The sequence below is a fragment of the Pteronotus mesoamericanus genome, unplaced genomic scaffold, assembly GCF_021234165.1.
Source record: "Pteronotus mesoamericanus isolate MK-2021 breed Mesoamerican mustached bat unplaced genomic scaffold, CSHL_Meso_final contig_502, whole genome shotgun sequence".
Classification (NCBI taxonomy): Eukaryota; Metazoa; Chordata; class Mammalia; order Chiroptera; family Mormoopidae; genus Pteronotus; species Pteronotus mesoamericanus.
In genome coordinates, this window is record NW_026555187.1 from 228,524 (window position 1) to 510,853 (window position 282,330).

Sequence of the window (282,330 nt, forward strand, 5' to 3'; positions counted from 1 at the left end):
ACACACACAGGGCCAGGACACACACAGATCCTCAGAGACCCCAAAACTGAGACCAGGCACATCCTGACAGGCTCAGGAACATACAGCTACCGTGCAGAAATACAGACACATGCACAGCTTCACGGGGACTTACAATCTGAAGCACCGGAAAACTTGAAACTCTGGCCCAGCCAGGCCCTGAGCCTGGGGCTGCAACAGCAGCCTCAGACCTCAGACACAAGCGAGGAGTCTCGTGCACACCGGCAGAGACACACATGCACACTCCTTACTCCTGTTCTGCTTCACAACCCTGTGGGAACCCCAAAGGTCCGCCCCAGCCCTCCAGCCCCACCCCATACCCCACACAGCTTTGTCATTCAATTTGATCAACTGCCTTTTCCAAAATGTCCCCATGGCAAGAATGGAGACCCCTGAAAGGCCCCAAGCCCAGCCTTGGAGGAGCTGTCATTCTGGGGAAGCAAGAGCCAGATGCAGACGCCCCTAGGGGCTAGGACAGAGCAAGGGGCAGAGCCTGGGGAGGGCTCCTAGAGGGTTGGTGAGGGCCCTGCCTGGGGCAGGGGGGTGTTTTATTTCTTCGTTCATTAATTCAACGAATAGGTAAAAAGCTCCAGCTCTCTGGGCTTTGTTCCAGGGGCTGGCGGTGGACCTTCACTGCCAGAGGGGACTTCCTAGAGGGGGGTCCACTGGGGCTCAGTGTGGATGAATGGGAGGGATGACATCCCAGCAGAGGGACAGTCCTGCACCAAGGGAGGGGCAGAGTGAGGGGAGAGCACGGGCTGGCCAGGAGAAGAAGGGGAGAAAGACGTCAGGCTGGGCCCGTATGTGGCTGGTGATGAGGCTGCAGAGAGAAGGAACGGGTTGGGGGAGGTGCCAAATCTGAGGAGCCTGTGGATCACCCAGGAGGCAGCTGAACACCGGAGCCCAACAGAGGGGTCAGGATTGGAGATAGTCACATGGCCACCCCAGAGATCTTGGGGCAATTTTTAAACTTTTTTTAAAAAGTTTTTATTTAGTTTTAGAGAGAGGGAAAGGGAGGGAGAAAGAGAGGGAGAGAAACATGGATGTGTGAGAGAACATCCATCGGTTGCCTGTCAAACATCCCCAACTGGGGACCTGGCCTGCAACCCAGGCATGTGCCTTGACGAGGAACAAACCAGCGACCTTTCGGTTTGCAGGCCGGCACTCAACCCACTGAGCCACACTGGCCAATTTTTAAACTTTTTAAAAAATACTTTCAACCCTGACCGGTGTGGCTCAGTGGGTTGGTCATTGTCCAGCAAACTGAAAGGTCACTGGTTCACTTCCTGGTCAGGGCACATGCCTGGGTTGAGAATCAGTCCCCTGTTGGGGGCGTGTGAGAGGCAACCAGTTGATCCATCAATCAGTGTTTCTCTCCCTCTCTTTCTCTCCCCTTTCCCTTCTCTCTCAAAATAAATAAATAAAATCTTTTAAAAAGACTTAAATGCACAATAAGGCAATTCCCATATGCCCTTGGTCCATATTTACTCACACTTTGCCATATTTGCTTTATAATTACATATATATGTAAAAGAACAATTTGCAGACATGATGGTCCTTTGTCCCCAATACATCATTGTGCGTTCCCTAAAAACAAGGGCATTCTTTTACGTACACACCGCAGCTTCAGCATCGGTCCATATCTGAAGCTTTCTCTTGCCCCAATAATATCCTCTGTAGTATGTTTCTTTGCTAATCCCTAATGATGTAATGCATTTAATTATGTTTCTTGTTGTTCTTTAATCAGAATCAGTTCCTCAGTCTTTCTGTAACTTTCATGACATCGACATTTTTTGGAGAATTGAGGTCACTTGTTTCACAGATTCACCTGACCAGGTTCACGCTGTGTGTCTTGGGCAGAATGGCCGGTCCTCCCTGGTGCATCATATCAGAAGGCACCTGATGTCAGTTGCCAACATTGTCAATGTTAAACCTCGATCACTGAGTGAAATTGGCCAGACTTCCCTATTGTAAAACTACCATTCTCTTCCCATTCCGCTCTGTTATAAATAAATGTCAATATTGTGTGGGGAGATACTTTGAAACTGTGTGAATATCCTGGTACCTATCAATCTTTCACTCACTGTTTTTGGCATTAAAGATTTCCTCTGGTAACTTTTTTTTAATTAAGGCAAAATTTGCATAACATAAAATTAATCACTTACCTTATTAAAGCTGGTATTTATTACCTTATTTCGGTGGCATTTAATGCAATCATGACACTTTCATCACCCCTAGAGGAGGCCTCTTATCCATCTATTGGCAGTTGCTCCCCAACCCCCTTCCCTCAGTCCCTGGCAGGCACCGATCTGCTTTCCATCTCTATGAATTTGCCTGTTCTGGACATTTCATATCAATGGAATCATACGCCATGGGGGCTTTTGCATCTGGCTTCTCTCATTTAGCATGATGTTTCAAGGTCCATCCACGCTGTAGCCTGTGTTAGTACTTCAGTTCTTCTTATGGCTAAGCAATATTCCATTGAATGACTACACCACATTTTGTTTATTATTTCATCCACTAATATCTTGGATGATAAATGCAGGAAGAGGAAGAAGTGGAGGCAAAGAAGTACCGTTAGACAGAAAGGAGAAGCATGAAAAGCAAAGGGTGAAAGTTGAGTGACTGACCAGGGCTGGGAGCAGAGATGACCCTCAGCCCCCATCCGAGAGGGGGGCTACCCACCCATTATGTTGGGGGCGATATATGCCCATCGCTTGATGACTTGCTGGAGACTGCTAGAGGGAGAGCTGAGATCGGAACCCAGGTCTAAGTGACTCCAGGCCGCAGAGAGTGCGAGGGGGTGGGGGTGAGATGGGGGTTGGAAAGAGAAAATGACAAAAGTTGCATAAGAAGGGGCGCAGCCTGCCTCATAAGGAGTGCGCCGAGTCACCAGGCCGTGGGCCAGGCACGGCTCGAGGCCTTCCCATACCTGTCACCCCAGGAGAAAACCTAAGCCCTCCAGCCCTGCGGACCTCGGCCTGACCCTCTCTGGCCCCTCCCACCCCCCTCATCATCAGACTGAGCCAAACTTCATCTTCACCCAGCAGCCCATGCAGACTCCCAGCCTTTGCCCTCTGCCTGGGACACCCAGCTGGACAGATGATCCTTTTGCTTCCTTCCCAAACAGGAACTCACAGGAAATGTGTTCTCTTCAAAAATGCACTTTCTTCTAGTTATGAGGCATGCTCTGCTACTTCCCACACATTCTACCCCTTTGCCCATTCTGGTCCCTCTTTCTAGCAAGACTTCCTTCCCCCCATTCCTCTACCTGGTGAACTCCTGTTCCTTCTTCAAGGTTCCAGCTCCAGGAAGCCCTCTTCCCCTCCACCCCCAGCTGCCCCCAGGCCAAGTTCCTCTGCCTCTCGCCCAGGGCTCCAGCTCAGCCTTGCCCACAGGGGGGTGGGGTGTGTGTCCTGCTCTGTCTCCTGCTCTGTCTCCTCCCTAGACTGACTGGGAGCTCCCTGGGGGCCCAACATGGGGTGGACACAGAGTGGGTGACATGGGAGGGCTGGAGGCTCAGAAAGTGGCTGAAGGAGTTGAGCTGCCCAGCCCAGAAGAGACACCACAGGGGACCCAGATCACCCTGTCCAGTACCATTCTGGGGGCCTCACATCCCGAAAACAATCTAGGGGCTCCTAGGGCAAAGACAGGGGCTCCAGCAGTGGGGGTAACTCTACCCCTGGCCCACCTGAAAAAGGATTTCTGCTGGAATGAATGCTCTATGAGATGCTGAGCTCCCCATCTCAAGGAGCAACCAAGGAACTGGACACACATTTCATTAGACAGGAAGTCCAGAGTCTGTTGCTCTGCTGCTACAGCAGCCCCTGGTCTGTGGCAGACAGAGACAGAGAGGGAGCGGCAAAGATGAAAACATAGGCTGAGGGCGCCATGGGGGGAGTGGGGACAAAAGGAAGAAAGGCACATTCACAGAGCTCCTACTCTGTGTCAGTCCCTTTCTGAAGCCTCCACAACTTTCAGGGGACCCCACTCAGCAAGCAGGAGGTGGGGTCCTGGCTCCAAGGTCTTGCTGCTGTCCTCCAGCCGCTGTGACAGGACCAGCCCAAGGTGTCCTGATCCCTTGAGGACAGGACATTGAAGAGACTATTCCCACGGCCTTGCAGGGGCAGCTGCGCAGTCCCCAATGTGTTGGGGGTAGGGGAAGCTCGAACCCTCCCTCTGCCCCTGCTGGCTGCCCCGGCTGGGGACTGCATTTCTCCTCAATGAGTCAGTCCCCAGGGATTGGTGACCTGGGGCCAGGCCAACACACAGCTGCTGGGCCCAGGCCTGTGACCAGGAACCTGAGAATATGTCCTTGGCTTCTCTGCCTGGGACCACAGCCCCGTCCTCTGCATGGAAGTTGGCGGCAGGTCTTGCTGCCCAGGCGGTGGGCTGTGGGAGTCCAACCAGGACCAGCAGGGGTGAGGGCGACTGGGTGGGTGCTGGACGAGAGGGGTGGCTGGAGGGCAGGGCTGCAGGCCGCAGACCCAGCCAGGTCTCCTGGCCACCGCCTCCCTAGGGCTCTCTCCCTCCATGGCTCCCCGCTGTGTAGAGTGACACCCTCCCCGTCTTCCCAGCCTCACTCCCCTGTCTCCCAGCTGTCCCCATCTTTGCATAGGCTGCGCCGACTGCTGCAAGCTCCCTTCCCATACACAGAAGGCTCCTTTCACCTGACAGCTCTCTCTGCCCCTCCATCTCTTCTTCATTCAGTTACTCAACAAACACTTACTGAGTCCCTTCTTGGTGTCCGGCCCGACTGTATATAGGTAGAGAGGGCCAACACAGAGCAAGCGTCTGCCTTGACAGAGGAGACGGACAAGAAACAAGATGGAGAACAAATAAAAAACTATCGAGGGCAACATGAGAGAGATTTCAGTGTTGGTGGGGGGTGGTCCGACTTTGCTGATGAGACGGTCATCAGCTCTGAGACCTGAGGGGAAAGGGAATGAGAATAACAGCCAGAGGAAGGGTGTTCCAGGCAGAGGGAACAGCATTTGCAAAGGCCCAAGGAAGAAGGGCAGGGTGGATGAGAGGAACAGCGAGGAGGCCAGGGTGCTGGGTGCAGAGTGAGCGAGGGGAGGGAGGTCAAGGATGAGGGCCAAGTCCCAAGGGGCTGAAAGGTCTGGGATTCTGTCCCAAGCACGGCAGACGCCACTAGAGGGTTTTAGCCAAGGGAAGCCGACCTGAAGTTGTAAAAGATCACTCTGGAAGTTCTGCCACCTCTTCTCCCAAGGAGCCTTCCTGCAGCTACACACGGTCTCCTCTGGCTCCCAGGATCCTTTCCATCTCAGCTCCCACCCCGCCATGTGACTTTGCCTGGCTCCCACATGAGATTCTGAGCTCTGTGGGCATCTGTCTCGTTTGTTGCTGAATCTCCAATGTCTAGCATCGAGCCCGGTACGCAGTGGGTGAAAAAAAATTGTCAGTTGACAAACAAATGACTGTGCCCCGTACATCTTGGAGCAAAGTACCACCCAGGAACTGGAACCTGATTATGCCCAGTGCCAGCTCTTGAGATGGCCCTGTGTGGACACAGGCACATCCAACCCCCATTAGATGAGGACTGGATCAGAGGAAGGGCTGGGGGCTGGAAGGCTTCCTGGAGGAGGAGAGAATGTGAGAGCTGAATGTGGAAGAAAGGAGAGAGAGAGACGGAAACTCACTTCAGTTGGAGCACCTACCAGCTCTGCCGTTCTCGGCAGGGAGAGGGGCAGCGACTCCCCGCCCCTGCTGGCCGCTGCCGTTTCCCTGCCTTAGGATCCTCCACACTGTGTGAGACAGCCAGTGGCTGTCTCGCCCTCACAGGCCCTGGGCTCAGCCCGCTCCCATGGCAAAGCGCTCACTTGGGACTTCATCTCCCGCTCATCTCTGAACCATGACGCTCTGATGTTCCTTAACTTTCTGTCCTTGCCTCCCTGGCTCTTGAAACTTAACCTTCCTTTCTGCAGGTGTGGCACTTGTCCTCTCCGCCGTCCCTCCTGCTTCAGAGAAGGGGAGCCCCTCTCCATGCCCCCTCCACCCTCGGGGCTTTTCATTCCCTCCTCCCTCGGCCATAAGCTGAGATCTCTTCCATGAGGAAGAACAATTCACAGCGAGTGCTCATCTCATATGTCTCACGCAGCCTCCAAGCTTCTGCCTCTGTCACCACATCTCCCCCTTCCTCCCCCTGCCCTGGCTCCATCTTCCCCATTTACCCCTCCACTCTACGCCCCGAGAGGCTGACCTCTCCTGACTGTATCAATGGCAGCCTTGTCCTCTGACTTGCAGGTGGGTTTGGCCAATAGGAGTACCGGCAGAAGTCAAAAGAGCAAATGGGATATTAATCCTCCTGGTAGGGTCACCTAGTTGATTGTGTCCTTTAACTAAAGGCCCTGTCCACACACACCTCTTGCTGGGCTCTGCTAACCTTCCTTCCTCTTGCCCAGTCCAAGGAACCTGGAGATCATGGTTCTCTCCCCATTGGTTTCTTCAAACCCCGCCCCATGTATCTGGTCCCTGTAGCAAACCTGAGTCAAATCACCCCTTTTGAATGTGCCAGTTGTTTCCTCCAGGCTCCTCAGTGGGGTCCCCACTCCCCTCCTTATCCCTCCTTAACTGCATTCAGAGCATCCATGCCCTCTGGCCTCAGCGACCCCTAGGGTTCCCCCCCTGAGACCTGCATGGCTCAGTCCTCTTGGTCTCTCCGAGCCTTTTGACAGTAGGAACTATGCCCTTCCTCCTTGACTCCCCTTCTCCATTGCTGGGACACCGTGCTTGCCTGCCTCCCCTCTTCCTTCTGTGGTCTCTCTCTTCTCTGCCTGCCCCTTAGATAGTGGGGGCACCCGGGGCTCAGTCTCCAGTCTTGTCCCCTACTCCGTTCTGGGGAGACTTCATCCTCTCACCCAGCTTCAGTGCCCTTCTGCCCCACTGGGCCATCTGTTTTTAACCCACTAGATGCTTCTAGGTCCCTGCCCCAGGGGAACAGCCCCCAAGTGACGTTTTAGACACACAGATCTGTCCGGGACCCACTCCTGCTGGCCCCCATCACGCTAGGGATCAAGCTCCTGCCCTGCAGTTTGAAGTACTTTGCAATCGCTTGTCTTCCCAACCCAAACTTTGCTCCTGGTGATGCTAAATCATCAGTGCATGGGAACACACACTTGCAGGGTTCAGCTCCAAGACAGCCTCCTCCTCCAGGCAGCCTTCCCTCCCCTACCCCTAGGTATGTGCCCCTCCCAAATTCTTCAATCCGCTTGGGCTTGAGCACACAAGGCTGAGTTTCTGTGTCCGGCTCCGTCCCCACCCCTCCTCTGTTGCGGGGCTAGCGGCTTAGAGCTGGTGGTAGAAACAGCTGAATGAGTGAAAACATGAATAAGTGAATGACGGAAGGGGAGGCGGGAGCTCTGAGCTGGGAAAGGGCGCGGCCGAACTTAGTTGAGCCCTTGGCCCAGCGGCCCCACTCCAAGCCTTCGGGGCGCCGGCTCCCGTTCCAGCCCCTTGGCTGGAAGACGCGCCAGGATTGGCTGAGGCCGGGAGAAGCGGGCCCGGCTGAGCCGCTAGTCGCTAGTGGCTCATTCTTCAGGGCTCTGCCCAATCAACGCCATCGCTTTCCTACCCCCGCCCCTGCTTCTCTGCGGCTGCAGCGGAGGCGAAAGACGGCGCCTTCTCGTTACCCTGGCAACCGTCCGCGGACACCGTCGCTCCGGCAACTGTCCGAGGCCTCCAGTCAGCCTTCTCCAGGGCCCCTCCGGTCACCCAGACAACTGCTACCCGTTCCGGTCGACCATCAGCCCTTGCCCTGTCACTCTGGCAACCGTCGCCCGACCCACCGCCCCCTTGACACACCGTCCTGCTCCTGCCTGCAGGCCTTCTCGCCCACGACCTCCGCCCCCGGCTCCTCCCGCCTGTCTCCGGGCCCCCAGCGGGGCACTGCTCCAGCCCTGGCCGAGGGTCCCAGCTCCGGTCACCGCCTCGTGCTAAGGCTGCGAGTCCCGCTCGCACTCTTGCGTGGGACTGTCCAGCAGCCACAGGGAGCTTTTCAAAATGCAAGCCATGTTCCTCTCCTGCTGAACCTCGCCCCCCGCCCGCTCGAGAGTCGAGTCCAAATTCCTAGACCTGGCTGTCTCCTTATTTGTTCTGCTGCAGCAGCCACACATCTCCTTGTTGTTACTCCAGTAGCCCGAGCTTATTCCAGCTTCCCACCTTCTGATTTACTGCTCCCCACTCCTGAAAATTGTGCCCGCCACCCAGCGAGGGAAGTCTCTCCCCAACCCCGTCTCACACATAGTTCTGATGCTTCTTCTGATAACCCCAGAATGAGGCTGTGTCCTTGTTCACACCATGGCATGTGCCTAGAACAATGCCCAACACATGATGAGTGAAAGCATATACTGGGGACAACGGAGGGCAGAAGGGGTTGACCAGCAGGCAGGTTTTGGTCAGGTAGGCCCATCCCAGAGGTGGGAATGTATGTATGAGGTCTGCTGGGTCCCCAGAGAGATTCACCATGCTGCAGGCCATGACACTGTCCCCAAAGGCCAGGCGAAGGTGGTGGTGGTGGCGGGGGGGGGGGGATAGAAGTTGATGCTGTGACTTGTCTGGGGCTGAGTAGTCCTCCCTTGACTTGCACCATCCTAATTGGGATGTTGGAGCCTTGGGCCCCCAGAAATTATCAACAGAAACTGGTGACTATGGAGATGATTCCAGGAGCCGGAGAAATAGGCCTCAGGCCCCAGATGACCATTCAGAAAGCTGGTCCCTTCCTGGGCCCAAGAAATTTCATATATGGTAAGGGAGCTAAGAGATGTTTCCCCATGGATCTGAGACTGGATCCCAGGCATCTTTCCCTGGCTGCTATGAGAGACCTTGATCTTTCAAGGCCTGCAGTCACGACTGGGTGATCATGGGAGGGCACTGCCCAGGGTCTGGCTGAAGAGGAGTCTGGTCACCCACCTGCCTGTCCAGGTGGGTCCTCCCTTGGTGAGGTGGTCAGAAGCCAGGCAGGAGGCCCGCTACACTGGGAACACCCTCATAAACACTGTCCAGTATAACTTTTTATTGTTGATGCCCTTGAAAGATTGCTTGTGTGACTGAGGAACTGAATTTTAAATCGTATTTAATTTTAATTAATTTGCAATTAAATGAAAGTACCCAGATGTGACTACCGATACTGTATTGTACAAAGCAGCATTTAGCTGAAGACCCAGACTGGAGGGACAGGAAGGTCAGAATTTATGGTTTAGGGGGCACCGATTTCAGCAAGAAAACTGGGACCCCAGGAAAAGGAGAGAGGTCACTCAGCATCTAGGTCCACAGAGTAGAGGCATCCCCGGTTTCCTGAGGTCAAAGAGCTTGCTCTCATGTTTGTGAGTGAGCATACGGACTGGTGTACCCAGGGCACCTACAGATGCACTTGTGAGTGACTTAGGAGTTCTACACCTATGGATGATCCAGGAGACGACCTGTGTATGTATGCCCTGTGCACTCTCAGGTGCACACAGGCCAGTGCACGAGGGCCACTAGTGCAGCAGATCTTGCAAGAAGGCCCACATGTACTGGTGCATTTCCTCAGGGTAGCTCTGTGGGATCCAGTGCCCCGCACCTGGCAGGATGTGGGCCTCCAGCCGGCCAGGCACAAAGCAGTTGCTGATGGCCCCCACCAGCCCGTGCTCCAAGTAAGGATCCTTCTCCCCCCATAGCAGCAGGGTGGGCGTGGCCAGCTCCTGGGGCTCCAGAGGGAAGTTCCTATGGCCAACACAGACAGAGAGAAGAATGGCTGCCCCTACCTCCTTCCCCACCAACTCTCCTGAGCTTCTGCCTGGACCTGGTCTTACCTTATGAGGTTTCTGTAGAAATTGAGGGGCCCAGTGAGGCCATTGGGCTGCGAGAAGTCATAAAGGAAGGCCTCAAGCTCATTGTGGCTCAAGTGTGGGATGCCAGTCTTGCGGCTGGTGAGGAATGTCTTCAGGATCTGGGAACACAGCAGAACTCTGGCTTCAGTGCTCAACCTACCCCAGTTCCTACCGACCACACCCCATTCCCTCCCACCTTCAGGCCTTCACCCCTCTTAACCTGGAAATCAGACACTGACAGCAACTTCTCAGGCAGCCAGGGAAGCTGGAACAGGAACATGTAGTAGGAACGAAAGAGTTGACTAATGTGGCGCATTGAGTATGCTAGGGGGAGGGGAATACAGACATGAGGCCTGGGCCTGGGGTGGCTCCACACCTCTGCGCCACCATATACACTCTGGTCAGGCACACCGCTGCCTGCCTGAGCCTGTGAAGACACCTGATGTCTCTCTTCACCCGGGCACCAGCTTCCCCCCTCCCTGCTGAGCAGTGACTGTTGAGCAGTCACTGTTCCCACAGAATGGAGGCATCTCCCTCTGCCGCTCCTGGGAGACCCCACAGCCATTGGTGTGCTTCCCTTGCCCTGGCCTGCTTCATTCAACAAGCACTTATTGAGCACCTACTGTGTGCCAGGCCCTGTTCTAGACTCTGGAGACATAGCAGTGAACAGGACAGACAAAACTCCCTTGCCCTCAGGGAGTGACCATCTAGAGACGGAGACAGGCAAGAAACAACAATGACAGAGAGAGACAGAGAGAGGGAAGGAGAATGAGGACACAGCTGTGACTACGATGCTGGGAATTAAAATCAGCTGATGTGATGAACACTGGGTAGCCAGAGATGGCATCTCATGCTATTTTAGTTGCTTAGTCACCTATATCTTCACTGCTAGAAGAAAGCCATTTAACCTATCTCAGTCTCCCCAGCTGGACCATGGGGATAATAACACTTTCATAATCCTAGGAGGCTGGTGTAGGTTACTGTATAAGGTTCCTTGTCAGAGAAATTGTTACCTGTAAGTGCTCAAAAAATGCGAATTACTCCTAAGTGTATTGTCACTGATTGTAGATTGGAAGTGCCACAGGGGATGGGACCCAGCCCCCAGCCCCCAGTACGCTGACTGGTGGATGGGTAAGCTTAGACACAAACACACACCCCTTCAAACAGACACATTTCGGTGTCCTGGACTCCCTGACATACCTTGGTACACTGGCAAGGGGGGACCACTGACCACCACCATCCGCTCCACCAGGGACGGGTAGTAGATGGAGAAATTCCAGGCTATGACTGCACCCCAGTCATGGGCCACAAGGATGCACTTGGAGTAACCTGGGGGATAAGAGGAACTGGAGTGAGATACCAGGTAGAGGTGAGTCAGGGAGAGGGGAGTCAGGGGTGTGAGTCAGGGGCATGTCCCCACCCAGGCCCAGGATGATATCCTGGATGTCTGCAGTCAGCACGTCGATATTGTAACAGCCTACGTCCCTCGGTGCATCGGAGGAACCATATCCACGCAGGTCTACAGCCACCACGTGGAAGCGGCTCTGGAACTCCCGGATCTGGTAGCGCCAGGAAAACCTGTCCAGCAGAGGGAAGAGGGAGGGAGGTTGAGTCAGGGTCCCCAAGTGGTACCTCCACCCTACACCCAGCGGGGGCCTTTAGTGACCCCACCTTCCTGCTCTGGACTTCTAAGAAAGGAGGATGGAGAACCCCAGGCCCAGGGCGAGGTTACTGAGCCCTGGATCCCAGGGGATGTTAACAAAGATTCCTCTTTGTCTCATCCCTTAGGGCCTCTGGTCACTGGGTCCTCAAATAGACATCTGTCCCAAAGCACCCCATCCGAGCCCTGTATCTTTGTACTCCCAGTCTACCCAGCCTAGGTCCTGCCTCCGGGGTGCCCTGGTAGTCCAAGGTCCATCTGCTCCCAGTCCTGTGCACCCAGGCCCCTGAGCCTCAGGCATACCAGGTCTCAGGGAAGCCGTGCAGAAACAGCATGAGAGGCCCGTTGCCGCCCCCGGCAGAGACATAGTGCAGGCGCAGGCCCGAGCTCTGGAAGAAGCACAGTGTGAGGTCTGGGGGAACATTCTCTTCCCTGGGAAACCCCTCTTCCTTAGATTTGAAACCCTCCTTTCGAAACCGCTACCCATTCCCCCCGCCACCCCACCTCCACCCCGGTCCTGTAACGACTTAAATTTGGGTTCAAAATTTTGCGCTTAGCTCCCTTCCACGCCCTGGCCCCAGCCTCCCAGACTGCTCGACCCTCGCAACTTGACGGCATCCAGCGCACTCACCTTAAGGGTCAGGAAGTTGTGCTTGCCTAGCGCTGGGTCGCTCAAACAGGCGGGTGGGGTGCGCCGAGGACGCCCGCAGCAGCCGCGTCGGGGTCGGCAAAGCACGTGCGCGAGCGCGATGCAGCCAAAGACGGCGGCGGCCGCCAGAGCCGCGAGGAACACCAGGCTCCACAAGAAGCCACGAAGCATCTTCAGGGTGAGGCGCGACGGCGCCAGCAGCGCTGTCACCACCAGCTCGGGCATGTCACCCCGTTCCGGAACGACCGTGTTGACGTCCGGTGTCTCGGCCAGGGTCACGGGCCACAGCGGAGAGGCGGGGTCCGGGCTGTGGAGCCCACCGCCTTTGGCCTGCGGTCCCTCCGTGCCGCGGGGGCTTGCGGAACGTGTGGAGAGAAGGTCGGGCGGCTCAGGCCGAAACTGCCACCGCACACGACTTACCTGAGCGGCACGTAAAAACCTGAGCACGACGGCCACAGAAAGGCAGGCTAGAGTGTGATGCCTGTAAGAACCAGACTTTGGAGGATGGGGAGGAGACTTAGGGCGAGGGGGGAGAGGAACTGGAACAGTGGGTGGGGCTTAAGAAGGAGGCAAGTCTAGTAAGACTCCCGCAGCAGGTGGTTGGGCTCTAAACTCTGGAGGAAGATTGGGGACCTGCACAACTGCACTAACAGGGAAGAGGGCGCCTCCTGAATGAAACGGGAGGAGCCTGGAGCGAAGGTGTGGGGCACTCAAGGACCCGTAAGGGTGGACCCAACCTGGCTCAGAAGAGTTGTAGGGTTTGGGGGCGTGGCTTATGGTAGTGGGCGGGGAGACGGCGGACCCCAGAGAAGGCGGGGTCTAACGCTGAGCGGAGCAGGCCTCAGTGAGTGCTGGGCCAATGAGGCGAGGAGGCGATGCCAGGCCCCAATACGGTGAGTCACCCGAGACCGGAAATGGAAGGAGGGGGCAGTCTGGGTTACAGCTGAGATAAGAAGAGCGGCGCAGAAAATTGCCACGGCCTGAAGAAACTTCGGTAGCCCCGGCCGCCGTCTCCCGGGAGCTCCCCGTCCTGGAGCGCGCGACCATCCCCTCGGCCCGCCTTCGAGACATATGTCAGTGCCTTCACCCAGCCCTGGTTCCGACGGCGGGTCCGGCGGCCTCGACCCCGCGCTAGCCTCTAGTTGGCCCAGCGGGCCCCCCGGCCCGCCTCTGCGCAGCTGTGATTGGACTGCAGCAGTCATTTTGACGTGCAGGCAACGAGTCCCGTCCGAGAGCGAATCCGCAGGTGCTGAGGCTCGGACTCCGGCGGTGACAGCCATTGGTAGAGGATTCTCCGACTCATCGGAGAACCAGGCATGTTGAGTCACTGGGACTGTGACCAAAAGCGGAAGCGGGGGCGGGCCGGGCTAGAGGCTTCTTCCTCTTTGTTTTGTAACTTTTTCCCCAGCATCCTGAATATTTCAGGGTCATCCATTTAACCCTTATTAACAACCCTATTACGTGTAGGTGCTATTATCACATTACTGTATTACGGACCAGGAACCTGCAATTCAAGGATTAAGTCATTTGCCTAAAGCCATACAGCTGGCTAAACAGCAATCCAGGATTTTGAGAAAAGGAGCAATCTTGGGCTCCGCCTCTCCTGCCCGGTGGCAGCCATTGGAATGCTTTTAGCTTTCTGCTGGTATCCCAGGTATCGAAATGTGCTTATGTGCCTATTTCTCGATTAGCAATTTGGGATATTATGTATTGACTCAGTCATGTCACCACCACAGATGGACATGTTTCCAGGTGTAGTTTTCCTATCGGATCCTCTAACTTGAAACACTACTCTTTTTTTGTTATCTCCCACCCTCCTTTCACCTTCCACTGTTAACCTTACCTTTGTGTTTGTCAACGTGGAACAGTATACTGTCCTGGGACCACAATTAAGTCCAAGGGGGTTGTTACTTAAAGGGGAGTAGTGGTTTATATGGTTCGGCCTCAGTAAACAACGCAGGCAGGTAGCTGTCTGATTACACTGCCTGTATTTTATGTTTGTTCTCCCTGCACTTAGTAACTGCCTCTCCTTTCTTGCATGATCAGCCTGTGTCATAGCTTTGGTGTCTTTCACACTTGCCATAAAATCAATTCTCTGACCAGTTGACAACCCTGGTATCCCTCCCCGAGTTTTCTAATCTGGCTGCATGGCTGGTGGGGCATCTAGAGACATCCTTTCTTCCTATGCTACACAACACTGACTCACACATCCCCACCCCCGACCCCCAGCTCTACCCTCCAACAAAAAGACAGAAGTCATCACAGGATGATAATTTTATATTCAGTACAAATGTTTATTTTTGCAATGAGAACTGCACAAAAAAAAACCTTTAGTATATAAGTGAAAAGTCTACGAATTCCCTTCTACAAATGTCTAAAGTGTTTAATACAAGTCTCAGATTCACTGACATAATTATTGGCCAAGCGATCCGTGCATACAGTACAGTGGGGGCTTGTACACACCTCTCACTCTTGTATAGGACTAAGATTTCTAGTACTGCGGGAGGGATTGGGAAATGGCCAGAGAAATTAAATAGATCCAAGTTCTAATTACAACCCAGTTAGAGAAACACCTATGAGGGAGGTGTGGAGAGGGCCATGGCAGAGTTCACTCTTTAGAAGGAAGGTGCAGACAAAACGTTTCTCCAGCTAAATAGTCGGACCTGGCCTGGGGAAGTTTTAGAACAGAACATGGAACAAAAACAAGGGTGTGGGGTGAGATGGAAGAAACCCCAAAGAACCAAAATGTCAGTCACACTTGAACCAGCACAGTAGCTTACGAGAAGCGCCTGCAGGGTGGGAGCAGGGGCACCGGGGGTGGTGGTGGGGGAGGGGGGGGCTCTGGCTGCATGCCCAAACAGCACCCTCACTGTGAGGTCTGGGAGATCCCAACCACCACACACCGTGTCTAGTTAAAAACGGGGGGTATGGGTTAATACAGTGCTAGAAGTGTTTCAATTAGTTTCTCTGCATACACATAAATGATATACTTTCACCTTACATCCTAGGGGCTGCTCCTGGGGACTGAGCTTGCCTTGTGGCTTCTCACGGGCACACAGGCAGGGTGGCCGCCTGGTGGGCTCTCTCTGGCAGGAATGTGTGCGTGCACATCTGCGTGCATGTGAGGGAGGATCCTAGTTGGGAGGATGTACGCTTATCTAAGAATATCTGGGTAACCCTGAGCTTAAATGAAAAGTTAGGCAGAGGCAGGCAAGGTGGGAGAAACGGTCCAAGTTCCCTGGTGAGTGGGGGACAAGGATGAAGGAGGGTGAATACTGTCTGGAATCTGGCCTGGTTCTGCTGGAGCATGTCACCTGCCCAGGAGGGAAGATTGGGTACCTGGGCTCCCATTCAGCTCAGGAGGGTGGGGACAGACCACAGATGGGCTAGCTGGCCCTTTGTGGGAGTTCTTACACAGACATGGTCTGGGGGACTCCTAGGCCTGGCCTGGACAACAGGTGGTTCAAAGAAATGTCAGGGAGACGTCAGCATTAAAAAAGAGAGATGTGTTTATTCCATGATCAGTACAGACCAAATGCATATTCACCATATGAAAGTCAAACCAGTCACTGACTCGAGTTTGGCCAACACTGAGGCACCAGCGTTGTGGTGTAGAGTGGGTTCTCATGGCACTCGTAACCTCTCCAAGGGATCCAATTACAAAATTAAAAAAAAAAAAAAAAAAAAGTGGGGAAAGTGGCAGCTGACTGGGTGGGCACGCACCAGGCTGGGAGCCTCTGCCTCAGTCCATGGTCATGACACCCGCCTTGTACCCTGGCCCACCCCTTCCTTTTCTGGTAAAAAACTCAAAACAGATTTGACGTTAAAAAACAAACCAACAGATGGGGTTGAGAGGGAAAAGAAAACAGTTTTCTGGTTTTATAATTAAAAATGGACTGATAAAGTTTGGAACTGAGTAAAATATAGGCAGTTTTTTGTTTTGTTTCTTTTGCGTGTGTGGGATTTTGTTTTTTTATACCAGGTTGGTGGAGTCACCAACAAACTTCAAAGATATGCAACTATGTTTCACTATATAGTACAGCCATGGTCACACACTACCCACAGCGCGGTGGCAGCTGCTGCCCAATGAGAAGAGGATCACGCCTTTTTGGAGATAAGCAGTGCCATTCTGTTTGGAGGAGGAGAAAGAATTAAAAATAAAATAGAATCCAACAAAAAATATATATATATAGAAAAAAAAAAAAAAACAAAAAACAACAAACCCAGAAACACAGGTGGGAAGGAACTCACTTTGGTTGGTGGCCTCACTCACCAGGCGAGGCCGGCCCACACACGTGTGACAGTCACCTCGCTCTGGATTGCCATGGACACACACACACCTCCACGGCACTATTCCCTTTTGCACAAGCGAACACTTACAGAGAGCGGCTCTCGATTAAAGGCTTGTGGGGGGAGGGTAGGGGTGGGATCTGTTCAAGGCAAAGTCAGTGCCAGCAAGGGGGTGGGCCGGTGCCCTCTTCCGCCTCCAGCTTGCTTGGGCCTGCCTGGTCTCCTGGGGGCAGGCAGCTGAGGCTGGGCGGTGGGGAAGGACTCCCGGCAGGCAGGACGTCATGAACGTCACGTTCTTGGGGACAGAAAACCAGTCATGGTGGCGGCAGCGACGATGTCCTGTGTATACTGTGTAGACATTTGGCGGAGAGTAGGGCCTCTGCCCACACGCGGGGACGCGGACTTGGATCTGGCCGGCACTTGCTCGTGGTGAGACGTGCTCTGAGCTGATGTCCTGTGAATGTGGCAGGACGTCCGGCTGGCTATAAGGCAGACGGGCTCTGCAGTCCTCAGCTGCCCGTCAGGCCCGCCCCGGCATAGCATGCACGAGGGCCAGGCCTGGAGACAGGCCTTGGCCACTGCTACCGCCCCTGCTGCTGCCCCTAACACTATGGAGAGTCAACTTTTTGCCAGAAAATCAAAGTCAGAAGTCACCTAGGTGCTCTCAGAAAAGATTTTCTTCAAATATTGACAATAGGTCACTCTGGAAATTCATGTCAATGGTAGCTGCCATCTGGAGGGAAGAAAAGGGAAGGAGTCAGGGAGTGAGAGGAGATGTGCCTGCCCCATCCCCTCAACATCAGCTGCTCCTTTGTGACCAACTCCTTGGAACCTTGCGGCTCTGAGGCCAGCAGGTGTGGGAGAGCAGGCACCCTGCTCCAAGCACCCACCTGATGGTCTCCCCGCCTGCCCCACTTCTCCGAGGGTGACACCTCTGCCCCTTGCTGGGCTCAGAGTCCCATTTCCCAGCTCCTCCAGGGCTGGAACCCTGCCTCACCGCTTCCCGGCGCCTTCGCTCCTGCTCCCGCTTTCGGGCCAGCTCCCGCTGCTGGTCCAGCATGGACTGGGGCTGGGAGCTCTGGGCTTGGGGGGCGGCGGCAGCTGCGGCCACTGCGGCCGCCTGCTGCTGCTGCTGCTGCTGCTGCTGCTGCTCCTGCCTCTGCTGCTGCTGCTGCTGCTCCTGACGCCGGCGTGCCTCCTCATGGACTCGCCGGGCCTGTTCCAGTGCGTCCTCATCCTCTCGGCTCCTGAGCAGAGCAGGGCTTCAGATCAGCCTGGGGCCCGGGACACCCCAGGAGCTCCTGCCCGCAGAGCCAGTGCCCACCTCATGCGCTCCTGCCGTAGTCGCTCCTTCTCCTTCTCTGCATGCTCGGCCTGCGCCTTCAGGGCCTTCTCACGTTCCTCTTTCTCCCTGGCTGCACGGCGGAACTGCTCAAAGCTGTCGCTTGATGACTTGGCTGTGGAGGATGGGGTGGTGGGGTGCTTCTGTACCAGGCTGGCCCAGGAGCCCATGTTCTTGATTTTGAGGTCCTGTGAGGCAGAGAGACCACTGGGTGGGTGAGGAGCCAAGCTGCCATGTGGATGCCTCCCTGGGATTGGGGTGGAGGATAAGATGCACTATGGGCCCATGTATCCTACCTTTTTAGGTGCGACTGGTGTCTTCGGCTCCTGTTTCTGTTTGTCCTTTTCAGAAGCCCCTGGTGGGGGTGCGTTCTGCTCAGGAGGCCGGATCACAGGCCTCCCAACATCCACAGGTTTCATCTCAGGCCCTGAAACACAAATAGCCTGTGGACCTGGGTCCCACACCTGGGCGAGCACGGTGGGCTGGATGGCCCATAGAAGCTCACACTCAGCCCTGGCTGGGAGTGGACGGGACACTCACGCTGGGGCAGGTGGACGGGGGCCTTGATGCTCTCCGGGTGCTTGGGGGGCTCCGGCCGCAGCGAGGGGCTGAAGGGCTCGCTGCGGATGATGGGTGAGTGGATCTTCTCCTCCTTCACCACCACCAGGGGCTGGGGCTGGGACTGGACCACGGAGGCCGCGCGCAGCTCCTGGGACGGCACAGGCACGGCGGCCGGTGAGGCGGGCAGGCAGCCTTGGCCCTGGCCCGTGCCTGGCCCTGAGGGCCGAGGCCCAGCCCTGCTCTTTACCTGCTTCTTCGGCTGGACGTTTTGCTGGGGTGGCGATTGATGGGTCAAGCTCTGGAACTGTTGCATCTGGGGGGAATGTATCATAAGCGGGGAGGGAGCTTCACGGAGGTGACCTAGGAGAGGGGACAAGGAGCATGTGAGATGAACTGGTGTGGAGGTCGCTAGCCCAGGGACCAGCCTGGCCCCCCAACCGAGGGGAGGCCCACCATGGGAGCCTTTGCCACATGGGGTCTGTGGGCCTGCTCAGTCAGGGTGAGCTCAGGGTCAGCTCAGTCTGAGCTCAGGGTGTAGCAGGGCTTTGTGGAGCCCTGCGTTTAGTCCTGGAGTCTGAAACCGGTGTGTCGGAATCATCGGGGAGCTTTGAGAGGTGCAGAACTTGATACATTTGGTCCCAGGTAGGGTCTGAGCCTGAGTACTTTTTAAAAGCTCTCCAGGTGGTTCTGTGGCAATGCCTGGACCACCAATAAGCTGACAGAGCAGGCAGCCTGGCTCCTTGCTGTCCCCGTGTGGCTCGGTCTGCCTGTCTAGGCAGCTGCTTCAGGATTAGGGCTGGCCTAGAATCAGTTGGCACCACCACAGAGTTAGGAGAGAGGTCCTGGGCTTGCTGTTTCTGCCAGACGTGGGCCAGCCCACTCATCTTTATCTAACCAACAGGTGAAGGGACCCACGCAGCCACAGGGTATGAGCACCAGGTGCAGGGCAGGAGTCAGGAAAGCCCCATTCGCAAAGGCGTGGCCAGGCACTGAAGCTTGACACCTCAGCCTCATTGGTGAGGAAACAGCCCTAGGTCACAGCGGGCCAGCCCCTCAGGACCATGTGGCTAGAAAAGACAGCAAGCCCCGCCCTCCCCTCTTCCATCTACCCCATCAGGGAGACACCCTCCTGTTTGAACCCCTGACACATCTTGGCCAGCTCTACCATGGGACAAGCCACACTGTCCACAAAAGTAAGTCACCTCCGTGCCCCTAGTCCGCCCTCATGCCTTACACTGAACCATCTAACCTTAGCTCTGTGTGCAGGACCTGTCACTGACCTGCCTCTGTCTGCCAGCACAGACACCCTTGGGTGCTCCACGGGCTCTGGGCAGAGATGCCCATTTTAATGGGCCTGGAGCTGACCACAACTGATTTCCATCCCCCCCCCCGCCCCCCGGAGCCAGAAAAGCTGTTCAGAGACGGCAAGGACCAGCCTATCCCTGTGCCTTGGCCCCCCAGCCCAGTGTGGCTGGTTCTGCCGGCCTAGGTGCTGGGTGGCCCTGTTCCAAGCCTGCCAGCCAGCCGCAGGCATGTTGACTATGACAGCCTCCTGCCTGGGTAGCTGTCCGGGTGATGGCAGGCTCTCAGGCCTATGATCTGTAGGAACTGCTTTGCCCGCTGGTGGCTTCCTCCATGAGCACTTACAGGGGAAGTGCAGTGGCAGTGCCTGAGAGCTGCCCCAATACCCAGGGATGCCTGCTGAGCTCCCTGGAACTCTAATGACTTGGTCTTTGACCCAAAACCCTAGCTGGGCTTCAATCTACATCCCTCTCTGTGTCAAACCCTGGCCGCAGGAGCTCAAGGGGGAGGCTGGACCCAAGTGACCAGAAGGGACCTGCCTTGTCCCAACTGCTGGCTCTTCTGAAAGTATCTCATCACCCACCACTGCCCACCACAGGAATCCTGACCTTGCACAAGGGTGGAAACAGGCACAGCTGCATGGCTGCCAGGACCGGCACCAGTCTTTCCCAGGGAGGACAGCCAGTTGTTCTTGGCACCTGGCAGCTTTTCTTGGGTTTAGGAGCCTTGCACAGCCTTGTTGTTCAATCTGTGAGAGCACCACTGCAACCCCAAGCCAGACTGTTGGTCCACACTGCCAAGGCCAAGGACCTCAACTCTTGAGTCCTGCATGTCACTACATCATGATGCCATCAACATCACATTTCCACACCAGGCTGGTCAGGATACTTTGTTTACAAACACTTAGATTACAAATACCCAAGAAATACAAGAGAGCATGGCCTGACCAGTGCTGTGGAGGGAAAAGGGCAGCTTGGACCAAGCAGCAGGAGATGGGAATGGTTCTGGGGAAAGGTGGGAAACACATCACTTTTGAGCTTTTTAGCCCAATTCTCTCAGACATAGTCCTTCCTGGCTCTACCAGATGGGCCTCATGAAACCAAGAGCAGAGCACCTGGTCCTCCAAGTTCTTAAACAACCCCTGTTGCCCAGACCTGCCCCTGGCTCCTCCTGGAGCTCAATCCTCACCCTGGTTGTTAAACTAGCTCCTGCTCATCCTCTGGCCACCTCCTCCAGGAAGCCTGCTCCAAACCCTAGAGGTGGACTGGGTGCCTCCCGAGGTTCCTGACCTCTCCACCTGGCAGGAATCACAATGCACTTGCAGCATTTTTTTTAACTGAGTTCCAAAAGAAGGGTCAGTGGGGACCTTATTCCTGGTCACCTCAGCTCGCAAACAAGACACATCTAAGATACTGCAAGAAGCATCGACAGCACATCAGACACCCCATCCGACCTCAGCCTGAAGCATGAGCTCACCGGGATGGCTGCTCAAGGACAAAACTTTGGACCCAGGACCAGCCTCCCCGGAGCCCAGGACAAGTCACTTACTGGTTGAGTAGGGGTCCGACTTGTGGTGCCTGGGTGAAGGGTGATGCTGGATGACTTGCTGAGGCTTGGCGGGCTGTGGTGGGGGTGGCTGCTGGCTGGGAGGCGGGTGCGGGGGCTGTGGGCCTGGGGGTGGCGGGGGCTGCTGGATGTGAGTGGGGAACTGCATGGGTTGCATGTGCACAGGACGGGGGGGCGGCTGGTGCTGGGGCTGGGTCTGTGTCTGGGGGGGTGGTGGAGGTGGTGGTGGCTGCTGTAGCTGCTGCTGCACAGAAGGGTGAGGCGGGGGTGGCAAGGGAGGTGGGGGCTGGGACTGCACCTTCACGGAAGGGAGTAGAGGTGTGGGGGGCTGCACCTTCTGTAGCTGCTGCAGGTAGAGCTGCATCTGCATGGAAGTGAGGGGTGGGTTAGGCGGCTCCTCTTCCTCCTGCAGCAGCACTTGGGGTGGCTGGGCCATAGGGGGCTGCGGGAGCAGGGGTGGCTGGGCCAGAGCGGGTGACACAGCAGGGGGGCGGGCAGGCTTGGGGGGCAGGGCGGCGGCTCGGTTGCTGGGCCTCGATGGCTGCTGGGGCAGCGCGTTGTGCAAAGCTAGAAGAACACAACAGGGTGGCAGTGAGGCTCCTGAGGTCTCCACTCCATCCTGACTTCCCACCCATCTTCAACTAACACTCTCCCCAACATCTTCAACTCCTTATCACCTCCAGAATAAACTGTTGCAGGGGTGGGGGGAACGCGGCACAAGATCGGGCCCTCATGAGCGCTGTCCTGCTAGGTGCCCTGCGCCTCCCACTCCCCACTTCCTCCATCTGTCCCATCTTCACATTCCCCTTCGAGTTTCAGAGTAGGACATGTCCTGAATGCCTCTACCTGACCTTCCTATCTGGGATGAGTATGTTCCCCCTACCCTGACTGGGAGCTGCAGAGGGGTCGTATCTTTTTTCACCTGACAATGCCTGGCTCAGCACAAATGACTATCTCTTATAGCAAAGCACAAACTCTCCGCAAAGGCCATCCTGAGGTGTCTGTGTTAAGTTCCACAATGGCCCTGGGAAGCTGCTGACATTCCCTTACAGACAACTAAAGCTGAGATAGGTTCCAAAGTTTGCGCTGAGCGCCCAGTCACACAGCAGTGAGACCAGGACAGGAAGGGGCCTCTCTGAACCTGGGCGGGTATGGCCACAGCTCACCTGGAGGAGAGACCACTGAGTGCTGGTTGAGATGAGGCGGAGTGCTGTGCTCAGGTGGCTGGGGGAGGTGAGGGGGCAGCTCAGGCTGCGGTAGGTGCAGGATGGGTTGGGTGAAGTGGCCGATGGGGTCGAAGACACTGCCTGGGAGCTGAGGCTCCAAGACAGGCACCTGGGCAGCGATGAAAGGCGGGGGCGAGGACTTCATCGTGGGGGCAGCCTGCTGCGGCATGGAGGGTGGGGGTGGTGGGGGCAGCTGCTGCTGCTGCTGCTGCTGCTGCTGCTGCTGCGGAGGTGGGGGTGGCGGGGGCTGCTGGGGAGGTGGCGGGGGCTGCTGGGGCCCAGGACCCGGGGCCTGCTGCAGCTGCTGGTGGTGGTGGTGATGGTGCTGCAGACAGACAGACAGACAGGCTGACGTCAGGCAGGCAGAAACCCTTAGGCCAGCTCCAGGTGCCCCCAGGGCCCACAATGGTGAGAGTGGCCACCATTCCCGAGGGTGGTCCCCTGAGATCACATACCTTCTTCTGCTCTCTCCCGGGGTGCCCCTTCTTTTTGGACTTCGGAGCCATCTCTGCAGAGGAAAAGAGAAGCTAGTGAGGCCTGGGCGAGAAGACTGCGCTGCCTTGGACGCAGAACCAGGAGAAAACAGGGTGAGTTCAGGAGAAGGGCTGGTGACAGCCAGGCAGGGTGGCAGAGTTCTGATATGAGTCTGTCATGGGAAAGAGACAATGTGGAGCGTCACCTACCCATTTGCCTGCCACTTTTCGTAGCTGGGACTATGCCTGAAAAGCCTCCTTGCCCAGCTCCTCACCCTCAGTGCTTTAAAGGATGATACCTGGGGCACCCAGGGCTGAGCTACATACAGAGACCTCCCTGCCCAATGTCACTCCCTTTCAGGTGAGAGGTCACTAAGGCAAAAAGAGTGTCTGCACCCCAGCCTGCTCTCTCTTGGAACTGCAGTGTTCGAAATGATATCCAATTGAAAGATAAGCAAAGTGAGGTTCTGAAGTTAAGGGATTTGTCCTGGGTCACACAGCTGCCTTCAATGGCATTGCCCTCTGAGGTGCACTCCTTCCCGGTCCCCTAGGGGGAGCAAATATATTCAAGTGTGGTGAGAGAGACAGGGGCATGGGCTTGGACCAAGGTCTGAACACAGAACCACGGGACAGGTGAGGAGAATGCTGACACGTGGGAAGGTCGTAGTGTGAATACTTTAGGGGAGGGAGAGAAAGAGGCAAGCTGAGCAGCAAGTCTCCCCAGGACTACCGAGAGCAACATGGAGATGCTCAATACCATCACCAGCTTCTCCTTCCTTTCAGGAGAGTGGCCTCGAGAGCAGCTCAGTACTGGGACGCAGTGGACGTGCTGCAGGGAGAAGACAGTATGTGCTCTGGTTCCTCAGAGGCCGAGAGCTTGTTGCCACCACTGTGCGGACACATCTGCGAGGAGTGCCCAAGAGCCAGCATGCTCCCTATCCCCACTCCAACGAACTTGCCAGCTGGATGCCCCTCGCCAAACTCCACTGGTATGCAAGCACGAGAGAGGGACAGAGGCCCAGCTGGTGCTCACAGGCTAGGAAATGGTGAAGTTACCAACCACCACGTGGGAAGTAGAACCCACAGTGCCTTTTGGACTCCTGCCACCTTTGCCTGGCATTCCCTGAGCTTCTTGCCAGGGTGCTTTGCTCTTGCTGCTGGGATCAGAAGACACAGGCTTTGTCCAAAGCAGGGCTACCTCCGCTCATAGCTGCTTCACGAAGGGCCATGCTAAGGTTCTGTGAGGTGCACGGCACGGCCTCAGGGTGCCATGTGCCACCCAAAGGGATATGGGACCTGGTGCCCTGCAAGAGCTCACACTCCACACGAGAGACAAGACAGCAACACAGACCTCAGCAGCTAGACACTCGTCCTCATACAAATGGCAGCAACTGGGAAACCTGGGACATGAGAATCATAGGCCCAGCAACAAACCTGGGGATTTCCAGGATGCAGGCTCAGGACCCTGGGTCAGGAAACCTGGGGAGAGGGACACTATTGTGGGTGAGACATACAAAAGGGAGCCAGTTTAGGGGGTTTGCAGGATCAAGACCACATGGTCTGGCAGCTGCATGGTAGGGGGTGAGGGGAAGCACTGTACTGAAGATGCTGGAGGTTCAGAACCAAAGGGACCCTGAAATGTGCTGAGAAGCCACCAAGAAGTACAAGAGGCTAGGGTGTTTCTCCCAGACAGGACCCTCTCCCAGCATCAATTCCATGAACAGAAATGGCAGGTCCAGGGAGGCTGGGACAGGTGCTCATACACTGGTCATGCTTTTGGGAAAGTCTAGGGGAGGGGAGCCAGTGGTTAAATTCTGACCAGCAGACACTGTGTCATGGAGAGAGGGAGAATTGCGCAGGGTCAGGGCAACCTGTCATCTTGTGGACTTGAGAAGACACTAGTTTTTCCCACAACAGGGACAGTGGCTCCGAGTCCTCATTAACTTCCCTTAGGTTCTGAGCAGAGGTTCACACGAGAACTCATGGGGACCAAGGTCAACGGGGTACCGGGGGTTACAGGGAACAAATCTCAGCTGCCTTGCAAAGGTCACTGGGAGTACCCCAGGGCTCCCTGGCAGTGCTGGCACAAAGGATACCCCCAGGACCCAAGGACTAAAAGGACCGGCGGTGGGAACCAAAGGTGCTGGAGCCTGTTTGGGAGAGCATATCTGGCTCATGTGGCCCAAGTCTCATGTTGAGGTGACTGGAAGGAAGACAAGACAGAAGTGCACGGCTTCACAACACACCAGCCCCAAGACACCCCCACACAAAACTCTCTAAAAAGGGTTCCATGAAGATGGCCTCAAAGACTGTGTGATCTTTATTCCATGAAAATCTTCAACTCAACACAAACGTCATCTTTACATAGGATGGTAATTGTACAAAGAATTAAAACGTTTTTGTAAAATCTGATTAAAACACTGATTCCTCCTCCCACACCCCCCAAATCAAGGGAAGGAGACAGGATGGAGGGTAAGGGCAGGGAAGAGGGATGAAGCCTCTAAACTGAACTAGGGAGTCTTGGTGCCAGCTGGGCCTCCCATCCCTCAGCAACTCCTTAGGCCCCGAAGCCTGCTGGTGAGCTGAGGCCCAGCTGGTACCTTTTATTTCCCAAGCTCGGGGGCCTGCAATAATGAGTGGGCACTGCCCTCTGCTCTGTTCCTGGGGCGCTGGGCACATGTGATAGGCTCAAGTCTAAAGATCAAACTTGCTGCCAGATAGAAACCCACAGGCAAGAAGGACAGGATCCCTGAACAGCAAGGGTGCAAAAACCCTGTTGCAGCTACAGCCTGTGTGCAGGTATGTGTGAAGGGGTGAAGCAGCACACAGGCCACACGACGGGAATCCAGGCAGCCATTTGTTCTGAGGCGGCAGAATCTTCCCAGAAAGACAATGCTAGCTACTTCACAACTGTCCTTTGGGAACCTCTGGGCATGAGGCCCCGTGGCCTCAGCTAGGCCGAGATGCACTGGCAACACATCAGGCACAGGCCAAAGGGCAACTCAAAATAGTCTGTTTGGCAAATGGAGCTTGACTGGAAGCCAACTGGTCAGAGGACCAGAGAGCAGCCTGGGACTCCAAGCATCACAGCAGGATCCTAGAGACTGGGGTGTGGGAGTGGGGTGCTGGAGCTAGAACCCAAGGCCAAGGCCAGTCTGAGAAAATTATAGCTGCTTGGGTTTGCTGATGGTGAACTGTACCTCCTCAAGCCGGCTTCCAATTCCAGAAGTCTGGCTCCATGATGCCAGCAGATGGCCAGGCCTTGAAGTATGTACAAACTACACTTTAAAAAAAAGAAAAGAAAAGAAAAGGGGGAAAAAAAGGGCTCCCTTAAAGGCAGATGTTGCTCCTTAGGGGACTTTTCACATAGGGCAGTCTTCTGTTGAGATGCTGGATTCGTGACCAAAAAAGGGCTGATTATTTTATTTTTAGAGCCAAAAAACCTCTCAGAGGGCTTGTATGATGCTGCCTGCCCAACTCCCAGCAGCTGCCATTATTCTAGGGGACTAAAAACTATGAGGGTGCCCGGACTGGCCACATCCATCACAGATGTGCAGAGAGCCAGCCACAAGGGCTCTGACACCCTCACTGCTGACCAGTCCAGTGCTCTGGATTTTGAGAGCCCTTTCTCACCCACGAGCCCAGACCCTGACCCCCTGGGGGCAGGGATGAGGGGCTCCAGGGGCCAGGTCGGCTGGCTACACAGCTGACCCTCCCCAAATGCGGTCGCCAGTGGCTGGCCCCACTGCAGCCTGCCTCTATTCACCTGGGAGGGACAGAGGCAGCCCAGGAGGTCCTTTCCCTGTGCAACTTTAACAGAATAGGAAAAGAAACCAGAAAAATGCCCAACAGGGAACAACAAAAATGGAAAGACTCCAGGGGGCTGAGTCAGCTGTGGCTGGTGATAGCCTCTGGCTGATGGAGTCACAGGAGCCACTAGATAGAAGGCATGCTGAAGGACAGCCCCCATTCCTCACTTGGGAAAGCTCTAGATGTGTGTTCTTCCTTAGGCTGAATGAAATTTCCCCTGGGCTAAACGTCCCTGCCAGGTCCAGGAGGGAAGTGGTTAGGATCCAGAGTCCCAGAAAAAGATGAAGGGATAGAAAGAAAACATACTTCTGATGGGGCCTTGCTCACAGAGCAGCACCCACACCCATGCGTGTGCAGGGAGATTGTCATCACTCTCTGGGTGATGTCACCCACCCGGAGGAGCCCAGACGACCAGGGAGGCTGGGTAGGACAGCCAGGCAGTCTGTACACAGGAGGCCCGGGCAGCCAGCCAGGCAAGGCGGCCTTCCCGGAGGCGGGACTAGGCGTGTGCTGCTCTGATGGACATGACTAATGCCCCCCGGGGACAGGCCCAGGGCTCTGAGGAATTCCATAACTTGATGGAGTCCTGTCCCTTTCACAGAAGAAAATGGACTTAAGCTAGAGCTTGCTGGGAAGGAATCTGGAACTGAAGACCGTTTTATTAAGAGTCCGTGTCCAATGATTAGGCAGGACCTACATAGAGGGAGAGAGAAACCAGTGTGAGAGAAATGGTGTGGAATGTACCGTTCCAAGTCATAAGAACAGAAGAACTGCAGATCAAGCCAGCCTCCTGTGCCCTGCTCACTGACAAGGCACCAGAGAACAGCGCTGGAGCCCAGAAGCCCTGCCTCAGCCTGGCCAGCTGAGGGCAGGGACAACCCACCTTCCCCTTAGAAGGGCCATGGATATCTCCAAAACTACCCAAGCTTGTTTATGCTTCTAGACAGAACTGCTTCCAGTAATGTGCACCCCAAGTTCATGAGAGCACCTCCTTCACCAGTCTTTGCAATGTGAGAGGCCTCTCTGCCTATCCAAGTCACCTGTCCCACCAGCCTGGTGTGCCATTCCCACAGGCTCCACTGACTCGGAGCTTATCCCCTGGGTCGCCTCTGCTGCATCTTGCTTCTCAGGGAGGTGTTTCAGTCCTCCTTTAGGACTTGGATGGAGTGGGGGGGAAAGGGGCTCTCAGGTGTAGGCCCTACAGCTAACACCTCATTTCTGCATTCCTACCAACCCCAAGAAACAAAAAAGAAATTTAAAAAGAGAAATCAGTTACAGACACTGTTAAAGGGGCACAAATAAAATAAAACAAAACAGGCTGAGGAGGAAAGCCGTCCTTTCTTTTTTCCAGGGCATGGAATTCGGCTCTCCTTGTCAAGGGAGAGGCATGGGGTCATTCCCACCCACACAGCAGAGCAGATGCCTCTGCTGAAGTCACGGATGCACTGACACTGACTGCATTCCCATGGTCCCCTAGGGCACGCATGGGAAAAACCCGCCCACTGGCCAGCCTCTCACTCAGGGCACATTCCACAAGGCTAGCTCCACCCCAGAATCCCACCAACTGCATGTGGGTATATGAGGGGTCACCAGGCAGTGTAAGCAGACAGGCTACAGCCCCATCCTCCAGGTTTCTGCCTATTCCCCCATCCCCACTCACCAGGAGCCTCTCCCTGTCCCTGAGAGCAAGTGGCACACCCCTGGAGTGGGCAGCATCAGGCCCCAAGAGCAGACTGGAACCAAGTTCCTCAGAGACCCTGCGAGTCGGAAGCTGAGGCTGGCTGTCTGGGAAGAATGCCCCATGGCCTCCGTGTGCACTTTCCAGCTCAAATCTTTCCAAAACATGAAGCATTCCTTTTCCCCCTGGAGCTATTAAAAAATACCCACATGCTCCAATCCTGGGAAAAGGAAACAAGGAGACTAAAATAGCTGGAGTGTGCTCCTGCTGCAATTAGAAGGCTAGGCCAAGTCCAAAAGAACCATCTCAAACTTTCCTGAATCTGGGTCCCAGCCCAGGTGGTTAGGGACAGGGGTTGCTCCTAAGAGGGATACCACCCAGAAGAGCCAGGCATCAGCAATGTGATGGAGGGAAGCAGGATGAAAAACCCTAGGATATGTCTGACCCCGTGAGCCAGGCAGACGTGCTCCCAGCACTGACGGCAGGAAGGCCACAGCTCCACCCACAGCCCACCTGGAACTGCAGTGGAAAGGAAGAACCGCGGCACTTTTAGCTTGCCCAGCTAAGGTCTACAGTTGCCTTAGGGCCAGTGGGAGGTTGGCTCACTTGTACCCAACCCTGTCCTCCCAATACTAAACCCTCAAGCAGACCAAAACTTCAGACAAAAAGAAAATTTTCTTTTCTTTTTTTTTTTTAAACAAAAGACCACAACCCAAGCCGAGCTGGCTTCAGAGGATGTGGTGGGACAGGCCAACAGCAGTGTGTGCTGCTGAGCAAGGGAACACGTGGTGGCCTGGGACTGGGCTGGGAAAGCAGTTCCTGCCCCCCCGCCCCCCAACCCCCATCCTGTGAGCACACCGTTTCCCTGAACTGCAACATGACCCTAAGGACAAGTCCTGTGCCTGAGCTGTCATCAGCATCCTTGTCTGTGAACAGCAGACAGAAGGGGTCCAGGTTAACAACCTACAACCCCAATTTAGTGCCTCTGTTCAGTTTCTTTTGGTGATTCTAGTCTTGGGGCTGTGTCGGCAGAACTGACCCTTACTTAATACAATCGACAAAAATAGGCCCATTCAGGAATGTCGGCTCCAATCCAAATGGAAACACAAGAACAAGGAAGGAAAAACAATTTAAGTTCCAAAAGACCAAGGAAAATACCTTTCATGCCCACCCCTCATCCTGATGACCGCCCCCCACCCCAAGGCAGAACCACCTGTAACTGGTCCCAGAAATCAGCTGCCTGGCTCCATGCACCCAGCATAAGCAGCTGCTGGAAGAGCTGCCAGGGACGTGAGTGCAGTTTCCTGTGAGGGCTGGGTGGCAATGGCTGCATTCAGCAGTTCAGGGCCACAGGCTCCCACCTTGGGATCCAGAGTGTCTGAGGTACAGGACACAAACCCACAGGGTGGGTGCTTCCTGAAAGCAGAGGCCCCTGCTAGCCCATGACAGAGCTCTTCAGTGCAAACTGCTGGGGCAGAAAAAGCCAGGACCACAAAGACAAAAGGGAGTCTTACAAAACCCAAGGTAGGGAGGGCGCATGGGAAGAGGGACAAGCTGGAGTCGGCCGAATCGCCGGAGACTGGAGACTGGGGCCTGCAGGCCAGCAGCTCAGACACTGTAAATCTCACCCTCCTTCCCGCCAAGACAGCTGTTCCCAGGACTCTCAGATTACTTGTTGCACAATCTTTCCAATTCATTTAAAAGAGGAAAAAATGTGAAAAAATAAAGAAACACAGTTGGCAGCAGCAAAGAGCTGTTGGAAATGCCGTCATGGCCACCCCACAAACACAAAAGCAAGCAGGGCACTCGGGAGCCCTGGAGCCGTCCTGCTGAGCTTGGGGGCCAGGGGCAAAGGACACAGTCACAGTCTCCTAAGGTGCCACATCAGCAAAAGCAGTTCACCCTCAGCCAAGCTGCCTTACTTAATGACCAGGTCCCATGCCAGTTTCAGCCTTTACTGTTTTCTTTTGACCATTTGGATTAGGAAAAAGGCTGTGAAACCCCTAGAGGGAGCAGCCTGCAAGGAACCCCAGAGTGAAGGTAAATCCAAGGAGTGGCTGGCACCCAAAGTGAGAAGTCAGATGCTACCAGGAATGCTAACTGGATCCAAGAATACAGCCATTTCACTCCGCAGTGGGCAACAGACTGGCAAGGCAGCCCTTCTGGGCAGGCATGGGGGTGTGGCACCCCCTGCTGGTAGACGGATTTTAAAAAAAGCCATGACAGCGTTGGAGGTGATGGTTAGAAAATGGGTCAAGGATGGTAAGAGAGGCAGTCAGCAAAATGCATATATCAGTCTGCATACAGTGGTAGCTCAATACAGAATACAGCCTCATGAATTTCACCTCACTTGGGCCCACTGAAAATGAAGCAATCCTGCATCTGGAGTCCTGCGGAAGCCCTCAGTGTCCCCCGAAATCCTCCACAGGTGAGCCCTCCACTCACTTGGGAAGTCTGGTGCACCTACTGTAATAGGAATGAGGGACAGTGCCAAGAACCGGAGCCCCCTGGTCCCAAGAAACAGGTTGAGCCCACATGAGAACCTGTGCATACACATCTCGGAACAGCATCACTCTTCCCAGCTGCTGTAGGGATCCTCAGACCTCCTTGGTACCACCAGGTCACATTATTTACATGAAATGATTAAGTGGAACTTATGATTTATTTAGTCAGAATAAAATACCAGAAGACAGGACAGGTCCACGAAAGAACACACTTCGTTGCCCAAACACATGTTCCCCACTGTGGACACACAGACTGCTGCCTGCCTGGAGGGACATGCTTAGGCCCCCAGGACCAGCTAGCTCTCAGGCAGTCTGCAGAGTGTAGACCTGCTAAGAGACCAGCCAGTGGAAACCGCTGGCTCCACCTTACAGCATGGTCTGGTCGCCTGGCTCCTTCCCTAGCCTCTCTGGGCTAGTCTGAGCTTCTGCTCCCAAGTATCATTGGGTAAACACACACCTGGAGGAAGGCCCTCTCCCCACCACGGTGCAGCCCCCCACATCTCTACCTCACCCACCTCCCATTCTGAAGCTGTTGCTCATGTCGGGCATACACGCAGGCCCATGGAGCACAAAGACAAGGACTGGTAGAGGTGCAGGACACACACATCCAAGTGTGAACAGAGTTAGGAGCTGCCAAAACAGTAGTGAGCACACTCTGGAGAGAATGGTAGTGCCCTGAGCCTGGTGACAGAAGGGGCCGACAGTAGGCTGCCCCACCCCTGCCAAAGCGTTATCACCCGGGAGAGCCGTACTGTGACTGTGGTGCAGCGAAGATGATAGACTGGGCATGGTCACACCAGGATCAAAGCCAACACCTGGGCCCCAACATCCAATGTTTTCACCAGCTCCCCACAGCCCGGCCCTACAGTGTCAATACCCTCCTCTTAGCCCAGGCCACAAGGGAGAGAACAGGGTGGCGGGCTACCCACTACTCCAGTCAGGGTGTTAAAATGGTGGCCGAAGAAATGTTATGACCATCACACCTGGTCTCTAGCAGCCTGGACATAGGATGAGTGGTTCAAATACATGCAGGTGTGCAACAAGATGCTGAGTAGGACCCTAACCTGTTTCGGAGTCTTCACTGTCGGAAGAGCTGGACTCGCTGGTGCTCTCAGACTCCGAGGATGAGAAGCCCTTCATCTTGGAGGAGCCAGCAATCACATCCACTTTCTCGGCTGCAGTAAAGCAACATGAACTGCGTCAGGCAGGGCCCAACCCGGGGGCTGCTCTTCATTCAGGCGTACCTCAGGAGGAAGGGCCCCAGGACAGTCTATGCCCTGCGGGCCAGAGAGCTGCTCCTGGTGGTGTCCCAGACCCCAACCGGCCCCATGTTTCCCAGTGTTAAGATGTCAGCCTACTGCCTGCTGGCCAAAAACTCGGCTTATGCTGAAATCTCAAGCTGCTGTGTCCTGCCCCCCAGCCAATCTCTCAGAATCCCCTCCACAGAATTCATCAGGATTAAGACAAGCAAGAGGGGCTAGAGCTCCCTCAGCAACTTTCCTGGCAGTGAGTAAAGAGGACCCAACGACCCCTGGAGTCAGTCTGGACTGGGATGAAGATTGTACAACGTCCTGATATGGATCCTAAGCCTTCCTAGTCCTAAAACAAAAGCTGAGCCAAGATGAGGCACCTGTAAAGCAAAAGCACTGCCTGGAAAACCCAGAGGGGGCCATGTTGAGGTAAATAGGAATGGCAGGCAAGCACAGAGCCGCCCTAAGGCCTCTCCCTGACTCGGCCCTCAGAGGCACCAAAGGGGGGGGGGGGGCGCGGGGCGCGGTGATAGTAGGTGAGGAGAGAGTCCATGGTAAAGGCTGCTCAGAGCAAGGTTTAGGACACCGATGTGCAGGTGAGCCCCAGGTGGCAATCAGCCACATAGGTCAAGAAAGGCACTGACAGCCTAGGGTCCAGTGCCATGTGACAACCCTCCAGAGGTGTCATGTCGAGGATAAAGATTTTATCATCAAAAGAAAAAGCAAAGTCTGAAAGAGAGAGTCACCGTGGGTGCCCACAGGGACCTCGCTAACAGAAAGCCAGGAGAAAGCAGCTTGGTCAACCCTCCCTTGGCTGGGACACCCCCAAGCCCCGGGGAGACCCAAGGGCACCTTGAGGTTTCCGTTTTTTCCGCAAACAGGAGGTGACGTAGCGTTCCAGTTCCCGCAGGGTAGATGGCTTCAGTGTCTCGAAGTCGATCTCAATCTCGTCAGGGTTGGAGTTCTTAAGTGAGGGCTCCCTCGACTGTATGATGTGCACCACTCGGCCCAGCTTCTCACCCGGGAGCTTGTTGATGTCCAGACTGAGCTGGCGCTTCTCCTCGTAGGACATGGGCTTGCACTTGTCCTCCTCCTCTGACTCATATGCTGGAGGGGGCTTGGTCTTCACAGGTGCTGGCTCCTTCTTGCTATGAAGGAACAATGCAGATGCCATCAGGAATAGGTGCCCTGTGAAGCTGGGCACCCATTCCAATCCTTTACTGGGGGACTGAGGGGCTGCCACACCTCCACCCTGCTGGTCTTCACAGGAAACAGGGAGGCTGCTGTGGCCTCTCCCTGCCACCTGCACTACACTACCAACCATCCTCCCTCCTTCCCTCCTTCCCTCCCCAAACCTGGTGACTGCCCGACGCTCATCCCTGGGAGAAGAGCAGAGGTGATTACACCCCATGACTGGGGCAGGCTAGGTCCCCATCAGGGCACTGGGGTGGCACAGACCTTGTGTTACTGTTGCTGCTGTTGTTTTTCTTGGTCTTTTTGGGAGGAAGCTCCTTGGCTTTGCTTTTCTTATTCTCTTCCACTTCCTCTTTCTTTTTGTGCTTTTCTTTTTTCTTTTCCTTTTTATCTTTCTCTTTTTTCTTTGGTTTGTTCTGCTGGGGCTGCGAGAGGGCTGCAAGCTGCTCGTGCACGGCTTTGAGCTATGGAGCATACAGGCAAATGCACGCCTGTCACCCTGGTCTTGGTCAGAAATCCCAAGCATCAGGGCCCAGGGACAAAGGAGAGGGCTGGTGCTTAGCTTTCTGACCTGCCATCTCATCGGATTTCCAAAGTGCTCGTGCCCACCCAGGCCCTGGATTCCAAAGCTGCCCAGAGGAGCCACCTAAACTGACAAATGCTAAGCCCTCTGGCCATCCTGGACCCAAGATGAGTATCCACAGGGGACTGGGCAGGGGTATGAACACACGCTGGCACTAAGGGCCTGATGGCCAGATTGTAGGGAACAGAGCAACTATGCAGACCCAGTAGAGATGAACAATCTAGTTATCCTCTTTCCAGACAGTGGAAGGATCCAGAAGCTTTGCCTCTGCCCAAAGAGCAGCTGTGTCTCTCTACCTCCACAAGCTATATACATATGTTCAATATACCTGTGACCTTGCACAAAGGCACCACTGGAATTCTGCTCCAGCCAGGATTCAGAGCCATGACCATCTTATAGAGACCTCTAGGGAAACTGCCTGGTCCACAGATTCCAGTACTGGGGATGGGGATGCCTGTGCCCTCACCTGCTCCTGGAGCTCTGCCAGCCGCTGGGCTCGCTCCTCCTCAGAGTCATCGGTTGAGCTGTCACTGTCCGAGGAGCTATCGCTGCTGCTGTCACTGGACGAGGGTGGGGCCACGACCTTGGTGGGGGGTGGCACCGCGGGGGAGGACACAGACACCAAAGGCTCCTCAGGCTCGTCTGGCATCTTGGCAAAGCGCATCTCGAACACATCCTGGGGGGTGGGGAGGTGTGGGTGGGGAAAGCTAGGCCCGTCAGGGCTGCTGGGTCCCCCAGACATGTGGGTGGGGAGTAGCCAGGCTGTGGCCCAGTGTCACCAGAGCCTCACTGGCTGTTGGGAAGTCAACAACAGGAAGCAAGTGAGAGGGTCAGGGAGCTGGATCGACAGTAATCTTCTCCATGCCACTAAGCCAGGATGCTGGGGTGGGGCCTGACACCAATTCCCACACTCCTCTCTCGAATCTCATACTGAGAAAAAGGTGCTCCTGACATACAGCCCAGATAAGGACAGGGGACACAGGGCACAGGAGACAGCCGCCCACTGAAGACGTCAGTCTAGGGATCCATTATTTAATGGGCTAAGGGTAGGACCCACAAAAAGAGTTCTTAAGACTCCAACCAAGTTGGAACTCTGTCAGCACATCCCAAGGGAAGCTTCTGAATACTGGGAGTTCAGTACCAGAACGGGAGGCTCTGCCCACCTCTAGTTCACATTCCCGCAGAGAGTAGGTGAGGTCTACTATTTTAGAGAGCGTACCAAGCAGAGGAAACAGCACATGCAAAGGCCCTGTGGTGGAAGTGCACGCAGCACAGAGTCCTCAGCCAGTGACGGGGCCAAGCCCCTGCTGCAGCAGGAATGGGTCTGCATCTGCCTCCCCATTCATCAGATCACTTCTGGGCACGTAGCTGAGCAGAGCTCTGCCACTGGCTGAAGAGTCTCGAGGACATACGAGGCAAGGTGAGAAAAGTACAGGACAGTAGGTATGGGGCTGATGAGAACACAGGGTGCCAGTTTTGTGAGGTGTGAGCAATCTGAGCTGAGGCCACAGGGCCACTGAGCTTGATATCCCAACCTAACCCTAAGATCCTTCCAACTCTTGAGATCCAGGAATCTGATGGGATTGTGAGATTATGGAGCCTGGGCACCTGGGAGGTCCAGCTATGAGCTGCCCCACCAACTAGCTGGCAGGTCCCTCCCTACCTCGAGGGCTTCATTATAGTAAATCCAGTGATGACTATCCTGATAGCACAGCAGTGGAAGCAACAGTGCTGGCTTCCCATTAGGACTTTGGGACCTGCTTTAAGCCTGGTGTAAGTCAATCAGCATGATATCTTACAGGACAAAAAGGGCATTCCCCAAGTGTGAACTGATCTGCCAGAGAACAATGTAGCCCAGGAGTGTCATGGGATTGAGCTCCAAGACTGCTATTTCAAACTGGTGCACCCTGACAGAGCCAGCTCTAGAAGCCCTCTGGAAACACAGCTTCAGGTTTCCCCTCCCCCAGGGCCACAGGGCAGACAACTGTGGTGCTGTCCCTTCCCCTCCAGGCCACCCAGTGCTGCCCCCCGAGGCAGCTCCTTCTCCAGCAAGGCCTAGACTCTCCTGTGTGAGTGAGTGGTTTTACTGTTAAGTACTAGAAGGACACCACCGTTCTCATTTATTCAGAGAAAAATCCTGAAGCAGGTCTAAGGGCTACGGAAAAGACAGAAAGGGTAACCAGAGACCACCACCCCAGCCTCCAGGGAGAGGGGGTTTCACACCAGAGCAGAAACCCCGGTGGGGCAGTAAGAAAGACCCTCTGCCCCACAGTATCCTGGATGTGGGCAAGCTCAGGTCCCTGGGTGGCCCACAAACATCTGGAGGATTTAGACCTGGTACCAAGAAGCAGCAGGCAGGTGAGAGAAGTGTATCCAAGAAGGTGTCAGGGCATCAGAACCCCATAAAGGAACGAGAGTGGCAGACAGGGCCCACCACTCAATGCTGCTGGGAGGTGACCTTTTACTAAGGAGGAGCTGCTTTGTGCCACCTGTTTGCCTAGACTCTGCTGCCAGCTGCCAGGGGCACTACCCTTGCCATAAGAATGTCCCTGTTTCTTTCCCACAGATTGTGGCTGATGTGGAAATGTGAGGCAGCACTCGCCCTGGTGTGTCTCAAGGCAGACCCAGCTTCCCTGTGCAGCTCACCACCACCTGCACTCCACCTGGAGAATCTGGGCCCCATTAAGATTCTCTGTACTAGCAAACCACACTAGTTTCAGAGCAAGTACCTCCTCTCAGTAGAATGTTGACCAGATCGCTTACGCCAGGCTGTATCAGATTCATGAGGGTAGCATGCCCTCCCCATTTTAGTGAAACAGAGTTGTTTAGATGCTCGGAGGTCGCAGTGTCTAAAGATCCCCAAGAAAACTGACCCAAAGCAAAAGTGCAATTGGAGATCCTCAGGTGAACATGAGGCCCAGCCCTTTCCCAGCCAAGCCTGGATATTGCTGCGGGGTTTGGCCATACCCAAGGCACAGAGGCCAGGAGAGAGGGAACCACTAGATGCCAGATGCTGGAGATGCAGCCATGAGTGGAAGATAGTCAGACATACACCCACCCCCGCCAAAAGCTTCCTATTTCTGGGATCTAATGCAGGATCCCAACACTTTTTAATTTTTTCCTTACTACAAAAACAATTGCATACTACCTTGAATTTGTGCTTTTCTTGAAGTAAATTGGTAAGCCACATGGTACTAAACTTCCTAAATTAGTCACTTAACAACAGAACAAAGGGCAGAGGGCAGTACAGCAGCTCTGGTCCCAAGCCACCCTCAGGCTCCTTAGGAAACCTCAAGCCCAGAGGTTTGTGGCCATGGCTGCAAAGCCCAGAATTTAGAGGCTGAACGAGGAAAACAAAGTAGATCCTTTTCCACATCACACTTCCCAGGTAAATCCCAGTCCTTGGGTACTGCCTAACCAAGAGATGACAAATCCCAAGACCTCTTACAGTGGCAAACAAGGGCTAGAGCTTTGTTCATCTCTCTCCCTGCTGGGGAATCCAGCCATCTAAACCATGATGATCCGGGAGAGCTTAAGGAGAAAGAAGAAAACAAAGCCCAAAATGCCATAAACACAGCAACTGTCTTCCAGAGAGAAACCAACACAGGGAACTCGCCACTTTAACTCTGCCATTCAGTAGGGACCTTCATCCTCCCTCCTGGTATTTAACTTTCAGTAATAAGATGACCCACACCTTGCAGCAGGCAAAGCAGGTTGGGGGTGGAGGTGGTCTCCACCTGTGTACTGCCCCATCCACCCCAGCCTGATGCCTGGGGTCCACGTTTAAAAAGAAGTTGCTGTGTGGCAAAACATATCAGTGGCCTTGCTATGGGAAACCCCATGTTTAGGCATGCTCATACCACTCCCAGAGTAACAAAGCATGTAAAACAGGCACAAAAATTAGGAAGACAAAAAGCTAGACTATATTAGAGGATACTTTCCTCTTTTTAAAATAAAACTGCTCAAAACAGCAATCTTTGGTGCTGGCAGAGAACTTCTGGTTTATCTGTCTGCATAAGGGCAAATAAAGAGTGTGGGTATCAACCAGGGCAAAAGGATTGCTTGCCAGTCAGTACTGCCAGGAGGGAGGGGGTGCGGGTGTGTCCCAGGAGCAGCACTGAGTGCACCACTGCCATCTGGTGACCATGTATGAGAGTTGTATAAAATGATAAAGCCTGAACTCCTTGGATGGGAAATGCTAAAGTAAATGGTGAATCAGCAGCAACGTGAAGAAAAGCAACAGACAGGACCAACTAAAGAGAGTCCACCTGCCTCCTGAAAACCTAAGACAAAATAAAACTAGGAAACAGCAGTAGAAATTAAAAATTTCAAGTCTGACTATGTGTTTAAATAACAATAGACTGGTCCACAGTAATAAGATTTTTTTCTGCCTCAAATGTTCAGAACACATCCTTTGAACCCAAGGCAGCCCCTGACTTGGTCAAGGCCCAAGTTAAAGAACAAGGGAGCCTGTGCTCTGGCTCCCGTGAGAACGTAGGAGACACTATGGTTGTGAGGGTGAAATAACATGCACAGCTAACATACCTGGAAGGCAGATGAGCAGCAGGGCTCACGTGACCTCTAACTGGAATGGGAACCCACAAATCGTCCAAGTCTTTGCAAGTCCTGACTTCTGCCCTGGAAGCACTTCACAGGTGGCTGGAAAAGCCAAGTGTGAGGAAGCCCCATCCAGCCACCAGATGTGGGTTAGATGTGGGATGTGCTGAATGGACCTCAGCTCCAGCCAGAGCACCTGTAGCTTATGCTGGCAGGTAACCTGGCCCATATCCTGCTGTGCCTAACCCTGCAAGCATAAGCAACCTGGAGCCTTATATGTGTGATTTTAAAGATTAAAAAAAGAAAAAAGAAAAAAAAAAGACAGATTATAATAGTACTAAATATTGACTTTTATTCTCCATTAATTTTTAACCCCTCATCTTTCTAGTCAAGGATAATCGTTATTTGGACATGTTTCCCTTAAAAAAAAGAAAGAAAGAAAGGAAAAAAAAGAAAAAAAGAAAAAGAACATGGGGTTGATATGTACTATAATCTGCCCCTCCCTCCCCTCAACATCTACAATGTGCACAGTCCAGGATCCACTTCAAGGGACCACCCATTAGGGCATCGTGGACACACGCAACACCTAGAAGCAGCCGCCCTGCAGCTGGAAGGCAAACCAAGGCTTCAGGGCTATAGTGAAGAAATGTCCACAGTCAAGTAGCTACTTTAGCTCACAATTGTGACAATGTGTCTACCTGTCAAAGAGTGTCCCCCGCTGACTTGACACAGGTCTGTTTTGGAGAAGAAATTGGGCCATGCACAGCACACACGCTCTTCTGATCAAGGGTAACCAAATGCAGACGGTGGTGGTGCTGGGGGAGGCTTTCAGCGGGACACCCCAAAACAAAACCCAAAATGTCCAAGACCAAAACCTAAACCAACCCCCCTGTTTTAATTATAATGAAAGAATGCCAATGTGAAATGTAGGCATTATCCTGAGCCCACTATTCCAAAGCAAGTGACTGGTGAGGAGTCTAGAGATAAACTCTGCCAAGACCTACAGAGGCCTGGCCTGCCCGGGAGCTTCCCAGAGCCTCACCTGGAGCTTTCGGGCCATGGCTACCACCTCATGGTCAGGAGGGTTGTACTTGTAGCAATTAGAGAACATCAACCGGACATCGGCACCAAATTCCTGAGCATCGCGGTACTCACGGGCCTCCAGTTTAGACTGAAAAGACAAGACAGGCTGTGTCTGTCCCTGCTGGCAGGAGATGGCAACAGGGAGGGTTGCTAGCGGGAACAAGTTGTTGCTTCAGGGGCTTGGAGTTTAACCCAGACCATGGAGAGGTTAACGTCCTAGTTCTCAGTGTCAGGTAGAAAAGGAGACAACAGCAATTCCCAGGGCCAGGAACTGCCCTGTTAGAATGCAAACCCATGCATGGGGTCACCATGCCCGAGGGGCAAGTGGACACAGAATCCAGAGGCAGAGCCTAAGCCAGAACTGAAAAGGGAGGGCCGGGTCCAGTTCTGACCAGGTGTACACTTGTCTTGGTGATACAGGACAGAACACTGGTCAAAAGTGGCAGAGCACTGTCCCTGCTGTGCCCATCCCATGTTCGGGCAGGCTTATTCCACTCTCAGAAGGAGAAAAATGCAAAGAAGCTTAAAATAAAATCCAAAGTCCTCAGAACATGACAGTGGAAATGCCAGCACTTGTCGTGTGCCTCCTACTGAGAGAAGACAGCAAGGCCTACCCCGTGACACCGAGTCTGGCAAAGTCACCAATCCCCACACTCTGTGAGCATCTACTGCATGCAAGATGCCTGTAGGCATTGGGACTCAAGGCCAAAGAGGGCTCCTCCTGAGACCAGGGGGGCAGCACTGCTGTCTGTGACCAAAACTGCCACACTGTTTGGGAGCATGTCCCTACGGTTACCAACAGCGGGGAGCAGGGTTTCTTTTGGCTGATAAGAAGGCTAGAGAGTTGTTGGGGCACAGTTCCGCAGTTTTGGAGTCTCCCCTGGCCCTATGGGTGCCAGCCTGCCCACCCACCCACCTTGATTGTGCTCATGTCCATGGGATGCTTTATGATGTCACAGTAGTCGTGAAGGCCCAGTGCTTCCACATCCACGGGCTTGTAGAAAGGCCAAGCATAAGCTGCATGCTTCTTGGCAAACATCTCCTTGAGGATGCCGCTGCAGCACTTGAGCTGCTCTGAGACCTTGCTGCTCTTGTCTGGTGCCGGGTGCTGCTGCGAATCAGGCACGTCCTTCTTCGGGGGCTTGACAGGCCGGCTGCTCTCCCGCCGTGGGCCCAGCTTGGTGGTCTTGGGTTCCGAGGGCAGCAAAGGCGGCTCGTGAATGGGGTCGATGGTAGTGGGGGTTGTGGTATCTGCTTTCCTCTTAATACCCTTCTTTGTCTGCCAAGAGCACAGATAAGATGGCACAATCATAGGTGTGGCATGCAGAGCAAGCCCTTAAGGTCACTCTTGAGGCCAGGTCCTTCCTAGGGTCCCAACCCTCCTGAGGAAAAGGAGACCCTGTCCCACCACTTTGCTCTGCAGCTGGAATAGGCCCTGCCAGGGGCAAGAGAGTATGTACCACTGAGTCCAGTAGTACCTGCTCTCCAAAGGCCAACAAAACTTCATAAAGCAGCTTCCTACTCAATGCCTGGGAGACCCCCAGAGCCAAGCCTACCACCAGGCCACCTCGGATGGCATATTTCAGAAACTATTGAATCAGCCCCTGCCAACATGCATAGTCTAAATCAGGAATGAGAGGGACCAGCAACCCCAGGGGGGGAATACCTTCATCATGGACTCTTTGGGGCAGCATCTTCTGGGCTGTGCTGACTTAAACACAGCAAATTCTCCTCCCCATCCCCTGGGAGCCAGGACAGACTGCATGAAGCAACAGCAAGGATGGGTAACTATCTCCTGCAAGACTCACTGCTATGGATCAGGTGGTGGGGGTGGGAGTGGGGAATGCTAGCTGAGGTGGCAGGAGCCCACCAGTAGTTGGGCCACCCACAGGAACACTCACCTTCACAGGCTGTGGGGTGGCCGCAATGATGGATGGATGGCTCTGCACGGGCTGGGGGGCCGGGGGTGGAGGGGGTGGGGGGGGCACCGGTGGGGGTGTCTGCAGTGGCTGGGGAGGCACCACTGTGACAGGGGTCTGGACGATGAGGTCTGGGGTGACAGTGGGGAACGGGTGAGGTGTGGCCTGCACAGGTGGAGGGTTCTGCTGAGAGGTCTGCGTCTGCGGAGGAGTTGATGCTTGTGTTGTGTTCGGTACCGTAGAGACGCCAGGTTTTGCTGTCCCTGCCAACCATAAAAGGGACGGGTGGTTAGATGCTGCACCTGACACATACAAGCTGAGCTTGTGGGGACACTGACACATGTAGCGAGCACACATCTTCATAGGCATAGCACAGTGTCACTGTAACTATTATCTGCTTAAGAGAGAATAGCTCAAACACCCTGGACCTCAGCTAAGTCTGTCGACCTGCCCAGGGGGCTTCAACAGTGATGGCACACGGCATCCACAACTCCTGTGAGTCCTGGCTCCAAGTACCCACTTTGCCACAAACACCCTCCATAAGGGGGGGGGGGGGAGGCTGGGGCTGAAGGAGAAGGTAACACACACTGAGAGTCAGTACCAGGACTGGGGATAGAGTGGAAAAATGTTTCTTGGCAATTTCAGGCAGTGCTATTCTCATTCCCGGAAGCACGGTCTCTGAGTAAATGTTCCTGGCAGGGAACAGGCATTGGAAGCCATGGCCCATGCTTCTGGAAACTAGGTAAGCTCCCCATCTCCACAGGGAGGCTGGTCAGCTGCTGCCTTTCTGCAGCTTTGCGGAGACGCTGGACACATAAAGCCCCACGTGCAGACTGAATCCTTGGTAACAGGGAGGGAGGGCAAGGCTCCTTGGCTGAAAGGAGATCAGACACCTCTCGGCAGGTTCTGTGGGTAAGAGGGTGACTCAGGACTAGCTCTCTTTGGCTATCCCTTAGCACTGCAGGGCAGCTGACTTCCTTCATTCCCATGAACCCTGCACTTCTGAGCGGGTGGGAAGCAAGGTGAAAGCCAAGAGAAGCACAAAGCTTATGGCATAGCCACCTTGCAAGCATGACTGTCCTGCAACACGGAGCTTGTGAACGGCAAGATACCAAAGGCAAGGATGGGCACTGACATAGACAAGGCAGGCTCAAAGATGGGGCACCAAAAACCAGGCAAGGCTCCAACACAAACACGTTAACATAATTCAGAAAACAAACTCCCAAGGTTCTAGGATTGGAGTATTAGTTAAAATTGCCTTTGGTCAAGTTCAGCTCTTTTCTCTAAAATGGAAAAGCAGAGACTATCTATGACACTGGCAGGGTGAACAATTCACAGAACTTAAGGCAGGGCTGCCCTGGGTGGTGTGGCTCAGTGGATTGAGTGGCAGCCTGAGAACCAGAGTCGCAGGTGCGATTCCTAGTAGGAGCACACACCTGGGTTGTGGGCCAGGTCCCCAGTAGGCACGAGAGGCAACCACACACTTTTCCTCTCTCTCTTTCTCCCTTCCTTCGTCTCTCTCTAAAAATAAATCAATTAAGTCTTAAAAAAATAAATAAAGGCAGGGCTCAGTTATTTCTACTTTGGGGGAGGGTCACATAGTCATGGAACCCTCTGTGGCAGTTCTACCACTGAACCTGGCCCCACTGTATCCAAATAACAGCCATCATCCTATCACTCCTCCTCTTCCACTGGAGGTGGAGAGGAGCAAACAGTGGGTAGAAATAAAGCCATTTCCTCGCTCTTACAGTGGGAGGAGAACAGTGTTGGGGTCCCCTACCTGTTTCTTTTCTCCCACGTCCTCTTCCTTTTGCCTGGACTATCATGATCTCCGTTTCTTCTGTGGGCAGTTCATTGATTTTTTGCAAGAAAAGCTTCTCCAGAGCTTCTGCCATTAAGACTATGTCATCTCCAGGCTGGAAGAGGAGACAAGTGGGGTGAGGGTCAGAAAGCCCCCTGCCTTTCTAAGAAGAGCCAAATGCTTCTCACACTGCGCCACCTACCTTTGCCCTAAATTGTGAAGCATCAAATTCAGGGTCTCCGAGCCGAACCCCAAAGCCCACATCAGGCATCACAGTCTCATGTGCCTGCAGATATGCTGAGTAAGCACCGCCCTCCCTAGTCTCTTAAACCCTGGCCCACCTAAGAAAACCATCCTAATGCCTTAAACATTTAACAATCTGCCAATCAAACAGGGGCCTTTTCTTGACACAATTCAATTCACTAGATACACTTGAATTACACAGGATTTCTTGCTACGTATGTTAGCAGGGCTCTAACCATGTTCCCCAGTGTACACCCAAGGCAGCTTGCTGGGGATCCGGGCAATGCCCATATCACAGTGTCTTAGAGGCCCCCAATTTCCCCTCATCTGTAACATGCTGTTCCCTCTCAGCTCTCAACTGAGAACCTCGACTATGCACATTTCACTTCAATCTCGCGGTGAGAGCTGAGACTTTAAAAATGCAATAAACTTCAAGAAACTCACCTACCCATCTCTTCTGGGCAATTTTACCCACTACATCAGCAGAGGTCAAAAGCTGAGTTCTGTATAGTGTCTCCCTCCAGGGCCGTTCTATTTGAAAGGGTTGGTTTTAATCACATCTGTGGTCTGAACTGTAAACAAATGATCTGGCTTCATGGCATAGCCAAGCTGAAAGGTTTGGCTATTGGGTTAAGAAGTAATCTTCAGGTCTATGTGTAAGATCAGGGGACACTTGATTCTATGGCCAGAAGTTGAGAATGGTCATGTTCATAGTTCCAGATAAGCCTCCATCACCCTCCCCCCAATGTTGGTTTCTGTTTGAGCATACCTTTGTACAACTACATTTTAGTAGTAGCCTTCTTCCTATTTATATCATCCAAATGGACCTAAGTTGTCACTGTCTTTCTCACACCTTCTCTACTATACATAGTCAAAAACTAAAATCCTGCCCTAGCTGGTGTGGCTCAGTAGACTGAGTGCTGGCCTGTGAACCAAAGGGTCGCCGGTTCGATTCCCAGTCTAGGGCACATGCCTGGGTTGTGGGCCAGGTCCCCAGTAGGGGGCGTGTGAGAGCAACCACACACTGATGTTTCTATTCCTGTCTCCCTCCCTTCCCCTCTCTTTAAAACAAACCTGAAAAAGCAACTTAAACACACACACACACACACACACACCCCCTAAAATCCCAAAGGTATAAAAAAACACATGCTTCAAGCTAACAAGGACAGCTCAGAAGTAAAATATGGCAACACCTCTCTCCCCAAAAAAGAAACACGGCCAGTCACAGGCAACGCTGCAGGTTCCATTACCCTTGCCGCTAACAGTCTCCTCTGTCAGACTCCGATCTGCTTCAGCAGCCTTGCCCATGGACTCCAGAAATACCCACCTCCTCCTCCTCCCCGTAGGGCAGCTGGACACTGGCCCCCACATCTCACCTTGTTGTAGATGTAACAGTTTGTAAACATAGTGTTGAAGTCCTGGATACATTCCTGAGCATTCCAGTAATAGTTGTTTTCCAAGCGCTTCTTTATTGTTCCCATATCCATAGGTGTTTTAATGATCTTATAGTAATCCTGGAGAGCAGAGAGAGCAAAGGGCCAGTGTCACATCCGCAGTCACACAGTACTTGTATCATAGGTGGACCTATAGATCTCACTTCAGGTCGCTCCACAGATGCACAGCCCAAAGCTCTTCTATGGTGTCAGTGCACAATCTCAAAGGCACCCCAAGATAAAGTGGACCAGGGAAGAATTCCCAAATGCTGGGTGGTGACTGGAGGAAAAATGTTCAACTTTGCCAACTGCCCAATCTGGGAACAGTTTTCTTTACCAGGATTTTTTTTTGGGGGGGCGGGGGGGAGATGTTAAAATAACCTTTGATTTTAAATAAATAATGGGGATAACATACAGACTTTAAAAAGCAGTTCCTATTTAGTAAAACCACCTGTGGCAGGTTCTACTTTCTCTCCACAATGTGAAATTTTTTGCGCCCATAAAATGCAAACTCCTATGAAGCCAGCAGTCACGCCCACCCCCTAACAACTGGATCCCTTGCTTCCTGTCACACTGAAGAACCAAGGAACAGACCTCCATCTTCAGTCAAATTCATTGGACTTTCACTTCTTTTACTTGTATATAACCTATATCTACTACTAAGGATCTACTACTATCAGGAACAACTAACAACTAAACAGGTTAACTGCCAAATGAGGAAATCCGCACAGCCTTCACAGACCCACCCCTCAAACCCGTGGATCTTATTCTACAAGTGCCAAACAGAAGGAGCCATATGGCAGGCACAGATGTCCTAAAACCCTTCAGATCAAACAGCTTTCCTCTAATTCTAGAATACTGAAAAAACAACCACAGGAGAGAATGTGGGGACAGATGAGGCAGCACCTGGGTTTCCAAGTGCAAGGACCAGAGGGCCAGGCAGGGGACCTGCATGCAGCCACCTAGCCCCACCAAGAATTAGGTTTGGATGGAGGATCAGAACCAAGTCCACATGGAAGCCTGATGGCAGGAGCAGATCTATGTGTTAGCACATGCCAAGGTCTGCTCAGGAACAGTGGTGTGGGCAGTACTGCCGAAGCAAGCCAGGAATGTGAGATTCTGAGTTGCTCTACACCCAGGAGAAAGGAACAAAAGCTACAGGCTTACAGGTTCCATCCAGCTCTAGGTACCCTGGCCAGGAAGCCTCAAAGATGAGACTAAACCAGATATTCTACATCATTCCATACTCTGATCACCTCTCACAAGAGAACCAGGTCCAACTATATCTCCCCCAGTAGAAGTTCAGATTCTGTTTATGGCCAGAGGTCTTTTAGAATAGTGCCAGGTGCTTGAAGTGAGAGTGATGTGTCAAGTGGTTCAAAGGCAAACAGGAGTGGTTAAGAGTAGAGCATGAGGGAAGAGGTGGGATAAAGACAAAAACGGGGCGGTGGGAGAAAGGGCTGACAAGGAGGCACTGGGTTTAGTAGCATGACAGTCCAACCATACACGTGTACTGATTTTGAAAGAGACAGGCATTCCAGTGAACCGTCCATCAAGGACCAAGGGCCAAAATGGAAGTAAAGATCTGGAAGGTGTGAGAGAACAGAAAAAGGAAGCATTTTTGGGAGGCCTTATTAACGTCTCCTGAAAGGGGGGGGGTGTCCCTAAAAAAAACTGGGCTTTAACATGACATTGCTCCCAGCTGACCAGCACCACTCCCCCACTCCCGCCCCTCTGGGTCCGCTCCTCACTATCCCCATCTCTCTGAAGATACTGGATCAGTGCCACTGTCAACCTGTCTCTCCTTCCCACATCAGAGCTGCCAAGGGTGATGTCAATCGTCAGAAACAAAGGGAGCCCTTGGTCTAATAGGCCTAATAGGCCACCTCCCCTGTGTCTGTCCCGCTGGCTGGGATGCTCCTGTCTAGAAATCCCAGGTCTGCCAGCGCCCTTTCTCCTCCTGCCAGTCTCACCCTCTTAGCCCTCTCCATCATCCTATACAAACCAACCCCCTTTTTGTTCTGACCCTGCCATATTTCCCTTCAAAGCCAAATTTCTTCAAATGATGGCTTCACATCCTCACCTTCGCATTCACACCGTCGCGAATCTGGTTTTTACTTCTGCGTCACATCTTCCTAAGGTCACCAATGCCCTCCTAAAGGCCAACAGGAGGGTCAGGTCGGAATCCTCATCTCTGGCCCCCCTGTAGCCTCCAGTTTGGAGACGTGGAGGACTGCTCTCCGCTGGCAGGTCTCTTGGCTCCCCTCTGCAGACTCCCACCCCCCTTCAGTGCCCTAAAAGCCATAGGCCCCTCTGGTTTCCACCCCCGGGCTTCTCCCCCAGTTTTACATTTGTTCTGGGAAGGTCACCCTCACCTGTGGACCCCACACAGCCAGTTCAGCTAGAGACCAGAGTAGCAAGCTCTCCCACGACCTTCCCTCCAGTGACAAGTCAGCTGCCTCTACTCCGTGTCATAGTCAATGGCCAAGAATGGCCTCTGAAGTCCAAATGTGGCTCCAACCGCTTCCCTGAGCCAGTTCTTGATGCAGACCTGCAGTGTCCTCCCTCTCCTGACTCTCCTCCCGAGTGCATATGACACATATTCAGTGGACAGACAGCACTGGACAGCTGTCACAGATAATAGTGGCCTTCAAGCCAGGGGAATCATGCCGGTGCGTTATCTTTCTTGAAACTGGATGCCTGGCCAAGGCTGAGGCCCCTCTAGCCGTATAGTTGTAGTATTTATAAACCCCTGCCTCAGTTATCTAATTTCAATGCCTGGTCTGAGGGGTGGGGTGTGGGGGTGGGGTGGGTGTAGGGGTAGGACTTGGTAAACAGCAGAGAGCAACTTACAGATAATCAGTCCTTGATGCTTTGAAGAAAAATTAATTAAAGCATTTGAAGAGAGAAGAGGGAAAAAAAGCGTTTGTCCCTTTTGTTCTCTGAGGTTCAGTTAGGGATGCAAGCTGAGTTTCCAGAATCATATGCTAGGAATGTGGGCAAACAGAAACCTCTCTAGAGAAAGAAGAGCAGGGGTACCAAAAACAAAAATTAAACACAAAAAAACAAAAAACAAGAGCCAGTGCAGCGTGGCCATGAAGGGGCAGGTGGGCATGAGGCTGTGCAGAGAGGCAGTTGGGGCACAGATGTGCAGAGAGGCACATAACCCACCTCTAACCAGGCCACCTCCATGAACTTACTCCCTGGGAGATAAGCCACTGCCTTTCCTGCCCTGTGCTCTGGGTAACAATGATGGCACAAATACCAAAAGAGGAGTGTTCCTGCAGCAAGCAAGCCTCCTCCCTCAGGATCTAACCAACTCTATCTATTCCTCCTGGGCAGGCTGGGCACACCTGAGAAGAGAGGGGCCAAACTCTCAAGTGCTCCCACTTCAGCTCCCCATGGAATGGAAGGAAAATTGCAAGCACTCCTTTACCCTTGTTTTAAGTGCTCTCTACACAGTATTTCCCAGGATCCTAATCTCTAAGAAACCAGTTACTGCCTCAACCTTACAGTAAGCATGTTCTCTGTCCTTCCTCATCTCCATTCATCAGCACTGCTGAAACCACTCACTCCAGGACCCCAAGGGTGCGGGAATTTAGAGCTGGGCCTCATGCTTTCACAACTCAAGTGTATCTCTATCCTGCCTGAGAGTCTGTCCTCCTCACGAACATTACAGGAGGAGCCCTGGAGGATGCTACCCTGGGTCCTGTGCAAGCTACTCACAGGGAGGTTTAGCTTGACGGCGTCCACAGGCTGCTGGAAAGGCCACGCAAACTGGTGTTTCCATAGTGTCTTGAGCACCACTTTGAGCAGATATTGCAGTTGGTTGGTCTGCCTCTTGGGCTTGTTGGGGTTGGAGGTCTCCGGGGGTGGGGGGTTGGTGCTGGCTGTGTTGGCTTGCTGGGGTTGGGCCTGGGCCTGTGTTGTAGACATCTGGGTAGTTTCTAGTCCATCCCCCATTACGGGCAGATTTCTTAATCTCGTCCCAGGGCCGCTCTCCGCAGACATGCTACTGATCCCATCACATTCTTCACCAGGCACTCTAAAAGGGAAAAGAAAAACCACCATCAGCGGAGAGGTGCCACCATAATGACAGGTGTTTCCCACCACCAGTACAAGAACTGATATCCTCTGGCAGAGACTGGTTGGGTCAGGTAGGCCAAGGAGCCACTCCATGCACTGACTAAAAGGGCTGGCTCTCCTTTAAAGACACATCACCCAGCACGGAAGACAGACAGATATCAGTGGGGAGGGACAGCACACGGAAGTGAGCCAAACAGGAGGTGGCAGGGATACAAGCTGAGTTTCCAGAATCACATGCTAGGAATGCGGGCAAACAGAAACCTCTAGAGAGAGAAGAGCAGGAGTACCAAAAACAAAAACAAACAAACATACAAAAACCCCACAGAACCACAGGCAGAGGCTATAGTTCTATGAAGCTCTGGAGAAGGAGGGACAATAAGCAACAAACCAGGCTTTCGTAACATCTGAAAGCTTTTAGGGGACAGGGAGTGGGAGTGGGAGTGGGAGAGGGAAAGGGAGACGGAGAGGGAGGGAGAGAGGGAGGGAGGGAGGGGATTCCCCAAAATGTCATTTACATTAAAATTCTTGTTCTTATTTGTGACTCATGAACCATGGAACCAAGCCAGTTGTTTCATTTGGTGAGTGGAGGCCAGGCAGGGAGGAGTAGGAAGTCTGGCCACCTGTGCATTGCTGAGTGTTTCAGGCAAAGCCTCCTACTTACTAAGGACATCTTCTGGCCACTTAATATAATACATGGTTGCTGATTAAAGAAATCCCCACAAGGAACTGCTGATAATACAATAATGAATTCATACTTGGCCTACCATTTTATTGCACTAACTTGCTTTTCAAAGCTTACTTATAGGGATACAGAAAGGCACATCCCCATGACCTGCATGGGGGAAGGGAGTAGTGTGAGGACCTCCCTCCCAGTTCAGTGCCTGGCTGAGCACCCTATCCTCTGGACTCCTCTCACCTGAACCACCCCTGCTTAAGGCCACACCAAATTCTGCTGAAAGCATCCTTACAAGCGCCAAGTTTGTGCATCTGTTCAGTTCTTCTAAAGGGACAAGCACAGGTCAGGGGTACACGTTTATACTGCCAAACCCACCCCTTACTCAAGAGTGCTGAGAGTTCCCACACTCTATTAATGAGAAGAAACATTTGTTCACACGTGTGCTGACCATCTGCATTCTTTTTGTGTCTGTTGGCTAGGAACTGCCTGCATCACAGGAGCATCTCCACTAATACCCCCAAGTGGGGATGAGAGAACAACCTCTCTGGCAGAAGTCAGTCAGGCAAGGACTTAGAAACGGGGGCCAAAATAAGGCAGGGCAAGCTGACTGGCTCTGTCATGGCTTTCTTCCTGGAGCACACTTAGCACATGCCAGGCACTCTAGCTATTGATGAATTACTTTATGATTCAGTCTGGGTGTAATTTAAACCAAAGCTCCCACAAAGGTTTTCTATAAATGCACTTCTGGCAAATGATCAAATTTTAAAAGCACCAGGGGAAAGCTTGATATATAAAAGCAACACAGTGATGAGTCTTCTGTGGGGCTGTGGAGAGCTGGACCTCCTGAGGCAGGCAGGCTGACCACCCCACATGTGGATCCCAGCCATGTGTCCCCAGTACTGGGGTTCTGGTTTCAGGATGAGTCTGAGGGCTGATGAAACTGACATGGCCTTCCTTCCACAATGCTCTGGTCAACCGCAGGTACAGCTATCACCTGGCCAGAGAACATGAGGAAAGCATGCTGCTTGGTCCAGGGAAGAGGCCGCCACAGGGAGGGCACCCATGTGGGAGCAGCCCAAGGCCACCGTGTATAAGACCCTGAATCTTAAATATTCAGTATAAAAACTGAACCCATGTTTGCTTTAAGAGGAAGGATTGTTCTTTATTATCCTTTCCACCAAACAATAAAGAGATTAACAGTGCCTTTTGCCTATTTAGAGATGGGATGTCAACCATTTAAAAAATACTGAATAATTCATTAATTCCTTTAGCTTACAGGAAAGGACCACACTGCAGAGAAACACACTTGTGCCACCTGCATGGAGACACCCAAGGCACTAGATGGAAAGTGTGTTACAGCAGGTGAGTTGTGTGCCCTGAGGTGGTCTTGCAATCCCATGCTGAACCTAAGTACTTAATAAGGTCCAACTGTGTCTAAGACACCAGGCAAGAATTTATAGTCTGCACCTTCCCAGAGTACTCCTGAGCCTCAAAGGCGGGGGGTGGGGGGTGGACGACACACGATGACATGCGGCTCCTAAGACAGCCAAGCTCTAAGGCTGTGTGCTCTACTGGAGAACAGCTATCCACCAAGCAGAACACTAACAGGAAGGGCTTTGTGGGTGCCAAGCTGCTTCCCGCATTCCCAAGTTCTTGCACACATGGCACTAAGGATGGGGAAGGGGTACCCAGTGCTGACATGAGAATGTGATAGGGACTGGAGGTGAAGACCAGCTGGGCAGCAGCCTGTGGGGAGCATCCCCAAGCTGAGAGAGCAGTGTGTCAGGAGTGCAGGATCATGAAGGGTATTCCCCTGAAGCAACTCCACCTGACAGTGGGCCTGGTAAGACACGGCAACAGCATAACAAGCTCACAGGAACACTATTTGGTCTACAATAGTTTCCAAAGGCAGATGTAACTGGGTAGGTCTGCTTCGGGCTCTGGGAATACAAAGCAAGTATCCACTGGGGTACTTGTGGTAAAAGTGTGGCTACAACTAATGGCCATGTGTAGTTCAGAAAAGCAGTGTCTGTGGCATGAATCAAGACAGGGCTTTAGGGAAAGAGACGCCACTGGTGGGAGGGAGGCACATGAAGTGTCCCTGATTAGGAGCTCAGAAGGAGAGGTAGGCCCCAGAACCAAGATCTGAATAAAATGCACCATAATGAAAGCAGCAGGGAGGCCACCTACAGGTAGATCCAGAGAGAAGCACCCTAAGGCTGGGTGTAAGTAAGCATGGAACTGTCAGAAAAAGCTTGCTCAGAGAATAGAGAACAGATACTGGTAACCCAAGATGTAACAGGGTATGGTGTAGTGAGCAACCTGAAGAGGAGACAGAGGTAGGCGACACCTCAGAAGCTACATTTGGCCGTGCACTGTGCCTGGCAGACAAAAGGTGTCTTCATCCTGAGGTGAGTGGCAAGGAAAAGGGAGAAGAGTATTTCTCCCCAAGCTCTCAGGTTTAGTTGATCAACAACAGGACCTCAACCACAGAGAAGCAGGGTCTACAACCACCTGTAGAGCTACATGCCAGGGCTTGGGTGAGGCCATGGAAGGGTTTACACACTATTATCTGGACAAAATTTAACAATTTGTTTTGCTCTCATGGTATTTAATTTTACTTATAGCCATGCGTGGCTTCTGATTTAGTTTCCTTTCAAAATAAAGGTACTATAAATAAAACAGTAAGCTGATTTAAACACCACCCCCCCCACCACCACAGTTAAAGATACAAGTATCAGGACAGGGGTGAGGCAGGAGACGTGAGGGCAGCCTGCCCTCCAGGAGAGGTGTGGGAGAAGTGGGAAGGCTGGCCACACACACCGAGGGCCTCTGGTTTGTGACCTCACTCTGTGACTCTTTCCAGAAGGGAGGCAGCCAAGACTAACGGCGGGCTGCAACTGGAGAAGCCAGTAGGTCAGGAGAGTTTGCAGGAAACTTCTGGAAGAGAGAGTAAGGAGGAAGAAACATTCACAGGACATCAGAGACTTCCACGGGTAGGTAAATGGATGGGGTCATCATTTATTGGGCAACTTCAGAAACTGGGGTGGGGGCCAGTGAAACAGGAAGAGGAGATGGGGTAAATGACACAAACAACTTGCCAGCTGGCTAGGAGCCTTTGATCCAGTGGCTGTGAATGAGGCAGAGAGAGGTACAGATATGATGAGTGCTTCTATCTACAGAGGGGCAGCACTACAGAGAAGGAAGTATGTCAGTGGGACTAAAAATGCCTGCAACTGGCCATGTAGAGGGACCAACATGCCCGAAGGGACAAAAAGGGACAAGTGGCCTCATCACAAAGGGAGCCTGGATGTGCAGGTGAAGTGAGCATAGCAGGGAGGGTAGCATTAAGTGAAGACAAAGAATGATGTACAGTTTGGTTTCCACCATTAGATTTCCCCCAAAAAGCAGATCAGGAATCACACAGCCAAGCTTCTGCCAGGTGAAGCCCTTCAGGCAAGAGGCAGGCAGGGGTGGCCCCCACCCTAGACAAGTCATTCAGGCCTCAGGACAGTGGAGCCCTGTCACCCAGAAGGACACCTGATCCCTGCCACACACTGTCCCACGAAGAGGAAGCAACCCATACATTTTCTACCAAGTAGACATTCTGGAGTTTTCAAGCAATATCCCTAAGGCAAGATAAAATCAGGGTAACTGATTTTTGGAACTTTGAGGCTGAGCTTTGCCTTTTTCTTTTTCCAAATGGACTCTCCAAAAAGTAACACTTCTCTTCACCTTCAAGCCAGGGTCAGATGGGCTACCCTCGAGAGCAAAGAAACTAAATTTTCTGTTCAGAACAGAGCTTTTCTTGTCTTTCTTTTCTTTTTTAAAGATTTTCTTTATTTTTAGAGAGAGGGGAAGGGAGGGAGAAAGAGAGGGAGTGAAATATCAATTAGTTTCCTCTTGCACGCCTCCAACTGGGGATCCGGCCTGCAACTCAGGCATGTGCCCTGACCAGGAATTGAACTGGCAACCTCTCAGTTCATAAGCTGGCGCTCAATCCACTGAGCCATACCAGTCAGGGCCAAAGCTTTTTTTACAGGAAACCTGACCCTGAACTCTGCTTCATCTGTGTGCTTTAAACTACATCCACCACAAAAGCACAAATCCCATTCCTAGACAGCCGGTTCATGTCTAACACATGGTAACAGGTAAATCCTTAAAACATCTCTGAAATTGCATCTGACCTCATCCCCACTTTAAAGATAAGGAAACCAAGGCACAGAGAAGTAATTTACAGAGGATGTGGAAAGATTAGGCCTAACCAGCCAGGGTGGCCAAGAATCTGACACATGATTCTTGGGAGTTTCGGCTGGCCTCTGAACCACTCATGAACTGAACAAACACCCCAAGGAGGGTCCAAAGCACATGGTTGGGACAGGGTGGCCACCATCTTAACAAACATGAAAAACTAAAGCATTAAGCGTACACACTTGCAATGCCTGAAGTCAATTCCATAAGGAAACTGCTGGAGGTTTTCAGTTCATATGTGATGACATAGCATGTGTTCAAGAGATGAGATGGACCTGGGAACCACAAGTACCTTGAAATTTATTTTAAGGAGGTTCTGAGGAAAACCAATGAGAGGTTACAACCATGGCCCCGATGTCAGGGACCGCCATATACAACAACTGGGCCATAGGGAGTGCCATGAGATGCCCAAGACTCCTGTTCTGCACCCACTCGAGGGCCACCCTTAGAAAGGCTATGCCTAGAAAACCTGCATCAGCCCTCCCATGACTGCTGGCAAGTAAATCCTTAGGAAACATCAAGAAGCCATAGATAGATACATAAATGTCATTCATTTCTATTGCAGCAAACACAGGGGAAACCAACAAAAATTTAGTCTGTTGTGGGCCAAGAAACAGAGGCACCAGAAGAGCCTCTGTGTGAGCCACCATGACTTTGCGAAGTCACTGACCCAAGGAGACAGCCTTGGGCAAATTCTCCCCACAGTGGTCACCCTCACTCCATGCTGCCCCGGCCCCTACTATCGCACCAAACACCACAAGTGGCCGCAACAAGTCCCTTCTCTGTCACCTTCAGGTCTTCCATTTCCAGTACCTGGTGCTTCTCTGAACTCTTTGTGGCTCTGAAACTCAGCTCTACACCTTCGGAACCCAAGAGCAGGGCCATTTTTACTTTACTCCGGTCCTCCCAGTACACAGAAGGTGCTCAGTTAGTGACCACTCAGGGGATAGAAGGCACCCTACAGCAAACACACCCGATGGTCATCCTGGGGCTTCTAGTTCAATCTCAAAGCTCTGGAAAGGAAAGCACCTCTCATTGTCACAGGTAAAATGTGGTCACTCAGCCAATACTTTCCGTCTGAAGTCCAAACCAGGATTGGGGACTCTGTAGTTGACATAACATTCTGTAAGTGATTAAGCAATACCTGGGTGACTACTGCAAAGGAGAAGGGCAGGGCTGCTCTGGCCATGGACAGGGAGAGTATGCACTCCAAGGAGGACGAGGAAGAGAACAAAGAGGGACAAGGCTTTTGACAGACGGGACAGGGCAAGACATGTAGTAACACAGGCACAGGTTTGGAGGCAGGAGAGATACCAGTGCATGCAAGGAACGGAAAGGAGGACAGTGGGATCACACAGTACAGGGTCCAAGTGACTATACAGGCCTTTTGTCCTTCCTAAGTCCCTGCAGGGGATATCCCTTGGGAATATCGTGTGGGGAGAGGAGCAAGCTTGGATGGGACACTGGAGCCAGATTCCAGAGACATTCTGAAAGTAGACAATAGAATACCATTCTTGCCTGGGGTTTCCTCCTCAGCTATACCTGCACAAATGCAGCATGCTGTTCACAGATGCAAAACATGGAGAACCCAAGAGGGAATGCTCAGGGACAGGGGATATCAGTGAGGAGAGTGCCAAGGCCCCTCTGTGCATCTGAGTCCTGCAGGAAATAAATGGCTCGCAGAGCCTGGACTCAATGGGGAGAGAGGCTGGGAATGCAGAAACTCATATATCTACTTGCAGATAGGAGAAATTGATTGGATTCTCGTGACCCAATATACAACATCTTCAACCAATTCAACCACAATTTTACGTCTAAAAGATCCAAAAATGCTGTTCCTTCCGTTTTCACAATAACTTGTGACCAAGAGGCAGGAGCCACCATTCACTGTGTTGAACTAGTTGAAAGACAAGGAACAGGAAGAGAATTTTACTTATTGTTTCCAACCCAAAAAAGGCTGCATGATCCAACTGGGTGTCCCATTTCTGGATCTAATCCCAAGATTTCTTACAATGTTTCCAGTTAGGGAAATAAGAGAAAGAGGTTAGATGATTAGTGCTCTGATTCTCAAGCTGAGTGCCAAGGGTGTCATGGTAAACCAGAGGGGTACTGTGGAAATTATCAGCATTGAAGCGACTCATCATTTCAACGTCAGATGGCCCTATACTTCTTTCAACAATGTCATTATTATCTCGCAAAGCCTGGTGTTCAGCAGTTGCTGTAATAAAGCAAATACCACACAAAAATCAATGTGAGCATCACACTGCAGGCATCAGTGCTCAATCTGGTTCTAAAGTGTGAAGAGCTGTGCAAGGGCACACACATTCCATTAGGAAGTAACTGTGGCTATGCAGTTTATGTGTTTCATTTTTTTTCAAACAGCTATCCAGTTTGTTGGGACGTTAGTACTTAGTCGGTTGTTTGCTTTGGCCTAGGAACATCACAGAAACATTGAGATGCTAAGGATGCTGTGAACCACAAAAGTTGGGAACCTCTAGGTTAATGAAAATAAGGTAAATTCTTTTCCTAAGTTTACAGACCCCGAATTAAGCACTCCTGCTCTCAAGGATATTGATTGCTATCATACTAACACATCTAAATGACCTGAAAACATTTTAAGGACAGACATTACACAAATGTAATCTTTTTCAAATTTCAATAGAAACTATTTCGTTTCCTGAAGAGTAGGAGGTGGGACAGACAGACAGACATAGGGTAGGCTTAGCTCTGGAACTCTGAGGGCAAGCAAGAGAGGAAAAGAGAAAGGCTATATGCACCTGCCCAGGAATCAGCTGATTTCTAGAGACTCAGTACCAGTTCTATCCATCGCAAGAGGCTGAGTAAACCTAGTGGGTTTGTACTTGTGTTTGCACCTGAAGTCCGAGGCTCCCAGAGGGCCCACAAAACACAGCGACACTGCATCAACTCTGTCCTTTCACTCACTCCTGTGGTTAAAGGGACACAGCATATAGGCAGCAAGATGCCAGGGAAGGCAGAAGCTGGATGGATTGACTGGAAGCTGCATGAATTCTCCTGTGAAAGATGGTCAACCACACCTTAGCAAGCCATTACCAAGCACACCTGTGCCAGGGTCTAGGAAAGCTAGGAAGTACTCTGGTGCTTCCTGGGCTGGTGCTCTGTTCTAAGCATTTGGTCTGTGTCTACTTGGTTGATCCTCACAGCAACCCTGTAAGGCAGGTGGTGACATCATCGTCCTCATCTTCATCTTCATAGCAACATGGCAGCAGAGTAGGTGGTGGCCTGGTTGGTCAGAGGTCATCTGGGGCTGTGTTTCTGTCTGGAGTGCTCTGCGCCATAGCTGCCTCTGCTCACTGAGCACAGGGGCAGAGGCCCAGCTGACCAGCACCGCTAAGCCTGATAGGTCTGTAGCAGTAATGGCCAGTAACACCCCATTTCCATGTGCCGGCATTTATTACTCAGCAGGCCTACTCTCTTTCCAGAATGCCATGTGGTCCTTGAGCTGAATTTCAAGTCAGATTTCCTCCAGGAACGGTATTTCCAAAGAATTTCACCCCCCTAAACAAACCAGAACCAAGATAATAACTCTTATAGCACCTGGGATCTGCTTGCAATGTTACTCCACCCTTGTCATACGTGAAATCTGAAGGCCAATTCCCTGCTGATGCTGTGGCAGGCAGGAGCCAGGCTGTTATTTGTGCATCCCAAGCAGTAAGGGGCTCATGCATGGGGTTGCGGCCTGAATTTGTTTCATGCCAAGCAAATTGCTGGCCGATGCCAGGTGACCCCAGTCCCTAAAGAAAGTACAAGTTCATATCCTTCAAACAAAATAAGCCACTTATTCTCTAAAAAATTATTTTGAGGAAGTGCATCAATCTACCCTAGGGACAAAAAGAAGAGGGTGGGGAACTCTAACATGGGATAAAAACTTAGCAACTTCTCAATATTAGTTAATTTGTAGCAAATCTAATCCTGCCCTAAGAACATCTTTCTTGGAATGTTCCTTACATTGGTTACAAAACACAAGTATCAGAAGGTCTGCTTCCTCATGGTCCCAGAGTAGAAGCTACTCTCCCTTCATGACCACAGCCCGTTTCACTGTGTGATCTGTGTCAGTGGGGAAGCACACACAGGACTGTTGTCCATCTGACTGGCGCAGGCAACTGGTGAGAACAGCCCTTGTGTCATCAGCCACACTGCATTGTCCGCATCCTAGCATCCTAGCCAGCAGCGGTGAGTGGAGGCAGCTCTTAGAAGTCTTCATCTTAACCCCCCTTTGCAAAACTAGTACATGCTCTGACCCCACCCCTGAGACCGGCCAAATGGGCCCATTACCTCAGACTCAGACCAGCAGCTTGCCTTAAACCAGGCAAATCAAGGTGGAGATGAGCCAGCCTTCCTGATAGGTGGTGAGTGTAGATGCACTCAAGCTCTCTGTCCCCCTCTGAGGGGATCACACCTACGAGGACCCTGCAGCCAGGAGGACCAGGAGACAGGCTACAACCTTGCCAATCAGAATTCCAGCCCCTTTGCTTTAGAAACCAATCAGTAGGCCCATTAAGTTAGGGGTTTTTGAGAATTTTGCACTGTCTTTTTCCCCTGCAAAAGGGGCCAGCAAGCTGCAGGACTGAGTGGCTCAGGTAGAGTTAAAGTCCCACTGGTGCTGAGGGGTACATCTGGGTGGACGGATCTGTAAACTTAAAATGCTCCTGTAATGGACATACAGTCAAAACAAGAAAAATTTGATGTGAACAAGATCAAAACTGCTGGGCTGAAACACATTCCAGCGGTGGCAGGCTAGTTTTTCCTAGAGGACCAGTTAGTTGCAATATTCCATCCTGCTGTTGCTGTATCAGGAAGGCAGCCCCCTGACAATCCTTAGACAAATGAAATGACTATGACTGTATGCCAACAAAGCTCAGACTGGACTGTGGTTTGCAACCCCTGTTCCATAGATTTCTAGACTTTGTGTCAAGATGAGGTAAAGGATATGTGACAAAATGATGTTAGAAAAATAGAATGTAAAATTACAGATAAAATTAGGTAAACATGTGCAAGTTGGGAGGTACATGAAACCATAAAATGAAGTGGGGTATAGGAGTGTATCTGTGGATGACTACACCTATTTATACCAAAATAGCAACCAACCAACATATATGTAAAAAACAGCTTGGTTTCTTTGCAATCTGCCTGCTTCGTAAGATCCTACCTCTGTATGTGGGGCTGGTTTGTCAGGCTGTCTCTTAACCTAGTGAGCTGGCCTACAGGCACTCCAAAGCAGCCTTGACCTGGCCAAGTCTCCAAAGACTGTGACAGAAATACAATGTCATTACTTCAAACTCTGAATTCCCACTAACCTGGGTCTTGGGCTCTGTTTTTCATAAAATCATAGTGACATTTTCCTATGGTTGCCTCTTTTAAAAAGCTATTTATTCCAGGTACTTTACCTTTTATCTTTAATTATTTGTTTTCTTCCAAGAGCCAGCACTGAGATTAACCTACACTATAATAGAAGTGCAACATAACAGGACTGTTAATTCATGCAGTAGAATCCTGCTTTGAGAGGTGAATTCCAAGATGGCCACAAGCCATGCAGGTCACAAAGCTGAGGTGGGCAGGGAGGCTGGGCACTTCCTCCACTTAGATGAGAGTTTTCCAGTGGGAAGGGAACTACTTAAATGAGGAAAAAGTCCAAGAGTAAGAAACTACGATTACTCAAACCGGGCTAACAATAATCTTAGGCTGCCCTGGTATAGACTAGACAGCTTCTAAAGATGACAGCACATTGGTTCACTGAAACCCTCCCATTTTCAACACAGGGATAAAAATCAAGTTCACAATCCTCATGAACAAAATGTAAAACTAAAAAGACAACCATGATGTTTCCAGCACACAAAACACCAAGGGAAACACAGTAGTGTCAACTTCCAAGCAAGTGGTCAAAGTCAAGCTGTTTAGGAGTCTGGAAGACCAAGTAGAGGGAGGTGAGCAGAGTAGATAATCAACGTGTACAGCTGATGGCTAGCACTACACAGGGAGAAGCTGTCCAGTGCCTGTAGCTGAAATGTTCCAGAATGCACCAGCTGGGCACACAAGCCAACATGTTATATGTAAGTGGAAACAACATTCAACAAGCAGGCAAAGCTAACGGGGTGGGGATCTCCACATGGTGCCAGACCTGGCTGGGTAAGCTCAGTTGGTTGGAGCACTGTCCCAATATGCCAAGGTTGCGGATCCAATTCCTGGTCAGGGCACGAGAATCAGCCAATGAATGCATAAATAAGTGGGACATCAAATTGATGTTTCTCTCTCTCCTCCCCTTCCTCTTGTACTCTAAAATCAATTCAAAAGCACATAGTGCCTCTCAGTCTCTGAAGAGAAGTGGTGGCTGAGAGTGATACTCAAGGCTTCCCTGGGACCCACCTACACTCACTAGGGATAAGGGGGACTTGGGGAATGGAGGCTAGCTAAGAGCTTCCAGAGATGCCAAGACTCTGATATCCGAGTGACACTTCAGCCCACCAAGAGCCCTCACTGACAGGAAAGGGAAAACCAGCCCTTCAATGTCCAAGAGGGGACGTGGAGGCGTGTAGACACTCTAAGGAGACAGGAACAAACATCCATGAAAGACAAGGGCACACAATGACCCAGGGTTTAAAGATGCAGGAGCCCCTAATGAAGAGCTGATGCTTACAAATTGACTGTTTCTTCAATATTACCCTCTGGCCTTCACTGAGAAGCTGAATCTTAAAAAGAAAAATTTGAGAAAAAAAGGTCATATTTGTCAGTATCAGGCACACTCAAGAAGTGACTCCAGGAAAGATGCATTTTCCTCTTGCCTTGCCTCACCTCTCATCAGGTACAGAACCCAACTAACAGGGATTGGGGATGGGAGGGGGGTGGAGAGCATCACTTTTCCCAAAGAAAAGGGAACACAGAAAATGACAAAGTTAACGTCAGAACTGGGAAGACCCCAAGCTTGAGTCCCTGGTTTCCAGAGAAGGAAATGAAAGACCGACACAAGGCCCAAAAACAACCAGTCAGCGAGAGGTGATAGCATTTAAACTAGAGACACACTCCAGCGGTACAGCAAAAGCCAGTCCTTGACAGTCAAGCATGCCCAAGAAACAGGCCAAGGCTCCTCTCCTTGGCAAGTAGGAGTAAAGCCCTCAGACAGCCACCTCCATGCACTGCAGGGAGGCCTCAACCTGCAGCAAACATTCAATGTCTACTTCTGCCCTGATAATCTAAGGGTGCGTTCGTCTGAGATGGATACTTAAATTTAAATAACTGATCTCTCGAGGACAACTAAGGGAAGCAAAGAACTGCGCAGGGATCTGCTGCTTTGTGAGAATGAATGTTGTTTGCCATTAATTACACTTAACTTGCACTGAACTGACTCACAGAAGTTAAGCGCCCCACTCGGACACTGACAGGAGGAGGGGTGCAGGTACTGGAGAGAAAGGTATGGTCTGTCCCCTTGCAGGGCTCCCCTGCCATGCGTCCCTTTCCTCCTGCCTCCAACCCACTCCGCGCTGGGCAGCCTGCAGACAGTGACCACTGGCAGAGCCTGTCCTGGGTTCTATGCCCCAGCAGCAGCCAGGCACGCTCCTCAGACTCTGATTCTGTTGCAAAGCCCAAATTTACTCCCTGGCTGACACATCCTTAGCGTCCACTCAGATGAAGAGTTTTCAGCCCACCAGAAACCGAAACAGCCAGCCACCCCAGCACATAATCACATTCCCAATGAACCTGCAACATGCCCTGAAACTTCTCAATGATTCTGTGTTAAAATTGAAAAAATAAATATTTAAGGATGTGGAGCTAACACTCACCACATGAAGCTTCAAACCAGGATCTAGTATACAGAGTGACTAAATGAAAATGTGTTATACACACGTCCTGGAGTGAAAAGGACACTCGCACTGGGTTTAATAACTGGTCTGCAAGCCATGCTGAGGAAAGCTAGAGACCCACACCCTTCTGCAGCTTTCCACATCCCTCTGTGATTCTGAGTTCTCCCAGACTCCACACTGGGCATGCCTCACCTGGGGGCGGGGGGGAACTGAGCTGGTACCCCCACTATCCTCTCTGGGGGCCCAATGCCCTCACATCAATGATTCCCACATCTCTGTACCATCTGAAGACCTAGGGCAAGGAACTAGACAGAAGGAAAAAGAGGTCTTCCCCTATGTATCAGGTAACACAGACCAGTCAGCATGTTCCTCCTGCCCCAACCAAGCCCCTTTCCCTCCACGGGCCTGACACATAGTGGAGGAACGGTGGCACACCCAGGACTCAGGTACTCACAGGCCTAACTAAGGCTTCGTTAGGGAAAAAAAGATGATGAGAAAGAGACTCCAGCTGAGAATTTACCAAAAACCAACAGGGCCCAAAGTTCTTCAGTAGCCCAGAAAGGTATATAAGGGCACACACCTAGTGGAGCGAGGCAGTGGGGGCTACTGCATGGAAATAGCGATACTCCTATTTGCACCCTACCTACATGCTTCCGATAGAAGCATAATGTGGCCACTCAAGTGCTGTTAAGATTTTCTAGAAGCCACATTTATGTACAAAGGTGAAGTTAAGAGTATATTTCATAGAATATGTAATAATATATGCCATTCAACCCAATATGCCCCAAGTTTCTTTTCAACATGTAGTCACTATTAAAAAAAACAGACATTTTACCTTTCTTTTCATACAAAGTATGTCTGAAATCCAAGTGTGTACTCCACACTTAAAGCACATCTCAATTCAGGAGCTAAATTTTCAGCCAAAATAATCTGATCTGTATTTAGATTCTACAAAATTTACAGCTGAAAAAGTACATCCACATACCCAAGGTGTTCCAAACATACTTAAAAGTTCTCCAATAACTAAATTAAGCATCAGCTCTAACATTAATCAGAATTCAATAAAACTTTAAAATGCAGTTCCTCAGTTGCATTAGCCACATTCTGATGCTCAAGAGCCCCATGCTGTCCTCACCATAAAGATCTAGCAGGTTCTGCCCTGGACGGGTGGCTCAGTTGGTTGGAGCATCATTCCGTGTACCAAAAGACCACAGGTTGGTACACACGTGGGAGGGCAAGAGAACGACGTCTCTCTCCTCCTCCAAGAAAAAACAAAACAAAACACACCAAACATATCCTTGGGTAAGGACTAAAAAATGAAAAAAGATTTAGAGGGTTCCTCCTCTAGAAGCTAGGAGGCCAGGGCACACACATTTTAGAAATTCAGCTCCAGAGCCACAGAAACCCAGACCACTACACATTCAGGGTTGTTCTGACCCCAAGCTAGTTCCACAGCAACCACCTTTATCAACCAAAGATCCATCTGTGCTCTAAGTCAACTTGCATTTTATAAACTTTAAAAGAAAATATTAACATATTACATGTGATGTGTGAACCTGTTTGAATGGAAGAGAGACACCTTTTGGGAAACAACATGACAAAATCTAATATGGGATGCAATTATTATTGATTTTCTTGAATGTAACTAAATGTTTATTGTGTTTTTTTTAATGACGCCCTTTTTTTAAAAAAATGAACATGTATTAACATCTGTTTTTATTATGATAAAATGTATATAAAATTTACCATTTTAATAATTTTTAAATACCCAGTTCATTGGCATTAGGTACTTTCACAACGTTGTGCAGCCATTATCACCATACAGCCCCCCCAATTTTTATCTTGTAAAACTGAAAGTCTGTCCCCATTAAACACTAACTACACAGCCCCCTTTCCTCCAGACCCTGGCAACCACCACTCTACTTTCTATGAATCAGACTAAGTAACTCATATAAGTGAAATCATCTGTCCTTTTTATGACTGGCTTCTTTCACTGATCATAATGTCCTGATGGTTCATCCATGTTGTAATGTGTCAGAATTGCCTTCCTTTAAAAGGCTGAGTAATAGTCCCCTGTATGGATGCACACTTTTATTTCTACCTTTTGGCCATTGTGACCAGTGCTGCTATGGCCATGGGTGTACAAATGCCTGCTGGAGCCCCTGTTCCAACGGAATGCTCTTTAATTCTTAAAGAGACATTTGCTGAAGTACCTGAGGTAAAACATCACATCTGCAACCAACTTTCAAAGGATTTTCGGGGGCGGGGGGGGGGGGGAATGCTGTGCACTGATACATAAAACAAAAGTGGCAAAATGTTAGCTGGTGAATTAATTTTTTCAGATTTGAAAATTTTCAAAACAAACTTTAAAAAGTAGCACCAGCTACTACAGAGAAAGTCAATGCAAAAACAAGTACAATGAAAACAACCTCACTGGCAGTGCATGACTGACTGTGGGTCCAAGATTTGGAGCTGTTCTTGATTTGCACAAAGGGAGATTAGCAACCAATAAGACCTTCTCCCCAAAGTGAGCAGAAGGACTTCAGGAAACAAAGGGTAAAGGTGTCCTCCCAAGGAGAGGCTGCTAGTCCCAGGAATGGCTGAAATCACCTTAATTAGGTATTAGGCATCCCACAATTTGGGGACATTGTTGAGGGGACAGAGAGCAAGATCAGCAGAAAGGCTATTGCAGGAACAAAACAAGACCCCCAAAAAGGGGCAGAAAGTAAGATCAAGTCAGACTCAAACATATTTAAGAGGCTAAGTCTTGAGGCTTAGGGGGAACCCCGGGTTAATCTCAACTACTAAAAACCATCACAAGACAAATCCCATCTCTGGCAAAAAAGCTGGTTATCTGGGGACAGGGCAGAACAGCAGCTGAGTAACAAGGCCGAGTGGGACTACTAAGGAAGTTGTGTATCCTGAGGGGAGAGCACCCAGAAGAATGTCATCTCAAGTCCCCTGCCAGGGAGCTGGGCAGAAAGAGAGGCCAGGGAACCAGCAGCTTCCTGGTTGGTGACACCATAGGCCAAGATACAGACGGCAGGTATGGGCCACACTGCCTCTCCTAAGACCACTCCTGTGATTTTCTGTCACTGTTGGCAACTTAGAGGACTAGGGGAAACAAAAGTTGTCCTCCAGGAATCGAATAGTTAATGTGAAAGGGGAGGAAGTAGAAAACGTTAACAATGAGGTACACAAAGGCTTTTAAAGCATCAGGTATTGCAGGAGATTTTTGGACTGAGGTAGACATACCAAAGGAGGTGGTGAGATAAGAACTTCTGAAGAAGGTTCCAGAGCCTGGGCTAAGAGCTGGTTGGCCCTCAGGCTCCTCATAAGTAAAAGAGGGGGACTGGAACACAGGATCCAGTTATGAACACAGCTCCTCCCCAGAGACTGTTTTGTGAAGTACATGAAGAATTCAAGCAGGACTACCGTCGCTGCCCTGAGCCCTGCTGCTCCCTCAACTCAGATGGTTTCCCACAATGGTGCTAAGAAGCGTGGGAGAGGCTTTGCATTTCCCTTGTTATGGCCCCGGCCACAGAGGTGATACGGGTGCTGCCCAGGCAGTGCCAGGTGCTGAGGAAGTTTGAGGAAGTCAACTAATGAGGGCGGACTCCGAGAAGGATGGCAAGTGCCATCCCCAGCAGATGGAGGAGGAGGGCAGAGCTCTGAGCCCACCCGCAATGAATGGCATGAATAGGCTCTTTCACTGGCAAAGAACGAGCAACAGTACCGTCTGACGGGAAGAGAGAGAAAGGTCAGAGGAACAGGCACCATGTCCTCAGCCGCGGGCCTCACCGTGCCAAGGTGTCTGGAAGAGGCAAGCCCTGAGCACAAGAATCTAAACCAAGTGAGCTAGTCTCACTCTCTAACAAATGGGGGAAGCCAAAGTAAAGAACCACACCAGAACTTCTGCCGTCTGCCACCTCTTGCTGCCCCTGTTCAGGCCCCCCACACCCTTGTCCAGCCCCAGTGAGGTCAAGGTACTTCACTCAGGGTGTCTCCAAGTTACTCCGGTAGAAAGCCATGCTTCTAAACGGAATAAAAATCGTTACTAGGATAGCTCAGTCTAATGAAGCCAAGCGAATGGAAACTGGGAAAGTTGTGAATCATGCATGAATGGAACAAAGTATACCTGGGGGGCACCGGACTCCACCCCCGAGGAGCCACCCACAGCCAAGACCCTGCCCTCACAAACAGGAAGGCTTAGGGTGCTAGCTCCCAGGGGACCAGTGGTGCCTCTGCACGGGGCTCAGGTCAGAAAAGTCTTCCTGAGGAAGTAACATTCCTTCATCTACAAAGAAGGAATTCACATTTTGTTATTTGGTCTCATGGGGAGATTTGGTTTAAAGGAAGAATAGACGAATACAAAACCACCTGACCTCTAGGCTGGGGTAGGGAGAGGGTGTTACACACTTGAACACAAGAATCCCCAAAGGCGGAGGTGTGAAAGCAAAGTGCTTTTGAAACCCAGAGAATGGAGCCCCTGAAGACTTTACTGAGGACCCATTTGGGATTAAAAATACTACTCCCATCAAGCCCCCCCCTCCAGTGACATTTAAAACTGAAACTAAATTGAGAGACATGCAGATTATTATTACAAGGATAATCAAATGGAATCAAAGTTAAAAATTCAGTACTGGACTATTTTAATTCTCTTCAAAATGCTGCGTTGGTATTAATGGTATTTCAACATGCCTTCACTAATCCTGTTGCCATGTTAGAATGCAAAAATAGATTTTGTTCCCTTGGAGTTCACCCGTTGCCATAGGAATGGCATCAAAATGCATTCTACTTCCAGGTAAAAAAACTAATCATGGATGTTGAAAAAGAAAAACCTTCATGAAGTCCAGTTCAAACCCTCTAAAACTCAGTAAGCGCAAGTACACCTAGAACACCAGCTAGGCACATGTGTCCTAGGCCTAGAAGAGAAAGTAATTTCACTCAACACAATCATATACAACACTAGCCCCAGAGAAGATCCTCTAGGCAAATAACTGAGGTGGCCAGGCTGCCCTCCTGGCTGGGACCCAACATAGTCTGCCCCCCACTGGGCACACCGGAGGCAACAAAGCTCACAGCACACACAACCCCCTTCTCCCTCCGAGCCCAGTTTCCATGTTTCTGATTTGTTCCATTTACATACCGATCTGTATTTATGAAAATGTAACCTGCCCTCCATCCCCAGACACAAGATCCTTTGTGGGTAAGATTCACTATCTCTAATGAGAAGATAGAGAATAAAGGGTATTATAAGATTTTATTTCATTCCAAAGTATGATTTGAGAGATTTAAAAAAAGTGTTCTTTATAACTAAGAAAAAAAGTCTACTGCATTACAGAGGAAATGGTCTTGGCAAGGCCTAGACTGAAAAGAGGTGGACATGATGGCACTTTAGACCCTGGCAAGACCTCAGTCAAGGGGTTCTGGTAAGGGTGCAGCCTGTTCCTCCTTTTTTTAACTGTGCTCCTCGGATCTGACTACAGCTCTCGCCCTCTCACTATCCAGCATCTATCTGGCCTGCCCTTTTGCTGCCCTCTTCGCTGGCATGTGCTATTATGTATCTGGCATGGGTCTACAAGAAGATGGTGTGGAAATGAAGAGCCTGAAAAACAACTGGTCCAGGCTGGCCAAGCAACAAGAACCTGGGGATTTCTAGGTATATCCCCATCATTTGAGGTGTTACCCTGGTTTAGGGAAAGCTCTGGATATTTGACTCAGCCATTCAACAAACAACTTACTGTAATTCTTGCAACACTGAAGGCTCTTGGCATTCAGCACAAAGACACCTGCCCTTATGGGTTCAACATTCTGGCCCAGAGGTGGGGGAATGGCGACAATCAAGAATGAAAATAACTACAACTGTGTGACGTACAATGGAAAAAAGGGATATGGGGATTGGGACTTTTTTGGGTCCCCACTCCTTAGAACTCTTTGCAAGCAAGGCTCTATGGTTCTTAATCTCTCATTTCCTCCACATTAATGCATTAAATGGAGTAACAGTTCACCCAGAGAACGAACTTTCTTCACAGAAACACCTCATTTATGTATTAATTACTCGAAAGACTGCTCTCCTGATATATATAGTTATTTTGAACTGGGGGTTAGGATTAGGGTTGTGGCTTATTTGAAATCATAACTTTCATTCAGTGATATAGCATCTTTATACTATCATTTTTAAAGATAATGAAAAAGGTCAGAATTTTTCCCTTTATCTTTGAGAATTTACATGTAAGACAACAGCTCGTTAAGCCAGATCCATACATCATCTTCACTTTTTACCAGCACATTGATTATTACAAGCATATGTATTTTCCTGCAGTCAAGTGTGAGAGGCAAGTGTGGTGGGTTCAGTTATCCTTGACTCCATCCCTGAGGCAGTTTACAATGACAGCAAACCCTAGGTTTACATTGTTAGAGGCAAAAGAATGCTATTTCTTTCTGGTACTAACAGAATGAGTCTCTACAACTGCAGGCAGTAACAGCTACTCAGCTGACCAATTTTTCATTTCACAAATATACTCCACCTTTAATTAGGAAAGCAGGCCAACAAGCCACTGTCCTTAGTTACCATATGCTGGTAACTAAGGGTTTTCTATCCCAGAATTCTCAGAAATTCCACAACTCCTACATGCTAAAGGCAAAAGAGCTTCATGTCACAACAGTCTCAAGGAGGTGCCTTCACAACACTACCCATCACTGCTGACTCGGGCACCTCAAGGGGTCTCTCTTTGTTGCAGGAAATAGAACTCAAGCTCTTGACATTATCTGGACTACATAGTGGGCCATACAGAAAGCTGCCTGCCTAATAAAGCACTGTCAGCAAATGCAAAAACATCTAGAGATGTTTCTTTGAAAAGCTCAAATACCCCAAAATGAAAATGTCCTAGCTCTTGGATTTCATAATCAAACCCTAGAGAACTCCAGGAAAGGAAGGAGAGCAGCCCTGTCTTGTCACTGGGCAGGAGGATGAACACCTCCTCTTGGAAGTTCAGGGCCCTTGGAAGGGCTGGCTCATACCAGACCACCACGGACCCAGTGCACACTGAGGGGGGTCCCTCACAACGGCCATCTACTATCGATGCCAACATCTCAGAAGGGCCAATGAAGGCATCACAAAAAAACAGTGGCATCAAGATGGAAAGAAAAACCAATGAAATGATAAACTCGACTTTAACTCAAAATAAGATTAACTGAACCTCAGATGCTGAATGTAAAAACTGAAGCTAAAAACCCCCCTGAAACTCCAGTTTAGTTATTGAGTGGTAGTACTGGATAAGGCCACCACAAAGCCCCATACCATCGAAGGTAGGCTTATCTCTGTTCCCAGGACACCAGACTAGAAGCAGTTCATTGAAAGGAGAGAGGAGCAGCTGAAGGCACAGGAGCAGAAAGCAACAGCTGGCAATTTGATAGCAGGCAAGGAGACAACTATGCTGTTTTACCAAAAGAAAAACAGCTAACAATTTAACTGCCATGGCAGAAGAAAACAGCTTTCGGTGAGCTGTGCAGGCACCACTTCTTAGTCTGTGGTGAATATGATCAATATCAAGCAAGGGGCAAGGCACATCCATTAAAAAATTTTATTATGGTAAAATATGCACAACCCAGTTGCCACTTTAACCATTTTTAAGTGTACAAATTCAGTGGCTTTAAGTACATCCACACTGTGCAACCATCACCACCACCCACCTCCAAAACCTTTTCATCATCCCAAATTGAAACTGTAACCATTAAACAGTAACTCTCACTCTCCCTGACCAAACTCCTGGTAACCACTTGTCTACTTTCTATCTCTATAAATTTGGCTATTTTTAGGTATCTCATATAAGTAGAATGATACAATATTTGTCCCTTGGTGTTTGGATTCTTTCACTTACCACAATGTCTTCAAGGTTCATCTATGCTTTAGAATATTTCTGAATTTTCTTCCTTTTTAGGTTCAATAATGTTCCACTTTATGGATATGCCACTGTATTTTTCCAGTTACCTGTCAGTGGACATTAGGGCTATTTCCACTTTTAGCCACTGTGAATAGTGCTACTATGAACACTGGTGAAGCCACGCCCCTTTTACCTCAGGGCAAAGACTGGTAATTTATTTCAAAAAGTCTTCCCTCTCAAAAGAATAGCAGAAATAGATTCAGCACTTTAAGTCGGTCAGGTCTCCACTTCTCAGATTTCAGCAGAGCCCAAATGTAGTCAAAATGGTCAACTAGGCCTTGATAATAAATCAGACCACCATTTTCCTCTGTCCTCAGACTAAGAAGGTAGTAATCTGCAATGAAGTTAGCAGTTGAGCCCTAGCTGGTGTGTTTCAGTGGATTGAACCAGCCTACCAAAGGGTCGCCTGTTCGATTCCCAGTGTAGGGCACAAGCCTGGGTTGCAGGCCAGGACCTCAGTAGGGGGTGCGCAAGAGGCAACCACATATTGATTGATGCTTCTCTCCCCCGTCTCTTCCCCTTCCTAAAAATAAATAAAATCTTTAGAAAAAAAATAAAAAGGACTGAACGAAAAATCTAGGGGTAGATATAAATAAAAGTGTTTAACCAAGCATGATCAGAAGAGTCTACAATTTGCTCAGTCTCTCCTCACAAGACTATGCAGCTTCTGGATTTAACACTCAACACCTGACCCAAGGTGCAATCCTGGTACACATCTGTAAAGCTGGTGGCACTCGGGACACCTTAAAAAATACTGATGTCTAAGCCCCTTCTCACAGAGATTCCAATGAGCGGAGTCCTGGGTGGGGGCCAAGTATTAGGAATTTCAAAAGCTCCTCAGGTTATTCTAACATTCAATCCAAGACTGTGATCTACTGTAATAATCAAGAAATGGGGTGGCATGCCAGGACATACCAGAAGTTTGGGAGTTTGTACAAATGTAATTCACAGTAACTTTCTTATAATATGAAGCCACACATTTCTGTAAATGTGTGGTAAAACACAAATGGAAACACCAAGGTGGAAAGTTCTCCTTCCCTTAAATCTGTGCAGCTGTAAATGATGAAGGTCTGGAGGTGCAGAAGGTCTGGACGTGCAATTCGAGTGGAGACATACAGGTCTCTCTCTACATACACATCCGGCAGACAAGCGCCAGGCACTCCACTGTGATTTCCATCAGACCAGTGGAAAACATCCCCATGCAGAGATTCCTTTGGTCCATTCATTTCCTCTCCAGTCCAGAAGCCAAGGGGATGGAAGAGAAATGGCGGAACATGACTCTGCCGCTAGCAGTGAACACAACCGAAGCTTAGTTTTAATTCTTGGACTAATTTCTGGGTGAGGAAATTTTCCCTTTCCCACTATTTTTGCATAAGTCTTCTCAACATACCACAAGCAATCTAGGACAGACCCATGTTCCAAAGGTACATCAAGCCAGTTGTTGGAACTTTTCTACTGGGTTCCCAGAGAAGAATGTTGTAAATGTTGGCTGGATGTCAGGGCTCATGAAAATGAACAGAATCACTGATCTCTTCAGAACCTGGTTGACATTCTAGATTCTGGGGATGCAGAGAGCCAGTGTGGGGTGAAGCCTGGAGTTTAGGGTCCTGCATGGCGAAGTGGCATGGTAGTCAAGGGCAGTGAATGGTGGGCAGGCTGTCCCAGGCCCTAGAAGGCATTTGAAGAACAGAGAACTGGTTGACCTTCAGAAAGGGAAGAGATAAAACTATTCTTCAGATATAATTATTTCCCCAATTGCCTCAACACTTAACCCCATGATACTACTTTAGGCTGTCTAGAATTTCCAAGTCAGCTACCAATGAGAGGGGCTCTGAAGAGGGACAGGAAGTCCGTAAGACACAACTGAACCTTAACCTTGGTAGAGTTTGCCCACCCCAGAGAACTGGCTTGCTGACAAAGTTATGCCACATCTGAACTCCTAGCACAGCCTGGGGGTGAGCTGTCTCTGCAGACTGTATCCCTGGCACCTCAGGGCACTGGGCACATGGTAGGAGCCCAAGGATTCTAGCCAGGTTCCCGCTCTCACAGAGACCGCATAGTATGGTTCACACGTGTACAATTATGACACTCTTGATTCCTTTCTTTTGAAACAGATTAGGCCCTTCCTGCCTGGAAACTGCTGTCCTACACAGCACCCCATCCTGGCAAACCCCTCTCCTTCAAGAAGCCTTCCCTAATTCCCTGCCCCCTTCTGACCCTAAGTGTGCCTTAGGTGGTCTTCTGATGTTTCTATGGCCAGATTTTGTCTTACCACATTCACAGGAGCTACTTAATGCTGAGAAACTAGACCAAACTAGCAACTAAACTTTCTTTCCCCATAAGATCTAGGCTGAGGCAAGGATGCCCTTTCTCACCACTCCTTTTCAACGTCTTGCAATGTTAGGAAGCCCTAACACATTTAAGACCAAAAAGGAAAGGAAATGGAAGGGATACAGATTGGAAAGGAAGAAAAAATTCTTTATTCACAGATGAGAGAATCCCAAACAACAGACAAAACATCACCTGGATCTAAGAAGCAATTATAGCAAGGTTGCAGAATAAAGCATTAATACACAAAAGCCAACTGCTTTCCTGTATACCAGTAATAAACGATAGAAATTTGAAATTATAAGCAATCAAAGCATCCACGCCAAACTCTGATCATGTTAGTTTCCCTTCTTCCAAGTTCATATTGCTATGGACAGTATCCAGTCAGTGCCTGGCAGGTTGAAAGGTCCCAGTAAATGTTGGAACAAAGCCAGAAACTAACCACGATGCCAGTCATGCAAAACCCAAAGCCTGGGACAGAGACTTCCCAATCCCACAGACAAGGCAGGATGCCTGCAGATGAGGGTGTTTTTTTAACGGCAGTAATTCAAAGAGTATGTCATGGCTACTAAAGATGACAGGGAGCCGAGAGGGTCGCGTGGGGATAAGGTGGTACCCCAATACGCAGTCTACTGACCTTGCAAACACACCAAACACGGGCTTCTGAAGTAGCACTTAACTCAGTGGCAGAGCTTTAAATCTGAGTTTTGAAAGTCCAGGGGCCTAAAGGGAGACAAACCAACTTACTCTCTAGCCTCTAAAAATCCACTTAAAAAAGAAGGTGTGTTCTCAGAGGCTTCTCTACTTTGGAGAACAACCTGTCTCTCTCTCTGGTTGTCTAAGCACATAACCAACCCCCTTTCCCTCTCTTTGGTGGGGAGTAGCCTCTGATGGTGGTTGACTGCCCTCTCCCCCAGGTGAAACTATTTCGGAGCCTGCAAGACCTTGGTTCAGATTCTACCCACGTAACCCTGGACAGGCACCTCATCAACCCGAGGACCTTCTTCTATTGGGATTTCGTATTCAATAAGAGCTACCTAAGTGTTTCAGCAAGGGCCAAGGAAATATGTACTTTCTAGAAAATGGTAAAAAAAAAAAAAAAAAAAATTATTTAGTTCCACCTCCTCCCCACACACAAACAGGTAAGTTCAAGATGTGAAACAGAAGCAGCCCTCAGTTACATCTTACTAGCTTGACAAGAAACACAGCATAGCATCCAGATCCTGCATCATCACTGTCATGGTACCTTAAGATGTCAGATAGCCCAGAAAGAGACCTGCTGCCCTTCTGCGACCAGACTGCACAGATTGCTAAGGCTTTCCCAAGTCGCGTCTTTTGTAGTTCTTAAGTTCACTGAGAGCTTCTCTTTTCTGCCACTAAGAAAACATCAGTGGAATGTATTACTCCCTCATCTTCACCAACAAGCAATGTACACACAAGACAGAAGCATTTACAGCCCTTCCACTCTGTCTTCACAAAGTCTGTACATCACCTTGAGGGAGGGGAGTGCGATTCAGTTGCTTCTCAAGCCTTTGACTCATTAAAGCCAGACACACTCCTGCCCCTACCTTTGTTTTGTCTACTGGACAAATACACAAACTTTCCATCTGCACTCCTTTAGAGCATGATGACATTTCATCTTTTGGATTTGACTCTGCACTGGACTCAGGTCTAGGGGGAGATGGCTCACCTGTGGACAAAGGGAATACAGGTGTCTCTTCTAATAAGGAATCCTAATTTTATCTGTCTGAGGCCAGCCCTCATCACAGGGGATGATGATGTAAGAGGTGGAAAGCAGCTGGTTCAGTTGGAAATTAAGGGTGAAATGGTAACAGCAGCACTGAAAGATCCAGGAGCAGGGATTAAGGGGTGCAGTCTTCCTGTCACCATCCCCAATCTCAAGCATTTCTGCCATCTCATCTTCAAGGCAAAGGCAAAGCGTAACAGGAAGTTGTGTACAGCCAGCAGAGCCCTAACCTTACAAGACACAACATGACAGGCAGCCAAGACACTGTGTTACACAGCAACCAACAACTGTGATAAAGGCTCCACAGGTGCCCCAGGCAGGTTCACACTGAAGCAATGTTTTATTGGTGAGCTCTACAAAACACATAAATGGGTAAAAGTTCACAAACAAAAATATTTACTGTACCCACTGCTGGAATATTTGGTTTGTTTCAGCCTGAAAATCTTGGCTAAGTCTGTAGTTAACTTGAACAGCTATGAAGAAAAACTGCCAAACGCCTTCCTTGCATTCTTACTGAAAAGATAAAAGATTACCTCTGCCCTGGCCAGTTGGTTGGAGTGTCGTCCTGCAGACTGAAAAGCTGTGGGTTCGATGCCCCGTCAGGGTGTGTACAAGAAGGCAACCATTGACGTTTCTCTTTCACATTAATGCCCCCCACGCCCCCTTCCCTCTCCCCCACCCATTATTCCCGCCCTTCCCCTCTCTCTAAAAAAAGTTTAAAAATGTCCTTGGGTGAAGATTTAAAAAAAAAAATGTTTCTATATAATTTCTTTAACATTTCTGAACTAAAAATTGTTAACAATCTACTTCCTACAACCAAAAAATTGCCTTAACAGAAAAAAAACACTAAATCATCCCTAGCTAAATACATTTGTCAGTACAACTCCACCTGAGGCCTAGAGAAAGAAAGAAAGCCCCTGTGGTCGGCCTGAGCAGGACGGCTGCTGCCCTATAGGGGATGTGTCAGCACTGGGGTCCCGCCAGCTGCTCTCTCCATTCTCTCCCCAAAGCCTGCTTCCCCAGTCTCTCCTCAGGTGTCTCCAGCCCACCCTCTGCCCCCGCCTTTGCCAGAGACCAGGAAGGTATCCAGCCACATAATATAAAAAAGAGAGACATTTACTGAAGAAAACAAAAGAAATAAGAAACACTGCACACAGGACAATGATGCCTCATTCCCCTTCAAAGTAGGCACCGTGGGACCTCACACAATTCTCCCAGTCTCCATCAGCTGCCTTGTCATATTTTCCTGAATCTCATCAACGGCCTGAAATCTCTTCCCTTTCAAAGATACTGTTTCTGCATTATCCTGAGCTTTATATTTGAGATGCAGTAATCACAATTTCACTGCGCATGAACTTGTCCACTCCAAGAACTGATTGTCAAGTATTCCATCTCAACGTATAACGTTAACTGGAACTCACAGTTTACAGTGAAAATCTTGCTCAAGAAGTGTGAGGAGCTCATGGAGTTGCTACACATTTGGAAGCCTGATGACTGTATCAACATGGCCAGGAGATTTACCAGTCTGACCAAAAGAACATTTACAAATAAGATACAGTATTGCAAATAAAATAATACAAATACAAAGGGAGGAAGGGAGGAAAAGAAAGAGAAAGGGAGAAAATAAGTCCCATGCTGCGCGATTCCTAAGCAGTCCAGGCTAACTTCCTGGGAATTCCAGCACTTGGGTCATGTTGTCACCTTTATAGGTCTTGCCCTGGGCACTGTATTAACAGTCTTCTTCTGTTGGACACAGAACCATTCCTTAGTCATGGAGCACCACACTTGCAGAGGTGGACACTGTGGGGAGCAAATGTACTCATCACTTGAATGTGAGAGGCTCTGGTCTGGCGCTGCTTACTTGAAACCAACATGCCTGTCTTACAGCAGAAGAGTCAAGCACTTTATTAGGTGATTATTATGTATAAAGGGGAAAAGTGCCCCCCCCCTTTTTGAAAAAAATCCCCACCTGAAAGTTCTGCAGTTTTTACAAAATGTCACACAATTCTTTCACAGTAATATATTCATCAACTCAGGGTCGCTTGGTGGGGTGGGGGATGGGATTAAGGGACATGGCGGGAGGGCTTAGGGCAACCTAGATATGACCAATCCCAGCTAAGTAGCAGTTTCTTCTGTGATGCCCCAGCAATAGATGTCCTGGCCTCCGGCATAACACCCAATATGGGCAGATGTAGAGAGGCACATGGAACAGGGACACATTTCCATGGCTCCTTTGATGGCCCAGTATGATTGTACTCTGTGGCATGACATTCATGGTTCCTTCTTCCTCCCCCAGAGCAAGGCTGCAGCAACAGGCTGCCACTAGGCAAGCACCACTGCTACAACATGCCAATGCTATCTATCTGTCTTTACAAGCAGGTAGCTCACGCATCAAGGCTCTCAGGCAAGAAACACGACTCAACAACTGCTCTGGAGAGAGCTCTAAAGTGGGGGCTCTCATTTCTGGCTACACAGAGAACTGCTTGGGGAGCTTGTTTAAAAACCCATGTGTGAAAAGTAAAAGTGCCCTGGCTGGGTAATTCAGTTGGTTAGAGGAACATCAATCCCTGGTCAGGGCACATACAAGAATCAACCAAAGAATGCATAACTAAGTGGAACAACAAACTGATGCTTCCCTCGCTCTATCTCAAATCAATAAATACATTTTTTTAAAAAAAGAAAAAAACATAAAAGCCCACGTGTAAGCCAGGAGCTGTCTACAAAGAGGCACAAAGGGAATTTTAAGGGTTGTCTGTATCTTGACTGTGGTGGTGCATTTGTCAAAAGTAAATTTTACAGCACATAAACTTAAGAATATGAATAAACAAACCATGTCTGGGCTCCACCCACTTCAGACCTGGTGTTGGGAAGGGAAGGCAGAGACAGACCTAAAGACAGAACAGGAACAGCCTGGTCTGAATCCCAAGCTCTAAAGCTAACCTGGGGAGCTTCAGCAGCAGACAGTGCGGTTCAGCTCATCTGTGAAAAGTGGTTCACAGGGCCCACACTCAGGGTTGTCCCAAGAAGCAGCAGGCTTACAAATGGCGCAAGCCATGTGCAAAGTGCTCAATCGCAGCTACTGGAATACTGTTGAATAACTAAGTGTGAAAGTGCTTTTCTGAAAGAAAAGCTCTAGCTCTAGTTTGAGGTAACTAACGGGTTCTGTCACTTGTGATTTACACTTAAGACAGCAAAGTAGCAAGATTACAAATCTTACAGGAGTAATAAAAAGTCCCTTGTGGCTACGCAACCGTGGAGTTTCCTGCACTCCCATCACTTGGGGAAGGGGGCTGGCTTGTAGCTTAGAACAGGGGGAAAGTTGATACACAGTTTTTCAAGAGTGTTTAATATACAGGGTAGTTCATCACTCTTTTGAGAAAACTAACTTATCTTGATTTGAACAAAGCTACTGTGTAATTTTTCATATTAAATGATTCCTAGAGGACATTAGTCCAATTTCAGTATTTTGAACTACTAGTAAAAAGATATTGCCACTGCAAGGATGGTGACAGGTAGGGGACTCCTCAGCAACAAGTGTACCTAAGAAGGAAATGACCCCCTATTGGTTCAAACAGCACACCTTTAAAGGGTTCAGAAGAAATAAGAAGCACTAAACAGGACAATTCTGCCTGTTGCCTTCTGAGTAAAATGTTTAACTGTCATCACAACAAAATGTAACAAAGCTACAAGTAGGGAAAAGATCACCTTGCCTCACAAAACCTCTTTTCACACGTGTTGGCTCACAGGGTTACTTACAATCAATATTCCCCTGTATTCTGTGTCTCTTGTTTATATGTACAGACCTTATCTGTCACTTTTAACTGATGTGACAGCCAGTAGCCACCATGAAAGGCCAAGGCTGACAAACCACTCCCTGGCTGCTTTATGCTGAGACTGTTTCCAATTTTCCAAGTATGGACATTGTGGGGATGAGAAGGGAAGGATCAACAAACATTTGATGACTTATTACATGCCTAGTTCAGTGGTCCCCTCTGTAAAAGGTGTATGACAAAGGTCCAGACCAAAATGTCAGCAACAATGCTCAGAGAATGTAACTGGAAAAGACTCCCACCCAAAACGCTTACTCTGACATCTGACCAGTCACAGCTCATGAAGAAATGTCCACCCATCCTTCACAATCATTACTTTGATCATAGACATCTTTACACCACACCACACCACACCACAAAATCCCAGCCCATTCTACCCCTCCACGAGTCGTTCACAGAAAGCACACTGTGACAAAAATGCCAAGGACCACCAGATCCCCAGACATCTATTTGCTAACATGAACACACTTTGTGTGTCTGCTCATGTGGTCACTGGCAATCACTAAACAAGCTCCTCCCAAGGCCCAAAGCTCCTTTTTAGAAGTGTTGGGCCCTGGCTAGTGTGGCTCAGTGGATTGAGCACCAGCCTGTGAACTGAAAGGTTGCCGGTGTGATTCCCAGTAAGAACACATGTCTGGGTTGCAGGCCAAGTCCCCATGTGCAAGAGACAATCAATGGATGTTTCTCTCCCACTCTTTCTCCCTCCCTTCCACTCTAAAAATAAATAAAATCTAAAAAAAAAAAAAGTTGTCAAGACTCAGCCTTAAGGTTGAATCAGGGACAAAGCAGTCATTTCTAGAAAGCATCAAATATTACACCAATCAGCTCTAGGACTGACTAAGCACCTGTCTGCACTAAGCAAGCTTTGCATGCAGCTGAACATTTCCACACTGCCAGTGCCCTGTTGGGGGGATTCACTCAGCAGCCAAACGCAGCCTGGCCACAATGCCTATAATGGTTGGCAGGCAATGTACTAGCAATAACTTTCTCAGTTAAGTGCCAACTTTCTCTGTGTGTCCACATGTTAGGGAATGCAGCTGGACTCAGACCAAGGAGCAATTACTAAACGCCTATTGAGCTCGGGGTTCCATGTGCTGGGATACTGTATTCTGACCTCACCAGAACCTTGCACACAGTAGGTATTAGGATCAAGTGTTGCAGCTGAGGACATTAATGCTAGGAGAAATCAGTCATTTATCTGAAGTCACAAAGCCTGCAGGGAGCTGAAGGCTGCATGACTCCTCACCCTATACCAAAAAGTCATTTCTTGATTGATTCAGGGCATACACTTGAAAGGCAAAACTGTATGATCTTCAGAAGATAATGAGATCCTTAAATTCACCTACATTAAAATTAAGATCTTGTATTCCTCAAAAGATGCTTAAAAGTAGGGGCGCCACACCCAACTATGGGAAGATACTGCAAAAAAAATTACCCACAAAGATCTAGTACTGGACTCTACAAAGAACTCCTACAGATCAATTTGAAAAGATAAACCAGCTAAAAAAAATTGTGATGTATTTACATTTTGGTGAAAATGAGCTATGGTTACCACAACGCGGATGAACCTTGAATGAGGAAGTGGCACAAGTCTGTAAATGGTATGCTAAGTGAAATAAGCCACTCACAAAAAGACAAATACTGCATGATTCCATTTATATTGCGTATCTAAAATAGTCAAACTCTTAGAAACAGAAAGCAGAATGTTGTTACCAAGGGACGGAATGAGGAGGAACGGGGAGTTGTTCAAAAGATACAGTTTCAGTTTTGCAAGACAAAAAGGTTCAAGATCTGTTGCACAACAACGACGTGCATATAGTTAACACTTAAAAATGTTAAGAATGTAAAATTATATGTTGTTTTTTACCAGGAAAAAAAAAAAGTACACAGATGGCTTCAGCACAGATTCCTCATCTCTAAAACAGAGATAATACCCTCACAGAGCTGGTCTAAGGGACGACTGAAATGCGACAAAAAGTTCAGTAAGAACTCAACAACGCTATTAATCATATCGTTAAAAGTGAATTCATGATTCAGTATAACTTTTAAAATATGTTCACATTTCATGAACTTGTAATCATGGAGTAAAATCAAATGGGCTGTGGGGTATGGCCTGTAGCCCACTAGCATGAGCTCTACTGGCAGGCTTCATCCACTTCACTCAGTTGACTCTTTCTAGGCAGACCCACAAATGGCACCTTCTAGAACCACAGCTCAGCCTGCAGTCTCTACTTAAACCTTCATTCATTTTCTCTCTACACACAAAGATAATGGGCCAAATAGGCCAGTCCTGCCCCCAAAGCTGTGCTCACAAAATGGGGGAGAGGGAAATGTATGGAACAAATGCAATGTAAGATGTCAGATAAAACAAATTCCAGAGGGATGGGGAATTTTCTAGGGCAGAGGCTAAAGAACACGATACTTATCTAGGTAACTGGAATTCATTCCAGGATGGATGATTTTGAAGGAAAAGCCCTTACCCAATGAATGGTAATTCTCCACCTCATTTCCCCCACAGAGGCCTGGCTTTCTCAAGCCTGGGACCCTTTCAGGAAGACTCCATTTCCAGCCTCCTACGGGAGGGGCAGAGGGAGCATTTTCCCAGCCACATAAATCAGGATTCAGTTCCTGATTATCTTCTCACCCTAAATGCTGGCCCTAACCCCCTCCTCTTCTCTCTCCCATAGCCCCAAGGAGATCTCTCCCACCCTCCCTGCAAAACCCAAAGCCCCTGAGCCTGGCTAGACCCACCCCTGCATCACAGACCTGTACACCCACCTGCCTACAGGGCAGTGTCAACCAAGACACCTCAGGATGAGCCCCTCTTCCCTAAAACCTGTCAAAGCAGGCATAACCTGAGTCTTCCAGCCACCTTCAAGAACTTACTTGCCATGCAAGGGTGGTGGCCACCATCCAGGATAACCCAAAAACCTAATGTTTCAATCACTGCAGGAAGTTCCACTAGACAGCAATGCTTTTGAAATTGGGTGGGTCACTGTAAAATAAGATTCAAACCGGACCCTGAGAGATGGGGAAATTCTAGAAGCAAGGAGCAAAGATATGGAATGGGTTAGCAGATTACCACAGAAACCAGAGCACCCAGAATGGGAGTTTGTCTTTATCCTATATGCAAGTGAGATTTTAGAGTAGCAGGAGAATTATGCTACAATCAATCTAATGTATTTTGATTGTGTACTCTCATTAGATTACTAGTCCAGTTTTGCATGGAGCTTGTCTAAATACGTCTGCCATTCTCTCGAGTGAATTTTTCTCACAGCTGCTCAGAGCCAGCCTCTTATTCAATGAGATCAATTGTCATTTTAACAAAATCAAAGAAAAGTTTTAAAAGTTAAATAAAAACCTGTTTCTTTGGGACACACTTGTTTTTTTAATTTTCTTTTTCTTTTTCTTTTTTTTGAAGATTTTATTTATTGCCCTGGCTGGTGTGGCTCAGTGGATTGAGCGCCAGCCTGTGAACCAGAGGATCGTCGGTTCAATTCCCAGTCGGGGCCCATGTGTGGGTTGCGGACCATGTCTCCAGTGGGGGACGCACAAGAGGCAACCACAAATTGATGTTTCCACCCCTCTCTTTCTCCCTCCCTTCCCCTTGTGTGGGGGGCCCGCAACCCAGACATGTGCCCTGACTGGGAATCAAACTGGCAACCCTCCAGTTCGCAGGCCAGTGCTCAATCCACTGAGCCACACCAGCCAGGACATGGAACACACTTATTAAATAAATTGCATCACTTTTGTAGCATTGGGTCTCTGCCCACCGCCAGAGAGATAAGGATGCCTAGAACACCTGCTTCACTCTCTTCCAGTCATGTTTTAATTGTACATGGCACACAAACATGGGAAACACCTTTTACTCACCACTGAATCCTCACTGCACATGCAGAATATAACACAGTGGCTGACTGCCTAGTAAGTCCTGCACTGGTAGAATCACCCAATGTAGCATGTTACTTCAGGGAGGAAATTCTCTTTAAATAAGAACCCCTAAGTGGGAAATAAGCACCCATGAGCTAGAACTCAGTTCCACCCTACAATAAGCAGCACTTCAAGACTGAGGCTCACCACAATTCCAAGAAATCATCTAGTTCACACTCCTGTCTTAAGTCTGGGGTGACTGGGCTAAAGATCACAACGTACTGCAGCTTACCGACTTCCTCCAACTTCCTCTTCTGTACTCACAGACCCTCACTAGAATATCAAAAAATGGAAGTGAAACCAAATCAAGGCAGCTTGGTGGTGTTCTAATGAAAACCTTCTCAAGGTGACACTTTAAATGTCACACAATAACCCTTAATGAAAAGGAAATCTGCACAGAGTAATGACCCACCCCGACTAATCCTTGCCCTGCTCTGGTAAGTGTCTCCAAGGGACAGGTTCTTGTTTGCAGAACTATCCAAGTCTTTATCCAAACCACAGCTGTCCTCACAGATGGGCCAGCCTAAACGCCTAAGATCCTTTCCATTGGGAGGCCTCTCTTCCTTCTCATACTGTCTGGCCCAGCCTCTCAAAGCGTAATTTTGAGGTCTACCTCATGCTCACTATGTGCCATCACAAATATCTGCATACGGCAATTCCCTCCATCTAAAGCTCACAGAAGCCAGGAGCATGTGGGCTCTGAGGCCACGCACTGTCACTTACCAGCTTGGTGTCCTTGCAACCCTAACCCTGCCCAAGTGACTCAGCTCTCTGGGCATCAGCTTCCTTATCTGCAAAATGAGGACAATACTGAGGACTTAAGGAATGCACAGGGCCTTCGAAATCCAGCACCTGGTGCACAGTACACACTCAAATACTAAAACGCAGCGATCATAAACATACGCTGAAGCTCCCAGTCTGGGGAGGGAAACACACTGAGGATGGAGAAATAATCCACACTGCAGCTCCATACATTAAGACTGACATAGACAACAGGAGGACCCATGTTAGATTTCACCATTTCAGAAGAAGCAAGCAGTTAAGTAACTGGGAAAGAAAGGTCCACTCAGAAAAAATAGTTACTGGGAAGTCTACTCACATGCAACTTTAGCTAAAAGCCTTGATGTTTTTCACAAGGAATCAATGATCAATGAGGAGGATGGTCTCAAGATGAACAATACAAATGTGGAGTTCCGGAAGGCTAGCAGAAAAAGCCACAGACGAGGGAGGGTACCCAGCTCTCACGAGTGCAAGAGAAGGATGCTTGCATGGGTTCCCAGAGCATAAAAAACAGAGATGTTCTGAAAAATGACACTGAGGACAGACAAGCTAAGCTGCAGCTCAAAAGGCCTCCAACACTGGTAATTTAAAACTGCATTCCTGGGATTACAAAGATATGTAAATTATCATCTTGAAATAGATGAACATGGAAGGCTAGGTCCCCAGTTGCGGAAGTGCCAGAGGCAACGAATTGATGTTTCTCTCTCTTTCATCCATGTTTCTCTCCCTCTTTTTCCCTTCCTTCCCCTCTTAAAAAAAAAAAAAAAAAGATGAACATGAAGGTGGTGTCATTTCCAGTGACAGCTCATCTGTCAGCTCAACTGTTTCCTAGTGTCAAAAGGAAAAGAAATGAAGACATACACACACAACTTTTTTCCTTAGCAACTTTTTTTAAGTGAAAGCAAAGTAATTTTTAATGGTGATTACAAATGAAAACAACCTACACATGGATGATACCACTTTTTACCAAACCCTTTCATGTATGCTATCTTGTTTGTTTCTCTTAATAGCAGGGGTAAACTGCTTAAGTAACAAAAGTCAGGCCTGGTCAACAGGACTGTAATTCAACTGAGCAGAGCAATAGGATTAATTCAAGTCAACCACAATAGTAAATGAATGGGGGAAATATCCACTAGCATATACAAGTTTAATCTTTACAACAGTTTAAGAAGGAGCAAGGAGCAAGAGAGTTTTTAATATGCATTAGTCTTAGAAGTAATAATTCTTTTCCATCCTTCAACTCCGCCCCAATGACACAAATATGAATTATTCAAGTTTATACTATTGTATTTCCTAGTCTTTCACCAGACAGGGATTTGGGGATGGAGAATATAATGGCAATGAGCCCATCACCTGGTGTAGCGTATTCAGTCCCAAGCTTAAGCTTTTTACGCTTAGGAATGGTGTGCCTCCCTCAGTCTTTGCAGGTTCAAGGGTATGCATGAATAAATTTCCCACAGCAGAGAGCAAGTACTAAGCCACGCAAGGGACCACAGCCATAATCTAGGTCCACCCACATCCAACACCACCAAATGATCAGGCTGGCTAGTGACCGTCTGGGTTACCTTCTGCAGCAAAGCCTCCAGGCAGACACTGAATCCTAGGGACAGTTTTAGGAACAGTGGGAGCTTCAGTGAAGAGCCCCAGAACACAAATCATCTTTCATCTGCTGCCCCTGCAGAAGGCCTATTCTCTGCCACATTCTAACATTCCTTATGTCCAGGAAAGAGAACAGGTTGAGAAAATGGTGCCCAGGGGCCTTGGGCAGGTTCGCACCACTGCTGGCGCACAGGTTGCTCGAGTGCTCTGTAAAAACCTCTAGAGGATCTTTACAAGGACAAAACAAAATGGGTGTTCCATATTGTTTCTGCTCCATAAATCTACAAATGGCTGAGAAAGCAGGGTGCATGCAAAAAATTAAAGTCTTCAAGACCATCAAGAGCCTTTTAATTAACATAAGAAATTTCTCAGCCCTAGCTGGGTAGTTCAGTTGCTTAGAGCACCATCTCAATAGGCCACGCCCATGGGACTGATCCCAGGTCAGGGCACAGACAAGAATCAACCAATGAATACAAAAATAAATTTAACAACAAACCAATCTCTCTCTCTCTCTCTCTGAAAATCAATTTTTTTAAGAAATTTCTCATTCTCGAACTAAAATCCAGTTAATTCATTTTAGTACATGTTTAGTACATGTCCTTGGGTGGGCTTTAAGGTTCTAACCCCGCCCCCCAAAACCTGTTCAATGGTCATGCATGCATATTTCTGAAGAAAGAATTCACAGCATTCATCACATCCTCAAAGAGACCTCCGACCTCCCCTCAAATTAAGAACCAATGCTCTAGTGAGAAGCAGGGCTTGTCTCCCCCTTGGTTACTGGACCCTCAATTATTCTGACCCCCTTAAAAGAATGAATAAAGCCAACAGCGAGAACTGTAGGAAAATGATTACTCTAGCAGTGCTTAACACTTGTTTTTGATTATGGAAATGTGAGTAGCTTTCTGTAACACTAGAGGAATGCCAAGCAGCAGACTTTACAAGAACTCAAGTACAGAAACAGCCTAGCAAATGGCAAAATGATGATAGTTTTTGCAGGCATGGCAGGCAGGCATTTCAATAAATCCAGTCTATTGAAATGTTCTCCATTACAATTTCATTCATGTAAGCATTTACTGAAATTTATCTACCCGGTGTCTTATCCAAGTCTTGCCCTGTGTTTCCTTGATGGTCTAAGCTCATTTAAGCTGTTCCCTGAGAGCCATTTTTCTGGCCAAGCTGGGCCTTTTCACTCCTGGCCAAAGTCCTCTCACCCAAGGAACAGACTCCTGAGACTTGGCTTGACTCTTCCCACAGCCCCCATAGCAGCTCCCTCTGTACCTGGGATCTGGTAAGATAAACAATGTCTTTCATTTATTCCTCTACCACAGGATTAGAAATAAATACATCCTTAACTGCATTCACTTTACCCTCTTCTTGAGTAACTCACTCATTCTAAGCTGATTTCAACTAATTTTGGTTTATCACCTTAATGTGGAAAATTAACTTCCCTTTCAGCCATCCAAAAGTTCTCCTTCAAGTTAGGGGGTACACCCCACTCCTAGTGCAAAAGATAATTCAACAAAAGTATCTCATCTAGCATGTCTCATAATCAACAAGATGTTGCTAGAGCTACTACTTTTGGTGAGCAAGAAAGTGGGAGGCAGAGATAGGCTACAAGCGTCATGTTTGAGGCAAAGTGGTTCAGCATTCTGTCCTACACATGGTCAGAGATGGTCAATGACCTAAGACAGTCTTCTGTCATCAAAGAGCACTCCCTAGGAAGACTCACTTTTGACCTTGAGGTCAGGATATCAGAGTGACAGAACCACCTCTGATGTCCCTGTTGGAGCCCCTGTATTCGGCTGTGCCTGAGGCCCACTCCAGACTTCTTGACACATCAGCCAACAAATTCCTCTTGTAAGCAGTTTTATGTTTGTTTGCTGTAAGTAGTTTTATGTTTGTTATTTATACCAGAGAGACATATCCAATACAGCCATTTCCTAAAAGAGACATCCTAATTAAAAAGTTGGAGGACAGTAAGAATATAGAACAAGTAGCCTGCTTGTCTCTATATTCTTGTCCCCCCCACACACGAACACCCCTCTTTACAGATTTGTTTTTGCCTATTTGCAAACTACAAACAACCTTCACCTCTACATGCTTCTTCAACTTTGTGACACCACTCCCACTCCCTACAGAGCTTCTAGCAAGCAGTGGGTACAAGAAAAGAAACTAAGTATCAATGCAGTTCACCCACCATCAGAAAGCATTTCCAGGGAAGCAACCCTTGGGCAAGTGATGAAGGAATAGATTGCAAAACAGTAAAAAAGAAAAAAAAGGAAAAAAAAGGGGGGAGTGAAATCAAGGTACCAGTTACCATTAAGTAGTATCTAAAACAGTGTTGTTTCACACTCTGCTCACTTGACCCACAAGAAACACATTTTATAGGGTACACAAGACATAAAATCAGTTTTATGAAATACCCTTGAGTAGGTGACAGCCTCTGACAATTCTTTTCCCCTTACACAAAGACTGCAACCTACTTAATTCATTTCACCATTCATAGTTTGGAAAACGCAAATAAAGAATTACTTTCTCTTAAAATCTAGATTCTGCTCCAAGTTCTTGGAGCCCAAACCTATTATCCCATTTCACATGAGAAAATGAAGCTTAGGAAGAAGGTATGCAACTGGTCTAAGGCAGGTATAGTGTGTTCCTACAGCCCAGTTCCTCCCCCTCCTCCCGCCTGTGCTGGCAGGTTCCACACTCCACGCAGTTATCCCGTTTCAACTCTCCCCCAATAACAATCCGCTCCCACAAAATACATGTTTCCTCAAACAGTAGAAAGTGTTTCAAGTGTAAAATCCCCAAATTTACCTCACTTTCTTTTTTTTTTCTTTTAACATAAAACAAAATCTCAAATGCCAATTTACCCACAGGCATGAATGTGTCATTGCCTGGGGTAGGACAGCTGGGGACATTAGCTACCCACAAGGACACAGGAATTACTAATTCCTGTTCCTGGAAATTGCACAATACCAAGCCCAACACCTCTCCCCTGGCACTGCTTCCACAGTGCTCCACTGTCTGTGGACATAATAGCAACTAGGAACAAACAAGAAGTTTCGGCCTTAAGAGGACAAGACCAGGAAGATGACCACAGGCATAGTGGGACCTAGAGAGTTTTTCTCAAAGTCCTTCAGACACAGCAAAGCAGTAACTCCCCATTCCCCATCAAAACATAACAGAGACCCCCCCCTACTCCCCCAATCTGAACATAAGAGATGTGACACCCTCTCCCCAGCATACAGAACCCTTTTTACAAATAATGAAACTGAGGTTTAGGGATTATGTAACTTGCCTGAGGTCAGGGCCAGAAGGCGGTCGGGCCAGGACTGAAACCTGACAGAAGACTCCATAGTTCCCCATCTCCAATACACAGTTCTGCCCAAGCCCAACCAACACTGCTACCACAGCCCAAAGTCTTGGAACTTCCTACATTGGGCAGAACAGGCCAACACTCGCCAAGGAAAAGGTCACAGAATAGCCTACACCTAGCGTGAACCACAGAAATCTTTATTTGTAAGTATGTCAAAGGTCAAAAAGAAAAAATGGAGTGTGCATTCAAGTACTCTTAAAAAAAAAAAAAATCCTCACCTGAGGATATGTTTATTGATTTGAGGGGGGCGGGAAGTAGGGGCTGATAAGAGAGAAACATGAATTGGCTGCTTCCCGTTTGTGCCTCGACCCAGGATAGAACCCGCAACATAGATATGTGATTGGGAATTGAAACTACAACCTTTTGGTGCACAGGACAATGCTCTAACCAACTGAGCCACCCAGCCAGGGACATCCAAATAATCTTTACTGGCAGTTAAATGCTCAGATTTGACCAATCTCTGAAAGAAATATGTTCTCCAATTGGGTTTAACACCAAAGGCATTTCACATGGACTTGGATCCTAACAGCACCTAATACTGGTGGTGACTGGCATGGACTGGTTCTTCTGGTCAACAGGCCCAAAGTCCATTAGCAGGACCTCAACCTCCCAGCCAGGAACTCCCCTTCCAGCTGTCTTGCTTCCCTTCCAGGGAGGCCCTGACATGTGACACAACCTTCAAGAAGAGCAGAATCCTCTCACCAAGGCCAGTTGTCAACACAGTCTAAATCAGGGCCAAAGAGGCAGAGAAGGTATGAAAGAACGCTGTGCTTGTGCACTGGAAAAACTTAAGTACATCAGCAACTTCTGGCCACTGCCTTTGTTTAGAACATGAGGTTTTATTAATGAAACAGACAAGTGACAGTTTAAGCCTGAGTATACGTTGGACCATGTTCCCTTGCTGGCTCATTTCCCCCAACTTTTCAGCCAGAATCTCAGGGTGGAAGCCCCCAGAGCTCGTGCATTCCCATCAATCCCGTCATCACCACTTTTAATCTTTCAGATAAATACAAATTCTCACTTAAAAACCACAATCGCCACTTTAAACAACCTCCTCCATTGGTCCCCACTCACAGCTCACTTGGAGAAAGACACACATAGGGGGAAGGGGATCTGAAAGGCACCTGGCAGATCTTGGTGTCACGTGTCAGCTGGTACACTTTCCTAGCCCTCAGCTACTCAACTGCCTCAGCCAGGTACCTAATCCCACTTCAATTATTAGCCATGGTCAATGACAGCAAGTAGCTAATCTTGAGAGGGCACAGCCGCATTTTACCGCCAGCTGAAAGAGTCGTAAGTGAGGTTTGGGGAAGGCTGAGTGACAGTCGGAAGGCCACAGGGCAAACAGCAGGGCCAGAATTCAAACTTCAGTCTAACTGGTGGTATCAGTCTTTGGAGCAGGCCAGAAAAAAAATAAAACAGGCCTGGACACCAGGAAGCCACTCAAGCCCTCCCCCATCTCCCTCCCCAGAACATTCAGGTAACACTGGACTGCTAGCGTCCGGTCAGGAATTCAGGAAACAAAGTCCAGCTCTGGACAGGAGAGAGTAGAAAGGTCGAAGAGCAAGATCTTGAGACACTTGAAGCTTCTCAGAATAAACTCCCAAGACAACATTTTGTTTTTATACAATTGTTATCTGTTGGGGGGGGGGTTTAAAAACTTCACTCTTATAAACAAGACTCTGTGAAGCTGTGATCAGAGAAATGGAAATTCATGGAACTTTTCTGAAAAAACTGATTTGCATCAAGTTTTCAAAAACTCGCACCCTTTGGTCTAGCAATTCCCACTCTAGACATGAGAAAGGAGAAAACTTAAAAATCATGTGCAAAGTTAGCAGAATTAAACTATAGTATATTCATATATTAGAATATTAGTCAACCATTTAAAACAGCATTTTGGAAATGTTCACGATGTAGTATTTTCTTAAAACTTAAGAGCACAATCCAATTTTGTTACTCATACGTAGAAAGACTGGAATAAAAATGGACTTAAAGGATATTTTTTAACATTTAACATCACCTTAACATTCTGTTATTTTCTAAATTCTTTAAAATGACCATGGACTACTTTTGTTTTAAGAAAAATCCCTTATCTCATTTTCAAATGTGGACCAACCAGTGCAATTCCTCTTCAGAGTTTCACCAAGAATGGGACAGATGGCTGCTTTGCCCTAACTCTGACACTGGACTCATTCTTCATTTCTTTAGAATGCAATACATCCCATGAGTTATGCTGTGAATATGGATGCAATTTAATCAAGTTTAATCACTTGAAGACTTCAGATGTTTTTAAAAATTGTGTTTTTAAAAACACCCTTTACTACAACAGGAGTAAAATTTGGGGTGCATATTCCAGACTGTTTGATGTGCCTTAGCAGCACATCAACTCTTCTCTAACAATGTACAATTTAAAAAAAAAAATAGAAATCAAACCACGCAGACTGTACTACATGTCACTATGCTGACATCACTGCACTTTCACTTCCTCATACTTTTAAATGGCCACACCATATTCCATTAAGCTTTTGTTTTAACCCCTCTGTAAAAGCACTAGAAAATCAATGTTGTTAAAAAAAAAGTCATTGTGGAGCCCTGGCTAGTGTGACTCATTTGGTTGGAGCGTCATCCCGTAATGAAAGGCTACGGGTTCGATTCCTGGTCTGGTCATGTATGATCCTAGTCCAGGCACATACAGGAGGCAACGAATGTTTCTCTCTCTCTAAAAGCAAGAAGAAAAAAAAAGTCCTTGGGTGAGGACTAAAAAAAAAAAAAAGTCACTGTGTAGTCTCCAAAAGTTAGTTACCATGACCCAACAACTCCACTCCTAGGCATCTACCCCAAGAAATTAGTATGTCCACACAAAAACTTGTACATGAACAATGACAGCAGCAATATTCATAATAACCAAAACGTGGAATTAACAACCCAAATATCTACCAACAGATGAATGGATAAAATGTAGTATATCCATATAATAGACTATCACTCAGTCATAAAAGGAATAAAATACTGACTAATGCTATAACACAAACCTTGAAAACATTATACTGAATGAAAGCAGCCAGACACAAAAATATTATGTTGTATGATTTCTGAAATATACAAAATAGGCAAGTACTGAATTATACACTTAAAATTAGTGACTGTATCATGTGTCAATTACATCTAAGTAAAGCTGTTATTATACATAATTTATATTCAGTAAGTGCTTGCAGAATGAATACATTAATAAGGAATATACATACCAAAAAAGTCACTGTACAATATTAGTATCTTTTTATCTTCCCTTGTTCAGGAACTGTTGAGATGGATTGACCAATCACATATACGTGAAATCAGAATATTAAAAACAAAGTGCTCAATGTGTTTTTTAAAATATCAAGTTTTTAATGACAGTGTGAGATTCACATTAAGAAATGCTACCCATATCTGTTTATTATTATGCATTTTATCCCCCTCTTAAAACATTTTCCTAGGTCAGGGTTGAACTACAGGCTAAATCCACTCATATTTCAAACTACTAAATAGGAAATATACAGTAGACAGTGTGCAGTGCACAGAAGCAATTGCATGCCACACTACCTTGACTATTAAGAAGCCTACTACAATTTCTAGGGAACTTAATATTATCTTAGTTAAAATTCACGTTCCTTGTAAATCACTACTAACCAATTAGGTCTGCTGTTAACAATATTTATTAACTTAAGAGGAATTATTTGCAGTTAGTATTACTGACATGCCAAATTATTGCTCAAGTATCTCTTCAGTTTTTTCACTCAAATAATATTTTAGGTGGTCTTTCTTCTAGGCAGTGAGGATACAATAGAGAATAAAAACAGGCAAAGAGAAGCAAACAAAACCCTGCCCTCATGGAGCTTAAGAGTCTAGTGAAAGAAAAATAACTTCAGCAAGTTTTATTTTTACAAACTCAAGTCTTATGAATTAAATGTCAGCATCAGCAAGAAATCCCTACAATCCTCATTTTGCAAATGTGAATGTCCACTCTTTTCTAAACACCCAAAAATCATGAATTTATGAAATGTTAGTAGCAGTTTTCAGTTCCAGGCTTTTCTTTAATTTTTACAAATCCGCCAAAAACAAAATCAAACATGATTTACTTCGCAAGTTTATTCAAAATCAAAAATCCAAACACTTTACATGGACATAACTGTGACAGATAATGACAGTGGGTTGTCAGAAGATTTAACATCTCAGAGTTTTCAAATCACTGGGGCACCAAAACGGTTTTTGCTTTAAGAAAATAAGACTTCAATTTCCCTCTAGAATCTATAATTCTCAAGGCATTCAATAACCTGAATCGTGCAACACAAAAATATCCACTACATCCAAAAGCAAAAGTGCAATTTAGTACAAAGATCACAATAACTGGCTCAAAAAGATAACTTTCGGAAACAAAGTCTAAGACATTGACTCCAAAGCTTGAGCCCTTAGATACTATGTTTCCTACGAAGATAAAGGGTATGGTGGATTTGTTTCAGATCAGTCTTTTCCTTCTCCACTTGGGTCAATGGAAACCATCTGAGTGTTTTATCTGCCCCGCATTGAAGCTTTTGGGGAGAAGGGGTTGGTAAGCTACAATGCCTTGCTAAAAAGATAATCCCAAACCAAATTAAACCGAAAGAAATGTTTTATTAAATTACTGTCAAGGTCATAAAACTGCGATCCAAAACCTTCTTGAAATTGAAATCGCCTTCATAAATCCTGTAGAATATGGTTTCCTTTGCAACTTCCAAGGACTACAAATTCCAAGGACTCACAATTCAAGGAACTTGACAGCCTCATTCATGAAAAATTTCCCAACTGTTATTACAGCACAGAAGAGCCACTGGCTTAGAGATGCACTAAGGCTTGATTTTTGGTAAACAAGGACAGCTAGATCCCACTCAAAGGTAAGCAAAGACACTTCAATTTTCAAGAGGCACAGACTCCATCCAAGGTGTCACTTCTTGAATCAAACACAGGTAAAAAATGAATCCAAGGGCCGAAACCATAAACCCTACCACGTTGCACGAAACATTAAATGAGTAAACAACTAAATAAAAACACTTCAAAAAACAATGCCTGGTCTTGACTAAAAGGGAGATCAGCCAGCCACTCAGCAAAAGCACATGACTCATCCAACGGCCTGAACACTGTCCACTACACCAAAATGGGATTTCCCATCTTCGTCCAAGGCCAGGCGTTGGGGGCGTTTCATTCGGATAAAGCTGTGCTTCTTCCGTTGGTGGGGGTCATTTTATTTCGCTGCATCATAAATCCACCACATCCCCACCCCAAACTACCACCTTGCACAACACCGCAAAGAGACGAGACCGAGGCAAGGACACCAGGCGAGCACCGACTGAGCAAAACAAAGCGCCCAGCGAGAGGCTGCCAGGCTGGGAGTAGTTGGGTAAAGGGGACCAGGCTCGCCCCCAGGGCAGGCGTGCGGGGGCAGCCTCTTCCTGGGGAACGGCCGTGTTTTCCGCAAAGCTCCGGGGACACTCGTAAGGTGAGGAAATGGGGGCGGGGGCGCGCTACCCCAGTACGGGAAGAAGAATCAAGGTGCCGGGGCGGGGAAAGAACGCGTCGGGACCGGCCCACGTGAGCAGCCCGGCTGAGGCCGAGCCCGCCCCGGAGACGGCAGCGCCGCGGCCACCAGGCCGGGCTCGGACTTACCCGAGCCGGGCGCGCCGCGGGCCCTGCAGCGGCCGCTTCCTCCTCCTCCTCCTCCTCCTCCTCACTTGACAAAATGGCGGCGACAGGAAGTGCCGGGCGCCTCGGCCCGCCCCCTGCCCGCCCCCGGCCGCCCGCCCCGCCGCGGCGCCCGCGCCCCTCGCACGCGCCCCCGCCCCGCTGACCGGTCCGAGGCCGGGGGCATCGGTGCCAACGACGGGGCAAGCCGGGGATCCGATGCCCCGACGCCAACGGCGCAGGCGACCTCAGAACGAGCGGGTGGCGCGGGGACGCGGGAGGCCCGCAGGCCCCAAGCCCGCGTCGCCCCGGCCTCCCCGCCCTCGCGCCGTGCCGATGGCGTCGGAGCTGGCGCACCGGCCCCATTACGCAATGCAGGTGACGCGGACCGCGCTGCGAGTGCTCGCCGACAGCCTCGCGCCGCCCGCCGCTCCGAAGGGCACCGGCCCTCACCTGAGACGCTAGGCCGCACGCCGCCTCCGCCAGCCGCCGCAACCTCCTCCTTGGGCTGCTATGCGGCGCCGGGGCCCGCCCGTCGCGCCCGCCGCTCCGCCGCGCTCACAGGCCCCGCTCGCCGGCGAATACCGCCGGTAGCCGCCACCGTCGCAGCCACTGCTTCGGCTTCTCGGCTACGGGAGAGCAGAACAAACAGCCCTGCCGCCGCCGCCGCCGCCGCCGCCGCCGCCGCCAGCGCACTGACGTCACCGCGCATGTTGCGCGCGCGGTCTAGCGTCGCCTCCGCCCGCCGGGCGCGCGCCCCGGACCGTGCAGGCGCGCGAGAGCTCCGGAGAGTAGGCTAGCGCGAAGTACGCTCGCTACGCGGGCACGCGGGGCTGTGCGGTATTCTGCAGATTGAGTAAAGAGACTCCTCAGATGGAGAGAGGGGGACCTCGCAGACTGAAGGAGGGGATCCGGGAGACCCAGGGAGAGGACTCCGAAGACCGAGGAAGGGCGCCAGGTGGACCTCGCAGACCTAGGGAGAGGATTTCTGAGACGCGGGTCAGACTGAGGGAGAGGACCAAGGGGAGACTGAAGGCTGCGCTTCAGGGAAAAGATCTGAAGGCAGAAGGAGACGTCCAGAATTTAAGAAATGTTTGATGATCGACGCTCGAAGAGGAAGGCCGGTGAGGAGAGACCCCAAAGACTGATGGTAGAGACTGAGGAGAGACACCTGTCTGAGGGAGCACCTCTCCCCGGAGTGTAGTCTGCAGGGTGTGGATGGAGTTGGCCACTGCTGGGCCGCGGAGGCGAGAGATGTGGGATGGGGGCCCCGGCACTGGGGTGAGGGAAAGAGTTGATGAGGTTACGAACAAGACCGAGGTGACCTCTTCCTTCGCTAAGGTGTAAAAGCTGGAAGGTGCTGGACCCGGGCCTAGGGCACTCTCCGTTTGTCCCTCAGCTGACCTCCTTCTGGTGCTTAAGACTCAAACCACAAGTCGGCTCCATTAAATGAGGAGATTAGATTTAAGTCAGTTGCAGCTTAAAATGATACTGTGGAATTTTTCAAAGGAGAGACATAACTTCTTTCCCCTTTTGCTCTTATCTTTGCTCTTGGCATTTTTAGTCCCACCTTTTAAAAAGAGCAGACTCAAGTTACTCTAAAAATTCTCAGTCATTAAAAAATGTCTTCATGGCCGCTTCTTTCAAAATATGTTGATACACGAGCATAGTAGTCAATAGCTGTGTCTCTATTGTGGTGTTTGCTCGCTCTTCAACAAGGGCAATCACAAATCACTGGTGAGTCCTAGGCACAGTAAAGACTTAATTTTACCCTTTATTTTAACAAAGTGTGATGTAACAAATTATTAAGTGTAAAAAATAAAGGCAGTAATAGTAATTGGCTTATTAGTAAACTATCTTCTAAGTCTGTATTACAGAATATTGAAACTCATGAATATCTCCTGGCCTCTAATTTTCCATGCTGTGCAATTTGCACAAGATGGCTGGAAATGGAAAAAGAATAGGAAAGTTCACAGGGCTAAGTGTATATGGAATAACAACTTTTTCAAAAAAAGGAAACCAGAATGTATCCATTTTAAGTTGCACTTTCCCACAGCTGTCTTGTTGCATTATCCACTTAGTTTATTGTTCTTGCAGACAATAATAATATCTTCAGAAGTAATTTGGATCTCCCAGTTTGCAAGTTACATAATAAAATCTTTCCTTTGACTCTTGATTCACAGTTTATTTTAAATAAAACCATAAAAATTTACTGGACTCAACTGGAGGGCTTTTGGCTATTGCTAGAAATCAAATCCAACCTGAAGAGTATATGGAAGCTGTCTAAAGGGAGTTCCAACAGCTGTCTCCAAAAATCTCTTAGGACAAAAAGATTTTCTTTTTGTCTTCCATAGTGCATAGCCTAACTCCTCACAAATGGCTCAGACTCAGAAAATGTTTATACAGTTGAATCATTTTATTTATTTTTTTTAATATTTTATTTCTTTATTTTTAGAGAGTGGAAGAGAGGGAGAGAAACATCAGTGTGTGGTTACTTCTCACGTGCCCCACAACCCAGATCCCAGCCTGCAACCCAGGCACATGCCCTGGCTAGGAATAGAACCAGCGACCCTTTGGTTCATAGGCTGCCACTCAATTCACTGAGCCACACCAGCCAGGTCCAGTTGAGTCATTTTAATTGCCCCATTACTTAATGGTTCACATTTTGATAAGCTCTTTACTTTCTCCTGTTATCACTATGTTTGCAATACTAAAACCCAGAAAAGATTAATAAAAACATTAAGAAATGAAATATGAAGTATTATGCAATAGAACTCTGGTATTATTTCTTTTTAATAAAGTAATACATGAAACTGTTTTAATTGAACAATACAAAGTAATATGGAGGAAAAATATAACATCTCCCCCTCCTCCTCCCCCACCAGAGTAACCACTTTGATGTGTTTAAACCTGTGTTATCTGATAGTCACTGGCCACATGTGGCTATTGAGTGCTTGAATGTAGCTGACCCAAACTGAGATGTACTGCCAACTATAAAATATGAATTGCATTTCAAAGATTTAGTATGAAAAAATGTGTAAAATATCTCGTTATTCACCTTTACATTGATTACATGTTCAATAACTTTTGTATAGTGGGTTAAATAAAACATTATTAAATTTAATTTTAACCTATTTCTCTCTACTTTTTTAATGTTGCTACTAGAAAATATAACACTACATATGTGATTGGCAATACACTTATATTTCTATTGGCCATCACCGGTCTAGACTTTTTATTCTGTGCAATAATATGTGTCTACATGTAGAAGTAGTTGTGTTGTTATAAAACAAAGGGATCAGGCTTCTGGCCAAGATGGAGGTGTAGGTAGATATGTTTCACCTCCTCGTACAACCTAAAGAAGGATAACAACCAATTTTAAAACAAAAAGCAACCAGAACTGCGAAAATAAAACTGTGTGGAAGTGCAACAACCACTGAGTTAAAGAAGAAACATTCATCCAGACTGATAGGAGGGGCAGAGGTGGACAGCCAGGGCAGTGAGGACACGCAGCAAGGCAGCTGCTGGCAGACTGGGTGAGCGAGGTGACAGCTGGCGGACTGGGCAAGCCCACATTTGCAAGGATAAACCAGGAGGAACAACTGGGGAGTGAGACCGACTGCAACCCGGGGTTCCAGAACTAGGAAATAAAGCCTCAGAACCTCTGGCTATAAAAATCTGTGGGGGTTGTGGCAGAAGAAACTGCCAGTCTCTCAGGACAGTCTGTTGGAGGGGCCCATGGTGTCCTAGAATGTACACAAGCCTACTGCCTGGAAATCAGCACCAGGGCAGTGCCCGGAAGGGTGCAATTCATTTGTGGGAAGTGGGGAAAGTGGCTGAAAGCATAGCAAGAGCCAAGCAATCAGCATTGTTCCCTCTCTGACCCCTCCTCATAACCTCTGGCTGTAAAAACCTGTGGCAGTTGCCCTGGCAGAAGAAACTGCCAGTCTCTCAGGAGAGTCCATTTGAAGGGGCTACAGGGTCCTAGAACATACACAAGCCCACCCACTCAAGGAATCAGCACCAGGGCAGCAACTGGAAGGGTGCCAGTCACTTGCAGGAAGCATGGAAGTGACTGAAAGCAGGGCAAGAGCTGAGCAAGCCCATTGTTCACTCTCTGACCCCTCCCCCACATACAGTGCCACAACAGAGTGACTTGGGTTGCGCTGGCGAATAACTAAGGCTCTACTCCCCACAACGTAACAGGTGCGCCAAGACAAAGATATATGGCCCAAATGAAAGACCATGTCAAAACTCCATTAAAAGAACTAAGTGATGAAAAGATAGCCAACCTATCAGATGCAGAGTTCAAAATGTTGTTTATCAGGATGCTGAGAGAAATGGTTGAGTATGACTGCAAAATAAAGGAAGCAGTGAAGGCTATACAAAGTGAAATAAAGAAAAATATACAGGAAACCAAAAGTGAAGGGAAGGAAACTTGCACTTAAATCAACAATTTGGAACAAAAGGAAGAAATAACCATTCAACTGGAACAGAATGAAGAAACAAGAATTCAAAAAAAATTAGGAGAGACTTAGGAACCTCTGGGACAACTTTAAATGTTCCAACATCCAAATCATAGGGGTGCCAGAAAGAGAAGAGGAAGAGCAAGGAATTGAAAACTTATTTGAAAAAATAATGAAGGAAAACTTACCCAATCTGGTGAAGGAAATAGACTTCCAGGAAGTCCAGGAAGCTCCGAGAGTACCAGAGAAATTGGACCCAAAGAGGAACACACCAAGAAACATCATAATTAAATTACCCAAAATTGAAGGTAAGGAGAGAGTCTTAAAAGCAGCAAGAGAAAGGCAGAGAGTTGCCTACAAAGGAGTTCCCATAAGGCTATCAGCTGATTTCTCAAAAGAAACCTTACAGGCAAGAAGGGAATGGAAAGAAGTATCTGAAGTCACGAAAAGCAAGGACCTACATCCAAGGTTACTCTGTCCAGCCAAGCTGTATTTTAGAATGGGAGGAAAGATAAGTGCTTGCCTGGTAAGGGATAAAGGAGCTTATCGTCACCAAGCCCTTATTATAGGAAGTGTTAAAGGGACTTATCTAAGAAAAAGAAGATCAAAACTATGAACAGTAAAATGACAACAAACACAACTATCAACAACTGAACCTAAAAAAACAAAACAAACAAACAAACAAACTAAGCAAGCACCTGGAACAGGAACAGAATCATAGAAATGGAGATCACATGGAGGGTTATCAGCAGGTTATCTCCCCCTGGAAGGGGGAGAATGGAGGGAAAGGTACAAGGAATAAGAAGCGTAATTGGTAGGTACAAAAATAGACAGGGGGAGGTTAAGAATAGTGTAGGAAACGGAGAAGCCAAAAAACTTACATGTATGACCCATGGACATGAACTAAAGGGAGGGGAGGATGCTGGAGGGAAGGGGGTACTGGGCAGAGGGGAATAAAGGGGGAAAATGGAACAACTGTTAATAGTATAATTAATAAAACTTTTTTTATACTTAAAAAATAAAACAGGTAATTCTGTACCTGTTAATTCATAACATGATTTTTTTCATTTAACACATTTTTGAAGTCATTCCACATGGATACTTGGAGATCTGCCTAATTAGGGGATAGCTTGAAGATAACATTGGATATATAATACTTTATTTAACTATTCTCCTATTATATACATTTAATTCATTTCCAATTTTTCCATTGTAATAATCAGAGTTACAATAATCCTTGTACATTTCCTGTTTTCTTTTCGTACTTGCCAGGATTTTTCCTATATATATATAGGAAAACTATATATATATACAAAAATTATATAGTGTTCTCTTAAAAGCAAGAATAAACCTATATAGCATGATCAGTTTTAGAAAAGCTGGGGGTATTTGATTTGTTATAGCCTGAATTCAGGCCCACTTCCCAAAAACTTGCCCATGAGGTTACATTCTGGAATTTATAGTTTGGTCCTAGTGATGGTGAGTGACTCACTCAAGATGACACATTTACACAGTTTAGAGCTCAGAACTCCTGACTCCATTAAGGTTGCCAGCAACTTTCCTTTATCACAGGAACTGACAATTTTTTTTCTATAAAGAACCAAGTGGTCAGTAATTTAGACTTTGTGGGCCATACAATCGCTATAACATTGCTAATCTTTGTAGCACTGCCATTGTAGCACAAGAGCAGCCATGTTAATATGTAAACAAATGGTTGTGGCTGTGTTCCAGTAAAACTTTATGGGTACTAAAACTTAGATTTCATGTAAATTTTAGGAATTAAAATAATATGTTTTTGATTTTGTTTCAAAAATCATTCTTAGTGGTTCATAAACAGACAGCAGTTCAGTCTAGGCAGTAGTTTGATGATCCTTGCTCTAGACACTAAAGTCTAGAGAAATGGAAATTTCTTCATTATACAGAAGCTATTCCTCTTGCAGTTTTTTTTAATTAATAGATTTTTTAAGCAGCGTAGACATACTAAGATTTAGTGGAAAGGACAGAGTTTCCATATATCCCCTCACTTCCCCTCTCCGACTTCCCTTATTAACATCTTGTATAGTGTGGTACATTTGTTATAGTTGATGGGCCAATATTGATACATCATTATCAACTAAGGTCTATAGTTTACATTATGGTTCACTTTTTGTGTTGTACATACATTCTACAGTTAGGGTGAGTACAGGAAGCAACCCATTAATGTTTCTCACACTGATGTCTCTTTCTTTCTCTCTCTCTCTCTTTCTCTCCCCCCCATCAATAAACATATTCTCAGGTGAGGATTTTTAAAAAATAGCATTGTTCCTAAGACCCTATACTGAAAACAACCCAAATGTGTATTCATGGTAGAATGAATATATTATAACAATGAGAATGAACAAACCACAGCCACACACAACACAGATAAATCTTACAAATGTAATGGGAAACCAGAGAAGCAAGATACACATATGTGATCATCTCTTTTCGATCTAGATTTCTAAAAGAGACAAAAATAGGCTGAAGTTTTTAAGAAAGTAAAACTATAAGAGAAATAAGCATGTAATTACACCACTGGTTACCTGCGAGGGTAACCAGGAAGGGATGAGGAGTTTTGGTGGGAGTGGTCAGTTTCCGAGGTATATCAGATTTCCATTTCTTTTCATTTTTAAAAATGTAGGTTCTTTGCTGTTGTTGTTGTTTTTAGGAAAAGGGGAGGGGAGGGAGAAAGAGAGGAAGAGAAACATTAATGTGAGAAAGAAACATCCATCAGCCACCTCTTGCACACAACCCAAATGGGAACTGAAACTGCAACCCAGGCATGTGCCTTGACCAGGAATCAAAGTGCAACCCTTTCGCTCTCCGGGATGATGCTCAACCAACTGAGCCACACCAGCCAGGGCTTAAAATTTAGTTTTTAAGTGCACAATATTGTTAACTATAAGCACATATTGTACGGCAGGTCTCTAGATCTTTATCATCTTACATGACTGAAAAGTGTTCCGCTTCTTGACTCTGCATTAACTTTGTAATTATTCACTCTACTATACCTATGCTTTATGCATATTTTTAAAATATATTTCAATTTTAAGAAGAAGAAAATGAATCTTATGTATAAGGAAAACTGTATCTAAGAGAAGTGAATATAAAAGTTTAGTGATGAACTTGAATGGATGAACTTCTGAATGTTTCAACATCACTAGGAAATGAGAAGTTTGGCAAGGTACCTTCTAGTTTAAGACTCTCACAAAAGACTGATGATTTGAAAGCCTAGAGGTTAAGCATGGAAAGTGTTACTGGTAAAATTTTGATCATGTCATCTACATCTAGATTTATATTAGTATTGTGTTATAGGCACCTTTCAAGATGGCCCCTAAAGATCCCCACCTTCTAGAATTTACACTTTTGTAATCTTCCCTGGAGTGTGGGCTAAACCTAGAGACTTGCTGCTAATGAAAAAGTGATAGCACTTTCCTGATTGGGTTGAAAAAGACTGTGACTTTGGTCTAGCTGGGTTCTTTTCTTTTCAGCTCGCACATTTTGGTAAAGCAAGCTTCCATATAGGAGAGAACCATATGGCAAGGAACTTAGGCTTTGGTCAACAGCCAGCAAGGAGCTAAAGCCCTCAAAGCAACACCTGCAAGGAAGTACGTTCTGCTAACAACCACATGAGCAACACTGAAAGTAGATTCTTCCATAGTCATGCCTTCACATGAGACCACAGCCTTGGCCAACACCTTGATTACAGCTTTGCAATTCTAATCGAAGACCCACCTAAGCTACACCTAGATTTGTGACTCCCAGAAATCATGACATAATGTTTTTAAGCCACTAACTTTTGGAGTAATTTATTAAGCAGCAGTAGGTAACTATTAACATACATACTGGGCAAAATGTTATCTTTTCCTAGGCAAGACATATTTCATCCTTGTGAGGTTGATGAATAGTGACAAGCAAGTTCTTTCTTCTCAAAGAACATTCCCTTAGCTTTCTTTGGTTTTGCCAATGCTGAGCTAGACAAAGTGTACTTCAAACACCGAAGGAAATTGTGGTTTTAGTTCATTTGAGATAATCAGTATTGTCATTCTCACTGTCCTCGATGGGAAGGAATTAGGGACTTACATGGGAACAATTGTAGTAGACAATTTGCACGTTCAGTTACCATGTAGTTAGTCATTAGCCGTTGGGGGTTATCTCTAAAGAGGAATTCTTTCAGAGAGAATTTTATGGCAGCAAATAAAAGAAAATTTGTGATGGATTCGTGAGCTCTCTTCACTCCTATTTAGAGAAATCCTCCCATTTTTTGTTTAAGCATCTGAGAAGCCAAAATCCCCAGGAATTTCCCATGGGGCAGGTTGAGGATTTGTCCTGAGTGTCTTTGGGCAGGTTACTAAGCAAAGATGTGATACTTGCACCCACGGCACCTGAGCCTTATAGGCACTAAATACCCAACTTGTTGACCTGTGATTCATAAGTTTAGATAACAAAAGATTTTATCTACTGCATGTTCTTTATTCAAAGAATGCAGCTTAACTGGATTGGCTGGAATTAGAATATTTGCAAGAACATAGACAAATGGTTTTCCATGTAAGCTTAGTGGAATTCACAGTTGGGAGAAAGATTACTGAAAATATAAACTTTAAAAATAAATGTTATGCCCTGGGCAGGTGGGTCAGTTGGATGGAGCATCATATACACCTTGGTCAGGGTATGTACAGGAGGCAATTGATTGATCTCTCTCCTCCACTTCCTCTCTCTCTAAAAATCAATAAAAACATATCTCCAGGAGAGGATTAAAAAAAAAAAAAAAGGAATGTTACAAGAATGCCAACTGGGAGTTCTAGCCATAGCAATCAGGCAAGAAAAAGATAATGGAAGGTCATATAGGAAAGGAAGAAGTAAAACAATTCCTATTCACAGATGACATGACCTGATATATGGGAAATCTTAAAGGATCCACTACAAAACTATCAGAGCTATTTTTAAAAATTCAGCAAAGTTGCAGGATACAAGGTCACACAAAAATCAGCTGTATTTCTATACACTAGCAATGAGCAATCCAAAAAAGAAATTAAGAAAACAAATCCATTTTCAACAGCATCTAAAGACTAAAACACTTAAGAATAAATTTAACAGAAGTTTCAGCAGAAGTGCTGAAAACTACAAAACACTGCTTAAAGACATTAAAGACCTAAATAAGAGGAGAGAAAGCTGGGTTCATGAATTTAAATATTGTATCTTAATACTGTAAAGATGGGAGTACCCAAAAATGATCTATTGATTCAACATAATTTCTATCTGAATACTAGCTGGCTTCTTTGTAGAAATTGACAGGCTGACCCTAAAATTAATATGGAAATTTAAGGGACCTAGAATAACCACAATAATCTTGAAAAAGAGGAATAAAATTGGAGGATTCACACATCCCAATTCCAAATCTTACTACAAAGCTACATACAATATGATACTGGCATAAAGACAAGGTATATAAAACAATAGAATAGAATTGAGAGTCCAGAAATAAACCCATGTAGCTATGGTCAACTGACTTGTTGACAAGGGTACCACGGCCATTCAATGGGGAAAGAATAGTTTCTTCAACAAATGGTGCTGGGACAACCGAGTTTCCACCTGGAATACTCGTAGAATAAAACCAGGCCCTTATCTCACACCATATGCAAAATTTAACTCAAAGTGGATCATAAAACTAACTATGAGTTAAAAACCATAGAACTCGCAGAAGAAAGTATAGGAGTAAATTTTCATGACCTTAGATTTGGCAATGATTTCTTACATATGACACTTAAATACAAGTAACAAAAGAAAAAATAAATTGAACTTGATTAACAAAAAAATTTTTTTGCATCAAAGGGTACTGTTAAGGGAGTGAAAGGACAGCCCAGACAATGAAAAAAATTTTTGAAAATCACATCCAATGTGTCTTTTAAAATATATAAAGAACTCCTACACCTGAGAAAGACAACCCAATTAAAAAACAAGCAAAGAACTCGAATTTGCATTTCTCCAGAGATAAACAAATGACCAACACCTGGCTGGTGTTGCTCAGTGGATTGAATGCCGGCCTACGAACCTAAGGGTTGATGGTTTGATTCCCAGTCAGGGCACTTGCCTGGTTGCAGGCTAGGTTTCCAGTAGGGGGTGCGCAAGGGGCAACCATACACTGATGTTTCTCTCCCTCTCTTTCTCCTTCCCCTCTCCCTCTCTAAAAATAAATAAAATCTTAAGAAAAAACAAACCCACAAATGACCAACAAGCACATGAAGAGATACCCAACATCATTAGTAATTAGGGAAATGCAGGTCAAAAACTACAATGAGATGCTACTTCATACCCACTAAAATAGCCAGAATCGAAAAAATGGAAAATAGCCCTCACTGGTGTGGCTCAGTGGTTTGGGCATTGTCCCACAAACCAAGATGTTGCTGGTTTGGTACCTGCTCACGGCATGTGCCTGGGTTGCAGGCCAGGTGTCCAGTTGGGGACAAGCAAGAGGCAACCAATGGGTATTTCTCTAGCACATGGATGTCTCTCCCTCTTTTTCTCCTTCCCTTCCCCTCTCTAAAAATAAATAAATAAATAAATAAATAAAATCTTATTAAAAAATGGAAAATGTCAGTAAGGAAGTGGAGAAATTGGAACCTTTGTACATCACTGATAGGAATGTGGAAAAGTTTAGTGGTTCCTCAAAAATTTAAAAGTAGAATTACCATGTAACCCAGTAATTCTGTTCCTTCGTATATACCAAAAAGAACTGAAAATAGTTACTCCGATTAGTTGTTCAAGAATGTTTCTAGCAGCACTCTTCATGATAGTCAAAAGGTGGAAACAATTCAAATATCCATTAGTGGATGACTGGACAAACAAATGTAGTATATACATACCATGGGATATTATTCAGCCATAAAAAGAAACGAAGTAGTGATACAGGATACAACATAGAGGAACCTCAAAAACATTATGCTTAGTGATTAAAGCCAGACTGAAAAGGTCATGTATTATATGCTTCCCTTTATATGAAGTATCCAGAATAAATCCAGAGGCAGAAAGTGTATTACTGGTTGTTAGGGGTTGTGAGGAGGGGGATGGGGGGCATGACTACTAAGGTGTAAAGGTTTCCCTTAAGGGTGAGGAAAATGTCTGGGACCAGTTGCAGGTGATCAGGTTGCACAACATTATGAGTGTACCGAATGCCACTGCATCATCCACTTTAAAATGGTTAATGGCTCATTTTATGTGAATTTTACCTCAAAAAAAAAAAAAAAAAGTTGAGCTTGGCAAACCACTCTGAATAGTCCAAGCGTTGATTGACTCAATTCTGAATGCCAGCCCCATGAGAGTGGATTGGTTGTACCCTAACCCATGAAATTTCCCCCCAAACTCTAATCTGTATGAAGTACACACTCACCAGTTTTAAAAGGAGGTACATAGACTAAATTAAGTCCGACTGCAAAAAAACCAACTGCAGTACCTTGTTAGGCTTCAGTGTCCTTGTGTAAGTAAGATGATGGGAAAGTGGCCCAATACTCTCTCAAGTACCAGAGCCATGAGTTAAATGAGTGCAAAGCCACACCCACATGTTCCCAGTCCCCGGCCCCCCCCCCCCCGCTGCCTATTTATTGAGACCCCCAAGGAAGCTGTTTAAAAAAAAAAAAAAGTTGAGACCCTCCTATTCTACTTCCATTGATTCTAAAGTTCTCCTTGAACTCTACTGCGTCAGAACTCTACTTCTGGTGAGCAGGAACCACCTTCAGTCAGTGTATGGTTCTTTCTATGGTCCAAAAATCTAATTTTGGAGTTAATACTAATGATATGTACTCTTGAATGGGCAATTTGTTCATTAAAGTTTCCCCTTCAGTAACTGTATTAATCTCATACAGACCAAATGAAATCATACAGGCCAGCAACATGATTATGTTAAAGTTGTAGTTAGGCTGCCATTCCTAAAACATCTTTTTGCTTGGATAGCAGGGATTGCCATGTTCACTAAACCTGTTTTTAAATAAAGGTACTCTATGTAAAGTTCCTGGCCATTGGTATTTCACAGACCTGTGTATTAACTTGGGTTATCCCCACATTTTCAATGTGTGACGCTAAAAACTCCTTCACCTCCCTCTCAGGAGTCTGTAAGTGGGAAATAGCCTGGTTCAATCTACCTTTAGAATAAAATGATTGGTATCATTTCACACTGGGTCGGGGGCAGAAGAACCTCACTGAAATTTAGATAGCTTTACTGACAGCCCTTGGATTACTTTTACAAGAAAAACAAAACAAAGCAATTTCATAGTTTTATCATTTTTCAGACATTTTTTGCCTCAGAATAAGCTTCAAAGGGCAAGCTGAACCTGCAACTAAGCTGTATCTATGCAGTATTAAGGAATGATGAGCAGAAACAATTCAGAGGCACCATTTTCTTGCTCATGAGCAGTTTATTTTTTAGCTCTAATATTTAATTTTTTCATATATATTCAGCTCCCATCTCCAGCAAGACTCTTTAAGAGCAGTGCCCGTGTCTTATTTTTATCATGAATTAGCACCTGGTACACAATAGATGCTCGTTAAAATATTTTTACTCCCTCTTTTTAAATAATTTCCCACTGGCCAAATGCTTCCTTAAATGTGAGTTCAAAAGTTTACAGAAAAACAGCCCCAGCAACATCATTTCAAAAGGGAGGTCTCTTCCAACTTTTTTGATTATACGAACATATAACTGATCCTTGTTAGACTTTAACACATGCTAGCTATCCTCTCTCACAGACTCAGAAACCTCCAAAGGAAGAATGCTTATCTAAAATAAAATGTTTATTCCATTATATTAATTTTTTACAGATAGCATCTTATCTGTGGCAACTTATTTTGGTTTTTCCATTCATGGGAGTGACATTATTTTTTTTGGAAATATATTTTAGAGAAAATAATTCAATTTAAAGAGAAAACTTTGAAGTAACGTAGAGGTGGAACACATGAGACAAATTCTGAAGGTGGTTCATCAAGGATTAAAGATTGGAAAACTCCCTAGGCAGTGTCTTTACTCTTGAGGGGCAACTGGTTGTGTTTCCAGTGGTGAAATTGTATCACATTCACCAGGCCTTTGAGAGTTCACTGATGTGACAGAACCAGCATCATGTGTTAAAAAGATTCCGCTACATCTCATGAGGATCACATACCATTCAGAGCACTAAAAAGCTGATGCCAAAGCAAATTCTTGAAACTTAAAAACAAACAAAAAAACTTTCATAAAGCAAGATATATCCTAGTGATGAGCTGCTCCCAGACATCATCATCATAATAATAATAATAAAGGAAGGGCATTCAACCAGTGGCTGTATTTAACAAGCAAAGCATCATCAAAATCTAATTACCCAAATTTTATTATTCCAACTGCAGTATAGAGAGGGCACAGCTGTTTGGGGGAATGTACAATACTTCTGCAGCCTTCAAGCCGAGGCAGAAAGCCACACAACTCTATGAGACAAGCCTGTGAGGTACATGTTCTGAAGGAAAATGGCTGGGTATCTTCACCAAAACAAGTTTTCAGCATATTCCAGTACACACACCCTAGTACTGCTTATAAACCAAAGGAGAAAGAACAATGCATCATATAACACATCCCTTGAAACAGGGAGAGGAAGATCATTCTGTGGAAATAACATCTTTGGACTCTGCATCAGTTTGTTCCCCTTCAGCTTCTGTGGCAGCTGGGGCAGGAACAGTGACTGTTACGTTGTTTTCTGCCTCTGCTTCACCTTGAGCTTCAGCAGCCTGGGCAGCTTCACCTCCATCCTCTGCTTCAGCATTCTCCTTCTCAGAGGCCATTCCACAGCATGTGTCTGCTTCCAGTGGCTGTTCACTCGTGGCGTCTGCCCTGTCCAAGGGACCTTCTGCTTGGGCCAGCATTTCATTACTTTTTGGAGGGGGCACTCCTTCTCCCTCTGCTGCGCTCACTGCTGCTGTAATCACCTCGGCTAACACTTCTGCAGCCACCTCCTCAGGTGTCTCTTCCTTATCCTCACCTCCTAAATTGTCATCTCCTTCAATTTCTGGATCAACAGCTTCATTGGTGAAAGGGTCTTCACCCTGGCCAAGAAGAAACACAGGTCAGTGTGGTCTAAAGAACTGTCCAAATGAGAGATAGAAAGAGGCCCAGGTTGCTGGGAGCTTGTGTTTTCACGATGGCAGAGTCAACAAGAAAAACACTTTAAACTATACTAGGTGAGTTAATCCTACAGGTTCTCAGAGCCTACAGATTCAGAAAAGACATCTCTGAAAGCTTCACCAGAACTATTTTGTACTTTTTATCCAAGCATATAACCATGAAAAAAAGTTCAAAGAGACCTAATATCTAAAGCAAATTAAAAAAAAAAAAAAAAAAGGATCTCCTACCAGGAGGTTAGGACTAATACATTTTTTTTTTTCAATCCTCACCCCACATTTTTTCATTGCATTTAGAGAGAGAGGAAAGAAGAGAGAGAAACATTGATCGGATGCCTTCCCCTTGTGCCTAGACTGGGGGTCAAACCTGCAACCTAGGTATGTGCCCTGCCTGGGAAATGAACCCACAGCCTCTCAGTTATGGACAATGTTCCAACCAACTGAGTCACATGAGCCAGGGCAAGACTATTTTAAATTTTGGTTTCATTTAGACTCAGAGCCCTGGCATGAGGATTATGCCCATTTCACATATAAGAAAATGACACTCAAAGATCATAACTTGTCAGTAGTCACACAGCTATTAAATATCAGGCAGGAGTCAAATCCAAGTCTGACTCTCTCAGTAGCCAAACTTCTCACAAGCATATGGTCTCTATTTTGGAAAAAGGAAACTAAATTATGACCACTACTGGATTAGGAAATGTGTTTTTAAAATACAGTGATTAGAAGCTTAAGTCTGTACCTGCCTTCAGAGACTCTATTTAGGCCACAGGGTGAAACACTGGCCAGTTATGGTTATTAAACTGGTTACAGTTAAGTTCTCAGTTAATGTTGTCAACAGGTTCTTGGAACTGTGGACAATGTATAACTAAACCAATTTTAACACAGGCTAATCGATATAAGCAAGAGTTAAGTTCCTCTGATATCCTAGCAACATTATAATGAAATGACATTAACAAAGGCATTACTAGAGAACTTGCTGTATTTAGATTCTGTACCTTTAATGGACAGAGTGAATTGTCAAATATGAAGCATTTGCCCTGGCTGGTGTGGCTCAGAGGATTGAGCACCGGCCTGCGAACCAAAGGGTTGCCAGTTCGATTCCCAGTGTAGGGTACATGCCTGGGTTGCAGGCCAGGTCCCCCGCAGGGGGTGTGCGAAATGCAACCACACATTGATGTTTCTCTTCCTCCCTTCCCCTCTCTAAAAATAAATAAATAAAATCTTAAAAAAAAACACCCCAAAACAGTTAATAAACAAGAGGAAGGCAAACAGATTCTACCAAGCCAGGCTACGCAGGAGCTTAGCTACCAGCCTCAAATGTTGCAGTCATGGGGCTGAGCATTCAGTAAAATGGGGGGCCCAAGAAGGAACTAGGAGCTCTTCCAACTTCTCTCCTGGGCATCCTCTTTGGGACTTTTTATTTCTCTGCTCCTGTCACTTTGGCTCAGTAATCGTGGTACCTCTGGCTCTTACTTTGCCTTAAACCTCCGTTTCACTGTCAGTTGGACCTGCCAGCAAAACCTCTTTTTAGCTTCTTCCTGAGACAATTACCTATCTTAGCTATGTTTTTCTTTTCTTTCTTTTTTTCTTAAGCATCTCACCATCATTTGCTCTGAATTTTATGGATAATCAAGGTTTCTCATGGTGAGAGTCAGCATTATTGTACAGATTAATCAAGCAGAACCACATCCCAGAGTTCCCAGGCAAGTACTCTGTCTCAGAAAATCCACAGTAGTGGAATTTCCAAGCCTGATACATTCCAACATCCCTCAATTCTTCAAAAAACTCAGAAATGCAAAATATTGCACTCAACTTTCAGTTCTATAATCATAGTTCATTCTCCATTTCAAAAGCATTCCCACACATTGACTTCTAACCTTGAGGTATTTTTCCAGCATCTTCACTATATGTCTGTTGTTCAAAACGCTCTTAGCCACATGGAGACTTGTTTTCTTGAACTGTTCAGCAGCCAGCTGCAAAGGGAACCAAATGTAGACTTTTAAAAATGGCACATACAGAGGAGCAAGAGAACATACCAGCTAGGCTACAGCGAGGTGCCCTGAGATCAGCCACATACAGAGATAACCAACATCTTTCTTCACTGAGGCAAACCCCAAAGTGTCAGACTCCAAGAATGAGAGAAAGAAAGCAATGGAGACATTGGAACTGACACGGTAAAACAGTGTAGAATTCTGGTAATTTTAAAAGATAAAAGCACAGACACACTTTTGATGTATAGGTACCATGTACATAAGCAAGGATGAAATGAACATTTACAGATTAGAAGGTTTGTGAACTAAGTAGGACGAGGAGTGAACTTTTTATTTCAGTTTTGAGTTATATTAACTTTATAGTAAGTTTAATAGCGAAAGTATGAATGCTCCAAAACAGAGCTAGTCACACATACAGTAATCCCTGTTAAATACAGTGCTTTTGGCTGCCCTTTAATAAAACTGGGAAATGGGGAGGCACATATCAGTTGCTCCGTTTCATAGGTGGGTAAACTAAGCACAGAGATGATAAATCAAGGGTCAGCAAGCAACAGCCAGTGGGCCAAGTGCAGCCACACCAATTCCTTCACTTAGTGTCTGTGGCTGCTTTTGCCCACCAACGGCACACTTGTTGGACAGAGACCCTACGACCTGCAAAGCTGAAAATATTTACTATTTGACCCTTTACAGAAAAATTTGCTGACCTTGAACAAAACTTTTAATCTCAGGCCCCACCAGCTAGTAAAGACCAAATGGGTCCCCCAGGACACTCTGCTCTGAATGGCCCTTGGCCTTACTTTAAAGAAAAACCAGTTTTTCAGCAACTAGGGGATAGATTAATGTGGTTTACAGGGAACATTCTCAAGCCAGGACAATTTCAGCTACATATTTAATCAATTCTCAGCAACATATTTCCTCACATTTTAACAGAAATTGGGATGCAACATACAAAAAATTGATGAAGTGACAAGCTTGATGGAATATGGCAAGAGCCCCTCGAGATATTAGCATTTTCCATAAGACGCAGAAGGTTCTGAACCCCAAATGGCAGCCTGGGAAAGCTTGCCCCTCAGCCAGCACCCAGATGGGACTCACCCGGCGGTTGTGATTGTGATCAACAGAGTGCAGGTGCCGCTGGAGGAGCTGGTGCTGTGCAGGAATCAGCATGTCACAAGCCAGGCAGTGAGCTGCCTCAATTTTCTTGAAGAAGTGCTCCTGGCCAATCCCTGTTGATGAAATCTAAGTCATGTGGGGTCTGGGACAGGATGCATGTGCTTTCCTCCCAGCTCCCAACAAGGTCTGCTTGTTCTCCCTGCAACCCTCTCCAGGGATTCAGTTAGGACAGAATCTGAGACAGGTGTCATCTGCTTTCCAGCAGGAGTGCAGGGGCAGAACAACCAGCCTCTATGCTGGATCGCTTACTACTTCCAACTTTTCTCATCCTTTCGTCCAAAGAGGAAATAACTGCAGAGCGCTTCGTATTACTCTGGTAAGCTACTTGTAGAGGTGAGATCTACTCACAGGCCTCTTTCCATTGCCGAATGCCCTTCCCACAGGTCTTCAATCACATCCTCAGCATCTCTGTGCTGGCCTTACACTGAGTCGTGTGCCTTAGTGCTGTGCAAACAGCACGCACTCCCAGAATCACAACTCACCTTTGAAAGGATCTGGTTTTGGTTTCATGCTTTCCTTCTCCATCAGCTCCTGACGCCGCTTCTCAATCTTCTTATTCCTATTTACAATGTATTCCTAGAGGGATTGGGAGATGGCACCAAGTGAAATCAGGAGACGGCAGCATGTGTGGATATTTCTCAAATGCACCAGAGGCAGTTCACCAAGGGTGGCTGCCGAGCCCCTACTGGGTGACAGTCTTGTCTCAGCTGTCCCAAGGGTGGGAAGACGGCTAACACAGCAGCTCTGTGGGCAGAACTAAAGGGAGCTACCATGGCTGGAGTTCTCAGCTGTCCCACTGACATGGTGACTGAAACAGCCGTTATTCTGGAAACAGAATCTTTGACCAACCAAGTTTAGACCTCTTATTTCCCTTCCCCTTCCCTTTGAGGGATCTGACACCTGTAGGGTCATTGGGAAACACTGATGGAGGACAAGGGAGCCTCACCTGGAGGAACTCCACCGTCTTGTCAGGCAGTTTGGTACTTATAAACTGCAGTGTCTCTTTGTGAAATTTGCTTTGGAGATGCTTTTGGATTTCTTCATCTTCAAAGCTACGAAACTTGCACACTGAACAGGCAAACTGAATCCTGGGAAAGGAAGACCACAACAAGAACAGTGATGCAGGGATAACCAGTTCATCTCTGGTTAATACTAAAATGGAAATGGGAAAGCAATTTCTGAACCAAGACTTTTGACTTCTCACAGGGTGTCAAGAATAGCAGTTACCATTGCCTCATCCTGAGGATGAGAGTATAACCTGGAAAGTCTTCAGGGAAATGACTCATGTAGCAATTTACTACCGTAAGTCTTTCTGGCACAAACCTCTTAAGAGCACACCCTAAAGTGGAGACTATTCAGAACTGTGGGCTCCCTAAGCCTCTAACCCACTGCTCTGGAGATGCAGTACCTAACACCATAGCTTCGCAGATGTTTCTTTTTGCAGTCACAGAGATGATATAAGGCAACCCATTTTATGTGGCGGAGGGATTCCTGAAGACCTCACGCAATTTACAATTCATACGATCTAAGATCGATTCTCCCACAGGACTCAATGTAAAGGCATGTTATGTCAAATTCATGGATAAAAACTGAGGTTCCTTTGTCGGGTGCTTCCGAAGCCTCACAAATGCAACTGTGCTGTAAGGTGAGGTGGGAGTGGCCTGTAGACCTGCACCCACACCCCCACAGTGGAGTGCTGTTTCTCTTGGCTCTGCCCAGGAGCCTGTGGATCTTCTGGGGTAAGAGCACAAGCCCTGTGGCACTCAGGACTTCTCCTTTGCCAACTCAGAGTTCTGCCGGCCTCCAACACCGGGCTTTGGGTCTCTAGACAAGACCGCAGGCTTTTGGAGATAACCCTGACAGAGGAGCGAAGAGGAAAAAAATCACCCAGGCCCTACGTGCAAAGTGTCAGAAAGAAATATGCTTCCCAGCTACATCTTCACCTCCCCTGTGAGACATGCTCTGAGAATCCTCAGTCCTAGGGTAGACTCTAAAGATTCTTTTTAAAAACTGTCATCTCAGTTTTCACATGGTATGAAAACAGATTGAAGGTAGCTATCACTTATTCATCTGTTTAACAAGGGTTTTGATGAGTTTTTTAAACACCTACTGAAAGCCCCTACTCTTCAGTTCCTGGATCCCCTGCCCGTTAGCCCCTTTGAGAACCTGTGCATGGAGTAGCAGTCTTGTGTGCTGGTTAAGGCCTCAGCAACCAAGTGCTCCCATGGCCACCAGTGGTTTGTATTTCTAGTCAGCAGCTACTTCATCACTGAGCAGGGAGAGAAGTGCATGGTGTGGTCACAATAACACCCTTTGGGCTTTGCACTTTCATGTTTTTCAACTCAAAGACAATCTCGAAGGTTACACCTATACATGTATAAGTGCTAAGTCGAACTCTAGAGGTGGTCTGGATTTGGACAACGCAACAGAGCACTTTCTTAGCAGCTCTGCTGAATGAAGATCATTTGTCTGAGATGACAGACAAAAGCCGGGGGACAAGGTAACTCCCCACAAGCATGGAGAAGGGCAACAGGGCCCCCTGCTGGGCACATAAGGGCCACAGGGACCCCCACCCCCAGCAAGGGTATGACGCTAAGAATTTCCCAAGTTTTGTCTGCCACCACTTTGACTAGGATTTCCCCACTGCCATTCCCCCCGCCCCACCCGCCATCATGGACTGAAGACAGATAAGCTCAGCAGAGCCTTGACAGGACCCAGGTCCAGCTAACCTCCCGCTCACCTGTCAGCTGCCCGGTCTCGCATCCTGTCTCTTCTCCTTTGCTTTTCCCTTCTCTTCTTCACTTCATCATCCTCATCGTCCTTTTCTCCTGCAACAGAGAAATCCCTTCAAGATCCTCTGTTGAGCCTGCGGAGGAGCTGAGCACCAGGGCCTTGATGGGGCTGCAGCTCGGCCACCGCACCCCGTGCCCTGCTGCTGCCTCCACACACAGCAGGGTTAGGACACCCCGAGACACCAAAGGGCTCTCAAAGGCTCCCAGCAAGGATGGGCTTTGATGAGAACCCTTGGGAGTTCCCAGGGGAGACACTTCACTTCTCTCATAGCCCGATGAGGCTGGAATGGGCCAGGGACATGGCCCATCCATCCCACTCACACTGCAGCCCATCCGCTCTCTGACCTTCCCTATCCTGCTTTTCCAATTTAGTGCCCTACAAGTGGGTCTTCTCCCAACATGAGTTAAGAGGGAAATAGTTCTAGGTAAAGAGGCAGCAGCTGGAAGGCCTCAGAAAATAAAGCAAGCTGTTCTACCTCCCTCCGTCCCACCTCCAGGTGGACAATGAAAACCATCCCGTAGGCCTCCACTGAACTAGGGCCTCAGCAGGTCTGTCAGTCCTTGCTGGCCCAAACTCTATCTTCCACTCACAAAAACTGTCACTCTAGGGCTTTCCCATGGCTATGTGGAAAGCAACCCTAGAAATAAAAGTGGGAAGAGACCTATCGGTCCTCCATCCTTCCCCTGGGGCCAGTGCAGGAGCTCCTCTGAGAGCCGTGCAGCACAGCATCCCAGCGAGAGGCCAGGCCAGGTTACCGTGGCTCAGAGCCAAACACTGAAAAAAGGTTGGATAAGCATCTGAACTGTAACCCCTACCCCTGATGCCAGTCACGAGACTGTCCCACGAAGATGGCGACCGGCGTGCGCTGCTCAGAAGCCTCTCAAAAGGGCGTGTGGGATTTTTGGCAAGAGGTCACTGCCTGAAACTATTACTGCTGTTTAATAGCAAAGTCATCCCGGGTAGGTAGCAGGACCTGTGCGCAATAAACATGTCACCTTTGCTTTAGCATTTTCCCCGCTGCACAAGCTGCTCAATGCTGTGTGGTCCCATGCTACAAACATAATCGCTTCAATAAACAGAGTCAGAGGACCTCAGAGGGTTGGCTAAGCCTGAACACATAAGTGAAGGAGCATCTAAGCCAGGGCCCTTCAGAATTTATGGGAGCAGAGCCAGCCTGTGATTCAAGGGGGAAACAGCTATGGACAGACCCATGGGAACAGGAAAAGTGGCTTTTAGATAAGCTCAACGCCACCATGTCTCAGGCTGCTTCTCCATGCTCCAAGAGGTTTAGCTTGGCTTTACTTTTGTTGCTGACTTTGGACTGTGGTCTCTCGCACTGGAACTGATGGGATCTGAACAATGACTGACTCTGGGTATCTGGATTGGGGTGTGTCTGACAGCCTCCCCCTGCCTTGAGCTGCCAATCCAGGCAGGTGCCCGAACTCTGTCCCATGCAGCGACGTGCACTGCAGTTGCCAGTATTCCCACCATAGAGGCTGAGAGCATGGCCCTGGGCTGGTAACCAAGGGAAACTGTGTAAAGAATGAAGAATGAAGCCCAGAAGAATACAGTACAAGGACCTGTGCTGGCCAAGGGGAACTGAGAAGACAGGCTGCAGGGCACCTTTTCTTTTTCTCTTTTCTGTTTCTGAGACTCCTTTCACTACCACTGTGAGCTGCTGCAGACACGTGCAAATGAATCCCCCACCCCCATAGCCTGCACTGACTGAGGCCAACAGACCCATTTGGAGCAAGTCTGCTGTAAACAATGGAACAAAGCCTTGGGGTGAGTGCCATAGCCAAGGCCCACCCAGCAATCATGGCCCCTTTTCTGCCCTGAGCTATCAGCAAACACTTCCATTCAGGCCCCACCCAGGCTTGCTTCTCAGAAGCCCAGCTCAGCTGGGAGTTGGGCAGTGAGTGCAGGATGGCCAAGCAGACACAGGAAAGCTCAAAGGGACAGTGGGTAATGCCTACCTCTCTGCCTCCCGGAGTCGAAGAATTCATCCTCCTGAAAAAGGACACACACGAAGTCGGGCAGTGAGGTGGAATTTTCAGAACTCTCCACACCAGCCCAGTTCCTTGCCACTACCTGGTGAAAGCTGTGCCACCAGGAACCCAATCACCATGTTAGGGCCAGGCCCAGGACCATGGGATAGAGCCTCAGTATGCCTGCCACTCCTGGTTGGTTGCTTTCTGAGATTCTGTGATGATGACTAACTTACTTTTCTATTCAACACACTGACCTTATTTCACCTCTCTCTAAAGCTAATGAATGGCCTCTGGCAATGTACACCTGCACAGCTCTGCACATGGGAATACCAGGAGCTCATTCATCAACTGTATATCAAGAAACCTCAATTTGAAACCTGGCTGGTGAGGCTCAGTGGATTGTGTGCTGGCCTGAGAATCAAAAGGTCGCCAGTTCGATTCCCAGTCACAGCATATGCCTGGGTTGCAGGTGAAATCCTTAGTAGGGGACGTGTGAGATGTAACCACACACAGATGTTTCTTTCTTTCTCTCTCCCTTCCCCTCTCTCTAAAGATGCTATTTCAGGCGCTCTTTATGGAAAATGGGCTTTATCAAGGTTCCCAGCCCTCTATTTGTATTTACCAAAGCTTATTAAAAAAAAAACACACAACAACAACCAGGTGTAGATAAAAATGATCACCTAGTCCTGGCCAGGTGTCTCTGTTGGTTGGAGCATAGTCCCATACACCAAAAGGTGGCAGGTTCGATTGCCCATCAGGTTGCCCGTATATCTAGGTTGCCCGTTCAGTTTCTATATGTGAGGCAACCTATCGATGTTTCTTTCATTACATCACATCGGTGTTTCCTCTCTCTCTCTGAAATCAATACAAACACGTCCTCGAGTGAGGGTTAAAAAAAAAAAAGAAAAAGGGAACTGAAGGAACTGGATCTCTTTCCATTTTCAGTTAGATTCTTTTTTTTTAATCTTCACCCAAGGACATGTTTTTATTGATTTTAGAGAGAGAAGAACAGGGAAGAAGAAAACATTTACGTGAGAAACATCGACTGGTTGCCTCCCATACATGTCCCAAATGGGAGATTGAACCTGCAGCCTTTTGTTATATGGGACATTACAACCAACTGAGCCATCGGCCAAAGCAAGGAAGCCCATTCGTTAGGCACTGAGCTAAAGATTAAATTACAGTCAGCTGGTACAGAGAGTCCTAGACTCAAGACTGAAACAAGATGGGGGCAAGCAAGGCTGTTAGAAAAGCTGAAAATTCCCTGTATCCCACCCCTCTAACATACCCCTAACCAATTCAACCATTAGAAGCATCTGGACAAAGCTTTCATACACCCAGATCTCTGGACCCTACCTCAGACTTGTATCAGAATTTGCAGGGGGTGGCAAAGGCTGGCTCCCCAGGTCCTTACGCGTGGTCCTGGCTAAGAGCCAGTCTTAAACACGCATCTACCATGACTGGTTGGGAGGACTGAATGACATGCATGCAGCTCAGCACCAGCATGAAGCTGGCAGTCTTCAGTACATGTCTGGAAGCCTTAGCCTGCACAGCCACTGCACTTACCACGTGTGCAGCCAGGCGCTCCACTGAAGGACACAAGAGCTGCTGGGGAGGGGGCTAGGGCTTTTTTCCAGAAGGGAAGAACTGTTGCTAGTAGAACTGTACCGATTCCACTTAGAAACCCAGCTGCAAATCAGGGTATTAAATCCACTCACAAGGTGGAAGTGAGTCTACCATAGTGGCAGTTCCTGCCTGAGAGGAAAAAAGCTAGAAAATAAGGAAGAAATTCTGCACTAGAGAAAAACGAGGCTGACCAGTGAAGGTGGACTTACACCCCTGAATTCTTCATCTCCCGATCGGAAGTCACCAACTCCATCATCTACCAGACACAAAAGGAATAGGGAAAGTCAGCCCCCCAGCAGCTGGCCCACTGTTTTCACCCTCCCCAGCGCACTGTCCAGAGTGACCAAACTTATCCTTACTATAGTGGGGGCTATGGGAACGTGGGTGACATTTGGCACCCTTTAGTTCCTGTGCATCCACTGTACAAACAGGCAGGCAAAGCAGTAAGCATGTGACTGCTTCTTCTTATACCAATTGAAAAGTCACTGTATCACACCCCCAGGGCATACCGTTTTCAGAAAAATCTCCTTCGCTGTCAGCACGGGCCTGTTTGGCATCCGGCTCATTGTAGATTTGCAACTGCTTCCGTTTCCTGCTCATGCCATCTGGGCCACAGCGGTCAAACCCTCTCCACCTGGGCTACAGACACAATCACATCCTCATGTACAGCTTACCCGGACCATAAGATACCCCAGAGAAACGAAGAATGAAGAGGTTGTAAGACCGGAGTACAAAAGTAGACAGGGTCTTTTCAGAAAGCAAAGATAGAATAGTTTATCCCCCCACAAAAAGGTTATGCTAAATGTAAGCGGCCAGACACAAAAGGACACAATGCTGTATTCCAATGAAATGTCCAAGACAGGTAAATCCATAGGGACAGAAAGTATATTAGTGGTTGCCAGAGGTTGGGGGAGAGAATAGGGAATGACTGCTAAAAACAGAAGTTTCTTTCCGAGTTCACAGAAATGCTCTAAAACTAGATGGTGGTGAAGGCTGCATGATTCTCTACATTTTTACTAAAACTTGTATTATACACTTAAAAATGAGTGAATCTTACAATCTATAAATTTTACGTCTATAAAGCTGTTTAAAAAGAAAAGCAAGGTTATAACTTTTCAAGGGCTTACCCGATCCTTTATCCGGGTCTGTGACTGGCCACATCTGTAGGGCACAGAGTTGTCATAACCTCCTGTACCCTGCATCCCCATCACCCCATAGTTGGGAGCCATGGATTGGGAAAAGAGGGAAGGTGGGGGTCTGCTGGGGGAGGGGCCTCCCAGACTCCGCCCACCCACGTAGTTCAGCTCAGTCCAGGGAGCAGACAGGGGCTCGGAGGAGGCTGATGGCATGAAGGGGTCACTGCGCATGAAGGTGCTGGGGTTGCTCCGGTCCTGGAAGCGGCCCTGGTTCCGGCTTCGTATGAAGCCATCAAGTGAGCCCCGCTCACGGGCGGGGTCCCGGCAGTCGCTGTACTGACCGCCAAAGCCACCATTGTGGTCAGGCCCCAGGTCAAAGTCATAGTTGTAGCTATAGCTGGGGCGATAGGGATTGTGTTCGGGCAGACAAGGCCTGGAGTCGTAGGAATCGAATGACTGGAAGCGGAAGGAACTGCAAAGAAAGCACAACCATCACTACACGCTCTGGGAGCGGCCTCAACACCTCCTGCAAAAGCTGACCTCCCTACACTCGGAACAGCAAAGCGAACCAAACCACCCTGCACCCCTCCTAAATGCTCAGAGGTAAAACAGAACTCTGACAAATGAGGGCACAAGCCATTGATCCTAGGCTCTGGTGCAGAAATAAGGGAGTCTGACAGTTTAGCCAGTCATGCCCTAAACCCCACCACTCAGGAAACCTATTACAAGCAAGTTCTATTACAATGTCTCTGTCCCAACAAAGGCCCAACTCATCTACCCACATTCAGGAGGGTGTTGGGGAAGAGCCATCCTGGGAGAGCGGGTGCCTACTCCCTTCTGTACAAAGTATAGCGTTTGGATCCCCAGAGAAGGGCTGAGGTCCTTAATTACCTGTCCCGGTCCTGCATGCCCTCCCCACAGGTGTTGCTCCCACCCCTGCCTCCTTCCTTGGACATCATGTCTAAACGTTGGTTGATCTTGGCAATGAGTGAGTCGGAATTGTCAGTGCATGGCTCTGCGCCATAAGAAGCCAAATGCATGGCAGGGCCCCCAGCCGGTAGGCCATCATTGGCCTTCGTGGCCTCCCAGGAGGCTGGGCCATAGCTGTAGGTTGCTGCTGTGGTGACGCTGGTGTTCTGGGCACCATAATAATTGTAGTTTTCATAACCTGCCAGAGAGAAGAAGAGCCTAGTCAGACCTCAGCAGCCACCGGGACAGTCCATGATGGACACATGGGGGGGGGGACGACACACACCCACTGCCGTAAGAGGAAAAGGGTCATGGGACCAAGTGCCGTTGGTATCACCCACACTGCGTACCCACAATGCCTTGTTACATGAGGGTAGGGGCGAGACCTCAACTGAGCAATAGATTTTCTGTGCCAGATCCTAAGACTTGCTTCCCACCCAAATCCAGAGGTGGCTGGCTGAGAACCCACGAGTGACAGCTGGGGTTGCTGACAGATCCACCATGGAAATGTTGTGCCCAGAACACAACCACAACGCCCTCGTCTCCTGCAAGTTCCCCTTGAGGTCTCCTTAGCACCTCAGGCCCAGCCTGCCAAGCCTCCAGGAGAGCTGTGAGCATAGCTAGGAGGGGAGATGGGGGTATCCCTGAATCCCAGCTCCTCTGGGCGGCTGACCAGAGGCCCCCTTACCCACCCACTCACCCCCAAGCAGGGCCTACCTTGCCAGCTGGCCACACCAGTTCCATATGCACCTGAGAGGAAACAAGAACATACAAGAGCTTTGTCTGCAGAACAAAGGCATGTAAGACAACCCAGTCCCCAGATGTGGAAGGGCAGCCGTCACCTCACTCCACTATCCATAGGGCCAGGGCGACAGGTGTCTGTGGCAGCACTCTGGGAAGCATCCTCGGTTGCCTATTAAGGTCAGGAAAGGCTGGGCCCACTAGCAGTATAAAACTAATTTCCTCCAGAGCACTCAGCTAAGCACGAGCAGGGATTCCCTCTTAGGCAAGCCCAGTCTCCTCCATCAAAACAATGGAAAGGATGCTCTAGCCTTCCCAGGAAGTTCATCCAGTGTAGGCTACAGGCGAAGAGGTTAGCAAGCCAGGTCCTCAGGCAGAGCCCTTCTAAAATGCCAGCACTCACCAAGAGCCAGGGCTCAGGTACCACCAAAAACACAGAGAATGCTTAAGTGGAAAATCATGTCCCCCACTCAACTGAGCAAGGAGACATTGTATGTCTGAGTGACATGGAAGGCCTCTTCCTGGGATGGGTAAAGAAGTGACCTGGCCCCCAACGGTGCCAGAGGCAAGTGCCAGACTCAGAAAACAAAGGAAGCTATCGTCTTATCCCCTGGGACAGATGCCACACGAAGTCGGCAACCAGAGTACATTCTGGTCCCTCAAACGCACTTAGCACCATGAGCTGGACTCCAGAGCAGTGTGATCAAACAGGCTCCGGGCCAAACCTAGCCCATCACCAGTTGTTGTACAGCTGCCCACAAAGTAAGAATGGGTTTTACATTTTTAAGTGGTTGAGGAAGAAAAGAAAAATGAAAAGAATATTTCATGGTATCAAACACATCATTTATACACTTATCAAAACCCACAGAATTGCATAATACAGAGTCAACATATATATTTTTTATCCTCACCCAAGGACACGCTTATGGATTTTTAGAGAGAGGGAAAGGGAGGAGACAGAGAGAAACTTCGAATGGCTGCCTCTTGCATGTTGTACCCTGGCTGGAGACTGAATCTGCAATCCAGACCTGTGCTGACTTGAGAATCAAACCCTACGACCTTTGGTTTACAGGACAACACTCCAACCAAGTCACATCAGACAGGGCCAGAGTAAATATTCATGTAAATGGTGGATTATAGTTAATAATAGTGTATCAACACTGGCTTGTTAATCGTCATAAGTGTATCCTGCTAATGCAAGATGTTAACAATAGGGAAAAACTGTGTAGGGGTGAAGATAGGGTGGGCACACATAACTCTCTACACTACCTGCTCTCTCTTATAAATCTAAACCTACTAAGAAATAAAATTTACTTACTTAAATCTTTGATTATATACTCAGCTATTTACTTAGAACACAGTAACAGAAATTGCTGAAGTAGACTATTTTGTGACACATGAAAAATTATATGGTACACAAATGTCAATGTCCTTCGGTAAATATTATTGGAGAGCAGCTTTGTCTATTTGTTTATAAATTGTCTGTGATGGCTGCTGCACTACAAAGATCATGTAGCCTGCAAAGGCAAAAAAAAAAAAAAAAAAAAAAAAAAAGAGTACTATCTGGTTCTTTACAGAAAAGGATTCCTGGTCCCTGGGCTTCCCCACTGTCCCCCAGCCAATGCTTCGCCAGGCTAGCGGCCACTGTCCCCCCATGCAGCTCCAGGAACAGCTCTGTCAGTCTGATGCCTTGGGTTGGAGTCCCAGGAGCCCCTGCCTCCCTGGAAAGCAGGTCCAACCTACCCTGGGTGTTGGTGGGTCCAGCACTCCATGCCCCATAGCCTGTGAAAAGAAGAGCTGTGAGTTAGGATCCTGGGTGTCCGACTAGAGAACCAGTGCTCTCAAGAGCCTAAACAGATATCCTCAAAGGAGCTCAGTGCCAGCCTTACTAGAAGGCAGGAGAACCACAACACTGCCTCCCTAAAGGTCATCCCAGTTAGTTGATTGCATCATCACACTCCACCTGCCTGAGGTCAAAGCACAAAAAAGAGGGGACAGGAATGGGCCCTGGGCCAGCTCTGGTCACTTCCTGAGCGACCTTGTCCTAAGTCTCAACCCACAGCTGAGGGTGACACAGAAGAGCCACCAGCTAGCCCAGCATTAGGACACAGTCCCACTCCCCTTCTTGCCTCACCAACTAAGCAGCCATAAATGAAGAAATGTTGGGATTTGGAGACAACCGTGCCTCTCTAGGCCTCACTTCCGTGTGGCTTTGAACTCTCCAATGCTCCTGTGGGCCTTCAAGTCTCAGGGCTTCATCTGGCGCTAAGGCATCAGACTGTGGCCTCCTCTGTGGTGCCTCCCTTGCCCCTCCAGACCCCGATAACAGCATCTGTCTGGTCCCTCTCCATCTCTATGACCCTTGATGTCATACAGAGCTCGGCACAGGTAGCCATCCACACTGTCAAATGACTTCACCTTAATGAATCAAGAACACATCTGGTCTCCCTTACCTGAACAATCCAAACCACAAGCTGACTGCCTGCTGTGGGCCAACAAACAACATGTTAACCAGCGTCAAAGAATGCTGTTCAGAGGCCAGGGAGCTAAGGCTCAGGACAGGGGACTTGATTTAAAGTCACAGTGAAATTTGCCCTCTGCCAGGTACATCCTCCCCATGCCACACAAGCTTCCCCATCTGCAGAGAAAGGCAGAGTGGCTGTTCTAACAGCAAGCGACCAACTGCAGGGTACTAACTGCTTCACTGTGGGACACTGGTCTAACAGAATGGCATATGCGACTCACATAACTTCACAATAACCCTTGAGATAGGTTACTATTTTTCCTGTTGTAAAATGCTTGGGTGGCCAAGTCACTCGCCCAAGATCATGGAGCTGAGAAGTCAGTCAGGGAGCAAGTTGTCAAGAGTCAGCAAGTCCTAGAAAATAACTCCAGGGGGAAGAGCTACGGAAGGATTCCAGGAAGCTGCAGCATCTAACCTGAGTCTAAAAGGTTTTTTAGCAGTTAGGAAAGGCAGGGGGAGGGGAGAGCTCGCCAAGCTTAGGTTGTGCCTGAGGCAGGAGTACTGGCTGAAAGATCTGGCGGGAAGGTAAGCAAAGCATGATGAGACCCAGTCAGGACATATGAAAGGCCATGCTGAGCCACTCCAAGACCCCAGATACACGTATGCACCTCAGAACCTCTCTGCTTCTGAAATTCCTGCGGCCTGGATCCTGCTAAAGCTAGCTGAGACCTTTCAAGATAGATGCCTCCTCTAGCTGCTATTTCCAAGATCAGATCGCGTGCTTCTCGAACCTCATATACGTGGATAGAGATCTGCCCCTGGTTAAGCCAACTTCCCAATGGGCAAACGTGGCTCCCTGCACACAGAGCAAAGGCTTTCCAGGAGACTAATTCGCAAGACAAAGAGTAGGTCCCCACGAAGGTCCGACCTGCCGCAGACCCTACAACCCAAGTGGGGAAGGGACACATTCCCTCTTTAAACAACCCTCTAGCACCTCCAGGTCACATATAGGGAACGCCTGAGAGCCACCAATCCATCACGTCAAGTTTCCAGCTCAGCACAAGTAAATGCCCAGCATATGACCCTCAATATCTTGTCGTAGGCCGGCACGAGTCTGGTCCATGGCTGAGCCCGGAGGCTGAGCCCCATAGAGGCCTCACCCGGCCCGGCCGCGCTGCACCGCGGAGCTGATGGGGAGGCCTCCGACCCTGTGCCGCCCGGCCGCATTCCAGAATGGGAGCCCCTCGCCACGTACGACGCGCGGAGGTCCCCACTGAGTTCCGCGGTTCCCGAGACAGGCCCGACTGCCTGGGGAGAGGACCCAGCGCCCCAGGACCTCGAACAGTGGCTCCGCCCCCCCCGGCCGCCATTTTGTGGCGTCTTCTGAAGGGGAAGGCGGGCCTGCAGTCAGCAAGGAACTTAGACCCGCCGGGGGTGAGGGGTAGAAACGGCCCAGGCGGCACAAGGCGGCCCCAGAAGCCCGCCGCGGAGCGTCGGGACGCTGAGTTCTGCCCGCCTCCTCAAGCGCCACGGCCCAATCGCACGCAGCGTCGCGAGAGCGACGGCGCTGCAGTCCAATGAGTGGCACGCGCGCGCCCTGTCCGCCTCGCCGCACGGCTGGGCTGCGGTAACTGCATTCGGGCGTAGGCCTAGGCCTTGTAGCCCTCTGCGCGGCGCCGTATGTGGTCAGGGCCTGCCTGCCTCACACTGCACCGAACTGAACATACGAACCTCCGTAGCCCTGCTCCATGTCTTCGGCTCGGCCCGCCAGCAGCCCCTTTTTCTAAGCTGCCACCGGACGCTTGTGCTCAAAGCACCTCCCGCCGTCAGCTACTGGAAGACCAGACGCATACGTAATTCTGCGCTCAGTACCATTGCCTGGCTTTCACGGTAGGCCCGCCCCCACCACCCCAGCTGGCCTTCCGGTTGGTCGGCTCGTCGCTCTTAGCATTATGGGAGTTTGGGTCGGGCCACGGTGCCTCGCTGTGCGCAGGCTCATTCCTCTTCCTCCCCGCCCCACCCCCAGCCCCGCAGGCAAGCGCCCTCAGCCCCATCTGCGAGGTTCTGGCTTCCACCTGACCCCGGCCACAGAGACAAGCCTGGAAGTGGGATGAGAGTGACTTTATTGAGCTCTTCCTCCAGCCTCCGATGCGCATGCCCTGCCCGCCTGTGGCCATGGTCACGGGGCGCCCCCGCCGCCCTCCTCGTCGTCGTCGTCGTCCACATCGAGGCCCGGGATACCACGGATTTGGCGCTGCAGCGCTCCGCCTAGCAAGGGCACAGCCTCCTCCTCTTCCTCGGGGGGTGGCGGTGGTGGGGGGGACATGGCACCAGGGGCCGGCTCCGGGGGCACAGGGGGCTGCACCAGCGTGCTCTCGGTACCCTCAGTGGCCCCTGCTGCTTCGACCATTGCCCCCTCGTCCAGGACACTGCCCTCGGCCTCCTCCTGTTCCTTCTCCTCTTCAGGGCTGTCGGTGAAAGGGTTCTCGCCCTGTGGACAATATACGGATGCTATTAGGGAGAAAAGACTCACGGGACTAGGGCTGGGACGAGAACAGGGGACCAGGGACTGGGGACGCAGCCGGAGCCTGCATCAGACACCCGCGCCTCACCTTCAGGTAGCGCTCCAGCTTCTTGCTGATAAGCTTGTTGTTGAGAATACTGCGGGCCACCATGAGTGAGGACTTCTTCGATTGCTCCATCATGAGCTGCGGACAGGGCAGGCCGGGAGGGGTTTGAGAGGCTGCTCTCGGTGCCAAGAGACCCCCATCCTGCCAGATGCACCCCCTCCCCCCAACCTCCACTTGACTCCAACCAGATTTCTTAGGTTTTTAAGTGTACCTTGGGTATAATAAGTGTGCGGCTCGACGCCCACCAAACATGGAGCCATGACCTGATTTTTCTCATTGCTGAAATGCTCCATTTTTCCATACCATACTTTGTATGCAACTGATTAAAGACATGTCTTTACAGCTGTATTGCAGAAATCTGATTTATTATATAAAAACTATAAGCAGTGAACATATTTTAAAAAACCTACTAAAAGCCAAATGTGCAATCTGCAACAAAAAAGAGCCAGCACCCTAATAAGCATGAACTCTCTAGGATCAACAGGGAGGATATAAAAGCAAGAATACACATGTCTGACAGTATATTTAAGTGATACACATCCTTTTAACCAATAGGATTCCCTGGATGAAGAATTACACCCTAATGAGAGTGGCAAGGTTGAAAGTAGGCACTTTTACCCTGTTGGCAAAAGGCTCAACTGCTTACTTACATTTTCTAGAAAGCAGTTTGACAGAAAGTATCAAAAGTAAAAATCTTTGAGTACTGTAATTCCTTCCCGGAATTTACCCTATCCTAAGTTTAAGAATAGGAATGGTGCATGCAGTGGTTGGAGTAATGAAACACTAGAAGCACCTAAATATTCTTAAGTGCAGAAGTGGTTAAACAGATCACACATTCAAAAAGAGCACCATGCAGTCCTTAAAATAGGGCTCATCTCTCCCCTGGCTCGGTAATAAAGAGGTGTGATGGACTGCCTGTATGGCTGACAGAGTCTTTTGCCTAGGAGGATTTATACCAAACTGCTAGGTGATTTCCTCAGGGGCGAAATTATAGGCAAATTGCGCTTTCATCATTACAAAGGTAAATACATGTATAAAGCCATAAGCAGAAAAGAACTGATAAAGCCATTTCTGTGGGGGAAACTCCACCTCCTGGACCTCTAATAAACCCATCCAACTCTACATCACGTTTACCTGCTGTTTCTACTCCCTTTATCTGTTTGCCTTTTTTCTTTACACGTTTTCTCTACCACTAGGGGAAAATATTACAGAACTCATGCATGCCCAAAATGAAACAAGTTAGAGATGCACAATTAGGATATAACAGACCAATTCCTCCCCAACTCTTTCTCATGAGCCAACCAACACATCATTGTCCCCCCCGCCCCCGCCCCCTGCCCAGAAGCACAGATGTGCAGAGGACAGTGTCTCTCAAATAAGGCACATTTACATTCTTTCCTTTGCTACAATGACCAAACATCACCAGAATGAACAAATACTTTTATGCTGGTGCTTTCAATTCTCCCAAACAGGTTCACCAAAGCCAGTGTGCCGGAGTACTTCGCAAAAAAAGTTGTAAACCATGCTTCCTCCAACTGCACTGAAACAATGTACTTGTCTCCCCTGCCTCCCAGTCACCGTCAGATGTTACGTGGGATATTTCTGCTGCTTCCCATGGCAAAATCCCTGCCCACCAGCAAATCCGAGTGCTCTGAGATGCACACTGGCCACCTGCCCAGTGTTTTTATGTGGCCTAGGTTTCCTGACTTGCTTAAGAAAACTTCCTTTATAATATTAAGGTAAATAAATAATCTATGTTTTGTTTTGTACATTTAAGATTTCTGGAATTTAATTACATAGTATTAGGAACGAGCCAACTTACCCTTCCAAAAATTTGTAAGATAAAGCAGTTTCCACTGAAACCCAAAACTTTCCCCGTAAAACTCAGTTGGTGGCAAAACATGAGACATTATGTTTTTGTACCATTTTATTTATCCCTCTTAAACAAGTCATTTGAATTATTGAGGGTTCAACTACAAGAAAATTTCCCGGATCCTAGTGATCATATCATGTGTTCTGAAATCCAAAAATTAAAAAAATCTGGCCCCAGGGTTTCAGGTAAGGAACGTTTACTGACACTGACAAACACTAAGTTCCAAAACAAATGGGACCTTCCACTAGACTGATGCTATCTGTTCTGGTTCCAGTTTTATTACTGTGCCATTATCACTTTTTTCTTATTAACTGCAACGGCTTGCAGTTAGTTGTATCTGCTTAAGCAAGGCCCTGAACTCACTATTACTTTCTGTATAAACTAACCTCAACAAATAAATCTTAAAATAATTTCAGTCAGTCTCCCTCCCCAGACTTTGACAGGAATTGCACTGTCTGTGTTAATGTGGGGAAAATTGGTTTTCGTTGTTTTTCTATTATATCTTCCACCTAAGAACACAGTCTGTTCCTCCATGCATTGAGCTCTTATTTGTCTGAAATTTAACATTCCATTGAACATTTTGCTGGAATTATTCATCTTTTCTGAGACTCATATTTATTTGCATATAAAAAGTTTTCATTTCCAATGCCCTTACACTGATAATGTTGCTTATTTCTTATTGAACCATCCTTGGATTCCAGAAACAAACTTATAGTGTATCACACATTTGAATCACTAGTCGATGGATAATTACTAATATTTTATTTAGCACTTTTTTAAAAATCCTCTGCCAAGGATAAATTGCCTTTAGAGAAAGAAACAGAGAGAAAGAGGGAGGGATAAAGAGAGAGAGAGAGAGAGAGAGAGAGATCAATTAGTTGTCTTCTCATACGTGTCCTGACTAGGGATTAAATCTGCAATCTTGGTATATGCCCTGGCCAGGAATCAAACCTACCATCATTTGATTTACAGGGTGATGCTCCAAACAACTGAGCTACACCAGCTAGGGCACATTTATTCTTTAATAATAAACTAACTTACAGTTTCATCTTTGTATTACCTTTATCAAATTTTTGGAATTAAGGTTAAAAAAGCTTCCTAAAAATGAATTTGAGAATTGACTCCCAGCATGGCAGCCTGAGAAGAGTCCCCATTTATAGCAATGTAAATGAAAAATTCCCCAGAGTGGCTTAACAGATCTGAACTAGCAGAAAAATTATTGAGTATGTAGATAAGAGATCATACAATCTGAAAAACAGAAAAAAGAATAAATAAAAATAGAATAGTCAGTCTCAGACAACCTCTGACACCATGACTATGCATAATGAAAACACCAGAAGAAAAGAGAAAGGAGCAGAACAATTATCTGAATAATGGCTAAAAACTTCACAAGTCTGATGAAAAACTTTACACAATGAAGAAGCTCAACAAACTCCAAATAGATAAACCCAATGAGATCCACAAAGACACATTACAATAAAAATGCTGAAAGGCAAGGACAAGGGTAAAATCTTGAAAGGAGCAAGAGAAAAATGAATCGTCACTTCCTAAAAGGGAACCCCAATTAAGTTAAAAACGGATCTCTCATCAGAACTGAGGCCAGAAGGCAGTAGGATAACATTTAAAACGCTTAAGAAAAAAACTGTCAACCAACAATCTTGTGCCCAGATAAGCTCTTTCAAAAATGAAAGTGAATTAGACATTCTGTAGTAAAGAACTGGGAGAATTTCCTACGAACCGACCTTACAAAAAATACCAAAGGAAGTTCTTCAGCTGAAACCAAGTGATCCCAGAGTATAGTGAATTCACATGAAAAAACAATAAAGGTAATGATGTAATTATAAAAGACACTATTAATGTATATTTCCTTTCCTGTCTTCTCAATTGATTTAAAAAAAGGTTCAGGAGGACATAACAATTACAGATGCATCTAACAAAAGCATCAAAATACATAAAATAAAAATTGACAGAAATGAAGGGAGATACAGACAACTTAAACAATAATAGTTGGAAAGCCTAATAAGTGTAACAGATCTACAGAACATTCCACCCAACAACAGAATATACATTTTTCTCTCAGGTGCACAAGAAACATTCTCCAGGAGAGACCATATGCCAGGCCATAAAACAAGCCAGAATAAATTAAAAAGGACTCGAATAACACAATGTATGTTTTCTGAGCACACAGAATAAAATTAAGAGTTTCCCAAATTTCTATTAGTGAACAGAAAGAAATTTGGGAGATTCACAAATATGTGGAAATTAAATGACACACTGTTAAATAATCACTGGGTCTAAAAAGAAATCAGAGGGAAATTAGAAAATAACTTGAGGTGAATGAAAGCGAGGATATGACATACCAAAAATTATGGGATGCAGTGAAAGCAGTAAGAAATCTAACTTTCCACCTTAAAAAACTAGTAAGGTGAATAACAAACTAAACCTAAAAGGCAAAAAGAAGGAAGAAAATAATAAAGATCAGAGTGAAAATTAATGAAGTCAGAAAGAGAAAAATGATGGGGGCAGGGGGAATTGATGAAACAAAAAGTATGTTCTTTTTAAAGATCAACAAAATTATCAAAGCTTTAGTGCTTTAGCAAGACTGACCAAGAAAAAAAGATGACTCAAATTACTAGAATTACTAGAATCAGAAACGAAAGGAGACAACTGACCTTACAGAAATACAAAGGATTATAAAGGAATACTATAAACATATATATGCTAATAAATTAGGTAAATTAGGTGAAATGGACACATTTCTAGAAAGATGAAAACTACTAAAACTGAGTGAAAAAGAAATAGGAAATCTAAACAGACCAATTGTAAGAACTTTTATTAGTAATACTGGGTTGGCCAACAAGTTTGTTTAGTTTTTTCCGTACAATGGCTCTAGTAGTGTTTAGTTGTCTTTCAACTTCATTCAAAACAATTTTGTTAGATTATCATATCATGAAAGCTGTGTTATCAGTGAGCATGAAAAAAATTTTTTATCAAAATTAGTGAATTCTTGTGCAGCCATTTTTATATATTGAACATGGAAGAAAACACGCCACATTATTGGCATACTATGCTTTGTTATTTCAAGAAAGGTAAAAATGCAACTGAAATGCAAAAAGACTTGTGCAGTGTACGCAGAAGGTGCTGTGACTGATCAAATGTGTCAGAAGTGGTTTGCAAAGTTTCTTGGTACTATTGATATTTTAGCCAAGTAATTCTTTGCTGTGCGGCTGCCTTACGCATTGGAAGATGATTAGCAGCAGCCCTGGCCTCTGCCCACTAGAAGCCAATAGCAGGAAGCAGCCAACGTACTCAAAATACCCAAATCAATAAAGTTATTGGTGAAAATGAAAAAAATGTGTCTTTTATTTTACAGAAAAAACTCAATGGACTTTTTGGCCAAGCCTATAGAAAAACTACTCACAAAGAAAAGCACAGGTCCAGACGGCTTCACAGGCAAATTCTACCAAACTCTTAAAGAATTAATACCAATTCTTCACAAACTCTTCTAAAAAACAAATGAGGGAAAACCTCCCAATTCATCTTTGAGGCCAGTATAACCTTCATACCAAAACTAAAGATGTCGACAAAAACCACAGACCAGTATCCCCTTACGAATACAGATGCAAAATTTCTCAAATGAAATACTGGCAAACCCAATCCAACAACACATAGGAAGAGTTATATGCTATGACCAAACAGGATTTATCCCAGGTATGCAAGGGCGGTTTAATACGCAAAATCAATTAATTGCAATATACCATTACAACAGAATAAAAACAAAACCACATGATCATCTCAAAAAGATGTAGAAAAAATATTTGGCAAAATCCAATACCCTTCCAGGATAAAAACACTCAGCAAAATAGAAACAGAAGGGAATTCATCAATCGGATAAAGAGCCTATGAAAAATCCACAGGTAACAACATAGTTAATGGCCCTTCACCCCCAAAATCAGAAACAGCACAAGGATGTCCACTCTCCCTTCTTTTTCAACATTGTGCTGGATGGTCTAGCCAGAGCAATTGGGAAAGAAAGAAAATGCATCCAGATTGGAAAGGAAGTAGTTAAACTATCTCTATTTGCAGATGACTGATCCTGTACACAAAAAATCCCAAGGAATCCACTAAAACCTATTAAAATTAGTGAACAAGTTCAGGAAGGTTATAGAACACAAAATAAATATACAAAAATCAATTGTTCTTTTTTAAAAAGATTTTATTTTTAGAGAAAGGGGAAAGGAGGGAGAAAGAGGAAGAAAAACATTAATGTGAGAGAGAAAGATCAATGGGTTGCTTCTCATACATGCTGCAACAGGGGACCAAACCCATGGTCCAGGCACGTGCCCTGACCAGGGAATCAAAACTGGCAACCTCCCTCTTTGCGGGATGATGCCCAACCGAGCCACACCAGTCAGGGCAATCAAGTGTTCTTTTTTAAAATTTTTATTTATTGATTAGAGAGAGAGAGAAACACTGATTTGTTGTTCCACCTATTTATACATTCATTGGTGGCTTCTTGTATGTGTCCTGACTGAAGATCAAACCTGCAACCTTTAAATATGGGAAAGACATCCCTTATTTATGGATTAGAAGACAATACCGTTGAGATGGCAATATTCCCTAACTTTATCTGGAAATGGAACACAATTCTATCACAATACCAGCTGGCTTCTTTGTAGAAACTGACAAGTTCATCCTAAAACTCATGGAAACGCAAGGATCACAGACTAGTGAAAACAATCTTAAGAAAAAGGAACAAAGTTGGAGGATTCACACTTCCTGATTCCAAATCTTACTAGAAAGCTACAGTTTGATACTAGTGTAAGTATAGGTATATATAATAATAGAATAGAATTGAAAGTCCAGAAATAAACCCATATAGCCAGCTATAGTCAACTGACTTTTGTTGACAAGGGTGCCACAACCATTTACAATGGGTAAAGGACAGTTTCTTCAACAAATGGTGCCAGGACAACTGGCTCTCCACCTGGAAGAGAGTGAAACTAGACTCTTACTTCATACCATGTACATATGTTAACTCAAATAGAGAAGAGATTCGAATTATAGGAGCTAAAACTGTACAACTCATATAAATCCTTGAGACCTTGAATTCAGCAATGGATTATTAGATATGATACTCAGGCACAGCAACAAAAGAAAAAACACATACATTTTAATTTTGATGAATTAAACTTTTGTGCTGTAAGACACATCAAGAAGGTGAAAAAACAACCTGCAAAATAGAATATTTGCAAATCCTATGTCTGATACGAGACTTATATCTAGAATATAATAAAAACGGAACTCAAAAGGACCACACAATCAAAAAGTGAACAAAATATCTGAACAAACATTTCCAACCCCAAGAAAGATAGAGAAATGGCGGGGGGTGGGGGGGAGGACGGGAAGCAAGCCTATGAAAAGATGGTCAATGTCATTAATTATCAGGGAAATGCAAATAGAAAAATACAACAGGTACCACTTAATACCCACTATCATAGCTAGAAACAAAGTCAAATAAGTATTGATGATATGCGGGTAACTCAGAACCCTCAAACATTGCTCATGGGAATATAAAGTGGTGCAGCCATTCTCAAAAACAGTCTGGCAGTTCCTGAAGAAGTTAAGAGTCAGCATTTAACCCAAACACTCCACTCCTAGATATATACCCCAAAGAAATAAAAACATATGTCCACACAAAAAGTTGCACAGAAATGTAACAACACTGGCTGTTATTTTAACGGCCAAAAGCCTGAAACAACCCAAATGCCCAAACCCATGAATGAGCAAAGCAAATGCGGTATATCCATACAAGACAGTATTTTTAGGCCATACAAAGGAATGAAGTTCAGATACATGCTACCATGAGGATGAACCTTGAAAACATGCTAAGTGGAAGAAGGCAATCACATAAGACCATCTATTATGTGACTCCAATTATATGAAATATGCAGACTAAGCAAATACACAGAGACGGATAATAAATCAGTGGTTGCCTAATGCAGGAGAGCACTGGGGGTTGGGGAGTAATGGAAAAAGGGTCTGGGTCTCTTTATGAAGTGATGAAAATGTTCTATGATTGATCGTGGTGGTGACTGCACAACTGTAAATATATTAAAAACTACTGAATTATAAGGGATTAAAAAGTACAAATTGGTAGTTACAAAATAGTCATGGGGATGTAAAAAGTAGAGCACAGGAAATTAAAGTCCTAATATTATAATAACCACATACGGTAAATATGGGTACTGGAAATATCAGGGTGAACACCTTATAAAGTACATCATTATCTCACCACTATGTTTTTACCTAAAAGTAGTATTTACAAAATAATATTGAATGTCAACTGTAATTGGGGGAAAATTATTGAACTGTACACCTTAAATGGCTGAACTGTATGGTATGGGAATTATACCTCAATAAAGCTGTGGTCAAAAATAATAATAATTAGAACCTTTCCCATTTATTTCTACAGTCTGGAATTTTAAAATATAGAGTATTTATTTACTTATGGAGAGGGAGAAGGGAGAGAGAGAGGGAGTGAAACAACATGAGAGAGAAACATCCCTCAGTTGCCTCTTGCAACCTAGGCATGTCCCCTGACTAGGAATTGAACCAGTGATCTTTAGCTACTCAACTGAGCCACACAGGTCAGGACAAAACTACACAGTATTTAAATTGTATTAAGTTATCTCTATAAACCAACTACTTCTGATACCTTGTTAAGTTTCTTTCATCACCCTTCCAGACCTCTCTACGGTTTCTAGTTGTTACGGCTATTTTTCTTTCTTTTCCTTATCTTTTAACTTCTTAGGGTAAATTTTGAGTTTATATTTTGCCAGCTAACACTCACTTCACCTAGGTTTCCCAAAAGTTAATGCCATGCACTGTCCACTCTCTGCAATCTGGTCTCTCCCTACCTCTTATTAACTCCACACCCAAGAATCTGACCTTGGCAGCGTCTCTACAGCTTCTCTGCTGCCAAAGACAACGGGCATTTTCCCTATCTTTCCAGCTTAGTGGCAAATGCCTGCCTGAATGTCCTTTACCACTCAAGCCAGGCCCTTAACCCCAGCTCACCGTTAGGAATCACTGTCCTGTGAAAAACCAGAGACGAATTTAATGGGCATGGGAAAAGGCTGATAAATGCTATATGCTATGCTCCCCTGACGGCTTTCACCCGCTCATAAATCCCTTCAGCCTCCTCCAGGGTGAGAGCAGCCAAGCCTCTCTCTATGCCAGGCCCAGTCCTCCCAGTTGTCTCCCTACTGTACAGCTACCTCCAACTTCACCCAATCTCTAACAGCTTCCTCCAACCCAGAATGTTACCACCCATTAAACAAAAAACAAACAAACCAACAAAAAACAACTCCCTTGCTACCACATAACTCTGACTTCTGTGCTAGGCACTGAGGATCCATTGAAAAAATTAAGACAGAATTTGTTCAATTTCTTGCCACACTTATTCCTTTACCTGTACCATACCCTGCCCTCTCCTTCACGGCAGCACCTCTATCCCCTAGGTACTCAGGTCAGAAATCTGAGACAGCCCGGACTCCTGGTCACTCCCTCATGCTGACCTCGCATTTGCTTCCTTAAACAGCTCCTATATCCTGCTGTTCTCCTCATTCCCACTTCTGTGCAGCAGCCTGTCACTGGCTCCAGCTGCCCTCCTGCATCAGGTGCCCAAAGTCTCTAGTTCGACACCAACTCTAATCCCGTTAGTCCCCCACTTTCAAATTTCGCTGCCTACAGGAACAAGCGCAGACCATCTCCTCAGCCCACCCATCGCGAACCTCTGAAGTCCAACCCCTTTTCTGGCAACAGTGTACTGTACACTTTATGTTTGGTTTCTGAACCTATTCTGGCCATTGGCCCCTATGCACATGGAGTTCCCCATATCCCATAGCCTACTTGCTCCTTAAGATCCAGCTCTGATGCCCCCTTCTCCGGAGGAGTCCCCATTTCCCACCCCTGTCTCTGACTGCACTGGGCCAGAAATGCCCCCTGCAGTCCCTCACTGGAAGGCAAGTTTTATAGCCCTAGCACCTCCCCGCGGGATGGCCACTCACTCTGCGATTCCGGTTGTGATCCATGGTCTTCAGGTGCTTCTGGATGATCCCAAACTGCATGGGAATGAAGAGGTCGCAGGCTGCACAGTGGGCTGCCTCAACCTTCTTCACAAAATGCTCCATGGCAATTTCTGTAGGGGAAAGGAGAGAGTCGCCACTGGTGCCAGGGGCTTCAGACAGACCCGAGAGTTTGGGAAAAACACCAGACGAGCTCCTCACTTCATTCTGCAAGTTCCACGTGAGCCCGAGGCTGTTCTCACAAACCCCCTCTGGGGGAAGAGGAGAGTCATGACCAGAGGGCAGGCTGAGGCCCTGTCAGTTGGAGTGGGATGGAACCTTCTCACCTTGTGTCAGATCCTGGTCTCTGTAAATCTGCTGGATCAGACCATCAAGGTCCTCTACTGTTTTTCGGAGTTCCTCTGTCTTCTTGGTCTTGTTGGTGACGTACTCCTGCCAGAGACATCGAGGAGTGAACCACACCAAGGTTTGTGTGGGCCACTCTATGTCCTGAGGGGACTGGGGACAGAGGAGCCACTGTGCTGCTTCAACGCTCACCTGCAGAAAGTCAGCCGTCTGCTTGGGCAGCTTGGTGCCTACATACTTAAAGTGCTCCTTGTGGAACTTGCTGTCAAGGTGGCTGGTCATCTCATCCTCATAGAAGGTCCGGTACTTGCAGAGAGAACACACAAACTGGATCCTGCCACAGGAGGGAAATGAGGGGCTGAGGCCTTGAGGGTCCCATGGAACAGTGCTGTCACCTCACCCAACCCAGCTGCGAGCCCTGAACAGGCCCTGCTCATGGGCCTCTGAAGTGCAGTCCCAGCAGGGGGACAGGCTAGGACCAGTGGGGTTGGGAGTAGAAAGGGACAGAAAGTCTGTAGGCTGCAGTTACTGCAACGTAGGGGACAGGGGAGGAACTCTTCCTTCCCACAGGCAGGAGGCTGAAGCCTGAGGCAGCAGCTGCTGCAACAGGCAAGGAGTCGCTGGAAGGTAGCCGGAGGGCCTCTCTACCAAGGCTGGGCAGGAGCTTGTGCACTTGGCCCAGCTGGGGACCAGAAGGAAAGATGCCCTGGCATGAGCCAGGTGGCCCTGAGGTGCAGAGTGGAGTACGCAGTCCCGAGGTAGGGCCCGAAAAGGTGCTGCATCTTCCTCCTGGGGCCTGGGGGACTGAGAGGCCCAGCCCATCCTCTGCTCAGAGTGCTTGGGGGTGGTGTCAGGAGGGATGGGAGGCAAGCAGGCCTGGGCACCTGCTGCCTCATCTTCCTCTTCCAAGAAGAGACCAGTCTGAGCTAGAAGGAGGACGCCTGCCCGGCCTGCCAGAGGGCAGCCTGGAGTCACCTGAGCGAGGTGCTCTGTCTGGGCCTGGTGTCCACAGCAGAAGCCTGGGGTCTGGGGCCTGGGCTGGAGCAGGCCTCCGTGGCAAGGGGCAGAGGAGGCCAGCCGCCACCGAGGCCTCGGGGCAGATCCCTACCTCTGCCGGACGTCCTTATCTGGGCCACGGGGTCAGCTTTTTCTGGAGAGCCCAGGGGGCCGGGCGCCGGCGAGGCTGAGGAAGGTCCAGCAAGAGCAAGAGTCTGAGGCGGAGGAGGAGGAGGCAAGCGCCAGTACGGGAGCCCTGAGGGCAGACAGACCCGACCAAGGGGCGTGAAGGGCTCAGCCGCAGACAGGCCCGGCCTGATAGGGCCGGCGGACAAGGCAGAGGGCAGGCCCGAGGCTGCCACAGCCCACAGGTGCTGCCATCTCTCCTGGGTACGGCGGCGGCCTCTTGGCAGCTAGCTGGGATGGCACAGGCGCCTTGGACCTTGAGTCTCTGATGAGCTGGCCCCCTCCCGCAGGGGCATCAGGCCCCCAGTGCACCTCGGGGCTCCTGCGCCAAGTGACCGAGCGCCGGAGCTTCTGGGCAACAGTGCTGAGCAGTGTCCGGTCTCAGGCCAAAGACACCAGTGGTCGCCAGGCGGCCACACAGAGGGGATGAGCCAGGCCTTGGAGCTGGGCCAGGTGGGAAGCAGGGTCCATGCACGGCCGAGCAGGTGGCAGCTCCCAAGGGAGGCCAGAGGGCGATGAGGCGGCAGAGCTATGGCCCTGCTCTGCTGGCAGCAGCCCCATTGTGAGGCAGAGGCAAAGGGGCGGAGGGGGAGCTGGTTACCTTTCCACCATGCGGTCTCGCTGCCGCTTCTTCTGCTTGTCCTGGCTCTTCTTGCCTGCCTGTAACTTGCGCTTGGTCTGGCCACTCTCATCCTGGGTGCTCAAGGACCCTATAAGAACAAAGGAGCACAGCTACCGCCTTGGCTCCAGCAGGTCAGGGCAGGTCTCTGACTGTATCACCTGCCATCTACTGCAAGGGGTCCATTCTGAGAGCAGCTGTTTGAACAAGGCCTCTGGCCTCGAGCAGGGGGTACCCTGGGCTGCAGAGGAAGCAGTTCTGGCCAACATCTTGGCCTTAAAAAGGGAGGACACACGCTGACCCCATCACTCTCTAGAACACCCACACTCTGCAGAGTGGGCCACAGGAAGGCTGGAAGGCAAAGAGAGGCCTTTGTGGGGAGGGCCTAAGTGGTGGGATGCAGTGAGGCTGCAGCTGGGGCCTAAGTGCAGTCCCCAGGGGCAAAGACACCAAAGCTTACATGGCCCTGCCCACCCCCCTCTGGACACCGCGGCAATAATGGGCTGAGGCTGGATTTACTGTTAGGTACCTGCTGGCGCTCATCACTCGGGTGGGGGGACACGGACTCCCAATACAGGGGCTGGAGAGGCGCTAAGGGAGAGGACACGCAAACCAGAGCCGTAAAAACTGCACCACAGGTCCCAGCTCAGACACCAGCCATGGAGGACTTGGCCTTCACATTACTAAGGGACCTAGGGCATGGGGTGTGCCTGGGGTTCACCCATACTTTTGCTTGCTGCCCCCAGCTAAGTCAAAACCAATGTGCCAGGAGGGGCCATCGCCACCCTTAGCCTCTGTCTGAAAAGAACAGGGACAGAGTGGAAAGGGGCCAGAGGAGGAGCCCCTGCCAGCCCCACAAAGGAAGGCCCAAGTGGAGCACATTTCTGCCACAACCCTGCCCTCAGCTGGATGCCTCCCACCACGAGTGCCCAGAAGAGCTGCCCCAACACACAGGCCACTAAGGACACTCACCCTTGTCTGCATCCTCCTTGCCGTCTTCCTTCCCTTCCTCTTTTCCCTCTTCGTCTTCTCCTTCCTAAGACATGATTTCAAAAATCCAGTGTCAAGAATGTGCATCTGTTTACAATGGCTCTACTTGATGAGGCCCTGCTACATGCCAGACACTGGGCCAGGTGCCACATATCCTCCCCACAGCCCCTGCAATGAGGGCTCATTCCACTCTGGCTGCGTAGCTTCCCTGCAGCCTTGCTCCCCCTACCGGAGCTCCCTGCCTCCCTGTGCTGATCACGCATGTGTGCAGAGCTGCCTCGGGCCAGCCTGTGAAAGCCCTGCTCTGGGACTTGGGGGCTCAGACAGCCCACTCTTCACTGGCACCCTTGCAGACAGAGCATGCAGGGACAGAGCCACTTACCGCTCTGGAGCCTCTTTCCACAGCATCAGTGCCTTCAGTGCCATCAGCAGCTTCCCCTTCAGTGCCCTCATCTGGAAGAAGAGACACACTCAGCCCAGGAGCCCCGGGGCAGGGGAAAGGGGCAGAGGACAGTGCCCTGGCTCACCATTGTCTGAGTCACTGTTGTCTGAGCAGTCGGTCCGAGAGGCTTTGCTGTCTGGCTCATCAGGGCTGCCGCACTGCTTTCTCTTCTTCTTCTTGGTCTAGGTCAGAAAGGGGGAACTGGGTCAGGGCAGATGGCTCTGAGCTCCTTGCTCTGCCTCATCAGGAGCCAGGAAGGAAGGCCTTCTTCACTCACCCGGAAGTCAGCTGTGGTCCAGGTTTTCCAAGTCCGCCTCATCTGCTTCATGCCATTGCCAAACCCGAAGCCAAAGCGGGAGCTGCCTGGGAAGGCGCCCCCACCACGCATGCCCTGGAACATGCCATACTCTGGGATGATGTTCTGGGAGAAGAGGGAGGGCAGCCTGGAAGCACCAGGCATACACTGGCCCCGGGCCCCCATTGGGTCTTCCCACATGCGCCCATAGCCTGAGGCCATTGGCCGGCTACTCCGGGAGTCCCGGGCCCAGCCCTGAGCCCGTGGGCCAAAGGTGTCGCTGCCACGCATGCGAAACTGGTCTCTGTAGGCATCATACTGGCCCTCGTAGGCCATTTCCATCTCAGGGTCAAGTTCGCCATAGTCGTAGCCCGACCGGTAAAGGTCACGCTCACTCAGGACAGCCCTCGAGTCACAGGCCTCGTAGGAATCGTATCTGCAGAAGCAGGTGGCAAGCATCAGAGAGGGCCTCAGGTCCTGTTGCCTTTGCTTCCCCCAAAACCCCCTTGCCCCGGGGACAGGAAGCACTGTTCCTGCACCCACCCACACTGCTGGAGAGGCTCACTGTTCAGAAATGCCAGGTAAAAGGCCTCTCAGGAGCAGAATTCTAGTAGTAGGAATGAACCCCTCAGCTGATGTCCCCAAGCCTGCGTATGGACAATCAGCAGCCTGGGGACCCTAAGAAGGACTGAGGACCGGGGTGGAGCAGGTGCAGGGGCAGAGACACCACATACCCCTTAACTCTTTAGCAGCACATGCACGTATCTGTGGTAGCCACTACACCCAAGGCTGTTACTTCGCAGGGGCAGAGCTGAGCCCCACAACTTCCTCCAGCAGGTGAAATGCCTGTCCAATGGGCTGATAACACCCACGAGAAACCTGTGCTGATCTCATCCCTCATGGCTGGGGGAACCTCAAAACTCTCCAAAGCCCCTCATTACCCAAAAGGAAAAAGGGGACAAAATAGGAAATGTTCCCAGGAACACCACTTTGAGCTTGCCCATGGACGAGAAAAAATGTTCTATTACATCAACCTGGAGCCCTGCGGGGAGGGGGGAGGGCACTGAACCCTACATAGCAATGAGGAAGGTAGGCCAAACTTCCCATGGCGGGAGGTAGGGCACTGCAGAGAGCCATTCTACCCGTGGCTGTAGCCCACAGCCCCATAGGCCCAGACCCCACTTGTCTCACAAGCACAAAAAGTGGCCAGTGTTACCCAGTCGCCATGTCATCCCTCTCCCCTGCTCCTTGGCTCCAGGCTGCAGCAAGATGGTACACAGGCGGCAGCAGAGGGGCCACCTGGCCACCGAGACAAAAGCCAAGCCCCTCCCTGCCTCTGGCAGTCTCAGTTCCAAGCACCATGGCTGTCGGGCAGGAGGGCAGGGGGTGTGCCTGGGGTCCCCCCCACTACTTTTTTGCTTACTACAAAACCTATGCAGGCAAGTCCCTCTGCCTTCCAGTGGCCCTGGGGGCAGGGGTCTCACTTGACCCCGCCAGTACCCAACCAGGCCCCTCCTTACTTTCTGCTCTCCCCATCTGTCAGCTGGAGCCATCAGACCACTCCACTTTGTGCTAGAAATCTGTGCGCCCCACCCTTCACTGAAGCTTCTTGCTAGAGCACAAGAACTCCTGGGCCACCACCAGTTCAGTGACAAATGCCCAAAGAGTGATGCTATGGAGTAGGGCAGGTCTGGGTGCCAGGCCCAGCTCCACCACTTACTCCTGGGCGCCTTCAGGTAAGGGTGTGACACGGCTGTGCCTCATGTCGCCCATCAGCAGAATGAGGACGGGACAGTTCTTCACGGGGTACTTCCGAGGCCCTTCAGGTGCACACATCTGTCAGGCACTGAAGGGCAGCCAGGAAGTGTTCACGTCTGCCCTGTCCCTTGTTTAAGATGGCCCAGCTCACTGCGGTCAGCCCCAAAGGCCCATCCCACTCTTCACACCCAACCCCATCTGTCCGGCCCTGACAGCGGGAGGATGCAAAGTGTTGTGCGAATGTCAAGTGGCCGTCTCCAGGAGGAAGGGCCACTTAACACTCTGCTCCTAAGAGCCATTTGGAGGGTACAGTAAACCCAGCCTGGTCTGAGGTTGTTCTCCCCACTACAAGCTCTGGGAGAGGCTGGCCACTGGGCGGTGGGGGCGGGAGGCAAAGCGAGAGAAGGACAATATACTGAACCCCAGCCCCAGCGGAGTCTCTGAGGGCCCCAGCAAGAGAGCAAGAAGGGAAGAAACAGACATATAGGCAGTTCAGAGAGGGAGAAGCCAGCAGGAGCAGGCAGGAGGTGCCTCTGCAGAGCCTCGGCCCCTAGGCAGGTGCCCACTCACCTTTCTCCACCTGAGCCGTACACGCCTCCTTGAATCATGTCTGTCTCCAAGTGCGGCACCATATCTAAGCGCTGGTTAATTCTGGACAAAACGGAATCGGCACTGGCGCTACCCATAGCACTAGGGTTTGCATTTGTGTCAGAGCTAGGCATGTCCCAAGAGTCTGAAGTGGCCATACCGTACCCATAGTTGGTGGTGTTATCCTGGCCATAGCCATAGCCATAGCCGTAGTTCTCGTAGCCTGCAACAAGGGGAGAGACAGACAGAGGTGGCAGGGGCCAGTAGAAGAGAGGCAGAGAAACAGCCGAACAGAGACACAAGGACATTTTCTGTTAGAGACAATCTGGGGACCCTAGCCACCGGAGGAGTCCTCCTATGAAGGAGTAGCCAGCCCAGAGCCCTCACAGGCACCCATCCCACCTGGCCAAGCTGGGCAGTGGCAGAGACATAACCACCAGCTCCATCCCAAGGGAGAGGAGAGTATTCATGGAAATGATACTTGCCTCTGTTTGTCCCAGAGTTCCAAGTTCCATATCCTACAAAAAGTAAAAGGGTAGTTACATCTTACAATACAATGAGAGTTTCATTCAGTAACGAAGGGAGAAAAAGACTTCTACTGTCTGACTGTAGGAGACTGAATCTGCCCTTAATTGAGAAGCCTGGAGCTTGAGAGCACCACATAAATGATCCCAGCCACCTGCTGCCCTGGTGCTCCACTTTCTGTGGCTCTGCTCATCTGCTATTCAAGGGGCTTCCCCTTCAAAATACTCTCAGCTATGGAATTTGGCTCCTATACTCCCTTAAGGACCCAAAAGTGGAAGATTACTCCCGCTCCTAGCTAAGCACTGATCAGAGGAAAAGGTGAGTGGTTCCCAGTGCCTCACACAGACTCTGCTGTGGAAGCAGCTCAGCACCGAGTCCACATCCACTCTGAAGTCACGGCACTCAAATTGTCCAACAAAGTCATGTGGAGTAGAGAAACTGACCACACCAGTCCCTCAAATGTCTGCCTTTACAGGAAGGGCCACCAAGCCACTGAATGAGTGAGTGGAACACATCAGCAGAGGGAAAGACAAGACACAACTCCAATCTGGACTATAAACTAAATGTGCTCTGTAGTTTATCACAGCCCTTGAGAAAAATTCCTTCCTTCCTGAACACAAAGCCATTTCGAAATGACAAAGTATGAAGTCAAGTCAAGCAGACATGCTTCCTCCCCAGAGGAATCCATGAGAACAGCCAGGCACCTTCCCAGTGACTCTGGTGAGAGCCCAAAGTCATCTTCTACTCCTGGTTCTCTCTGCCCTGTGGAGAGGCGATGCTCATTCCAGGGCAGGACCAAAGTTCAGTGAGATGGCAGCATGATGGATGGCAGAATCCAGCCATAGTGGTGCAAGAACACACACACTGAAAAGAAGAACTAGGCAGAACATGTGCATCCTCCTCAATACAGTGCACAAATAGAATGGGGAGGTGTCAAAAACCAGCAACAGACTTTAGATGACCACTACATTTAATGAACACGAGCACAAAAGAGTTCACAAAGCAAAAAAACTCTTTGCCTGGGGAAACCAAAGCAGAGGCTTCTCATTTGTTGATCCAAAAACTATCCTCCCGAGCACACAGAGCAGAGTTTGGCAGACCTGGGGACTGCTCAGACCCAGAGCACTGCATGTTAAAAGAGAGACACTGTTAACCACTGAGTAGCAATGGACAGTCAGGAGCAGGAAATCACATAACGAGTGATGGGCAAGAAGAGAGGCTGGCAGAGCCACACAAGGAATAATGCACTTAGCCCTGGCAGCTATGAGAGACTGGCCATGTGGCTGTTTGTACGAGGGACAGTGACCCTAACTATTCAAAAGGAGACAGGACTAGGAGACAAGGCAGCCCCATTGAGGCTGTTCCTGAGGCTGCCGAGGATCTACCAGAACAGTGAGGATGCACAAGGGAAGGAAGCAGGAGTGGACACTGACTCTATAAACACAAGCACAGGTTGCTGGCTGCTACGATAGGCTCAGACAAGCAGTCCCTATGTAATATTTGCTATGCCTATAGCAACCCACACTCCCTGATGGGCTCCCAAGCTGGGTCCTTCTGGGCAGAAACCTTTGTCTATCTACACTATGGCATTTAGAGACACAATTCCCACCCCTCTAGACTTGTACCTTTCAAAAGAATATCCAAACTCACTTCCATTCCCAGAAAGGTAAGATCATTGTTAACAAAGGTACAATTTTAGAACATTTCTTTTTAGATGACTTATTTTTTAAATCCTCACCTGAGGTCATGCTCGTTGATTTTAGAGAGAGGAGAAGGGGGGGAGAAATGTAAGAGAGAAATACCGACCAGTTGCCTTTTGTATATGCCCTGACCAGGGACCGAACCCACAGCCTAGGAATGTGCCCCGACCAAGAATCGAACCCGTGACCCTTTGGTTTGCAGGACAATGCCCAACCAACTGAGCCACACTGGCCAGGGGCAGGACATAAACACATACAGATATACATACACACATTTCTGAAAAAACAAGAAAGAAAAGGAGATGATCACAGTAAGCAATACTTATAAAGCAAAAATACTCAATGAAATACCTCATGTAGGCATCAAAAAAGAATCTATTAAGCTTTATGTAGCAGAAGGAAAATTGCTATAGTTAGAAAAAATAAAGCAGGACACACAATTCTAGCCACCTATAAATTATTCAACTACCTAAGATAGATATGCTGACACAAGTTAAATATTAAAATGGTGGGATCTAGACAGTTTTTCAAAAGGTTATTTAAATGTCGTTACATTGTTTTTGCAATGTAAGCCAGAAGGAAAAATAAAACCCTTGCTATATTTTCACAACATGACTGTCTACATTAAAAAAAAAAAACAAAAAAGAAAACTCAAGCAATCTACAAATTACTAGAATAAGTGAGCTTAGCAAGGTTTATTACAAATTCAATATACAAAAATCAACCCAATTTCTATGCACTAGCAATAAACAATTGAAAACTGAAATTTTTAAAACTGCCATTTACCTTAGCATTAAAAGACTGAAGTTTAAATATAACAAAGCATGTGAAAGATCTGTGTGTTAGAAACTACAAAACACCGAAGAAAGAAATATAAGATCTAAATAAAAGAAGTACTATGGGTTGAAGACTTAATAATGATAAGATGTTAATTCTTCCAAACTAATCCATATATTCAAGGCCATCCCACTCAAATCTCACCAGGAATTTTTAAGACATGGATAAACTGATTCTAAAATTTATATGCAAAAATCAAAGGAACTAGAATGTCCAAGTCAATTCTGGAAAAACAAACAAACCTGGATGACTCACATTAACTGATTTCAAGACTTGCTATAAAGTAATCAAAACAGTATAGTACTGGAAGAAATTTAAACACATAAATCAATGCAACAGAATTAGAGTACAGTCACAGATCGACACATGCATGTTCAACTGATTTTTAACAAAGGTAAAAAAGAATCTTGACCTAAACTGCATACTTTGTAGAAATATTTACTCAAAATGGATCAAAAAATAAATGTCAAACATAAAACTACAAAGCACCTAAAAGAACACTTAGAAGAAAACCTTTGTGACCTTGGGTTAGGCATAAATTTCTTACAACCCCAAAATCACAATCAATTAAAGACTGATAAATTGAATTTCATCAAAATAAAAAATTTGTGTTCTTCAGCCCTGGCTGGTGTGGCTCAGTGGATTGAGTGCTGGCCTGTGAACCAAAGGTTCGTCAGTTTGATTCCCAGTTGGGGCACACGCCTGGGTTGTGGGCCAAGTCCCCAGTGGGAGACACTTAAGGGGCAACCACACACTGGTATTTCTCTCCTGCTCTTTCTCCCTCCCTTCTCTCTAAAAATAAATAAATAAAATCTTAAAAAAAAAATTTGTGTTCTTCAAAAGACATGAGAATAAAGAGAAAAGCCACTGTCTGGGAGAAAATGCACATCTGATAAAATGCTTATACCCAAAATACATAAACCAGAGGGAAAACAATTCATAAAAGATGTGCAATTTAGTATTATTTTTTATTAAAAGGGGTGAGGCGAGGCGGGCAGGATAGCAGATGGAAGCCATGCTAAACCAAGTTTCTTCTCATTTATGAAATACTTGATAACTCCTTACTCAATTTCAAAACATTTTAAGTCTCCCTCCCTTGCAGGGACTAGCTGCTAATACTTCAGGTAGCTTACTTATGTCCATTTATTCAGTGAGGGAATGTCACCATGCAGGCTCAGTCTTTTCCCGGACTTTGGTAGTAAAACAAACTACCCATCTCAGCAAATAAGGCATTATCCTTATTAATTCCAAAGAAGGCTCCTTGTCAACTGACATGTAGGATGACAAACCACGGAAAGACCAGCTTTATCAGCTGGTAGCTACTTCTGAATTAGATTTAGTATGCCTGTCCACACTTCAGAAATCAATCAGATTTTCCCTCAACCGTACATGCAAGGAGCTGCCTGGCTTGAGATGGCCTGACATCTCTAAAAGCTTGCTAGATTCAGACAGGTAGCCTTTCTGGCCTGGCGGTCCCATATACTACCCTGGGGCTACATGAATGGCTTGGTTTCTGTTCATACCAAATAGACTGCTGTGGCACTAGGAGAAGGCAGAGCACTCACCTACCCTCTGGTTCCCGGGGGCCCACACTTACCATAATCACAGGTTGGCTGAGCACTCGTGTCTGAGTACGTTGACTGCAAAGTGGTTTCAGATCCCTGGACAAAGCCTAAACATAGGCACAATGTGGTTAATTTCCCCAAACAAGCCATATGTCAATGACCTAAGATTGCCTGTTAGTACAGACTGACAGGCCCTCACCTCACTGGAAAGCCACCAAAAACTAGCTTCACAACACTTGAATTTCACCTCCAGAACATATTAACCAGCAGAAAGGCAGGCTATATTTAACTTGCTGCACCAGAAGAATTGGATAAAAAATTTCAAGTACTTGAAACCAGTAACCCATTTTGATAAGTGAGTACCCAGATTATCGTTTACTTAAATGAGGAAAATACTCATGTCAAACCACTAATTATTGGAGGTGAGTTGCCTCTGAGTCAAACAAGGATGGGGGTTGTTTTTAAACAATGTTAAGAAAATAGCATCCTCCCTCCCCCAAATAAGAAACCAAAAGTTTGTATTTTTAGTTTTCCTATAAAAATGTACATATTACCTTTTGAATGTAATCACTTGGGTTAGCATACTTATATGGGATAAATATTACATATATATTATATCCTATTTTCTCAACTCTCAAATTATCCTTATTAATTCCAAAGAAGGCTCCTTGTCAACTGGCACCTAGGGTCGCAGACCATGGAAAACTTGAATTAGTACCAAGCAGCAAAGAAAACTTGAACCTCTTCCAGACACTACTGCTCTTAAATGCTTACTGTAACAGACTATGATCAATCCTAACATTATCCTTAAAATTACATTAAGGCCCTGGGTGGGTAGCTTAGTTGGCTAGAGCAATGTCTCCATATGAGGAGGTTGCAGATTCAAGCCCTGTCAGGGCATGTACAAGAATCAACCAATGAATGCACAAATAAGTAGGATAACAAGTAGATGTTTCTCCTTTCCCTCTAAAATCAAATGAAAAAAAAAAACAAAAAACTACATTAGCTCTGGCCAGGTGTCTCAGTTGGTTGGAGCACCGTCCCATACACCAAAAGGTTGCAGGTTCGACACCCAGTTAGGGCACCTATTGATGTTACAGGTTTGATCCCTGGTCAGGACACATACGGAAGGCAACTGATCGATGTCCCCCCCCCCCCTTTCTTTCAGGGCACATATGGAAGGCAACTGATCGATGTCTCTCTCTCTCTCAAATCAATAAACATATCTCTGCATGGGGATTAAAAAAAAAAAACCTACATTAAAATAATTTTTTAAAATGATTTACACATAGCTCCCCGGCTGGTGTGCCTCAGCGGATTGAGTGCTGGCCTGCAAACCAAAGGGTCATGGGTTTGATTCAGTCAGGGCACATGCCTGGGTTGCTGGCCAGGTCCTCAGTAGGGGGTGCGTGAGAGGCAACCACACACGGTGATGTTTCCCTCTCTCCCTCCTCCCTCTCTAAAAATAAGTAAATTAAAATATTTAAAAAAAATTATTTACCATAGCACTGAAATTATGACATACCATAAGAGGTAATATTTGCCAATTTCCATCAGAGCCAACTAACTCATGACCTAAAAATAAAAGCTAGCGCCTCCAATAACTTATTTATTTTTTAAAAGATTTCATTTACTTTTCAGAGAAAGGAGAAGGGAGGGAGAAAGAGAGGGAGAGAAACATTAATGTGCCAGAAATGCATCAATCAGCTGCCTCTTGCATGCCCTGAACTGGGGACCTGGTCCACAACCCAGATGTGTGCCTTGACTGGGAATCGAACCAGCAACCTTTTGGTTCGCAGGCCAGCGTTCAATCCACTGAGCCACACCAGCCACGGCTCCAATAACTTTAGAACAAAAGCATACACCAAGTGCCTTTCCCACACTCAACACTCAACGAGTGTCTCCTCCACAGGGTACTAAGAGCTGTATCTGCATTATTTCATTTGGCCCTTACCACAACCAGCAAAGAGGATAGGGCCAGCATCCCTTAACCTGCAATCCCATAGTCCAAAAAGGTCTGCAAACCAAGTGTTCTCCTCAAATGTAGTACAATACCCATTTGGGGGCAAAAATTACGGTCTTTCTTTACCCCATTAGGTACAGAAATAATGTGTTTAATTATTGGGTGCTAGCCCACATGCCAGTGTGGGTGCTGTGGAATGTCCTTCTCTCAAGTCAGAATTCCAAAACACCCATCACCAAGGGTTTCAAACAAGGACCAGTGGACCCAACACTTTAATTTCCAGAGGGCACTAAGAAGAGGCACTGGGAAAGGAGAAAGTCTGAAGTAAAAAACCCAACCTTTTTAATCCTCCCTAATTAAAAAGGGCACATTCAACCCTGACTGGTGGGGCTCAGTGGGCATCATCCCACAAACTGAAAGGCTGCTGGGTCCATTCCAGATCAGGGCTCATACCTAGGGTACGGGCCAGATCTCCTTGCGGGGGGGCGGGGGGGGGGCGGGGGGGGGTTTGCGGCAGGGTGGGCGGAGGCGGGGCGGGCATGTGAGAGGCAACCAATCGATGTTAAGTTTCTCTTCCTGTCTTTCTCCCTCCTTTCCCCGCTCTAAAAATAAATAAATAAAGAGGGCACATTCAGCCTTGACCAGGCAGCTGGACCGCTCAGTTGGTCCTGTCCTGATACACCAAGGTTGCAGGTTTGAACTCTGGTCAGAGCACATACAAGCTTTAGCCAATGAATGCAGAAATAAGTGGAACAACAAATTAATGTTTCTTTCTCTTTCTCCCCCTTCCTCTCTCTAAAATCAATTTAAAAAATATTAAAGAGGGCACGGTTAAATGTATTCTCTCCAGGGACCCAGTATATTCCTGAAATACCTAAATTCTAAGCATTGATGAAACAGATCATGAAACACGGAAATCATTCTTCATATGGTTCACATATGGGAAAGCCTCAGAGTGTAAAAAGGTACCCTATACCCGCTTTCTCCACTGTTTGCTCAAATAGCTTCTGGAAACCTTTTAGTTCAGCAATCAAGCCACCAGGAGCATGGCACCATACTTTAGGTAGTGTGGTTGGTAAATACTGCACCTGAAACTGGAACCTACCACAGGCTGACAGAAATACATATTGGAACACAGTATGAAAGCTGCAGAGCAAAAGCTCTGTATCTACCCAGGGGAGAGGGGCCCTGGTTCTTTCCTCCCTGGGAAGAAGGGAAGACAATCTATCCCGCCTTAGGAGCTCAACGGCAACCTCTACTCTAGTTCTGTTCTCCCAACATTAACCTTCTGTTCCACAAGACTGTCTCTAGGTCAGGACCTTCAGGAGCCAGTTATGCTCTAAGTGTAGCAATTTCCTGTCGCGTTCATAAATCATTCTCTTCTTGGTTTGATGAGCCACTCTGACCAACTCTGGGTGAAAAAATAAGCAAGTTTTTGGTCCTATAAAGCTAAGGGTCAGACCATGGATTTATGGTAACTATGCATCATAGCTGCCTCCTCTTGGCCAGCCTCTCTGACACCTTTTTCCCACAAAAATAAACAAAGCTTTTCAGTTTAATTTTTCTTCTTTTTCTGAAAGGGGAAACTATGCGGTGGTAACCAGCCTCCAAAATGGCCTCTAGTGATTCTTGTCTTCTGCCATTATGTTGTCCCTTCCCAAACTGATAGAGGTAGGCAGTGTAACCAGGAAAACTGCAAAAATGATCGAGTATATTTTCCAACGTTTCCACCCTGCGTTCTCTTAGATCATTCACTCTGGGCAAAACTAGCCACCATGCTGTGGGGTCCTTTCAGGACGCCTGGGGAGAGGCCCACACAGTAGGGAACCAACAGCCAGCATCAAACTACTACCCGTGGGAGTTTATGTCACCTTGGAGATGGGTCCTTCAGCACCAATAAAGCGTTCAGATGCCTACAGTCCATACTAACATCCAAAAGGTAACCTCGCCCTGGGCAGTGTCGCCGTATACCAAAAACTTGTGGGTCTGACTCCCATTTAGGGTGATCCCCAGTCAGGGAGTCTACGAGAGGCAGCCAATAGATGGTTCTCTATTAGATTAATGTTTCTCCCCCCCCCCCCCGCCCCCTCAAAAGCAATGAAAAAAATGTTCTCAGGTGAGGATTAAAAAGAAAAAAAGGAAAAAGGAAAGTAACCTTACAAGAAATCCCAAGCCAGAACCATCCAGCTAAACCACTTGTGAGTTCCTAACACACAGTAACTGTGAGTTAAAAAATGTTCCTATAAAAAGACTGGTAGCATTTCAGACCTTTCTTTGAAGGCCTGCTTCTGGCTTTTTCTGTCCTGTGTTTCCATTGCTCTCATCTTTCCCCTCAATGCCAGAGATAGAGACTCCTTTCCCAACTACACATAAACTAAGTTCAAAAGCTGGACAAGTTATCAGAAAGATAATTTATTTTAATCACATTCTATTAGTAATAGTAATCATACCATTTGTTTCAAGGCCTCCAGAACCTCTCCTTAAAGGCAAAATAGTTGTCTGAGATATGACTAAAATGTCTGCTTTTATGTCTGCTAAAATGTCTGATTCTGGTAGTCTGCTTTTTAAAAATTAAAGACATTATAAAGCTACTGTGGTTTTCAGTTGAACAAGATCAAGGAAAAACTCATAATAATCTCATTAGCTTCGCTAACTCAGTACCCACTCAAACCCAGAACTACAGTCTACAAGAGCTGGAGTTCAAATTCAGACTTGGTCATTAGTGACCTCTCTAACTCAGTTTCCTTGTTTATAAATATAAATGTTTCATTTTTAAGGTACCCCACAGACCCTAACCATTCACACTGTGGTCTCTTCAGCAGTCTTGCCCCCAAACACAGAACTGTCTTCTAGTTCTTGGTAAAATCTGGTGAAAAAGATTACATCTCAATTATACTGATGTCAGTAACGATCCTAATGACTTTCCTCCTGAATCAGGAAAACTATAGAAATGCTAGGGGAGGGTTGCCCAATCTTGGCACTACTGATTTCCAAGCCAGGTGATTCTTTTTTTTTTTTTTTTAAACCATTTTTATTCATTTTTAGAGAGAGGAAAAGGGAGGGAGAAAATCATCGATCACCTGCCTCTTGTATGTGCCCCAACCCGGGACTGGCCCACAACCCAGGCATGTGGCCTAATGGGGAACTGAACCAGCAACCTTTCGCTCTGTGGGATGATACCCAACTGAGTCACACGGGTCAGGGAAAGCAAGGTAATTCTTCCCGGTGGAAGCCCGTCTTGTGCATTGTTAAGACGTTTAGCAGCATCCCTGGTCTCTACCCACTAGATGACAGTAGCACCCCTCCTCCCACACATGACAACCAAAAAATGTCTCCAAACATTGCCAAATGTCCCCTAGCAGGTAGAATCACCCCTGGTTGAGAACCACTGGGCTAAGGGATGATTGCTCCTGACCTGGAAGGCCTGGCACCACCTTCTTGCCGAGGCCAACATATAAAAGAGCCTACAGAGGCTTAGGTTCCATTCTCAGTTCCCAGCATTCTGGAGTAGAATCCTGGTTACCCGGCAACCACGCGTGCTCAGCCTAATACTCCCCCATCAACATCAACGGGGAGGGGAGAGAGGGGGAGGGTTGTCCGTGGCTCCTGTTTGAGCAGCTTCATCGGTTACTACCAAGACAAACCCAGCAGTCCAATTCATCCAGGGATGATTTACAATCGCCCAAGCATATACCTGGCTCCCCTCTCTGATCTCATCATCCACCCTCCACTCTGCTCACGCCCCACTGGCCTTCCTGGGAGATCTTCAAAGGAGCCAGGTTCTTGCACCCCGCGCTCCGCCCGCCGGGCCTTTTTGTCAAGGGCTTCCTGGGCCAGATATTCTTAACTCCCTTACTCTTGTCCAGTCTCTGCTTGAGAGTCACCTCTTTAGAGGTCTCCAACCAGTCCATGTAATAGAATCCCCCTCGGAATACTGCCCACTCAAAGTATATCCCATATTTATATGTTTGCTTGTTTTGGTCTGCCTCGGCCTATAAACTGCTTGAGGGATTCTTGCCAGTATTTCAGTGCCGATTTAGCACCTGACACGACGAATCTGACAGATGGTGAATGAATTACCATGGCAACTAGCCATTCCTCTTAAGGCTCAAGACTCAGCTCCTCCTCAAGGCCCAAAGTACCTCGCTCAGTCCAAACCCTCCAAACGTTTACTCTCCGCCCCGGGGGCCTGGTGCCTCTCCCATCCCGGGGCCCACAAGGGTCAGGGGGTGGGGGTGGGAGCGGGGGGCGGGGGAGGAACTGCGGCATCTTGCAAGGACACTGCGTTGGAGATAGTGGGGCAACGGCGACGGCAGCCGAGCCCGCTGACTGACCCAAAGGGGAGAGACCTGAGAAAGGACGACCTGTGGCTGCGAAGTCCGAGGAGGCCAGGCCAGGAGCTGAGGTGGTGAAAGAAAAGACCTCAGGCCCCGGCGCCGGAGTCCCCAGACAAGGGCGACAGAAGCCAAGACCTCGGGCGGCCGGGAGCTGGGACGCGAGGGTGCAAGCACAGAGAACTGTAGAGCCGAGGATTGAGGTGCTCGAATCTTAGGGGACCGGCCCGCGGCGCCATTTTGTGACCGCAGAGAGGGCAGTATCCAGGCCTCGGAGGAGGAGCGGGTAAGCCCGGCGTGGCCTTGGCACGTCCCCGTCCCTCCCCACTGGAGCCCGATCCCTAACCCTGCCGGGCTCACCTGTGTAGCTCATGGCAGCGGCGAACACTGCACTTGAAAACTTGGACAGACGCCCCGCACATCGGACGCCCAAATACACGAGACCGTCCCACGGGCTCTTTCGGCACACACCCGAGCCCCGCCTCCCAACCGCATTGGCTCGCCCTCGGCTCCGGCTTCACGCCTATTGGGCCGCCACGCTGTCTATCACGGGGTACCCTCATACCAATCGTGGAGGGCGTTGCCAATATCATGAAAGCTCCACCCTATCCCCCGCCTTCCGTTATCTCAAGCCCGCGGTGATTGGCTAAAACAAGCCGCCCTGGAGATGGAGTCCTGTAGAGTTCGAAGGGCGGAGATATGCACTACGGAAAACCCTAAGGCTCAAGCATGTACGAGTAGGAGGAGGGTCTGTGCCCTGGAGGCCCACCAGAGGGAGCCGGGTCTACAGCGCAGGGTCCCACTCCGATCCCGGCTCTGCTATCGGGTACTGTGCCAGCCTGCGCTATTTCTAGTTATCTCTGGCCTTCAGCTCCAAAACTATGTTGGAATGAAAATAGCGACTAAGCGCCAGACAAGATGCTGGGCACAGGTTCAAGCATGTGAGATAATATACGTAAAGCAATCAGTCGAGTGGTGGGTGCACTAAATAAATGTTACGTTTTATCAATTTTTGCATAATAATAGCAAATGTATTTATATAGCATGTGTATATTATGTATGTAGTGTTTGTATTGTTTGTCACCTCGAATGGTTCCTCACGCCTGCGAGGATCCTTTAAAAAAAAAAAAATTTGCCCTGGCTGGTTTGGCTAAGTAGATTGAGTGCTGCTGACCTGTCAACCAAGAGGTTGCCAGTTTGATTCCCAGACAGGGCACATGCCTGGGTTGCGGGCCAAGTCTCTGGTTGGGAGCGTGTGCAAGGCAAGATGGATGTTTCTCTTGCACACCACTGTTTCTCTACTTGTTTCTCCCTCCCTTCTCTAAAAATTAAAAAATATCTTTTTAAAAATAAAATAAACAAAATAATTCTGCTTTAAAACTGAGACTTGGAGTTCATGACTTGCTCAAGATCCTTCACACTTAAGTGTTAAAGCTGGAATATCCCTTCTAAGTCCTTCTTGGTGGTTATGGACTTTAGAGATCCTGCAGTAGCTCAGCCAGGCTCCAGCCCTGTCCTCACCAGCCTCATCGGACATGTGCCATCCTGTGTCAGAGACATCTCATGACTTCTAAGACATTACTCAACAGAGCTGCAGACACTGAAAATGGCACTTAACATGTTTGTGAAAACTCACCAAGCTACACAATTATGGCTTTTACTTTTTTGTCATAATTCAGTTGGGGAAGGGGGAGGAGGGGTGGAGAATCAATAGCTAAAGAGATTAGTCATGAGTTAATAATCCAGTAGATGAGGGTTCATTGTACTATTCTACTTTTGTAGAGTTGTAATTCTGTGATAAAATTTTAGTAAAGCAACTCCTCCCCCCACCAGCAAGGTTTCTGCAGAACCTGCTGCCTCGTGGGTTAAGGTTTCTGATGCCTTGAGAAACTCCTTACATGAAGCACGTAACACTCATATATAAAAATGTGCATTTCAGCGTTGGGGGCTCATTTGTGGCACCTTCAGGGATGCCTACCTGCCTGTCCTCCAAAGCAGTCCCCTGGATACTTCTCCTGGGGAGCTTCCTTCATAGCACATACCACAGACATCATTTTACTCTTATTTGGCGATTTTGTTAACATCCAACCCTCTGCCTCAAAGAGAGTCGAAATGGCTTGATAAGGGGTGTGCTCAGAAGTTTTAGGAAAAGATCGCTCAGTGGTAAGACCTCTATGTGACCCTTTCAAGGACTCCCAGAGCTATCACTACACAATTGTAGGTGAGGAAGGGGTTCCCATGTTACTTTATAAGCTCTTGCATCATTTCACCTTTTTAAAAATTCAGCTTATATCACTTTTATATTTTTTTAAACTAATTTGAGAAAAGTTGAAAGATGTGCCTTTAGGTCAGCTCTCACCCAAAAGATAACCTCCCTGCTTTCAAAGTCTCCGGCACACCTACCCGCAGCATGGGACGGAGAGCACTGGTGGAAGCCTTCCTTCACTGGGCAAGGTACATGTACTGATCTCCCTTAGGCAGAAAAGCCAAGCATGCAGGCCAAGACCACTCCTATGGGCATAATGTCACAGCCCTCAGCCCCTCCTTCCCAGCCTGGTACATGGTGGGAGCTAGGGTAAAAGAGCTGAGGGCTGAGGCCTCTTCTGCCTGTATCTCATGAAGTCATTCCCGCTTTCTAGTCCTTGGCCATTTAAGTGAAAATGAGCTGAAAAACCACATGTAATAAACAAGAAGGAGCAGCCAACAAAATCTCTTAAAATCTCAGAGATGTTCAATAAACATTTGCAGAGTGAGAAAATAAATAATATTACAGAGGACCCAGCAGCTTCCTTTCTCGTTACTGGGGTTCAGGGTGCACGTGTTTTCTGGTAGGTCGTGTGTCTTGACAGGAGGCCAGCCCCAGCTCTCTAAGGGCTCCTGGCAGCTGTGCACGCCTCCCTCACCCAGAGTGTCCCCACACCCCCACTGGTCAGCTCCTGTCTCCTAGAGAAAGCCCTTGGGACTCCATTACTTCTCCATCCTGGCTCCCTTCCTGGACCAGCTGCTCAGAGCCTTGTTTCCTCTCCTCTGCACATAGGAGCCGTTTCACCACCCGCACTGGCCGTGCCACGGAGGGCCAACAAGCCGGAAACTTGAACTCATCCCCAGCTGGGTCTGGGTGGCTTGGCGGCCAATGGGAAAACCCAGGGTCTCCAAGGGCTCTGGGTGGAGGTGGCTTGATCTCAGCACCAGGTGCCAGCTGATGCCAGCCTGTCCACTCAACAGAAAAAGACACACTGGCCGCCTGCCCCAGGGTGTTTCCAGAAGAGAAATTTAATCTAATTTACATACTTCTAGGTACATCGATAACCAAAATGTGGCCACTGAAAAAAGTTAAAAGATCGATCAGCTCCCGGTTTCTAGCTGGCCCAGGATTGCAAAATAAAAAGATCCACGTTCCTTATTCTCTACACAAAACGCGTTTTTAAAAAAGTGAAGGTTCTAGGGAGCTATACATAGAAAGGAACAGTGAAAAGAAGGAGGGGAATGGGAGTGGGGGAGGAGAATCCCACCCCACCCCCTCCAGGGCCCGGAGCCCCAGAGGCTCTAGGGGGCCTGGACATGGCAGGAGGCAGCTGTCAGCTCTGGACTCTTCCCAGCTGGGAAGGCCACTCTGGGTGGAGGGGGTGGGGGGAGGATTTCCGTGGCATTGTGGGCTCAGTGGGGACTCCCAGGCCCCGGTGGGCCCACAGAGGGAGTGTGCCTTCCCCTGAGCAAGCACCTTGGCATGACGTGGTCGTTTGACTCGGGAACTGGGGGGCTGGGGCAGATCCCGGGCCTCACGAGGTGCGTGCGTACATGCGTGCGTGTGAGAGGATATTCACGGGGCAAGAAGGAACAAGGACGGGGGTCTTTGGGGTCTTTGCAAATGGCCACAGATGGCAAACAGAGCCCCGCCCACTGCTAGACATTGGGGGAGCACTGGCCTTTCTCCTGTGACCAGATCACCTGCCACCAGGGACCTGGCCGCTGCCCTGGCTGGATTGGGTGGGTGTGGCCTGAAGGAAGACGCCCTGGGTTTGGCCCCAGAGTCCTTGAACTAGGGGAGGGGCGCCCCGGCTGTAGTGTGCCCGGCCCCTAAGGGTGCCGGTTTGAGGTTTTGGCTTGCTCCTTTGGGAACGGAAAAGAAAGAAGGAGGAGGGGGAGGAGGAGACAGAGGTGGCACGAGAGAGATCTGGAATGCTTTTGTGTTAGGGTGCCTCTGCTGCTGTCTGTGCTGGCGGGGCCTGGGGTTCCTCGGGCTGGGGATCCGTTTTGGAGAAATTCATCTCCAGGATGTGCCGCTGTAAGTGCCGCACCCACTCCTCCTGGATGGAGAGAGGTCCCTGGAATTCCACCTCACAGAACCTGCATGGGAGACAGAGAAAGGGAGGAGTGGCCAGTGCCCTGGCTACATCCTGAGTGTCCAGCAAACTTGCTGCTGCTCAGTGCGGACAGAGTGAGCCCAGGATTTGAGGGGAGCCCAGAAGCCAGATGCTTCCAGGTGGACAGCTATCTCTACCCATCACAGGGTATCGGTGAGTTCCCTGAAGTCCCCATCTCTATGTTCAGGGCAGTCTGCTGGCTCAGGTGCTGGGTACAGGCCATCTGGCTTCCCAAGCACCTCTACCATCTGACTGTAGGCATGCGCTCTGACTGGAGAGAGCAGAGAAGCAGACTCTGCCCTGCCAGGTTCCAGGACAGAAGGATGAAGCTGGGAAAAGGAGGGTCAGGCACTAACAAGCACCCACCCTGCTTATGCACCCAACTCACCAGCTTCCAGTCTTCATGGCCCTAAGGGAGGTCTCAGAGCACAGGGGCCCCAAACCCAAGCACATGCATGGCTGCAAGGATGTGGGTTCAAATCCTACTTCTGATGGCCTGTGTGGCCTGAGGGGGCCCTCTTACATCCCAGACTCCCAGTTTTCTGGCCTCTGATGTTCACCTAGACTTTGGTAAAAATCAACTAAGACAATTTTTTTTTTCTTAATCAGGCAGACACGTGTTGAGAGCTGTATTCTAGGTATAGTTTGACTGCTTTGTAAACATTCAACTCTTTTAATTCTCCTAACAAATCAATCAGATGGGTCTGCTATCAACCCCTTTGAATAGGTGGGAACACTGAGGCATGGAGCAGGAAGTCCTTTGCCAAGGTCTCCCTGGCGACAAAGCTCAGGGTCACAGCCTAATGCTCTGAGGGGTCTTTGTCTGTGAGGAGCCCTTAGCCTGGGCCTAGTCCACTCCAGGGCATTGTTGAGGCTCCCTCTCCCAACCCTGAGCAGCCCCTGTCCTGTTCAGAGGCTCTGAGTGTCCAAGTCCCAGGCAGGTAGCCTCCCTCCTTCCCTCCCTCTCCCAGGAGACTCATACCTGCACTTGAGGGTATAGATATTGCCGACGAACTTAACCAGTGACGTCTGGGGGGGACGGGGCACCAGGGAAGGGACTGGCCGGACCCGGGGTGGGGGTTGCCGCACCTCCTCCAGCTTCTGCTGCAGGTCGTTGGCCTCATCGCCCCCCCTGGCCGCAGAGGTATCTGGAGGGCGGGCTTGTCTGCGTTCAAATTCTGAGGTGGGAGAGGGGAGAGGGATAGGAGGTAAGCTGGAGGGCAAGGCCCCTGGGGAGGTTCCTGCCTTTAGCAAGCAATGGGCAATTACTGTGAGGATTTGTAAGCCAGGACAGCTGGTGCCTGGATGCTGCCTGGCCCTGGTGACAGATGGGATGGTGGATGGATAAGTGAATGGCTGAGCGACTGAGAAAGTGACTCCAGGGAAGATGCGCAGCAGAAAACCCAGCAGGGAGGGGGCAGTGAGTGGACCCTGCTGGTGTCCATTGCCCTCATGACCCTCTATCCCCAACACTCACTGTTGATGTTCTGCCGCTGGTGCTCCTCAGCTTTCACAGTGCCCGGTGGGCTGGCTGCCAAGGGCCGCTCACCACTGTCGGCTGCCCGGCCAGCCTCTGGCCCTGGCTCACCCCCAGCACTGCGGCCCACCATGGACAGGCCCCCAGGTGCCAGCCCCAGGGGCGGCCGCTTGTCACCCTCTCGGCCGTGGCCAGCGCTGCGGAACTTCTTGGTGAAGGGGCGGCCACCCTGGATGTAGCTGCGGTAGGCGCCCACCTTCTGGGGCCGGTGCTTGATCCACTCGCTCAGTGTCTCGATGGGTGAGCCGTTCACACACCACTCAGTCACGCCGAACTGCCGCAGGTGTGCCCGAGCGTGGCTGGCCAGGGCCTTGCGGTTTTCGAAGTAAAGGCCACACAGCTCACAGCAGGCCTCGGTGGCTGCAGGCAGAGGGGGCGCTGCTGAGCCCCAGTCCCAAGGGAGCAAGGGTACCCAGAAGTTGCTGCCCAGGTCGGGAGCCAGTCCCGCCTCCCACTGGGGCCTTGACCCCTGCTGGGGGTGGGCATGCATGAGGCAGTGCCCGGCCCTGCAGGCCCCGGCAGATGCCCTCCCGAGACCCTGCCACCCACTGCTTACAGGAGTGGGAGGTCTTCTCGTGGAGGGTCTTTGCCTTGAAGGGCAGTTCAGTCTGGATGTAGGTCTTGGCCTTGACCTCTGCAGAGAGGAGGCGGTCCTCCTGCAGGGGCCGCTTGGCTGCCACTGAACCCAGGTAGCTAGTGGCTGAGGGCTTGGCACCGGTGATGGGTGCCAGGCTGAGCTCGCGGGGTACCTGAGCCAGCCCAGCTCCTGGTTTGCCCGGCCGGCCAGCCATGGGCACCAGTGGCAGGAGAGGCTGCACGGGCCCAGGAGCTGCTGTGGGGGACCCATCCTCAGCCAAGGCAGGGGCCAGGTCTCCAGCCGGGGGCTCCTTCTTGATGAGGCACAGCTTGGACTTCTTCTTAAGGATCTCCCGAAGTGTGTCGATGGGTGAGCCATTGACAGACCACTCAGTCACACCCATCTGTCGCAGATGGGAGCGCGCATGGCTGGACAGACCCTTGCGGTTCTCAAAGAACTCACCGCAGAATTCGCAGCGGATGTCACGCACCGGCTCTGCCCGAGATGCTGCAAAGGGTCGGGGAAGAGGGGAAAATAGCGAGATGGCTACTGGCAGGAAGCCTCCAGGCCGGAGACTAGTGTTAACTGTCCTGCCCCATCTGCCTCCAGGGGCCCATCTAGTCCTGCTTGTTCTGTCACCTCAAAGTCTAGCTGGTTTCCCAATGACTCCCTGTGACATGGTGATGTGTTAAGGAGCAAGCGCTCCCTTGATGCTGGGCTTTCCTCCTCCACAAAATAGATAAACTTCACCTCCCAGTGTTACTAGGATGTCCTAAAGTGGGAGCAGTTCAGAGCACATGGCACCAAGCAGCGTGAAATCACATGAGGGCTAAAGCCTAGGGCTGGGCCACCCTCACCTGCTGCGCATGCAGTAAGAGCTCAGCCAGCCTGACAGTGCAAGAGGGAAGTGTGTGACAGGGACATTTCAACTACTGCATACACAGAGTTTTTTTCACCTGGCACCACACTAAGTGTTTTACACTAATTCGGAAAATCAGAGTGGGGATCATGATATCCATCTTCCAAAAGAGGAAATGTGACTAAGATCATATATTGCTAGACTGTGGGGCAGCTGAGACCCTAACTTGACCCTGACTCCAAATGTCAAGCACTTAGTGACCACAAATGTCAGAAAGACAGTTTAGACCCTGACTTCTGGTGGGTCTCTACTCCTGCCCATGGCAGACATCACAAATTGATCCCTGCAATCTTTTTCTCTAGGAATATGGTTGGTAACCACTAATCAACTGATTGAAAATGACATAAGAAATAGAATCTTTCTGCCATCGCTGAATGGATGAAGGAAAACTAAGAAGCAACTCAGTTAAGGGTCAGTGTAGCAGGACTGTACAGCTAGCCTCTAGTCCTCTGGACCTGTGTATCTTCCCTTCCATTTCAACCGTGCGGCCTCTGGCTATCCCGAGGGGGAGGCGGAGGTAACCCCCAACCTGACCTGTTCTCCGTGCCTTGCCCCAGGGTCACACTTACACAGGTTCAAGGGGGCCATATCTTCCCGTGGTGCCACCCAGGGACCCTCAGACGGGTGCAGCTCCCCATGAAGGGCCCCCGGCAGCATCTCACGCTTGATCTCCACACGCATTTGTTCAGGCTTCAGTTTCTTGGTCAGGGAGGCGGTGGCCAGGCCTGAGAACATCTTTCGGGCCGTGGGAGGAGAGGCAGTTGGTGAATGGCCCAGGGGGCTGCCTGGAGGTGGCGGCAACTTCTTGGCCAGTGGCGAGAGGTGAAGGTCTGCAGGGCTGCGGGCTTCCAGTGAGCTGCCAGGACCTCCACTGCTCACCACCTTGGCCAGCGCTTTTGGGCTGTGTCCCGGTGGGTTGGGGGGTCCGCCGGGCCGGGACTGGGTCCGTCTTTTGAGGATCTCCCGTAGTGTATCAATGGGTGAGCCGTTGACATACCACTCAGTCACGCCCATCTGCCGCAGGTGAGAGCGTGCGTGGCTGGACAGACCCTTTCGGTTCTCGAAGAACTCGCCGCAGAATTCACAGCGAATGTCACGAGCTGGTTCCGGGCCTGAGGCTGCAGCAGGAGGAGAAAGGGGCAGTTAGCACCATGGGCACCGTCAGCATTGTCACCTGCAGGTCTCCTGGTTAGCTGGGCATGGGCAGCAGCACGCCCACAGGCTGGGGTGGTGGTGAAGGGCAGGTGCAGATCAGGGAACTGAGGATTGGGGTGGGGGCCAGACACCCAGCAGGAGCGAGGGGTAGCTCCAGAGGGCCATAGGCCCTTGGTCCTGGCGGAGAAGGACGGAACCAAGATTCCACAGCTCTGCGGGTCCCAACAATGACTGGGACAGGAGAACAGGAAGTGGCAGTGTAAATGCCACGTGCCATCCGGACCAGGGAAAACCATGGGCACTTTTCACACCAACAGGCAGCACCCAACCCTTGGCCTTCATTCTCAGGGAAGGTCACAGTCATGGAGGTCAAAGGCCAAGAGGGAGGGCCTAAGAGCCGACTGCCAACAAGATCTCTGGGCAGAACCAGCCCACTGCCAAGGGCCCCTGTCCACTCCCTGCCCCAGCAGGGAGGGAGTAGGGAGGGGGCTGCGACCCCCCCGGGAGGGGCTCCAGGGCCCGCAGGGAGGAGGGGGCAGCTGAAGCGAGAACCTACAGAGGTTGAGAGGAGACGGCTCCACATCAGAGGCCCAGAAAATGCCGGCGGCTGCGGCGGCCGAGAGGTCCTGCTTCCCCCAGGGGCTGGCCATACCCGCAGCCTTCAGCTTGGCCTTCTTGGCCGGCGGTGGGGGGGGGAGCAAGGAGAGGGCTGTGGAGGCAGGAGGCCGCCCCAGCTGGGCCAGCACGCCGCGCCCGGGTGGGAGGCGATTCTGGACGCCGACCCTCCTGATGAGCCCGTGGAGTACGTCTATGGGGGATCCCTTGGCGTCCGGGTCGCTGACGCCCAGGTGGCGCAGGTGGGCACGGGCGTGGCTGGACAGGCCCTTGCGGGTCTCAAACCAGGCACCGCACAGCTGGCAGTCCAGCTCTCTGCCCCCGTCACTATCTAAAGCTGCGGAGACAAAACACAGGGGGGGTTCACGGCCGCCACCTTGGCCGGCCCTGGGGGACTGAGGCAGGAGGGCCTGGTATGATTCTTGGCTGTTCAGGCCATCTGGGGTCTGAGACTTGTGCCGCAGATTGATTTTTAAGAGGTTCTGGGAAGTGGGAAGTCCTGCTACCTGTCTCGCTCTTTGGCATAAAGGTGAGTGTGGGGAGCTCAAGGATGGGGGGTAGAGAGGCAGTAGCCCAATTCCAGTGGTCTAATCTGATGCTCCCAGGCCTTCTTCCCTGGGACCCCAGCTGTGGGTGCTATGCAGGGTAAGTGGCAGGTACAAAGCAGGGCCCTTCCTGGCTGCCCAGTATCATGCAGCAGAGGGAACATCTGCTTGGGGCCCTGCTCTTGGAAGCACAGCAGGCCATGGAAATAGCTTCACTGGAACCTGAGGTGCCAACTGGGATGCTCATCCCTAGGTTCTAATGTGTGGGAAGGCCTGACTTTCTAAGGGCTGCCCAGGTTAAACTTGCTCATGGAGTCTGAGGTGATTTCTTCCCATGCCCTGTCTAGCCAAGCCCACAGGCATACTGGTACCGGTACAGTCAGACATGCTTCTGCACAGAACTGACAGCCAAGAGCATGTGAAGACAGGGCCAACCACAGGACCTCCTGTCAGGCAGACCCCTGTCTACCTGCAGGACCTAAGATGCCCCACGGGAACGCTGGTTCCCTTCACTGCCCCAACCCTCAGGCCCAGATAAGGCCAAAAGCTGCCGCTAAGTGGCAAGGATGACCTTGGGTGGCTCAGCAGCCACAACCAAGCCTCCAAGGAAAGAACAGCAAAGTAAAGTGGGAGACAGGTGATATTATGCAGCGCAGCCAGCACAACGGGAGACGCAGCACTGTAACCAACACTCTGGCCCAGCTGACCCAGGGACACAGGAGCCGCAGCCTCCATTGTCCCTACCCTGGCCCCATAGCCCAACCTGAGGCCCCCACCCTCCCAGTGCTGGCACCTCCCTTGGCTCCCAGGACCCACACTCACTGAGGTTCAGGGGCCCCTCGTCCTCAGACTGAGGCCACTGTGCCTTTGGGGAGGCCGACCGGGGGCTCAGGGACAGCTGGGGGCTCTTGTCCTCAGGATTCTTGGGGGTAGGGGAGCCTGCCAGGGCCAGTGGTGCCTTCTTGAGGAGTGGGGAGCTGGGCGGGTGAGCCAGGCCCTTGGCCGAGAAGCCAGGAGGCGACTTGATGGCCTTGTTGACAGCAGGGGCATCCAGGGGCTTGGCCAGGGTGAGCAGGCTCTGTCGGGGGGCCCCAGCGACCACCTCCTTCGGCGAGCTGGACTTCTTAGTCAGGCCCGGGGGCAGCCCGAGGGGCGTGTCGGGCAGGCCCTTCTGCTTCACGAGCTCGTAGAGGAGGTCAATGGGGGCACCGCTGCTCTCGGACTCGGCCACACCTAGCTGCCGCAGGTGGGAGCGCGCGTGGCTGGACAGGCCCTTGCGTGTCTCAAAGCAGGCACCGCAGACCTCGCAGGTGGTCAGGCTCTGGGCTGGAGGGCAAGACAGAGGCCAGGAGAGCCAGTTGTGAGCCCCACAGGCCCTGTTCTCCCACTTCTCTTCCCCCAGGACCCCGCTCACCCAGGCTCCTGCCAAGGGTTTTGCTATGGTCGAGCCCCCATGACCATAATGAAACAGGAATTGGCCTGTCCAGTTTGCAAATAAGGAATCTGAGTCTCAGAGAGTGGAAGAGTTGTACCCAAGGGCACAGAGCAGAAGACAGATCCCTACTATGGTCCAGCCGGTGGACTGCCTTTCAGATCTCCAATGTACCAATGTCCTGGCAACAGGTTTTCACACAGCCGCTGACCTGCCAGCCACACCTTCCACAAAGCTAAGTCCTGGCCACTCTATGCCACTCAACTCATGCCCCAAACACTGGGCTGGAGACTCCAGCCACGGTCCCTGTAGTGCCCTGCACCCTCTTCTGCAGAGCCCTTATCCCTGCCTGTCTTCTGTTTCTTTGTCTCCCTGCTCCCCATGACCCCAAGGACAAGGGCCAGGTCTGTTTTACATCTCTCTCATCCCTGGCATCCAGCACAGTGTTGTCACTACTCAATGACCTGAGAATCAACGCACAGACAGGGCAATGTCGTGAGGAAGACTGCACAGCTAACAAGGGTCAAAGTAAGCCAATGAACTGGGTCTCAGTGTGAGCCTTTGTTAACCATGTCCACTGCTTCTCCGGAGACCCCTCGCTCACCCAGTGAGGCTGAAGCTCAAGGCCATGCATGCCCAGGGCTGAAGCAGCTCAAAAAAGAAGACAACTGATGTCTCCTTGCCGTCTTGGGGTGATGAAGAGAAAGCTGTGGCCAACCTGGGGCCCCACATTAACCCCCAGGCCCAAGAGTTCCCTGTGAGTGTGACCAGCCTGACCAGCAACCCGCCCTGCCACCTGGGCCACTCACCCTTGAGGTCTGGCAGCTCTTGCTTGCTGCCATGAGGAACCTCTGCAGCCACTTTGCTGCTCAGCCGATTGGCTACCTGCTCCAGGGGCCCGGGAACAGGCAGGCTCTTCTTGGGGAGCGAGGGGGAGCCCAAGTCCATGGCCACCATGGTGTTTTCCTCAGAACCCAGGCCTGTGAGGTTGGGAAGACAGGCTCAGCCCAGGCAAGGCATGGGCTATCTACCTCCGTAAGGACTGAGAGCAGGGACATGGCAGTGGGAGAGCCTTCTCCCTCATCCTTGGTGCCTGTTCTCACTCTTGAAGGCAGCACTCCCCGGGGAAGTTGAGGCTCCATCCATAACACCCAGAGCCAGTATAATGCAGGGATGTCAAGGGCGCCCACCGACAGCAGAGGCTGGGAACAGCTTCCACCCCAGTCACTGAACACAGACAAGTCAGGGACGCAGTGCTAATCTGAGCCGAGACTCCTACCATGGAAGATCTCAGAAAACATCTTTCTCTGGGCGGAACTTGTGGAGGGGAGTATCTGTTCATCTGAGGGGCAGGTGGGGGATGGTCAGAATGGGAATTCGGTAAGAAAAGACCAGGTAAGAAAAGACCAGGGTCAGAGACAGAGAGGCAGTGCAGAGGTGGGTAGTCAAGGGCAGGGAGGAGGTTCCAAGGGGCTTGTGGGGAATATCCAACCAGGCAAGACAGCTGGGGCTGGAGCTGCAAAAACAACAGGGGGACCTTGGGCTGCCCTACTTATCTCAGGCTGAGCCCCAAATGGGGTAAAGTGAGAATGAGATGACTGGAGACAGGATGCGAACCACAGAACTTATGTATGAAGTTTGTGAAGCATCATCTGTCAGGTCAGTAAGTGTCCCTGGACTAGATGTGCATGAGGACAGGGTGTCAAAGGTGCATTTTCATAGTCTAGTTTGTTAGAGAAAGGGGCCTGAGAGGCCTGTTGAGCTCCAGGTTTAGTGCTCAGAGCATGGACAGGGCTCTGAGCAGGAAGAACCCATGTGTCAGATGGTGCCTTAGAGGCACTCAGTGCTATAAAACGGAGTTGGCGGGTCCCCTGCTCAGCTGAGTCCTACAGAAGCAAGTAGAACGCAGGCAGAGGGGACCAGTGGGGCCGGGACACCGAGAACTTTGTCAAAGTCTCTGGCTGAAGTGAAGTGGGTGCGTCTGTCAGATGGAACAGGGGCTGTGTCAGGACTGAAGTGACTTAGAGTTGATTTCCACGCGGGAGGGATCAGAACTCTGGCGAGGGACTCTCCCAGGACTCTGTCAGATCGGGCGAGGGTCCCACGGGGTGGCGGTGGAGTGTTTCTGAAGCCTGGAGCCCTGCGAGCGGCGACGGGAGGCCCGGGACCCGCGCGACTGGAGGTCCTGGGGGGAGGGGCAGTCCCGGAGACCGGACGGTGGGCGTTGGGGGCAACAAGGGGCGGACGGGACGCCGACTTCGCCCTCCCCTAACCCTTTCCGGCTCGGGCTCTTACCCGGCGCGGGCACAGGCCCGGGCCCCGGCTCCGACTCGGCCTTGGGCCCGTCCCGCGGCGGTGGCGGCGGCGGCGGCGGGGGTGGGGTCGGCGGCGGCAGCGGCGCGGGGAGGGCCGCGGGGCCCGGGCTCGGGGGACCGGGCGGCAGAGCCCCCGCGGGCGCGCGCTCCCGGACGCTCCCCGCGCGCGGCCCCGCCGCCGCCTTGCTCTCCGCTTTTGTCACTCGGCACTGGGCGGTGGAGGCGGCCATCTTGGCTCCGGCGCACGCGGGCGGCCGCCCCAGGCGGGAGCAGCCGAGCGCCGAGCGCCGCCCCCGAAACCGCTCCGCCTCGCCCCGCCCCTCGGTGGGAGCTCAAGACGGCCAGTCGAACGCCGAGCGCCGCGAGCGAAACGCTCGTCCCGGCCCTGCAGGCAACGGCTCGCGGGTGCACACAAGCCGTGCTCCAGGAGGCCGCCAACGGCCGCCCCCGCCCGGACAGCCCTAAGGCTAGATGGGAATCCCCCGGCCACACGCATCTGCCTTAACAGCCGCGAGGGACCCAGAGCTCGACGAACGGACCTAGGACCTGTACTGGGATCCTGCTCCATTCCCTTCCCTGAAGTTTCTCATCCGAGTCCGGGATCCTGGAAGATCCCTGATTCCCAACCACGAGGACTCCTCCAACATCCCGACCGCACTGCCCTGCAATTCCACAAAACTACCCACACGGCCGGCACCACATTTTAGGCAAAACCCCTTTCTCTCTGAAACCAAACCGATTGTCCCCAGCTGTTCCTTGACAGCTGGGTGGGGCCAGAATACGACCGTTGCCCCGCCTCCAACTTAGCACCCGCCCCCTAAGGCCCACTTAGGGAGGGGTAGGAGCTTTTAAGGACAGCTATGCAGAGGTAGTGCCCAAACCTAACCCTAATCTTGGGCATCCTTTCTCAACACAAGGTTCCCAGGATCTCCTCAACCATTCCTTAAACGCCCACTGCCCCCAACCTCCACCCACTGAAAGACTGATCATGGCTACCCCTCACAAGGACAAGGCCAGGGCAGTGCTGGGCTGCTTTCCTGCACTTATGGTTGGCAGGTTCCCTCAGCACTAACTAGGAAGCTGGCACATCACTCTTCTGGTGGAAACAGCTTAGCCGGAGCTCAGCCTGGCTGCAGGGTGTGCAAGGGGTGTGAGCCTGACATTTGGTCACAGGGCTAGAGCCTACGATCTGCCAGCTGTGCCTCCAAGCCACGCCTGAGACAGCACAAACCTACCCAGGTGTGTAAGCTGTATGCCCAGGGGGCAGTCTCCAGTGAGTCAAGAAGCCTGAGGTTGTGTCCCCACCTTGCCTCTACCCCAAAATGTGGCCTCAACCTGCCACTACCTTCTCTCTATGCCTCAGTCACCTCTTGGTCCAAGGAGGAAAGGGGGCTTTGATAGCCCTTCCCTCCCCTTTGCAGACCCTCAAATGCCCTTTACTGCTAAGGGGGCTTGCAGATGGGACCAGACTATCCCAGAATACAGATCAAGGCAGGCCCCTGGAAGCTCCAGACAGAAGAAACAAGGAAGCCTCAGCTCCAAGCAGCCCCTGGATAACCCCCCAACCCCACCCTGTTCAGGTACCTTCTCCATTCCCCAAAACCCACCTACTCCTCACTGCCAAGTTCTCTTCCTTGAGGTTCAATAAAGGCTTCCACAATGTCAGGCTTTGCAAGGCTGGGTCCCGCCACGGTGTCCAGCCCCAGGCCCCTTCGCCAGAATATTACTTCTGCGTTTTCCAAGCCTTCTCACTAGAGAGACCACTGAACACGACGTTCAGAAGTCTAGTTCTACTAATTTGTGGCCATGGCAAAGCATGACCCAGTTTCCTTATCCATTAAACAGGAACACAACAATCCTATCCACATGAAATTGCTTTGTGGCATACACGAGATGAAACCTTAGTATACAGCAAGCACTAAATTATCACTACTGCTGGACAAATTAGGCACCATTGAAAATCTAGAGTGTAGATTCTAGATCCATACTGTCCAATAGAATTGGACTAACCCTGCACATTTCAAATGCTCAATAGCTATATGTGATCAGTGGTGACTTTGCAGGACAGCACACTTTTCCATCATCTCAGAAAGTTCTACTAAATGGCACTGCTCCAGATAGATGATGTCATTAAGAGCAAGGATGAGGAGCTTGACCTGTCTGGGGTTTCAAATCCCAGCTCCACCATGTCTGGCTGTGTGACCTTGGGCAAGTTAATTAAGCTCTGTGACTCAGTTTCCCAATCTGTAAAATGGGGCTCATCCTACCACCCCTACAGGGTTGTTAGAAGGATGTACATAAGTTCATGTTTGTAAAGTGCTTAGAACAGTATCTGGCTCCTAGTAAGAGTCCAGTAAGCATATGTTAAAATCATTGTCAGGCAAGGCAGGGTGGAACTGGATCTAGGAGGAGTCCTGGGCCAGCCCGAGTAAAACAGAAGTGACCTGTAAGTGACAGGGTGGTTGTGAGGACCGTTGTCAATGTACTTTGTAGAGTAACTTTGAAGAAAGAGAAGTGGCTGCCCCCTCCCATCCCTTCATCCCTCGGCTCCTGGGAAGGGTCAGGGCTCCACACCTGCCCACCTTCTCTCCCCTTACCATCTCCGTAGGCTGGCCCCGGGTCCTCAGCCCAGGTGGGCGGAAAGGGCACTGTGAGAGGTAATCGAGGCCTGCGGGAGGTCAGATAGCCAGCAGGCATCCCCCCGGGCTCACGGCCAAGAGGGCTGGGAGGCCTCTCGGTGGCCGAGGTGGCCAGGAGCTCCTGTAGAATGTTGATGGGAGAGACGGTGAGCTCCCAGTTAGTGATGCCAAAGTCACGCAGGTGGGCCCGGGCGTGGCTGGAGAGGCCAGCCCTCGTGTCGAAGCCGGCCCCGCAGAAGTCACAGCGCATCAGGCTGAAGGTGCCAGGGTCGAAGTTAGCCACTGCGGAGAGAGAGCGGACATGGACTGCCTGAGAGGGAAAGGGGTGGGTGACTCCCCAGCCCCAGCCCTCCCCTTCCCGGGACTGCTCACCCTCTGAGGGTCACACATCTGGTGCTGTTCCTCATTTGGGCGCCTCCCTTCCCCTTTGCCCATCATGCTCCTGCTTGAGTCAGGTCCTAAGTCTCCCCACAACTCCAAGAAGCCTTCTCTCCTGACCCCCAAGATGCCCCCAACTCAACAGGTCAAAGCATCAGGGACCCCACCTTCAAACACTTCTCCAGTGGTGGATTCGCAATCATTTGGGTGAGTGACCAATGAAGACCTTCTCGTGTCTAGAGCTCACGTTCCCGGAGCTTCTTCCCCCAACACAGCCCTGGTCACTCACCATCGCATCACTGCCTGGTTTTGTGGCTGTCCACCCATGTCCCCCACCCGCAGCGCACGTGCAAACACACACCCTCAAACACCATACCAGCATCTCCCAGAGTGGCCTCCACGTCTGCCAGCATCAGAACCACCCAGGGCACTCATGTTGGAGAAAGACCCCTGGAATCAGAACCTTGGTGCCTGGAACTCTGCATACCTCACAGGCAGCCCCGGGGGTTCTGAAGCCAGCCAGGGTCCCACCACTGCTGTGACTGGGCTGCGAAATCCAGGAGAGCAGGGACTGCTGTTTCATTCACTGCTGCGGCCCCAATGCCCAGAACAGAGGGGACCTCGCTCAGTAAATATTTGTTGAATGAAGACACCAATGAAATCCCCTGCCTGGGGCTGACTCCTCTGCCTATACTCCTTCCTTCAGCTGTTGGAAGGGCCAGGGCATCGGGGTATCCCCACACCTCCACTGAGGTGGCTGCCTTTGCTGCGGCTCCCAGGTCTTCCCAGAGGGGAGGCCCCAACTTCACCCAGCTTGGCACTATGGGAGGATTTAGAGTGAGGGTTGGTTGGTTCAGACTCAGCTGCCCAGCTGTGTGTCTTGGGGGCCTCGGAAGGAGGTGAGTGCTGGAGCGAAGCCCCCCTACCTTTTTTCTTCTTCTTCTGGAAGGAGAACCTGCGCTCGATGGCCTTCACCTCCTCAGCGGAGATGAAATGCCTCACATTGTAGCTGACGCCCACACGGTTTAGGTGGCCCCGCACATGGTTGGCCAGGCCGATGCCATTGTGGAAGCGATCAGGGCAGTAGGGGCACTTCCGCTCCTCATGCTTCAGCGCCACTGCCGAGTCCCCATCCAGGATCGCATCCAGCCCCAGAGGTCCACCCAGCGGTGCATCCAGGAGCAGAAAGTCCAAGGGGTGGGTGCCCCCCAGCCCCAGCTCCTCGGGCTGCAGCCTTGGGGGGCCCCTGGCTGCCGCAGCCAGGACCTGGGACCTCAGCTTGGCCACCAGCACAACTGGCACCATCCCAAGGAGCTGCTGCTGCTGTGCCGGTGAGGCCTTGGCTGCCTGCAGGGCTTCTCGGAAAGTCCGCTTCAGCTCCAGCGCTGGCTCTGGGATGAGGCCAGGGATGGCTAGTGGTGGAAAGACCCCGTTTTCAGGGAAAAAGTCCATTTCTGAGGCCAGTTGTATGTCCTCCTCCTCCTCTTCACTCCAGGGGTGCCTCTGGTCCCCCAGTTGGGCTGGGAGCCCCTGCAGATGGACAGTGTTTTTGCTTTTACTGGGCTGTAAGGAGTAGAGGGAAGGTGTTAGTGGTGAGGGAAAGGCTGGCCTTCTCAGGGGCCTCTGGACTATGCTGTGCGGTAGCGGCTTTGACAATGGGAAATCCCTTGCGCTCAGCTGCTGGCAGCCTGGGCCAAAGGCCAGGCTGGGGTCGTATCCAGCAGGGTTCTCCCGCCACATGGGGGCCAAAACCGGCTCAGCGTTGCCAAAGTAGTCGTCAGCAGCTTCCGGGAAGCGGGCGTATGCACCCTGGCTGGTGCCAGGCTGACTGGCTGGGTCCTCCTCGAAAGCCTCGCCATCCTCCTCCCAGTGGGGACGGGCGTGCACAAGCCTCACATGCTCCCTGAGCAGGCTCTCGCTGGGCGCTGGGAAGCCACAGAAAACGCAAGCAGTGAGGCTTGAGGAGGCTCCATAGGGCTGATAGCTGAGGGTTGTGGCGTCAGGACCTGGACTGCTGCCCCCGAAGGGCTCCTTGGCAGCCTGGCCTGGAGACTCACGCACGTGCAGCTTGGCATGCTGCACAAAGGCTTTGGAGGAGCTGGTGCCAAAGACACACTTGGGGCACTGCAGCCGTGCCTCACGGCCCTCATCGCTTGGAATGTGCTTCAGCTTCTGTATCTCTTCAAGGATCTTCTCCCTGGAGGCCTGGTGCTGTTGCCGGTGCTGCTCCAGGGCACGGGGGTCAGCAAAGGCCCAGCCACATTCACCGCAGGTTAGCGGGGCCAAGTTAGCCGGGGGCTCCTGGCCTGGGGCTCGGCGGTGCTGGCTCATGTGCTCCAGAAGGTGCTCCTTCTGCTTGAAGTAGATGCTGCACTCCACACATGGGAACACAGCTGGGTCCTCGTCCTCGTCCTCATCCGGGCTGGCCACCCCCTCAGCCACCTCCTGCATCAGCTCGCACATGTAGGGACTGGTCCGGACTGGGGGCAGCAGCGGCTGCAGTCGCTCCACAGATGCCTCGGAGTTCACCATCCAGGTCTGAGTGGCCACTGCTGTGGCTGACCTAGGCAGGCACCACTCCGCAGTTGGCTGGGCCAGACCCTCCAGATCCGTCAAGTGCTCTCTGGTGCCCACCACCGCTACATCCAAGGTCTTCGTGGTGTCTTCTACAGGCACCAGCACCGTCCTGAAGGAGGTGAGAGGTGGTGGTGGAGGTGGCAGGTCCAGGGGCAGCCCTGCATCCTGGGGTGGGGACTGTTCATCTGTGTCTTGGAGCCAGTTGAACCTTGGGTGGCCCTGGTGGGGCTTCTCCAAGAGCTTCGGTTCACCCTGGTGGTACAAGAACCTTCTAGAGCCCTCGAGCTCAGCATGGGGCTTCACGGTTCTTACAATGACCGAGTCCTCGAACCTCTGCTCAGATGGGATGCCCTCCCCGGCTTCCTGGACCAGGGGATGCTCCCAGGGCCCTGGGCCATCAGGGAGGCCAGGGAAGTGGCCCAGGAGATGGGGTGGTGGGGAGCCCGGCCGGAAGTCCAGGCTGCCTCCATCCCAGCAGCTGCAAGGAAGTGCCAATGGGGACAGGTTAGCCATGGGCCTCAGTTTCCCTTCACTGAGCAGGGGAAAGTGGTCCTCCCAAGCAGTCTGAGATAGGCCCCAGAGACCCAGCCCAAGGGCAACCTCAGACTGGTTGGGAATATGGGTGTGAGGATGGGGAGGTGGGGAGTACATGTGGACCCTTCTAGAGCTGTTGGGCCAAAAGCCAGATTCAGCCCCGAAAATGTACCTGTGCATATAGCCTAGCCTCGGCGTTATAGGGGAGTGTGTGGAGACCACACTGGGACCACAGGATATGTCCCCCAGTCTGTTGGCACAGTCAACTCTCATCTGTCCCCGGGGAAGGCCCAAGGCTTTGACCCATGCTCCAGGCTGCTTTCGTACTAGTCCTCCTGAACTGGGGAGACTTAGTTTATTTGGTTTCACTTTTCCAGCAAATTTTCTGAAATTCTGTGGCATACACAGCTCCAGGGACATAGCTCCCCCTGCCAGTCCCTCCTCACCACGTGTCCTCCCTTGGAAGATCCGAGTCAAGACAGGTGCAAAGCTCCCACTAAGCCTTTGGCCCCAGTGATCCTGACCTCCTTTGGGGGAAGAGAAAGGTGAGGCCACCTCCCTAAGCCTCAGTTTTCCAATCCTAAAAACGGGACAAGTCCCAAGAACCAGGAGCTTCCATGCCCTTATGCAACATCTAAGGAGCTCTCTCATATCCATAATTGAAGAAAACTTAACACATGATGGGTGATTTTTTAAACAATTCCAACCACAGCCCTTCAACAGGGACTTTGACCACATGAAGTGTAGGGTGAAAACGGTACAACTCAGTGCTGGGGAAATGTTTCACTTGGCCCGAAGCCTGGCTCCTGGTCAGCCCATGGCTAATGTGGGTTCTCACTATGACTGTTCAAGATCCATCTCCCTCCATTTTCAAGATCCTGCCTCCACAAGGGGCTGCCAGCCAGACCAAGAGGGGGGCCAGAAGTCACAGAGTCACCTCTTGAAGCTCCATCAGTGACATGATACTAACAAGACCACTCCCCCAGGGCTGTGGAAACAATTCAGTGGGGTAAACCTGTGCCAAGAGCCCCGCACAGAGCAAGCGCTCAATAACAGGGAGCTATTAGTAATCCTGATATGACTATCATTACATATTGGCACCCGCCAAGCCTTTTACTAAAGGGTCACCGCTGTCAGCATCGCTGTTGATTCCTGTTCCTATTCAACACCCCTTGGATCCTCAAGACAAGTTCATGAGATGCGTCTTAGGGACTTTACAGATGAGGAAACTGAGTCTCAGAGAGGCCTGGCACCATTATAGGGTCACCTGGCAGAGACAGGACTCCAAGGATCCAACCTCCAGGTTCCTAGCCCTCTGGCTCTGCTCCGGGCAGGGATAATGAGAGTTGACCGTCTGTGTTCATCCCAGTCCTCCCCCAACCCACTGCACATGCCCAGGGGCTTGCCTGTTGGGAGCCACCTCCTCCTGCCTGGCCTCCTGATTCCCTCTGGTCCCCTTCTCACTCCTTGGGCTTTTCTCAGGCCTGGGCACAGCCTGCTTGTCCCCTTGCCCTCCCTGAGGTCAGGGCCAGCATGGCACTCACCAGCTGCTGATCCGATGGGTGGCGGAGGTGGCACGGGGGAGGGCTTCGCTGAGGCCAGGATGGGGCTGCCCGTCTGCAACAGAGAGGGGAGACCCTGAGGGGCTGGTGTCCCCCTGGCCGGGGCCCTTCGTACCCCAGCTCGGGGAGCCCTACCGGGCACTTTGCGAGGGCCTGGCTCCCCAACCCTCTGCCCTGAGAGGCCTTTGGCCTCTGCATTCCTGAGCCTTGAAAGGGGTTTCCTTGGAGGAGTCCCCTTAGCTCTCCTGGGGGACACCAGGGGCTTGCTGCCTTCAACCATCCTTTCTTTGTCCCTACTGGGCAGCCAGGGTGATTTTTTAAAGTTACACACTGGTAACCTCACCTGGCTCCTCATACCTATGATAAAAGCCAGACCCCAACCATCACCTATGAGGGCCCGTGAGGGCCTGCAAGGTCAGACCTCTGCGGGTCTCTCTAGCCTCGCCTCCCTCTCTTGGCCTCTCACTCACTCCACCCCTGCTGCTCCAGCCCACCTAACTCTGCCCATAGGGTCTTTGCAATGGCTCTCCCCTCTGCCCCAAAGAGCCCTTCCCTAGCCACCTGCTAAAGTGAGCGTCTATGATTTTCTCTCTTATCGCCTATTTCATTCCTTTCTTAGCACTGTCTGAACTGCCTAGTTCCTTCTGTGGACGACTGCACGCCTCGCTCGCATGGTCCCTTGCTAGCATGTAAGCACCCTCCGCAGGCAGGGGGACCTTTTCAGCCTCATTCACTGCAGTGCCCAGCGTCTGGCACCCAACAGGTGCTCGAACAATACTGGCCAGATGAGTGAGGAGCCCTCTGGCCTGAGCTGGGGAGGTTCCATCCCTGCCTTCCAGATACCTTCCAGGCCTACATCCTAGAGCCAAATCTCCTCCTGGGACCCCTCACACAGATAAAGCCAACTCTCCATTATCCGCCTGTGGAGCCAATACCAGGAGCGACCACAGGGATCCTGGCCTGTGCCGCCTCTGCCCGCCACCCCTGCCTGACAAGGCAAGTGTGCCAATTGGGGCTCTCACCAATGGCCCGGGCCAAGGTTAACAGGCTGGGGAACTTGTACCCTGTCCAGAGCCCGACAGATGCAATTGCTGGATTAGTATCAATTTGAAGAAGGGCCAGAAAGAGGACTAGTGCTGGGGCTCATTCTTTTCCAATCCCCTGCTGTCAATTTTGCCCAGGACAGTGAGAGCTGACTGTCAGGAGCCAAAAAATCAAAAGTAAGGGCGGGAATGGGTAGAAAGGTCAGGAAGCCCTGATCACTGCCTGAGGGTCGTTCTGCTGAGCCCGAAAGAAAGGCTGTGACTGTTGTGTGGCCTCAGGAAGGTGTGGAGGCTGAGGGAGGTATAGAAATTCATTGTCCAGAGCCGTTTAACACTCTTGGTGCTACTGACATTTGGGGCTAATTATTCTTCGGTGGCGGCTGCCCTGTGCCTTGTAAGATGGTGAACAGTGTCCCTGGTCTCTACCCATTAGATGCCAATAATCCTTGCCCGCACCCTTGCAGTTACGACAATCAAAAATGTCTCCAGATATGGCCACAGTGTCCCCTGGGGACAGAATTGCCCCTCGTTTGAGAACCCCTGGAGTAGACAGGTAGGGGGCAGAGCCAGGCCAGGGGTATGTTTGGATGCCAGGGCCAGTGTCCGGGCAGGAGGATGGGGTGGGTGCCGTGTCGGAGAGGGTGTGATGGTTGGGAAAACCAGGCCTGGGCCAGCCATGGGAGCAAGACCACAGCAGCAGAGGTGTGAGCTTCTCAGGATGGGGTGACCAGTTCACCGGCAACGGGCCCCAGCACAGCCCCAAGTCTCAGGATCCAGGCGTCCTGCTTCTGAGATTCTGGGACCTCAGGCTCCTGAGTTTCCGGGCATCCCAGATCTGATGATTCTGTGATTGCCATTGTCTAAGAATGCCACGAGCCAGGGGGCCCCCTTGGCCTCTTTGAGCAGCTCCAGTGAGGCTCCTATTTTTAGTGGCAGTGACTTTGAAGGAAGCAGGCCAAGCAGAGCCCCATATCCGAGACACCTGGGGGCCAGGAGCTCACCCAGCCGGCAGGGATTCGGAAGTCCCTGTGGGTCAGATGAGGTGTACAGGACACAAGCCTAAGCAATGGCCATGCCAAGGGGCTCTCATGGCCTCCCGCTTTCTGGGGTCCCCGGGAGGTTTGAAAAATGAGGGAATTCAAGAGGAGTGTCTGTGAGCAGCTTGAACCCCAAACCAGGCAGCATGGCAGAGTGGCCAAAAAACTAGATTTTGGAGTCAGACAGATCCTAGTTTAAGACCCAGCGGCGACAGGAAAGGCATGCCTTTCCCATTCCAAGCCTCAGTTTCCCCCTCTGTATAGTGGGAATAGCCACTGACCAAGTCTCACGTGGCAGGCGACTGGTGCCAAGGAGATCACAATAAATGTTCCATCCACAGAGGCAGCGGAAGTGGGGAAAGAAAGAGGTAGGAGAGCCCAGAGGGTCGGGGATGGCTCCGAGAAGTCCCAGGTTGGAAGCTGGAGGCTGGCCCTAGAGCCTCAGGTGCCTGCTCACTCCATGCTCTGATTTCCTCTCCAACCTGAAGCTCCACAAGGGCAGATGCGTTGTTCGCCTCGACCCCCTGATCCCAAAGCCAGCACGCACCAAACTCTTCTTTAATCCGTGTGGACCGTCTTAGCCCCCCAAACCTTGGCTGCTCCTGGGAGGCCAATCAGAGAGAGCAAACACTGGTGGGTGGCTGCCGGCCAAGAGTCATACGAGAAGACAGAGGAGGCATGGACACATCCATGTCCAGACAGAGAAGCCTGGAGGTAGCCATTCCAGGGGTGCCCTTCGGGGATACCGAGGGCTCGGCGGGGCTGACGGAGGGCCCAGGCTTCAGGATGGAACAGCAGCCCAAGAAAATTCCTATTTATAGACATCACAAGACTCCTAGGGCAGGTGCCCGTGCCAGGGAAGGGAGGTGGCGCAGGCCGAGAGGGCGGCAAGGGATAAGGGGAACGCCATGTCCGAAGCCCAGGCCCTTTTCCAACCTCCAGGCCGAGACTCCACTTCAAGCCATCCCCACCCCATGCCTCATTTGCTCAGAGACACCACTAAGGGTGGGCCTGGCTCCCCTCAGCAGCCATATTCCCCTCCTCCCCAGGCACATGCACTGGACCCTGGTTGATTTGCTGGGGGGTGCTCAGAAGACACCTACCCACCCACTCACTTGGGGCTCCTGCCAGTTAGAGAAGAAGTACCCAACTCCCAAGAACCAGGCCCTGGAACCCTAGAGCCTGTTCCCTGGGGCTTCCATAGTCCTGGGTCTATGGGTCCGCTCTGTAGGGAAGTTGTGGGGACAGTGTGTCCTGGGACAGGGTCCTGCCTCTCTCACCCCTTGTTACTTAGGATTCAGAAGAGCTGATTCCTAAGGTCCCCTGAGCTCTGATACCCCCCAGGTCTCACCCTGTCATCTTCCTGCGTAACACCTTCAGGTGCCACCAGTCACCTTCATGCCATTGTATATATGGAGCCTGCTGCCTAACTCACTGTTCCTCATCCTTGACTCCCGGATGCCTTCCAAGCTGGGCGAGGTTGGGCTTTCCCCATTGCAGCCCCAGTGACTGTATCATAACCCCTGGTGGCTGGTCCGATTCCAGGTGGCAGGGCCCATGGGGGTAGGGATGGTGTATGTGCTTGGTCGCAGGCTGTGCCCCAATGCCCAGCCCAAGAAAGTGCTCTGTACATATCTGAGCATGATGAGCATTGCTAGGGTGAACAGGGGGCAGGTTAAGGATGCTTTGATGGAGTGTGGTGGTTAAGAATGAGGGCTGTCAAGCCAGGTTACTGACTAGCTTTAAGACTTCGGGCAACTTAAACCCTCAGGGCCTGTTTCCCCATCTCTAACACAAGATAATAACAAAGGCTGCAGGGTTCTTTTGAGAATGACATGAGACGATCACGTAAAGGGTTTGGCATGTAGGACACGGCTTCCCCCCCGCCCCGCCCTCAAACAGGGTGCTTGTAGATTCCTAGAAACCAAGGCCTTAATGCCAAGGAGATGAAGAGAGATATGTCTGGTGCATCAGCCTGTGTTGCCCCCACCACCCTCCAGCTGTACCATGCTCTTCCTCACCACAGGGCCTTTGCACTGGCCATCTCCTCCACCCGGCTTTGCCTTCCCACCATTCATTCCATGCTCCACTCGAATTCCACCCCTTCAGAAAGGCCTTCTCAGGTCCCCCAGGTGCGGGCTTGGTAGAATACCTTCAACAGCATCTGTCACCACCTGCCCTAATTTATTTGGATGCTTACTATCTATCTCCCTTGCTGAAATGTTAAGCCCCTGAGGGCAGGGACTTGTGCCTCTTTTGTTTATGGCTGTATTCCCAGCCTTGAACAAAGACTGGCATTTAGTAAGTGCTGAGAATTTAATGAATAACAAATTTTGAGGTGTGGACAGTGTGAAATCTCCTTTTGCTGGGTAAACTGAGGCACAAAGGGGTGGCCGGCATCCCTGACTACTCAATCTCTTCCCCAGCCACTAGAGGGCACAAGCTGTTTTGGCTCATGGCTCAGGGGGAGGACTCACCAAGACAGGATGGACTGCTGAGGCAGGGTAACACTGGGGAACAAGTGGGCTTGGGGCAGGGAGCTTAAGGCTCTAAGCCGGGCACCTAAACCCAGTTAGTGTGTTCAAAGGAGGGAGCGAGGCAGATCTGAGTTCAAGTCCCAGCTCCGTGCCACCCACTGTGGGGCCTTGGTCAGGTCATTGGCTTGCAGGGCCTCTATTTTAACTACTGTAAAATGGAAAACTAAGCAGAGTGCAAAGAGAAGGCTCTGGACCCAAGCAGAATCTACGACTCAGCCCTTGATGGGCTGGGTGAACTGGCCCTATCTGAGTCTTGGGAACCAGGCTGGATGTTCCCCCAGGGCCACAGGACCCACTCTCTTACCAGAAATGCCACCTCTGCCGTCCAGAATGTCTCGAGGGCCCTCCTTGGTGACAGGCAGGTAATGGGTGGACCGGAAAATGCCACCATCCCCCTCAGCAGCCTCAGCTCCACCTTCGATGTCCTCCCTTGGTGCTGGGCCTGGCAGTCTCTCAGGGCCCCGAGGACGATCTGGGGCAGCCAGGCCGCCTGCCAGGGGTCCATCCATGGATGCTTTCTGCTTGGCTCCACTGAGCTGCCGGGCTGGCTCAGCGAGGCATTGTAGGTCTGGGGGCAGAGAGACAGGTGCTTAGGGGAGGTAGGAAAGGGACTCTGCCTCAGTTTCTCCTTCCTTGAAGCCCTAGTCCTCACCCTTGCAGCCCAGTGCCTCAGTTTACCTCCCAGCCAGGTGAGCTAAATAAATGGTGCTGGGGCCCTATAAAGGTGTACAAAGAACACCTCTTTACACAGATCCTGTGCTGCCTCAGTTTGCCCATTTTCACACATGCACACTCAGCCACCTGTTTTCTTCCAGCATTAATCTTATCACTTTTTGCAGAAGCCTCCCTTTTGCACTCGCCCAATTGTGCCCTCACTTCCATGCACATGTATACCCTATGCCCGTGCCTTGGCATGCACATCAGCCACTTCGACGCTCTGATTTTAGACCCTGTCTAAAGTCCCTCCCATGATTACCCCTGCACTTTCCCACATTCCCACCTCCCCACCCCCAATCTTAGGGTTCTCCAGCATTAATACTTTCACCCTCACAACAGCCTCAAGTGACCCCAGATTAACACCTTCGCTTTCCCCCCATATTACCCCTCATGCACACATAGCCTGGGTTCCTCCATTCGACCCTCCCAAGATCTCTCTAGTCTGTAGGCAATAGGGACGGATGGGGCTCCTGGTCCAGAAATGAGGACCCTGAGGAGGCCGTGAGGGTGGGGGCTGTCCTCTACACCTATAAATACCTTCAAGGTAACGGCGGAAAGTGAAGGGCAGGAATGAGGCGCCCTCCCTGGGGAGATGGTGGGGAGGCCGAGCCCAGGCAACCGGGGCGGGGCCGGGGCTCCAGGCCTGGCTGCAGGCTCTGCCCTGGGGGCCTGGGGACTCCCAGGGGGCCCGTCCGAGGACTGGCAGTCGTGGCTGGGGTCCCTGCCCAGGCCTGAAGGAAGCACCTGCGGGTGCCCACCGGGTGGGCAATGCCGGCGGGGAACCGGTGGGATCGCAACTTCGGAGCACTTTGGCAGCGTGAGGAAGGGGGCTCCTGCCTGTACGCCCCCCGGGAGTAGCAGGGGTGGGAGTGGCGCCGCGCCAGCACACCCCTCGGGGGACCAAGGTCCAGGAGCTGCGCCCTCCGCCCGTGCATCTCGGGGCGGGAGACCCCGCGGGACGCGCGGAGGTGGGGGGGGACACCTGCCCCAAGACCCCCGCTCCTCCCCCCACCTGTGCGGCCCCGCCCCCGCCAGGCCCCGCCCCTGCAGGCCCCGCCCCCGCCCCCCGCCCCGGGGGGTCCCGCCTGGCCCGGCCCGGCCGGGCCTCCCCCTCCCCGCGTCGACTCCGCCCCGCCCGCGGGCTCCCCAGGCCAGACCGGGCCTCACCGGGGAGGCGGCGCCGCCGGCCGGGCACCGGGGCTCGGAGCTCCCCTCTTTGGTGCGGCAGTCGCTGCCGCTACCGCTGCTGCCGCTACCGGTGCCGGTGCCGCGGCCTCCGCAGCCGCCGCTGCCTCCACCGCTCGGGGGACATTGTCCCTTTAAATCGCTCCCCCCGCCGCCCCGCCCCCCCGGCGCGCCGCCGTGACCTAAGCGCGACAGCCCCGCCGCGCCGCCATGATGGGGAGGTCCGGGAAGCCCCCCCGCCCCCCTCCTCTCCGCCCCCGCGCCCTAGCGGCGCCCCCGGACGGGGAGCGGTCAGCGCGCGCGCGCCATGTTGGGAGTGGCCAGGCCGGTCACCCTTAAAGGGTTCAGCGGCCTGGGAGTCCAGGGAGAGGCTCTATTACCATGACAACACTCTTGTCCTCTTGCCCCCAGTGGCCCCTCATCACCCCACTGGTTCTTCCCATGCTATGCTCGCTACTAGCACTAGAAGAGTGGGAAGGGGGCAGAGAACTTCCCCTACGGGTCACTCAGATCATTGAAGATGAGGACTCCACCCAGTCACTCCTTAGCCCTCAGTACCCAATCAGCTATCTTCCAACTACAAGCTCACTCCCTCCTTCCTCATTATCCACACTGGACTTCAGCACCTTCATGCCCCTAGAGCCTGCCCTAGGTTCCCACCGCTAAGCTCCCCTTTTCCACACAACCTCCGGTATTTGAGCCCATTACACACATAATAGGCCTGTTGCCTTCTCCCAGCCACCACCCACCCACATGTCCAACCATCCAGCCACCCATTCATCCACACAACTGATCTCTCCATCCAATCATCTAACCACCTATCCATCTACCTCTCCAACACCTACCCATCCATCCATCCAAAGACCCACTCAAACCACCCATCTGCCTCTCATCTACCTACTCCTCCATCTACCACTCGACCAACGTCTGATCCTATTAGCCAGCTAACCACCCTCCCAAATCCTCACACCCATCCTCCCATCTGAACATCCATTCAACTCACCCATCCATGTCTCATCTACCTGTCCATCTATCCACCACCCAAGTGAATAACTATCCATTCAACGCCACCCTTCCCTACACAGAACCTTTCACCCGCCTACCCAAACATCCATCCATCAATTGTGTATTTGCTTGTTCTCCTCTTCTACTAGAGTGTAAATTCCCGGAGGACAGGTGTCCTGTCTAATTCATTAGTTTCCCCACTGCCAGCTCAAGAGTCTCAGAACACTTTAACAAATGTTCATACAACATAGATAACCGCATACTCAATTAATTCAAATATTTATTTCCTAGTATGATACGGGCTTTTTCTAGGCAGAGGTACCCATCCAAGCTAACCACCTACTTAACTATTCACCTACCAGTGCAAACAACTAGCAAATGCTAATCTATTCATTTGCCTATGTCCCATCCACTCTACGCCTCACCCATAATTCAAATGTTCACTCATTTATCCAGCCAACAGCCACAGAACTCAACTATCTCCACACTTACCCACTTATTTCTTCATCTGCTTCCCAGACCCATGCTCTCCCTGCTATGAAGGAGCTGGTGGGGGATTTAGGGACCCTGGAAGATACTCTCAAGTGGGGCCTGGGGGTTGGTGAAGGTGGGATCTGGTGGGGATCTGGGCTTCATTGAGAAGTATGTGTTGGGCCTAACAAATGATGAATACCTTTTTTTGAATACTTTAAACAACGGGTCTTTTACTGTGTAAGGACCTTTAGATCCAACTTGCAGAAGAGGACATTGAGGCTCTGAGAGAGTGAAGGCCTGAAGTCACACAGTTGGTGAGAATCTCTTTACATCTCCCTCGTCATGAGCCCTCCAATTAGGGGAGAATTTACGAGAGGAGTTGCTTTCTGATTGGCAACACTTAGGGACAAAGAAACCATCGATTTTACTGACATCGAGATTTTACTGGGCGACCTCACAGTGCCAGACCAGTTGCCACCTACAGCTCCACTCCACACTGTAGGCCATATAGGGCTGAGGCAGGGCCCCTAAAACGGCCAACTCTTTGCTCTCAGACCACGTGGGGTGGAGTGGGCAGCTCAGGTGGTGTCTCCGTTGACGCAGGGTGCTTTGAGGGGCAGGGGCTGGCTCCAGGTCCCAGGAGTCCATGGAAGGAACTGCAGGTTCTGGATGGCATCCCTCAGCTGGGCTTGAGAACTCTCCATCTCAGCCAGACGGTGCTCCTGGAGAGGCAGCAGCGGTGCGCTCAGAGCCAGGGGAGAGTTGCACCCCAAACCTCGTTTCCTCACCGCCCAGATCTGCCCCAGGAAATCAGTCGGGGGCGGGGCTCACCAGACTTTTCAGCCAGTGGGCGTTACTGCTTGGAGGGTCACGCTCTGGATCCAGACGCGAGGTCCTGCGGGAATCAAGAGCAAGGGGGAAGCTCAGAGACTGGGGAACTCCCCTTCAGCCCCTGATTGGAGACCTAGGGGTTCAGGGGGCGGGGCTTGAAGTTAGAGGCGGAGTCTGTCCAGACTTGGGAACAAGGCCTAGGTAAACTTGAAGGGGCTGAATCAGAGCCCGGAATGCCTAGGATGAAACGAAACCCTTGGAGGCGGGGCTTGGCCCGTCCTGGGTGGGGTGGTGACCGGTACGAGGGCGTGCCCGGATGAGAGGGCCTGGCCCAACCTGTTTAGGAGGGTCTGATTGAGGGATGGGGCCTGACCAGGTGACCTGCCAGGGACCTGGGGGTTGGGCTCACCTAGGGACTGGCAGAGCTGACCGAGAGGTGGGTCTTAGACAGGTATGTTGGGGCGCGACCGTGCCTGGTGGGATCTGAGTGCGACTGAGTGATTGACTGAGAGGCAGAGCCTGAATGAAAGTAAGGCCTGATTATGTATAGCGAGTCTACGTGGGGGCGGAGCTAATGGAGAGGCAGGCCCCACCTTCCGCAGAGCCTGGAGTCCAGGTCTTCGAGTTGGCCGCGAAGCTGCTGCTGCTGCTCAGTCAGGGCCCGGATGTGGGTGCTCAGCGACTCCACGAGGCTGGACAACACTTTCTGTTCCTCGCGCAGGGCGGCCACTTCGCGCTGCAGCTCGGCCAGCTGTGGGGCAGGGACCCACTGTAACCTGACCCGAAGTCCCGCCCCTTCTTCTGGAAGACCCTGAACTCCCTTGCTCCGTGCGCTCAGCATCCTCACTACCCTGCCTCTTGGGGATTGTTGCTCTCTTGTACAGAGGAGGAAACTGAGGCTCAGAGACAGTTGAGCTAGGCCCAGGGTAACACGACGTAGGGAGCTCATATTTGAACCCAGACCTGCCTGGCTTCCCAGTCTCTTTTCTTCCCTCTGTGCGCAGACCTAGGCTGGACCTTACCTTGCCCACGGGTCGGTGCGTGCCTAGCGCCTGGTCTCTGTCTCGCGGCTGGTCCAGGTGGCGCTGCCAGGGTACTGACGGCTTCCTAGGAAGCGAGGCCGAGGCCCCGGTGCAGGGCCAGCCGCGGGGCGCGGGGCCTGTGCGTACGGAGCCTTTGGGTCGCTGCCGGGGCCCTGCAGACGGGCGGCGGCGAGTGGGGCGGCCGGCTGGTACACTCTGTGTGCGCTGCACAGGCCGGGGCAGCCGTGGCGGCTGCTCCTGGTCTGGCCGCTGCCGGGCCCAACATCCTGAGCCGTGAACGCTGCGAAGGGACTGGCTCTTGGAGATGAGAGGCGTGTGCTTGGGGAGATCCCGAGGGGGCAGGAAGCCAGGCTTCTCCCCTGCCGAAAAGCTGGGGATGAGATGGAAGAGCTCAGCCCCTTGACTGGCCCCTGAGCTGACCCTACCCCTAGCTCTGATCTGAAATGACCACACCCATGATCTTTTACTTCAGTGTAACCCAGTCGCTGATGGGATCACATTTTGACCCCTGACCCTGCTCTGGACTTCTGACAATACTGTTCTCTTTATGATCCTTGACACCAACTCTTCTCTGGACTTGTCCTGAACTCTGACACAGTATGACCCTTGCCTTGACCCTCTCTGTATCTTCAATTCCAATCTGACCTTGGGCTTGACTTCTGCTCACAAGGGTATCCTCTTCCTTCCTAAATGATCCCCTCGTAACCCCAACCTCTGACTTTAGACTAACCTGTCTCTGCCCCCTGAAAGACCATGGTCTCTGACCTCTGACCCCAGACATGACTGCCCATACCCTTGAGCCATCTGACCCTGATCTCTGCTTACAGTATTAACCTGTCCATAACCCTTGATGTTGTACCTTGACATCTGACTCGACTGTGACCCCTGATTTAACTCCATCAACAACCTCTCACTGCAACCTGACCTTCATTGCTGACCGCAATGTCACTTTCTCTCTCTCACACCAGATGTGACCTCTCCTCTGAAATGACCAATTTCCACCTTGGACTTCAATCTGATCCTGGGCCTGCCATCTGCCCACAGTGAGCTTCTCCCTGATCCCTTGGACGACCCCGTCCCCAGCCTCTGACTTCCATCCAACACTGTTTCTGACACTGACCCCAATGTGGTCCCATCCCTGACCCCTGACATAATCCTGCCTTCACCTCTGATCCCTGTCAGACCCTGTGCTTGCCTTTGGCCCTGCCACTTCTCCCACCCACCAGAACTGGACCAGACTGGAGGCAGGCAGGTTACCTGGAGTGGCCCTGGGCTGGGAGTGGTGGAAGACGCATTGGCACAGACACAGGGACAGGCCGGCCTTCCTCAATGGCTTGCAGGATGGTGGGCAGGGGTTCCAGGCTGTCACGGGTTGCCTGGTGAGGCATGTAGGGAAGATGCTGAGCAAGCTCTCTAGAGCCAGGATTTCCCTGCCCTCTTGCCTCCCGATGCCATATACTGGGCTCTGGGCTCAGGTCATACCTGGTCAAGTTCAGCAAAGATGGTACAGAGCTGGGCATGAAGGACTGCCAGCGGGAGGGCCAGGTCACTACTGCCCTGGTAACCACTGGGGGCTGCGTCCACATCCACCATGGCCACTTGGTCCAGGAAGCGTTGCATGGCAGGTCCGTGATTCTCCAGGAAGCTATTCATAAAGTCCATGTAGGCCTCCTTTTCACCAAACCTGGGCAAAGGTCCAACTGGGTGGGTCAGGTCATGCATCTGCCACCCCCACGGCCCCACTCTGCCCCCAGCCTTCCAGCACCTACGGGGCATGATTGGCGAGATTCTGGATGACCTTGGCGATCAGTGTGAGGGTGCGGGCTGGGCCGGGTGCTGGGTGCTCTGGTGCCAGGCCAAAGAGGCTGGGTGCCAGGATGGCAGGACACAGGAACCGCAAGAAGAGAGAGGCACACACCAGCCGGGGGCCCAGTGCCTCGGAGCCACGTGCTTTGCATGCTTCTCTCCAGCCTGAGAAAACGATGCCCAGCTCCGCTGGGAACCAGCTGGGAAAGAATAGGCAATGGTCAAAGGGGGAGTATATGGGCATGAAGTTCAAAGTTGATCAAACTCCTAAGGTCAGGGCTTAGGAGTCACCTGCGTTCTGAGTTCCAAGATTGACAACAGCAGAGATAATGATGCTTGGGATCAGGATTTATGGTGGTGGTACTGTGGTGACTTTTGGAGTCAGTGATCTTGGAGTTGGGGGTTCAGGTTCACATGGGGACAGAGGCCATGAGCTTGGGATCTAGCTATAACATGAGGTTGTGGTGCCAGACAGAGTACACGATACGAAACAGAATGGGCTCGCGGGGTCACCTAGGTTCAGAAATCATAGTATTGATGTCCCAGGTGACATGGGATTAGGCATAGAGGTCAGAGGTCAAGGAATTGGAATCCCAGGTGTCCTGTGATCAGTTGCATGGGATTTGGAGTAGAGGATCACTTAAGGCCAAGGGTCATGCGATTGGGGGCATGATATCACCTGAAATCAGAGATCATAAGGTTGGGGTCCTATGTTAACTGGGGTCCGGTGGCATGAAATTAGGGTCTGTGGTCACCCGTATCTAGAGGACAAGGAATTGCGTCCTAGGTTACATGGGTTTAGTTGGCATAACATTGGGAATGAGTTGCCAGAGTTAGCAAATGAAACTGAAATATCTTCAAAGTTAAACTTGAATTTCAGGTAAAAAATAAATAATTTTTGAACATAAGTATGTCCCAAATATTGCATCACATTCAACTGAACACCCTGTATTTTATCTCGCAACTAGCACAGTGGCTGGGAGGCAGGGGCAGGCTTAGGTGCTGGAGCCCTGGTTCTTACTCATAGGAGTGGACGATATTCTGGAAGACCTCCTCACAGTTGTTTTGCAGCCTGGCTTGGTGCTGGGGCAGCTCTGAGGCTGGGCACTTGCTGGGGTCCACCTCACAGTCCTCCGTGGAGTCACAGAGACGCCGCACGACCTGCCCTACAGTCCAGCACAGCCAGACAGGGGCCAGGGCCATGACCACAAGGACCCACCACACCCAACCTCCAGCTCTGTCTCCAATTTACTCTGGGGGCACCGAACATCTCAGGGAGTCCCCAGTTCCCTTCCGGATCCCGGCACCCCCAAGGCATCACCTACTGCCAGAATTCAGTTTACCCAGGGACTCCCAGATCTTCCCCTGGAACCCCCTAGTCCTCCCAGGAGCCTTATATCAGACACCACTCCCCTGCACTGCTCACCCAGAGTCTCTTGGAGGTAGTCCTGTGCCACCAGCTTCATGTACTCATCGATGGCCTTGGTGGCCAATGTGTTTTCCCGGAACAGCAGCGCCTCACGGCCTCCACTGCGTGCCAGCTCCGCGGTGCCCAGATCTGTCACCAGTGCCTGGGCATAGCGGGGGTCATGTTGCCTGGGCACAGACTGAGTCAGGGGGAATCCCTGCCCTTGGCGAGTCATTCCCACCTGGGCACAGGCCCCACTCCCCATAGTTGCAGGTCAGGCCCGGCCCCTACTGCTGGGGCACCTAACAGGACGGAACCTCCACCTCTCACAGCAGAAATTTAAGCCTTTCAGCGCTGAGGCTCAGCTCAGGCCCAGACCTTCGCCGCTGAATCCAGGCCTCACCCCTCAGGGAGCACCGCCCCAGGCAGGTGCCACTTAGTCAGGACACCCAGATCCGCCCAGTAGCCGCACCGCACCTGCGCTCGGCCAGTGGCTCTCAGCACGCGCACCATGGCAGCCGCCAACTCCTCCTTGGCCTGTGCGGGCAGCTCGGGCTCCAGTGCCTCGCACAGGCGCGCGTAGTGGAAAGTCAGGAACTCCGCCAGCTCCTTGTAGCGCTCGGACGGCAACACGCGCAGGCGCCGCGCCCGGATGCGCGCCCGCAGCGCCGCGCCGGCTGGCGCCCCGAGCAGCGGGAACCAGCGCTCCACGCCCGCCGCAGACGCGCGGGGGCCGCCCAGCTCCTCCAGTGCCAGTGTCGCGCGGCCCAGCGCCGAGCTGCCTGCGCCCGCTCCGCGCAGCCGCAACGACACACGATGCGCTGGCGGCAGCGCCTCGAAGTGGAAGCGCTCTGCCCAGAAGAGCGGGCCCGGACCAGCCCGCGGCGCCGTGCGCGCCAGCAGCGCGCCGTCCAGCCACAGCTCGACGCGCACTCCTGGCGGCCCAGCCGCCGCCCGTGGCAGCCCCTTCGCTTCGTGCACCCACACGCTCAGCCACGTCTCTTCTCGTTCCACGCTGTCCTGCGGGCCAGAATGGTGGAGGGAGAAGTGGGTGCTTTGTGGTAAGCACCAGAGGTGAAACGCGGGGCCCATGTCCCCAGGCATATCGCTGGACTCCTGGGGGAAGAAAGTCGGGCCACAGGGGTCCCAAGGTGGCCACGCGGAAGACCTCGAGCTGTTCTGTGATCTGCCGGATAGATCGGGTCTATAGGGTACTGCGCAACAGCCGCGGGATGGGGACTTGGAGACTACTTGGTAGGCGGAGCTTTGGGTGTAAATAGGATGGAGATTGAAAAGAAGGGACGGGGGGTCGTCGTGCGAGGGGCTGGTACTAGATGAGGAAGGTCTCGGAAAAGTTGCATAGGTGTGGGCGGGCAGGAGAGTCTAAGGGGCGGGGCTATGCGAAGGTTGGCTAAAAGGGGCGGGGCTCCGGGTGTGGCCCGGGCCTCCAAGTTCCTGACTTTACGCTGTACTGACCTGGCTGGGCTGGAAGTGGCGACGAAGGTCCTCGATCCAGCGGTCTCTTTCAGCAGCCGAGCGACAGGAGAAGCAGCGGCTCCCGCCTGCCCATGTTACCTGTTGGGGAGAGGGATTCCAGTGCGCGGTTGAGACCAAGGGTGGAGCCAAAAGGTCGGGATGACTTGAAGAGTTGCCTGCATTTACCTGGAAGCAGTGGGGCTCCTCCAGGAGGCTGGGGTGCAGTGGCCAGACCCGCACATCCCGTTCGGCGCCCAGGTCCAGCTCAGAGAGTGTGATCAGAGATTCCCGAGAGCCCAGAACACTGGGGGTCCTAGGGAGGGGAGAGGGAACAAGGGTCATTTCTCCCATCTCCTCCCACCACCTCATACAGCCTGAAGGGTGGAGAGAGGCCAAGATGGACTTAAACCTAAGTTGGACTTGAACCCGTCACTTTTAGGATCAACCCAACTTCTTATGGTGGCCTGCAAGACCTTACATAGTATAGCTCTTGATATCTTTTGACCTCATTTCTCTTCACTTGATCCTTCATTGTCTGAACTCCAGTCACACTGGCCTTGCTTCTGTGTCTTCATCTGACCTATTGGCCTTTACCCATGTTGTTCCCTCTACCTGGAATGCTGTCCCTGCTCTTGGCCTAGTTAATTTCCACCCATCCTTTGGATTTCAGCCCAGTTCCCTTCCCTGACACTCCCAGACCAGGATGTTAACTTAGCTCCCATTTTTGAGTTATTCTGTCAGACTCCACTCCCACTCTTCCATGGGGAACTGCCCCATGCTAGGGTCTTTCAGTGGCCCTAGCATGGCCCAGCACAGGGCAGCACATGGAAGGGGACACAGAGGGTATGTGTTGAAGGTCAGAATGGTAGGCAGGATGAGGGAGGGGGAGGGGGCAATGTTGAATCCCAGCCCCTCTAGCCCCTCAGAGACTCTTACCCATCCCGGGAAGCATTGGCTCCCAGCTCTGACTTGGATTTTTTCTTTTCTTTCAGCCGCTTGAGCAACCCCTGTGGGGAGAGGAACGTCAGCTGGACAGCACCCTGTGCTCCCTCCTCAGCTCCTTTTCCCTCAGGGTGTCCTGGAGGGTCTGCTGGTCTTGGGGGACCACAAGCTTAGGCGACCAAAAGCTCAGGCTGTATTAGTAGGAATAATAAAGGCAGCCAATAGATTCCATTTCTGAAGCACCAATCATATGTTTTCCTACATTCTCTATTGACTTTGATAAACAGCCCAGAGAGGGAGGTTCCCCCATTAGCTCCATCTGACAGACAGAGACACTGCGGCCAAGAGGGGTTCAGTGACTTGCCCAGAAGTGCCCAGTAATAGTCCCGTTTCACCTCTGAGAGTCTTGAGGTCTGTGCTCTCCCTCCACCCCCACTGGATGTCTCACCCGAACATTGTGGACCTGGTGGGGGCCAGCAGCCTCTGGTTCGGTCTTTCCAGGGGTCCTGTCTGTGGGTGGTCAGGGGTAGAAGGTTGGGGGATGGGGTCATCTTGGATTCTGCCCTACCTTGACAGGCTCCCAAAGGCCCCTGCCCTCCCCACCTCTCCCATTTACTTACCCGGATCCCTGAGGTTCCCCATGGCTGCCTGGATGCTGCCCTCAGAGCTAGCACTCCCCACCCGGGACCGTCGAGGACCCTGTTTCTCCATGGGAGTGGTTAGTCAGAAAGGGGAGGCAGGCAGGGAGACCGAGGGAGAGGCAGACACGTTTCCATTATCTCCACTCCCTTCTCCTCCTGCCTTCCCATTGCCCACAGGCCCTCTCTCACCTCCTCCTCACCACCAAGCAGCACCAGCCTCCCATCGAGCAGAGTGAAGGCCCCAATATTCCAGATGGGCACATCGGGTGTAGGGGCCTCAGGGATCTGAGGACTAGCGGTCTCCGGCTCTCGCTCCGGCTCTGGGTAGAAGAGGAGTTGCCGGAACCTGGGAGTTCTCCCTGAACCTCAGACCACCCTTTTCACTCACCAAGGCTCACCAGGGGTTCCCTCGTAAGGGCCTCCTCTTTACTTCATCCTCCCTCTCCCAAGCAGTCACGTCAAGTAGTTGTTGAGCAAGGTCCCTCTCTGGGCCTTGTCCCCACTGGTTATGGGTAGTAGACTCAGCCCACCTACTGTGGAGCCTGTTCTGCGTTTACTGCTCCACATGCTTTCTCTCATTTAATCCTCCAAAACCATTGAAAGGGCTATTATAACCCCCATTTTACTGAGGAGAAAACTGAAACCAGAGAGACCGAGTGACTCTCCCATGTTCACACAGCTTGTGAGTGATTGAGCTGGGCCTCAGACGCAAGCATTCTTCTCTGAACCAATTCAGTGGTTAGGTCCAAGAAGTTAAACGACAGGACAGCAGCCTTGGTTTCTTACACAAATAACTAGTTTAAGGTGGGATATATTCAAAGTCTGAGAAAGGGACGGAAAAAGTTCAGGGTAGAGGGTGGTGCCAGTGTAGCGGCCTCCCAGAGACAGTAAATTTATGTTAGACCTTGATGGCAGGAACAGCTTGATCGAAGGCTGAGACATGGCAAGGCCCAGGGAAATAAAGGGAAGGACAAAAGGGTGTGGGGGTGCTCAGAGGCTCGAGATGAAGAAGGTCCGGGAAGAGATTGGTGCAGGACTTTGGGTGCCAGTTACAAAGGGTTTTATCCTGGGGGTTTGGTGGAGCCATGGGAGGTATTTGTGCATTTGAAGATCAGGTCTGCTTGTGAAAGAGCTCTCTCTGGATTCTAAGGAGTGGGCAATACTTGATACCTGGAGGGATTTGAAGGGATGCTTTTGAAAAATGGGTCTATGAATGATGAGAGTTAAAAACTTCCAAGAATTGAAGGGCTGAATCAACCCTCCCAGGTTACCAGGCTGTCCTATTGTTTTACCACAAGGGGCAGAAATGATACTCCCACTGTTAATGGACTACTTAAAATGTGCTGGGCCCTGGCTAGTGCTTCATGCATGAACTCCAGTCCTCCTGATACCCTTCTAGATCCCTCTGTGCAACACCTAGCCCCATCTGTCATTTCCTCATTTATACTTGTTCACTGTCTTTCATGCCCACTACACTGTGAGCTTCACGGGGTAGCAAGTGACATGTTTTGTTCACTGCTGTGTCCTCAGTGTCTAAATCCAGGCCAGGCACATAGTAAATGCTCAAAGACCTCGGCTTGAATGCACGAATAAATGAATGAAGGAATGAAATCATATGCCCTTCCAGGTAGGGATCATGATTCCCATTTAACTGATGGGGAAGCTGAGGCCCAAGGAAGTGAAGAAACTAAGACATAGAAGCTGGAGAGCAGGAGGAGGCTGAGATGGATATCCAGGCAGGAGAGGATGAGACTGAGTCATTGAATATGAGAAGAGACCAGCTGGGGCCAAGAACCTATTCCCTGTCTCTTCCTCAGTGGACCCCCTGGCCCCAGGCCCTTGGCCACACCTCCCTCCCCCAGGCCCTGGGTAAGGCGGAAAGAGGGAAGACAGGGCAGCTGAGTCCCAGCCACTTCCTGTTGGGCTTTTGCTCTCCCCACAACTTCCTGTGTCTGTAAAGCTGATGCTCTGGAGGCAGACAAAACCCAAGCATCCGGCCCAAGCTCTGGGTGGGGGAGCCACATACCTGAAGCTTCTGGTCCTGACTCTGGCTCCAATGGTGGGCTTTTATTCCTCCCCCAGAAGCTCTTGGATATTCGGGGGCGGCTTGGACGTGATTCCTTGGAGGGTGCAGAGAGGACACGGCGGAACAGCGAGCGACGAGCTGGCTGGCTGACCATGGGTTCCTGGTGGCTCAGTGCTCTCCCCCAGCCCGCGAGGCGGCCCCAGTGGAACCCTCCAGCCCCCTTCTCCCCACCACCTCCTGTGTGCCAGCGATAGGAGGTTAGTGGGGATGGGGCTGCAGGCTGGGCTTCTGAGGACTGGTTTGTTGATGGTGGGTCCATGGTGGGGATTCTCCTGGGGCACGAGAAGGTGACAGTTCTGCTATGTATCTGCCCGCATACTGCCTTTATCTTGGCCCCCCACCCCCATTCTCAGCTCTGCCCCTAGGAAGCCCCCGAGTCAGGGGCCACAGGCATTCCTTCCCTTACCTTGGTTTCCTGACAGCCTCAGAAGCAGCAGCCTTCTGCGCACTGCCTGGCTTCCTCCTCCTGAACGCTACTCCACGTGACCCTGTCTGACCCACCCCACCCCACAGCCAGGCTGGTAAGGCACCGGGGGGGGGGGGGGGCGGGCAGGATGCAGGAGGAGAGGAGGTGACTGAGCAGGAACCAGACTCTCTCACTGATCAGGACGCAGCATGTACCCCTCTCTGAGCCTCAGTTGCCTTCTCTGCAAAATGGCACATGCTGGTGAGAACGTAGAGCCCCCGGAATTCTCATCCACTGCCGGTTAGAGTGTAGACCCATTCACTCAAGCTGGAAAACTGTTTGGTCTGATTCACAAACATGGACCATATACCTTTCCTCTGACCTAGCAGTTCATCCAATAGATAAGCTCACTGACATTATTCATAATAGCCTCAAACTGGCAACAACCCAAGTGTCCACATACCATAGAATGGGTAAATTGTGGTCTCTTCCCACAGTGGAATACCATGCAGCAACGAGAATGAACAAAATACTGAATGATTGAACTCAGATAAATCACAAACAATGCCAAGAGAAAAAGACTATGCATTGTATCATCCCATTTGTGTTAAGTTCCAAAGCAGACAAAACTATGTGCAGCAAGTCTGGATGTCAGTGTCCTTTGGAGGGGCTAGTAGGTAGGGGCCATGAGGGAGGCTTCTGGGAGTTGGTCATGGTTTCTGTTTCTGCTTTTAAAATGAGCTGAGCCCTGGCTGGTGTGGCTCAGCGGATTGAGTGCTGGCGTGCAAACCAAAGAGTCGCCGGTTTGATTCCCACTCAGGGCACATGCTTGGTTGAGGGCCAGGTCCCCAGCAGGGGGCGCACAAGAGGCAACCACACATTGATGTTTCTCTCCCTTTCTCCCTCTCTTACCATCTCTCTAAAAATAAACAAATAAAATCTTTAAAAAAATAAAAATAAAATTGAGGTGAATGTCCTCGCTGGGTGGCTCAGTTGGTGGAGTGTCGTCCTGTACACCAAAAGTGTGCAGGTTCCATTCTGGTTGGGGTGTGTCAGGAGGCAACTGATAGAAGTTTCTCATGTTGATGTTTCTCTCTTTCTCTCCCCTCCACCCTACCTCTTTCTCTCTTTCTCTAAAGATTCAATGAGCATGTCCTTGGGTGAGAATTAAAAGAAAAAATTTGAGGTGAAAGCCACATAACATATATATAACATGTCTATTTCTTGAGCAGGGTGCTGGTGACATGGATGTGTTAGGTTGTGAAAATTCATTGATGCGCTTTCCTAAGAAACGTTTTCTTGAAAAAGAGGTGAGCAATTACTGTTCTGAGAAATAAGTGAGTCAACATGAGAGTCAGTAGAATCTTGGCCCATGAGTGGGTTCCAGTGCCAGCTGGTCCTTCTCTCGCTGTGTGACCTCAGGCAAGTCACTTCCTCTCTCTGATCTTCAATTTCCATATTTGTACAACACAATGATAATATCAGTCTCAGAAAGTTTATAATAGGAGGCTTCTTTTATTCAAAAAAATATTTCCTGAGTGCTTCCTACTACGTGCTAGGTGCCAAAGAAGCTATGGGGTACGAAATAAACATGATTCTTGCCCTCCTGGACCTCACAGTGCAGGACGATTCTACCTGGTGAGAAGGATTGAAATGGAGAGGCTAAGCAGAACTGATGTTCTTTGAGCTGGAAAAATCCAGGAAGGCCTCCCTGAGGAGGTGCATTTGCAACCTGAAGCATGAGAAGGAGCCGGCCGTGAGATCATGTTAGGTAGAAGAAATGGTTTATGTAAAGGCAAGGGTGGCCAGAATCCACAGAGTAGGGTGGGTAGAATTACCTTGATGGGCATGTGGCCTGTGCAGTCACCCAGGACCCCGTGCTCAGAAGGGCTCCACACTACATTTGATTTAATGCTCTGCTATTGCTGTCTTGAAGTTCTCACTTTTTGAACAACAGGCCCTGCCTGTTCATTCATACTGGGCCTCATAAATTCTATAACTCATCCTGAGGAGGAGGGTGTTCAGTGAGGGCCAAAGACTCTTCTGGAGCTGGATGTATTCAGGCAGGTGCACATGCCTTAGATATGCCCATCTTATTCATACTTCATCAGGCCACTCCCTGCACACACATGGAGCCTTTCTGTGTTCCTCCATATCTCTGAGCATTTACCACCTCATTGCATACTGGCTCCACTCCCAACTCCGTACTTTCTCTGACAGATGGAGCCCATGCAACAAGCAGCCCCAAAGTGCCAGAGAATTAGCACCTCCTCGAGAGAAGTCCTCAGCCAATGGCTATGGGAGTTGGAGGATTAATACTCCAGTTTCGTCACCCCTTAGGGGGGATGACTTCCGGGTGTGTCCTATGCTGTCTCCCAGAGGTCCCCAGTGGGATTGAGCTCCATGTGCCCCCTGCGCCAGCTTGCTTGATAAAACACCCTTTCTGGGCCGCCTTCCCTTCCCTACCTCTCTTTCTTGTTCCCCACATGATATGTCCTGGGATCACTTTCCAAACTAGTTTCATTGGAATTTTTGTCTCAGGGTCTGATTCTGAGCAAATCCAAACCAAGGCAATGTGCGCAAACACAGAGGATGCATAGACACAGGCTTTCTTTCCACAGTCACTTTATTGGAGGCCTGTGGCTAGCAGATCACTGGAGGTGGTTCCTCTTAGATCTCCTGGAGGCCCTCCTGGCAGGTCTTCGCTTCACATTCTAGAAAAGACAAGAGAGTATGAGGCTTGGCATGGTGGGGCAGGATCGGGGGGTGGGGGGGCGAACATGAGGCTGGGTCACCTCTTCTCGTGGTGAAACCCAGTATGAGGAAGAAGACTGAGTGAGGAGGTGGATACAACTCTAATTGCAGGCCAGCTTAATGAAATAGAGTGGTAGTATGCAAGTAGCACGAGATCGTGCAGGTGTGTGAGTAGAGGTGTTTTGGCGATTGAGTTAGGGTCTGGGGCCAACGTTGTGCTGGTCGGGCCTAGATTGTGCCGGCATAAGAATTGTCATCAAGGGTCAGGGAGTCTGGGGCTGCACAAGGATCCTCAGGGATGGTACTTTCTGGACAGAAGACTGAAATTTACCATTAGGAACTGGATAGAGAATGTGCAGGCAAAGGGGTTTTCTGTAGAGAGACAGCAGCTAGGTTTCTGTTGTGTATACAGAGGTCCTTTGCGTAGGGGGCAGGGGTAAATCCAAGGCTGGCTGGGCTGGGATGAGGTTGTGCAGGCAGAAGCATTGTGACTTGGGTATAGGGGATGCAGGCCAGGCTGAAGTTGTGAGGGCAGAGGGGTTGCTGGAGGAGTCAGGGTCCCTGGTTGAGAGGGCAGACGTTTTGGAAGCTGGGCAAACAACAAGCTGGCTGGATCAGGGGCTAGGCTGAGGTGGTGTAGGCAGAGGACAGTGGGTGGGAAATGTTGCGATCAGAACAACTTAAAAGCTGGGACTAGGTTGCCTGAATAGAAGGGTTGCAAGAGAGATTTAAGGACCTGGCTGAGGCTGTGTGGGGATAGGGGTTACAGGAAAGAGAGGGGCCTGCTGAGGTTGGGCAGGAAGCCAGGCAGGCAGGCAGGGGTCAGGGGCTGAGCTTGTGTCAGATGGACCGCAGGCCGAGGTAGTGCAGGCATCGCGGACTCACCGCGCCGAAGTGAGGCCAGGTGCTCAGCAGGTGGAAGAGCGCGTCGCCAGGGCAGTCGGTGCGCACGAGCTGGCGGTGGCCAAGTACTACGTAGTCCGGCCGCAGAAGGCCAGCGCGCACCGCGCACCTGGGAAGCACGTCGCGCACCGTGCTCAGCGCGGCCTCTGCAGGCAGCTCCGCGGTGTAGTTGCCCACGAAGGCCACGCCGAAGCCGCGGGAGTTGTGGCCTCGTGTATGCGCGCCCACCCAGTGCCAGCCGCGGCCCTCGTACACGTAGCCGTCTGAGCCCACCACGAAACTGCGAAGGAGAAGGGGGCGTCCGACGCACGGCGTCACAAGTGCCCTACCCCATATCTGTGCCAAGTCCTGCCTGGTCTCACTGTCTCTGTCAGACCCTGCCTTGTCCCACTCCTCCACCAGATACCACCACAGTAACCCTCCTATTTTCTCCGGCGTTGGTTTACGCCCCTTTCTGTCCGGGTTCTCCACGACGTATCAAGTCCAGCTCCTGCCCGTTTCACAACCCTTTTCTGTCTTAGGCCCAACCCCATCACTGCCCCGCCCCAGCCCCAGAGGGCCCCACCGTTGTTTAGGCCAAGCCCCTCTCCACCTTGGCCCCACCCATCCCACTAGTCCTCCTCTGTTTCTCCAGGTTTACTCTGGTCCAACCCGCCCCCTACGTTAGGCTCCGCCCATCCAGGGTCTGCGCCGAGTAACTGGTCCCGCCCCTGCTCACAGGCCCCGCCTACCTGTAGCCGATGTCATCCCAGCCTTGAGTGTCCTGGTGGAAGCGCTGCATGGAGCGCATGTTAGCCGCGCAGCGCGCGAAGGTGGTGCAGGGGGATGCCGGCACGTATGTGTGATGCACGTATAAGAACCCGAGAGGCAGCCGCAACTGCGTCGGGAGGCCCCGGTACGGTGCTGCACCCCAGCGGCAGCGGGGGTGGATGGGCGGGCACCCTGAGGGGAAAGGCATAGAGGGCTGGGGGTCAGCGAGGGTTTCTCTTCCTGCCGCCTGCACCTCCATTCCTTACCCTGGGGGAGGAGAGCGCATCTGTGCCATTCCCCGAGCCTCTTTCTAGATTTGGGGACAGTTCAGTCTCACACCACGCTGGCCTCCCTTGGGATCCAACTTGACTAAATCTTACAGCACCTCAGTCCTATTAGAATTTCGGCTCTGACTGCCACCCCCTTCAGGATAACCCCCAAGGGCTGTAGTTCAGACTTCAAGGCTCTTTACAACCCGGGACGCAGCACTCTCTGCAGCTGGGCGTACCCTGAGCCCTAGGAGGGACAGCGCACTGAGGAAGAGGACTCTTGGCCCACACTTATGCTTTAGCTGTGATCTACTTGCTTTCTTTCTCAAACCATCCAGCAAATCCAGGAGTAGCAGATTAACCCCACTTCACTGAAGAAAGTGAGATTTAGAGAAGTGAAGCAACTCACCTAAAGTTACACTGGAGTAACTGGTTGAACTTTTATTCCCATCTCTGTGCCTTTGCATGTGCTGAGTCACCTCCTGCAATGTCTTCTTCCTCACTTTTTTTTGGTGAGATGAACCCCTATTCATCCTTCAAGACCCGAATCTAGCCTTTGCTTACCTGTGCAACTGCCCTTGCACCCCATCCAGAGCCCTGTTTCCCCTCTGGAATTCCTAGTCCAGGCTCCCCCTGACCACATGGAGCTGATGGTATCTGCGTCTGTGAGGGGGAGGACCCTGGGGAAGGGGACCCTTCTCACCTAGGAAGGCCTCAGTGAACTCCTTGGTGGCCAGGGTGGCCACCTGTGCCAGCTGTTCTTGGCTCATGCCCTGAAGCTGAGGATGTGCTGGCTCCAGTCTCTGCAGAAGGAGGAGGGCACTCCAAACCTGCTGGGTCAGGGCAGGGGCTGAAGTCAGAGCAGCTCCGTTCTGCCTTCGGAAATTGCTGCGAAGTCGTGGGTCTCCAGCCACCCCAGCTCCATAGTACTGGCTCAGGAGGAGGCTGAGGGGTAGCCGGGGCTCAGGGGCCCGGTGCAGGTAGTCTCCAAGGATGACCCCATCCAGAGCACCATTGAGGAAGGCCGTGGTAAGCAGTGATGCACCGGGGTCCAGGATTCTGAAGTTCCTGGGGACGGAGAGCTGGTCCCAGCAGCCCTCAGCTCCCAGGCCTGGGGGGCTCGGGGTCTGGGAGCCCTTGAGGAAGGTCAGGCCCAGGTCTCTGGCCAAGGTGACCAGCAGGAGGCTGTCCACAGTGGTTGGAGACTTTGCTTTGGCATCTGGTGAGGAGGTGTGGTCATCTGGAGAGGTGACTTGGACGTCTGAAGAGGGGGCTCGGACATCTGAAAAGATGGCTCCCACGTTGAGATCTGTGGCTCTAACATTTAGAGACATAGCTCCAATGTCTGCAGAGCTAACATCTGGAGAGGCATCCTTGAGACCTGGGGAGGTGGCTCTTACCTCAGAAACCATGGCTTCAACATCTGGAAAGGTGGCTCTAGCATCCAGAGGAGGAGCTGTGCTCTCCAAGGGCAAGGTGATGACCCTGTGCCCCTGCAACCCTGCTTCCAACCCCGCCAAAAGAGGCTCCACAGCCACCGTCGAGCCATCGGGTGCCAGTACCACCCCGTATTCCTGCCCGCCCCGGACATCGTGTCGAGCCACCTCCTCCATCAGGCCTCGCAGCTCCGGACTCAGCGCAAGGAGGTCCAACTTGGTGGCTTGGAGACTCCATCTTCCTAGCAGGAAGCGATGGATTGGATCGCGAAGACCAGAGGAGTCCTGGGCTGACAGCTTCCACACAGAAGCAGTGTGGCTGACCTCGGTGACCGGCACCTTCTGCTCAAGCTCAGACAGAGCCTGGATGACAGAGCCCATGAGGAGGGGCAGGGATGCTGCAGGAGGAGGGACGGCGTTAGCCCAGTGGCCCAGCACTCCCTGCTCCTGAGCCTCCTGCTGCCGCCACGTCCACATCTCCGTGCTCTCTGTCTGACAGCCCTGTGACTCCCAACACCACTCGCTAGTAAATGAGGAAGCTGAGGGACAGACAACAGGCTAAGGAACTGAGACGATCCGCGAGCACTGGGGAGCCATGGCAGATTCATGACCAGGAGCGCGCTACGGCCGCTCCTTGGACTGCCTGTGGAGAGGGAATTTTCAGGAGGCTAGAGAAGAGAAGGGGAAATCCTGTGGGCGTGAGCAGTGAAGATCGCCAAAGCTAGGGTGGTGGCAGTGCGAGGGACAAAAGTGGGCAGAGTCCCCAAGTATTCTGAGGGAAAGAGGGACAGTTTTTGGTGGCGGATTGGAGTTTGGGGGATTTTAAAGGGCAAGGTGACTGGAGGATGTTCCGGGAGGCAGAGGGTGGGCCTGTGTCTTGTGGAGGAAATGTCAGTGGCTGAACCGGAATCTGGGAGTGCTGGGCTCAGAGCTGGGTTGCTGAATGATAGCTAACATTTATTAAACATTTACTCTGTGCCAGGGACTTAGATAACTTAACAAATTTAATCTTCATGATGACCCTATGAGCTCAGAGAGATGAAATGGCCTGCCTTAGGTCACACAGATAGAAAGTGGGAGAAGCAAGATTATGAACCCAGAAATTTGGGTTGGACCATTCACATTGTCATTCTTCTGCTTCTCTCCAAGTAAAATTCTTCTCCTTCCTGCTCTAGATCTGTGTCCCTTCCTCCAGGAAACCTTCCTGATTTTCGCTCTTCTGGCCCCAGGTCTTTCCCTTACCCCCTGCCTTGACCCTGTGGGGCTAGAAACATCTGTGTCCCCAGACTGGAGGTTCCTTGAGACTGGGGTCTCCTGGGGTCTCCTGGGGTCTCCAGTCTTACCCTGCAAAGGGCCAGACACAGATGGGACAGCAGTACACTTTTGTAGAATTGATTGTCCTTGCCGCAGGCCTCTGGCTTCTGACCTACCTGTCCCTGGCTCCGGCCACAGCACCAACCCGAGCAGGATCCAGAGGGCACCCCGGACTACCGTTGTGGGATTCCAGCTTCCAGGGGGCATATCTGGTTGACTTCAGCAGAGACCTCGGCAGGGCTGGAAGGAGACAGGCACAGAGAGCGGAGAGGAGTCTTTGGCCACTGTCAAAGTCCAGGGGTGAATGATACGGCTGCCCCTTGCAGAGCTGTGGGCGGGAGGCAGCAGGGGCATGGGGACAAAGTGTCCCGGGTCAAGGTCATATGGTTCCCAGGGGCTTCCGCATCCTATTCTGACCAGACTGAGGTCAAGGGTCTGAAAGCCAAGCCCAACCCAAGAGGCACCCGGAGGCCAGGTAGTTTAGACTCTAACAAACTCTGCCCATTCCCCAGAAAGGCAGACTGAGGCCAATCCAGCAAGCCCTACCTATTTCCCGATCTTTTGGTAGCTGCTGCTGGCCACCACAGGGGACTTTCAGTTGCCAGCCCAACTGGTAAGACTGGATGTGCTGGGGGAGGGGAGAAGAGAACGCACCTGAAGTTGGCACTGCCTCCTGCCTTTGCTGTCAGCACTTTAGGCTCAGGCAGAGAATGGGCGCAGAGGCTGGGGATTATTTTTGCCAGGGCCAGATGTGAACCCAGAGGATCAGGAGGTGTCTCATTCAGTTCCAGCTCCTGATCCAAAGCCACCAGGTGTAGCGGATAGAGCAGGGATTGGGCCCAGGGCCTTCTGGACCCTGACCGACTTTGTCCCAGGACCCAGTTTGATGGCTCACCTAGGTTGATAGCGAAGGGTCCTCCCTCTTCCCCCAGGCAGTGGCTGAGTCTTGCAGAAGTGAGCCTGCCTCCCCTTTATCTGAGTGTTGGGTGGGATGGGCTCAACATGACTGGGGTGTTGTGTAAATTGCTTCACTGTGGGCCTCCCACCGTGAAACCAGCCTGGGGAATTTCCGGGGGACCCACGAGGCTGGGCACCCAACAAAGGGCAGGCCCTGGGCAAGCCTGGGAATGCCCAGGCTGAGCCAGGCTTGGGATTCCCCAGAGGGAGCCTGCTCAGGTATCCAATGTCTTCCTTCCGGGGACTCAGCATCACCCAGCACAAAGCTGGGGGCACAGTGGGGGTTCAGGGAGCAGGGTTCTAGGGGAGGGAGTGAATGGGGGCCACTGTCCAGGGGAATTGAGGAAATCTCCTCTGAGTCCCAGTTCCCAAAGGGTATGGGGCTCTGCCTGGTCAAAAAATGTGCAGGAGGAAGCCTATGGGTCCATCTGGGGCAGGGACTAGAAGGAGGAGAGTGGAGCATCCTCCTCTGGCACAAAGTTTAAGGTGGTACCAAAGATCTCAGTCAACAAGTTAAGTAATATTTTAATAGACAAAAGTGAATGCAAGAAGTCCACAATGAACAAAATATCAACACTTTAGAACAGATGGAGACAGGATCAGGGACAAGGCTGTGCAGAAAATACTGGAGCCAGAGGTAAAAGGAAAAATCAGGAATTCCAATCCTGTCCCGGTGCCTCCCTCACCTCGCCCTCGCCCTGGTGGCCCTGTGCAGAGCAGCGGGGAGCCCTGGGATACTGTGGGGGTGGCTGTCCATGAGGTCCCACCTGATGCCCCGTGGTCTGGGAATGGTCTTGATTCAGCAGTATAAACCTTGAGTTTGTCCCCCTGATTCTCCCACTGATTGGGCCAGGTGCAGGGGGTGGGGCTTGTGGTTTTATTTAACCATCTTATGCCCGTTTTACCCAGCACAAGGGTAAGCTCAGAGGGGTTAAGTAACTATGGGGTTAAGTGTGAACCCAAGGTCACACAGCTAGGAACTGGGGAGGACTCCAAGTCCAGTGCACATTTACAGTATCCCGTGGCTGGGTATGGATCAATGTGATTATGACCCTTCACCCTGGGGAAGAGTTTGCAGACTAGCTGCGGAGCAACGCCACCCAGGAATTCATGGGCCAGCAAGAGAGGCTGATTTCCTTTTAAAGCTAGGGATTGGTGGCAGATGCTGGGTCCAGTTTGAACCAGGGGAATGTCATGGCTGGCCAGCATTTCCCTTAGGGTCTATCTGGGATTTGTGATCTTCTAGGGTAGGACTCTTTTTCCAGGAAGCCTCCCTGATTACCCCTCGCTGCTCAGTTTTTATTTCCTGGTTCCCTAGCCTAGGGCTCCTCCTTTCAACCTAGACTTGTCCATTCAGGGCTGGGAGTTTCTCTGTCCAGTTCTGTCTTCCTGAGACTAGGAGATGCTAAGTCTTCTTAGGGTGCCCAGAAATGCCCAGCCCAGGCCAAGGACCAGGTGGGTGGCGGGGAGGCATTGCTGAGTACATGAAAGGCTTGATTGAGGATGTGGGGTCAGTTTGGGGTCGGTCTGTGAAACACACACGCACACATACACAAATACACAGGCGCCTGGTCTGGGCTGAGCCTGGGAGGAAGCAGAAAGGCTAAGCTTCCAAGGGCAAATCACCTTGAACCCTACTTTTCTCCCACCTCGTGAGGCCACGTGCCAGGTAGGTCAAGGCGCCTCCAGGTTGCAGACAGACCAGGGGTCTTGTGAGAGCGGCTACTGTTCACGGCCTGCGGACAGCGCTAATGGAAGTAGCATTGACACAGACAGGCAGAGCCCTGGGCCCCGGATCTGGAGCGAGGCTGGGATCAGGGCCAGAGGCCAGAGGAAGTGGAACTGGGAGAAGGGCTGGGCTTGGAGCCAAGGTCAGAGTTAGCAATATTCAACTTGGTAGTAGTAGTACAATAACAATGAAGACCCTAATAATTAATAATACTAATAATTGCTGTATGCAGGGCTTTGAGGTAAGATTTTTTAAATCCTGTGTGTTTTTAATTCAGCTCTGGGTTTTCCTAAGAGATATTGTACAGCAAGAGTCAGCAAACTACAGCCTATGGACCAGCTGTCTGTGTCTGTTTCGTGAACAATCTTTTTTATTTTTTTCCTCAAGGTGAAATTCATCTTACATGAAGTGAACTAATTTTAACGTACACACTTCTGTGGCATTTAGTACATTCACAATGTTGTGTAACCACTGCCTCTATCTAGTTCTAAAACATTTTCATCACCCTGAAACAAAGCCCTGTACCAATTAAGTAGTCACTCTGCATTATTCATTAGCAATCACTGATCCACTTTCTGTCTCTCTGGATTTGCCTGTTCTGGACATTTCATATAAATGGAATCATGTGTATGTGACTTTTTATGCCTGCTGTTTGTTTTTATTTTTATTTTTTTAAATTCTCACCTGAGGATACTTTTTTTCCCATTGTTTTTAGAGAGAATGGGAGAGAGAGAGAGGAAGGGAGAGAGAGAAACACTGATGCAAGAGAGAAGCATTGGTCAGTTGCCTCAGGTTGCCTCTTGTATGCTCCTGGACCAGGGATCAAACTCGAAACCTAGGCATGTGCCCTGACCGGGAACTGAACCTATAACCTTCTGGCTATGGGATGATGCTCCAACCAACTGAGGCACACCAGCTAGGGCTTTTATTATTTCACTGAGCCTAATGTTTCTGAGTTTTATTTATATTACAGGATGAATCAGTGCTTTTTTAAAAATCATAAATTGATCCTTTTTATGGCTGAATAATATTCCATTGTACGGCTATATCACAATTCATTTACATAACATGAAGGTTTGTTGGAATACATCTTTTCCCACTTGTTTATATATTGTCTATGACTGTTTTCATGCTGTAACAGCAGAATTCAGTTTATTTGATGGAGACCATCTGGTCTGCAAAGATGAAAATATTTATTACCGTGTGACTTCTTCCTTTCCCCCAGTTTTATGAGATGCAACTGACATATAACATTGTATAAGTTTAAGGGGTACAGTGAGTTGATCGGATATATGTACATATTGCAAAATGCTTACCACAATAAGATTCGTTAATGCATTTATTGCTTCATAGTTACCTTTTTTGTGTGTGTATGTGGTGAGAAGTTTTAAGATCCACTCTCTTAGCAATTTTTAAGTATATAATACAGTCTCATTAACTATAGTCACCAAGCTATACATTAGATTCTCAGAACTTATTTAACTTATAACTGGAAGTTTGTATCTTTTGATCAGCATCTCCCAGGCCCTGGCAACCACCATTCTACTCTCTGTTTCTGTAAGTTGATTTTATTTTTAGATTTCACATGTAAATGAGATCATACAGTATTTGTCTTTTTCTGTCTAACCTATCTCACTTAACATAATGCCCTCAACTTCCATTCGTGTTGTCACAAATGGCAGGATTTCCTTTTATTTCTTATGGCTGAATAATGCTGAATAATATTTATATATCTTCTATATTTATTCATCCATTGATGAACACTTAGGTTGTTTCTATGTCTTGGCCATTGTGAATAGTTTATCAGTGAACATGGGGGTGCAGATATCTGTTCAGAATAGTGATGTTGTTTAGTTTTTATTCATGTGGCCTTTAAAAACTTTTTCAAAATAAGTTTTAATCAAGTTTTATATACACATTGTTGTACAATTATTTTTATGTGTCCTCTTAATAAAGTTTTTGACCCACACTCAGCCATCCCACCCAGATGAAAATTTTCATTCTGTTGCTTACCAGCTGGACCATGTGGCTTAATCTCTATCCTTCATTTTGTCTATCTCTAAAATAGGATGATAGTACCAACCTCATAGGGTTACTGTGAGAGTTAAACCAGGTAAAATTGCTCTAGCACATGGAAAGTGTTCAGTGAAGAAGGAGTCATTTCTGGCAATCTACCCACCTGCTCCAGCCTCCCCAGCAGAGATCCAGCCCACAGGATAATCTGTTATGACCAGACTCTCACATTCGAGTCATGTATTATTTCTGCAGCTGGGGCATTTGTCCAACCCTAGGCTTCCCTGCTGGCCCGGGCCCCTCAGCAGCCAGCTGGGCATTAAGGCTGGGCCTTAAGCCAGTCTGGAACCCCAGCCAAATCATTGAAGCCAGGACAGGCCAGCTCCAGGAATAGTTGAATTCAATTTGCCAAAGGGAAAAGCAAGTCATGGTGTGAGCAATCAACCCCACAGCCTCCAGCTGGGGCTATTCCACAGTCCCCGGTGGGTAGAAGTTGACTTAAGTTGTATATTTCTGGAGGAGTAGAGGTAAGATTTAATCTCTATGACACCTGGTCTTGGAACAGCAGAGGAGGGAGTTTTGTAACTGAGGACACTGGATACTACAGTGAAATCATGAGTTCACCCCTCAGCAGTATGCTAGAGGCCAAGACCTAATGTGGGGTAAATGGGGCCAGATGCTGGCACTCCCTGGGACATATTTACCCAGCACCTACAGGCTCCTAGCTGTCATCACCCTGTTTCAATACAATGACAGAAGGCAAAGGACTTTAAACATTTTTCTCTAAATAGACTTCTGGGCAAGATGGAGGCATAGGTAGATACACGTTGCCTCCTTGCACAACCAAAAGAAGGACAACAACAAATTTAAAAACAAAAAGTAACCAGACTGCCAGAAAATCGAACTGTATGGAAGTCTGACAACCAACGAGTTAAAGAACAAACATTCATCCAGACCAGTAGGCGGGGCTGAGACAGGCAGCCGGGCAGAGAGGACACATGGCAAGGCTGAGGCTAGAGGACCAGGCAGGTGAGGCCACGGCTGGTGGACCAGGTGGTCCCACACTTGTGTGCAGTTAAACCGGGAGGAACTACTGGGAAGCAAGAGAGACCGTGCAATCCAGGGTTCCAGTGAGGGAAAAGAAAGCTTCAAACCTCTGGCTGTAAAAACACGTGGGGGTTGTGGCAGGAGGAGAAACTCCCAACCTCACAGGGGAGTTCATTGGGGAGAGAACCACAGGGTCGTAGAACATACCCTAACCCTCCCACCTGGGAATCAGCACCGGAAGGGTCCAGTTTGCTTGTGGGCAGCAGGGAAGGGACTGAAAGCCAGCCAAGAGCTGAGCAACCGGCTTTGTTCCCTCTTGGACCCCTCCCTAACATAAAGCGTCACAACACAGTGTCCTGGGTTGTCCTGCCCTGGCAAATACCTAAGACTCTGCCTCTTCCAACTTAACAGGTGAGCTGAGACAAAGAAATATGGCCCAAATGAAAGAACGGATCAAAGCTCCAGAAATAGAACTAAGTGATGAAGACATAGCCAACCTATCAGATGCACAGTTCAGAACATTGGTAATCTGGATGCTCACTGAACTGGTTGAGTATGGTTGCAAAATGGAGGAAAATGTGAAGGCTAAGTAAAGTGAAACAAAGAAAAATATACAGGGAACCAACAGTGAAAGGAAGGAAACCGGGACTCAAATCAATGATTGGGAGCAGAAGGAAGAGATAAACATTCGACTAGAACAGAATGAAGAAACAAGAATTCAAAAAAATGAGAGGTTTAGGAGTCTCTGGGACAACTTTAAATGTTCCAACATCCAAATCATAGGGGTGCCAGAAGGAGAAGAGGAAGAGAAAGAAATTGAAAACTTATTTCAATAAATAATGAAGGAGAACTTCCCGTATTTGGTTAAGGAAATAGACTTCCAGGAGGTTCAGGAAGCTCAGAGTCCCAAAGAAGTTGGACCTAAGAAAGCACACACCAAGGCACATCATAATCACATTACCCAAGATTAAAGATAGGGAGAGATTCTTAAAAGCAGCAAGAGAAAAGGAGACAGTTACCTACAAAGGAGTTCCCATAAGACTATGCTGATTTCTCAAAAGAAACCTTGCAGGCAAGAAGGGGCTGGCAAGAAGTATTCAAAGTCATGAAAGGCAAGGACCTACATCCAAGATTACTCTATCCAGCAAAGCTATTATTTAGAATGGGCAGACAGAAAAAGTGCTTCCCAGTTAAGGTAAAGTTAAAGGAATTCATCATCATCAAGCCCATATTATATGAAATGTTAAAGGGACTTATCTAAGAAAAAGAAGATAAAAAACTATGAACAGTAAAATGACAACAAACGCACAATTATCAACAACTGAACCTAAAAACAAATACAAAAGCAAACTAAGCAAACAACTAGAACAGGAACAGAACACAGAAATGGAGACCAGAGAGGAGGGGAAGGGGGAGAATGGGGAAAAAGGTACAGGGAATAAGAAACATAGATGGTGTGTACAAAATAGGCAGGGGGAGGTTAAGAAAAGAATAGGAAATGGAGATGCCAAAGAACTTACATGTACGACCCATGGACATGAACTAAGGAGAGGGAATGTTGGGGGGTTGAGGGGTGTAGGGCAGAGGGGAATAAAGGGGAGAAAAAACATTTTTCTCTAAATAGAAAATTTCAAAGGTACTCAAAATATTGTGTGATGAACCCCTATGTACATCCATCATCTTTTTGACATGAATCAACTCATGAGCCACCTTATTTCTTCTATAACCTCCACTCATTGGCTCACTTCCAGAATGTTATCTCACGTTAATGATCATTGTCTAGATCTATTAATTCATTAGAAGCTACAATAGAGTGATATTAAAATGATATTATTTCTTCTTCATTTATTAGCTGGAATACTTCTGGAAGGGGAAACACCCTCTCATCTGCCACTTGGTCTGCCAATGGTACAATTCCATGGGAAAGGCAAGGTATATGGCTGATTCTTCTTTTCCCCCTAGTTTCCAAAATAACTATTGGGCTCCTTTACATCCTCCAAAGGTAAAGAATGAGATTCCTTTTCTACATACGTATTTATGAATGCATGAATTTACTGAAATGGGCCACTGTGCAATTAAAAAACATGTCAAATAACAGAATTAATATTGTAATTATTATTGTCAATCTTTTATTATGATAAAAAATTAACCTCATTGTTCCTTCTCCGCCTCCATTTAAAAATATCTCTGATATATTGTACTATAACAAATGCACTTGAGAGTAAGGAACTCATTCAAATGAGGTAATACCACAGTACTTTTTTTATTGCAGTAAAATATACATAACATTTACCATTTTAACCATTTCTAAGTGTGTATTTCACTGGCATTAGGTGCAATTTCATTATTGACCAACCATTCACCATCCATCTCCAGAACCTTCATCTTTCAAATTCAAACTGTCCCCATTAAACAGTAACTTCCCATTTCTCCTCCCCCAGCCCCTGGCACCCACCGTCTACTGTCTGTCTCTATAAATTTGACCCTCTAGAGACCTCGTATAAGTGGAATCACATTTCTCTTCTGTGACTGGCTTCTTTCACTTAACAAAATGTCTTCAAGTTTCATCCACGTTATAGCATGTGTCAGAATTTCCTACCTTTTTAAGAATAAATAATATTTCATTTTATGGATGGACCATACTTTGCTTATCCATTCATCTGCTGATGGAATTTGAGTTGTTTCTACTCTGGGCTATTGTGAACAGTGCTATGTCTATGGCTGTGCAAACACGTTTGAGATCCTGCTCTCACTTATTTTGGGTACATATCCAGAAGTAGAATTGATAGGTAATATGGTCATTGTATGTTTAATTTTTCAGGGACCCTCCACGCTGTTTCCCATGGCTGCTGCACCACCCCACATTCCCCCCAGCAGTGCACAAGGATTCCAATTTATCCATGTTCTCACCAGCACTTGTTAGCTTCTTTTTTATAATAGCCATTTCTAGTGGGTGTGGACTTACTGTTGTTTTATTATTATTATTTTGGCTATGTACATAGAGTGCTTTATTCTCCAAAGCGATACATGCTACAGTGGGTTGGGCTTGGATCGATGTCCCCGTGCGTACAGAACTGAATAAAGGGGGTCTCTGAGAAGAAGTCTGGTTGGCCTTGATGTGGAGATGGAGGTGGGGAGGATGGAGATGCGCATGACAACCAGGGATGTGCTCGTTCCTGTGCTCTGTGCTCGTTCCAGCCTGGAATGCGAGCAGGCGAGGCAGCTCTCGAGATGGTCGCTCCCAGGCAGGGGACGCCTGCCGGGCTTGGAGAGCCTTCTGTACCATGGCTTCCCACCAGGCATCTGATAGCCCCCGAGCCCAGGCAGGAACTCTGGGTGCAGGCAGGCTTCCTCCAGCCGCTGGCCTTTTCGCCAGCTGTGCATATCCTGGGTCCATGGGTCCATGGTTACTCAATGCTGTAGCTCCCTCCTCATTTTCATCCTCACTCTCCAATGGTGGGTCTGGCAAAGGAAACCCCAGGGCGTGGATCCGATCCTGTATATCAGCAGCTGCATCTTCTCCATCCCCCACTGGTACCAGCTCCGCCTCCTCTGGCTTGGGATCTTGGTTCAGGGGCTGGTAGGAGGAGCGAGCGGGACCTGCCCTGGTTTCCTCTTGTTCTTGCTCAGGCTCCTGGCTGCTCCAGTCCCAGCGCCTTCTGTAGGGCCCTGGTGCGGCCCCAGTTCCTCCGTCTGATTGAGGACAATGGGTTCAGGGCCCATGGTGTCTCCCCCTAGAACTACTGTTGCCACCTGGGCAGGGGCCGCTCAGAGCCTGGGGCCCAACCCCTTATTTTAAAAATATAATATTATTTTAGAATTATGTAAGATATTTACACGGTTTCAAAGTCAAAGCTACAAAACAAAGTATACAGAGAGACCCCGAGCTTCTATTCCTGGGCCTTCCATCCTGTTTTCTGCCTCTTCCTCAGGCTACAATTTATAATTTTTCATGGTCTAGCTTTTAATGAAAATAAATAAATAAATAAATATATATATATATATATATGCACCCAATTTGCTGTTTTTCTACTTAACACTGTTTCTAGTATACAGAGATCTTGCTTATTCCTTTTCACAGCTGCATAGTACTCCATAACGTGGCTGTCCCCTGTTGACGGACATACAGGCTACTTATCGTCTTTTGAAACTTTAAATAGAGTTGTTATGAAAACCCTTGCTCATTCATCTTTTCTTATTTTTGCAAAAGAATCATTGGGATATATTCCTCCAACTGTATAAATTTGTATATAATTTTGCCAGATATCACCTGTTTTCCTCTCCACTAGTAAAGTTTTCAAGTGTGTAAAAAATTAACAAGCTTTTTCGTTTTCTTATATCACTTTGCATTCCCACTAGTAAAGTAGGAGAGTATGTAAAATGCTCACAAACCTTTTCATTTGACCTGGTGGACTCCTATTTGTTCTTCAAAAGCCACCTCCTATACTCCCCTTTCTAGGGGCCTTCCCTCCTCTGGCTTTCTCCTCCCGGCTTTCCCAGCTCCAGGCTCCTTTCTGGGGCTCAGTCCTGACACTGAGAGGTTGGGAGTGTCTATGTCCAGTTCCTTACTCTCCAGACGGGGAGCTCCTTGGGTGCTGGCCACAGAGCTGAGTTTTCTTGGGGTGTCAGCACAGGACTGAGCACAGAGAAGTGACAATAGCAGAGGGATTTCTCTCTAAACATAGGACAGCCCCTTAGCTCTGGGCCTCCCTGGCTGGGTTCTCCTGGGCCAGGGGGAAAGAACCAGGTCAAGCTGGCCAATATCCTGGGTTCTGCTATCTGCCCTCTTGTTGAGTCACCTATATCCTCCAAGGGATGTGACTTCACTGTGGGTGTGTTTCACCTGCATGTCTCTCAGGCAGAGGAGTGGAACCTGCTTGAGCTTAGGAATATCCCACGTACAATTCAGGCTTCCAGAACATTTTCGTCACCCCGGACGGAAACCCAATATCGATTAAGTAATCACTCCCCATTCCCTCTTCTCTGCCCCTGGCAACCGCCAATCTGCTGCCTGTCTTTAAGAATTACCTACCCTGGACACTTCATATAAAAGGAATCATACAATGTGTGTCCTTTTGTGTTTAGCTTGTGTCACTCAACATAATGTTTTCAAGGTTCATCCTTGTTGTAGTGTAAATGCTTCATTCTTTTTTATGGCTTCATTCCTTTTTATCACTGTATGATGGACCACTTGGGTTGTTTATACTTTGGGCTAATGTGACTAGTGCTGCTATGCAGCTGTGTGTACATGTTCTTGTTTGAGTACCATTTTCAATTCTTCTGGGTCCATGTTTTGGAGTGAAATTGCTGGGTCTTGTGATAACTCTACGTTTAACTTTTTGAGTTACTGCCAAAACTCCACCATTTATTTTTACACACCTTATATCTCTGATGTCTCCCAAAGCCGGTGAGGAGAGAATTCCAAGTGGAGGATTCTAAGTCTCCATTTTGCAGGTGAGGAAACTGAGGCTGGGAGAGGAGAGATGGCTCCACACCATCCTAAGGCTAATGACCATAAGAATAGCTCCTGTCTGCTTAGTGACCACTGTGTGCCAGACACTTGCTATAGAGAATCTTAGGCCTGCTGAGATTAGGCTTTCCCCAAAAGCCTCACCATTGCTGGAATCCAACAGATCTGGGTTTAGCTCCCAACTTGGGCAAGTGAATTCCTTTCTCCGAGTCACCATCTCTCTGCCTATAAATGACTATGATCAGAGTCATCGCCTTATTGTAGAGAGTGACCATGGTAATGTAGACAGAGGATGGTGCCTTTGACTTACAGATGGATCAAACAAACAAAAAAGTGGTCTACTGATGTTCAGAGAGGTGGAGTAACGTGCCAAAAGTCACACAGCAACTGGTGACCGAACCCAGCCTGCAAGCATTTTTGAGAAGTTTCTTGAAGCTTAACCCCTCTAGGAGCTAGTGAGAAGGAGGGATTCCTAGGGCAGATCCACTACTCTGTTTGCCATTTTGTTGTTTTGGTCTTTAGGGAGCTGACCTCTGACAACACAGAATCTTGCTGAATCATCCTGGGTGGCCTGTGGTCACAAACCACAGCAACTGGTCCCCTGGTGGAAGTCACCTTTGCCCCAACCCACTCACTCCTTTTCTTTGTGGTACAGTTTATATCAGCACAGCCAGAGGCAGGATGACTTCCTGCGCCCCAAACAGGCACAGGCCAGCGACTTCCTCGCCTCCAGGTGTTGGCTCCAGCTGGTCCCTCTGCTCAGGGCATCCTTCCCCTGTTCCTCTCATTTCTGCCTTGTATACACTAGAACCGTCATGATCTGATTTTCACCAGCCCGTCTGGGCTCCCCTCCTGGTGGGTTCCCCATTCTAGCCGGCTGACCTCTTGCTCCTTGAGGATGCCATCCACACTCAGCCCCAGGGCCTTTGCATTTGAGGTTTACTTTGCTCGCACTGCTCTGATTCTTGTCTTCTGTGTGATTCAGGGATTCCTTAAACATCACTTCCTCTTGGAAACCTAGCCCTGATCGCCTTATCTGAATTAGGTTCGCAGTCCCTCCCTGTGAATTTTTCCTACTTGGTAATCCCAGCCAACTCAGACTTTGCCTGTCTGCCCTTCTCTAGAATGACTTGCCCATCAGGATTTCTGGCCCAGGCACGACAGGAGTCACTTCCCAGGTGGAGGGCGAGGTCCTTGCACCTTGGTGCTCCTGGCTCCCTACCCCTCCCCAGCAGCACTGTCACTTGCCACACTTTCTAAGGGAACACCTCTCCATCTTTGTCCTTAGTTTCTGAGGACCAGGGCCTCTCCTCCCTGCACCCGCCCCAAGGCTCTCCCTGCACCCATCTGGCTCTCCTTTGCTAGTAGGCGAATTCTCTCCCTCTCATACATTTCCCCTTCCCCTGTCTGACCTCCCCTCCACACCTTCCCCCTGCCCCATTTGCTATCTTTCTATCTCCTTTTTCTTAAAAAAAAAGTTTATTGATTTGAAAGAGAGAGATAAGAGAGAAATGTTGATGATTGGTTGCCTCTCATTCACACCCTGACCAGGGATCGAACCTGCAACCTAGGTATGTGCCCTGACTGGGAATCGAACACCCAAACTTTTGGTGTATGGGACGATGCTCCAACCACCTGAGCCACACCAGCCAGAGCTCTATCCCCTTTTTCCTTTTCTCTTGTTCCCCATGAAAACTCCAGCCTAAATATGACCCAGGCCAAAAACCTTGCAGTCACCTGTGACTTTTCTTCTCTTTGTCAATAGATAAATAAATAAGTAAATAAATAAATGGAACCACTTTAAAATGGAGCTAGAGCTGCCATTCCAGAGGAACTGCCTTGCACATCTTATACCTCAGACATTTGGAATGTTGAAACAGCAAAATAACCTTTGGACTGGGCCTAAAGCAACACTGTGCCCCAAAGAAATGTTTGCAAAGATAATAAGAAAGCAGATATGATGTCTACTGGCCTGGTGACTACTGGACTTAAAATTAAAACATTGTTTAGAATTAACATCACTATGTTATGTTATCTGTACCAATAGAAATGCCTTCCTTCTATTGATGTAATTGTTCTCCTTCCCTTTCTCATAAACACCCCTGTGTTTGTTTCCTAATCAGAATACTATTTGGTCTTGTCCTCGAATTAATGATTCCCAAATAGCTCTTTTTATTGATCTAAAATAAACGTTGGTTGCCTCTCACGTTGAAAGGCCTTTTTATTTTTAGGTTAACATCTCACAACCACATCCAATCTGTCAGCAGATCCCATTAGCTCCACCTTTAGAATAAATTCCAAATTCCACCGCTTTCCACCACTCTCAGCCCCTTCCACCATTGCCGCTGTGCACGTCCAAGGCTGCAGACACCTCCTGCCGCGCTGGTTCCCCCTTCAGTTGGTCCACTATATTGCAGCTAGAGGGAGTCTGCTAAAATCTACGTCAGGCCCACCCTCCTGGGCTCGGATCCTCTGTTGCTCCCACCTTTCACGGAGGCCTATGTCCAAAAGGTGGAGGTTGGAGTGCTGAGGTGGAAGACCATTCAGACTTTAGCCATCTTTGATGTCCCAAACCCTCGGTCTTCCCCGTGGCCTTTCAGGCCGTGTGCGATCTGTTCTGTCACTTCCCCGCCCTCGTCTCCTCCCACTCTCCCCGCCTTCCTTACTCTGCTCCAGCCTTCCCGCTCTCTGTGCCCCGTGCTTGGAACGCTCCTCCTCCAGATACCCTCCTCCCTCCCTCTTGGTCTCTGCTCAAATATCACCTTTTCAGAGAGCCTGTCCTCATCTCCATATCTTGCTGGACTTTCTTCCATAGTACATATCACATAGAACACCTCCTTTTGTTATACATTTTCTAGTTGTGCTTTATGTAATTTCTTTCTTTTTTTAAAAAAAATGTTTTATTTATTTATTTTTAGACAGAGGGGAAGGGAGGAAGAAAGAGAGGGAGGGAAACGTCGACATGCGGTTGCCTCTCGCGCGCCCCCTGCTGGCCTGCAACCTTGGCATGTGTCCTGACTGGGACTGGAATGGGGGATCCTTTGGCTCACAAGCCGGCGGGCAATCCACTGAGCCACACCAGCCAGGCCTGCTTTATGTAATTTCCAGAGAGCAGGAATGTGACCCCTTTTTTTTCAGTGTAAACCACACCACCAGGTGTGAACTTGACGTTTGTTGAAAGGGTATGTGCTCTCTGCCTGCTGAAGCTGGGGGAAAACAGGGTATGAGAAAGACCCTGCCTATCCGTGTGGAGCTCGTGGCCCCACCAGGTAGACAGTCGCTACACAAATCATCCCAAGAGCAATGTTGCTGAGACTGAGGATGCATAGGAGATGTGACTGCATTGAATTGGGCTTGAACTCAGCCAGTCGAGAGTAGGGGAAGCCCTCAGAGATAATGGCTTTGAGCTAAGACATGCAGGATAAATAGGAGTTAGCCGGGCAAGTGAGGGGGAAAAGAATTCTAAGCAGAGGGAACTGCATATGCAATGGTGGCAGAGATGGCTGCGGTGAGTTTGGAAAAAATGGCCACAAGTCACTGGTGCGTGGACCTTGAGCAAGAGATCGGTGAGTAATGAGTTGGAAGGGGCGCTTTGTCTCCCCATTCACCCCACACTTCTGAACTGCTCTTGTCTTTGCTTCAAATCTCTGTTATTTCCTGTTTTGTTTCTACCCTTCTGCTCTGTAGTGTAGGTCCCCGGAGGATGACTTGTATGGACCACTTAATGGGTTCCTTTGCCTTGTGGCTTTTGGTTGGGTTCAGCCAATGGGGAGCCACAGCAGGCATCGGAGGGAGGCAGGCCAGTGAGATCAGGGTGTCTCTACCTTATCTCCTTTCCTTTATGGTCCATGCAGGCTGGCTGCGTCCCTGGACTGGTGGTTCACAGCCCCTGCCAGGCCGTCTTCCCCACGTAGTGCTGTCTGGTCCAGGTTCCAGGTTATACTTCGGCCTCTCAGGCCCAGGCCTGAGCCCTCAGGGGTGTGATGGCTCCTGGCTGTTCTTGGCCCCTGGATGCTGCACTATCTCTTTGAAAATGGTGCTTTTATCAAACTCTATTCAAATGACCCCATTTGAGTGCTCTGTTTCCTGCCAGAACTCCCTCTTTTTATTTTTTATTGAAGTGAAATTCCCATCATATGTAGTTAGCCATTTTAAAGTGTACAATTCAGTGGCATTTAGTACATTCACAATGGTGGGCGACCATCACTTCTATCTAGTTCCAATTTTTCTCATTACCTCAAAAGGAGACTTTATTCTCCTCTTCCCTGGGTTTGGACTTCACTCCTCATTTCTCTCTCCAGTGGGCCCCTGGCCACCACCAATCTACTTTTTGTCTCTATGGATTTGCCTGTTCGGGACGTTTCCTATCAATGGAATCACACATTATGTGGTTTTTTGTCTGACTTCCTCACTCAGCATGTCCCTGAGGTTGACCCACGTTGTAGCGAGTGGGTGCTTCATTCCTTTTTATAGTTGGGTAATATTCCATCATGTGGGTGGACCACATTTGTTCATTCTTTCACCTGTTGATGGACACTTGGCTGCTTCCACGTTCTGGCAACTGTGAACAGTACTGCTATGAACACACGTGGACATGTAACTGTCTGAGTCCATGTTTTCAAGTCTTTTGGGTGTATACTAGGAATGGAATTGCTGGGTCATATAATAATTGCATGTTTCATTTTTGGGGGAACTGCCAAACTGTTTTCCATAGCAGCTGCACCATTTTACCTTCCCATGAACACTGTATGATGGGATCTCTCCCCCCCCGCCCCCGCCCCCTCTTTCTCTCTCCCTCCATCTTTATCTTTGCCTCTAAAAGTCTGCCATGAGCTTCCGGAGCCCCAGGAAAAGCCTTCCCTCGCCCCAGCTATGCTCCACCTTTTTCCATGTCCAGATGTCTTTCTGGTACCATCTTCTTAATCCGGCCACTACCTCTACTTCTTATCCTCCCACCCTGATCTTAGTTCATTGGGACCTTGGCTGCCACCAGGCTGAGAACTCTGGTGACCTGCCAACCCCATAGTCCTGTCCCTTTCTGGGGCTTTGGCTCCTAGACCTCTGGGCACAGCGATGATACCTATTGCCGCTCTTCCTTGACCTTTGAGACTTGGCTACTTCTACCTCCAATGACGGGCCTCTGCCTGTCCTCTCCCTAAATGCAGCTTCTGGCTCCTCATCCTCTTTGATGTCCTCCTCCCTCCCCAAGTGACCTCACTGACTCACTCTAGGGCATCCACTGTCTTCCCAATCAGGTGACTCAGAGACACTGGGCTCAGCTGCCTCCTGGGTGTCTCCCTGAAAGGCCCACAGGTCTCTTAGACTCAAGATAACCTGGAGTGTCCCAACCTCAGCATTGTTGACATTTGGAGCCAGATCATTCTCTGGGGTGGAGGCGTCTTACTCACTGTAGAGTGTTCAGCAGCATCCCTGGCCTCTACCAACTAGATGCCAGTAGCACCTCTCCCTCCACAGTGTGACAACCAAATTATCTCCAGCCATTACCAGATGTCCCCTGGGGGGAGAATTTGCCCTAGGTGAGACCCTTTAAAGTAGTCAAAGTCAAATGGCAAACTTGCAGTGCTGAAGTTTGTCCAGACTAAGCTGTGTGCCAAGCATGAGGCCGGGCACCCTGTAATCACCACCTCCTCTCGCGACCCCTTCCTCTATTTTATCTGTATGGGATGGAGATTCACAGCGGTCCTGTGACTTGGCCAGGGTCACATGGCCAGGAAGCCTGCTTTCAGTGACTCCTCATCCCCAGGCTCTTAACTTGCTTCTCCTTCCATTTCTGAGGGCAGAGAAAGTGGGCTGTACCGTCTCTCCTCTGTTCCCTGGAAACTCATATCCAGCCAGTCACCAGTGGGGACGTCCCCCACATCCCTAAAAAAAATTCACATCCTTAAAACATTCAGTAAGCACTAGTGTGTTTTAAAACAAATCAATCAAAAGGGGGCTCCTCCCATGCTCAAGCACCATCTATGGCTCCCCATTGCCCACCAGATCAACCCTCAGCTGCGGGGACTGGCCTTGAAGGCCCTTCACGTCCAACCCTGCACCCCTCCAGCCTCCTTGACTCTCACGTCCCTGGGCCAGGGAAAGCCATCTGCCTAGCCACGCCCTCGGGTTTCTCTGTGCCTGAACCCCACCCCCTCTCCCACACCTGTTGAAATCCAACCTCTCCCTGAAGTACCAGCTCAGATGTCACATCCTTCACGTAGCCTTCCATGGCCTCCCTTCTGCCTCCTCCAAGCAGCAAAGCTTCAATTATTTGTGTCACCGCTTCTTCACCTGGAAACACTGCCCCCTCCCACCCTGGCCAAGGGCCAGCTCCAAGTGAAGGGACATTATAAATTGAAGAGCCCAAGTTTAGCACGTGCTAAGGGAAGGGGTTGTCTTACACTTGTTTTAAATTCTCTTTTCTAAGTTGCGAGCCCTTTGCTTCTTGTTTTCTGGAATTTGGGAAAGATTGGCGCTCTATTTCCAAAATCACATTTAGAGATCTTGAGCTTCTTCTTCCATTTTTGTTAACTCAGCCATATGGTGTCTGATTCTGAAATTTCAGCCATTCACCATCCTCTGTTACCATGTTTGCTCTATCTGTGGATTACATTTCTATTACTTAATTAATCGTTTTCTTTCAGTAGTCTTCCTTTGAAACCTTATTTATTTAAAAATGCATATCACTGGCATACCACCGAGAATGTGTTCTTGACTCATCAAACCAAACCTCATTTAACACAAATGTATAAAATAGAAAATGTTCCCCTGTGTGTGTCTAAAATTACCAGGCTTAACAGCTGAGGGTACTTGTATCAGACTTTGGGAACCAGCCATAGTATTTTCTGTGAGGTTCAGACTTGCGCAAATTCATTTCATTCATTCATTCGTTCATTCATTCAACATCTATTCTCCCCCTTCAGCTTCACTGAGGTACAGTTGACAAATAAAAATTATGTATCTAAGGTGCACAATATGATTCAATATTCATTCTCATTAGTCGGGTTTCAACAAGGAAGAGACATGATGCCCAGCTTCAGAGAGCGGTACCCCCTCTACGCTGTCGCAAAACCCCATCCTAGAGCCCCCTTCACGGATGGAAATTTCCTGATAGAGATGCTTCTTTATTTTCTGTTTTTCTGACTTAAATCTTTGATAGACGAGGAGAGGGATTCGGTTTTTCTTTACTCTCTGCTCTATCCTCATGCTTGGAGCACAGCGGCCACTGGTACAGATTTATTATGAGCTGAGCGCTGCCCAGCCCCGCACCAGCTGGGCCTGGGGTCCCACTTTCAGGGAGACCCTAGTCTCTTGGGGGGAGATAACCGGGCTGACACAGGATTTGCCTGACCCAAGGTTGCACGTGAATGGAGTGGAAAGCCACTGCTGTATCTGAACGGAGGTGGACAGAGCACGGAGTCGTTATTTGCTGGTGAGGGAGAAGCGTGGAAACGCCGCGGGTCGGTAGGAATAGCAGTCAGCCCTTCCCCAGCACCTCCTGTGTGCTAAAATACAGAAGCCCTGCTCACGCCTTGAAGAGGGGTTTCTCAGCCTTGGCACTGTTGACACCCAGGGCAGGATAACAATCTGTGGTGAGAGGCTGTCCTATGCATTGGCGGGTGTCTAGCAGCATCCCTGGCCTCTACCTACTCGATGCTCATAGCATCTCCACCCCCAGGTGTCAAGACCTAACCTGTCTCCAGACATTGCCCAATGTCCCCTGGGGGCAAAAACTGCCTTAAGTGAGACACACTATAGTAAAGTGTTCCAACAACCTTCTGAGGTTCACAGTGACTATGAGATGGAGCTATCTGAACCCTCTGCTTCCAGAGTCCATGCACTAACCACTGTGCAACATGGCTTTGTGTTTGGACTTGGCTCCCAGGCTCTGAGCTCTGAGGTTAGCACTGCTCTGGTCCTGCTCTGCCTCTTGGCCCCGTGCACTAAGCTAAGCAGCTCTGAGGCCAGACGTCCCACCTGGTTGGCTCACCTGCCAGGCACTAAGTCTGTAACCACATCCAGAATTTATTTTTGATAAATCAAAAGGCTTTGGAACAGCCATCGTGGGAAACAATATCTGCACTTCCTTTCTTCAGTTTCTTTATGGTTTATTTACTGCAGTTTTTTGTTAGGTATTTAAGATTTTTTGCAATTGACTTTAGAGAGAGAGGGAGGGAGGAGGAGAAAGAGAAACATCAGTTTGTTTTCCCCCTTATTCATGCAGTCATTGGTTGATTCTTGCAGGTGTCCTGAACCAGGGATTTAACCCACAACCTTAGTGCATCTGGATGATGCTCTAACCAATTGAACCGCTTGGCCAGGCCTTGTTTACTGTGGTTTTAACTTTTGAACTTATTGTTTTCTCATAGCTTCAGACTTCTCAGTGTCTGACCTAGACCCTGCCAAAACCCAGACGGTCTCACCTCTCCTTGAATCTGCAGCCTGGGCCTCAGGTTCCCCGGATGGGCCTGCAATAATAGTTGGAGCCTTTGCTCTCTCTAGTCTCCCATGTCACCCTCCCACCCCTGGCTTTGACAGCTCTGTCCTGGGCGTCTGGTTTGCTCGGCCCTGAGAAGATGCTGGGGAGCCAGAGGGCAGTTGTGAGTTCTCCCATAGGCCTGCTCACGTGCCTAGGCAGGTCAGCCACCCACCCACCCACCGACCCAAGAATGGTATCTCTGTGTTACATCCGGAGGTGGGGCTGACCTTGTCTGGACACATCTGGAGCAGATGGGCTGGCCAATGACAACAATAGGATCAAGGGAGGATTAAGGTGGCTGGCATAGGGTGGGCGGGGTGGGAGGCGTAGGACCGGAGTCTGGTACTGCGTGTTGATGCCAGAGATCTTCCTGGAGGAAAGAACCAAGAGCCCCACCAGGGTGGGGCGGGGCGGGGTTGGACCCGGGATACAGAGGGAGCAGAAGGGCTGGCTCCCAAGTGGAATCTGAGGGTTCCTGGTGGACCCAGAGGAGGCTGGGCATGGGGGAGGGGGCCGGGGGCAGGCAGGGCCTTTGTGAGTCAGGGCCAACGGCTTAGGGTCCTCTGTCCAAGCTTGGGAACAGGCCCTGAGTTGGGGGCCGCGAGGAGTGCTGTAAAGGAGGAGGGTGCTGAGGGAGGGTGGTAAGAGGAGGACCTCGGTGCTAATGGGAGCCAGGCAGGAGCAGAGGGACAGGGAGCCTGGGCGTTTGCCGTTTCTGGGTGTCCCAGTCTTTGTTTGGGTGTCCGCGTGTCTCTGTAGCTGTCTCTCTGAGTCTTTCTCTCCATCTCTCCATCTGTCATTCTCTCCAACTCAGTCCTTGCGTCTTTTCTTTCCTGTCACTCTCCTCCAGCCTCCTCAACTCTTGTGTCTAGATCTCTCAGTCTCTGGGGGCCGCGCCTAGGACCCCGCCCTTAGGTCGGGGGCGGGACGGGGGTGGGCCCCGCGGCGCGGCCGGGCGGGGTTAAAAAGGGCCGCACCGCGGGACAGCGCGGTCAGAACCGAGGTGGCGGCGCGGGTGGATCCGGAGTGAGGGCTTGAGGCCGAGACTCGCGGGGTGAGTACAGCAGAAAGAGTGTGTGTGTGCGCGCGTGTGTGTGCGTGCGCGAGCGCACCCGCCCGTGTGTGTCGCTGGGGGTTGGGGTGGGACACCCGAGCACGCCCTGTTCTGGAACCCGAGGCTCCCCAGCTCCCGGGCTGACAGGGCAAGTGCGAGTGTATGCGCGCGGCGGCGTCGTGGGTCCCCAGGACCCAGGACGGGCCCGCGTGTCCAGGACACTCGGGTTAGGGGGATAAGGTTGTGCTCCAAGACGGCCGCTGCGTTTGAGCGCGGGTATTTCTGGTTCGGCTCCTTAGGGCTGACTGAGCTCAGTGGGATTTCCTTGTCTTAGAAGAGGGCCCCCCGACGGACTTATGTTCTGCTCTGGCCCCTTCACGTCTCTACCCACCCGTGGCAGGCGGCGCAGAACCACCGACTGCCCCTCTGTGAAAACAGGACGCCCTTCTGGGCCCCCAGAGGGAGGTCCTGCCTTTGACCCTAGCTGATGTTTGTTAGCTACTGGTGACACGATGCTCTCTGGTGTCCCAGGGGCCAGGCTGCCACCTCTTGGGTTGCTCCTGGGCCCTGCAAGGCGGCTGAGGCCCACCAACTGGGGGATATCAGGCTGGGGGTCCCTGGGAGAACGACAGGGGGGCAGTGGGTAAGCTGGGATTTGAACAAACCAGCCTTGTGTAACCCCAACATCCGGGGCACTTTCCAATGGCCCCGGCCTCTCTGTACAGCCCAGCTTGGGTTTCTAAGTGGTAACATTAGCTCTGGGCTGGTGGCTGGCAGTGACCTCCATTGGTATCTGCGAAGGGGCTTGGATGTCTCAGGAGTCATTCACAAAATGAGACCCTCCCTCTCCTCTCTGGCAAGACTTGGGCCTAATTCTACAAATCCCAGGTGGCTGGGTAACAAAACTGAGTGTGATGGGGACACTAATGCAACCAGAGTCACCTTTGATCAAGGGCTTGCTGTGCGCCCAGCACCGAGCCGAGCACATTAAAAATTCTGGGTTGTCATCACAGTTTCAGGAACTAGGTAATATAGTTCCGGTCTTACTGAGGTAGAAATTGAGGCTCAGAGAGGTACAGACACTAATCTGAGGTCACACAGGGGAGCTTTATAGGATCCTCTCCCAGTCTCACATTTCACGTGGCCACACTTGCTCCTGACGGTGCGCAGAGACAATGGCAGCCCTAGAACCCTGTAGATTGCTACCGGTGGTTTTTAAACTTCTTTTTCTGCCAGGATCTCCAACAGTATGCCCAAAGCCGCAGTGAGGCTCCCCACTCCCCGCGCCAATTGGTCAACTTGACCTTGCTCTCAGAACTGCCCCCGAAGTTCTTTCTCAGAACTCCAGAAATTTGGGGTAAGCTCCCTCTTAGCCTCAGGCCTTCTGGGGCCCGGCACTTTGGGAGATTATGAATCTTGGTGGGGCAGTGCTTTGTCATAGAGGGGTCAAGGGGGTGCCATGAGCCAGGATGGGAACAGGGAGCCAGGATGAGAGCAGAGCTGGGGTGTGGGTCAGTAGGACCTCTGTCACGTGCTCGGCTCTCAGGCTGTTGGTGAGCCCCAGCACCTGTGCTTCAAAGAGAGGCAGATAGGAGGTTTCCAGCAGGTCAGGGTCTCCGTCCTGCATTCTCTCGTAGGAGCTCATGCACCTTGTATGACGAGTCCTTGACTGGCGGCTGGGCTAACCTGACAAACCAGAGCTCCCTGGGTGTGGGCCTTGGAGCCACTGGCACTTCCATCTCTAGATAATCTGGGGCCCTAGCAGGGCTACCTGCTAAGCTACCTCTGCCAGGGCAGGGCTGCTGGGTGTCCTGCCTAGCATCTGGGATGCGACTGAGGGTTGGTGCGGGGAGGAGTGAGTGGGCTGGCCTCCCACAACATCCTGAGTGTGTTTTGAGTTTCTCTCGCTCCAGTAAAATAGTAACAGTAGAAACAGGAATAATGGCTAAAATTTTCCATACTACCAGCTAAGGCTCATCCTGCTGAAGTGTCCCAAACAACCTTAACAGGTAGGTCCTGCTATTAATAATCTGTTTTCCAGAATGGTGAGTGGAAGCTGAGTGTGGGGACTCAGCTCACTCGAGGCTGTTTTGTGGGGGAGGGATGGAGCCATGAATGGAACCCGGGCTTGCTTGAGTCAAAACTGCACATTGCAAAGGATGAGTCCGTCCCCAAACAACTTTTCATTTTATGTTTATTTATTTAAGTTGAAGTGTAATAAATGTAGAGGAAAGTGCACATTCCCGAACTGGACAGTCAAGGAGCTGTCACAAATTGAACCCACATGCGTCAGCAGACCCAGATCAAGAGGAGGGAAACCTGCCGGTGCCCCAGAACATGCCCCTCCCCACCAATTAAACATCTTAACTCATTCTTTATTAATTTCAGCTAGTTCCTTTTTTTTAGGATTTTTAAAAATTTTATTTTAAAATCATGTTTATTCTATTACAGTTGTCTCAGTTTTTCCCCCTCTGCCGCCCTCCACCCATCCCACCCATCCCCCCTCTCCCACAGTCAATTCCCACTCTGTTGTCCATGTCCATGGGTCATTCGTACATGTTCTCCAACCAGTTACTTTTTAAACAGAGTTTAATTTTTAGAGCATTTTTAGATTTACAGAAAAAAAAAGAAAACGACACTGGAAGTATAGCATTCCAGCACACCATTGCCATCTACAATTCCCCGTTATTAACTAACGTCTTGCATTAGTGTGGTGTGTTTGTTACAACTGATGGAATCAATAGAGACACATGATTATTAAAGTCCATAGTTTACGCTGGAGTTCACTCCCTGGGTTGTACAGTCAATTCATTAATTTTATTTCAAAACAACAACAAAAAACATTTTTGAATGGGCAATGTGTGCTCATGGTATAGAAAATCAAAAAGTCTCCCGAAATGAAGTGGGAAAGTTAAGTCTCCCTTCCACCCCTGCCCCCAGGTCTTCCAGGTCACTTCCAGAGGCGGCACCATGAGGACACATGGGTCCACAAAGCACTTTTTAAAAGTTTCTTTTGGCCTTAAAAAAATTGAGGCAAAATTCACTTAATATAAAATAACTTAAAAATAAAGATTGTATTTATTTATTTTTAGAGAGGGGGAAAGGAGGGAGAGAGAGGGAAAGAAACACCAATGTGTGTTTGCCCCTTGTGCGCCCCCTACTGGGGACCTGGCCCACAACCAAGGCATGTGCCCTGCCAGGGAATTGAACCGGCGACCTTTGGTTCACAGGCCGGCTCTCAATACACTAAGCCACACCAGCCAGGGCTAAATAACTTTTTTAAAGTGAACAATTCAGTGACATTTAGTACATTTACAATGTTGTGCAGCCACCATCTCTGTTTTATTCCAAAACATTTCCATCACTCCAAAAGGATACCCTGTCCCCCAGCTCCTGGCAACCACTAGTCTGCTTCCTCTCTCTACGGATTTGCCTCTTCTGGGCATTTCATATAAATGGATTCATATACTATGTGACCTTTTGTGTCTGGCTTCTTTCACCCCGCATGGTGTTTTCAAGGTTCATCCATGCTGCACCATAGCTCAGAGCTTCATTCCATTTCATGGCTGAATAATGTTTCATCGTATGGACCACATGATATTTATCCGTTAATGAGTTGAGGGCCCTTTGGGTCATTTCCACCTTTTGGCAATTGTGAATAGTGCTGCTATGGATATTTGTACACAGTATTTGTTTGAGAGTCGCTGTGTTCCATTCTTTTGGGTATATGAAGAGTATCCAGCCATGCAATGTGGAAAATAGGGAAATTTATTAAAGAAGATACAAGATACAAGAAACTTTGTACAGAGGACAATGACACCTCAGTCCCCTTCCAAGTAGGCACCTTGGGACCTCGCACAGTTCTCCCTATCACCATCAGCTGCCCCGTCATATTTTCCTGAATCTCGTCAATGGTCTGAAATCTCTTCCCTTTCAAAGGTGATTTTAATTTTGGGAGAATTCAAAAGTCACAGGGCACCAAATCTGGGCTGTAGGGGGAGCTGGGTCACCTGGGTGATTTGATGTTTTGCCAAAAAAACTCTGCACGAGATGTGAGGCATAAGCAGGTGCATTGTCGTGATGAAGCTGCCAGTCACCAGTTGCCCAGGGCTGCGGCCTTGTGAATCCTCCAAATAGTTTCTGCAGAGGAACGTTGAAGCTTAATGCAAAATTCGATGCAGATTCGTTGCTCTACTCACTCAGTCACTTTGAAAGCAACGGCCACACAGTACGCATGGTCTCTCAACAGCATCTACTGCCCCACTGACTAGTACAGTGAAGTAGTCATTGTTCACACATGCACATTTCAGTCCACTCTCCTTGGCTGCCAGGTTAGATCAATGTCATGCAAACCGTTCTAGTTATATTAACACTGGCTGGACTTTTTCCGGACAGACTTTGTATACCTAGGAGTGGAATTGCTGGGTTCATGTGATAGTTTGATATTTCACTTTTTGAAGGACCATGAAACTGTTTCCCACAGTGGCTGCATCATCTTAACGCTTTTTGGTAGCACTTTCTTTGGGGGGTTGAGCAGGAGTGCTCTTGTTTGGGGGACAGGAGCAACCCAGCTGTGGAAAGTAGACAACTTCCTCATTCATTGAGCTCCTCCCCTGAGCAGCAGCTGGACCTCTTGCTATTATTCCCATTTTGTAGATTAGAAGACTGAGGCTCCCAGAGTGAGAGCCGGCTGGGGACCCACAGCATATGCTCTTCCTGCTGGGAGCAGAGCTGGTGTCTGTCCTGGGAAAGGCTGCAGCCCACGCCTGGCATAGGAGGGTGGTGAGGTGGGCACAGGGCTTCGGAACTGCCCTCCTTGGCCCTCCTCAGGCACCCACGGGTACGCACTCACCTGTGAGGCCGGCACAGGGCTTCACTCGCCCTTTTCTCTGACCTCTCCAAGGCCCACCAAGCCGGAGCAGGGAGCTCTTTTCTGGCACCAGTGCTTTTTCTCTTATTCCAATTTTTTCCCCTTTCAATCCTTCAGGAAAACATTTTCTTCGTTGGGCCTATCAGCTAGGACTTTCCTGGGTCGGGGTAGGGCCTTTGCTGTGACTCCACTCAGAAGCCCCCCAACTCCCTCTGGGGGCTGCTGGGAAGATGAAGTGAATGACTGCGAAAGACACAACATCCAGCATGTGCTGTCATTTACAGAGCGAGGGAAGGGGGCTGCCTGATGGTGGTGAAAAATGCACTGCTGAGGCAGAGCTGGGCCTGGAGGAGCTGCCATGGGCTGAGCTGCGTGAAAGGCATGATGGGTGGAGGGAACAGCATGTGCAAAGGCTCTGAGGTAGGAATGAACTTGGCCTATGGCTGCAGTGGCCGGAGTTGAGTGAGCGAGGAGGAGAGCGATGGGAGACAGGGCTGGAGGGGTCAGCAGGCCCCAGGCTGCACAGGGCATTTTGGTGCATGGAAATGACTCTGAATGGTGTTCAGGGTGTAATGGGGAGCCTCGGGGGATTCTGAGCCGGGGAAGGCCATGGTCTGGTTTCATTTAGGAAGGCTGCCGTGTGGGGAAAGGACCGCGGGGCAGGGGCCGGATAGAAGCGAGGAGAAGCGGGAGCAGCCTGCTGCGGAGGCCTGGCGTGGGCTGGGATGGTGGGGATGGAGAGCAACGAACGGACATGAAAGACGTTTAGGGCAGACAATGGATCGGATGTGGGAAGAAAGAGAGAGGTAAGGTGAATCTGAGGGTCTGGGGATGCCCCGAGGAGTACCTAGGAGGTGGCTGGACCTACGGGGGGTGGGGGGTTGACACCGAGACATGGGCGGTGCTTCTGAGATGAGGTCGTGGAGACCATGGAAGGGGTGAGATCCCCTGGAGGCATACGCAGAGGGGGAGGAAGAGATGACACAGGGCCCAGCGCCTCGGAACCCCCACATTTACAAATTGGGTGAGGGGGCCCTTGTGGCAGATGTGGAGGATGGGCAGGGATCAACTTCTGAAGGGCTTTGGATACCAGGCTGAGGCCAGTGGGGAGCCATGGAGGGCATTAGAGCAAGGAAGTGGCAGACCTTTAGAAATGTGACAGTGGGGACTGAGATGGGACCCAGACTGCAGCCAGGTTGCCAGGGGTTAGAGATGTGACCCTCTGTTGGCTGAATATGTTGGCTCTCCCCGCCCCCGCCCCGACCCCAGGTCCCTTCCCCTGCCACATGCAGGAAAGGCCACACTGGGGCGGGCCCGGAGATCATCTTTTACAGCCAGCTCAGTTTCAGATGGGGAAACGGGCCCAGAGCACAGCCAGCCAGCAGAGGAGTCAGGATTAGTACCCAGCTGCTCACGCTGTGTGTGTGTATTTAATAAGTAAGCCCCTTTAATTTACATTCTTCACTTCACTCAGGGCTCTGCTCAGATACCCCTCCCCAGAGAGGTCCTCCCAGACCACCTCACCTAATAAGAGTGCTCTCTACCCTTTTACTCTGTGTATTAGTGTCCTGGTGCTGCCATAACAAATGACCACTAACTGAATCCTGTCCCCCTCACCACCGCAAGACAAAACTTTCTTCTCTCACGGGTCTGGAGGCCAGACGCCTGAAATCCAGGCATCAGCAGGGCCCCACGCCCTCTGAAGCCTCTGGGGCAGGATCCTTCCTGACTCTTCCAGCTTCTGATGGCCCCAGGCATCCCTTGGCTTGTGGCCACATCACTCCAATCTCTTCCATCTTCACCTGGCTTTCTCCTCCTCTGTGTGTCAAATTTCCCTCTACCTCTGTCTTCAAGGGAGACTTGTGACTCCAGTTAGGATCCCCCTGGATAATCCAGGATAATCTCCTCATCTAAAGGTCCTTAACCCCATCTACAAAGACTTTCCACAAAAGGTCACATTCTTAGGTTCCAGGGATTAGGACGCAGTGTCTTTGTGGGGGAGGGACAATATTCAGCACCCCCGGCCCCCACTTTACCTCCTTCACCACTCGTAGACTTTATATAGTGTGTTTTTTTAATTCTCACCCTATGACTTTGACTTGTTCATTGATTTTTAGAGAGAGAAGAAGGGAGAGAGAGAGATTGAGAAGCATCTATGTGACAGAGAAACATCAATCAGTTGCCTCCCATACACACCCGGACCAGAGATCAAACTTGCAGCCTAGGTATGTGCCCTGACCCAAGATCAAACCTGCAGCATTTTGGTGTATGGGACAGTGTTCCCACCAACAAAGTCACTGAGCCAGTGCTGTATGGTGTTTCATCGTGTCTGTTGGTGATCACCTCCCCTGAGGACCAGAGACATGACTGTCCTGCTCACTATTGTATCCTCACTACCCAGAAAAGAGTCACACACATAGCTGGGGCTCAAAAATGATTTGCCAACTGAATGCTGGAGAAATGCACGTAGAGCACTTGGTGAAGGGCCTGGCCCGTGGGCCACAATTCTTAGGAGTAACCGCTAGCCGGCTTCCCGCCATCGCTTGGGAGAATCATTATACACCATTCAACTGGTAAAGAAATAAATACCCGCGGCTACTTCCTGTCGAGCATGTCACCGGAACGGCCCGTCCAAGAGGCGGCACAATGGCACATCGGCGTCCCCCATTCAGAGCATCTGCCTGGGACGCGTGACTTGGAGCTCTCTGTGCTTTATTTTGGGGAGCAGGTTGCCTACTACCCCTACCTCTACCTGGGTCTTTTAGGGTGCAGATCACCTACACCAGGCAGTCTGTATTTTAAAAAAGATTTAAAATTGTGGTAAAATACACATAACATTTACTGTCTTCACCATTTTAAGGGTGCAGTTCAGCGACATTAAGTACATTCCTATTGTTGGGTGACCATCACCGCCATCCGTCTTCAGCGCTTTTTCATCTTCCCAAACTGAAACTTCGTCCCCGCTACACTCTCACTCCCCACCCTGCCCCCCCCGGCCCTGCCACCCGCCATCTGCTTCTCGTCTCCAGGAACATGACTCCTCTTGGGACCTCCAGTCAGTGGGACCGCATGGTATTTGTTTTATTGCGACTGGCGTATTTCATTGAACACAATGTCCTCGAGGTTCATTCGTGTCGGAGCCGGGGGGTCACAATCTCCTTTTCAAGGCTGAATAACATTCCGTTGTAGGGGCAGACCCCGCTGTGCTTATCCATTCACCCACCCATAGACACTTGTGTTGTTTCCATCTCTTGGCCATTGTGAATAACGCTGCCATAGACACGAATGTACAAATATCTGAATCCCTGTTTTTACTTCTTTTGGAGATCGATCCAGAAATAACATTGCTGAGACATGGTACTTCTAGTCAATTTCTTTTGAGGAACTTCCATACTGTTTTCCATAACGTGGCTATACCATTTTACATTCCTGCCAGCGATGAGTATGGATTTCAGTTCTCCGCATCCTTGCTAACACGTGTGTGTGTGTGTGTGTGTGTTCATAGTAACCATGAGTGGTAATGAGTGGTAATGTCATCTTCATTCTAAGTCACACCCTCCCAGTGGGCCTTTCCAAATTTGGTGATGACCCACCCAGATCTTTTCACAGGCTGCAATAATCAATACAAACTTCATGTCTTCTGCATGGTTGATGAGGTTGGACATCAGCTGGTGGCGAGCTTGAGTCTGAGCTCCTAGTGGGGGCACCAGCAGCTGGGGTGGTTGGGGACTGAGGTTCAGGTGGGGACCTGGAGTGTGGGGTTTTTTCTTTCTTCCTTCCATTCTTTTTTCTCCCTCCCTCCCACCCACCCATCCTCCCTTCCTTCCTCCTCTCCTCCTTCCTTCCTTCCTTCCTTCCTTCCTTCCTTCCTTCCTTCCTTCCTTCCTTCCTTCCTTCCTTCCTTCCTTCCTCCATAAGGATATGCTTTTTATTGATTTTAGAGAGAGAGGAAAGGGGGAGAGAGAGAAACATCACTTGAACCCACAATCTAGGTATGTGCCCTGACTGGGGATCGAACCCTCAACCTTTTTGTGTACAGGATGATGCTCCAACCAGTCAAGCCACCCAGCCAGGCTGGGAGTGCAGGGTTTCTTTATCTGTGTTGCCAGAGAAGGTAGGAGCATAGAGGGAACACTTGGCTAGTAGGACTGGGTGGAAAGAAGAGGTGAGGAGGACAGGACCCACCATTTTCAGGAATCTCCTTGGCATTTTCTGAGACACATGGGTTCTCAATATGAGGGTGATTGAGGTTGATTTCTGGTGGGGTCTCCCTTGAGCTGGGGGCACTGACTTTCAGTTGTCTGGAAAATGGAGAAAGTGATATAGGACCTTCCTCCAAGGATTGCTTTAAGATTCCATGAGACAAGGCTTGCACGTTCCTGAGCGTGGTGCACAGCACATAGTAAGGGCTCCGCGCCTGGCCACTGTGGCATTGGTATTGTTTGTTTTGCCCTTCGGGAGCTGACTCTAGATCAAGGACTTGAGTGCAAGTAGTTTATCTGGGAAGTGATCACAGAGAAAGACAGTAAGGAAGAAGAAAGTGAACCTGAAAGATTTGAAAACAGGGACTCAAGCAAATATTGATACATGGCCATACAGGTTCATAGCAGTGCATGTCCCGATAGGCAAAAGGTAGAAACATCTGAGATGTCCATTAACAGATGAATGAGTAAAACAATTCCTTAAAATGGCATATCCCTCAGCAGAAGGAGTGAAGCACTGACACAGGCTACGATGTGGATGAAATTCCAAAACATCATGCTGAGTAACAGGCGCCAGGCGCAAAAGGCCACAGAGTGCGTGATTCCATCTATATAAAATATCCGGAATAGGCAAATCCATAGAGACCGAAAGTAGATTGGCCAGGGGCTGAAGGTACAGGGGAATGGGGAGTGATGCTCATGGGGACTGGGCTTCCTTTTGGGGTGATAGAAATATTTTGGAACTAGATAGAGGTGCTGGTTGCACAACAGCATGAATGTACTAAGCGCCAGTGAATTGGGCAGTTTAAAATGGTTCATTCTATGTCGTGTGACTCACCTCAATTTAGAGAAGGAAGAGGAGGAGGAGGAGAAAGAAGGAAGTGAGGCCTTTACTAGAGGAACTTTCTCTTGTGGGCTGCAGGAGTTTAATCCCACTGGTCATGCATGTGGAACTCACACCCCAGGGCCGTTGCGCCCAAGGGCAGAAGGCGCTGGAGTATATATCCAGCCACACTCATCAGTCATTGACGAGAGCTCCTTTTGGCGTGGGGTGTGACTTAATGTTCCAGCACCCCGGCCAGCCCCGGGGGCAGGGAAGTCAGGAGGCATGTCACACAAAGTCAAGGCTGAGGGCACATGACGGGGCACTGGTTTATCCATCTGACGAGCTGGCTGGAAGTTACTGTTGGGGGCAGGAGAGATATGTACCCTTGGCATCTGGGAGTCACATATATTGAGGGCCTACTGTGTGCCAGGCACACCATGCTTGACTCCACAGGTCACCATGTGAATGGCACTCATGCGGCTGGACGGTGGTTCCCACCTGTGCTGACCCCCACCCGATGTTCCCCCCCAGGATGCTGGCCATCACGGAACGCCTGCTGTGCCTTCTGGGACTGGAGAAGACCACTTTCCGCCTGTATGCCGTGTCCGTGCTCCTGCTCTCCCTGCTCTTCTTCCTCTTCCGCCTGCTGCTGCAGTTCCTGAGGCTCTGCTGGCAATTCCACATCACCTGCCGCCGGCTGCGCTGCTTCCCCCAGCCGCCCCGGCGCAACTGGCTGCTGGGCCACCTGGGCATGGTGTGTGTGGGCAGGGGCGGGGCGGGCTGAGCAGATCCCAGGTGTCCAGGGGGTCCGATGGGCAGCACGCTGGCTTCCCACTGCCCCCTGCCACAACGAGAATGTGGTTGGAGCCACGAACAGACCAATTTGACAGGATGTGAGACTGAGGCTCAGAGAGGGCAAGCAGTTTGCCCAAGGTCACACAGCTGGGATGAGGCAGAGCTTACTCCAAAGTTTTCTGTAAAATTCCAGGCTATTCCTGCACCTTCTATAAGATATATATTATAGCCTATGATATGCTCAGAGTGCAGGTACCAACGCCTGTGAAGTCCCTCACGGTCTAGGACTCTGGTTGGGGACGAGGGGGACACGCTTCTGTAGATTTTATTGCTCCATCCCCAACGCCAACCCCAGACCCTCTCTCCCTCTTTAATGCTGTGGTCCCAGGTGAGGGCTCCAACCCTGCCCTTGCATTTCATTTCTTATTTCATGTGTACGTGCCAAGTATTATTCCAAGCAATTTATAAATGTTAACTCATTCGGTCCTCTCGACAGACTTGGGAGGGAGGTCCTATGACTGTCCTCATTTGCACATGAGAATACCGAGGCTCAGGGAGCTTAAGCAGCTGACTCTAGGCCACACAGTTCATGAGTGGCAGAGCCAGGTTCAAACACAGCTGCCTGGCTCCAGTGCCCCTGCTCGTAGTTCTCTTTCCTCTGATACTGCTAGTCTCTGGTTAAGAAAGGCTGGACTTTTCTAGAAGGGCTTCAGAGGTCAGGGGAGAGAAAGCAGACTCCTGAGGGCCCTGAGTGTAGAAGTACACTTGGGAGAGGCATTTGAGGCAGCCGTCTCAGCGTGGACTCGATGCCCTTGCCTACCGCCTACTGCCTGGGTGACCTTGAGCAAGCTCCTTCCCGCACCCCCATGCCTCAGTCTCCGCATCTGAAATGCAAGGGCCGCAATCATTCCTAGTAAGCTCGTGGGATTGTTTTGGCAATTCCTGCAGTCTTGTCTGGGGCTGGCTTGGCCTGGAGCCTGCTGCACAGTGGTGGGTGTATCTGTTCAACTCCTGGGTCCTGCAAGGACAGGAAATATCAAGTGATTCTAGCATTTTACATACTGCTTGAGGGAGTGTCTCCAAGGAAGGAAGCAGGAGATCTATTTCCACTCAACAGTGCAAAGAACATTTATTTAATTTAATTTTTTGAATGATCCCCCTGGGGCCAGCACCCACCAAGTTTTGTCTGTTTGTGCCTGAATCCCACCCCTCGCCCGTCTTTCCAGCCCTGCCCAGGCCTCATCCACCCCTGTTGGACCATAGGCCAGTCTCCTCCCCGGGCTCCTTCCTCCAGTCTCACCTCTTCAGTCCACTCCCCATCCTGCCCCGAGAAGGATTCTTTAATCCAGCCATGTCCCCCACCCCACTCATACACCTTCCATGGCTCCCCACTGCTGCCTGGGGAAAGCCCCAGCTCCTCAGCTGGTGTTCAAGGCCCTTTCAACGCTGTCCCCTGCCCTCCTCACCTGTTCCGCCATGCCCCTCTGTCTCACCAAATGAATGACTTCCTGTTCCCATAACGAGACTCCCACTTCCCCCTCCCTTGGCCTTTCCTGAAAACTGGTCTTCTGCCCAGAATATCCTTCTCTGTTCGATGAACATCTACCCATCTTTCATGCCATATATCCAGTGCCCTTCCTCCAGGAAGCCCTCTGGTTCAAATGGTGGTCCTAGAGGTAATAACCAGGCCCTGGCACTCAGGCAATTTAGTAGAGTTTGTTCTGAGGTCCAGCCTTGACCTCATGGACCCAGCTCACCTCTCTGGGCCACAAGACCTGGGGGAGGCATCAAGTTCCTTGAGTGTGAACAGTCTCAAGGCTGATCTTAGTAGAACAGCATCGTAATAGGAGCCAGAGAGGAGTCGTTTGTTCATTTATTCATTCCATAATTGCTGGGCCTTACCACTGGCCGGGCACTGTGTTAGGGCCCTTCGTATCTGAGCACTCCCATAGTTCTCACGGCCTGTGAATTAGGGATGGATCTGCTCTGTAGCATGGATTTGATCTTTGGTGCTCAGAAAGGTTAAGTGACTTGCTCAAGGTCACACAGCAGCTGAGGGTGGATTTTAATTCAGATCCATCTGACAGAGAGCCTGAAGTGCTTCTGCGTCATAGACCATGTTGGTTAAGAGCAGGCATTTGGAGCTGGGAGGCCCATGTTCAAATCCTGGCTTTGCCCTGTGGCAGGTGGCGCCCGTGCCTGTCCATGTCCTCTGGGCCCATTTCTGGGTACAGTGGCCTGACTTCCAGCTGTCAGCACCTGCGTTCTAGGGCTTTCTCTAGCAGCTAGAGTCCACTCTGCTGTGTGTGTTGTGAGCCCGAGAGTGGCCCCAGGAGTGGCCTTGGCCGGTGACTGTGGCGCTATGTGAGTTGGCATATTAATGCATCAGCCCCCGCCACTTGTGGGGGGATTGACTGAGATACGCGTCTCTCAGGGGTTCCCCGGGGTTGCCCATGGCGGTACCTTCCTTGACAGCTCACTCTTTGCTGACAGTCTTTCCTCACTCCGTCACTTCCCCACCTCCCTACTCATGTTTTTTTGGGGTCACCACCCCAAATAAAGTGACTTGCCCTGAAACCCTTGTATTGGGACCCGTTTCTGTGGAGGCCCAACCAGGACAGTCACTTCCTCTCCTGTGACTTCAGGCAAAGTAAAATGGGGAGATAGCCGCCACTCTGTCAGGAGGTTCTTCCGTGGGTTGAACGTAAATCTATGAAAAACGCCCCAAGCTGCGCCCCACATTGCAAGCACACATATTTGTTAAATGGGACAATATTAGTATATATCATTGCTAACAGCAAGAACTCGATGAACGCCAGCCACCGCCATTGTCGTGTTTACTCTTCCTGCTTTTATTTCTTGAACTCCGGCTGGGCATCAGGACCCGCGCTCGGGCTCTCGTGTTTTGTTATTTCATCAGCCCTCTCGGCTGTCCTGGGGCAGAGTTGATTCTTTGCCCCTTTTCAGATGAGGAGGCGCAGGCTCGGGAAGGTGTGGCCGACTCCCCGAGTCGTATAGCCCTTTCTGGCTTGATGCGAAGGCAGGGGAGGTGGCAGGAGGGAAGGACCGGGGGAGGACAGGGCTGGGCACCTCCTCACTATCCTTCCCTACCACCTTCCACAGTATCTTCCGAATGAGAGGGGCCTCCAGGATGAGAAGAAGGTGCTGGACAACATGCACCATGTGGTCCTGGTGTGGATGGGACCTGTCCTGCCACTATTGGTTCTGGTGCACCCTGACTACATCAAACCCGTGGTGGGTGCCTCAGGTAGGTGGGCAGGGCCTCTGAGTGACAGGTAAATCCTCCACTCTCAGAGCCCACCAGGGCTTCGAGGCAGGTGGGCTATCCGGAAGACGGGTTATTTGAGGAAGGATTTGAAGGATGAATAGGAGTTCACCAAAGCAGAAATGGCAATAGAGAGAGTGGGAAGAGCATGGGGAAAAGTGTGACTAAAAGAGCCCCGGGAACTTGGAGAGGATGCTCATCTACTGGGAAGTCAGAACCAAACACGTTCGGATAAGTAGTTGTTGGCCTAAGATTCTGTTAACTGGTCGTTGCTCAATTCTAATGGCACACCCAACATTTGGGTTCTGACACGCCCACTCTGATGATCCCAACCTATACCCTGCTTTCTTCACCCCGGCTGACCCTGACTGGCAGAGAGATGTAGGATGTTTCCTTCCTTCCACAGTTCACACCTCCCCCATGGTGTAGGACTCCTGGGTGCTTGGCAAGCTCTTGCTCAGCCTTCAACACCCAGCTCTAATGGCCTCCTTCTCTAGGAAGGCTCCCTCGATACCTCAGCAGACCACAGTCCTCTCTCCCGGACTTTCCCATTCTCAGACGGTGTAGGGCTGAGTGTGTCCATGTCTGGCTCTCTTTTTCATAAGTGGGGCTCCGGATCCTCAGTGTGGCCTTGAGTGCAGCTAGCTGGGCCTCCCAAAAGCACCAGGGGACATTGGAGAGAGACGGACGGGAAAGGAAGAGCCCCAAGAATTTCAGGCTCTCTCGTCTCAGCTTGGGTCTCTACAAACACATCTGGAGACGGCTTTCCAGGCTGCCACCAGACTCCAGGAAAGAGTAGGGGACTGCCATCCTTCCCTCCCCCAGCGACACCGCCCCTTGCCTCACCATCCTCACTGTTGCATCTGTGAGGGGGTGACCATCCTCATTGCACAAAGGGGGAAACTGAGACCTTGGGAGAGGTGACTCTTCCAAGGGATGGGCACTGGCTTTGGGAAGAGCCCTGGGGCCAGGACTGGGGTGGGCTGGGTTAGGGTCCTGGCCGGAGCACACACCTGCCGTGTGACCCACAATTCATCCAGCTTCTCGGGGCCTCAGTTTCTGATCTGTAAAATGGAGCCAACGTGAAGACTCAAAAATATAATGTAGGCAGGTGCTAAGAAAAGTGCCTGCTCTTCTGCCTTTTTAATATACTTTTTCCTTTCCTGGACTCCTCCTTTTTCTCCTTCTCACCTCCTTCCCCCCAGAGCATCAGTTCCATGAGTATCATCCCGCATGGTTTGAGACTTCACATAGATCAGGAAGCAGAGCCCCCCTCATGGGCTTGGCACTTAGCAGGTGCTCCAGCCTCTTCTTCCTTCCCATCCCTTGGGACGCGCAGGAGACCCACTGCCTCCCCCACTAGAAGAACAGGATGGGGGACTTCAGGTCGGGGAGGGTGGGCGGGGCAGTGAGTCAGGTGAGGCCTGGCCTCAGGGCACCCCTGCCCCTCCGTGCCTGCCACCTGGGGTGGGACAGGCCTGGCCCGAACCTCAGACTTCACCTGCCCCCGGAGCCTCCTCGGGGGCCACCCCTGGGGACCTTGCTGCTCTGAACTTGAACTAGCACAGCCGATGAGCCCAGAGAAAAGCACGAGTCCTCCTGGAGCCTCTGTTTTTTAAAATCTCCCGGTGGGCATTTGGGATAGAGAACATCCATGGCGAAAACATAGGTGAAGGCGAGTTACAGAGGGCAAGACAGGATATATAGGCATGGAACTACAGCTTGCGTTTATACGTTCATTTTTTCATTGAGGTGAATTCACATAACATGTAATTAACTATTTTTAAAGTGTATGATTTTAGAGTGTAAGATAATTAACGTGCTCACGATGTTGTGCAATCATTGCCTCTCTCTAGTTTCAAAATTTTTCATGGCCCCATAAAACACCCTACGCCCATTAAGTAATCGCTTGTCATTCCCCCTTCTCCTCACCTCCTGGCGAATATTAATCTGCTTTCTGTCTCTATGGAGTTTCCTATCCTGGATATATTGTCAGAAAGGACATACAAAATGTGGTTCTTTGTGACTGAATTCTTTCACGCAGCATGTTTTCGAGGTTCATCCATGTTGTAGCAATTATCAGAACTTCTTGCTCCTTTTAAGGCTGAGTAACAGTCCCTTGTCCATTGTATGAATATGACACAATTTGTTTATCTGTTCTTCTGTTGATGAACATTTGGGTTGTTGCTTCCTTTTGGCTGTTGTAAATAATGCCAATAAGAACACACGTGCCCAAGTTTTGGTAGGTACAGATATTTTTATTTCTCTTGGGTAGATACGTAGAAGTATCTACCAAAAAAAGGTGTGGGGTCATATGATAATTCTATGTTTAACATTTGAGGAACCTCCAAACTGTTTTCCATGGCAGCTATGCACCCCTGTTTCACTAATAGGGCCATAGTGTGAGTTGGGGACCTAGGTATTCACCTCACAAGTTCCTGACACCAATGACCAATAATTATAATCACAGTTATAAAAGTGTCCAGCAGATGGTTAGTTGTTCATTTATATGCACAACTATTTAATGAGCAACTACTGTATGCCAGGAACACATTAGCTCATTCATTGAGTTTTTGTAGGGCTACCATGAGGCAGGCAGGATTGTTCTATTTCCCCTTTGGCAGGTGAGGACATGGAGGGACACAGTGGCAACATGGCCAAGTTGACACACCTAGTTAGTGGTGGGGCTGGGGGTTGAACCCAGGCTCCGCTAGCCCAGAGGCAAAGCTCTCAACCAGAGTGATATGCAGCTTCCTATTGGGCACCGTGCGGAGGCTTTTCTTCTATGACCTCCCCCAGGATAGATTCTACCGTCCCCTTGTTACTGGAGGGAAAATTTTGGGAAGAGGCAGCCTGGACACAAACACTCCTGGCACTGGGGGGCTAGCGCTGGAGTGGAGGAGGGACCCAAGGATGGGAAAGCAGGGCTTCAGCTGGAGAGGGGGCTTGGAGGCTTTCTGCAGGAGGCATCAGTGAAGCTGGGCTTTGCAGGACACCTAAGAGCTTTCCAGATGAGTAATTTCGGGCAGAGGACCCTGCCAGTGCAAAGGTGCACATGTACGAAAGTGCTAGGGGAATTCAGGTGACTTGGGGTGTCTGGAGTGAAGATGATGTGTGTGGAGAAGGCAAAAATGAGACAGGAGCTGGACTCAGAGTATCTTTGTGCAAAGTGAATGAGCTCGCGTTTTATCCTGTGGGTGATAGGGAGCCACGGGAAGTGTTTTAGAGGACAACCGTTGGACAGGTCTGGGAGTCAGAAAGACTTCGGCGGGGCCTGGCTTAGGGTCGAATCCTGACAGGAGAGGAACAGTTGGATTCCCACACACTTTTCTCCTCCATATTTCTTCTTCCAGGGAGCCTGCCTTGACTTCCCGCAGCCTTTTCTCGGTGCCTCCCTCCTCTCTGGCATACTTCCTACCTTCTTGCTCATCGCACAACGTGCCTCTGCTTCCCTTTCCCACCCCACCCCGAGCTCCTCTAGGCAGGGTGTGGAGCTGAGTCACCTCTGGGTCTCCAGCATCACCCAGCATGGGCTGGGCACAGGAAGGTAGCCGAAGAGGTGTGTATCAAATGGGAGAATGAGTGGACGGAGGAATTGGCCAATCACTGTACGATTAGCCAATTCCTGGGGAGCATGTGTGTAGGAGGCTGAGTCACAGCTTGGGCAAAAATTGACATCACTTGAGTTTCAGGTACTTCCTTCCTGGACCCCTGCCCATTCTGTCCCAAATTGCTTAGCATATAGAAAGAAAATTGCCCTGACTGGTGTGGCTCAATGGGTTGGCATTGTCCTGCAAACTGAAAGGTTGCCATTCGATTCGCAGTCAGGGCACAAGCCTGGATTGCGGGCCAGGTCCTCAGCTGGGGGCGTAATAGAGGCAACCAATCGATGTTTTTCTTGAGCATCGATGTTTCTGTCCCTCTCTTCCTCCCTTCCACCTTCCCTAAAAATAAATAAAGTCTTTTTTTTTTTTAAAAAAAGGAAATTCACTCTCTCACTTACCCATCCATCCATTAATTAATTCATTCACTTTTTTATTCACTTATTCATTCTTTGATTAGTTCATTCATTCATACACTAAAAATTTACTTAACAATAATATATCAGTGATGGACATGGTCCCTCCCCTTAAGAGGCTTGTAAGTGGATGGACACAATTCAGACAGTGATTGGTGGGGGAGGGTGTGACACGCAAGCAGAGGCTAAAAGGGTGAGAAAAGAGTGTTTGAGGCAGAGAGGGCATGTGGTGGGAAGCCTCCGAGCAGAGAGAGAACACAGCTTTTTCCACGGAGCTGAGAAAAGTTTTGTGATGTTAGAACGTTGAGTATGTGTTGGGGGAGTGGGAATAGAGATGTCTGAGGGAGGTCTGGACTGGTGTAGATCATTCAGAGCTTTGAAAGTGGGCTCAGCAACTGGTGCAGGAAGGGGCATGGTTAGATCTAGAGTCAGATAAAATCCCCATGGGGCCAGGGTTCAGGACAGGCTGCCAGAGCAAGGCTGCAAGCTGGGAGCCCGAGTTGGTGGAAAAGCAGGGATGCATTAAGTTGTAGAAGACCTTCTTCATGGGCAGCACAGCCAGGTTTGGAAGTGAGAGATAGCATGTGGGGTTATTGAGTGTATGTTGAAGGACAAGGTTGGAAAGGCACACAGGGGCCAGATGGGACAGGGATTTCAATGTTAACTTGAGCTTGAACTTTTTTTACCAGGGCAATAGGGAGCCATGGGAGGTGTTTGAGCAGGGGAGCCTCATGTTCAAGTCAGCATGTTATAAGGATCTTTCTGGGGTAGGTGTTAGGATGGATTGGAGGGGTGAGGTGGGAGGTTGGAGCCCAGAGAGGAGCCCCAAAGAGATCAGAAGCAAAGGTCAAGGGTCAGAATTCTGTTTTGAGTCATCATTGCCTTGTCTGTTTCTGCAGCTGCCATTGCCCCCAAGGATGACCTTTTCTATGGCTTCCTGAAACCTTGGCTGGGTGAGTGCTGGACTGGGTGGGGGGGTACTTTAGGGAAGAGGGGCGGAGCATGAAGTTTATTGGAATGTTTCAGAGTAATGGGAGAGACCCCCCCCACCTAACCTCAGTCTTCGGGCCCAGGGGATGGGCTGCTTCTTAGCAAAGGTGACAAGTGGAGCCGACACCGCCGCCTGTTGACGCCTGCCTTCCACTTTGATATCCTGAAGCCCTACATGAAGATATTCAACCAGTGCACCAATATCATGCATGTGAGTCCCAAGGTTTCACAGGAAGAGGGTATCCTGGTGGTGAGACTGGTCCAGGCTCCACCTCGTGGGTGAGCCATGTGATGCCATGAAGCCTCACTTCCTTTATCTATGTCGGGCTTGTGGTGAGGATGCAGCTAGGTACCTGTCAGCCAGGCTTTCAGTCTGTGGTCTCTGTGCCCATTTGGTGTTTCTCTCTTCCAGGCTAAATGGCGGCACCTGGCAGAGGGTCCAGTGGTCTCCCTTGACATGTTTGAGCATGTCAGCCTCATGACCCTGGACAGTCTTCAGAAGTGTGTCTTCAGCTACAATAGCAACTGTCAGGAGTGAGTGTGGCTTACCTGGGGAAGACAGAACCAGCTGCTTTATGGGCAAGGTGGTGGGAGGAGAAAAGTGGTGTTAGGCACCTTTGGGCTGCTGGTGCTCTGCCAGATAGGCCATGTGGTTCCAGGAAACTCATGACATCTCTCTGAGCCTGTTCTGTAAATGCTAGTTTCTCTCATTTCTCTATGAAGGCTATGTGGTCTTTGGAAAGTATCTGCCTACTTTCTGAGCCTCTGTTTTCTTGTTTGATGACAGTCCCTGACCATCTGAGAGATGCTTTAAGGATAAAATGATATAGCACTACTGTGGCACACAGTAGACACCCAGCGGGTATTTGTTGAATGAATTAGTAACATAACCATTGCATAATCATGTCCTGGTTTTTTCATTCATTCATCCATCATATATTCACTGTGCACTTACTGTGTGCCTAGTACTATGCTAGGTTCTGGGAGTATGGTAGCAAAACAGATGAAACTTCAGTTCCTTGGAGCTTATAGTCTAGGTGGGGATATAAGAAATAAAGGACATAATGAATGTTAAGTTTGGAGTACATAATAGGTTCTCAGTAACAAGTTTCTGATTTTGTTACTCTGGGCCTTGTAGGGATATGTTTCAGCTGGGTAAAGTGGAGATTGCCTTAGTAACCAATCAATCAATCAATCAATCAATCCAAGAAATATTTGCTGAGTGCCTACTATGTGCTAGTCCTGGACTAGGCACTGTGAATACAGTGGTCAATAAAACAGACAAGGTCTTGGTCTTCTAGAGCTTATATGTTGGTGGGAAGAAAGGCACTAACCATGAACAAATAAATAAACAAAAAAAGGACAGACTGTGATAAGTGTATGAAAACAGCGAGCACACTTCAGGACCAAGGACAGCTCCTTGAAACCCTAGCCCAGTGATTTAGTTGTTTCTGTTTTGATGAGTTTTACTGAGATGTAATTCACATGCCATACAATTCACCCACTCAGAGTACACAATCCAGTGGTTTCTAGTATATTTACAGAGTTGTCCAACCACCATAATCAATGTTAGAATATTTTCACCGAAAAGAAACCCTGTACATTTTACTTTATTTTATTTTTTTGGACATGATGTTTATTGAACCTATTGTCCAGAGTAGAAATGTCTGTACGAAACCAAATGTTTGTTACTATAACTTTTGCATCACAATTAAAGTCCAAACAGTTTTTTGAAAAACCACCAACTGAATCAAAACTCTCTACATCAGAATCAATCTCTTCTTTGAAGCTGCAGTAACACTTAAATATAGCTAAGATGCAAATGCAGGCATTTGGTTGGTTGGAAAGCTAATTAAACTTCCAACTTGCTCAAGTAGAATTACAGAAAGGCAAAATTGTGTTTTTCATAGAGATACAGTCCACTGGAGTCACCAGCACTGGACAGCTGTTACAGTCCTGAGATAATGAGAAATCCAAGCGTCCTTTGGACAGTCTTCCGCTGGCCTTTCTTGCCAGAGATTTGTGGATGGTTGGAGTGACACCACCACCACCAGTTGTAGCATTGGTGAGAGGGAAAGTCTAATTCTTCATCTCCATGAATAGCAAGTTGCAAATGAGGAGGGGTAATTATGCTTTACCTTTAAGTCTTTTGAGGCATTTCTTGCCAACTCAGGTACCTCTGCGGAGGGGTCCTCCAGGGTGACTGCGCTGTACACAGCTGCGGTCACACCACCGTGTCCACAACTGGCTGTCCTAGGTTTCAGGGCCACCAGAAACTGTAAGCTGGCCCTCGGCAGGCAGGAAACCACCTTTGCCTTGGCCTTCCTGGAGTCCTCCCCAGCCTTACCGCCAGTCATTTCAAATTCTGCTGAAGCTCAAACAAGCAAGGCAAAGAAAGGGCTATCAGACGCCCAGTGAGATCCACCGCCTCCATGGTCACACCGTGAGTCAACTGCCCCTGCACATTTGAGCACTCACCCCCACACCCACTTCCCCTCCAGGTCTAGGCAATCGCTAGTCTGGCTTCTGTCCCTATAGGTTAGTCTATTAGGGAAATTTCATGGACAGAATTATACAGACTTCTGTGGCTGGTTTCTTTAACTCACCACAATCTTTTCAGATTTTTCCATGTTGTAGTATGTATCAACAATTCATTTTTATATTGCTGAATAATATTCCATTTACTACATAATATCACATTTCACTTATTCAGTTATCTGTTGATAAACATTTGGGTTGCTTCCACTTTGTGGGTATTATGAATAGTGCTGCTATAAACATTCGTGCACAAGTTTTTGAGTATATATGTTTTTAATTTTCTTGGGTATATACCTAGGAGTAGAATTGCTGGTTATATGCTAATCAATTATGTTTAACTTTTTGAGGAAGTGCCAGATTTTTTCTTAAAGTGGTTACACCATTTTACAATCCCACCGGTATTATATAAGGGCTCTAATATCTCCACACCCTCTACAATCCTTGTAATTATCTGTCTTTTTATTATAGCCATCCTAGTCAGGGTGAAGTGATATCTCATTGTGACTTTGATTTGTATTACCCTAATGGCTAATGATGTTAAGAATTTTTTCATGTGCTTGTTGGCCATTTTTATATCCTCTCTGGAGAAATGTCTATTCATATCCTTTGCCCATTTTTAAATTGGGGTATGTCTTTTTTGAGTTTTAAGAGTTCTTTTTTCTTTAAAATCGTCACCCAAAGATATATTTTAATTGATTTTAGAGAGAAGGAGGACGGGGTGGTGGGAGGAGAGAGAGAGATGTGAGAGAGAAACATTGATTGGTTCCCACCTGACCAGGGATCAAACCAGCAACCGTTTGGTATACAGGACGATGCTCCAACCAACTGTGCCACCTGGCCAGGGGGAGAGTTCTTTACACAGTTTAGATACAAGTTGCTCATCAGATCCAAGATTTGCAAATATTTTCTCCCAGCCTGTGGGTTGTGGTAATTTAGTTTTAGTGCTGTTAAATCAGTTTGGAAGTCCTTATCCCTCTTTGGGCCTGTCTTAAAATACACCTAGGTTTTGGTTTTATTCAGGTGTGGTGAGGGCAGTAGATCAGAAGATGATTGGTACTGAAAAGACGGTTTATTCCTCCCTGTTCCCAAGGGGTGGGGTGGGGGTGGGGATGCCACACCACACAGGCCACTTGGGAAAACACCAGGAGAAAGGATGGCAAAAGCCTTTGCGGGGCGTGGTTCTAGGAAGGAACAAGAAATGCAGGGCATGCAGGATGGGCTAGTTCGGATCATTCCAGCAGGCTCTGGGATGTAAGGATCTCTCTGCTGTCCAGCACCTGGCCCTGGGGTGCTTAAGGCAAGAGGATAGGGGCCCCGCCGGATCAATTTTGGAGTAGGGGCCATGGATTGGTTGGCCTGCAGAAGAAAGGCATGCTCCTTGGTGAGTCTCTAGGAATAGGCTGTCCTGGGAGGGGCGGTGCCCTCCAGTCAGCGAGGTCCCTGATGGCAGAGCATCAAGAATACAAGAAAATGAAATACAGTTAACCCAGGGCCTCTCTTCATCACCTACCCACTGGGAGAGGAAGCTTGTCTTAGGGAATGGGTCTTCACTCACGGCCCTTCTTCTCCCTGGCAGGAAGATGAGCGATTATATCTCAGCCATCATTGAGCTGAGCTCACTGACAGTCCGACGCCAGTACCACCTGCACCACTACATCGACCTCATCTACTACCGCACAGCAGATGGGCGGCGCTTCCGTGAGGCCTGCGACATCGTGCACAGCTTCACCACGGAGGTCATCCAGGAGCGGCGAATGGCACTACGCCAGCAGGGGGCCGAGGCCTGGCTTAAGTCCAAGCAGGGCAAGACCTTGGATTTCATCGATGTGCTGCTCCTGGCCAGGGTGAGGCTGGGCCTGGAGGGTGGGCCCTTCCCAGGACGGCCCCCTCAGGAGTTGCACAAACTGCCTAAAATAATAAATGTCCAAACTAACTTCGACATAGGATGCAGGCAGAGGCAAAACATGTTAAGACTTACTCCATTCGTGTGCTAGGGCCGCTGTAACAAAGTGCCATTTATTAGGTAGCTTAAACAGCAGAAATTCATCTTCTCGGGTCTGGAGGTTACAATCTGGGATCAAGGTGTCAACAGGGTTGGTTTCTTCTGACGCCTCTCTCCTTGGCTTGTAGACGGCCGTCTTCTCCCGTGTGTTACATCGTCTTCCCTCTGTACTTGCCTGTGTCCTAATCTCCTCTTCTTCCAAGGACTCCAGTAATATTGGATTACAGCCACTTCCATGACCCCATTGTACATTAATTCCTTCTGCAAAGGCCCTATCTCCAAATACACTCATATCCTGAGCTCCTGAGGTTTAGGACTTCAAACCTATGAGTTCCAGAAGTGGGGATAGAGGTGGGGAGGAGAGACACAATTTTCCCCATAATACTTACAAAGATGAAATACATGACCTTGAAGACACGTGACACTTGCAGAGAAAGGTGATCACCCATCTGTGGTCCTTGGGTGGAATTTCTGAGCAGCACCTGGGTTCTGGATTCAGACAATCCTAGACTCCAGTTCTGACTCTGATGCTTCATGGATGCTTGACCTTCATCATCTGAGCCTTCCCTCTGAGCCTCAGCTGCCTCATTTATGACATGATGACCCGATCCCAAGGTGGTGCTGGCAACGAGCTGCTCAAGAAACACGAGCTCCTTTCTTCCTCTCCTCTTCGACTCTCTTTCCCTCTTTCTTAGATAAGGTGCAAACCTCTATCTTCCTGGAATCCTTTCTCCTGCAGCTTGGCTTAAGAGAGAGAGAGGGGCATCTTTGACTTTGGGGGAGCCCCTAGCACATGGAAGCTGGGATAAAGTGGGCTGAGCATTGTCTACTGTCCATTCCAGGATGAAGATGGAGAGGAACTGACAAATGAGGACATCCGAGCTGAGGCAGACACCTTCATGTTTGAGGGTGAAGACATGGGGCAAGGCCAGGGGAGGATGGGGCGTGCCCACTGTCTGAAGATAGCCTCTCTGCTATCGCCAGGGAGCCTCCATTTGAGCTTCTCCTCTGCCTGCAGGTCACGACACAACATCCAGTGGGCTCTCGTGGGTGCTGTTTAACTTGGCCAAGTACCCAGAGTATCAGGAGAAATGCCGGGAAGAGATCCAGGAAATCATGAAAGGCCGGGAGCTGGAGGAGCTGGAGTGGTCAGTCTGTGGTCACGGGCGTGGTGGGGGCAGGTTGTGCTGTGGGTGTGAATCTCTCTCCTCTACCACTTATTGACTTTCTGACCTCAAACAAATCACTTAAGATCCTTGAAATTCAATTTCTTTAACTGTAAAACAGGATGACAATAATGCATCTGCCTATGTCACAATGTAGGAGTTCTTAGGAGTGTCTAAGTTAGCAATGGTTGCAGTAATGCTGCATAACAAACAGCCTCTAGACTCAGCGTTTACAGTAAGCATTTATTTTATTTCTTGCTCTTGTCTGCACATATTTCTTGTTCTTGTCTGCATATTGCACTCATTACTGCTGGGTGATGCTGAATTGAACGAGGTTGCTTCCAAACTGAGGTTTGGGTTAAGGGCTGCTCCACGTATCCCCTCATTCTCCTTGAACCAGCAACTACTCTGGGCATGTTCAACCCAAGGCAGACTCAAGAAGCACAAAGAGCCATACAAATTTTAAAAAATTTTCTTAGGGTGACATTGGTTAATAAAATTATATAGGTTTTAGGGATACAATTCTACAACACATCATCTGTATATTGTATCGTGTGTTCACCACCGCAAGTCAAGTCTTCCATCGCCATGGAGAGCCACACAACTTAAAACCTCTGCTGGCATTGTAACGTTCCACTACCTATGGCAAGTCAAATGGCCAAGCACAACAGGAATTGGGTGGAACATAAGCTTTGCCCACCTAAGTGGAACACACTGCAGAATCACAGGGCACAGGTACATAATTTGAATACAAGGGGAAGTGAAAGATCAGGAATAATAATCCAATTGACCTCACATGTATGTTGTATAGAGCTGCTTCTGGGTGATGCAAAGAAAACACAGCATTAAATAACATCAAATAGCGAGAAAGTGGCTCATTGTCAACCTTTCAGATTATGAACTCAGGGAGAAACTCTCACTTGGGTGCATTTGGGTCTTCAACACCTTGCTAGCTGCCTTTTTAACAAAGGGAGAAGATGCCTCAGGTTCTGAGCACTGCGCAGGAGCTAGTATCTACCCAGGACTTAATGAATCTCTTCTGGTTTCCCAGGCGTGCTTATGTTTATGACACTTTTATGCCAGGTATGCTGTTTGTCCTTTAAAGTAGTAACATAAACTTTTCTTTGAAAGAGAACCTGTTGGTGTAAAAAACAATCTAGATCATGAACCAAGAGTTATAATTAATCTAATTTTGGGCTCTGAGTTCAAAGGAAAAAACCCCCTAAGTAAATAATAGTAAAAGGAGAGGATGTATGGGCTTTTAAATGCTGAAACTGATCCACACAAGCTGGTAAATTGCTGCTGCCCAGACCCCTTGGCTTTCCTGGCACCTCCTCCTGTGCCCCTGATTTCCACATAATTCATCAGTAAAAAGGTTAATGCTGGGCCCTCAGAAGCTGGCCAGCACTGGTGTGATTTGCTGGAATTCAGACGCTGAGGGTCAGTGGTGTGTGCAGGGCACAACTGCAAACGTGCAAACGTCACAAGTCGGGGCAGGTCTGAGATTGTGGACTAGTTTCCTGTGAGGTTGCTCCCGAGAATGTGTGTGTATGGCCTGGCCTTCAGTCACCCACCCCCCATCCCATGCTCCCCAGGGATGACCTGACCCAGCTGCCCTTCACCACTATGTGCATCAAGGAGAGCCTACGCCAGTTCCCACCCGTGACCCTGGTCTCCCGCCGCTGCACAGAGGACATCAAGCTTCCGGATGGGCGCATCATCCCCAAAGGTGCGCGCCGTGTGCTCCCTGCTGCTTGGCTGCTCTGCCGTTCATGGGGCCCTGGTCATGCTTGCCCCAGGGCCCCCTCCCTATAGATGGGGCAGCTCTCTGTGTGGCTGGTGGTGTAGAGGGAAGACAGATGTGGGTGAGTCCAGATTTGAAAGAAGCAGTGGGTGTGGCATAATGGGCCTTGTGTAGGTACAGGTAGGGGAGGGCTGGTTTCATTCAGTTGCCAGATATCCCCTGGAGACCCAGCCCTGTCCTGGGTGGTGCTAGAGATCAAGGGAGGCCTCATCCCCAGGACCAGCCTGGGGGGTAAAGCAGGGCACAGATGTTCCCAGCCATGTGGGGTCAGGGATGGACTCAAGGGAGGGACAGGGGCTGGTGCAGCCCAAAAGAAGGAGCCATGGCTCCACCTGGGGGAGAATGCCTGGAGGGCTGCTTGGAAGAGGAAATGTCGGAGGTGAGCCTTGGAGGTTGGAAGTGAAAGAGTGAGAACCTCAGGGTACAGAGAGTGAAAGGCCTTCAATGACAGACCGTGGCACTTGAACTTGATTCCTAGGGCACCAGGGAGGTGTCTGAGCTAAGGAGGAGAAATTCCAGATATTCGAGTGAGAAAGACCCCTGTGTGGCCAGCAGAGCAGCCAGGAAAGTGGTGGGGACCTCTTAGGGAGCCATGCAGCACAATCTTGCAGGGAAGGATGGGCAGGAAAGGTGGCAGATGGCTCATGGAACACCATGTTCCAGAGGAAGTAGGGACGGGGGAGGTCCCCAGAGGAAGCCCTGACTCCCTTCTGCCTCACTGACCCCACCCCTCCCCGCAGGAATCATCTGCCTGGTCAGCATCTATGGAATCCACTACAACCCTACAGTGTGGCCTGACTCCAAGGTGAGCTCCTCCTCTCCCTCGGCTTCCTCCTCAGAAGGCGCAGTCCGGGGCCAGTGGGCGTCCCCTGCCCTGCGTCCTAGGGAGCCAGACAACAGGCCTGAATGCAGGATTGGAGCGCCCCTCCCCCCATTTATGCACCCATTCCTTGTGAATTCATCACGTCCACAAATATTTATTGAGCACCTACTATATGCCAGACCCTGTGCTGGGCACTGAGGACACAGAGAGACGTATTCTCTTTACCCTCACGGAGCTCACAGTGAAGTGCAAAGAACAAAAATAAGATGTTGTTGGGTATTAGTAAAGGTACAGAGGAAATAAAAAATGGAGTGGGGTGGGGGATAGGGGAGCACCTTAGGTTACATGGTGAGGCAAGATCTTGTGGAAGGAGACAGATTTGCGCTGAGACCTGAAAGTACGAAGAGCACGGAGAAGCATGTTCCAGGCAGCATTAGCAGCAGGTGCAAAGGTTCTGGGGTGGGAATGGGCCTGGCTGGCCTGAACAGCAGCAGGCAGTGGTGTGGCTGGATTGTAGTGCGGTTCTCTCTGTCCAGCTGGGCTGCTCCCCAGAGGCGGGGGTGGGGGGTGCCAAGCTGATATGCGCGAGCCGGTCCTCAGACTCATCCTGGCTGCTCCTGCTTAGGTGTACAACCCCTATCGCTTTGACCCAGAAAACCCGCAGCAGTGCTCGCCACTGGCCTTCGTGCCCTTCTCTGCAGGACCAAGGTAGCTCTTCTATTCCCCCCAGTCCAAGCCAAGCGTGGGAGGATAGTCAGGGGTGTGCTTATCAGGGACAGAGACCACACCCCACCCACGGGTCTTTCTGCTAACGTGGCACCCTCTTCGTATCCTCAATGCATCCATGAGCCCCCAAATCAGATCTGCAATAGCGCCCCTGGGTATTAAGTGCACCTTACTGTGTGCTAGGTCCTGAGTTCTGGGCTCATAGGCTCCCAAAGGCTCTGTGGTGCATTGTCCCGTTTTGCAGATGAGGGAACGGAGGCCCTGGGCGGGGGCGGGGGGCGTCATTTATCTAGTCCCAGGAACCCCGCTCACACAGTCCTTCCTCCAGGAACTGCATCGGACAGAGCTTCGCCATGGCCGAGATGCGCGTGGTCGTGGCGCTGACGCTGCTGCGTTTCCGTCTCAGCGTGGACCGAACGCACAAAGTGCGGCGGAAGCCGGAGCTCATACTGCGCACAGAGAGTGGCATCTGGCTCAACGTAGAGCCGCTACCTCCGCGGGCCTGAGTGCAGGTGCACCCTGCGGAGCCTGCGGCCCAAGCCCCGCCCAGAAGCCGAGGCCCCGCACCCGAGGAACCAGGCCCCGCCCCCAAAGTCCTGTGGGCATAGGCCGCTCCCCTCGACATCCAGGCTCCGCCTCTGGAGGATCGGGATCCTCCACTGAGCAGCCGGTTGGTGCAGGCCAAGCGCCTTGAGGTCCAGGTCCTATACCCTTGAGTGCTTGTTCCTGTCCTGTCGTTTGAGGACCAGGCTAGGCCACACTTCTTGGGCCAGGCCCCGCCCACCGAGACTTTAAAGACCCTAAGACCAGACATCTAAGGCGTCCTGGGTTCAAGCCCGGCCCCCCGTGGATTCTGGCAGGCTTCTAAAGGGAGGACTTGGGAGCTGGAACCCGAGGTCAGAGCCTTGAACTTGGTTGGACATCACCTTCCTGAGGCCCCTAGCTCAGATGGGTGAACTTCTCAGGCATCAGGCTACATCCCACCGCTATTTGCTTTTGCTGTTTCTAAAACTCAGGCCCTCCCTCCTTCTCAGCCCCTTCCGTACTCAAAGGCCCTTTTCTAAGTGTTCTAATTTTTGTAGAATAAAAGCAAGGGACACAGACATCCACCACCGCCCACCCTCTAGCACGATGAAGACCCTGCTGCTCAGATCCCAGCAAGGAAATGAGGGGCCCTGAACAGCTGGGAGGCAGCTGAGGGAAACTGCGAGCTAGAGGCTGGAAAGCCATTTGTCCTCGGACATAAACTCAGACTTTTTGTGACAGTTTGTGTATTAATTTATTTCATCAACAAGCTGCATATTAATTAAGTGTCTGCTGGCCCAGGGCCAGGAGCACAGCTGGCCCGATTCCTGCCCTCAAGAGGACGGGGGAGATAAATGTTGAGCAAATAATTCTACACATAAATATTTATTTAAACCTGTGACAAGTGCTCCAAGGGAGAGGTCGTTTGTACTGGGTGAGCATAATGTTGGTGGGGGTGGCTCGGGGAGGGCTTCTCTGATACTGAAGTGGGAGCAGAATTTGAGTGGTGACAAGGGACAGAAGAGCATTCCTGGCAGAAGGAACAGCGTCTGCAGGTGTCGAGATGAGGATGAGCTCAAAGGACTCCCAAGGGGCCAGGGTGGCTGGATCTGAAGAATGGGGCAGATTGGAGGGAGGGTGGCAGGAGCCAACTGCTTAGAACTGTGGGCCATGCCACGGTTCAGGCCTGGTGGGAAGGGCAATAGGGAGCTATGGGGGGTGTGTGAGCAGGGACACAGCATGGAATGATCAGACCTTGCATAATCGACATTCTAGAAAGGGGAGCAGATAAATGATTAATAAGCAAATAAATAAGCAAATTTTACACAGGGCCGTAGAAACCACTGGTTTTATTGTGAGCAAAATAAGGAGGCACAGAGAGTCCTGAGCAGAGGAGGGGCGGGATTTGTCATATCGTCTTTGGCTGCTATGTTGCATAGAGGCTGCAGAAGGATGGGCCGAGGGAGGTGGGGTGCAGGTGACTGCATTAGTCCAGGCGAGAGATGATGGTGGCTCCAACCAAACTGGGAGCGGTAAAGGTGGGGAGGGGCGAGTGGATTTGATGAGGAATGGTTGTTTTATGAAGGTAGTCCTGGTAGGTCTGCCAACAGATGGAACGAGGGGTCCATGAAAAGGGCAGGACTCCAGGCTTGAACACCTGGAAAGATGGAGGCACCATCAACTGAGATGGGGAATGTTGAATGAAGTAAGTTGTTTTGGGGAGTGAGATTAGCATGTGGGTTTGGGCCAGGAGGAGTTGGAGCATCAAACTGGCAATTGGATAGATTGGTCTCAAATTTGGAAGAGAGTTCTGGGCTAGGATATGCATTTGGGAAGCCTCAGCATTTAGATGGTGTTTAAAGCCCAAAGACTGAGTGAGATACGCGTGTGTGTGTGTGTGTGTGTGTGTGTGTGTAGGTGTGTTCACGAAGGAGGGATTTAAGGATCAGGCCCTGGGGGTCTGCAAAATTAATAGAACAATAAAGAGATTTAAAATTGAGTGCTTCCTGTGTATCCTTCCCATTTAATATTCTCATTTAATTCTCACAGGTACTGTTGCATGACATGGGTGTTGTTATTGTCTCATTTAACTGAGGTGGAAATTGAGTCCCCCAGAGTGAAATAACTGACCCCAGCTTCAACAACGATACCATTGTGAACTCAGAGGGGGCCCTAAGTCCTTTTCTAACCCATTTCTTGGGCGTCCTGGTCCTGCCCTGGATCCCTAGACTTTCTGCCTAGAAGGGGCGTTAGCAGATAGGGCGTGGCGCGGGGGGGGGGGGGGGGGTGGACTTGGAGATGCGTCAAAGCTGGGCTGTTGGTCCTGGGGCGCCCTCGGGTGGCATGTACTGGGATGGTCTGTCGGAATGCCCTGTCCAAGGCTACTTCTGAGAGTGATCGAAAACATGTGGTCCCGGGCCATGAAAGAATCACCCGCTCTTGCTGACGCTGCCTGTCAAACACTCCTGACCCGACGGAGGTTCTCCAAACCCTCATCATTCTCCAAACACTGCACCAGCTTCCCTCAACCCCATCCCTCCGCCCCCGACCAACGCCTCGGTGCAAAAATATCTTGACCTTGGGAGTAGACATACATGGGTTCCGCTTCGTTGCGGTGGCCTTAGCACAGGACTGCCCCTTTCTGCACTTCGGGTCTCCTGTTGATTTTACAGGATCATCATGCCTGTAATGCACGTCGACTTTCTGCTTAGGATCTTGGTGAATGCGTGGGGCAGGAGAGGAGGCCTGAGGTCCCTTGGGGCCAGGACTGGGCTCCACCTGCTTGTGATTCTTAAAATACACCTGGTGCTGTCTCAGACGGCTGTGGGGCCTCGTTTCCCTACTGAGCGTGTCAGAGGCTCCCTCTGCTGGGAGGTTCTGGAGCGACAGGCTCTAAGGAGTTTGGTGGGGGGCGGGGAGAGAGAGAGAGAGACAGAGACAGAGACAGAGAGAGAGACAGAGACAGAGAGAGACAGAGAGACAGAGAGACAGAGACAGACTGAGTGACTGGGTGTATTGGAGAGAGAGCAGGGAGGGGAGAACCCCACTCATTGAACGACTGTAACTGTCCACGTCAGGCTGTGCTCCTGCTCAAGCCAGGAGTCCCTGCCCAGATCCCCACCCTGCCTTGCAGCAAGCAGGACATTCAGGAGAAGTAATGGGCTCACAAGCAGCCCTGACTAGTGACAGCTGGGTGCTCGTTCTCCGCTCTCTCCCAAAAGTCCCCAGAGGGAGCGAGCCCCAGGTGCCCGCGACGGGAACTTCCTTTCCTTTCCGAGGCAGGTTTTCCCCGCTGCCTTCCCTTCCCTGTCTCACTACCCCACTGCCCTACTGGTATTACTTGGGATCACCTCCCAAAGCAACAACTTGCAGTTGAATTTTTGGTTCAGAATAAAGTATTTGCATCTGAGTCCTTGTATCACAGCCTACGTTCAGGGAATGCAAACTCACATACGTACGCAGGCCTGTTGTTATACCCAACCTTCGACCCCCGCAGGCCGGTAAGTTCGCCCTTTTTACTGAGGAGGAACGAGAGCGTCAGAGAGGGCAAGTCACTTGCCCAAGGTCCACAGCTGGAGAGCGGCAAAGCTGGGCTTTGACCCTGGGCCATCTGACCCCAAGTCCAGTACTTGCTCCCCTCCTGGGAGCCCTCTTCTTTGCAAAGGGCGGAGGGGTGGGGTCCTCCACCGCTAGTAATGTCCACGCTGTGTGTAGCAGAGGATGTAAGACTCAGTCACGGCTGGTTTCTGTGTCTTCATTCTGTCATGAAATAAGAGAAATAATGGCAAACACATGCTTGGTGCTGGCCGTGTGTCAAGGGAATGTTGTTATAAGCACTTTATTTATCTCCTGTCTCCAAATATCGCATGGGCTTGATGGGAAAAAGTTGCAAAAGTAAAAATTTTAAAGGGAAATCCTACTTCTGCTCTTCACCCCAGCCCAGGAGTTTATTTAGATTTTGTTTTTTTAGTTTTTAAAAATTGCATATATGAGCATTTTCATATATATATCTATACACACACACATACATTTATGCACACATAACCACTTTTTAAAGAGAATTTTTAAAAAGATTTTATTTATTTATTTTTAGAGAGAAGAAGATAGGAGAAAGAGAGGGAGAGAGACATCCATCAGTTGCCTCTCATACACACCCTGTCCGGGGACCAAACCTACAACCCAGGCATGTTGCCTTGACCAGGAATGGAACAGGTACCCTTCACTTTGTGGGATGACACCCAACCAACTGAGCCAAACTGGTCAGGGCAAGAGAATTTTTTATAAGAATTTATTTGAGCCAAACTGATGACATATGCCAGTGAGCAAGATCTCAAATGCTTCCATATGTAATCATTTTTTGAGGATTCCAAAGAGATTGAAAAATACGATCTGTTCCAGTTAGACTATTACTGTATAATGAACTTCCTGGAAGTTTATTAGGTTCAACTGACAAACTTTAGTTTGCTCATCCGTTTGCGATTTGGCAGGTCTCAGTTGGGTTGGCTTTCTCTATTCTATATGGCCTCAGCTGGGAGGCTTGCCTGAAGCCAGTAGATCCACTTCCAGAAGAACTCAGCCTCATGACTGGCTGTTTGGTGTCAGCTGTTGGCTGAGGTCCTCAGTTCCTGACAATGCCGGGCCTCTCTGTGGGGTTGCTGGGGCTTTCTCGTCTCATGGCAGCTTTGTCCAAGGGTCCTGGAAGGAAGCTGCAAGTCTTCCCATGATCTAGACTCCAGGTCCCAGAAGACACTGAGGATAACTCAGGTTCACAGAGAGAGGAATTAGATTCACCTGTGAATTAGTTAGTGTTCTTCAGAGAAACAGAACTAATAGCATCTATCTAGTAATCATCTATTTATCCATTCATCCATTATGTATTCATCATCTATCTATTATCACCTATGTGACATAAATCTTATATACACATTCATATCTTAAGATTTATACAGACTTACCTTAAGGTATATATTTTTCTCAAGAGAAAAAATATATATTCATTTATTCTACTTACTTGGGAAGGAGAGGGGACAAATGACTTCTTTTTATGACACATCACACTTCACAAGTCTGCCCACTGCAGATTTCATGCTAGTCAGCCTATTTTTTGTGAACAGTCATCACCCAGTAAATAGAGAGAGATTGAGAGACGCAGTAGGTGTATCAGCAAACTATTACCACATAACAAAGATCTCCTCAAACTTAGTGGCTTAAAACAATGACCATTTTGTTTTCTCTTTTGATTCTGCACATCAAACGGCCATTTGGAGGCTCAGCTGGGCCAGACGGTCTAACTGGCTCTCTCGTGTGGCTGGCAGTTGATAACTGGCTGTTGGCAGGGAGATCAGCGGGGGCTGTTGATCAGAGTTTTACACTTGTGAGGACTTTCCACGTGGCCTGGACTTCCTTACAGTATGCAGTGTGTCTTATGAACAAATAGAAGTGTCAGCGGCCAGGCCATCTGATGAGATGGTGCCCTGCCAGGCTGGTTTCTTTGTTTCCATTCACAACGGTCAGGCCCTGGAGGCAGGGCTGTGGTGCCCTGGAGACTCTGGGGAGGTACTTGGGACAGGACTCTATGATCAAGTTCAAGCTTTTAACTGTCCAGCCCTAGCCTTGGAAGGGTAGGGTAGTAAACTTGGGGGCCCAGAGTCACCTTTGCTTACCCCCCAACCTGCTCTTCATCCCACAAGGGAGGTTCTGAGTCCTGAGGATGCAGCACCCACACGATGTGATGCTGACGGGTTCCTCTTGGGACCCAGCAGGCTCTGGCTTCAAACTTTGGGTGACTGCCACCTGGGAGGAAGCATCCTGGTGTACAGGGATTGGCTGGCTCAAAATCCTCCAAGCCCAGCCTCCTCCAGTTAAGAGGGCAGCCAGGAACCGAGGACCCTAGGAGGAAGGCCAGGAGGTTGCTCGGGACAAAGTGCTCCAGGCAGAAGGTGCCAGGCTGAGGCTACTGGGCTAAGGTACTCCAGGGAGAAGGTGCCAGGCTGAGGCTACTGGGCTAAGGTACTCCAGGGAGAAGGTGCCAGGCTGAGGCTACCGGGCTTAGGACCATGGCCCGGGGTGGGGTGGTGTGCTGGCCAAGGCAGGGTGGCTCCAGGGATCCAGCCGGCCCCGCGGGGAGGGGGACTTCCTTGTAACAGGAGCCCCTGGTTACCTTCCACTGGCTCGTTACCGGACAAAAGGACCCGTGGGAGGGGTGCCCAGATGCTGTTACCGAAACAATAACACCCTCCTTCCCCGGGACCCCTCGGTTGTGGGTCCTTTGCCCTCCACCGTTGGAATTACGGCTCTGAATGAGAGTTCGGTGAAAAGGAAAGAAACTATTTATTCAAAAGTTATACAGGTTTGATTAATGGCTAAATGTCACCCTTAAACCTCAAAATCCCTTCAAAACAACCACCAGCACACACACCGTCCTGCCTTCCCCCCCTCTGCCCAGTCAGGCCAGTCAGGCCAGTCAGGGTACCGTCCTTCAGAAGAAAAAGAACAGAAGTCCGGGGCTCGGCCAGGCAGGCCTCTCACGCGTCTCAGCACCATCCTCTGCGTCGCCAGGATCTCCAGCTCTTAGTCCATAACCATGTGGCACCTTCTCCCGGCCCACTAGCAAGAGTCCTTGCTCCCCTCTTTCTTCCCGCGTGGTCTTCACACTGTTCCCCAGAGTCTGTGTCCCTTTCTCTCTCCTGCAGGCCTCTCTCTCTCTCTCTCTCTCTCTCTCCCAGTTACCTTCTGTATAAAGTCTTTGAAACCTTTCTGATTAGCTTTGGTGATATACAAAATAACCCCCTTTGCATATGAGGAATGAAGCTATCCAGTTACTGACATACAAAATCACTCCCAAGGCTCCCATCCCCCATGGCGGTCTGCCCTGGGGTGGGGAGAATATATATTTTTCTTGGACACACCAATCTATGGACCCCGTTACAAATACCCTTTGGGGGGGCCCTGGCTGTGCCCGTTACAGGCTGATTCCTTTCAGCGGTTCTTCAGTTGTCCGTCTTTCTCCCTTTTCCTTCATTCCCTCTCTCTCTCTCTTCCTCTCCCTCTCCCCCTGCACTTCCCTGGGTCTCCCTTCCCTCCTGAGCCCCATTCTCCCATCTCCGAGCCCTCCCTGCCCTGGCCCAGCACCCGCCTGCCCCTCTGTGTCCCTGTCCCTCACACATCTGCCTCTGCCTGTGAGCGGGTCTCTGCCCTGAGCTCACCTGGTACTGCCCCCCTCGGCCTCAGGAGCGCCCCCTCTGTCCGCCCTGCAGGATGCTGCAGCTGAGCCTGCCCTGGCTGGGACTGGGGCCCCTGGTGGCCTCCCCGTGGCTACTCCTGCTGCTGCTGGCGGCCTCCTGGCTCCTGGCCCGCGCCCTGGCCTGGTCCTACAGATTCTACGACACCTGCTGCCGCCTCCGATGTTTCCCAGAGCCCCCACGGCGGAACTGGTTTCTGGGTCACCTGGGCCTGGTGAGTGTGGGCAGCAAAATGAGTCTTAGGTACCAGGGTGGATGGGCTCCTCGAGGGGCTGGGAACGTGGCTCCGGGCCTGGGCTGGGGCCCGGGCCCAGGGCAGCAGAGAAGCAAGAGGGCCCTCTTCCCTCACTCCCCAGCAGGTCCGTTTCTCCCCTCTCTGCACCCCATGCCCCCACACCTTTCTTGTTTTTACCATCGCTTGCCCCACACCTGCTCCAACTCCTGTTCCTGCCTGTCTCTCCTCATCAGTGCACCTCAGAGGCTTTCTCAGGTGTGCTGCACAGAGCCAGGTGTCCTGGTGTCCCCACAGTCCCCGCCGCTGCGCTGGAGGCCTCCGTGAGTCCGCTCCCTGCCTGGCCCACCTCTGTTGGCCTCAGCCAGTGTCGGCTCTTCTCCGGGCCTCTGCTTCCCCAGAGGAATGAACTGTGACCTCCGCACCCCCGCCCCGTGGGGCACCGCTGGCCCACAGTCTCTCCTGTCTGACTCCCCAGGTGTTCCTCTTTCCTTGCCCTCCACTGCCAGGTTTATGAGTGGGCCCCACTGCCCACCTTAGATCAAAGTCAACCACTTCACCTTTCAGAAGAAACCACTCTGGCCTCTGCCCTTGCAGCCAAACTTCCTCTTGCCCATCCCCCACTCCTGGTCTTATTCCCAGAGGCCTTTGTCTGTGCTGCATCCTCCCCCACCTGCCACACTTACACTCTGGACTCTGCAGTCAGCAGTAAAGGCTCTACCTCCAAAGCCACTGATCTGAGTGTTGCACTCTCTGACCAGAAGCCCCTCTTCCTTCCAGCTTCCTTCCGCCTCTTCTTCTCCCATCTTAGACCCGGCCAGGGTATCCAGTCCCTTCCCCGTCTGACCCCGCTTCCCTGGATACGTTTAGCTTGGATTCCACCCTTTGCACGTGGGCTGAAGTCTGATGCCACTTGAGCTTTCCTTCAAGGCCCTTTGGAAAACTTTTGCCTGTTTGAGCTGTCACCATGTCCTCTGATCAGTTCTCCATGATAATGCCAGAGAAGCTCATGAAGAGAGACAAAAGGGTGGCGACTAACCCCCAACCCGCCCGCCTCCAGTGCTGCATGATTGCACACGGCCGCCTGTCTGCGTGCTCAGCTCTCTCCTCAAGGACAAAGACTTGCCCTCCCTTGTTGCCTCCATTTCCCCACTTGATCCTCACCTGCGCTTATCTGACCCACCCCGTCATGCTCCTGTGAGGGGAATGTGAACTCCAGGTCCCTTAGTCCCATCTTGTCCACCTCCAAGCGACTCTGACCTTGTTGACTGCTCTGCCCTCTTGGAACCACCTTGTTGTCTTGGTTCCAGCCCAAGTCCTTGCCCTAGACTTTTTCAACCGCCCTGTGCAGCTGGGGTGATTCTAGAGGCACAGGGCCATTTTGGAATGTTCTCAGCAAGCCCTAGAGGCAGAAAGTGTTGGAAAGTTACTGCAGTTGCAAATCCTCCTTGGAGGACTTGCACATGGAGCACAGTCTTGGGCGCTCTTTCCTCCTCCAGTCCCACTTGCTGGGTGACTTTAGCTGAGTCACTCTTCCTCTCTGGAATGGTCTCATCAAGTGCCTCAGGGTCCTTGGAGAGCAGGGAGCAGGTCATAAGGTACAAACAACTTAAGCCCACTTGCCTGGAGCCCCTGGCGGACTTGTCAGTCTCTGATGGGGCATCCTGAGGGACGGGAGAGAACGCCTTGCCAGGAGGTGATCTATCCTCCTTCCCCTTTTGGGGGACTTGGCTTCAGTTTCTCATTTGTAAGTGGTGCGATTAAGAGACCTGTCCATAGCTTCAGGAGAGACAGATAGACTGGATGTCCTATGAGAGATGATGGATGGACGGATGGTATATAGACAGATACTATAAACAAAGATGATGGATGGATGGACAGAGGGATGGATAGATATATCGATGACTAGACTATGGATGGATAAATGATGGATGAATAGATAAACAGATTATGAATGGATAGTTGATAGATGATGGATGAATAGACTGGTAGATTAATAGATATAGCTAGATGATATATATAGATGACTTATAGATTGATAGATAGATATAGAGAGATGATACATAAATAGGTGATAGATGGATACATATGTACAAGCAGGAGATAGATGTATGCACACTGTGTATGTGCTTATTTCTTTTACTCCTGTTTATCTGTCTCTATGTGTTCTTCTCTGTCTCTCCCTCGCTCTTTCTCTGTTTCTCTCTTTATCAGCCCCTATTTCTCTGTCCATCTCTCAACTCCCTGTCTGCCTCTCCTCATCTCCATACCATCCATGGAGATCCCATCACCCTCACAATCAACCTCCTGCTCTACCCACCCTCGGTTCTGGGCTTGATGTCCTCCCCTCTCCGCCTTTCTCTGTCACTCACTTATTTCACCCCAGATGTGCTGAACTCCTTCCTGCTGCTCACAGCCAGGTGGTAGCTCTTTCACCTCTAGGCTTTTGAGTAATCTATTCCTTTCCATGCAACCATTCTCTCTCTCTCCCCCCCCACCCCCGCCCCACACACACAGAGATAAAAAGAGTGAAGGAACAGGGAGAGACATATAGGTAGATAGGCTCAAGAAAAGACAAACAGAGACCAACACAGAGAAGCAGACATAGTGAGGTGGAAGCAGGTGGAGACCAATAATCCAGGCAGGAGTTAGGGGGGTGAGCAGGGTGCAGTGAGTAGGGGGTACAGTGGGGAGTTGTAGCCCCTGCCATGCTTTGCCTCATCTCCACTCATTCCCAGGTGAAGGACAATGAGGAGGGCATGCAGCTTGTAGAGAAACTGAGCCACTGCTTCCGTGACATCCATCTCCGGTGGCTTGGGCCCTTCCACCCCGTCCTGCAGTTCGTCCACCCTAAGTTCATTGCCCCCCTGCTCCAGGCTCCAGGTATCTCTCCCAGGAACCCCCACCCGCTTCCTGTGCTTCAGCTCCCAGCCGTTCTCACCCCTAGGCAGACCGGTCTGAGCAGGGGGATGGGGCAACATTGGTAGAGACCAGAGCTGGGACTCTTACCTCTGCTGGGTGACCCTAGGACCTGGGAAGGTCCCTGACCCTCTCCAGTTGCCAAAGTTCCAATTTTGAGTGGTGGGACCTCAACACTGTTGGCCTAAGTAAAGAGAGGGGATCTGTTACCTGGGATGCTCAAGGAGGACTGTCCGTGGGCACGGCTGGGTCCAGGTCTTAAAGAAAGCTATCGGAAACGGGTCTTCATCTCAGACTTCTCTGTTCTGCACCAGCTTTGACTCTCGCTGTGGTGAAAATTTGTCCCAGAACTCACCTGCTCTGGAAAAGGGAGCTCATTCTGCACAGGCCCACGAAAAATGGCAGGATTCCTTAAATTGGCCTGGCCTGGATTATAGGGACCAGTTCCTCATGTGGTCATTGTGACTTGATTGCCCAGGCTCAGGGCGCTAAGCCTAGCTCTGGAAGGGAGGATGGGCTGGAATGGCCACCCTCCTAACTGCTTGGGTTGAGAGCGGTGGAGGGATGGGGTGCTGGTTCCAGTAGGAGGGCATGGGCGCTGGACAGGCCGATCCCAGATGTCCCTCCACAGGCATCCTTGCTAGGTGGGCATTTCCTGGGTGAGAAAACAGGCTCAGAGAGTCATAGTGACTCCTCAAGGCCACAGGACATGCAGAGGCTTCCATCTTAGTTCTGGCTGTTCTCAACTGCCCTCCCTAGCTGCCCCTGATGGGAGGGACCCTAAGCTAGAAGGGGATTTGGGACGAGAAGGCGGATGGCCAGACTATTGTCAGGGAAGGTCCACCAGACCCCAGGTTGGTTAACTGTGTCTGGTTGGCCTTCGGGGGCAGGAACAGTGGCAGCTCGTCACGATGAGTGGAGCTCAGTATCTGGGAGGGATCCCCTGGTCTCTTTAAGGACAGAGGAGCCCCTGAGTTAAGTGCTTAATGCAGAGTGAGAATACTGAGGAAGTCTGGGTCATGCCTCAGCCATGTCTGGGGCATTAATGGAACTGTATTTAAGTCCTGTTTGTGGGACACACTGAGGTCATGCCAGATTGTCTTTGGGGCCATGTCAGAGCATGCTATGTTATGACAGGGAACGGTATGCATGTTGGAGCCATATCAGGACATGTTAACACATCTTGGGGCATGTCCGATGTCCCAGGAGGTGTCAGAGAGTGTTGGGGCAGACAGATGTCTAAGGTCCCTGTAAAGGCATTTTGTAGTGTGCTGGGTTGTGCTCTGCGGTGTAGAACATGTTGGATCATGTAAGAGCCATGTCAAGGTGTGCTGGGCATATCATGCCATGTTGGGGTGCATCTAAACATGTAAGGGTGTGTCTTTGGGCTCTGTCTCTGCTCTGTGTTGTGGCCTGGTTTGGTCCCCCTTGGCCTCCCACTTCCTCCCTGTTTCCTCTGCCCTTGTCCTATTTCTGCTATGCTGGGCTTGGAGGGGGAATGCAGACCCCTGGCTGGGCTCCTTCTCCCTCCTCCAAAAGTCCCACTTCTCCCCCTCTGCATGGTCCCTGATGGTTCTCATTCATGTCAGCTACCACCATGCCCAAGGACACGTTTGTCTATTACATCATGAAGCCTTGGCTGGGTGAGTAACTGAGGGTGATGGGGTTTGGGACACCACCCTTGGGGGGCCAGGGGAAGGCACTGCCCTTGCCCACTCCCTGTGGCCATCTCTACTAGGGGATGGGCTTCTGCTAAGTGATGGTGACAAGTGGAGCCACCACCGCTGTCTGCTGACACCTGCCTTCCACTTTGATATCTTGAAGCCCTACATGAAAATTTTCAGCAAGAGTGCAGACATCATGCACGTGAGTTCTTTAAACCCAGAGTCCCAGCTGGAGCCTTGGGAAAGCGGGGGTGGCCTCAGACACAAGCTCTGGAGTCCTGGCTCTGTTGGATGGAGATAATAATCCTTTATTAAAGGGTGGTCATGATGGTGTAATGGAATCCTGTTCTTGGCACTAGTGTTCAGAAGGCTTTAGTTTCTAGTCTGCTTCCTGAAGCCCTCTAAATTCAAGATCATAGCCATAAATATTGAATAGTAACCTTTTCTGCATAACATACCACCTTAAAACCCAATTAAGTATTTGTTATTGCTCACAAGATGATGGGTCAGTTGAGTAGTTCTTGTCTTGGCTGGAATCACACAATGTCTGGGGTCCTGATGGGGTTCAGAAGACAGCTCTGCTGATGCTGATCCAGGCTCAGCCTTGTCTCATGTCTGAGGCTTGACAAGCTGTTGGCTGGTCTAGGATGGTGTTGGTCATACAACTGGACTCCTGCATTTGCCTTTTATTTTCTAGTAGGCTAGCCTGGGCTCTCTTGCATGGTGGAGAGTACATTCCAAGCGAATGAGCAGAAACATGCAGTACCTCTTGAAGCCCAGTTTCAGAATGATCACACCATCATTTCCATCTTCTATTGGCTGAAGCATGTCCCACATCCAGCTCAGATTCAAGAGGTAGATGAAGAGGTTCTACCTCTTGATGGAAGAACTGTAGTGTCTCATTGCAAAGGATGAGGACATAAGGAGGGGCAAAAAAAAAAAGGAAACATTTTGCAGTCACCTACCACTATGATGGTGATGAAGATGATGATGATAGCTAACAGTTACTTACATAGCACTTACTGTATACTAAAAAATGATGTGCCCATTTTATGGCATATGTTGTATAATTTAATTTTAACAACTCTACGAGGTAGAGATGACTATTATTGCCACTTTTCAGAGGATGGAACAGAAGGTCAGAGAGCTTAGGGAGCTTGCCTGAGTTCACATAGCTAGGGAGTGACTTATGAATGGTGGATCAGGAATTTTAACCTGGTTTGTCTGACACCAAAATAGGTCATCTTAACTTTACTGAAAACTTGGCAGGCGGAGCCCAGAGGAGGGCAATGACTTTGAACCCAAGTCTTCTGACTCTCAGCATTGGGGTCTTCATGTCTTAAGAGTAACAGATTCCACTCCCACTCATGCCTGGTCCTCCCTGGGGATGGGCGCCTGGGGCAGAGGACAAAGAGAGCCCACCCAGGTAGCTGGGCTGGCAGAAGGGCTCAGGGAAGGCACAGCTCTGTCCCCTTCTCTGTCCAGGCCAAGTGGCAGTGCCTGGCCTCGGAGGGCCACACCCGCCTGGACATGTTTGAACACATCAGCCTCATGACCCTGGACAGTCTCCAGAAATGTGTCTTCAGTTTTGACAGCAATTGCCAGGAGTGAGTCTCTGTCCAGAGCCTGGGAACATGAACCATAGACCCAAGGGAGTAGATGGAGGGAGGACTGACCAGGATAATCACCAGGGCCTTCCTGGAGGAGTTGGGTCAGAGCTGGATGTTGAGAGACAAAGACAAGGAAAGAGAAAGCATGATCCTCTCAGGTAGGTAGAAATGTATGCTAAAGGACAGGAGGCTAGAATGAGCAGAGTATGTGTATCAGTGAGGAGACACTTTGGACGAGGTGGGAGGACTTGGCAGGGGCTAGACCTTAATGACATTCCAAAGCCAGGCAAAGAGGTATGAACTTTATCCTGAGTTTTCCAGGGAGCCATGGAAAGTGTCTGAGCAGATGAGGGTTGTGGCCAAAGCCGAGCTTTGAGTCTATAGCCTAGAGATGATCAACTGTTGTGTAGACACAGGATGCAAGGAGACTGTGAAGAGGAAGACTGAGCTTAGTGGAGAAAATGGGGCATATTTGAGAGAAACCAAGGAAGAATGGGCAAGTCCAGTGATTGCACAGGGGAGACAGGAGGTGAGCACGATGCCTAAGCTTTGTCCTGGGATCTAGGACGTGAAGCAGCTCAGAGAGGTGGAAGCATGTTTGGAGAGCTCTTGTGGATTGAGCATGGTCTTGGGCTCTGGCAGGGATGGGAGTTCTCCCAGGATTTCATGTGTGTTAAGGACCTGCCTTTTCTGGCCTTTCCTGCAGGAATCCCAGCGAATATATTGCTTCCATTTTGGAGCTCAGTGCTCTCGTGGTAAAGCGGGCCCAGCATCTATTCTTGCGCATGGACTTCCTGTACCACCTCACCCCCAATGGGTGGCGCTTCCGCAGGGCTTGCAAGCTGGTGCACAACTTCACAGACGCTGTCATCAGGGAACGACGTCGCGCCCTCATCAGTCAGGGTTCCCATGACTCCCTCCAAGCCAAGGCTAAGGCCAAGACTTTGGATTTCATTGATGTTCTCCTGCTGGCCAAGGTGGGCTTCTCCAGGATCTGAATTCAAGAGGTAGAATGGGCATTGGTTTCAAATGTCAGATCAAAGAACTTGGCCTTGAAGCAGAGGGCACTGCAGAGCCATGGAGGATGCTTGAGGAAGGGAGGAGTGGGGGTGAGATAAGCTGCAGACATGGCTATGCAGAAAGCTGTCTGGAGGGAGGACACAGAAGGCGGGAGACCAGGGAGGAAGTGTGTCGGGTGAGCTCTGGACCTGAGGAGGGAAGGGTCCTGCTTGGATAATGAAGCTCCAGGGACTGTTTCAGGTTAGACACAGACACCCTCAGGGCCAGCGTGATATGAGGTATCTTGCCCTTTCTCCAGGGTGAAGATGGGAAGAGGTTATCAGACGAGGACATCCGAGCCGAGGCTGATACCTTCATGTTTGAGGGTAAGGGTCCCGGTGAGGGACCACAGAGGGGGTGGGTCTCTCCATCCAGGGACTTGGCTGGTGGCAGCACCCCATCCCGCCCGACCCGCCCTGCCCTCCCCGAGGGCCTTCACAGAAGGGTCTCTGGCTGCCCCTTAACATAAGGTGTCCGACTGCCCCTCAGGCCATGACACCACAGCCAGCGGCCTCTCCTGGGTCCTGTACAACCTGGCAAGGCACCCGGAATACCAGGAGCGCTGCCGGCAGGAGGTGCAACAGCTCCTGGGGGACCGGGAGCCTCAAGAGATCGAGTGGTGAGTGCAGGTTCTCCTGGCTCTTCCTGAGCCCCGCCCCCGGCACTGGCTCTGCTCCCCAGCGGGGAGGAGGGAGGAGCTTTGTTGTTGGGGAGCGTGGCATTCAGTCATCCCATCATCCCCTTTAGAGGGGATGGAAGCAGAGCGCAGAGGCAGGGCCTGGCATCCAGCCTGGATAGCAGGGGGACATTTGCCAGCTTTGGGGACAGGAAGATCTGAGTGTCTCCATTTATCACCCCACTAACTTGCTATGTGACTGTACTAAAATCAGGTTCCTTTCCTGAATGCTGCTCCTCTCCTCTGCAAATCTCGTGTGGGTGTCAGTCTCACGCCCACAGGGCTGCTTGGAAGAACAGAGGTCACCCGGCCTGTGTTCAGCTTCTCCTCCCTCTCTTACATTTCTGTCTGACATTGCAATCTTTCCCCAAAGACCCCTGCTCCCCTTAATTTTTCTCTTTTATCTAATTCCCACCTAATAGTCTATTCCAGGGATTCCCAAGAAGCCTTTGGGGGGTAAAAAACCATCTGTCTTTTCATTCAGCGAACATGGCCACGCTGCCTGCTCTTTCCCAACTCAGCGTCCAGTCCCATCTGTGAGGCACTTGGGCAAGGCTGGGGCCGAGAGGAGAGGAGGTGAGAACGGGTAGTGAAACAGCAAACAGGATTCGCCACATTGAGTGGACAGCGCTCCTGACCAAGCGATAGCTTGTGCGAAGGCCAGAAGCGTGCAGGAGTGAGCCTGGCCTATTTGGGAGGGAGTGAAGTTGGCTGGGTCCTTGTGGCATTCACAGTGTGAGGAACCAGAGGGCTCCCACGGACGCTGCGCTGGTCATGGAAGCCCCCCTGGGAGTACTTGGGAAACCGTGTTAGGAGTTTGCAAGGGTGTCACTTCAATTCTGGGAAGTTGACGTAGGATAAAAGATAAAAGCAGGCAGGTGCTGCCATGAGGGTCTCACGTTGGGCAGAAGTCGTCAGGCAGTCGTGGCCACGTGCTCAGTCACCGGCAGGGGGCTGCCCAGGTGAGCGTGGCCTTGGTGTGGATGCTGCAGCAGTGCCCACACACCCTATCCCTGGAGGATGTCAGCCGTTGTTCTCCTTGCAGCTGCACAGCAGACTCTTTCTTGAAGGGAAAGTCATGACTAACATAAGGGCAATGGGGAGCCATGGGAGGTGTATGAGCAAGGGAGAGACAGGTCAGATGTGGGCATTAGAAATATCTCTCTGTGACTCCAGGGGTAAACTGGAGGGGGTGAGCTGGGGCCTGAGGGCTCAGGGCCCAGCTTGGGGCAAGTTCTGCAGGATGGAAAGGAGATGTTAGACTGGACAAACACTTTGCAGGAAGTGCCCTTTTCCCCTAGGCTTAGCATGGCAGCCCCGTGAGGTGGAGAAATGTTTTTCTCCCAACTTCAAAAAATTATGCACTTGGTAAAAATTCAAATGGTACAATACAAAGCGGTTCACAATGACTATAAGCCTTCCTCTTTTCCTTTCCTACCAGTTTTACTGAGCTATAATGGACATATAACACTGTGTAGGTTTAAGGTGTACCATGTGATGATTTGATAAACATTATTATTGCACAATGAGTACAATAAGGAGAGTTAACACATCCATCACCTTGTGCAGGTAGTAGATGAAGATCTAGTTCTTTTCCTTTCCACATCATCAGGTATCTGAGCACCTTCTACCAAACCATCTATCCATTGCCCAGGGTCCGTGGGGCCTCCTTTACCAGATGCTTACATGTCACCTATTTGCATGTGGTCTCCAAGCTCCCTATTCTTTTCCATGGGTCTGTTTTCCTGTTCCGGCAACAATATCACACCGGTGGGTGCTTTTTTAATTCACTGCTCTTTTGTTATGGGTTCTAGCATTCGGTAGATTGAGTTCCCTTTCTTTGATCTTTTATTTTTAAATTGACCTAGCTCTTAATGAACTTTAATTCTTTCAAAATAAATATCATAATCAAGTGCCAAACACACATGCATGTGTGCACGTGAGCGCGTAGATTTTATTGGATTGCATTAAATATATTGATTAATTTAGACAGAATTGGCACTTTTACATCGGGTCATCCCAACTTAGAGTATGGAGTGGATCTTATTTACTCAAATAACCTTCTAAAGCTGTCATAAAGATGTTTATTTTGGTGATTATATAATTTTAAAAGCTTTTTATGCAATAATTTTAAGATTACCCTCTGACTGCTGTGTTTTGCTCAGAAATGGTTTTAAAAATAGCAACCTACATTTTCTTCTAGCAACTTTTGTGATTTTTGACCTTCTAATGCTTAAAGCTTCGGTTCATCTGGAATGTATTTTGTTACAGGCACGAGGGTCAGAATGAGGTGGGAAGAGGATCTCCCGGGGCAGGAGGACCATGGGGGTGGCTGTGGGGAGTGTCTCTGGTTTTGCTCCGGGAACAACTGTTGGGGGTGTTCCTTAGGGACGACCTGGCCCAGCTGCCCTTCCTGACCATGTGCATCAAGGAGAGTCTGCGCTTGCACCCCCCAGTCACGATGATCGCCCGCCGCTGTACCCGGGACATTACGCTCCCTGACGGCAGGGTCATCCCCAAAGGTGCTGGCGGTGGCAGGGGGAGGGGCCACCGCGGCAGAAGGAGGGGCCCGTCTGGCAGGAGGGTCCTCTTGCCCTGACTGGCCCCTCCTCTCCCACAGGTGTTATCTGCGCTATCAGTATTTTTGGGACCCATCACAACCCATCCGTGTGGCCGGACCCTGAGGTGCTGCCTCCCGCTTCCCCTCATCCTTGTCCCCTCGCCTTGGGAGACCGAGGGGAGGGAGCAGGGTCCTGACCTGGCAAACCAAACACCCCTGCCCCCCATCACACACACCTGCCTCCCCAAGACAGGCTGTCCTGGGAGACCCCACCCAGCGGCCCCGTCTCGGCCTCCCCCCAGGTCTATAACCCCTTCCGCTTCGACCCGGAAACCGCCCCGAAGAGGTCACCTCTGGCTTTCATTCCCTTCTCGGCCGGGCCCAGGTGAGGGCAGCAGGAGGTGGGTGATGGGGCCGGGGACCTGGGACTGAGATCCCAGGCCCGGCAGTGGGGGCGGGGAAGGGGGAAGATAGGAGACTGTTAGTTCTGGCTCTCCTACCCTTCCCTCCGGAGGGTAGGTTACGGGTAAGGGTCTGGGGAAAGGGGGTTGGGTGGGTCCAAGGAGGGGACCCCGATGCGCCACAGCCCCTTTCCGCTGTGCGCTGGTCTGAGGTCGGGGCTGGAGCCAGGGCCTGTCCCAGGCCGCTCGGGGGTCCCCGGCTCGGTTAGGCCCCTTCTCCACCGCTGCGGGCGGGGATGGGGGTCCAGGGTCGGGTCCCGGGCGAGGTCTGAGCTCCCACTCCCGCCCGCCCGCCCGCAGGAACTGCATCGGGCAGGCGTTCGCCATGGCCGAGATGAAGGCGGTGCTGGCGCTCACGCTGCTGCGCTTCCGCGTCCTGCCGGACCAGGCGGAGCCGCGCAGGAAGCCCGAGCTCATCCTGCGAGCAGAGGGCGGGCTGTGGCTGCGGGTGCAGCCGCTGGGCGCGGGCCCTCAGTGACCCTCCAGCGCCTGGCCTGGCTCCAGCCCGCACACCTCCCCGTGCAGGGTCCCAGGAAAAACACTGTGCTGTCACCGCTGCCCCGTCTCTGAGCCCGCGACCCTGACTGCCTCTCCAGCCCAGCCCAGCCCAGCCCAGCCCAGCCCAGGTCCCCACGCTGATTGCGGGCTCTCCTCGGGCCCAAGCAAGGACTCTGTAGTGCCGGTAATGGGGAACCATGGCAGCTGTTTGAGCAGGAGGGCCCAGGGTTAAGGACGGGCTTAAAGGGCACATTTGAGGCTGTGAGTCACACAGGAGAAACCATAGCGACACTGGGCTCCGGCCACGCTGACCTCTCCTAATAAACGCAGTCTTTTCTCACCTCAGAATCCTTCACAGTGTTTCTGTGGTTACTAAGCTACAATGTGTCCTTAAAGATAACAAGCCCCAGGACCCACCTTGGGTCACCAGGACAAGGCTGCTCTTTGAGGAAGGTGGAGCGGGCGCCTAGAAGCAGCCAGGGCCAGAGGACCCTGGGTCGCCCACACCGAGCCGTGCTGCCAAGAGCACAGCCCCAGCCTGCTGTTTCCTGGCTGTTTGGCTTGGGGAACATCACTTCTCTCTCTAAGCCTCGGTTCCTTTACTCTTCACTAGTAGCCCTTCTATGCCCTGTTGTGGAGACTGAATAAGTAAGAACATGCAACACGACAGCCATCGCTGGGTGAGCTTCAGTCCTTAGTGGGGACGAACGTCCTCCCTTTTCCTGTCTGGGCCTCACATTCCAAATTTTGAATTTTTAAAGAATCATACAAGTTAATATTAAATTCAGGCGATGTGGCAACCTGCTGTTAAAGAAAACGATCAAAAAGTAAAATGTTAAGAAAAAAAAGAACAAGTGCCAAAAAAAAAAGCAAACCCCAAGAAACAAAACCCTGTCATTAGAAGATTCAGTAAATTAAAATATCGATGGTTACATCTGAGAAATTACAAGGGTGTTTGGTGCGAAGCTGGCCTGAAGCTAAGAACTGGAAAAACACACCTTTTTCCCCTAGAGATGCATGGCCTGGACTGGACTTGAGCCTATCGGATGTCCAGCCTTTGGGCGTCCCTGGGCCACACTGGAAGAAGAGTTGTCTTGGGCCACACATTAAATACAGAAACACTAAGGAAAACCCAAAAAATCTCATAATGTTTTAAGTAAATTTACGATTTCGTGTTGGGCTGCGAGGGCCCCGTGGGCCAGGGGTTGGGCACAGTGGGCTCCTAGACGCTCGAGGAAGTGGAGGTCTCCTGGGTCCGCAGCGGGTGAGAGGAGCCGGAGCGGGCGGGGCCACGCTCCCAGCAGCACCGCGGACAGCGGCTTCCCCGGTTCCGGCTCCCGGGCGGGGCGGGGCGGGGCGGGGCAGGGACGGGGGTCCAGGGGCCCAAGTGTCGGAGCGCGTCGGCGCCCGCGGGTGGGCGCTGGCAGACTCGCGCGCTGCACAATAAAGAAAAGCCTGCAACACAGAATGAGCAAGTATTTCATGTAATCAAAGCCGAAAAATCATTTTCCCTTGCTTTATTTAAAATATTTTTCTTGTTCCCATAATGACACACCTTCTTAGAAGAATGTGCAAATAGGAAAAGAGATAAAAGTTCCATAGCAATGGAAAAAGATCCATAGCAATAATCCAAACATAGCAAAACAATCAGCATTCCCTGACATATACCTATTACATACACACATGTAATCCTTTCACTTAAAAATTTTAACTTACATCTTAATGTATTCCATTTGCATGTAATCTTCTGTTTAAAAATTCTGCTTCACTGGCTTACAAACACATAAAAGAGGCTCAACGTCATTTGTCATAAGGAAATGCAAATCAAAACCAAAATGAGATACCACTTCACACCCACTACGATGGCAAGAATCTAAAAAAAGGAAAATAACAAGTGTTGGTGAGGATGCGGAGTAACTAAAACCCTCATACATTGCCAGCGGGAATGTATTCAGCCGCTGTGGGAAGAGTTTGATGGTTCCTCAAAGAATTAGGCCCCAAACTACCATATGACCCACCAATTCCACTCCCAGATTCATACCCAAAAGAATTGAAAACGGGCGTTGAGACAAAAACTTGTACACGAATGTTCCTAGTGACGCCATTCACATTTGCCAAAAACTGGCTTTAGTGAAACAATCCAATATCCGTGAAGAGATGAACGGATAAACAGAATGTGATCGGTCCTTACCAAGGAGCACGACAGGGTCACCAAAGCAAGGACGCGCTGGCACACGCGACGCCGCGGATGAACTTTGAAAACATTAAGTGAAAGTGGTCAGTCACAGAAGGTTTCGTATTGTGTCATTCCATTTACATGAAGTGTTCAGAACAGGCGAATCCAGAGAGACAGAGCAGACTCTTGGTTGTCAGGGGCCAGGCAGGGTCACCGGAACTGAGAGCGAATAGGGGCGGGGTTTCCTTTTCCGGTGATGAAAATGTCTTAGAAGTAGATAGCGGTGGTAGTTGCACAGCACTGTGATGTAATAAATGCTCAAAATTGTACACTTTACCGTGGGTAAAAGGGTCAATTTTATGTTATGTGATTTTTCGCCTCAAACAAAAAAGAGCTATTGTATCGTACATCTTTGTTAACCTGGGCTCTTCATATAGCAATATCTTGTGGATATCTTTCTGTAACATTAAATCATCTTTACATGATATAAAATCAATTCTTAAGTGTTAAACATTCAAGCCACTTTTCATTGTTTTTCAAAAGATGGCATTACATTAGAAAATAATTGAAAATTTTGTCTCACTTTGCCGGAGTCCTTTTCATGCACATTGTGTTACTTTTAATGAAGTAACACTTTTATGTGTTACTTCGTTACTTATGTGTTACCTTACACGACTGTATGTGTAGATACACATACAGTCGTGTAAGGTATGGACGTGATTACAAACCTTTCATAGAACCTAAATGGATGGCCTGGAGACTCCTGAAAATGCCGCCCGGGTACTGAACCTGCGACCCAGGCATGTGCCCTGACTGGAAATCGAAGCGGCAACCTTTTGCTTTGTGGGATGAGGCCCAGTCAACCGAGCCTCCCTGGTCAGGGCCTGAACACTGAGTTTATCCTCCCACTGGTTGTGTGGACCCGAGGGGTTACCTCGCTTACTCAGGTTGCTCAAATGGTGAGTGGTAGAGAGAAGTGAATGTGGTCAGCTTGGTTTCAGAGATATATCTCAACCTTGAAAGGACATGATTTTCAAAATGTGTCCCTGCTTGAAGTGCATTAGATCACCTGAGGAAGAGCTCCACGCTCACTATCTAAGACTGTCAGGTGATTCCTACATTTAAAGTGTAATATTTTGACATTCACTCATGGAAAAAATAAACTGCGCTCTGGGAATGATTGATACTCCAGATGCCCTCTGTTTGCCCAGTTTCTTCTTCTTTAGGCAAAGACCTGTCCTTTTCACATATTGTTTTGTATGTGTATGCGAGTTATGTGTGCAGTTACCCTCTGCCTTGTCTTAAAATCGTATATTTTTAAAAATTTACAGAAAGTAAAATTTGCTCTATAAGGTGTACAGTTCTGAGTTTTTAAAAATACTTTATTTATGTATTTTTAGAGAGAGGAGAAGGGAGAAAGAGAGGGAGAGAAACATCGATGTGAGAGAAATACATGAATCAGTTTGCCTCTTGCACACCCCCACCTGGGGACCTGGCCCACAACCCAGGCATGTGCCCTGACTGGGATTCGAACACACGAGTCTTTGGCTGCCAGGCCGGCATGCAATCCACTGAGCCACACCAGCCAGGGCTCACAGTTCTAAGTTTTAAGAACTGCTAAGAGTCGTGCGACAACCACTACCATGGTCACCCCCAACCCCTGGCAACCATTTGTCTGTTCTTCATCCTAAGATCTACTTTCTTTCACTTGGAGATTTGTGTGTGTACGTGTGTCTCAATACTTAGTTTCTCTTTATTGCTAAGTAATATTCTAGCACAATAATGAGCCACTATTTTTTTGCCAGTTGGAAGGCATGGGGGCTGTTTTCAGTTTGGGGCTCTTGTGAAAAAAAAAAAAAGGCTCTGAATATGTGCACATAAGGGTTCATTGCTCTTGGAGTGGGAGAGCTGGGGCATAGTATAGACATACATTTAACATTAGAACCAATGACCAAACTGTTATCAAAGTGTCTGTGTCATTTCAAATCCCAATGAGTAATGCTCCACAACTACAACTCAGGCGCCATTTTTATGAGTGTGCAATGTTATACCAGCGTATATTATTGTAGTTGTGTCTCAAATGATTAATGATGTTGAACGTTTATTCATGTGTCTATTTGCCATCTATATATCTTCTTCGGTGAAATGTCTGTTCAAACCTTTGCCCAGTGAATTTTCTTCGTTGTTTGCTCTCCTATCATAGGACTTGGAGAGTTCTTTACATTTCTTTCTGTATACAAATCTTTTGTCAGATATATGATTTGCAAGCCTTTTTTCGTAGTCTGTGGCTGATGTTTATATTATCCTAAAATTTTTTTCACAGAGCAAGTTTTTTAAAATGCATAAAATATAATTTGTAAATATTTTATTTTTATGGATTATGCTTATGGTGTTGAATATAAGAACTGCTTGTTCAACCCCAAATCACAAAGATTCTCCCCGCATTTTTCTTCTAAAAGTTTTTAGTTTTAGATTCTACATCATTTAGTTTTAAGATCCATATTGTGTTAACTTTGTGATCACCTCCCAAAGAAAGAGCTTGAGTTATGAGCTGGCTCTTTTCAGCATACGATGCCCAATTGTTCCAGTCCTGTGTGTAGAAAAGCCCATCCCTTGTGCATTGACTTGCCTTGAGTGTTCTTAAAAAAAATTAGTTGAACAGTTTTGAGGGGGTCTATTTCAGGAGTCTTCTGTCCCATTGATTTATATGTCTGATCTTTGTCCAATACCACACTACCATGATTACTGTTACAAAATAATATAACAGTTTATCTCAGTCTATCTTGAAAGGGTCATGGGAATCCTTCAGTCACATTTTTCCTTTTCAAATTTTTTTTGTCTATTCTAAGTCCTTTGTGTTTTCATGTAAATTTTATGATCAGTTTATCTGTTTCTAGGCTTCTGATTATAATTTATTTGAACGTATAGATCAATTTGAGGAGACGTAACATCTTAGCAGTAATGAGTCTTCCAATCCACGAACGCATGTGTCTGCATTCATCTGGGTCTTCTTGGATTTCTCTCATCCGTGTCTTGACGTTTTCGCCATAGAGATCCTGCACATACTTTGTTAGATGTATAACTGTCTGCGATGTCTCTCCCGCGCCCTTGCCCCTTAGCAAGGAAGGGGGTCCAGGAGGGGAACAAGCACTGGGCTTGGGGCCAGAGCCCAGCTTTGCCACTCCTCAGTTATGTGACCTTAGGCATGTGACTTGCCCTTTCTAAGCCTCCTGTTCCTTTGTGGTAAAAAGGAAATAAAAAAAGTCCTGTGGGGTTGGGAGAGCAAACCTACCTGTGTGTCTTCATTTGGGTTACCCAGAAGCAAACTCTAATGCAAAGACTTGTGTGCAATTACCTTATACAGAGGTGACCCTGAGACAAGACTTCAACTGCAAGTGGCTTCTCGGGAGGAGATGTCCATAGGAAAACGGGGAGGGGGTCAGGGACAGGGAGAACGCAGGGAAAATGTGCCTTAGAAAGGAAGTCCCCACCGTGTGCGCCTGGAGCTCAGTCCCTCTGGGGACCTCTGGGAGGGAGCAGAGAACAGGCGCCCATGGCGATCCGTAAAGGCTGCTCGCAGGGACATGACCTCTCCTGAAAGTCTTACCTGCTGCAAGGCTGGGGTCTGGGCCCCGGGGCGGGGACCGCTGACAGCAGCTGCTGTGGTGAGCAGGAGCACAGCCTGGGGCGCACAGTCACACTGACTTCAAGACACACACACTCACGCCCTTGCACATACACACATGCACCGCATGCTCACACAATTGCAGGCAGTCACATACACACGGCCGCACTCATGCGCGTGTGCACACAATCACACGTAGGCTTTCATGTACTCAAGTATGTGCACGTGCACATAGAGCCACACACTATTACATGCACACACTCACATGGAAACACATGAACACAATTGCACACACAGTCACACATACCCTTATTCTCAGTCACACAGTCATACATGCTGCACTGATGGAGACCAGGCCCTTACAACCTGTCATCTCTGAACCTTCCAGCAGGAAGAGCCCCAGACGCGCCGCTCAGAGGAGGAAGAAGGCCCCACAGCCACAGTGAAGGCTCAGGCCCAGGAGTGTCTTAAGAGTCGCACACGAGGTGCAGTGAGTCCCGAGGCCCCTCAGGCCACTCTTCCCTCTCTCACCCATCATCACGACCCTTCGTGGGAACTCAAAGCCTGTGTGTGCCGGGAGAGGAGACATTTGTCACCCCAAGCATAGATCAGTCTTTGAAGGGGTTTTCTGACTAATGGAGAAAAGAAATGTGCCTTAGCTGGGGGAAAAGTGGGGTGGAGGGAAGAGCTTTTAAGACTGAGGAAATAACAGCATAAGCTTGTTGCAGTGGGCATGATCCTGCAGAGTTCAGGATACAAGGTCAATATACAAAACTAACTCTATTCCTATATTCCAGGGGTCAGCCAACTCTAGTCTAGGAACCCAGTTTGGCCCGTTTTAAGCTAAGAATTGTTTTCTACTTTTTAAAAGATTTTATTCATTTAATTTCAGAGAGGGGGAGAGAGGGAGAAAGAGAGAGAAACATCAATGTGTGGTTGCATTTTGCGCGCCCCTTGCTGGGCACGTGGCGTGCAAGCCAGGCATGTGCCCTGACTGGGAATCAAACTGGCGGCCCTTTGGTCCGCAAGGCAGTGCTGAATCCACTGAGCCACACCACCCAGGGTCAGCGTGCATTTAAGAAAAGAACAACAACAACAACTTGAAAATTGGTGAATTTTTGTGCAGCCATTTTAATATTGAGGATGGAAGAAAATAAGCAACACTTTTGGCGTATTATGCTTTATTACTTCCAGAAAGGTAAAAACACAAGTGAAACGCAAAAAAAGATTTGTATGGAGAAGGCGCTGTGACTGATCAGACGCATCAAAAGTGATTTGTGAAGTTTCTTGGTACTCTTGACATTTTGGGCAAATTACTCTTTGCTGTGGGGCTGTCTCATGCATTGGAAGATGTTTAGCAGCAGCTCTGGCCTCTGCCCACTGGAAGCCAATAGCAGGAGATAGCCCACTGACTCAGCATAACCACATCAGTGAAGTTACTGGTGAAAATGAAAAACGTGTCTTTTATTTTAGAGAAAAAACTAAACGGACTTTTTGCCAACCCAAGAAAAGGAGAAGGGGAAAGAGGAGGAGGAGAGGCCTGGCGGCTGTGCCAGGCCTAAGGTACTCGCTCCAGGAGCCTTCACAGGAGAAGCGGGCCAGGGTCCCAGCCAGCGCCAGCCACGGGGGATGAGGCAGGTCTCTTTCCCCCTGTGTGTCTCAGTTTTCTAACAAAGTGGCTATGAAAAGCAGAGGAGCTGAAGTGAGCTTTAACAGCACTTCTTGACACACAGTCAGTTCCCAGCCTGTGTTTGCCATTCTTTTTCTTATTTTATGACAGGACGAAGACATGGGCTTGGACCTGACCTGAGCCCTGGAATCTGGAGCCCTCGATCTTAACCATAATGTCCTCTGGCTTCCCATAGGCCTTCTATATTCAGTTTGGCTATGTGCCAGGCCTGGTGCTATGCATTTTTCCTTTACAAAAATGTAAGTTATAATTATATATATTAGTAATCACAATTTAAAATGCTATGCAGGCTTTCTATAAGAAAAAGAAACAATTGGTAAGTGTAGACAGTTAAGAGAAAAAAATCATTCCGTTCTCTCCCCCTCCCATTGGAGCAACTAGATGTACTTTTCCAGATCTTCCGGTGTTTGGTGCATAGACAAACGTCAATGAACACCCCCGTGACTGGATTTGCTCAGAATTCCTCTGGGGAATGTAATGGTCAGGTCCTGGAAGCTACCTCAGATGAGATAAAGAGGGTTCAGGCAGGGGCTATGTACAAAGGCGTGGCATCTACAGGCTGGCATCAGCTGGGAGCGGCCGCCACCCCTAGGTGACGGGACCAGGGAGCAAGCTGTTCCTGGAAGCCACAGGTAGTAGCTGTTGCTGAACATGGAAGTAGCCTTTGGCAGAAGACAAATGCCATTCCCCTAACACCCTCTGATTGCCTGCAGTGGCCTCCCACTGACCGAATGCTATCTTACTGCCCCAGAGAAGCTGCAAGTAGGTGGCCGAAGGCGCCTGATGCAGCCCACCCACTCAGCCTGGGTCAATGTCAGCTGCACGTGCTCCCCTCAGCGGGCCACCGCCCAGCTCCCCCGTACATGGGAGGGCCCCTTGCAAGCTGGCTCAGGGGGTACCTGGATTGGGAACAAAACGCTGTCTCTCCTTCTGCCGTCTCCTCTGCTCCTTCGGAGAGATACCCTTGGAGTAACCCCTGCTGGTTTTTGGATGAGAAGCACCCTTTTCCCCTCCATGAGGATGGGCTCCGTTGACACTCCTGAGACGCCCCCTTCTCAGTGGTGGGGGTGGTCAGGCTACGTTTCACCCCAAAAATCCCACCCAGAGGAAGCTGACACCTATGAGGGTGGGTTCTAAGGCCCTGGCTGAAGTTCTCCTTGCTCCTTATTTTCCCCTGGACCAGTTCCTTCAACCACCTGGCGCCCCTGCTGAGAAGCCAGTGGCCCCCGGGGTACAGAGCCGGCTCCTGCTGGACACACCTTCAGGGGCTGCTTGCTTCACCCAGGCTGTTCCACAGTAAGTGGAACACAGCCACCGTTTCAGAGCCCGGCCAGACTTCATCGCCGCCCTGGGTCTCCTGCAGAGCTGGTTCCTGCTTCCCCCAGGCGCTTATCACATTGCCTCAGCGTCTTTGCTCATCTGTTTACCTCAGCGTGTCTGAGGAAGGAAGCAAAAATGACACACGGTTTAGGCCATTCGATTGCCACACCGTGTGCTGGGTTTATAGTCCTGGACTGGCTGTGGGACTGTGGGGCTGCGGGGGAGGAAGTCCATTGACTGTTCACTCCTCCGTGTTATTCAGGTTTCTTTGAAAAGGTCTCCTGTTCTGAGAGGCCCTCCCAGGTTGCCCCATCCAGAACAGCCCCCTTGGTCTCTTTCTAGCCCATCGCAGTTTGTTCATGTCCTCTATTACCGCCCCCTTCTGACTCGGTCTTATTTCCTGCTGGCTTCCCCCATCGGGCGTGCGCTGCGCAACCTAGAGGCCTCCTCTGTCTTCTTCATCCCAGGTCTCGGGTCCAAGCACTGTGTCTGGTACAGAGTAGGTGTGCAAGCACAGTTTGTTGTGGAGGCACAAACAACCAGGGAGATACACACCCACCTCTTCCTTTTGCCAAGGAGGACAGGAGGCTCAGAGGGAAATGCGATTTTCCTGAGGACAAGCGATTTGCCCACGGTCACACAACATGTGGCAGAGCCGGGATTTGATCTTGGTCTGCGGAATCTGGAACCTGTTCCTGTTGACATAAGAAATGTCCAAACCTGTGGAGGATATTTTGTTGTTGTTGTTGTTGTTGTTGTTGTTGTTGATCTGAGCCAAACTCATGACAGTTGCTGGGAAGTAAAATCTCAGAGTACTGAGAAAATGCTCCAGAAAATGGCAGTTTTACAGCTTACTTTATGCATTACAATCAAAGGAGGAGGAGTAAGGAGGGTTACATGAAGTCGATTGGTGGTAGGTTAAGGGGGCAGAAGAAAGCAAAGCTAGGAAACCTGTGGGACTGGATGAAAAGTAAAACAGAGAGATACATACATGTTTTGCATTGGTGGGTACAGGATAGGCAATAATTAACACTCACAGCACATTGAGATGGTATTCAGGGGCACAGGATGACGACGTGGGGTTCGGCGGTGTCCTGCTCTGGTGTGTGTCTTTGTGTTCTGAGGGGTCTGGTAAAGGAGATAGAAAGGCATCTTCTTGTAGAGGCAAAAAGACAATAGAGAGGCTCACTTAAGGTAAAGCTTGAACCCTGGCTGGTGTGGCTCAGGGGATTGAGCTCCGGTCTGCGAACCGTAGGGTTCCTGGTTCGATTCCCGCTCAGGGCACGTGTCTGGTTTGCAGGTCAGGTGCCCGGTAGGGGGCGTGCGAGATGCAACCACACACTGATATTCTCTCCCTCTTTCCCTTCGTTCCCCTCTCTAAAAATAAATAGAAAGTCTTTTCAAAAAATAAAATAAAGGTAAAGCTTGACCTTTGACAAAGAAGCTACAGGCCTAGGACATGCCTACAAACCACGACCTGCTTTTAGTTAAGGATTTGCTGTGCAGACCGTCCTCTGTGGTTACTTTCAGCCTCTGAGTGTGTAAGGCCTGCCCTACAGGCTTCCCCCAAGCGTGCAAGGCTTAGTACGTGGCCCTTTTTTGGTCCACAGTCCTTTCCCCTGGTGAGGAAAGGAGCAACCGCAGCCAGCAGATGTGTGCGTACTCACGCAGGAGACCCCAGGTCAATTCCTGGGGGCTGTGTTTCGGTGGTGACACAGCACAGGGCCTGCTCATTGCTTTGTGCGCTGACCACATGCTTCCCTCGACGCCACCTTCTTCCTTCTTTTTAAAATTGTGTTCAGCGATAAAAGTCACGGCAGCTCCGCGTGCAGGGAAAAAGGACCAAAGACACAGCTATTCGCGAGGCTAGAGCTGCCAGGCCCTCCAGTCCCTGAGTTGTCTGCGGTGCTTTCCTGGTACCAGCTGTGAGTGCAGACCTGCGCCCGCAGAGGCGCAGCGCATTGGCCAGTCTCCTGCGAGGAGGGGACCGCTGCTCACCTTTCACTTTTTTATTGAGATATCGTGGACCTAAAGCTATATTAGTTTCAGGCGTGCAACATAATGATTGGCTATTTGTATACATCGCGAAATGATTGCCACGATATGTCTAGTTCACATCTATCACCGCACGGTGACACAATTGTTTTCTTGCGACGCAATTGTTTCCTTGCGGTCAGAACTCTTCAGACTTGCTGTCTTAGCAACTTTCAAATATGCAGTAAGTATTGTTAACTAGAGGTACCATGATGCACATTGCATCCCAGGGCTTATATTTTTATACCTCTTTTAACCCTTTGACTCCCTTCGCCCATTTCTTCCACCGCCTACCCCGCCCCACCTCTGGCAGCCACCCATCTGTTCTCCGTAACTACACATTCTTTTATGTTTGTTTCCTTTTTAGATTCCATATATAAAATTTTGTAATACGGAAGTGACATCATATGATATTTGTCTGTCTCTGCCCGACTTACCTAACTCAGCATAATACCCTCACAGCCCATCCACCTACCCATGTGGCCGCAAAGGGCAGGATTTCCTTCATGTATCACCTCAGAACGTGCCCTGCCCTGCTCTGTCTTCCTGCATCTGACAGAACGCTTGAAATGCAGCGGTTTTATTGGGCCCATTTTGCAGATATGAAGACTGAGGCTCAGAGGGGGAGACAGGCCATACCTGAGGCTGGTCACTTACTCACACAGGGACTGCCGCTGCAGATCTAACACACTCTGGCCCTCTGTCCAGCTTGGGGAGAGGTTAACAGGGCCCCTGGGGAAGGCCCAGCCTCCGCCTTTCCGTGTGTGGCTCCCTCCATATTGACTAGGGACTTTCATAAGCCAGGCTTCCATGATTTGGAAGCTGAGACCTTCCCCACTAGGGATGCTGCAGCCTCCTCAGGCTCTGAGTCAAGCCCCCAGCTGAGGCATCCTCTCCCCTTCTATCACCTGACCCAACCAGGAACCGAAGCAGGAACCCTGGACAAGTAGACACTGACCTTATGATGGCTGCAGAGCCCCGCTGGGGTTTCAGTCCTTGGTCATGGCTACTGAAAGCTCACACCTGCTTACTGCTTCCACGTGGGCCAGACTCTGCTGCCGGCCTTGGCCTTCCTAAGGATTCATCGCGTGATTTCACGGGTTACTGCTCTCAGCTCCAGTGTCAAAAGGACAAGAACCAACTGGCTGGCTTTTTGTGCAGCCTGAATGTCCCATTCCATGCCTGCCCCTGGAGGCTTTCCATCTCTCTCTCTCTCTTTAATATTTTATTTATTTATTTTTAGAGAGAAGGGAAGTGAGGGAGAAAGAGGGGGAGAGAAACATCAATGTGTGGTTGCCTCTCATGCGCCCCCTACTGGGGACCTGGCCTGCCACCCAGGCATGAGCCCTGACTGGGATTCGAACCAGTGACTCTGTCATTCGCAGGCTGGCACTCAATCCACTGAGCCGCACCTGCCAGTGCAAGACCTTCCTTCTTTATTCCAGTCTTCGCTCACCCTGACCCCTGGCCTAAGGTAGGACCTCTCCCCCAGGCACATCACTGATCACCATCTGATACTCTTATCATTTCTTTAACCATCTCCCATGTCTCCATGATGTGTGAGCCCTGTACAGCAGGGGCGATGTCTGCCGTGCTCATCGCTGCGTCCGCAGTGCCTGGCACATAATAGATGTGCAATAAACACGTGGTTACGAAACAGCCCCAGAAGGTATAGATCCTCTCCCTCCCATATTTGATAGCTGACAAAAAAACACCCCATGAATCAGAGAGGTGAAAGTCCTCCCTCCCTGTATCCCCCCCTTGCAGAATCCAGACTTGGGGGTCTTAAAGCCACCTGTCTTAAAAATTGAATGAGTGCCCACCACTCCCCAGGGGTGGTGCAGCTCTCAGTCAGTATTTCTGGGCCAGGGCACTAATTCCGTGTTTCCTGCAAGCTCTCAGGTGAGACGGATGGCAGTGGTCTGAGGACTACCCTTTGAGTAGCCGAGCCTTAGAGCTCATGGCCGCAAAGCTCACCTTCTTCCCCAGATAGTCAATGAGCCCCTACTACGTACCAGGCTTTGCTATCCTGTTGACTAAATTTGCTGTGAGGCTGGAGCAAGTTGCTTCACCTCCTTGCGTCTCTGCTTCCTTTTGTGTAAAAATGGGCTCATGAGGGTAATATTGCCGGGCTGCTGGATGATTACACCACACCACTAACAACAACAACAACAAGAATGACTAGCATCGCTTGAGCCCTTCCTCTCTCGTAAGTGTCTTACATACTTTGTCTCTTTCCATCATTTCCACCACCCTGGCGGGGGCACAGACAACACGCCCACACACAGGCAGGAAGAGCACACACAGCTCAGCGGTTCAGGGCACCAGTATATAAGGTCTGGTGCGCGGTCTGGCTCTACCAGCTGTGTGACTTTGGACACGTCAGTCCAAGGGAATTCAGCCTCAATTTCCTCCTCTGTGAAACGAAAGGTAAGGGCTAATATGCCTAAAGGGCTTAAAACAGATTCTGCAACTTATGTTGTCAAATGCTGGCAGGGGTTGCCACCTGCTCTAGGCTGCCTGCCCGTTCCTGGAAGCAGTAGGCTCGCAGAAGCTCTGGGCACCTGGGGCCCTTTCTCCCAAGTGTCCCAGGCCTCTGTGTGGCTTATCGTACTCTGGCCTTGCCCACTACCCTCTTGTGGATGGGCCTGCCAGCAGGTGAAATCGGCCGCTGGGGAGTGGAGGAGATTCTGGGGTGAGGGTGCACCCCACCTCACTGAGGACTCTAGGACCAGCCACCTGAATCCCCCACTTAGTGGGAGAGGGACAGGGAGGTTTGGAGCCTCCCCAACATTTTTCCAGTGTCAGGGGGACTGTCTTCCCCTTTCTCCACTGTTCAGCGGCTCTCCCAGGACCCCTGTCCTTCAAGCCCTCCCTTACCTGAGGCCACTCCCCAGGGCAATTCCACGCAGGAGCGAGGGAGGGCCAGGAGAGGAGCACTAGGCCCACTGAGAGGCTTTCTCCCCTCTGGAGGCACCGCATTGCCTGGGGCTCACCGCTCTGAATGTCCCTTGATGAATAGGGCACAGATCCTCCTCACGGGGGTGGAGCAGCACAGCGCAGGGAAAGGCTTGGGCTGGGCGTGTGACCCACCCGGGCTCCTGCCAGCCCCGCAATGCGGGCTAGAGTCTTGCCCTCTCTGAGCTTCGGTTTGCTGCATGAAATAGGGGTCTTCCCTGCCGGGGAGCTGTCACCTGGGCCTCTCTGCACGGTTCCCCAGGGCGCTGGCCCAGAGAGCTGAGGGCAGGAGGCGGCATCGCCTTGCAGGCAGAACATCTGGCACAGTGGGTTTCCTTTATGTGGTGTACCTGATGCACAGAAGTACTTTATATGGAGTACCCAGCATCCAGTAGACATGCTTTATGCACAATACCCAGCATACAGTAGACAGTATTTATTAGCGTGCTTGACATACAGCAGATGCATTTTATATAGCACACTTGGCATAGTAGGTACACTTTGCATAGTGCAGTTGACATAGAGTAGGCATACTTTTTGAATTACCCAGTACACAGCAGGCACACTCTGTGCAGAGCATCTGGCACACAGATGTGCTTTATACAGCGCACCTGGCACACGGTGGGCACACTTCATGTAGAGTTCCTGGCACTCTAAGAGTAAGGTGCCCTTTGAGGTGCCCAGCACACAGGAGACACACTTACCTGGCACAAAGTCGGTACACTCTTTGAGGTATTTGGCACACAGTAGGCATGCCTGATGTAGCTTGATGGAGCGTGCACAC

General features: G+C 50.1%; 10 protein-coding genes and 1 pseudogene across 17 annotated transcripts; 2 read left to right on the top strand and 9 right to left on the bottom strand.

Moving 5' to 3' along the window:
* Positions 1-9,069: 9,069 nt before the first annotated feature.
* On the bottom strand, positions 9,070-12,935 carry EPHX3 (epoxide hydrolase 3). The gene is made up of 7 exons (XM_054578665.1): positions 12,140-12,935; positions 11,812-11,897; positions 11,269-11,426; positions 11,049-11,177; positions 10,069-10,172; positions 9,831-9,967; positions 9,070-9,741 (listed from the first exon to the last, which is right to left on the bottom strand). Exons 1-7 carry the CDS (start codon positions 12,380-12,382, stop codon positions 9,516-9,518), a joined length of 1,083 nt encoding a protein of 360 aa, XP_054434640.1. The 5' UTR covers positions 12,383-12,935; the 3' UTR covers positions 9,070-9,515.
* Positions 12,936-15,068: 2,133 nt separating this feature from the next.
* On the bottom strand, positions 15,069-93,750 carry BRD4 (bromodomain containing 4). Of its 4 annotated transcripts, XM_054578824.1 has the most exons (20): positions 93,507-93,750; positions 48,699-49,017; positions 44,916-45,053; positions 43,276-43,411; positions 41,478-41,758; positions 40,493-40,855; positions 39,536-39,664; positions 34,403-34,612; positions 33,618-33,817; positions 33,012-33,307; positions 31,974-32,084; positions 22,900-22,952; positions 22,385-22,769; positions 21,201-21,785; positions 18,598-18,710; positions 18,330-18,498; positions 18,086-18,216; positions 17,772-17,977; positions 17,445-17,694; positions 15,069-17,180 (listed from the first exon to the last, which is right to left on the bottom strand). In XM_054578824.1, exons 2-20 carry the CDS (start codon positions 48,981-48,983, stop codon positions 17,112-17,114), a joined length of 4,110 nt encoding a protein of 1,369 aa, XP_054434799.1. In that variant the 5' UTR covers positions 48,984-49,017; positions 93,507-93,750; the 3' UTR covers positions 15,069-17,111. The 4 variants fall into 4 exon arrangements, with proteins under 4 accessions (XP_054434799.1, XP_054434798.1, XP_054434800.1 ...); XM_054578823.1 differs by having other exon boundaries at positions 18,330-18,710; XM_054578825.1 differs by lacking the exon at positions 93,507-93,750 and adding an exon at positions 47,056-47,127 and having other exon boundaries at positions 18,330-18,710; positions 48,699-48,811.
* A 12,175-nt stretch (positions 93,751-105,925) lies between these two features.
* On the bottom strand, positions 105,926-124,431 carry AKAP8 (A-kinase anchoring protein 8). Its single transcript, XM_054578828.1, has 14 exons — positions 124,287-124,431; positions 121,835-121,873; positions 120,068-120,100; positions 119,273-119,549; positions 118,373-118,853; positions 117,755-117,884; positions 117,455-117,501; positions 115,605-115,638; positions 113,576-113,663; positions 111,782-111,923; positions 111,318-111,411; positions 110,758-110,888; positions 109,549-109,644; positions 105,926-107,593 (listed from the first exon to the last, which is right to left on the bottom strand). Exons 1-14 carry the CDS (start codon positions 124,303-124,305, stop codon positions 107,150-107,152), a joined length of 2,055 nt encoding a protein of 684 aa, XP_054434803.1. The 5' UTR covers positions 124,306-124,431; the 3' UTR covers positions 105,926-107,149.
* A 235-nt stretch (positions 124,432-124,666) lies between these two features.
* AKAP8L (A-kinase anchoring protein 8 like) lies at positions 124,667-152,762 on the bottom strand. Of its 2 annotated transcripts, XM_054578830.1 has the most exons (15): positions 152,652-152,762; positions 146,027-146,101; positions 141,853-141,885; positions 141,533-141,590; positions 141,350-141,430; positions 139,004-139,457; positions 138,812-138,908; positions 138,667-138,737; positions 138,267-138,330; positions 137,277-137,385; positions 135,686-135,827; positions 135,475-135,580; positions 135,131-135,261; positions 125,168-125,263; positions 124,667-125,046 (listed from the first exon to the last, which is right to left on the bottom strand). In XM_054578830.1, the coding sequence occupies exons 1-15, from the start codon at positions 152,662-152,664 to the stop codon at positions 124,735-124,737; spliced, it is 1,842 nt and encodes a 613-aa protein (XP_054434805.1). In that variant the 5' UTR covers positions 152,665-152,762; the 3' UTR covers positions 124,667-124,734. The 2 variants fall into 2 exon arrangements, with proteins under 2 accessions (XP_054434805.1, XP_054434804.1); XM_054578829.1 differs by having other exon boundaries at positions 141,350-141,590.
* A 2,231-nt stretch (positions 152,763-154,993) lies between these two features.
* WIZ (WIZ zinc finger) lies at positions 154,994-180,063 on the bottom strand. Of its 2 annotated transcripts, XM_054578831.1 has the most exons (13): positions 179,942-180,063; positions 178,362-178,625; positions 173,423-173,495; positions 169,694-171,822; positions 168,348-168,671; positions 164,245-164,415; positions 162,826-163,329; positions 161,400-161,795; positions 160,258-160,806; positions 158,749-159,276; positions 158,133-158,552; positions 157,638-157,833; positions 154,994-156,638 (listed from the first exon to the last, which is right to left on the bottom strand). In XM_054578831.1, exons 2-13 carry the CDS (start codon positions 178,564-178,566, stop codon positions 156,482-156,484), a joined length of 5,652 nt encoding a protein of 1,883 aa, XP_054434806.1. In that variant the 5' UTR covers positions 178,567-178,625; positions 179,942-180,063; the 3' UTR covers positions 154,994-156,481. The 2 variants fall into 2 exon arrangements, with proteins under 2 accessions (XP_054434806.1, XP_054434807.1); XM_054578832.1 differs by lacking the exons at positions 168,348-168,671; positions 169,694-171,822; positions 173,423-173,495; positions 178,362-178,625; positions 179,942-180,063 and adding an exon at positions 165,731-166,000.
* Positions 180,064-181,374: 1,311 nt separating this feature from the next.
* Positions 181,375-191,930, bottom strand: RASAL3 (RAS protein activator like 3). Of its 2 annotated transcripts, none has more exons than XM_054578667.1 (17): positions 191,577-191,930; positions 189,775-189,903; positions 189,565-189,643; positions 189,393-189,454; positions 188,972-189,009; positions 188,189-188,315; positions 188,003-188,101; positions 187,004-187,546; positions 186,545-186,689; positions 186,140-186,284; positions 185,082-185,318; positions 184,795-184,996; positions 184,570-184,688; positions 183,292-183,682; positions 182,863-183,020; positions 182,270-182,333; positions 181,375-182,160 (listed from the first exon to the last, which is right to left on the bottom strand). In XM_054578667.1, exons 1-17 carry the CDS (start codon positions 191,928-191,930, stop codon positions 182,017-182,019), a joined length of 3,036 nt encoding a protein of 1,011 aa, XP_054434642.1. In that variant the 3' UTR covers positions 181,375-182,016. The 2 variants fall into 2 exon arrangements, with proteins under 2 accessions (XP_054434642.1, XP_054434641.1); XM_054578666.1 differs by having other exon boundaries at positions 188,939-189,009.
* A 2,761-nt stretch (positions 191,931-194,691) lies between these two features.
* PGLYRP2 (peptidoglycan recognition protein 2) lies at positions 194,692-199,818 on the bottom strand. The gene is made up of 5 exons (XM_054578669.1): positions 199,620-199,818; positions 197,457-198,587; positions 196,466-196,676; positions 195,717-196,014; positions 194,692-194,791 (listed from the first exon to the last, which is right to left on the bottom strand). Exons 1-5 carry the CDS (start codon positions 199,708-199,710, stop codon positions 194,729-194,731), a joined length of 1,794 nt encoding a protein of 597 aa, XP_054434644.1. The 5' UTR covers positions 199,711-199,818; the 3' UTR covers positions 194,692-194,728.
* An 8,439-nt stretch (positions 199,819-208,257) lies between these two features.
* LOC129074914 (male-enhanced antigen 1-like) lies at positions 208,258-221,897 on the bottom strand. The gene is given in 4 exon segments (XM_054578808.1): positions 208,258-208,361; positions 208,409-208,900; positions 208,903-209,016; positions 221,711-221,897. Coding segments are annotated over 4 exon segments (897 nt in total).
* An 8,785-nt stretch (positions 221,898-230,682) lies between these two features.
* On the top strand, positions 230,683-248,804 carry LOC129074804 (ultra-long-chain fatty acid omega-hydroxylase). The gene is made up of 12 exons (XM_054578670.1): positions 230,683-230,904; positions 234,069-234,213; positions 239,149-239,202; positions 239,323-239,450; positions 239,652-239,773; positions 243,354-243,621; positions 244,622-244,688; positions 244,798-244,927; positions 246,541-246,674; positions 247,490-247,554; positions 248,198-248,280; positions 248,627-248,804. The coding sequence occupies exons 1-12, from the start codon at positions 230,683-230,685 to the stop codon at positions 248,802-248,804; spliced, it is 1,596 nt and encodes a 531-aa protein (XP_054434645.1).
* On the bottom strand, positions 241,188-241,596 carry LOC129075028 (histone H2A.V-like; annotated as a pseudogene).
* A 7,276-nt stretch (positions 248,805-256,080) lies between the features above and the next one.
* On the top strand, positions 256,081-267,921 carry LOC129074805 (cytochrome P450 4F3-like). Of its 2 annotated transcripts, none has more exons than XM_054578672.1 (12): positions 256,081-256,284; positions 259,041-259,179; positions 260,805-260,858; positions 260,954-261,081; positions 262,365-262,486; positions 263,196-263,466; positions 263,808-263,874; positions 264,038-264,167; positions 266,613-266,746; positions 266,845-266,909; positions 267,087-267,169; positions 267,546-267,921. In XM_054578672.1, exons 1-12 carry the CDS (start codon positions 256,081-256,083, stop codon positions 267,721-267,723), a joined length of 1,575 nt encoding a protein of 524 aa, XP_054434647.1. In that variant the 3' UTR covers positions 267,724-267,921. The 2 variants fall into 2 exon arrangements, with proteins under 2 accessions (XP_054434647.1, XP_054434646.1); XM_054578671.1 differs by having other exon boundaries at positions 256,081-256,278; positions 259,035-259,179.
* The last annotated feature ends 14,409 nt before the right edge of the window (positions 267,922-282,330 follow it).

Coding starts and splice junctions, on each gene's coding strand:
- WIZ (XM_054578831.1), bottom strand. CDS start 178,566: ATGGATGGACCCCTGGCAGGCGGCCTGGCTGCCCCAGATCGTCCTCGG. Junction 173,496..178,361: donor CGGCAGAGGTGGCATTTCTG/GTAAGAGAGTGG, acceptor TCTCTGTTGCAG/ACGGGCAGCCCCATCCTGGC. Junction 161,796..162,825: donor CGAGGGGCCCCTGAACCTCA/GTGAGTGTGGGT, acceptor TTGTCTCCGCAG/CTTTAGATAGTGACGGGGGC.
- EPHX3 (XM_054578665.1), bottom strand. CDS start 12,382: ATGCCCGAGCTGGTGGTGACAGCGCTGCTGGCGCCGTCGCGCCTCACC. Junction 11,898..12,139: donor ACAACTTCCTGACCCTTAAG/GTGAGTGCGCTG, acceptor TGCTTCTTCCAG/AGCTCGGGCCTGCGCCTGCA. Junction 11,427..11,811: donor CACGGCTTCCCTGAGACCTG/GTATGCCTGAGG, acceptor TCTGCTGGACAG/GTTTTCCTGGCGCTACCAGA.
- RASAL3 (XM_054578666.1), bottom strand. CDS start 191,930: ATGGACCCACCATCAACAAACCAGTCCTCAGAAGCCCAGCCTGCAGCC. Junction 188,316..188,938: donor GCCAATGCTTCCCGGGATGG/GTAAGAGTCTCT, acceptor TCCCCTCCCTAG/GACCCCCAGTGTTCTGGGCT. Junction 184,689..184,794: donor TCTTTGCTGAACTTGACCAG/GTATGACCTGAG, acceptor ATGCCTCACCAG/GCAACCCGTGACAGCCTGGA.
- AKAP8L (XM_054578829.1), bottom strand. Junction 141,591..141,852: donor GAACTCTGGGACAAACAGAG/GCAAGTATCATT, acceptor CCCTTGTTGCAG/GCTACGAGAACTACGGCTAT. Junction 139,458..141,349: donor TACGGCTCAGGTGGAGAAAG/GTGAGTGGGCAC, acceptor CTGCTTCTGCAG/ATACGATTCCTACGAGGCCT.
- PGLYRP2 (XM_054578669.1), bottom strand. CDS start 199,710: ATGCCCCCTGGAAGCTGGAATCCCACAACGGTAGTCCGGGGTGCCCTC. Junction 196,677..197,456: donor GTTCACTGAGGCCTTCCTAG/GTGAGAAGGGTC, acceptor CTTTCCCCTCAG/GGTGCCCGCCCATCCACCCC. Junction 196,015..196,465: donor TGGGATGACATCGGCTACAG/GTAGGCGGGGCC, acceptor TCTCCTTCGCAG/TTTCGTGGTGGGCTCAGACG.
- LOC129074804 (XM_054578670.1), top strand. CDS start 230,683: ATGCTGGCCATCACGGAACGCCTGCTGTGCCTTCTGGGACTGGAGAAG. Junction 230,905..234,068: donor TGCTGGGCCACCTGGGCATG/GTGTGTGTGGGC, acceptor CACCTTCCACAG/TATCTTCCGAATGAGAGGGG. Junction 246,675..247,489: donor TGGGCGCATCATCCCCAAAG/GTGCGCGCCGTG, acceptor CCCTCCCCGCAG/GAATCATCTGCCTGGTCAGC.
- LOC129074805 (XM_054578672.1), top strand. CDS start 256,081: ATGCTGCAGCTGAGCCTGCCCTGGCTGGGACTGGGGCCCCTGGTGGCC. Junction 260,859..260,953: donor CATCATGAAGCCTTGGCTGG/GTGAGTAACTGA, acceptor CATCTCTACTAG/GGGATGGGCTTCTGCTAAGT. Junction 266,910..267,086: donor CCGTGTGGCCGGACCCTGAG/GTGCTGCCTCCC, acceptor GCCTCCCCCCAG/GTCTATAACCCCTTCCGCTT.
- AKAP8 (XM_054578828.1), bottom strand. Junction 111,412..111,781: donor AGACGGTGGAGTTCCTCCAG/GTGAGGCTCCCT, acceptor CAATCCCTCTAG/GAATACATTGTAAATAGGAA. Junction 110,889..111,317: donor AAAACCAGATCCTTTCAAAG/GTGAGTTGTGAT, acceptor TTTCATCAACAG/GGATTGGCCAGGAGCACTTC.
- BRD4 (XM_054578823.1), bottom strand. CDS start 48,983: ATGTCTGCGGAGAGCGGCCCTGGGACGAGATTAAGAAATCTGCCCGTA. Junction 18,217..18,329: donor CCCCGTCCACCTGCCCCAGC/GTGAGTGTCCCG, acceptor TTTGTGTTTCAG/GGCCTGAGATGAAACCTGTG. Junction 17,978..18,085: donor CACCAGTCGCACCTAAAAAG/GTAGGATACATG, acceptor TCTGCCTCACAG/GACCTCAAAATCAAGAACAT.